The sequence below is a fragment of the Toxotes jaculatrix genome, chromosome 4 (assembly GCF_017976425.1).
Source record: "Toxotes jaculatrix isolate fToxJac2 chromosome 4, fToxJac2.pri, whole genome shotgun sequence".
NCBI lineage: Eukaryota > Metazoa > Chordata > Actinopteri > Toxotidae > Toxotes > Toxotes jaculatrix.
Genome location: NC_054397.1, coordinates 15,348,338 through 15,591,543, shown reverse-complemented (window position 1 = coordinate 15,591,543; position 243,206 = coordinate 15,348,338). Strand labels below are relative to the sequence as shown.

Below are 243,206 nucleotides of genomic sequence, written 5' to 3'. Positions count from 1 at the left end.
AAGTTACCATGATAAAAACATCCTTTAACCTCTCAAAGATACTTCTCATTTCACACCACACATTGATCCAGTGTTTGCAGTCACTATCTAGTGTCATTTAAATATTACGTTGGTACGTGGTACAAAATGTTGCCTTTAAAAAACAAAACCATAAATATTAAGCAGCAGTAGTACGATGGGGTAGTAGCACATCTAGGAAACATTTCATTGGCCAGCCTAAAAAAAAAATGCTTGTGAACATCTAAATATATGTACAGTTTTTAAGGACACTTCATTTTGTTGTGCTTTAAGCAGCACTTGTGCCAACAGAGATATACCAGCTATTGGGTATTACAAAATGTTAACAGAAATAGCATTATGTTGTATAAATGGATCATGGTCCTGCATTATAAAGTCTAATAATACAGACGATACGCATGTAGACCTATAAAATCGTAAAGTCTAAGGGATTATAGGAGGTGTGTTCTCTCATCTCACAAACTGAAATATGCTTACAGTCACAGACAATGTAAAGGTCTAATCGACCGAATTATTGAAAGATCTATATGGCTAATTTGGGGGAGTATGAGATACACTAAAAGAAATTACACTTCTCCATCAAAGACATTTTGTTACGCCACATCACAGCACCTTTACACTCTTCATGGACACAGGTTTCACTCAAAGAAAATTAGAGCAAACATGAAAAAAACGAGAGAGAGAGAGAGAGAGAACAGGAGGTGTTTTAAGGCAGAAGTTATTTTCGATAATGATCCCTTTAGGAAATGATTGAACTATGTTGTTGGGGGTATGGGCACACGCACACATACTGTCAGCTGAAGTCGTCTCTATGTAAGTTGAGTTTACATAGGTACTACAGGTTTCTGATAGGGTTGGTAGATGTACTGTTTGCTGTTATATTAAGCTACTTTGGCTATTCAAAATGTTGAAAATTGGCCAGTTGATGTTTCCTGCTAATATAATGAAGGTTATGTGCTGACACATAACTTTTTTTTTTGTTACATATCTAACCTGAGAAAATATTCAAATGTGTTATGGACATATTTAAGCCAACAGGCTGCAAAACCTGCAATGAGCTGCTGTGTCACAATGTCCCATGACAGTCTAAATGCTTATTTATGGTTAACACGGTTAAGAATAAAAGTTTAAGAGGGAACAATTAATCCTTTTGGCGCCTAAGCCCTTAAAATCAAGTATTAATTCTAAATTTTAAATGAAAATTTAAAGATACCAGATACAGGTGTGTAAAATCTGTCATCATCACTACAAAAATTACCTATACTGGCCTTTAAAAAAAAACAAACTGTTGGACCCTGAAGCCCCACATGCTCCCCTCCTCCACATCCAGTGCATTAGAGTGTGTTTTCCCACACCATGCCATATCCTCCTTACAGTCTCCTCCTTGGGAAACTACGTCTAATGTGCCCAAAGTGTAAAACTCCCCTTTGTCTGTGAGATCAGTGTTTGTTTTACCACATTCAACTCCAGTGTCTGAGTTTGGTCGGTCCACCTCTCACGCGTCAGCCCCAGCTCATCCCTTCACACGTCTTCAGAGCTTCTTGAAAAAGACGTAAGTGAAGAGTACCAGTACGCCAGCTGACAGCAGTCCGATCACACACTGGTGGATGGTAATGACATTCTCCAGGGCGTGGATGCGCTCCTCCATGGCGTTGGTGTGGATGTAGTCATAGATGGAGGCCCCGATGCTCCACACTGCCCATACAGCATCCACCACCGCTTTCATGGTGGGAGAGACCATTGAGAGGGCCGCCTGCAGCCGGGCGCTGGCTGCATCCGCCGCTTACTGGCCCCACTGCACTACAGAGAGTGAGAGAAGAGGGTGACACGGTGCAGTGAAGAGAGAGCAATGTGTGGGCATTGTGACTGCCTCTCAATCAGCAACCACACTTACATCTCTACAGCCTAGAACAGACCATTTATCTGGTCCAGAGGAGCTTCATCTCAGAAGACTGTCAGTAAAAAAAAACTACCTGTGGCAAGAGTGAAACATTCAGGAATAGAAATGGGATAAGGCAACTAGGTTTCCACATAAAACTCATGTGAAATGAAAAATGTTATATCTGCCTTTTAGCGCTTGGTCTGTGAAAAAACAGAAAACTTACATTCCCATGCTCACTTTTAAAATACCCATTACAATTTCCCAGCCCAAGGCGATGCTGTCAAAGTCTTCATTTGTCAGTCAACAGTCAAAGATAATAAATTTCCTAACAAGGAAAAGCAACAGATTCTCACATTTAGTGTGGAACCATCAAATGTCTGACATTTCTGCTTTAAAACTGACTTAAATAATTAACTGATCACCAAAACAGCTGCTGATAAATTTTCTGCCAATTGACAAATTGACTAATGGTGCAGCTCTACTGTGCTGTGCAATTTTGAGGTATTTCTACACGAGTATTTCCTTTTGATACTACTTCATACTATAGTTTAGACGCAAACAGCATATATATTTTTAGTAACATCTGCATTTAGATCTATGAGAAAGACATCGGTACATAGGGAGCTGAAATTGTGGTTGGCAGTGATGCTTGTGCATTAGTGCAATGTGTGAGGAAAAAACAAACAGGAGAGCAGCTCAGGTGACTGAAAAAATGTGGAGAGTGTGGAAAACAGTGATTTGGTCAGATGAGTCATCGTTCACCATATTCTCGACAAGTGGGCGAATGATTGTGTGGCGTACGCCAAGAGAACGGTACAGGCTTTAATGCTTGACCCCTTCGGCGAGGGGATCCGGTGGCTCTGTGATGTTGTGTGTGTGTGTGTGTGTGTGTGTGTGTGTGTGTGGGGGGGGGGGGGGGTGCTAAAATTAATACAGAGTTGTTCACCTTTGATCACCTTTATCCTGTGATGAAACACTGGGGTTTGATGAGTATGAACATGATGTGAATCACATGCTATGGCCTTCACGAGATCTCAACCCAACTGAACACCTATGTGAGATTTTTGGACCAATGTGTTGGACAGCTCTCTCCACCAAATGAGGGGATGTCTTTTGGAGGAAGGGAGTCCATCCCTCAAGCTGAGATCCAGAGACTTATAGACACACTGAAGATTCTGGTGACCCACCAACCTCACTAAGACACTTTATATTGTTTTTTTCTTTAAGTTATAACCTGTATGTATTATCAATACTGACTGAAAGTGAGTGGAAAGGGAAACAAGACACAAAGACCAGACCAGCAGAGCAGATCTCAGAGAGGTGTGCTGTGTTAGCTTCTCATTTTGCTTTTAGAATAAAGCCACTGAAACCACATCTATGACATGCTAAAACAAAAAGCAGTGTTACAGTCACAAGAGTCTCACAATGAGAGTCTTAAAATCAGACAATTTCACATTTGCACCGCAATATCTATCTAAAGTTATCTAACCTTAGCTAACATTAGCCACCATAAGCTAATGGTCATTCCAGACCAAGGCTGCAAAAACAAAACAAAAATGAACAGGGGTGTTTTTCTTTCATTCTACTTTGTATTTGTAAGAGAAAGAATATGTTCCCTCTTCTTTAAAAAAAAACACTTACACTGTGCCCACTTTAAGTGACTGTAGTATAAGTTTAAACCACAGTTTATGATTCAGTATGTGCCCTGATCACCCGGGGTCTTTACATTCCTGCCCCTCTCTCTCTCTCTCTCTCTCTCTCTCTCTCTGATCTATTGGTCGACTGACTCCCTGAACACATACTGACGTCATCAATAAATTTGGTCCAGGACTCAATAGGACTCACGTGATTTGACATTTGATCTGCTCGAGATAAAAAAAAAGAAAAAAGAAAGAAAGAAAAAAGAAAAAGGAAAAGGGGAAGCAACAACTCCCGATCCTGCAGTGCAACAGGAACCAGAGTTTGATGAAATGAGAAACAAGACGGGAATTGTGCTGCACACAGTGATCAAAACGCACAGGCTCAACGAGCGAAGACATTTGCGACCGGTGTCAAAACTCACCGCCGGATGTCTGATGTTAAAGTGAGGATGCAGATGATGATGAACATCCGTACTGCCGTTGATGTTGTAGTGAATTATCTTGTTTAAGAGAAGCCGGGCTGTTCCTGTCAGGGACCAAGTCGGACGTTGCTATTTTCAAGTCAAGTCAGCCCGAATCACACATACGGCTTCCGGTTTGGTCCTTCAAAATGAAATGACCTCCGAAGATGAATTGCACCCATTAAGATGTCCCAAAGCGATTACACATGTGACGAAGTGAAGAAGGGACGTGGCAGCAAAATACAAAACGTGGGAAGTTAGATTTGTTGTTCATATAAATAATGGGATCTTCAGCACCGAGAGTCTTTTCTTTTGATAACAAATTCACCCAATTTCCGGCCTTATTGTGGGCTTCTTGTTTAACTTGAAGCAGCTGGCTGATGCCATATGAGAGCGTCACCGCAGGCTCTAAAAGTGGAGCAAGACCTCAGCAAAAGAATAGAACAGAACAGAAGAGAACAGAATAGAAAATTACAGAGTAGATATAATAGAACAGAGGAGAATGAAAAAAACGGAATAGATAGAACAGAAACGAATGCCAAATATCAACACAATATAATGCAAAATTATCACAGTATATTACAATAGGATGCAAGATATTAGATTAAATTACAATAGAATAGAATAGAAAGAAGAACAGAATACGCTGTTATGTGAAATGAAGAACAGAAAAGAATAGAATAAGAATAAGTATAGGAAAATAATAAGTAGGAAAAAAAGTAAGTCAGAACACATAACAGGTTAACATAACAACATAACGTAAGAAACTCTGCTGACCTAATAGAAAAATGTGAAATGAAGCCAATGATTAGATTCGTCCCACAGAATCCAGCTGTCACGCTGTGTTTGCCCCTGATGTGCAGCTACACGTGATCACACGCAGTGATCTGAATAAAAACAATAAAGCTTGTGTTTGGCACATGCATGTCATGAAGTGTCATGGCGCGTCGCTGCCACCAGGGGTCGCTGCACACTAACATGTTGCTGGTCGAGGACGTAACAGGAGAGGTGTGATGAACCTGGGATGTATACAGCCTCCTGAACAGCATCGATAAAAGAGGGGAACACCTTGAGAGAACCGCAGACGAGCCGCCCCGGAGTCGCCGCGGACGCAGCTGAGCGCGGCTCCGGGGCCTGTGCGGCGCATGTGGACGGACAAGCCAACACACCGCTGGAATGTGTGCAGTTTACAGGCAAACACACATGCTCGGACATTACTCTGTGTAGTGCGCTCGGCCGTTTTTTTTTTTTTTTTAAAGTCCTCTTTCAGAATAATTGGAAATACGGGGCCACACTGCTGCGCCCCTAACGGAAACCTATAATTGGAGACAAGCCAGTGACGCGCTGAAAATAACCAGGTTACCACTTAGCACCGGTCCATTTTGGGGAGGGCCCAACACGAGGGCGCAGCACCATATATCAGCTCCTTCCAGCTGTTTGGGAATATCCTGCTCACAATATCGAGGCTGCAGCATGGCAGTAGCAGCAGCAGCAAGCTCCGTTCTCTCGCTCCCCGTCTCCCTGTCTTCCTGACAGTCTCTTTCCAGAATGGATATTGGGTGACTGGCTGGGTGCTGGGTGCGCACCGGGGATCTTCTCTCGGTGGGAAACGCAGAACCTTTTTTTTTTCTTTTTTTTTTTTTTCCTTCGGGGGGGAGGGAGGTAAGTGGGGGGGCGGGGGGGTGACTGGCACAAGGCGCGACACTGTTGCGTCTACATGTTTTTTCTCCTTGGGCAGAGGGGAAAAGATAGGCCAAGGGGGGACTGTCCGACTTATTCCAAAAAGACAATTCGTTCCCCTCCACCCCCAAAAGGATAATCTTGTTCGATTTGGGATGCGTGCAACACCAAGTGATCAGATACGACTGGGGCGGCGGTGGTGCTGGCGGGTGGGTAGACGGACGGTGAAGTTCAACTTCGCTTGCAGACGCGATCTTCTCCAGGCAGCCAGACAACCAACCAGACAGTCGGCGCTTTTTACGCGAAGTCCCCCCATATGGCTACGGGATGCTGACACCTGCCCGGTACGCAGGTAACAACGACTGGGCAGCATCACCCACTCCTCCAGATACTGACAGACGGCAGATCCGTGGGTATGTATCGGCGTGTTCACAGACTAAACCATTGCCTCATTACCTGGCCTGGAGGTAATAAAACAAAAGAAAAGAAAATAGTGATAAAAAAAAGACATTTCCAGAAACCACAGGTAAACCTTTGGAGTTTCCTCCACAGTGTCCCACAGGCGGTGGGACTAATGATAATAATGAGGATGATGATGTTGACGGTGTGTGTCAGAGGCTGGGTCTTTGCGGGCAAGGTGAGTCCTCCGTTAATTCAACTGGCCTACAAAGTCCCAGTTTCTGGCTCATGTGACCACCAAATTACAGACAGCACACTTTATATTTTAGAAGGAGAGAAGCAGGGAAGAGATGTGAGGTCTTACGGAGCATACAAACGGGCAATCGCGGCAAATTCTGGTGACATTTTAGGAGTGAAAAGCCTCACTATAAAGCTCGATAAGATCAGTAAACACATCATTTAATGCCGCAGATACATAATGAGATCAATATTATTGATTTAAAGGATATTAAAGTGAAACGGTCAAGCCTAAAGTACAGCACGGTAAGGTCATCATAAAGTTACTATTAGATACCACAGGAGCATTACAAACCAAAGGTAATATAATATTTATAACCATCAATACAATAAATTACTTTTATATATATATATATTTTTTAGGTTTTTAGTGTATGAGCTACACTTAAGACAGTAAACTACACAAATAATAAAAGGCAATCGCAGGTGCTCAACCAAAAGAAAAAAAAAACATGAATGTGAAGGTATGTAAAATTAACTATTTAACTGTTCAAAGAGTCAAACCCTGAGTGCCACAGCTTAATCACCGGCTAAAACGCTTTGATTAGTCAAAGCTGAAAGTTTTTACATACATCCTGGTGAAAGAGAAGCATGCTTCCCAAGAACCTCACAGAAAACCAGAGCAGAGGTTGCCCTCTCTTCTGATGCATGATGAACAACTTTCAAAGCTGTTTCTCTAAGAAAAAAAAACAAAACAAAAGTGTCTCTGCATTTGATAGCTGGCCTCATTCTGCTGTACGGTTCTTGATAAATTGTTTTCAAAACAAATCAATTTTTTTCCAAGCTGTTTTTTTTCTTCTTTTCTTTCTCCTTCGTTTTCTCCTTTTTTTTTAGCTGATCAAATATAGGCCACACTTAATAGGAGAATCAGGTAATGTTTTCATTTTCATTCATTTCTCTTTAAAGATCATGCATGATAAAAACCTTAAATTAGTATAGTAACAAGCAATTTACTTGTACCCTCCTTAATTCTAGATGAGCAATTTAATAATAATTTTTTAAAAATCAACCTTTATTGTGGAAGCTTACAGCTCAAGCTTTACATAAACATACCTAACTGAATTTAAAAAAACAAAAAAGGTAAGAGTTGTCAAAAATCACAAATTGCCATACTCTATTATGTGTGTGTCAAGTGGGGAAGAAGTTGTTTTGGAGGCCTGTTTCTATATCTGTCCTGACCCTAGCATGCCGTACATACCTCACTAATGAATTTAGCATCCTGACACTAGATGCTTTATGTAATTAATAGAGCGGAGGGCCCGTGGTGGCATCTCCATGCTGCAAGTGACACATAGGTAAGACATTCGCTGAAGCATGGGATTTTTATTTTAAAAACACAAGACCCCCCCCCCCCCCCCCAAGTCACAGTAGGTGGGAAGCCCTTACATTAATCTTTCTGTCAGTTTTATTTATTAAAAAGTTCGTACTTGATCATAAGTTATTTGTAGGTCGTGTATAACAGATCAGTGGCAGGTCATTTGTCTTTACAAGCCTGCTATTTCTTGTTGCGTCTGTAATAAGTTGCTGTGGACTGAAGTTACAGGCAAGGTGACACTTTGTCAAGGTTTTAATTAAATTCCTTGTGATTGCAGGTGATATCTTTATGGTAATTAACAATCTTACGTATAGGAAATATTCCAAACACTCTCAACGTCCTTGTGATCAGATGGTTATCATAAAATATATTTAAAATCAAATATAGAGACTACATTAAATGTCTGTAGTGCGCCTAGAGATTGGTCGGGATGCACTCAGCGATCATTGCTGAGTCCCTCCAACATAGCCCACTAAAGCGCAATGACACATCACAGAAAGCAGATAAAACCACTCCAGCCAAAAGCTCTCCATATATGCTGTAGGAGAGTACGAGCCAGTGCGAGAGCGAGAGCTGAGGGCCTAGTAAGGGAGGCTTGGTGGAATGAGCCTGGTTTGAATAAGCAGCGTGGCTACGGGGAGCTCTGGGATAGTCACCAAGTGTGCTGATTAAAGTTGTGATATTAAACAGTGCTGGCTGCTGCTGCCTGCCAAGCCTCTCTCAGTGGCATTTCACATTGTTTAAAAGGCCCAATCAGACTCATCTCGCCACTTGCTGCACAGTGTTGCTTACATATTTTTTTTTTTCCCACCACGGCTGTCTCATATTCTCTCCTCACACCATTTGTTAGTAGGGTCGTAGACTTACTTTAAATAGATGTTTTTTTCCTGCATTTCCCAGGTTGTTTTCTGCTTTGGGTCAAAGGGGCTTGTTTAGTTCTCAAACTGACCATAACAATCAGTGCACGTGTATGATATTGCGAGCATCTTATAGATGACTCTTCTAAGGTAAAAGCTTCAGATTGTGTTTACCTTTTCTGTGAAAGCTGAACTTCTAATGAACACACGGAGTGCTCCTTCTTGGAAATTCTGCTCTGAACTCATTCAACCCCCCTTTAAAAACGTCACTGCAAATCCCAATAAAACTCTGCCATTATAAATATACAATTCATAAATACTGGAAAGCATGCTCGCTTTGTGTGAAATATATGACCCAGCCCCCCCCAGAAAAGGTCAAACTTCAGACGCTGTGGTCACTCCAGGTCACTTGTTACATTTCTTTAAGCCACGACTGAACAGATACCAAAGTTGTGCACCAAATCGCACTTGAGGAGCCAGCAAATGTTGTAGTTTGATCTCAAAAGTTTGGAATGAGACATACAAAGATTAGGCTAGGGAGGGAGGGAGGGAAGGAGAAAGAAAAGGCAGCAAGAAAAGTGAGGGACTTTTAGGGGCAGCTGTGTTTTATTAACCCAGTCATAATGCCCCTAAAAATCCTTATTGCTCTTGCAATGGTCAACAAATCTCCTGTTGCAACATGTAGAGGATCTCTGAATGGCATGTAGGGATTCATTATCAACAACCTGTTGCTCTGCAGGGCCAGGCCCCAAGTCCATGGGTTATATAGGTTACATTCAGAGATTTAACCTCTGTTAAACCAGCTGTAGAAGTCACAGAGCTTATTGCAGTGCAGAACACATGAATGGAAGGATACAGCCTAAAAGGAGCTGCTGAAATCGAAGAGAAACCTTCGTCAAAAGTTTCACAACACGTTTGCTAATGCAGATTAGCACGGGGTTGGAAATGTTAACAACTCTATCTGGGAACTGCTCAGGCAGAATGAAAAGCATCTCTTTACTAACAATACCAATGTTTCCCTTTGTCAGACTTATGAATTACGCTGTCATTATTTTTCTGCCCAAGTCTTCGTAGTTTAAAATGCAGACAGGGGCGTCGACGCTACGTGTCCTTCGCTATTTTGACTTTGGCAATTGAGTGCCAGGGGACAGACTGAAAGACAGAGACAGACAGGCAAACAGGCGGGTAGCCTGACAAATAAGACAGGCTGGTAAGCAGCAAAGCCAGAGCAAAACAAATTCAGAGAGTATGAAGATATACGGCACAGGCTGGTAGAAATACAGGCAGCCAGATGGGAGTATGAAGACAGGTAAACAGTGAGATATCTTTACAAGACAGGAGCCACACAGAGAGAGGGACACAGAAAATGGCAACCAGGCAGACAGGCAAAGAAAGGCAAGAAGACATACAGCAATACAGGCAAACAGATACAAAAGAGAGACACTGAGGCAAGCAGGCCATGGAGGACTGGGATCCAGGCCTGGGTGTGGTGTGGTGGGCTGTCGTGGCTGGAGAGCGGGTGGTGTGGAGTGGAGCTCTCGATGTTGGTGAATGAGTCATCGGAGGGAGGCTATTCTGTTGAGTTTCCCTGTGGGACGGCCGCTGCTGAAGGAAGGAAGGAAGAATCCTCTTCACATGAAGGCAAAGAGAGAGAGAGAGAGACAGACAGACAAGGGGAGAGGGAGCGAGGGAAAGTGTGGACGATGACTCAGGGCCACGAACCACATGGTGATGGAGAAGGGAGGGAGAAATTACTCATCAGAGCATGTGGAATCTCATACGGCTATCACAGGACTGACAGTGTGCTTCCCCCATGGCTGCTTCTCAGCCGCCATCGCTCCCTCGGGCACTAGCCGAACGCAAACCAGCCTCTCTATTACCATCCGAGAACAGAGACAAAATGGGGATCAGGGTGAACCGGGGGTCAAATTTACACAAAAAGGGTTTTTCTTTTTTCTTAATCCTTTCATCAAAGCCGGGTGCCCTCTGGTTTGGGCACCTCAGGGCGTCATGAGGGACGAATGGCAATAAATTAGTTTTTAACTCCCTCACCAAAGCCGAATCCATTCCAGTAGAGTTGAGTCACATGACTTTTTCCCCCCCAGATGTCTCCGCTCTCGGTCACCTGGCTTTCTACAGCTCTTGTGCGTCTGATGAATGTATGTTGAAAATACTGCGTCATTATCTGACAAAGTCATTTGAATTTCAGCAGAGGCTATAACAGCTCTCCTGATAAACATGTTTCGGAGAATAGAGCTCGAGTTTGGCTTGACCAAGTGGATTAGCTACAGTAGTTTCTTGAAACACTTGTGTGTGGGAGGCCTGACACGCTCAGGTCCTGGTTTTAATCAAAAATGGGAAGCATTACTGAGTGTAAATACTGAGGTATTTTGAAACAGAAGTTTCACTTCAGTCCGTCTGCTTAGATTTGGGTTTTAAATTACTGCAAGTCAGCGCAGGTCTCTCTGCTCTTGCTCCAAATTAGGCAATACTCTCAAAATATTTAATGAAAGTAACTTTTCAAATGCAGAAGAAGTGAAATTGGCGTTATGAATATGTATCTACAGTAAATGGTGAACAGAGAGTGACATTTTAAGTCCAGTGGCTTCTTTTCTTCTCTGTAGCTCAGCTTACAAAGCAGCTCTTTCATGGCTGCGTAAATTCATCTTTACAGCGATAAATGTGCCACTACAGCGAGCCTGAGGATGACAAAGTTGTACTGAGTAATGACAAGACAAAGAATAGAAACGGGTGAACGGGCTTCCCGGCACGACATGCACCATGGCTTCTCTTTATCTGTTTGACACTCAGCTGAACCTGTAGATGTCCTTGGATATGGATGGCGGTGAATTAGGTGTTAACAGAAAGCTCAGTGACAGAAGGGGGAAGGAGTCAGCAGAAAGTTTGTGTGACTGTTAACAAATACACCCAGGTCTGATTCATATGTATGTATGCATGTGTCCTATACACCTGTCACGAAACACTTCTGGTGTGCACCAAAAATCTTTTAAATGCATTTGCTGTAAAAATGATGGTGATGAGTATACCATGGTGGCATGACTCAACAGGTGAAAGGGGCACACCCATGAGACTAGTTTAAGCCCCCCCTTACCAGCGGCGGCACAGTCCTAGATCTCTCTCTAAGAGAGGCTGCTATTAGGGTGTGGGCTGACAGCACTCCAACACCAGAAGAACCACTCAAATCCAGAGCAAACACTGCAGACAAAAGGGAGAGGGCAAGAAAAACTGGAGCAGACCTTTCCTGTGTGGATCCCTCCAGCACCCCTCTTTAAAAATGAGAATGAACCTTCCTGACCTGCTTTTAGCCAATCAGCCTGTGAGACCTGGCTCTGGTATGACTAGAGTAAATAGAGAGGAGTGTAATCAGCTATCACATATCTGCAATGGTTATTCCCCCTCTTACTAATAACCCAAATTAATGTGATGCAGTTGTTGCTGTCCGCTGCCTTTGAGGATCTTCTGGGCTTGTTCAAACTCAGCCTAGTTATAATGCTCAGTGTTTACTAAGTGGAGATTTACGCATCGTTAAATTAAAAAAGGTTGCATCAGGCAATCTAGTTCTCATGTGCTCTGGAGATTAGTTGTTACTAAATATTTACACCCAGTAATTCCCAGATGTAACTGTTCTGTAGCTAAGTGAATTAACTGCTAACGTTAGAGTTCTAATATGTGACCCGTATAGGCTGAATATGGTCCCAAAACTTGATAAAATGCTGTTTGAAAATTAAGTAAACAAAGTTAAATTTCTCAAAAATAACACAATACGCATCAAATTACAAAATGTCCTGCCAATAACATTAGACTTAGAGTGTCTACACAGCCTGTGCAGCATGAGTATCATGTTAGCAGAGCAGAGCAGCACAGCAGGCACAGGATTGTGTGTAGGTCATCCACATTTTGGCACCCCTCAGAGCCCGACACACAGTCACTGTAGTTATGTGCGTAAAACAGAAGAAAATAGAAAAAAAAACTTAAAGGTGCCATTAAGTGGCCTGTGTAGACAGCTGGATTGATTAAAATAGGAGCACATCTGCTCTATTAGACGTGTGAGACAGACTGCTGAAACGCCTCCTGTGTAATCACACCGTAAATGACCAAATAACCTCAGCTAGGTTAGAATAATCTAATATATCCCTGAATACAACTAACTATGAAACACGTGTATCTCTCCATATTTGCACATACAACAAAGTGATACCTACATTTTCAAAGTACAGAGAGTTAGGTTTAATATATACTTTGGCCCCATGTAATTTTTTGAAAGTTATTCTGCAGCTTGTGATGTTACAGTGACTTTCTGCTTACACAGATGATTGATTCTAATATTCTTAAAGTTTTAATGATATAACCAAATTTAGTTAGTCACTAACTTGCAGCTGCTTATTAAAAGTTAGGAAGAACTTTACTCAGGCCCCTAGTAATACATTTATGAATAGATGGCGCAACGCAGTCCTGGTCCTCTCACAAATTGTTTGATGTGAGAGATCCAATTATGGATCCCAGCACCAGTAAATAAACTCTGGAGTAAACAAATTCCAGTTCCTGCTTTTGAAAAGATCTGGCAGAGGTAGGCTGGAATCAGGCTGGAAACAAGTACAATAACAGGGCTGTGCTAAACGCTGTAGTAAATTTAGGTGCTAAGCAGGCTGAAAGGTCAAAATAAACACCACACATAACTCCCAAGTTTTAGGCTAGAGGTGTAGGAGGCGTGTCTCAGTTTGTCACACACACACTGAAATGAGATATCAGACTCAGGAGTCTGGGGTCAGCACTGCGTACACACACACGTATACTCAGTGACACACACACACACAAATGCACATCAGCCAGACACATTAACCCTCTAACTCTGACCTGGGCTTTACCCACTGTTTGCTTTTCATATGGTATGTCAAGCTGCTTCGCAGGTATTGGACTCCTCTGCATCAGGCTGCGTTCACTTCAATCTGCAGCTGGGGCTCATCTCCCACTGTTTGTCTTTGTGATTATGTTTGCATATACATAAGCAGAGGGCCGCTTCATATTTACAGTGCTGATGTTTGTATAGTGAGGAACTATCTGCTATAGTATGAGGAAAAATGCAACCCTTATAGTTGAGAGGTGCTACACTACCTGAGCTTGAGTTCTGCCTAAATATTTTGAGAAGTCATTCATCAGCCGGGACACATCGGTTTCCAGTTGTTTTCTGTCTATTTGGGGTCACCGATGCACGTTGGCAGACCTCATTGGCACTTTCTCTTTGCATTGCAAAATCTGTTGGAGGCTGAACTCGGCTCAGCATTTGTGTGCCCTGTGTTGAGTAACAATGAGCTCCGCGGGGCGATTGGCAGATGTCTGTTTGATACAGTCATGCCATTGTGTGGAGTCAGCGAATGAAAGTGTGTGCTCACGTGTGTATGTGTATAAGGGGTGAGGAAAAGCGGGTGTTTGTTTTGGCACAAAGATCATTTGCCAAAGAAGCGGCTCCACTGCCAAAACTCACCAAACAAACGTGCGGCTCTGAGTGCTTTATCTCTTCAGCCTCTTCAGCAGTCATAATGGAAAGGTGGCCATTTTACTCCCCGCACACACCTCTTCACAGCTCTTTTGTGAGCTAAGAGGGCTAATGGTGAGCTGTGGTAGGCCTATTTCAGTGTGGTGTTGTTTAAAGTTAAAAAAAAAAAAAAAACACACACTGCAGATGAGGTAAGCTGCTGTTTCCCCAAACCTCCCTGTAACATTTGTAACTAACAAAGGGATGGAGTAAACATTTTCACCTAATCAGAGGCATGACAGAGCCTCATGGCTGCTCTGATCTTTTCTTCTACTTGCTGTGGCTCACTTGAAGTCCCATTGTCTGGCCTGAGCCAAGATCCTCCAGTCCAGAGGGCCTCTGTGCCAAGCTTGGCTCTGAGGATATTACAAAAAGGGAAAAGCCATCTTCCCCAAAACCTTCTTCCATTACAGAAAAGAGGTTTTCCGCTTCTATCGAAACTGTCAATGGAAGTTATTCAAGCCACTTGGAAAACATCAATTTGCTGCATTTTCAGTCTTTATGTTGGCAAAAATCATCAGTCACAAGGGCAGCACGGGCCTTCCAGTTAGTTTTCAGAAGAAATGGAGATTATGTGTGCGCGCGCATATGTTTTTATACCCTTGATACTCTTTGGTGTTGTATGCAAATATCGCTGATCTTCAGAGAACATGTGCAGCTGACAGGTCTGTGAAATATCAGCATCTACATTGGTTTTCTCACTGTAACCTTTGCAACTGATGTGGACATGAATACATTGCCTGTGTGCATGTGGAGTATATATATATTTTTTCTGTGTGTGTTGAAGTGTTGAATGAAGGGTTGTTTTATGTTGGCAGTAGAGTGATAGGAGCCACAATGTGACAGGCAGGCCCGAGGCAACCTTAAGCCCAGCAGTGTGCCTTCTTGGAACTTCCTTCTCATTCTCTGGGCATAAGAACAGTACTGTAGCGCCCGTCTGACTCCAAAACCAACAGTTTTGGAAATATCTGTTACATCTGCATCCCAAATATTCAGATGTGATTTTATGACTCTCTTATTTGGGTTGACAGTGTTTTATTTTTCTTCCTTCGTACCTCTTATGTTTTCTTGTCAACCTTGGCTCATCTCCTCTGCATACAGGATTGGTTTGGGGGCAGTATGGATGTGTGAATGTAAATAATACGTACTTCATACAGCACGACTACATGCACACACAGTGTATACATATATATTTTTTTAGATTGATGGTAACAAATTCTCATTTTCTTATCATCACTTGTAACATCAAGCACTTTCCTGAAAATTGCTCTGAAGGAATGGTTTAACATTTTGGAAAAAGCTTAAGTGCTTAATTTCTTCCTTGCTGAGATTTAGATGAGAAGATCACTACCATTCTTGTATTTGTCAAATAAACATGACGCTGCTGCAAACAGCCTCTTAGCTTAGCATTAAAAGCGGAAACAGGTAAATGTCCAGCCTGGTTCTGTCAGAAGTTAACAAAATCCATCTCTGCAGCATCTTTAAAGCAGCTGACTGATTAACATGCTATATCTTACTTGTTTAATCCGTACAAATAGATACGTGTAAAAAACGCCCATTTGTGGTTTCACGGTGAATTACGTACTGTTTCTTGGCTGGACACAGTAATTTCCTGGTGTCTTGTTCTCACTGTGAGGTTGCCAGGCAACCAGCACCCAGCCAAGAATTAGTTTAGTACATAATCCCTGTAAAATGACATGATGTTTTTACACTTCGGTTTTTGTACCAATTACAGAAACGAGGTATGACGTATTTATAATTTATAATGTATTAACGTGATCTTTGCTGGTGCTAGTAGATGGATTTCGATACCTCTGGACAGAGCCATGCTATCTGTTTCTCTGTTTCCAGTCTTTGCGTAAAGCTAAGCTAACTGGCTGATGGCTCCACCTGTTGTACATATTTACTGTGCAGACACGAGAGTGGCATCAATCTTCTCATCCATTCTTCACAAAAATCTAACAAGCATACTTCCTAAAATGTTGTACCATTCCTAAACGAGTTCACTGTGCTTCAAACAAACTAGTTGATCTGAAGACACGTGAAGCAAAAAAAGTGTTTATGCCTGTTACAAACGGCTGCACTTGAATGCAGAGCGAAAAGCCTGTATTCACAGAGCAAGACACAATGGATCCTACAAATAAGGACACAGTCTCTTCTCAAAGGCATTCACACTGTTGCACTAGGCTGTACACACAAAGAGAGACCTGTAAAAAGCAAGCTTGAGAGATAAGTTCAATCCCTGCCTACTCTCTCACTCCTGCACACCTGGCGAGTTGCTGTATGAAGTAATCATGCTGTTGGATTTTCAGGCTGTCGATTGTCAAATGCAACTCTGCTACCCAGCTCTGGAGCTGGAAAGGTGTGGGGGACAAGAGGTTTCAGACACTGTTCAACTTCGCTCGAAGCATACTGATGCCTTTAAGCGGAACTACAACCCTGTCAGTCTGCTCGGATTCTGAAATATTGATACGGCAATGAATACCTGCATCTGAGCCTGATCTCTCATTCTCTCTGTGTGCTCACGTCTGGTGACATTTCACACAACTCTCTGTGTGCTTAATTGTCAAATAGCCTCTGGCTGTATTAAGCAAAGGGAGTACAAAGACGTCTCGAGGCAGATGAGGAGATAGATGTTAAAATTAATGCAACAAGCACTGACTCCTTATCCTGCCAGCAGAGCCTTAGCAACAGCTACAGTTATTTCATAAATCAACTGGTTATAAAGGCACATGTATATAACAGAATAAACATTCTCCTGTTCCCAAGGCTGTATGGGAGGATGGTGGTGGTGGTGGTGGTGAGGGGGGGGGTGGCTGGAGGGTTAAGGGTGATGGAGTTTTGTGGATAAGCTCAGCTCAACTTTGTCAGTGCATCCAAATTCCCCTCATTAGTCCTCTCCCCACCACCCTCCATCCATCCATATTAACCTGCTGTTATGTTGTGTGCAGATCTAACATAGTCTGTATCTAAAAAGCTATTAAAGAACCTGGGTGACTTCATTTCATTATCTAAAATGTCAAAAGCTTGAATAAGCACCCCTTTTATACAATAAGCACTCCCTCCAGGAATAATTAACACAAATTCAACCATTCCTTACGTTATTTGTGTGCGTTTGCAGTTTTGACTGAAGAATGCTTGCAGATTTTACCAGCGACTGCATTTTCTCACATAAAATGATCCAATTCAGAACCCGGCACTACGAGCGTAGGTCAAGAAAAATCCACCCTCAGATTTAACAAACTTAATTGCAAATACATTATTGCCATAAGGGATTTTAACTCCCATGAAGTTTGCTTCTTAAAAACTTCCAGGCTGTACATTTGTCTCAACAAGCTCAAACAACTGAACTCTAAGCCATAAACCTACACTTAACCATCAACTTCTTAATACCTTGAAGTAACCATTTGAGTTGGAGTTTGTTGGGAGCTGGAGTTGGCGTGTTGTAAAACTAGGCAAGAGAAGGCCACAAAAAATTCTGACACACAAGTCTATTTGTTGTTTATCTATTTGTGAATCGTCCAAATACTGGATCAGATGACTTCCGCTATGGCACAATACAAGGGATAAAAACGAGTAATTGTTGCGCCTGAGGCTCATTTTTGTTCCCTACATCTGCTGGGTTGGGTCATTATTGAGCTGGGAGTGTATCCTGCAGTCAGATCCCAGCATAGATTTTTTTTTTTTTTTTTCATGCTCTCATGTCTAAAAACCTTTTAGACATTTTTAAATATTCTCTCAATTTACGGTAAAATAACTCCAAAAAGATTATAAAATACACTGCTGTTTCTCAAGAGAGTAGCAACATATTAAATCACTTTTGATCTTTGCAAGATCTTGGTGGGACTTGGTGTTACTTTGAATCTGATGAAACGCTCCACGTGTTGTTTTCGGTCGCCTGCTGAGGTGTTGCTGTGAGCCTGGCTGTGCCTGTGAGCAGTTAGCATATAGAATGATTTGTGAAGTAGCTGTAGGCAAATCCTCTGTTAGCAAAATAAGAGCATTTACATGAGGAGTAAAGCACACATTTCCAGTGTTCAAACTGTTTAGGAAAGCCGGAGCAACGATCTAAGATTGTAGATGTCAGAATACATAATTTGACTGTTGGCTCAATAGAACATAATACTAAACACAGTAATACCAACCCAGCAGGGACTGTGATTCTAGCAGTGAACTAGGAGTGCATTTCAGAATTGTTGATATAGTTAATTTAGACAGGTAGCGCCCCATGGCCAAAAAAAAAAAAATCCTTATCCAAAACAGCAACTCATTATGGTTTTGGAAATGTGGGCCGCTTTTATGGCACTTCTTTTTCTCAGGCTCAGGTTGTGGACAGTCATGTAGGCAAACATCAAATTTGTATGTTGGCTACAAATCTAGAAGCCAGGAGTATTTTATTCTGACTGTTATATTACAAGGACTTATTTGGGTAGACTTTGGAAAGGCACTATAACACTGCTGCAGATACTAATATCTTTAGTGTCACTTGGGGAGTCATTTCAACCTCACCCCAGTCCACCCTAGCTTGTCAAAACCGGGGGGGGGGGCCAGAGTATGAAAAAACTCTGGCTGGCCTCAAACAAATTTTACTCTCTTTAGCTGGTAAGCACCAGGACAACTGTCTTCTTCTTTGTGTGATCTGTTTGGCTCAGGCTCAGGGGGATGCGATGTGTTTCAGACATCAAGATAATTAACTGGTCACAGTCTAGTTTTCCTGGAATTTGACAACATTAGCGAGATTCTTCACAATTGTCACCTCTTTTCTTTCATTTTTTTTTCTTTCCTTACTGGCAACTGTCACACAGAAAGCTTTGGAGTGGGACTAAATAAGAAGACGTGCATGCTTAATGAGCAAGAGTAAAGAAATGGCTTAATTCTTGTTTTAGTAGTGTAGCTCAAGGCAGTCAAGGCAGTGGAATAGCTTCATTAAATTGTCGTTTAACACAAAGAGATGAAAAGTGGCATTTGTTGCTGTGTCAGCCAGGCCGTATCTGTTTGATTTCACATTTTTCATGAAAAACTCCAAAACATCTGCAACCAAACACTGAGATTTCACCTTCTGAACTCACTTGTCAAACAGATTAACATCTGACTATGACTTGCCAAAAGGACATAATGAGTCCATATTAAATACTGACAGGCACTTCTTGTCAGAAAGATGTACAGTGCCGGAAAGTAAAAGGGAGAAAAAACCCCCCCAAAAAACACAAGAAGTCAGGAATGCCAGGTCTTCTACTCTCAGATTTACAACCACGGGGTCACCAGTGGAAGTGGAGCTGGAGCAGAGTGGTGCAGAGCTCCCCTCCTCCCTCCTGGCTTTCTACACCTCCCGTGCTCCCACCCAGTTTTTTGCTCCCTGTTACTGTATATGGGTCATACTGCGATTGTGTGTACATGCAGGTGAATATGTTCTCTTTTCCAATGAGCATATGGAAAGAAGTACTCAAACCCCTTAACTTTAAAGTTAAAGTAGCAAAACAGTGCTCCATTTAACGAAAAGGTCATGCTTTTAAACTTACTATACTTGAGTAAACATATGCAAGTGTTACATCTAAATGTACCTGTCTGTCAAAAAAGCACTCATTGGGACTGAAAATTATTTATTCATGATCCCATAAGAAGTTCTTCTAATGTTGTAGCTGCTCTAACTATATACAGTTTTATGAACTTGTTGCATGTTTTGCATGTAAAATGCTTTTTGAGGTACTTAAAATTACTTCAACATTGCATGTACTTGAGAAAACGTACTTTGTTATGCTCCACTTTTGCTTTTGTCACATCTTTTATCGTGTATATGTCAATGCATGAAAAGCTTAAGTCCTTTACAACATATGACATGTAGTCATTTACAACATAGAATCCATACAGTACTTTCCCATGTGGTGCAGTTCCTTCCTTCAGTACAGAAAAAGATTAAAGGAAATAACTACTTTGCCATAACAAACTGAACCAAATATAATATTTATAATCACCAGAGATATTCTTTTACTGATAAAATACAAGACAAATTTTTATTCCTTTTTCAGAGAAGCTGTAACAAAACACTAGAAGTCACTACAATCTCAGTCCAGGCAAGAAGGCAGGATGTTTTTGATGAAGCAGTGGGCTTTATTTAGGTCCAAGCATTCTCAGTATCTGTCACCTAACTCCCAACGATCTCAACACACAGCACTGGAGGCGTTTGTGTGTGCGTGTGTATACTCATGTTTATCCAGGCAGGCGGGTTATAAATTCAAGAAATGTACACCGACACTTTGCCATCCTGAGAAGACTAGAAATGTAAAGACATGCCCACCCTCATTTTGACTAGGTAAATAAAAATAATTGTTATATTTAAAGCTTTACAACACACTATAGACTACTGATAAGGTTTCTTTTTGGTATGATTTTTTAAATAAATTATTAATACTGGCTATTAAAAAAATAATCCCATTAACCCTGCCAAACACCGAAAACCTTGATTTCTTCCTCTAAAGGAATTGGCTTAGTTATAGCTCCTGCTTGGCCATAAAATAACCAAACAGGCACAGGCCTTGCCAGCAAACCAGCAAAGCAAAAGACGAATGCCAACAACCCTTGGCAAAGACTTCAGTTTGCACCCAGTGTTCTCTTCCTGGTACATAGAGAAATTTTCTGCCTACTTCTTTGAATTACACAATTTTTCAGCCTGCATGAAAAAATGCTTTTACTCATCACACTTCAGAATGAGAAAACTCTGTTGTAAAGCAGCTAGATACTGTATAATGTAATTACATGAACCTACATTTTCTGGCCTCGTCTCTAAGCCTTAGGTGTCATCCGTGTTTGATGAGTGCTTGCATATGATGAAAGGAGCAACGTGGTTTTTGAAAACTCCGTACGAGAATCCTGTGACGCTCTGACCTTCGAGCTTGTCGTCATTTTAATGTTGCATTAAATGAACGTGCTCTGACTCGTCGAGTGACTGCACAGAGTGCTGAGAGGAGAGGCGTGCGGTCGTCATGCATCCACAACGAATGGAAAGAAAGGAAGACCACACAGCGGCATGGTCGGATCAGGTTGTCAGAGACCATATTTAAAATCTGGGTCAGAGTCCAGGCCATAACCCCTCTCTCTCACTCATCAGGGCTCTACACTCCCTCCTCTGCACCCCATTTCTCCTTCATCCCATCCCACTTACCCCCTCTTTGTCTTTTCACTCTCTCCTTACAGCTTTATCTCCTTACCCACTTTACATATCCACATGCCCTTATTTCATTCACTCCTTCTCCCTTCTTGTCTTGCTGCCCTTCCATAAGCTGTGCTGGGCGTGTGCCTGGCCACAGGGGCAGCAGCTTTGCTGCCTGCTTGTGTTGAGTTTCACATGCAGCATCTTAGGATTAGGATCTTATTAGTCTAACTGTAAACGAATAGGATGAATAAGAGCATTGCATTGAGAAATGAAGTAACAATCTAAAAATGTCATGTTGAAATTTATGAATTATTGAGAATACAATGGTGGATTTTTAACTATTCCTCTCCTCCCATGAGGAATTAAGAAAATTCGAGGCGGGTGTAAGGAACAGCCATATGATTCATATTCAGGTCCAGTGGCAGCCAGATGACTGAGAGTTATGAATGTTACAATAAGCCTATTCAGTAGTGCTTAATAACATTTAAGAAAAAAACAGGCGCAGCTGTTTCTGCAGTGCATACAGAGGAGGTAAAATTAAGGTACTTTTGTTATATGGTAAACAAGACAAGACAAAAAAAATTCAGAGCAGGGTAGTGGGCCCTAGCTAGGTGTGGGGAGAAAAGCTAGCAAAAGAAAACTTCTAAAAGCACCACAGTTGTCTTTATCTGTAAATCTCATTACCTAGCCAGCCAGGTACGAATACATCCAAGAATCACTTGCATTTGTTCTAATTCTTGTAATTGCGCAAAGCTGGTAACTTTGAGATGCTACATATAGCCACTGGGCACAGCTGTTATTAGTCAGGGAACATCTCCAACGCATAGATTAACTGCTTTTTTTTTTACTACACGTGTAAAATGTACAGTATTTTTGGAATTTTTGGGTGCATCCTTGATGGAGCTATGCTAGCTGTTTCCCGCTGCTTGTGGATATTTTAGTTTTTATCCAATCTCTGGTAAAACAGCAAATACGTTTTTTTTTTTGTTTGTTTTTGTTTTTTTTTTAACTTAAATGTCACAGTATTCCAGTAACCATAAGTTAACCACTTGAGTCCTTTAAACAGTTTGCTTATGTCTAGTTTATTCTTGACGCATCATACCACATCTCATAGCCTTCTTCAAATGATGAAGTTGCTCAGTAGAACTCCATCCATCCCTATTTTTTTGTGTCAAAAAGTCTGCATGTGTTCTTGGAAAATTCGATGTATTGCTGTTTGGAAACTGTTAAAGAGTCAGTGATAGAGTTTGATGCAAGGTTTGAGAGGTGCCACACTGCTGCCTATTTTCTAAAGCAGACCTGGCAGGCCTGCAGCAACTATAACAGTGCTCTTGCCACAATTCATCATGGGAAAATGGCAAACACTGTACAAATCAACTGGCATAAATGTCCGTGCTTCTTTTCAGCTCGATGGCTCAGAACCTATTGTGGAGCTAACATGGCTGCCAACAATAAGACATGATGACATTGTCCTGTTTTCATGCTGGAGGCCTCCCAGTAAGGAGTTCTCTTGAATACCTCTTCAGTGTGACATGGAGACGGGCCCGCAACCACCAGCGGAGCCGAGCTGAGCTGCAGAGCTACTTTAGAGCCCTGCTGAGACCTGCCAGACCCACAGCTTTCCCTGCCAGGGGCCTCGGCTCGCAGTCAGAGTGAGTTACAACCAATGCTCCTGACACACACATGCTAATACAGACACACACACATACAGATAGCTTAAACGTGTACAGTATGTAGGCATAAAGACGCACGCATGGGCGGAACGCATTATGAAGTATATGTGCACAACCACAAACCAAAACACACATGCAGACAAAAAAATACTGTAGGAACGTACACACACACGAAAATTTATGCACACTCATGCATGCACACGCACATACTGATGCATGATGATAGCAGTGAGCAATGCCTCATCAGACCAGTTAATACATGGGGAAGACCACTGCACGCACAGATACTTGTGTCTCTAACCTTTTTATCCAAGTTAGCTCACACATACCCCCACACACATAGACACGGTATGTGTAAACAAAATAAATGTGTGCCATGCTGCACACATGCAGTAAAGTGAGCATGTCCTCCAACAGGAGCTCTATCTGTCAGGGTGAGTTTAAGGTCAAGGTCTGGCAGCTGCTGGATCAGTTGGATTGATCTGTCTGGGTAAACATGTAGGGTGGAAATGAGCATGTTTGTGATTAAGAGCTTAGCAGAAGGTGTGTGTGTGTGTGTGTGTCCGTGTGTGAGTTCGAGAAAGGAAGTATCGGTATGTGACTGCATGTATACCGTGTAGAAGAGAGTAATGTGTATCAGCTACACAGGTGTGTCATTATGTGCTTCACAATTAATCTTTTTTTGGCATGGTTCAGACAGAATCGCTTATGTTCTGAGGTAAATCATGTAATCTGTGTTTGTTGAGGAGAATTGATCCCACAATCTCCTGGTTTCTTTTTTTTTCACTGGGGAAAAAAATGTATGTAACATAATGAATTATTTGCTCAGAAGATGACATCGTTAATAATTCATTGTGTGCGTCTACCCTGTAAACTCAACTGTTAATATTGTACTGTATGTTTCCGTCTTTCCTGTGAGTTAAAAAAATCCATTGCGCCATGCCCTTACACTACTGATCAAAATTTTAGAGAACATCTCCATTTTCCCAGTTGTTTCTGAAATTTACATGATGCCTTGGTGTACTGAGGCATAAAGAATAAAGGCATAAATAATAAAGATAAAAAAAAATCAAATTTAAATCCTAATTTATTTGACTCATTCAGAAGCTGAACACACTCATGGCACTCTTTCTGCAGTTGAAACTAAACATTGCTTGGAAAGTTTGTCCTAACACTTGCTTTGCTTTGCTTTCAACTTCTATCCAGTTAATCCCAAACCAGCTCAGTGGGTTTTAAGTCTGGAGACTGTGCTGGTCTTCCATCATGTGAAGCCACTGTCTCGTTCATCTGTTCTAATGTTTTTGGTCATTATCTTGCTGTAGGGTAAACCCCTGACCAACCAGTCTGTCTTCCTTTGTTACCATTCTGAGAGGAGTATACAGAACAACTTCCTGCAGTAGAGTTATGTCCTAATAATCAACAATAAGAATCGGAGGGTGCAGTAACAGGGTTTGTAAGTAATCAACAAAAGTTGGGAAACTTGAAAGAATTGTTTGCTTTACAAAAATCTGCAAATTTTTATTTTTGATTTTTTACCTTTGGCTGTAAAGCACTTTGCTGTGAAACATTTAAGGTAATTCATTGGATTTGAACTGCTTAAATTTAAAGGGTGTTCTAAAACATTTTATTGGTTCTGCATGTTAATTGTAAAAATTAATTAGTGATGGGGCATTATGGGGTGTTTTTCTAGACTCACATAAAGTATGAGGTAAAAGGCTTCTGTGGCCACATTCATACAGCCAGTGTTGGGTACTGACTACTAAGGAGAACAAATTGTGTTGTGCAAACTGTATTACACACAGGGCATCACCGTTTGTATGAGGAAACTACCACACAGACAAACGTCACTGAGCCATATGTCAAATGTGAAATAAGGCGTATAAAGCTTTCTGTGGCTCCATGAGGAGCCTCAAGTGATGTCACTTGGTTGGGTCTAAAACCTACGAGTGTGAACAAGAAAAAAATCTGGAGGTGTGGAGTTAGTTACCTCTGTACCCTGTTTTTCATCTATGCGTGAGACTTAACAGCTCAAGGCCACATTAGATACATTAGCCACTACAAGCATAACACACCTGCATCTTTGATTGAACTGTCGGTGGTCAAGTTGCATTGTCAGTAATGTAGACGACAGGCTTTAACAAGGAAGAAGAACGCGTGCAATAAAAAAAGACGATATATCTGGTTCTGATGCACTGAGGGTGATATTTTTTTTTATTACACAAATTGTCCATTGTAAGTCCAAAAATGCTATGCTAGGAATACAATGCTAAATTGGTGGAGAACTCTTAAGTTCATTTTATATATTTGTATGAGGAGCCTGTAAACAAATTATGTCACGTTTGGGGGCCTGAGCTCAAAGTGAACTCTGCATGCTTTAGGGTCCATGAAGAGGAACAGCCAGAAATGACACTATCCATGTGTGGATACATGTTCGTGTCTGTTCTGGAGTTTGTCAGGGCCTTTAGACAAGAAGAAACTTGAAAATGTTTGTGTGACACAGTGACACATTACTCTTACTACAACCCTTAACAGACAAACACTACACACATAGCAGACAGGTGTTAAGTGCATACGTCCAGTGTGGTTAGTGTATCTACTGCACAAATTAATGGTAATTTGGTAGTGGCAACCGTTTAATTATTTAATTATTGCCTTCAGTCATTCCCTTTTACAACTGAGCTGTATGTGGACATAACTATATATAGCACTCACGCAAGGGCTGACAAACTGTTTTTGTGCTGGCTGTACAAATGTATGTCACAGAAGTAATATATTGTGTGGGCGCATGAGTATCTATAAGGCTTGAGTCTACATTAATCCCAGGAATGTTAATGTGATGTAATAGAACAAGGCGTGGGTGTGGAGTAAGAGTCCCCCAGAGCCGAGTTAAGGTCTTAAAGTACTAAAAAGCCTTGACCCAGACCCTATACACCCACTCACAGGGACATAGCACCTCTCTTCCAGCCCAGAATATGCTTTCATACTTTGGCTATGCAGCAAAGAAACATGGACTTGGACACACCAACAAACACAGAAACAAGAAAGACAAGAAAAAGGATCTGAACTTAAAAAACAAACATATGTTTCTCTCATGAAGACAAGCACAAAATGTACCCAGCCACAGATGTCAATGTGTTCGCTCTGCCTAGCTCAAACAAACGCATACACAACCGAACACATCCCTGTTGTCTTGTTTTGCTCGTCATGCAACGAGGAGCACATGACTTAAATCGGGTGTGGTGCATGACCTGTTATCAGACAAAAGCGTCCCACAGAGAGAGCTGATGGGGGGAGACTGTGTCTCCCCGCCTGTCCTGTCTGTTGGTAGTCATGAGGTCTCCATCCCGTTCGCCACGCCGTGTCTCGTGGTTCAAAGCCCATAAAATGTTTGAGCTAAAAAATCCCCTGCTTTTAATACATTCAGCCACGGTGGCGTGTTGTCAATAAATCAGCTGCTTAGCCTGGGGAGAGCGGCATTAACTGGGGGGAAGGAAGTGCAGAAAGGCTTCTTTTTAAGGCATGTTTTTTTTTCAAGAATGAAGCCTTTGGACTTTTTTTGTTGCGTCCTATAAAGGTCTCACCTAGAGGGCCTAATGTCTCTCAGTGAGATGAGTTGGTTTGTATATCACACACTGACCCCGAAGCCTCTACATGCTTTTCAGTCATACAAAGCTAAATGCAAATATTCCAAAGACAGAAGCCGTTTCCTCTTTTATCTCATTCACTGATCTCTTTTTAATGTCTTGCTGATTAATTTGCATCATTTAAATGTCATAATGATGATAATATCTGTGTTAGTGCAGTACAGTATTTAATGGGTATCACATCTTACGGATATCATTGCTTGACACAAAACAGTCCCAAAAACAAAACTAGTCATAATTTACCTTATCTCAGTTTCAGTAATAATGTTTTCACTGAAACCTCTTCAACAGTTTTTAGAGGCCAGTGAGGTTAACGCATAGGAAAATACCATATATTTTTATGTTGCATGCTAGGTTTTCATAGGCAGGCAGTTAAAATGCTTCTGCAGATGTTAAAACGGCTAATAAAGCAAATTGTTCCACCACCAGTGAAAAGGTGGAAATCAGTAAGATGAAGGCCGGGGAGAACAAAAGGAGATGAGTTATAAAAGTTTACTACTCAACATCCCCTCTCTGATTTAGTTGATAGCTGAAGAAGTCTGGCAAAGTGTAATCGAAAGGGTGAAATCTAATTGAGCAGAAATGTGCAAGGATGCGTGTGAGTGTGTGTGTGTGTGTGTATGTGTGTCTCAGTGTAAAAGCCAGCCGTCCCATCACAAGGTAGCGTCATTGAGAGGCAATGCCCCCAGGCAGCTGGCCACAGTCTACCCAGGGCACTTTAAATTAGAGTAGTGTTCACTAATACAAGGTTAGTGGGTTCATCCACTGTGGAGATATGAAAAGGGCCAATTGTCTGATGCAGTGCTGATGGCGGCATGAAAATCAAGTAAAGAAGCTTTGAATCGCAGGCCTGTATGTGACCGTGGCTAATTGAGGAATGAATCGAGGAAGTGAAAGATGGATTGAGGGATGTAAAAGCAAATGCAAAGATAGACGGCTGCAAGGACGACTGTCCCTCGGAGTGATGGCTGAAATGAAGAATTCATTTCAGCCATCACAAAAAAAAACAAGTTTATAAAGTGTTTATTCCTGAGTTGTGTGTATTCGTCATGTGTAATTTGTTAAATAAAGATTCTGTTCAAAACATTAAATGTGTTGTCATCTGTCTGTATAAAACTAGTTACTGTATATTCTAACTTTTAATTTAAAAATGGAATGTGCAGGTTTTTAAAGGATGAGGCTGATGTTATTTTACATTTTTCTAATTGTCAACAAATAAAATCAAACGAATCATCGACTAAAAAGACCAAACCACACATTTGGTGCTCTTGTAAGCATTTACGGGTAGCAGGATGATAAACTGAAACTAAACTATAGTGCTTATGTTTCACTTGATTCAAAGAAAGTGTCACCCAGTCCAAAAGTGTGGAGCACCGATGTGTTTTTAATAGTTTTTGGACAATAATGGAGGTCTGTGGCACAGAAAAAAAAAAACTGTTCCAGGCTTTAGCTATACAAACACTTGATAGTGGCATGAATTCTCTGTGAGTTATGTTCTTTTCATTGGATTTGTTAGGATTTGTTGACAGTAAGAAAAGTGTAGAATATCGTCAGACTCATCCTGAAAATATTTCCCGGAAAAACTGAACATGTGACCAGCTCACCTGTGTGAATTACACACACACACACACACACACACACACACACACACACACACACACACACACACACACACACACACACACACACACACACACACACACACACACTCACACATATTCTTTAGCTGCTGTGGATGGTTACCAATCTGATGAAGACCTTTTCCATTTACAACGAATAGTAACAAAATATGGTTAAAAATGCTGATGGAAAAACTTAAGAATCATTTCCAGTAGGTCTCTCACTCACACACACGTATGTGTGTGTACGCGCACGTACACACACAAAAGCATATTTGAGAAAGAACCAGGAAGCTTAGCCAGTTCTTGAAAAGAGAAAGCACATTATCAGGCTTCAACTGCTATGTAAAGCGGAGTAGTTAGGCCTCCATTCACTATGCAAAGTGACAGCTAAAGAGACAGTCCCCTGAAGTCTCTCGGGAGAAGAAATGTGTAAATGATCTAACTAACCTTGTTTAGCTCAGCCTCTCTGATGATGTGACTGTCACACACACACACACACACACACACACACACACACAGGATAATGAGTCAGACATTCCATGCATATAAAATATTCTGCTTCCTCACACAAATGTTTGATAAATTAGGTCACTGTGTTAGAGATTCTATATGTTACATGCTGCCGTCTGCCAGTGAAACACTTTCTGTTTCCTTTGAGAAAGTGGAATGACTGAAATACCGCAACTTTGAGATATTTTAAAATAGACCCTCTTTAATTGCAGCAGTTTTCAGTACCTTATCTGGTGTGTGTTGATATCACTGTTCGTCATGTCTGAAGAATCTGTGGTGAGTGTTTGTGCGAGTTTTGTTCCCAGCACAGTTTGGCAAACCACAAAATTCCTTCAAATTCTTCCACCAAATTATTAGTTGCTCTGAACAAAGCAAATTGTAAACTGCTCGGAAATGTCACATGAAGCCTAGTTTGAATGAAATTAAGAGACGATGGACAGAAGAAGGAACTTATCGTCTTGACAGGGAGAAGTGTCATCCTGGTTTTGCAGCGTTTTTTAATGTATCATGTTTCTTATTTATGATTGTACGGTGTGTAACTGTTATTTTTAGCAGCAGTCCTCACTCATTTGTTATTAAACATTCCCATTAAACCTCATGTCTGGTCTGAGCTGTGGGAAAGCACCTATCTAATGACTTCTCAGAAAAAAAGAAGGGGTAGAAAAAAAACAAAAAACTGTCTTTACCTGCCTACTATCCTACTTATCCTATTTTTAAAAAAAAAAACTTGAGGTTCCGCCAAAGACCGGAAAAGCCTATGTCTATGAGCCTGACCCAGGAGCTGCATCAGGAGGCCCGGTCCTACAGCCCACACCCTGGAGCTGCATCGGAGGAACTGCTTACGTAGTCCGGTGGGACCAGTCTAGGATTTGCAAACATGCAGACACGCCTTATCTGTGCTGCGTTTCTGCCAGATACTGAACAGACACACAGACTCTCGCAGATAAAACAGTAAAGACAAAAAGCCACGTGAACTCACACCTATGAACTTTCAATACAGCTCCTCAGATCCTATATTCAAAAGGCCCGCTGTTAACAAGAACTAAATGCAGTTATACAAGGCTGAAATGTCCGCAGTAACACTGGTAAATACACACAGCTGTCAGCGTCCAGTGTAGCTAGTGAACAATGCTGGCAGCTCCACACCTCCAGCACAAGGGACACATTAAGAGAAATAGTAGGAGGAACTGGCCCACTCACTCTACAGACCAGTCCCTAGTGTATGTGTGTGTGTGTGTGTTTAATGTAAAATGTCCTCATCGTTTGAGTAGGATAAAAATCTTTTTGCAAGTCACAGGGATTGCAACATATCTGCAAAGTTTAAAAGTGCAGAATATAAAATGAACTGACATAGGAGTGGATTAAGATTTTTCAGATACACTAATCAAAAGTTTCATCATCAGTTCTGCTTAAAGCTCACGTTCAGTTTTGGCACTTGGCGTAGGCCACTTCAAAGTAATTCTAAAGCTTAATAAGTAAATGTGCTTTGTGTTTCAACTTGCTATATTAACTTAAAAGCATCAAGCATGATGACTCATGCCTTTGACCATCACACGTTTTCTGACTTGCATTAGTCAAGTCCCACGGAGGGAGATGATGTTTCAGATGCAGGCAGAGAGAGATGCCACACTCACTCTCGCTGGCATGTTCCATTGCTCAACCTGTTGATCAGGCTCTTTCCCAAAGGGCCTGAATACATATTTCACTATGGGCTGTTTCTGTTAAAAGTGCCACGGAGCACAGGTGGTTTGACTGCCAACTGCCCCAAGCTAACTGGATATATTTATTTAAGAATTTCCATAAGCTGGGCATATTGTAGGTCTCAAACATGTACAAACCCCATGAGCAAGTTTGTGCAAATCAGCACGCACACCGATATCAGCAAAAAAAAAAAAAAAAAAAAAAAAAAAAAAAAAAAAAAGTGATCAGGGTCTTAACCTGCACACCCTGTTTTTGCATTTATAAAATCAAGATGTTGACAATGATGTGGGTGAAAGGATAAAGTGACAACACGCAGATGCCAGAGAGTGAACTTTAGCATCTGTCTGGGTTTTGCAAGAGTACAAAATCTCCAATTTCAACAGCAATCCCTATGGCCTACAGTGACACATGACCCCAACAGCGCACTTGGTCACTGGTATGGCCGGCTATGAACACACACACACACACACACACACACACACACACACACACACACACACACACACACACACACACACACACACACACACACACACACACACACACACGGATATGTTTGCAGACACGCATACACAGGAGGACCCCCGCTCCCTTTTCACCAAATCACCCGGCGAGCACTCCCTCTTAGCAATCCCTCCTTTTTCCGATGGCCGTCGCGAGTAGCAGACGGTTTTGCCATCCCTCTCCTAAAATAGCCACCCGTTAGCACAGCTAGGTCAGATGGTTTTGAAACATCCATGGCAAACGGTGCTAGAGTGGAGGGGTGATGGGGGCAACGAGTGCGTGACCACCTCTTGGAGAGCTCCAGAGAGGTGGTCATGGGTGGGCCTCAAGTGGAGGTTTCTTTCACACTTGGGTGACAATAAGTGCTGGGGAACAAAGGAGGGGTGTCTAAGAAAAACCGTTGGTGTGTGTGTGTGTGAGTGTGCACATTTGCAAGAAACAGGTGGTGGGCATTTGATTCATAACCTTTTAACATATTTATACAGAGAGTTGAAGTCATGACATAACTTCCCTAAAGCTCATCGACCCTTCTGACAAAATGAACTGAACAAAAATTGGCATTTACTTTCTATTAGAAACTGAAACTTTTGTGATTTTAACAAAACTAAAAAATAAATACTATGTAAGCATACTAAAAACTACAGGTGGGAGCTGTAGTTTTTTGGATGCTTACATAGTAAAATTTGTCATCATGGCAGCGTATGTGAATATCTACCCGTATTAATAATATCCATAATGTCTTCTACGTTTTAGTTGTGATCTCTGCTGCCGATATTACAGACATGTCTGAGCTAAGAGCAACCACCTACAGCAGAGCCTTGATGTGGTTTAACCTGCGAGAGCCTAGGGCTCATGGGAAGTGGTGTCTTTTAAAGGCTGCTAAAAACTAGAAATAAATTACCATTCTTATCTATGCATATGAAGTGAGCCACACATAAAGGATCCGTTCCATGGCAGGAACTTTAGTTCAAAATGTAATTGGGATTTTGGATGAGTTTTTTTTTTTTTTTTTAATTTCTGGAACAGAACCTGGAAGTTCTGGTCTCACTTTGGATCTCCGCGTGTAGCGCAAGTATGGGCAAGTGGGGACAGGATTTATGGGGTTTGGTTTTCACACAACCCGAAGTCTTGATCAGATGCACCTGTCAATGAAACTTTCTGATGTGCAAGAACTTCGCAGTAACTGTAACAAATGGATAATACTAAAAAAAAAAAAAAAAAAAGTAAGGGAAAAATTGGGGCTAAAATTGCGTACAGAACAGGCAAACAGTGGTTTCTAAGAAACATAAGTAAGAAATCATTCTTGCTGAAATCATTTGTGTTTTCACAGAGTAATTAGAACCATGACAAAAGTGATTATCAGCATCAACTCAATAAAACTTTGCTGACAAATTCATAGGCAGCAGTGAGCGATCACATACACCATCTGGTTTGACTGATGTTGTGCTGAAGTTACTTTTAGCCACACTGCGCACAGGCGCACGCACGCACACACACACACACACACACACACACACGCACACGCACACGCACACGCACACACACACACACACACGCACACGCACACGCACACACACACACACACACACACACACACACACACACACACACAATCTGTGGAGGAGTTGGCTAAAAGTTAAAATGATCCGGAGCCAGGCAAACCAGAAGATGGATCTACACTTACTCTGTGTGTCTCTTGCATAGGCAGGCATTTGGTGTATTGATTCATCAGAGAAGTAGGCCGAAGCTTGACATAGCAACTGAACATGCAGTCTCCTAATGACTTAACCACATCAACTGTTTCTTTTCTGTGCTGTTCACCCTCCCTCCATCTCTCCCTTCAGGCACCAACCGTGGCTAGAACACGGTGAGTCACGTTGGAACAAAAAGCCCCATTCAAAACGCACACATATATACACACATACACACACAAACTCCTGATCAACTCTAGCCAGCGTGCCTCTTAATAAAAACTCCTTCTCTTCTTCAGTAACCCCCCAACACCCCCATCCCGGGCCCCCGCCCTCTCAATCTCCAGGCAAAACCAGATCACCATGGATGCGGTGAAACCAGATCAAGCCAATCCAGTTGCTGAGCGTGGATCAAGTCACCAAGCTGGTGCTGCTCCCAGAAACCAACAGGAGCCAAACCTCCCGAGGTCTTCCCACCACATCACACAGCCTGTGCGCATGTGTGTGTATGTGTGTGTGTGTGTGAGTGAAAGAAGGAGAGAGAAGCAGAGAAAAGAAAGCAGGATTAAAAGATAAAAACCATACGAGCAAACCAAATCTATTTTGAAGTACTATGACTTCCTTCCTCAAACAAGGCCTCAGCTGCCTTTTTTTGTCCCACATGACACACCATCATGATCACTCACTGGCCTTTTCACAGACCAATGCTCTGGTCAAGGGTGATTTATTCATTCTATTGGCTTATTTTCATAATGTTGGGAAATATTCAGTCAAGTAACTGCAACTCACTGGAGTTAGACAAAAAAGAGGCCATCTGAGAAGGTTTTTTTTTTTTTTTTTTTTTTTTTAATAATCTGCTTGTTATTTTGCCTTTGCCAATAATGCCCATGCGATTTTGTGATGTCTGGATTGATGTCTGTGTCATCCTCAACTGACCTTTGTGTTCAACCAACTGCAAATTATGGACGCAGTAGGAGCTTTCAACATGTATTTATGCTAATGTCAGAGGAGGAAGAAGTACTCAGGACATTTTCCTGAGCTGAAGTACTAATACCACAATGTAATACTCCACTAAAAGTCAGAATTTTTACTAAGATTAACATATAAACTATGAAACAGTTTTTCTGGCTGTAATCATTCCTCCTGTTCATACTGGCCATTAAAAGGACCCTTCCCAAAGTTTGTGAAATAAAAGTGAATGGGGACAAATTTCACTAATCTTGTTTTGTGCAAAAATGTACTCTACAGTTTATTTGAGGCCAATGTGAGGCTTCAGTGGTCTGAGTTAGGTAAAATAAGTATCTTCCAGAGTTTTTTTTCTCCATAAAATTCTCTCTTTGTGTTTGAAAGGATAGTAGGTAAATGAAGAGAAGAAGAAGAAAGTAGCATGAAATGGCAATACAAGTGCCTCAATATTATATTGAAGTACAATATATAGACAGAGTAAATCTTAGTTACTTTCTGCCAGTGGTTAATGTACATGGCAGGAGAGTCAGCTAATTATGCTGTTATCTTAAAAGCATAACAAACAAGGTCAAAACCCAACATAAAGCTGGACAGCATATGGTCAATGTGCAAAACTGAGGAAGTAGTTGAAAACTGTTGCGAAAATACAGTAAACAACTACATTCAATAGAAAGTAGCTAAAGGCTGCTCGAAATGTCGCTGATTATCATATTCATGATGTCTTTGCATCGCATTTGATTTTTTGGGTCTGAGAGGTTCGGCAAATCTAGCGACAAAGGCTCTAAGTTGGCAACACTGCCTGTAAATACCCCGCTGATGACGCAATTGGTTCCTGTTTGCACCAAATCATTTTGAAAGAGCAACTTTCAATGGGAAAATTCCAACTCGTGGCCAGCCGATCTAATACTGTAACTTCAACACTCAGTCAGTCAGCAACAGATGTCCACCTTTATAAGGCTCACCCCGCTGTTACAATCTACCAAAAAATATAACCAAAGATACAGTTTAAGTTTAATGCACAAAAGGCCATTAGAGTGCTAGAAAGGTTTGGTGAGTTAATTTGTACTCCACACACTGGATCTCCCATGTTATCTGAACTCGTCTATCATGACAACAGTATAAAACGTGTTTTCTCTAGGTGCTGTGCCAGTATTCACACCAGATGTCTACATAGGAGGAATCTCTCCGCGGGCCACAGAGTTTAAGTCACACAGCAGTGTGTGTGTACCATGTATAGACTGTGATAATAAGCTCATAAAGAGACAGTCCACAGTTTTATGGCTTTCGATGTCATGATCTCTGTCTGTGAAGATTTTGACCAAACCTTCATAAGTTGCCTTCATTTTCGAGCAGGAAGCCTGGCAGATTTGAGATAGTGAAAGTGTTATTCTTCAGTTTTGTTTTTTTTTTTTTTTGTTTTTTTTTTTTAACTAACTTTACTTTTCAATATAATGGTAAATGTATCTTTTGCTGCTCAGTTTTAAAATAAAAATTCCTATGAGTGACAGCACCAAATGAAATGAGGCATGGAGTCAGGGTAAGAGGTCTCTCAAAGAAATACCTTCTGTTTCAGCTAACAGTTGAGCTAATTTGCCTAGAAAAGCTTCCTTCTCTGCATGATTGTTCTCTCCGGGCATGGGGGTCAAGTCCCCAGTCAAAAAGCAAGTAGATTATTCAGCACATTTGCTTTGATATTGCAAAGATGAGGGCTGGGGTGCAGGACTGATCCCCAGGGGAAACTGTCTACCTGTGAGATATTAGGCAATTATTTAAACACATAAAGCTTCCACCGCTGACGCTGATTCCAGCAGGGTAACGGTCTCTGCATGCTCACTACCTGCTGTCTAGAACACATACATACTCCTTTAAAAGAAAACCTTGCCTATATACATGCATTTCAGATATGTCAAGAATCTGCATGGTAAGTGTCAAGCTTCCCTACAGCAGATTTAAATATTCAACACTGAAAACGGTCATAAAAGTTTAAATATGCTCCAGATCAAACTCCCATTACATACATTAGTGATATAGTTGCGACTCAGAGTTATTTCTCTCAGCTCAATGGACTGTGGCAGCATAGCCAAATATATATTTACATTGGCTAAGTCCCAAAGTATGCACAGCCTAAAAATCATGATCTAGGTTACAATCTTATTGACACAAATAGCATGTCTGTACATTTACTACCTTATGAGGTTTCTTGCCTGGGGCGACTAACTTCTTCTCTTTGCAAGGGTTTCTTAGAAATGAAATATTAAATCGCAGGAGATCACAGTCGGGAAAATGCTGGATAATTCTGTTCCTCAAATAGAAATGTATGAGCCAGGAGTGTGTATTCTTATGTAATACAGTCCAGATGGTGCTACAAGTCTACAGCTAGTCTACAGCTATGCTAGCTCCCATGTGAGACTGTACTAATGCACAGGGGGGGCTTTAGGCTAAATGCTAACTTTAGCATGCTAATGTCAGCAAGTTGTAGCAGAGGCCTACAGTGAGTACAGCGGGAGTACATATCTGTACACAGTATAATGGCAGCACAGTACTGTCTTAATAAAGCTGGTAATCAGCTAAGAGACCGATTTTTCAGACTATTGTGTTTGCTTATCTGCAGCATGAGTTGCATCATTCGGAGTACTGTACTCCGAATGATGCAACTCTGTCCTTTAGCATGAAAAATGACGTATCTACAGGCTACATCCAAACATAGATACAGGAAGGCTTTAGATCCCTGTTAAAAAGCAAAGGCAATCGTTTTACATGCCAATTTTCTCAGAATATTTGAGAGGCACATTTTAATCTTCCCTTAACTCTCAATTGGGTCCTGACCCAAATTTAGGAGGAAAAAAAAAAAAAACGCCTGTAGGGGCCTGAGTAGATCTACAGCACACTGTAAAGTGTGCGTAATTCTGACAGGATAGGGTGTGGTGAGAACAGGAGTCATGATGGCGAATACTAATAAGAAAGAGGAGAGCTTCGAAAGCAAGGATGACTCAGTGTCATCACACAGACTGTATCTCACTATAAAGGGTGGGGATGAAGACCTGTCTCCTCACACCCACTCTCCATCCCTCCCATCCAACCATCTCCAGACACTCAGACAGGGTGAGGAAGAGGTGGTGGACTTTACCAAAGCCTAATTCGGAACAAGCCGACACCAACTTAGCGTGAGTCACAAAGGAATTTCCCTGACACATTTTTAACCAAAGACAGTCTTTCTTACTTTCAACTTCCTATTGGAGATGTGTGGCATTAAGTAATCTAGGTCATGTACATCAAGGCCTACAAGTTTCAGCTTCACCAAAGGCACACCTTAACCAGCATTAGCAACGATCTAAATATGTATGTGTTTTCACTTGTTTTTGTATGATTATGGAGTGTTTTAGACAAGCAATTGCTAACATCAGAATATTTTTATGTCTAGAATAATTACTTAATGGTAGTTCTTTGGTCTTATTCCTCTGTTTTAGCTCATCTTACATCTTTTCCCTGACCTGACATAAGCTAACCTCACAGGAGTCCAGATGGAGCCAACATGTGAGTCTTAACAAGCCAACGTGCAGTCTGATTGACAAGGAAAACTGTGTATGTATGTGTGCGTCTGTGTGAGTTCTTGTTTATCTGACAGATGGACAAGGCAGATGAACTGCTTGCAATGGAAGAAGGGGGAGATAGTAAAATACCTGCAGCTGGAGGGTTTGATATTTTTATGCCTGCACGCCGGCGACAGCCGTGGCCTGAGGCGTTATGTTTTCGGATTGTCCGTCTCTCCCTTCCTTGTCAATGTGATATCTCAGGATCGCCAGGAGAGAATTTCATTACATCTGGCACAAATGTCCACTTGGACTAAAGGATGAACTCATTAGAATTTAGTGGTCAAAGGTCAAAGGTCACTGTGACCTTACAACACACGTGTTTTGGCCATAACTCAAGAACTCACATTCTACTTAGATAGAGAAAAATACATGTAATACCTTTTATTAAATTTCTTCAAAGTCTTCACCACATGCAGGCAGTAATTTTAGTTTCTGTATGTCTCTCTATCTTTTTTATACTAGTATGAGGAGTTTAAAACAGAACAGAAATATGCCCTTTGGAGTGTATCACGGAGGAACACAAAGTCTGAGATGTATTGGTGATGTGTGTGTGTGTGTGTGATTACAGGCTGAAGGGCAAAGAGTTGAGGTGGTGTTTGATGCTAGTCTCAGTGGCAGGCTTCAAACAAACTGTCGCTCTACTTCTGTCTAAAGCATGGATACACACACACATAATATCCACCCACCCACACACACAGACATACACACTCTGCAGCTCTCTTGCTCTGCCTCTCTAGCTCACACAGGGAGTTCAACCAGCAGCAAGGCCGACCGTATAAAACACCTCTGTACCCACAGAGCTGTGTGACACACAAACCTAAACACACATGAACACACACACATACACACACATATGCTTGTGCAGCAGTTGTATTCATAAAGCATATCCACCAATGCACACAGATAAAAAAAAGAGGAAAAATCAGTTTCATCATGAACAGAAGTTTGCTAAAAACTAATTTCCTGTAGAACAAACACACACAAGTGCACTGGTAAGTAGTGGCTCACACACACACACAGACACACACATTTAAAGCATGGACCCAAGAGTGCTGAGTAAACAGATAAAGAAGAAAGTATATTCTCCTTCTCACGTACACACATTTAAACAGCACCCAAAGTAGCAGGGGGATCATGCTCTTTCCTTTACAGTAGCCCGTTTCCTTTAACAGGTTTATCGCCAGTGTTGCACAAGCCATTCGATTAGCTCTGTGAATGACTGTGACTGTGTGCCCTTTGTGAGAGAGTGACCAACTGAGCTCCTGTGATGGTGTCTCTGCGGGTGTTCGCCTGTAGTGTATCAGAGGGCCCCTGGGCTCAAGCTATTAAGATCAGTATAGTGGTTAGATATCTGATCTGAAGGATGATACTTCAGAGCGGAGAACAAAGCAGATGCTCTTCCAGCGTAGAAATTGTGCAAGGCCAACATACAAGCCCTGGGGGACCCCTCAACAATGCTCGCTTTGGAGCAGCTATTGTAGTTGGCCAAACACATTACAGCCAACAGTTAAACCTAATACACTATAAAGCACTGCCAAGAATATCTGCTGCGCTATTATCGACACATTTAACCATCTGTGTGCAGTGTGTTTTAATTTTATATTTTTGGGGTTTTGCCCAAATTTCTTATTCACAAAGATGAACATCTGATGCCCTCTTGAGACGGGGGAATGTGAAAAGGAGTTGATTTTTCTGACAGAAACTATCAGGGGTTTTTTGGTTGTGTCGTGTGGAATCTCTGGTGTACAGAGGTGGGTGATGAATAAAGAAAGAAAAGGAATAATAAAGCAGAGGAGAATTAAAAAATAAACAGAAACAACCACTGCTAGGTCATACAAGATCTGTCACAAAGTACTATTCATTTTTAACAGAGGCAAAAATAAAGAGTGTGTGTAATTTTTAGAGGTGCAACAGTTGGGAGAGATGGAGAAAGACATAATATGAAAAGTAAAGAAGAGTAGGAAATAAGAGACTGATGGACGAGTGGAGGTCTGTGGCAGCAGATTAACTGAGGTAACTCAAGACCTTTCATTCACTGCCTAAAGTGACTATAAAAGCACACAATTAAAGGCAAACAAGAACAAAAACTACAGTATGCACTGTCAGATGTGTTACATATACCTTCACACACACTGATGGCACACTGTCCCAGAGCTACTTGGTCGGGGAAAGCCAAGTTTGGAAGGCCGACGGGACAGACATGCCAAAGCTACGATTTTAGTGTTCTGGAGCTGCAGATTAGCCATGCTGACACATAAAACCTGAATGAAACAGTCAAGTGGTCAGACAAGAAACAACACGAATGATAGGTTATCCAGAAAATCGTTTGTGAGTCACTCTGCAAATTCATTTTAAATCTTACTGGAAGATCTCCAGTGTATTATATGTTAAAATATTTGCCAGCATTTCACTGAAATTGCTACACATATATATGCATTATTCAATATTTTCTTTAATTAAGGACAACATATAAGTAAAGGCTGTTTATCATACATGGTCAAAATTTAAAACCTAATTGACCTATGCCTAAACATTTGAATCTAATTTTAAAAACTCTTTGTCATAGTTAATTTTCACTTGTAATATTGTTACTGGTCATAAAAATATCTAATCCATTTGTGAGTGTTATAAACCATTTACTGTGATAAAAACCAAAACAAAAAAGAAAAAGAAAGAATATTTCTCTAACTTAAATGATTTTTAGTAGGTGGATTCCTTCTCACGGAGACAAAACAACACTGACGGGCTCAGTCTCTCTACCAGCTTTGGTTTTACATGTTTATACATGTTGAACTGGTGGTAACGATCAAACCATGTTAACCAGGTCGGTCTGTATTATAGAGGAGAGATAATACATTTTATTAATTATAAAAATAAGTGTTAAAAACAACTGTGTAATGTAGCTTCAAATTGGAGAAATTTAGTTACATGTTGTTTGATAGATTGTTCAGTCCTACTATTCAATAAATAACTAAAACTGTTCATTAGTATTAATCTATGACAAGAAATAACTAATATTATCTATGATATGAAAATCAATAATCAGTATTAAGCTTATTTAAGAGTGAAAAAAGAAATCATTATTAAATGTGCCTGCTGTACCGGTGAAAAGAAAATGAGCTCTTGATATACAGTATAGTACTAAACAGACCTGTTGTCCCCAATTTTGATTTACATATTAAGTAGAATTGTGCTTTGTTTCTGACTGATTTGATTTTAATGATTATATTATATCTAAATAATACTAATGTGTTCAATTGATGTAAGGAAACATTGTTTTACAGGAAAATATCATTAAACAAAATTCTACAAACTGGATTGTTTGATTTTTTAGTTTCCAACTTTTAATGATCCTTCTCAAACTGAAATTATATACTTTTTGGAGATCATTATGTTATTAAGCTTCTGCACAATTTTTTTATTTTTACCATTATAGGGATCCATGTCTTTAAGTATTATATAAAAATTAGTACTATAAGGATGATTATGTTAAATTAACTTCAATGTCAACCCTTTAAGACATAATATTAACATCAAAAATGGGATGCCAACTTTAATAAATTAAGTATAAAGAAAAATAAGAGGCATTTTTATTGAGGGAAATACTTGAGTTAAAAGCTGTTTTAACAAATGACCTGTTTTTACCAATATGAGATTATGAGACTATTTTATAGTCAGTCATAAAATAAATAAACTACCTTTTTTTACCAAAGGTAAAAGAAAACAGATACTTGAAAACACACATCACTGTGTCAGAATTATTTCAAAAACAGACATAATCACTATTACCCTTACTTAAACCTTATCAGTGATTTTTATTTTCAAGAACTCATAGCCTTGCAACAGGGCTACGATGTTTGCAACTCTGCTTGGCAGCAACTTGCTGCCTTCAGCTGGCTCCAGCTCGACAGCGCAGCACAGAAACATGTATGAATAAGTTAAGAAACATGAGGCCATTTGATTTATCTTCAACAAATCTTTTTCTTTTATTGCAATTATTTAACCCAGTACATCTGAAAAAGTTTAAAGCCTTAATCCAGCCAAATTCTTATAAAGGAATCGTCTGTCAATTTCACTCCATTTTCATCAGACCTCGGTTTGAGTTTTGGCAGCGGGAGCCGAGCCAAGCACATTTCTCTGAGTCATCAGAGGGGGGAGGGAGGAGGAGGAGAAAGAGGAGGAGGTGGAGAAGAAGAAGAAGAAGAAGGGGGAGGAGGAGAAGCAGGAGGTGGCAAGTCCGGAGTTTCCCCTCTCGCTCTTGCAGGCGAAGGCCTACACCGAGCAGCAACAGGCTGAGAAAACCGTGCTCTATTGTTTCAGGCCCGCTGGCAATGTGAGCCTTCCTGAAACTCAGCAAACAACTATCACACACAAATGAGGGAGACGTGCCAAAACACTGCTCACTGAGAGGCCTGCCAAAATGGCAGAAAGCTGTTGTGTGAGAAGTTTAGAAGGACTTTCATAGAAGCCGTTGTTTTCTTTCCCTGGCAACTTGACAAAAATACTTTCAATACAATGTTTAAAAAAATAGAAATCGATGTGAAAGAGAGGTCTACAATATTTTGTAAATCACATGTGGCTGAAATATAGTAATAACCTATAATAACCTATAATAATCAATCAAATATCACTGAGTTGCCTCAGTGTGGCAGTGATTCGGGGGAGAGAGTGTGTGTCTGACAATCTAAAATGATCAACCCTGAAAAATACATAGTTGTATGTAAACAAATGACACCTTTAGAGGACTTTGTGGTCGTATATTAAAACACTTCCCTCTTTAAAATGCTTAATAATGTAGCTAACATATGTAATTTAAGTGCAGCCTTTAAATTCTGGCAGCATCCCAGCTTCCCTCCGTAGTGGTAACACAGGTTGTGGCAAGACGTGGAAAAAGGAGGGACCTGACGGCAGTAGGTGCTACTTGGAAGAGGAAACAGACAATGCTCGTGCCTGACTGATGATGTTTTCTAAGAAGCAATTGAACATCACTTTCTTTCTAGGAATCTTCACAGCTTAATTTAGAATAGTTTGAGAGTTTACGTTGATTGTAGCAGCATGTTATTAAGGGGACACCTTTAAAAGCAACTAAACCATCTGGTAACATGGCGCCTCCATACCAGCTGAGAGCGTAAGTTACTATTTATGAAGTTCGAAATGATGCATAAAAGCAGGTTGTGATGTAAGAGGGAGTTTCAGTCATGGTGAAAGACTTAAAGCCATGTCTGTTTGTCAGACAGCAGGAGGAGGAAGAAATGACAAATGAATGACAAGGCAGGAGAGACAGAACCGGGTGAAACGAAGCAGCGCAGCTTTGAAGAACAACCTTTCATTTCTCGTCTTGGGCTCCGTTCAAACAGTCCGCAGGTTCTTATGTCCCTCTGGACCTGTCAGGCAGCTCCACTGTTTGTTTTCCACTCCAACGTGGGGACAGATTTGGACAAGGGCGACAGCGGAGTCTATTTTCTCCACCTGGAAGCTTGGAACGGAGGGGAGGGAAACTCAAGACTGGTTTTACCCACTTCCTGGAAACAGTAAAGCAAGCAGGAGGCCCCACTGTCAGGGAAAGGGGCAGCGAGAGACTGTGCGACAGAGAGTGCGCAGAGAGAGAGGGAGAGACTGAAACCTCTGGTCAACAGATAAGGAATATGTGTGAATGCATGAGTGGGAGTGTTTATGTGCCTGCCTGTGTGTGTTTGTGTGTGTGTGAAAGAGAAAATGATAGAATGGTAAAGAGCACGTGCTTCAGCCAGGGGGATTTGCTGATGCCCACGAAGATCTGTTTACAGTGAGTGCCCCTGATGACCCCCCAGAGGATGCAGGACTCACTGCCAACACGTACACAAACACACACCCACATGGACGCACACACACACACACATCATCCCTGCCACATGTCTCAGCAGACATAGATACAGGGTGTCTAAGGTCACCTGTTAGAAACATCCGGGAGGCCAGAATCCAGACAAAGCTCGCATCCCTATCGTAGCACCATAAACCCCAGCCTGGAGGTAGGTGTCAGCAGATGTGTGATAAAGTAGAAGGAGCACAGAATTTTCTGCAAATCCAGCTGACGACGGAGCCCTGCACACACCAATTTGCAACTTAATTACATTGTGAGGTTGTGTATGAGGAGATAAAGCAAGCAAAACAAACTCGCGCAGAAATGGAGGCCAACACGGGGTGTGAGTGTAGGAGTTTAAAGGCTCGTTCCAAGGCCTGAAGGTAGAGACTGGAGAAAGGATGAGAGGGAGAGATCTGTGAGAGGAGAGACAGACAACAGCAAGAACACCAAGGGGTTGAAGAGCAAGGACTAAGGATAAAGAAATTAAAGGCCAAATGAGATACTGGCCTAAAAAACACAATGCAAAAACAAAATAAGAACTTTCATCAATGGCTGCAGTGTTAAAAGAAAACTTTTACATTTTGGGGAATACACTTCATTGCACAGAGTTAGACTCTCACATCTGTAGGCTAAATATGAAGGTACAGCCAGGAACCAATTAGCTTAGCATAAAGACTGGAAACAAGGGGAAACAGTTTGGCTCTATCCAAAGACTCTATCCACCTCCAAATCTCACTAATCTAGACTTGTTACTGTGAGGTTGCCAGGCAACAAGCAGAGACTACTTTTAAGTTACTGCGTCTGGCCAAAAAAAAAAAAAAGAAAAGAAAAAGAAAAGTAATCTTGTCCATAACCCCCAGTAAAACTACATCTTATTTTCATTTTATTTTGTATGGAATACACAGACAAGACAGAACATGAGCTTTAGAGGTGATGGTGGCAGGCTAACTGTTATCCCCTGCTCCCCCAAAATCTTGATGCTAAGCGAAGCTAACTGGCTGTGATTGATATTTAATATATAGAAATGAGATTGGTGTCAATCTTATCATCTATCTCTCTGCAAGAAAGCGAATAAGTTTATTCCCCAAAAATGTCAAACTGTATCTTTAAATCCTCACCTTCCTTATTCCTCTCTGCCCTCCACAGACCTGCCCTGCTGTGCTTTTCACATTTGCACATGACGGCCAGGTTTTAAGCCTGCCTGTTACATTTCAGTGGTAGACCCCCTTGACACTACGTGGACGTGCGCGCCCGCTGACTCACCAACCTGTTCGTCTGTCACAGTGATTAAGTGTGATCAATGCTGCGCAGCAACCATGGCTGTGCTAATGCACAATAATATGGCCTGTACAAAAGCTAGGGCTGGTTGAGATGAATGAGTTGGATGTGACAAAGAGAAAGTCACAGATTAACTTAACTAAATTATAGGGCGTTGCTTTCTTTCTATATAATAGACATGGTCAAGGTCCAAGGTGTTTATATGTGGCGTGTAGGCACACCAAAGTACACTCAACATGTTCACTATATGTAGGAATGTAGTAAATAAAGGTAGAGAGAATTTAACTGTGCACTGATAAGTGTGTATGGGAGCAGAGAACGTGTCTGTGAGTGTGACCACAGGGATAGAGATGAAGAAAGAAAGAAAGAAAGACAGAGGGGAGAGAGAAAGTGGGACAGACGGCAGTGATACAACCTCTTAGCTCCCTCCTCTTCTCTCCTGCTCCATCCTCCCCTCATTCTCCTCTCTCTTTTGCCACTGAGGGGAAGCGAAGGAGGTCACCCACACCTACAAGCACTCAATCAACCGGCCGGCGACCTTGCTCGTCCTGGATACAGTGCCCGCTCCCTCTGTTTGTGTGCCTGCGACGCTACCATCCTGCTGCCATCTCTCTGCAGCCGGTGCCAGGTTACACCGCCACGAGCACAGAGGTGCCGTTCCACCAGATGCCCGCTTTTCTACCCGTGCTGTGCAAAAATTCAATGGCAGACAGCTCTGCTTTACGTCAATGTATTGTGCTAAGAGGTCTTTGACAGGGATCATGACAAAACATGCCCAGGTTAATTAGTATGCGGGTGGGATCTTTTTCCAGTGACGTAAAGATGCAAAGTGATTTATTCACTATGAAGGGATGGTTTTGGTAAATTGGACGTTTGCCACAGTGAAATACTGTGAATGAGTGAGAGTCAGTTCTTATGAGAGTTGTGAATAGATTAACATGCATGTTAAGCATTATCTGAGGACACCGCCCTGGAAATCCTCTCAATGACTCATCAAGGCGCATTCAGTGATTGATCACCGAGCAGAATCAAACCACAACAACAACATCAATCAGCTATGACTAGGTGGGGATTTACATTACTGAAAAAAAACAGGAATCAAAAGTAGTGCTGCAATTAACAGTTGTTTTCTCTAATGAAAATAACTGTCAGTTACTGTCCTGATTAATTGATTATACATTTGGAACAGAGGCAGGACTGTAGCTAACAATTTTTTTCACTATCGATTAATTTTTGGTTTATAAAATGTTCAAATTGAATAAATAAAGGTCCAAGGGCAGCAAATATTCACATTTGAGAAGACGAAACTAAAGAATTTTATGTATTTTTGCTTACAAAAAATTTTGCCAACTTGAATGAAACAATTAACCAATCATCAAAATACAGTAGTTGCATATTAACTTTCTGTCCATTTTCTAACTTAATCATTAAAAATGTTGGTCTCAGCTCTAATCAAAATCGCCACATTGGTCTGCTTCTCTATATGTTAGCCTGACCGAAGTGACTCCTAAAAAGAGACTCAAACTGTGGTATGAGCGCTGTGCAAGCAGCCACTGATGTTAACCTATGTGAATGACATGACAGCTTTACTTCACCACCAAATCCTGACAGCATCCCAGCACAGGAGATTGCCAAAGACATCCTGCAATATAGGTTTCTCTGTGTCACTGAGAAATGACGAATGCAGCGTCTAATACTCAAAAAATTGTAGGAGCGTCAATTTCCCACACCACCACCTACAACACATGGTCCACTTTGGACCATGAGCCAAGAAGTGTTTTCCATTGTAGATAAAGACTTTCAGCTGACACTGGAAGGCTCACTGTGAGAAATATGGCAATATTGCAAAGTCAGATTTGTATTACACGGCAATTACCTGATACTGTAATAAAGGAGGAAACAGCTGAACTCCACCACCAGCTACTGCTAGGGTGCAAATTAAGACACAAGGGCCGCAGATATCTCTATCAGCTGTGACAGTCAGGTCACATTCCTTTGTTATGTGCTGTCGGATGGGCCTTCCCCTTTGGAAAGTTAGTTGTGACTGTGGATACAGCTGCAAACATGACTCTACTGACCACAGCTACAAAAGGCATGGAAAGACAACACATGCGCCGAGACCATGGAGGGAGAAAGGAGGGAGGGAGAAAATGGGGAGAGGCAGACAGAGACAGGAAAGTGAATGTAATTCATCTTTAAAAGGCCAGATTCCTCAGTGATGTATGGTGTACAGACTGTGTGTATGTGCGTGTGTTTGTGTATTGCAGAACTGGGTGTGGGAGGTGTAAGCTAGTTAGCTACAACTCCTCTTATCGCTCCACAGAGCAATGTGGAGAATGAGGATTCTGGGTTCTGCCCTGCTGATCAAAGATACACAGAGAGGCTGATACTAACCCCCCCTCCCTCTCCTGCTCTCTTCCCTTCCAGCTCTGTCATGCACACACACACACAGGCAAACATAGAATTACAAGCTCAGCAAATAGCATGTAGGCTAATGCTATGAGCAATCACTCTACAGTGAATAAAAGGCAGAGAGAGTTCAACCAAATATGTGAGTTGGAGATTTTAATGAAGAATAACACAATATTTTTATTTAGATAATTTTTCCACTGAGTCCACTGTACGTTTATCCTTTTGCTGCCTCTCACACCCTGGACTGCACAGAATTAGAGGTTAACTTATGATTATTTTCATTATCAATTAATCTGTAGATTATTTTTTAATTAATCAATTACTTGTGAAAATTGCCCATGACAATTCCTTGAACCTAAAGTTATGTCTTCTAATTAAACATATTTTATTTACAACGATATCAAACTGAGGAAAGCGGCAAATTAGAATAGTAGAATAGAATAGAATAGAATGCCTTTATTGTCATTATACGTAAGTACAACGAGATTAAGCAATAATAACTTCAAATAGTAGGCAATTAATTTTCTACTGGTAAATATGTAGACTGTAGTTGTAGACTTTTTCAGCCCTACATAGGATTTGTACCTTCAATGCACAGCTGTAGTTCATGCCCACTCATTACAGAGTATTCACTTTAAATAGGGTCAGAGCACAGCGTTAGGCCACAATATCACACAGAAGGAGAGATACTTCAGGCCCAGGTTGCCTGATGAGATTAACTACAGTCAAAGTCATGCATTATACAAATGAGTTGTAAATTTGTAACCGACTACAGCACTTTATACGAGACAATCTCATCTGTAATTCAGATGCAGGTCTCATCACAATGACTGTGTGCAGAGGCCCAGAAGTCTGACACTAGACGGCTGCCTGTGTGGGTGTGCATGTGTACAAGAAATTGTGAGAGAGACAGAGTGAGCGGATGTTTGTTTTTGTGCATGTTAGGTCCCATCAGAGTCACAGTTATGCTACTCAGAATAACAGTACGACTGTGTGTTAATTCATTAAAGAAACAGCAGCGGAGTGCAAGCCTCTTAATAAGCAGCATGCTTTGTCTCTCTGCCTCCTTTATCTCTCGTCACTACTTCTTGCAATCACTCCACTCTGCTTTCCCACCCTTACATCTGCTCTATCCTCCCTTCATGATCTCCCTCTGTTCCTCTTAAACGCACATCTCTCTTCATTCCTTCCCTTCCTCTCACTCATTCTCCCCACACCTTCTCCTGCTGCTCTCCCTTTTCCTCTCCTCCTCCTTTTTTTTCTCCATTTATCTCTCCTTTCATCTGTCACGGCCTCCTCCCCCTTTCTCTCACCCTCCCTCCCTGTCTCCGTTCTTGTGTGTGAGTGGTGGGTCTGCGGGGTGCTTGTTATCCAGCACCCATCCAGCCATCCCTCAGCTGGGAAGCCAGACAGCCAGACAGGCAACCGGGTAGACAGACAGACAAAAGACGGCCAGAGAGGAGAGAAGAGTGATAGCCTGCCAGCTACTGCTAGAAGACTGACAAGGCAGGGGGCAAAAAAAAAGCAACTGGATGGCAGACATCCGGAGAGGCAGCCAGGCAAATAGTCTGAGAAGAAGATAGAGAGACTGTTGGTAAACGACTACCAAACAGGTATAAGGTAAGCAAACAGATACAGGCAGGCAAGTAGGAGGCAGACAGGTAGGCAGAGCAGCCAGACATGCAGGTCGTCACAGGCCGGTGCGTAGCACCCAGCCAAGCTACGAGCCCAGCATCCCAACAGGCCAGAGGGTCAGTAGTTGCATGGCTGATAAACACTGCCTCTGTCTGGGCCTGGCACAGTACTGCAGGCAATAAATGATGCCTGCACGGCGACAAATAACCCTTTAATTACCGAGTGTTTAGTCCAAGACTGAAAAGAAGTTGTTTCCTCCAAAAACCCAAAGTAAGGCTTTGAGAGAGGATACTGGAAGAATTCAGGATAGCATAGTAAACGTGGTTGACTCAAGTCCATTCAAAATTGTATTTTCTGATTTACATAAGATTAATAAAGCTTTGTGCCCATGTGATTTATAGATTACACAAGAAAATTATTGTCAGATTAAAAATAAATTAGTTGTAGCCTACTCGATAGGCTTGATGTAATTATTAAAACAGAAAGAATCAGGAATAATCTTTCAATTTGAAAATCTGTCCAGTTTTTAAAATTCTTAAAGAAATTCCATTATGTATAAATTGACTGTACTATGAACTCACAACAGTCCCTGTGCCTTCCAAAACTAAGACCTTGAAGAAGAACTGCACTCAATTTAAAATAAAATTCTTACTTCAGTGGTCATATTTAGTTTAGTTTATTTAGTTTTTTTTTTTTTTTTAGTTTTTTTGCTATTAATTCTCAGTGAAAGTGTCTGTGTTAACGTAATATTAAACATTCAAAAATGGCACAATCACTTATATTTCATTTCATGATATTAAAGACAGTTGTAACTTCTTTCTAATACAAGCTAGACTGTCACTGAGCATAGCTTAAATATGTTGCTATAATTTAAATAAGGAGGGATTTCTGTTAAAACATATGTATTTCCTCAACTGTACCCTAATAAATCTGATCATGTTACAACAAGAATGTCCTAAAACAGGATTACAGTGACACACAGGAAGTAGATTTTACCAGACCCAGGCTTGCAGCGCTGGTACAGTGCTCCAGTTACACCATATGGTGAAGATTTCACTCCAGGCAAAGGCCTCCTGATTCCAATCACTCTGACTCAGCGAAATATGTTACCCTTCCTCTGCTCACCAGATGTGGCAGTGGTTTATTTCAGAAAAACCTATCCAAAAACACCAATTTGTAAAATTTTAAGTACAGCGGCCAAAGTTTTAAAATTTAAACACCAATAATAAGGCTCAGTGTTAAGGCAGAGAGTTCATTTAGTATATGACAAGCGAACCTAGATGGGAGCATTGTTGAAGCATTGCAGCACCTTCCTCTTTCGTCACAAAGTTAAGAAACACAGTTCACAGTGTTCTTGGTCATCAGGCTATTGTAACCTTTACAGTCGCCAACTGCCAGCTATTTCCACAGGCAGTGTGCAGTTTTTTTTTTCTCGATGGTCTGTCACCCAGATCTCTACACACTGGCTGTCTTCCTACTGGGTCAAGTCACAATGACAGGAAACCATGAACCTTCTTCTTTGGGAGCCATACAATTTGCTTTACAGAACCTCAGAGCAATCAATGTGCTCACATCCTCACAGCCGAAAACAAGCTATTCAATGCTATTCACCATTTCCAGAAAGTTTAGAGAATTTTAAATGCCAAGGAGTCATTAAATTTAATGCTGCCAAAACTCTGTGAAAAAAAAAAATCCCAAATTAAATAACACTGGCATGGTTCTAGCCCGACTGAGGCAAATTTTCCAAAGGCCTTGTAGTTTCCATCTTTTACCAATTTTCACTAGTGGACTGCAGATAATTGTTCTAATTTACCGGAATCCCGACTCCCCAACAGCTGAACAGCCAATTTATTTATGTTTTTGTACTGGTTAGCTCTGGCTGAGGTTAGCTAACCACAGGCATCTTCCTGTACTTGCCAACATGCCGTTACAAGATCAATCAAGAGAAGGCACAGAAAATGACCGGACACACTGAGAAGAGATGAAAAAGCCATGACTGGAGGTGAGTCACAGAGGAGAAGCAGAGAGCTAGCTGACTGTCGGAACTGGGTGTACAATTTATCATGCACTGCGGGAGGTCATTTACAGGAGGAGGAAGTGGGGCAGGATCATATTGATACAGCCCATATTACATGTTGTTTATATGGAGGGATGTGAGGGAACAGAAGAATATCTCTGGTGGTCATTTCAGCCAGTGGTGACCTACTACTACTGACCTAATGCTGTGCATACAGAGTTCTGTCACATTTTGGTTCAGTGCCTTAGTTTAGGTCGTGTTACTTTGGTTAGGATTAGAGTAAAACTTCTGCATCAAGATAGGATGAGATTTTCATTATGGATTTGTGTAGTCTGATGAAAAAACTCCCCATTTATTGAGTCTATTCTGCAGTTTCTTATATATCAGATTTCTTGTCTGCAAAATAACGATGACTTTCCAGCAGGATTAGTCTTATTTGAGATAATTTACACGTTTAATCTAACTGGATAACTTATCCCAACAACTGGGGTATTAAAAATCTTACTTTTACCAAGTGTTTGAAATAAAATGTTTTGTGAATCTCACAACAGACCAACATTGTGAGAATTAACATTTAATGATAGTCAACAAATCAACAAATAGAAAGCTTAATTTCTAATAGAGGCTCAGTTATTCCCTAGAACTGCTGGACACTGTAGTTTTTGGCAAATGTTACTCAAAGGAGTAAATAGAGCATTTGATGGGGACTATTTTAAGAAGCGCATTAATACACATTTGGGGCTATAGTGGATATTTATAGCAACAGGACGGTATATGTGAGATTGACGTAAACTACATTTACTGTTGTCTAAAAACATAGTTTTTAGACAACAGACAGTACATGTTTTTTTATGGAGTCCTTGTTGCTTTTGGATTTGTTTAGCTTTAGAAAAATATGCAATAGAATACCACTGTTAGCACGTGTACATACAACTAGTCTGGACATTTGGCTGCAGCTTCTGCGTGGTTAACAGGAAGAATTATCGATACAGGACTGCAAAGTTAGAGTAACGGTGATTTTCGTGACAAATGTCTATCCACGACCGCAATTTGTTTGCTTTGGCTAGCTACAGGATGTTGAGCTAACCACAATCCTCCTTCCTGTCTCCCCCTGGGTCTTCTCTTGTGCCAGGCTAACAAACCATTATGTTGCCAGATCAATAAAGACGCTGAATGCTAAATGACTGGTCACACTGGAACAAGATGAAATAACTGGTGGTGAGTCACATTTGAGAAATGCGGCGCTACAGGCCTGGAGCCGATTTCTCAAAGTCATCTCAGCATATGAAACTTTTATTACAATCAAAGTCTATCTGGCCATTAATACAATAATATAACATGGGTGGGTCAGTGTAATACCCATGTAAACATGCAAATGTTATTATTTTCTCTAATTAAAAATTTAACTTGATTCAAACCATAGCTACAGTGTGGGTGTAGGAGGGCAAACGGGGCTGGTCACATCAGACCTTCAGCATATCTGGTTATTGTCCAAACGCAGGATGTGGTGAGAGGATCCATTGGGACATATAGGGCCATTAATCACTCACCAAGATTACAACATGCATGAGACATGCTATTTCTTAACAATGTAACTCTGATACCACCCCCACAAAATGGTAATGCAAGACTATTACAGCTACTGCAGCATCAGGGGGAAATCCCTTGAATGCTAAAGAAAGTATACTTTTTTTTTCTTATCGTTGGCATAGCCAAGATTTGTGAACGTGAAGCAAGCCTCTCAGAAAGCTAAACGTGAGAGTGCACCAGTATGTGAACTGCTCCAATGACAATAAATAACAGATGGGCTTTGTGAACAGATTGTAGATTTTGAAGAGGACTTTGTAAATGAGAAAACAGGCACATTATTGTAAATAACAATTACTTCCAAAAAAAAAATACAAAAGGTTACACTGACATGAAAATAGTGACAGTGCATTATTTCCTGTCAACGAACCAGCTATGAGACGGAATCTCATGATGACATGACAAATATGATTCTCGGTTTTATGGTTTCTGGACTTGGGAGAGAGTTATTCATGCTCACAAATATTTATCAAACTGTCTAAGATCAAACAAATAACATGTGGGAATTCTGCTTTGGAGAAGATTTTCACAACAGGGCAAGCCAAGCTCACAAAGAATGATCATCGGGGGAGTAAATTACCAATGATATTTGGTATGGGTCAGCTTCCTGCACACTAACACTTCAAACAGATAAAGACATATGCAGATTAAAACGAACATTCAGACAATCATCAATCCATCATTTTCAACTTTTTTCTGGTCAGGGCTAGATACCCTGGAGCCTATCCCAGCATGCACTGGGCGAGAGGTGGGGTATACCCATCAAATAGTATGAAGACAAAGAGAAGCACTCACATTTGCACAGTTTTAAGTTCAGCGCTAACCTGCGTGTCTTCTGACTGACTGTGTGTCAATGGGGACTTGCGCACAAAGTGCTCAGTGACCGTTCAATCCCCAACAAACACCAGAGAAGTACAACAATATCATCTTCTTACCCTATTATCACCACTCCTCCAGTCAAATTTGGCCTTAACATCAACAATGAAATTCTCACAGAGGGTTGGGGAACATCAAAAGCAACCACATCTCTTTGATAGCGATGGATCTGAAGTTGCATACTTTTGCTTGCTAGCAATAAAAACCCCATGACTCCACTTAAAATTCAGCTACAAAGTCGCATCAGAGAATTCAGCTGTGGATTTCACCAGACAGTATGACCTCAATCTATTATTGACATGGTGTCTGTCCACATGAATGATTTAGTATCACTAGATGACATTAATCAGCTATGCAACAGTTGCCTGCAACTCCATCTTTAGTTGCATTCTAACTGAAACTCCAGGGACAAATGAAGATTGAGCAGTATGCAAGTAAGTGCTTGTGTCTCCCAAGTCCTTGGGAATGAACCCACTGAACTCCCAAAGGTGTGTGGAATAACTCAGAGAAAACCAAACCATACACCAACTCTCCCATCTAGTGGTCAAAAAGTGTCATTGACTCTGAAGTCTCACTTAAATAACAACTATCGGTGGGATTTAAAGCACGTAATGTGAGCAAATTAATGGGTTCATGCAGTTAAAGAGATCAAAAACAGAGATGAGCCTTTGCGCTGTGCTACAGAGGTGAACCTCATTTTGACTGGAGCAGTGACTAGTGGAGATAAACATGCAAAGGTGTGAGCACGTTGGAAGAAAATTTGATTTATTGTGGTTAAGTGAATGAAGATCTAAACAGGCAGGTAACGATTTGTCGTTACGTAATCAAACCATAGTTTATTGGTAAGGCGGGCTGTCCCAAATTGATATAGTTTTGTCATGTACTTGTTGTGAACACATGCAATGTATAAACAATACAACTGATCGTATAATCACTCAAAAGAGCAACGACAACAATTTTCCTATTTCAGGTGTTTTTAAACACACACACAAAAAAAATTTTAGATAAAAACTATTAGTTTAGTCTTTGAAAGACTAGCAAACTTATGAAGATATGGAACCCAGCAGCAAATGCATGACCATTTTCAGTCACTTCAGTATGGTATTTAACTAAAATAATTCCTTAAGATCACAAAAGCCCAACAAATTAATATAAAACAAATATAAAACCTGAATCTAAAATATAAAATAAAACCTATTATAAAAAAGGTTTCAACCTAAAGTCCACCTCTACAATCTTTGACCTATGCTGCCTTTATCCTATTTCATTTTGACGCTTTGCATGAATGCTGATTTCTTCCACTAATGTTTTAAATGAGCCTAAAAAAAAAACCAGAAGATGCTGACAAAACAAATATTCTATCTATGGGCACTATCCAGGATCCTCAAATGGGTCACATGACCAGAAAAAGTACTATGTGCCTTTAAAGGCTAACTAAAGGGCTATTAGTTGATTTGGTAAGTGAACACTGCTTTCAACCATTTCCCTAAAACACAGCATATGTCTGGCTTACTCATCAGCATCGGCGAACTGGCCCGGCTCAGTGGAAATGTTGTAGCAGACCCATCGAACAGGACGTGGATGGTATGCCGCTGGGCTGAACTTGGCTGTCACCGGCAGGTCAACTGCGTCCCTTTGCTGAACTGTTAAATCCCTCAAAGCAAAATGGATCACATCTTCAGGACCTGGAGGCGGCACAAAACAACAGCAAAACATCTTTATTTGACTTGAATCCTAAAAATAGTACCTAAAACATAAAAAAATAAATAAAACTGATATTGTACTGTTTTTTTTTTTTTTTACCATATGGTCTGATCCCAAAACACATCTTTTCCCAGTTAGTGAGTGTGACCTCTTGGATCTCATTCTCCCAGTCTTCCTCCTCTTGTGGCAGCAGGGGCGTAGAGTTCCCCCCACAGACGACTTCAGTGTTTCTATAAAAGTTGACAGACATTCCAAACATTTCAAAATGAGGAAAATTTGTTCTTTGCAGAGGGGCTGTCTTACTTTCAGGGTAGCAAGCCAAATCTTTACATACATCATTTATGATAGCTGACACTGTAGCAGTTTGTTGGCAATACAAGCTCATCAAATATTTAGTCAGGGGGCAGTGGGAGCTATTACAGCGGTAGTCTGGCATTTGAAATGGGAAATACATTTATTTGCTTTCTTGCCATAAGCCTCTGTCTAAGGAAGCTACTAGCATCTCTAAAGCTCACTAATTAACATATCACATCTCATTTGTTTAATCTGTACAATAATGAAATGTATGACCAATGTAGATACAATAAGCAATTTGTGGTTTAACTGGGGTTCACGTGCAGGACTATTTCTTCGCCTAGATGTTTCCCCTGCTACCCAGCTGCTGGATATATGCATGTGACACCAATCTGATTCTCAAAAGGTCAATAAGAGTATTTCCCAGAATGTCAAACCTTTCCTTTAACATGGCACGAATCTGAACTGCACAACAGTTGATAGCCCCAGATGCAAATTCAGTCATCTAAAATTCTCCCCTCTCAATCAAAACTGAAGTTTGTGGGTCCAACAAAAACACAATGAGGAAATATTTCTTATTCTCTGTCATACACTGTCTACAGTTGCATTTTTCAGGCATCTGTTTGACATAACAGATTAATTTACATTTTAACCAATGCAGCTGTCTGTGTTGGTCTTGTACCAGTTCACATTTCACTTATATAGGTGAGTTTGGACTGAAAGGGATGAATTCAAAAAGAATGACTGTGCATTTTGGACTGAATGATTTATTCAAAGCAGTTATTATGTAGGTGTCTCACCTCTTCTTACGTCTGAATCTCTTCCATCTTTTTGTTTTTTTTGCTGCTGCTGACAGGCTGGGCTCTGGTTCCTTTTTGTCAGAATTACTAGGCAGAGAAACAGTGTCTAGACTGCTGGCCCCACGGAGTGAGCTGCCACCTGAAATGTCTCTACTGCTGACCCTGCCAGCTGCTGAGGCATCAGTCACAGCTGAAGTCGTATTTCCTTGTTTCCTGAGTGTCCTTGGGGGCGCAGCTTTTGTACTCTTGCCTTTGTAACCATGGTTAATAAAACCATTAACCATGCATTGCGGTTTGGTACCATTCAGTATGCCAGCTGGCGTGATCTCACTGATTCTAGTGGCAGTGGCTGGGCAGCCACTGTGAGCAGCGGGTCCATTAACTACACTTGTGCTTGGGACCTGACCGTTGACCAGACTATTTGCTTTACAGCTGTTGTGATGTGCTCCTCTTCTTCTTCCCTTGAAGTTCATACTATTCTGAGGCATCACGTCGCCTTTAATGTAGTGTTGGAAGGTTTCATATAAGCAGACTGAAAAAAAATAAAATAAATAAAGGTGTTTTTGCTGTAGAACAATACAATATTGATATATTATTAATAACTGTAGATGACAAAATATTATATTTGGTAAGTATTGAGTGTATTGTCATTAAATTAACAGTCTCATTCATGGTCTTCAAAGGATTTCTAATGGCTCTGGGGATCCCCTGTCCTAGGCCCTTTTGTACTTTTATACATCCGGGTGGGATTGTTAAAAACTAATATAATAATACAATAAAAAATGATAATAAATCCAGTAGATCTAAGACATTTGGTCGTTTAAAAATCTGTTGAAAATGTTTTATAAGTAAAACAAAATTTGTATTTCTTTGTATGTACAATAGACAACTATAATCATACACTTTAATTCTGAATTTATGTTAGATGACTTGCAGTTACAGAACTTACAAGGCTTTGATGGGTTCGTGAGCCACAAACAATAGCAAAAACAAAAGTTTTAAAGTTTGTAGCTTACATGAAGAGTTACGGGGTTTTAGGTAGAAGGGTACACTATGCTAGGGTACACTGGAAAATATATATAATGAAATTAAGTGGAATCAGCACCTAAAGTCACAGCCGTATACTGAAGTCCAGCAGCTTTGGTTCATCTGTGCCATGTCACTGCTAATTTAGCGACCTGCTAACGTCTCCTCTTAGCTAGCGCTGTGATTGACAGCCCTCGTCGTGTCGGCAGTTGACAGTTAACGTGCTTACCCATGGGAAACATATAAAACCAGTAAACTAAATAAATCCCATAACTTGACGCTACATCCAAAATTCCTTTAGTTTAAAAGTGAGACAGCTTACCTGTACGGTGGCCTGACGCACAAGTCTCCCGTGCCGCACAGTGACCCACAGGGACTGAGGGGTGCCAAACTGGGAGGCAAAAAAAATGCCCCGATAGGTGGCGCCACATTTGTACAGCCGGTGTGTCCTGACTATCAAACTCCAACCCCTGTAGGCTCGGGAAGCTCATCGTGTTTTGTTTGCTTAGATTCAGGTTAGTTAATCCTCCTCTCATGTGCTGGACCTACAACTTTTCCCGATCATTTAAACTATGTCTGTAGAGATGTGAGTCCAGGTAAACCTGCTCATCATGTTACCCTGCTGTCTCTAAAAGTCTCTGTAACTGGTAAAAACAGTGAGACACTACCTGCTATTTTTTATTTTTTAGTCACATTGTTGTATTAAAAGAGATTATATTGGATAGACCTTGCTTTAATCATAAAATTGTGGATTCTGAATCAATTATGCAATCAAATGAAAATTTTGTTTTATTGTTCATGGTGTTCAAATGTTTTTATTTACAGTACAGTGCGGTCATCACCATGGCAACTAAGACAACAGCAGCATACGCTGAAAGAACAGAACAAGTGGTTTGATGTTTTAGAAATTATAGTTTATTATATAAATGGGAGATGAGGACAAAAATGTTTAAAATGATGAAATTTCATGAGACAGTGTCAACTGCGAAAGCCATTTTTATTGCCATTTATAGTGACTACATTGCATTGGATAGCCCTAATAATTTCAAAATTTAAGACCTACAAGAAATGAGTTTGTGACAGATTTTACAGCTCAGTGTAATGTAATTTAAAATCTAAGATGGCAAGAGCAGCTATAGAGCGAAAAGATTCGTGAGGCAAAACAGGACACAAATCAGCAGGTACTGTACTGGTAAATAAGTTAATATTGCTCATAATGCTCACCATTTAGTTTAAGTTAGGAAGACGGTTTACAACCATATAAAAAGCCAGTTTAAAGCGAATTGAAAAGCAATGGACTTACCATGACTGACAAAAAAACAAACAAACTGAGAAATACAACAAAATATTCCCCACTGAATTAAAAAATTAATACATTGACAAAATATTCCCAAATTGCTAACCTGGCTTGCGTACCATACAAAGCATTGTGCTATACTGCTTTTCTAATAGGACACCGAAGCAATCACAAGTTCTTTCGTGATAAAACTGTATAAAATAGATTTCATAGTATCAATCTGAAAAAGAGTGGTGAGTGGCACATGAATACAAATTATCACTATATAATTACAACATTTACAAGTCCAAAAAATAAGTCAGACAGAGACGTAGAATGTACCTCCAAAAACGGTGTAAATCTATAGCAACATCATCTTGAAAAATGTCCTCAAAAGGCACACACAGAAGAAAAGGTAAACCATGCAAAAGGAAACAAAAAGGGTTTTTTTTTTGTGCAAGGAAGCAAAACTCAAGTTTAGAGTAATTACATAACACAGCAGATTGTAATTGTTTCCCCTCTAAAACAATGACCTCCTCATTACAGTACAGAATACTGTACACGTGTTACAACGTGTCTTAACCAATTACAGATTTAAATTCAAAAAGCCTTTTTGGCCACACAGAAAGTGAAATATCAAGTTGTACATTCATGATATTTACAGTATTAGAGTGTTTCAGAGAGCCATCGGGGCATTAACTACAATCTGCCACCCTTCAGTGAGATTGCTAAGCCAGCCTTTTGTACCAAAAAGAGATGGATGCTCACATCCAGTATCTGAGTTGATTTCACTGAGCATAGAACGAGATGATTCAGCAAACCATGTCACAATGGCTACCAGTCACTCCAATGTAAATTCACCATACATCCTGTACATTCATATCATTACATTTCCGTGCAACATCATTGCGCCTATTGCTAGCAGCAGAGAATCTTTTCAAGCTTGTGCTCTGCTAGCAAATAGCAGCCATGGAAGTTACAGCTTAAAGACACTCCTTGGTTGCAGCTTCTGCGCCGTAAAGTGACACTCTGCTACTCATCTGAACCAACCTAAGGGCCACTTCTCGGTGAAAAGGATTCACTATAGGACTGATTGACACTGCAAGTGCTGTTTCAAGGCTCCTGGAAGACATGCTCTCAAGAGTAAACAAAAACATAAATCTTCACCTTCAATAAACCCTCACAGACTTTCCTAAAACCCTCCTTTGCTAGCATCCATGGCTCGTCATCTGACTCCCCACCTCTTTAGAAAAAACACTGTTTCTTAGGTCATTGTTTTCAACTTATGATCAAGGCATTCTTCTTTTCTTTCTCTACCCACGCCCGCCTCCTTTCTCAGTCTTCTTTTAACACCTGCTTGTCCAAGTATGTCACATGCATTCAGAGAAATCCTGCATGATAAGAGAGAAAAGACTGGCAGTATACAGATCTGGCAACAGAGGACTGACCTGCCTTTATGTCTGTCTGTCTGTCTCAGGTTTACAGTCTGCTTGTCAGCTTGTCTCACCAGATTTTCTTAAATGTATGTCTCTACATTGTACCAAACTGCCTGTAAATAGGACAGCTAATATTACACCAGGATACAGCACAACCCGTGTCAGGTTTGTTACATTGTTCCAGTTTTTTTTTTTTGCCCAAGTACATTATGTCCAGTGCACTATATCGAGCGACTTTGTCGATCCTCAAAGCACGTTGAGCGCAGGATATTCCTGGGAAGAAATCACCAGTTGTGTCTTGTGACAGTAACTACAGTTCACAGCATAGACAGAGAATAAAAACAAAACAGTAGAGGTCGAGTTAAAGAGTCACAGTAGCATGACCTAGAGTCAGTGAGCAATCACTGGCTCTTTAGGTCTGTGTAAAATCTCGCTCAACCGTTGCTGCAAAAGAAGTTCATTTTCCTGCCACAAACAGCAGGGGGCGATGCATGACTATTTATATGTCCCAGTTTCTGAGACTGGCTCTGCCTTCTCTCTCTTCTTTTCCTGTACAAACTCCCGACCCGGGTTGCAGGTTCTGATCAGACAACTGGAATGATCCTCAATTCCCCCGAGCTCGAGAACGATTCTCATTCCAGTTGAGTCACTGCTAGTTTTTTATCTCCAGGATGGAGGGGTTGTGGTCCAGGATGGACAGGATGATTTTGTCCATGTACTGTCGCAGACGTAAGTTGATTTCCTCTTGCTCCTTCAGGGCTTCCATCAACTGGGGAGACAGAAGGATGTCAAACATATTTTCATTTCAGTTTTTAATAATGCACAGTATAAATCTTATTTAAGAATTCCTGAGTATTGTCCCTCAAGGAATACTGTTGATTCATAGCAACATACATATTCTCTTTGTATGGGGACTGTATAGATTTTACACTTTTAAGTTATTCATTATTATGCATGAATCATTTATTTCCATGGCACTGGTCATGTGTGTGATACAGTCATGGCTCTGACCTCCATATTATGTATAACAGATTCAAATCTACAATAGTGTAATATCTAGAACACTATCCTGCTGTGATACGTCCTAGAAATACAGCTATGGTTTAAATACTGTGTGTGAGGATCCTATAAACTTGTTCGGATGAAATCCTTTAGGATACTAATTAGCTGCAGAACAGCTGACAGTCACAGAGTCATTTCAGAATAAAACATTTTCATTGCCAAGGAATAATTAATTTAACTGCACTAGATTCTCACTATGTATAGTCTGTATATGATTTCGATTTTACCTGGTCTCTGGAGGCATTATCTATTTCTGCAGCAAGAGACTGGGCCTTGGTCTGTGTGGCAAACAGGTTCTTAGCTTCATATAGACTGAGGCTGAGGATCTGGCCGTTCAGCTCATCATTCTGCTCCCTCAGCTTCTGGTTCTCCTAAAAATACAGAATCAGGATGGGAGGGCGAGGAGAGAGAGATAGGAAGAGAGTGAGATCAGTATCTGGACCACACAAGCATATCAGGGGTGATAATGTTGTAATGATAATGTGTGTGTGTTTTTTTAATGGCCACTACTCAAGCCTCACTCAATCCATATCAAAACATGACACTGCACTTGGTACCTCATCCAGCAGCAGACACAGAAATGGACATCTATTTTGGCAATACCTACAGGACATAACATGGGTTATGTGTGTTACAGAACAAACTGCTCCCCTGCTTTGTCGGGTGTGTTATGAAAGCTCCATGATTAGGTTGCCTTTGAGTGCTGACAAGAGGTCAGTTTGCTTTACCCTTGCTCTATTCTTAACCATTAGTAGGCGGATTGCAACGGTGACCCCAATTCAGCTTGGGCAAGTTCACTCTACTCCATCGTGATTAGTGGTTAATTGGGAGGTCAAAGGTCACAGAAGCAATTTTACCATCAGACCAGGACGGAGCCAAGCCCCAGATAACACCAGGTGCTGGAATTCAGGGGGAAGAAAGTCCTGGGACACAAATCGCTGGACACACACATACAGACATTTACAGAGGCGCACAGGCAAGCATAAGATAGTGAGTTTATCCTTCCTGCGAATGTTACAGGGCAGTGTCTGTCAAATTAAAGCTGTCACCTACACAAAGCTTCATAATCTGTCCAGCCACAGACAATCATGCTGAATTGTTGTACTTCTAAAACTACCAGAAGAAGCTGATATAAAGACATAAAAAAGAAGTATCTGCAGACTGAAGCTGTTATTATCAATCTTATCACCCTTTTCGCTTGCCTGCACTCAGTGTGACAAGTTTGGCTTGTGGCTACAGGGGGACATGGACCTTATCATCTGAAGTCCCACATAAAATGCACACACTGTAAAAATCTGCAGTTCTCACTGACTGGCTTTATATCATTTAAAAGTTACCTCAAGGCCTGGTGGTTCTGGTAACTTCTCCCTTTTATGTTGCCTTTTCATTTGGCTTAGGAACATAGAAGCGTAACTTCCAATTCATACCATCACATGTCATCAAAATGAATCAGATGCAACTTCAAAGAATGTTAATATCTACTTTTTCCAGTCTTATCATAGAGGACATCTGAAAAACACTCTCATCTACTCCCTTATCTCTCATGTTTACGTTGCATCGTGTCTGGAAACTGTCACATGACATTTGAGTTTACAACTGTGGCAGACAGGCAGATACATACAGGCAAATGTCACTGTATATAGGAATGCTGAAATTAAAGAACAGAGAAAATATACAGAACATACTTGATGTACTCTGCAGCTGGTGTTCTCATAAATTCTGATGAAGTTGGGTTAAGCTCCACTGGACTCTCTAAGACATTACAATCAGTGCATCATGTTGAGGACAGTGCTGCTGGGGATTTTTAATGGGAATGAGCCGAGCCATTGTGATTGGCTGTGATCTTCACCAGCCCCTAATGGGACTGATAATGTCATACTTTCTGCCTGAACCCAACCTTTCACAGTGTGAAGTGCACTGAGTTCTGCAGGGATAAATATAGATTGAGTATGAATCTATGAACTGTATCATCTGAAACTATCTGAATCATGGTGCAGGTATGTCCTCCAGGAGCTTCACAATGGGTTGTAATCTAAGTGTAATGTACTGTTTCTATACTGCAATTGTGCTGTTTTATGAAAAAATTTTGTCTGAAACATTTCATTTATTTATTTTTAATGATGATTAAAAATTTGCAGATTCCTAGAGGGACTGACAGAGACATTCAACAGAGTATGCTGTGTAGGATCATGCTCAAATTAAGACACACTTGGAAAATCAAGGATGGGATAGCCAGTAAAACAATTTCCTCCATGTTTGAAATAAATTAAAACAAGTGGTTGCCCAAAAAAATACTTAAATTAAATATACCATAAGTATCCTGTGAGAAATATTCATACTTTTCTGCTGTGGTAAATCTGTGACAGCAAATTATGTAGCTCACTTCGAGACACTCTGTGCAGCTGAACCTTTCAGTGTAACATACACTTGAACTGGCACTATTTCCCAATAACAGGACAGCAAACCTGGATTCAGGATTGTGAATCCATATGAAAGCATTTTATGACAACCTCAGCATCTTAAGGCACACTCAGTGCACAGACATCCCTTAAAAACTCTAGCTACAATACTTAGTGAGCTGACCATGCACAGTTAATTATTGGAAGAGAGCCTTTCATAAGTACCTGCTTGAGCCTCTTGACCTCATGTTCTAGCTCCACCTCCCTGGTCCTGCTGTTGAAGTCCGACAGGCTAGAGGAGGAGGTGCGGCTGCGGCCAGGCCTTTCTGATTCCAGTTTGAACAGCTGCAAATGCTCCAGCTCTCGACGCAGGTCCTCTATCAGCTAGGCAAAAGATGAAGGACAAACGAACAGTGTTATATAATGTCATTGCAGTGTTTTGTAGGTGTAGGTGTATGAGGTAACATAACTGCAGTGAGAGAGAGAAGATTCAAAAAGAGGAAACAGAGTGCGCAGTAGAACAAACTGTATGAGATTGCATAAAACAATCGCTCCCACCTCCTGCATGGCTTCCTTCTCTTTCTGGAACTGGAGTCTATTCTGCTTCAGTTTGTCCATCATTTTTCTGTAGAGGTCCATCTCATCCTTCAAGCGCAGACTGGTGTCCTCCAACTTGTCTGTCATCCTTTGCTTCTCCTGAGGATGCACAGGCATACACAAGCAGTTGTAGTCTGAAGTTTGTTTTGTTTTATTTATGTGTTTAAGCTATTTCAAATTAGACAAAGGCAAATATGCTTATTCAGGAAAGAGGCATGTCTGTTTACAGTATGAAGTCAACATTGATAGACTCTTGTGGATATATACTATTAAACAACACTGGTTTTTGGTACTAAACGTTTTTCTGTGAAGCCTTTACTTGTACATTCAACAACACGTAGAATTGACAACTATCGGGCTTGGTGTCATTTGCATAGGTACCATCTAAAAATAGAGGTGTGGTTCAAACAGCCAAATGGCTGTCTCTAACGCCTTATCCTGCAAGCAAAATTAGAGTTCCTCATAACCTGTGTGTGTGTGTGTGTGTGTGTGTGTGTGTGTGTGTGTGTGTGTGTGTGTGTGTGTGTGCGTGCGCGCATGGTGAACAATATCTGACTATTAAGAAAACTGACATTTTTCAAAAGAACAGTAGGCTTGTGTTGACAAGTGTGAAAATGGAAATTACCAGGACTTTGCATGTTAGAGCGAGAAACAGACAGTTAATGGGAAAGTTGCCCCTGATGAAAGCATTGGATGGACGTGCTAAATTAAAAAGTGAAGGCAGAATAATGAAAAGACGAACATGATTAAAGAAAGCAAGTATACAAAGAAAGGTAAATATGGCTTACCTCGTCCAGTTTCTCCGTCTGTGACTTGAGCCGGCACAAGTTAAGAGCCATCTCACTGTTCTCGTCCTCCAGCTGCTTAACTCTAAAAATAAAAAAATCCTGTACGTTAGTGTACTTTAACATATAAAATGAGAGTGTCTCATAGTAAGTTGAGGACCTGTTTTAGGCAAATGACCACACGATACTGCTGTAGCTACACCAGAGGCACCTGACCAACCCCAGGAGGAATCTCTTAAGCTCTGCTTAGCATAAGGTTTGACATTCTGCATTTTCTCTAAACAAGCAGATAGATCAGTGTCCACATCCAGGGATTTAAGAGCAACACTGTGCTATTTAATTTTTCCATGTTAAGAAGAAAAAACCCTTTACGTCAACTGTATCTCAGCATCAGTTAAAAACTCTGATGCATTTGGATACAAACAAAAAACATAAGAAAAAAATTGTTGATATGTATATTAGTGTGTTATGTTTAGTTTAGTTTAGTTTAGTTTAGTGTGTATGTTGCTAACCGGTTGTTAAGCAGCTCCGTCTGTGTGTTCTTGTCTCTCTCCATCTTGCTGTAGGCCTCACGATGTCGTCTTAGCCCCTCCTGCAGACTTTGTTCTGCTCGTGTCTCCTGGTCTTTCAGCTGCTCCTCCAGCTCATGAACCCTGAGATGATGAATACATCACATAAAATTCATTCCATACATCATTGTAACTGAGCTGAGTGCTCCTTTTTCAAACAGTGAATACTAAACTACTGCTACACTCTGTTAGATTATGTATGCAACATTAGTCATTTTGGGAAAACTCTTCATCTTTTCAACAATGAGAAGTTACAGAGAATGGTCTGTGTAATGTGGGTCTGGGCCACTAACTTATTGGTTCTAAAATAAATCATTTGCATTTCTGAAACCCAGCTTTCTGACAGTACCTGTGCACTAGTTGTGTGTTCTCCTGCTTCAGTCTGGATTTGAGATCACCGTTCATCAGAATCTCGCTCTCCAGTTCTGCCACCTTCTTCTCCAGAGAACTCACCTGATAGAAACACAGACATGTTACTAAAAGCTGAATTTACACTTAAAACATAATTAAATTAGGCAATTATATTTAAGAGGTTTAAAATGGTGACTGCTCTGGGCGCAGTATGACAGTTAGGATATATCCCTCAAAGAAACAACAAATATCAAATTTGATGAAACTACAGTGAGTCTATAGCTAAAGGCAAATTCATAATGCCTATGTATCAGAACTAGGCAACAACACTTTCCATAGTTTAACTAACTGTAACTTCCAAGGTCCTGAAGGTTTGAAAATTGTAAGTAACATTCATATATTCCTTTATTTTGCATACGTAAGAGAAATCCTGACAGGGACCATCGTAAAATTAGAGTTCCCAACTTAAGCTGTGCATCCACTGGGAACATGTCTTCACACTGTGTGATTTTAGTGCTAACAGTGCAAAAAAAAAGCTAAAGGTGAGACATATTTATTCTTTTGCAGGTTTTCAGTAGTCACACAAAAATAGTGAGAGAAAAATAAAAATAGCTATTACTTCCCACAAGCTTCTGTTAAGTACTTAAAAGAGACTGGTTAAATAGAGGTCTGTTGACACAGGTCAACATATGGACAAACAAGCAGCACACACACAAAGGACACAGACACATTCATACCTTATCATTGATGTCGATGTCACAGGAGTCAATGCTGTCTCGGAAAAGGTCCTCTGTACTGCCATTACTGCTGCTCAAGTTGCTGTTGTGGAGCAGCTGCCTGCTCAAACACACAGGAATATACACAGGCTTAAGAGGAAGAACCAGCTGAGAATAGATCCAGGTGAGGACCAGCTGGTTCTAAGTGTGTGTGTGTGAGTGAAAAGAAGTGTATTCTGCCCTGCAGTGGTGCTGCTGCAAGATAGTTGATATGGGACTATAAGTACAGTGTCAAGAAGAGGAAGTGGTGCAAACAGAATTAAAATCAGTACACAATGGCACACACACTTATTAAGAAGCCTTAGAAAGACATAAACACAGGTGTGTGTATATCTGACAGTGTCACATAGTTGAGTGTGACATTCATGCAGAGATGAGACTACAGATGCCTCCTCTCACTGATGGAATATTATGACAACAGAAAGCTTATGTTCCATTACTGAGATTAGTAATATGGAGAGGAGAGGAGAGGAGAGGAGAGGAGGAGAGGGGAGAGGAGGAGAGGGGAGGGGCAGAGAAAAGAGAGAAAACAGAAAGGAAAAAGAGCAGAAGAACAGATAAAGAGAGCAATAAGGTGACAGACATAATCAAACCAGAGAGGACAAGTAGAGGGAACAGGGAGAGAGAGCCAAACCTTATATTGAATACATAGATCAGGGATAGGTCTGACAGGCCATTTTCTCTCTGTCACTATAACTCTTACAGTGGGTGGAAATAGGACAAAAGCCTGGATACAAAACGTTTCAGCCAGTACGGACCAACAGGCCATGAAGTGGCCACCACTGAAAAGTCCACTTTTCTCAGGCCCGGAACAAAAACAAAAGATTTTCCAGCATGCTTGGTTGCAGATCAGATTAATTTCATCCAGACATCCTGTATTTTCTCTGAATAACTAGTTAGTAATTAACTGGCTGTTAGAGCACAATGGTCGGGCAGCTGAGTGATAAGGAAGCAGTAACTGCTAATCTTGCTGCATGTGTATGTGTGTGTCTGTGTCAACAAACAGAGCAAACACGTGCGGCGCAGGCTGTGTGATACATAAACACACAGAGTACAAGTGAGTGACCTTCTCTTCAGAGACACACAAGTGTGCATGCACTCACACACACCAACATGCAGATAAGTGGCCTACCTTCCGAAAGCAGTGCTGGAGATTTTCCTGTTGGGGCTACAAAAGGAAAAACAAAATGACAGACATTATTTTTTTACAGTAAATTGCCATGGATATGTCTATACTCACAGCTCAACAATACAGTGGAAAATAACTGCTGATGGCAATTAAGATTTTGGCTATTGAGTGTGACACTGGAAAGAGCAAGAGAAAGAAACACTGAAGGACATGTCAATGACAATACAATTTCACTCCTGGTTCAGTGAGCAAGGGTTTATATCTGCTCAACAACTGTCTCAAGGGGACAAAAACCCAAAGACTCTTTCAGTCTGATGTTCAGGCTGTCTGTGCTGAGTTTCACATTGGATTAACGAATATGAGCAAACATACTGTACGGTCATGCAAATGACAGTTAACATCATCATCAAGTCTTGGCACAAAAGAGGGGGGTTTGATGTGTGAGACAGCAGGAGAACTGTAAAGTAAAATTGGCAACTTTGATCAAAACAATCTATTATAATGGTCAGTGGTATATCCATGTGAAATAACTTTGTGTGTTTGTTAGTTCCTAATGATTACGGCCTTGGAAGTTGATCATGCCATGTATTTATCACATAAAAAATTTCGAGATCATACAAGATTTTCTCAAATTCACACATTTAGGTGCCCTTTGCTAAGTCAAGCAAACTGTGAAAAAGATCCAAAGAGATGTATCATATTTAGCGCAGGCAGCGACTGAGAAAAAAAAAAAATAAATGAAAAGTGAGTGAAAATGAGTCAGGAGAGTACAATATCAAGAGGCTTCACAATGAAATGACTGACAAGGAGAAGGCTAATCTCTCAGGAGTGCCCTCTCAGCATTTAGATAAGCAAAGTTTTACTGTACAGAGTGTACAATCCTAATTGACAAAATGATGAGAAGAAGTCTAAGAGGTCAAATTGTAGAGCAGGATTACTGCCAGCGGAATTTCTTTTTCATCTCTGAACTTTAGGCTCGTCTTTTATCTGCACAAAACCCCCACATTTCCCCACTACCGAACAACATTTTTGTGTGAAAGTGCGTGTTGTTTCAGTCGTTTGTGACCAATGCTCTTCTGTACAAAATAAACTATGTAAAAAATAAACTTATTATTGCTTATTTTACATAGTTAGAATTATGAGCTGTGCATCTTCTAAGGTATGCTACAAAACTTTTAACGTCTCTGGCGCCATTTCTACCACTGAAAAGTTACATGTAAACACACAGGAGTTCCCAAAAGTTAATGGGTGAGATATACAACAGACTGAATTCATTTTGTCTGAAATCCTTCACTCTTTGGACTGATGTTGGAGGTGTCACGCTTTGCTTGTCGTACATTTTCATATCTGTTCACATGGTCTGCAATGTATTTCTTTATATTTATTCTCCCTCTTCATTAAAGTCCCCTCCCAGCACCATTCATTTCAGCCTGTATCCACTTCCTGTGAGCTCACTGTGATCGATATATTTTCTATTACATCTCACTGACTTGCTTGTTCATGCTCTTTCCACTCTAACTCCTTCTTTCTGTTTATCTCTTCTTCATTATTCATAAAGGGAAAGCATAGGCCTAATTTGAAGAGCCATGTTGGATTATGGATCCATTTCTCTCCAGGAAGAAATCCTGCGCAGTCAGCAGAGAGGCAACAAAGAGCAAAGATGGCGCCATCTTAAGCACTATATTCAAAAACATTATTCTACAAAATGTATTCTTCTCAACAGACTCTGTGTTTGCATGTGTGTGTGTGCGTGTGCACTTGTGTTTGCAGGTAGGCTGCATGGCTATTAATGGTCACCAAGGATTATGTTTCCAATAATAGGTTCCCTATTACAGTGGTTGATGAGGTAAGCACCGGAGTGACAGCCTTATATAACAATCAATTAGTCTTTGTGTGCGTGAAACAGGAGGAGGGACACTTTAAACACCTCTGTAACAGTACTGCATCATTCTTATTAAATTACTGTAAACAAATAGCCCTCAAAGCAAACAGTAACCACTGAGTCAGGTCCTCGTCCCGGGTGGAGTAGACCAATGCACCTCAAATTCCTCTGTGTGTATCTTTGCACAATACACATAATAGTAAACAGTGTTTGTTCCTGTCTCACTGGAAAAACCCCTTGGTGTATAGTTCCTGTCATGTACAATTAAGTCATTGTCTTCTGACAGGCTGTGGTAGTGTCTACAAATTACCTGCCAGGATAATTAACGTTCACTTTTCACAGAAATTTATCACCCAACCTGTTTTCAATTAGAAGTTTTTGTCTGTGGAGTTAGGTTTTGTGGCTGTTGTATTATTTTTCACCATGTGTAATCACAATCAAGTTTAATTTAAATAAAACTGGCAAGAAGAATTGCAGTCAGTAAATACATGCTGGCGATTTGATTTGATTTGTTTTGAGTGTATACCAGTCGAAAGTATGGAGGTCAGCGGGAAAGGTTTGAGACCAGGAAAGTGCTGAAGACTACATCAAATTTTACAATCTGGCTCACAAAGCTAGTCTTTATTGAAGCTGTAGTAACCATTGGGATTTGATGGGTGTAGGTCTTGTGTAAGACTGTGTTGTGTGTGTCTGTGTATGTGTGTGTCCTACCTGTTAGCCTTGAGGTTTTTGAGGCGAGCCTCCAGGTCATTTAGTAGGTTGACCTTTTTGCTGCACTGTGAGCAGTATACATCCATCAGTTCACCAGTGTAATGTTGACGCACCTTTCGAGGAGTCTGGCCTGCACTGTAAACACACACACACAGACACACACACAATTTTTATCTGCCAATGAAAGGACCATGAAGAAATCCATTCAGATTTAACTGGCTCTGAATACACATGTATTTGAGAGTACTGAGACACTTTAAACCGATGATTTGGGAGGACGTTTTTTGTTCGAGGGAAACTACACCAAAAATTAGCAAGTGCACCTTTAACCCACTTTATCCGGTAACTTAACTTCTTTCCCATGCTGAGTTGTCTAATACTTCTTGTAAATCTGGGCCTCATTTTGAATTTAAATCTCCATGCCAACTCCATTTGGAGAGTTTTGTCTGCTTGGTATGCGTGGAAGGAGCATGGAGCTGTATTGCCAGTCTATCAGCCGGGAGACTTAATCCCATTAAACACAGGCTTTTGATGAATATTAATGTGGCCTTAAGGGCAAGATCTCCTAAGCTACACTTCTACAGTCAAGACTCAGAATAATATGAGTCAGGTAATGATTCTGGAGTTTGCAGTGTGGAAGCTCAAGCAAAACATATTTAAGAGTCGAAGCTCCAGAAACTAAACTGTATTTTACATTTTGCTTCATCATGACTTTGAGAAAGAGAATAGAAATCTTACACACAACTGAATGTATGTAATTATCTGTACTTTGTAGCACAGTGGTTCCCAACCACTGGTGCATAGTCTGATGATGACACACAAAATATTTGCTACAGGGCCAGGAGGATGTAAGATTCGGTGAGAAAACCGCACAATAATTATATAAATACATAGGCTAATGAAGGATATTTGTGTAGTAACACCCTTGACCATGCCATCTGGCGGTACTGCGTTTTTCCAAATCAAACCACGTCACACCCAAAACAATTGGATACTGATTTTGAACAAAGGTAGTCAGTACATGACACTATCGACGCGATCATTATTTGCAATTCCTGTCAGGAATTTAGAAAAAAAAAAAAAACATGAAGAGTTTGAGAGAGTCTCAAAGAACTTCAAAGTGTCTGGAAGAGGCAGGGGATGTTTTAATATCCAAATGACTGACTGGCCATAACACCGGATAAAGCAGACACCACCACCATGTTGATCAGTCCACAAAAATATTGTAGATATAAAAATAGTCAAATTGACATTATAAAAGCAAAGATAGTGGACCATTGTAGTCACAGACCTACAACATTTAGTATTAAAATAAATTAAGTAAAAGTATATAAAAGTGTTGTTCCAGAACAAACCATTTTCCCCAGTTAATTATTAGTACCTGTTGTAAGCTACACAAGATCCAGTAGCATCTTAGCAGATAACAGTCTAAACAAAAGCCACATTGTGTTAATAGCACCTCTTCTCTTGTTTCCAGAAAGTGAATGTTTTATTTTTAAGTGTATTATTTTTTACTTTACACTTCTGCTACAATGGACATCTGTGGAAAATGCAGATGAAATTAATGATGAGATTATTTTGATGCCAACACAATGTAGAGGTTCACTACTGATACCAAAATTGTACTTTTTATTCCAGTACCTTAATAATATCCTGCTCAGCATTCAAACATGAAAAGCAAATTTTCTTTCTCTTTTTGTCTCTTACCTGGAGGGAACAGATGAGCCAAGGTCAGAGTATCCGTTAGTGCGAGTCTCGTCGTCTGGCTGAGTGTAGTCTGGCTCCTCCCCCTCCCCGTAGTCCTCAAACTGCTCCTCGTTCAGAGAAGCTGAGGAACGTGTCGATAGGTCAGAGGTCACTGAGATGCTAGTCTGACCAGACCTGAGGAAAAAGAGGGAAGGGTTGGCCTCACTGTATATGTATGCATTCACTCTGCATTCATTATCTTCATTTTTGGGAGTCAAATTAAAACAAAGCCAGTCCACTGAGCAAAGACTGTGAAACAGACAAGAGATTTGTTCCCATGAATAAAGGTCTACACTGGAACAAAACATCGGAAAGTGGAAAGATTTCGAGACAGTGAGACGGACAGGAAAGCAGAAGTAAAAAAAAAAAAAATGGAACAGTGCTTACTTCTCCCCAGAGAAAAAGAGATCCCCCAGTGCGTCTTCCTTGTCTCCGGGTCTGATCAGCCCGTCAGAGGTGTCTGACCCTTGGGTGCTTTCCACGGCACTGTCTCTGTCTGATTCCCTCTCCCTGCCCTCGTCTGCCACCTCCTCCTCAGGCTCCTCCACCTCTCCCGGGAACAGCTGGCACTCAGGGACGGGGTCAGGACAGGCCCTCGTGCACATGATGACCGGACAAACCCGCTCCTCCTCACCACCCTGGAGAATGATTGCAAGAACCGTAAAGATGGAGAGGAACAGCGGGGAGAAACAGTTTACGATGAGTATGTTTACAAAGACATTTATAGACGCTGACCTGTAAAAACAGATACATTTAAGAGCTTGAACATGGCTGTTTTTGTTAATACAGTGTCGCCAGGACCTTGTAACCACAATGTTCTTTCTGGTTTTAAAGTTATTTCCATCACTATTACTTTATAATGCAGACAAAAAAATAATAAATCAGAGCCAGTGGCTAATGCAGCGTGATCTTTTACAGTCCAGATTTACCAAAAGAAAAACAGGCTAAAAAACTATTTCACAGTTAAAGACTAACTAAATAGCTAACGCATTGTCTGTAAAACACCTGTAAACAAATGGCAAATAATCTTCAACTTTTTTTTTTTTTTCATAACAACTGTATCAGATGATGTACTGTACCACTGACAGGAGGAATGACACCAGCTTAACTTGTCCAGAAAATAACAATGCATTGCATGCTAAGACATGTTGTGACTGGGTAAATAAATAGAGAGAAAACCAAGCGTTCAAACGGTTAAACATTATACCAGTGATTTATGTGTGGAGAACCTGACTAGTTTGGTTTGGGAGAGCAGTTCACAAATCAACAATGTTCCAGGTAACATGACTAACACTTGTGGACTCTGTTTTAGGGCGGATTTTCCCATTCAGTAAATTCCTTCACTGTGGGAATTAAGTTCACATTGGGGGTCTGGAGGGCTACAGGGGTGAAAGGACGACTGGGCGAAGGTCAGGGGTCCTGATCCATCCAGTTTGACTCTTTAGTGGCTCAAACCAAGTCTAATGCAACAGAGAACAAGGACTTATCTCAGCATGACTGAACAACTGAAACCAACAAAGAGCACAAGGAAGGAGGGGGGCAGGTGAAGACAAAGTCAGAGACATGAGAGAAAGGAGAGTTGGGTAATAGTGAGTGATAGAAAGGTGGAGAGGGAGTGAAATAGGCATGGATGAAGCCGTGGATGTAGGTAGAGGAGAAAGAATAAGCGTAGAAAAGAAGACTACAGTTAACAACTGAGGAGAAGAATGAGGGCTTAGGGAACAAAGCTAAGAAAGAATGAAAATGAATTAGCTTTACAATGTGAGGGTGAATGCAAAAATGCAATGGGCTACATTATTTTTCTTTAAGTTGTTTAAATAATGGGAGGAGCCCCAGGAGAATGCAAAGTTGGCAAAGTGTCAATGTAAAAAAAATAAGAAAGCTACTGACAAAAATCCAAAAAGCTTTCTTGGCCATTTTGCAAGCATCTAAGTTAGAGATGATAACTTACAATTGTTACTGCTTTGAATGTTCAGAGAACATCATCTCTTTGTATACAACTAATGTATTTGTATTGTTTACATACCTACCCCATAACCAACCAACAACACACAACACACACACACACACACACACACACACACACACACAGAAGTTCATGCTTATGTACAGCTAAATTAAAAAGTGGCCATTCAACACATTAACTGAGGCTTTGCACTTTTACAAACAGCCAACATGGGGTCTGAGGCTGAGTCACAGAGAAAAGAATGATTGGGTAAAGGTCTCTTTAGCATTCCTTGGACCAGTCTCCTTATTTCCCCGTAGCAGAAAAAGAAACACAGTGTGTGGCAAGGAAACAGGCAGCCCCCCCCCCCCCCCCCCCCCCGGGTACTCCACCGCGACAATTCAAAAACCTGAAGTAGCCAACAAAATGGGCAACTTGACACCTGTTGCGCTTATTCAGAGAAAGAGAGGAGGTTTTTCATATGCCTAGTCCTAGCTCACACAGTATAACTATAAACAAATAATGTTAGAACTAGTCAAAATACAGTATAAGACCCTCAATCTGGACTGAAAATGTGAAAAATCTTGCTCATACAAGGAATTCCCTAATAATGTGACTAGGTTAGACTGTTACATTAACTGGAATGTTTTACTCAGATCATGGATGAAGTGATAAAACTGAGTAATAACAGAAGTTATTAATATATTAATTCTCAATAACTACTATTATAGTTGTGCTACACTAATACAATATACCCAATAAAGTATCTAATTGCAACCTGACAGCTCTTTAAAAAGTATTTAAAGCGTCTCTGTCAGGTGAATGCATGTCAGCGTCCTTGGATTCACTCCAGTATTCTTGCAAAAAATAGAAACAATACATGTCGAGCATTTAAGTACCAGTTTCAGGAGAACAGATGCACATCTGCCACCCTTTAAGCTGCCAATTAAAGCTTTTCTAACAGCAGTCGTTTAGGGCAAAGACACTGATGGACAGTAACATCTTACAGTGTGTGTGTGTTTACAGTATGCCTCTCTGCACCCGCCTGCTCCAGAACAGCCTGGGGCTGTAACTGCCAAAACATGAGCCTACAGAGTGTTTTGAGTTGCTTGATTCCCCAGAGCACAAACACATCCAGCCTGCCAAACAGCGTCCAACCTGCCAGTGGCTTTGAACTGAGGACGCAGAGATCTGCTGTGCTTTTAACTGCAGTGGTGCTGCCTGAAGCCTGACATGCCTTCACATCCGCTTTGGCCAATGGAGGATTTTTATCTCCATTAAATGTTTGCTTGCTACAAATCAGCTCTGTTTATCAACAGGTCGCATCAGGTTAATTCATCTATGAACATCTGAAGTCTTTAGGTTTTTGGTAATCCACCTAATTTAGTTTACAAAGTCTCTTTTATAGTACAGATTACTTGCTTCATGTGCATATTTTGACATATCAGTCAAATTTTTTTGAAAATACAATTAAACCATGCTCAGTTCGGTTCAAAAATGGCTACAAACTAATACCCAACTAGGAAATACATTTTCAACGTTTTTAAGATTATTTAATGCTTATGATGCCTTATACCAAATATCAATGAAATTAAAAAAAAAAAATCAAAACTTTTCTCAGAACTCAACTTAGACTGACATTCATGTCCATGGGTTGGGTTTCTCAGACGTAAAATATGTAAATACCACGCTGCTTTATATCATTACTCTGCACAGCATGAGTTGCTGTACATATATTTTCATACTTTAGTTTAAATAAAATAGGCTAGAAAAAAGATCTTCAGACCTCTCTGTGAGTCTGTTGCTGCAGGCTCTGACCTAGTTAAAATGCAGACATCCTATCATTCATTTTCTGCCGTTCCTCCTGCTCTCCTAGCTGAGCCCAATGTCAGAGAAGGAAAAGATGAAGAGATGGTGGAGTGGAGGAATTCAGGTTGAGTGAACAGACCTTTGCTGTGTGTTAGTGGTCAATTTGAGTCTGGTTACGTGTTATTTTAGTATGACACTGTGAATGTATATGTGTGAATGCTTTCTCTGTCCTGGTACTGTACAGTGCTTAAAAATGAGCCTCTACACATCCTCAATCATTGCTGAATTAGCCACGTCACAGATTTATTTCATGTCATTTTTTACATGTCATGTAAAAAAATGACATGTTACATGTCGTGTAAAAAATGGCTAAGCATGTTTACTCTGTAAACTTTGGAAAAATACAGATCAGACACCTGTAGTGTAGACACACAGATTGTCAACCCAGATTTTCCTAGTAAAGGAACAGTTATGCAGCTCGAGTACTTATGTATGAGACAGAGCACGACAGAAAGACTAACACAGCCAGGCTCTCGGGGGGACAATGTATTATTTAATCCACTGCAGCTGCAACAGAAATGTAAGAAGTGAGAAGAAAAGAGATAAAGGGACAGAAAATAAAGGGCAGAGGGCACTTGTCACTTCTCTCTGGACAGCTGAAGAGAGAAGAGACCACTACATGTCAAATGGAGAGAAATGGATAAAAAGAAAAAGAGAAAGACAGAGACAGATGGCAGAGCAGAGAAAAGACAAGAGGCAACTGAAACTGCTGGTAAAAAACAAAAAAAAACAAAACATGTGCTGCTGTGTATCTGTGCAACAGACCCACTTCAACTCTGGAAATCTTTTTGAAGTAGCTGAATAATTTTCCAGTAATTAACTTTCTGCTAAGTTTGGCAAAGACGAGTTTTTCAGCAGTGAATAGGTGGAAGTTTATGTAATATGAATGATGACGACAATCACACCCTGTTGACACAGACCTGAAACTCAAAATATTGACTAATGTATCTGACATGCGACAGTCGTTGAGCAACACTGTGGGCTGGACTGGAGATTACAGTATAGGAAACAGTGAGATGCTAATGATGTTACTGCACTGCAATTACTGCTATGATATTGGTTTCTAGAGAGGCAAACATTCAGCATTTCATCCTTACAAAATAAAATGTGTCTTTGTGTGAGAGAGACTTGAAACAAAACAAGTAAGAAAGAGGCAAACATGCATTCAGAGATACACTGAAAAGCCCCTCTACCCATGTTCACTTGAAGTTTTACTTCCTGTGATGCGACCTCTAGTCAAATCAATAATGCATCCAAATCCATGATGCAAATTCCTTGTTATTTATAGGAAACCAAAGGTAGCTAGACTAAAAACTACCTTTGGTTTCCTATGAATAAGAAGAACGACAGCGTCAGTTGTTTCAGCAGCTGCCCCAAACAAGGTATGTTTACATTCAGGTGACATTATTAGAAAGCGAGAACGTCCTCACACGGAGGAGGCAAGGGTGAGTGGATGGGTCAGCAAGACCTGGTTATAAGTATATTGTATATTGCTGTAGGGTCAATGTGCAAAATTTTGAATGAAAAGTGGTTAAAGTTGTTATTTGTTGCTAGGTAACGCGATGTGCTAATTACCCTATTCATGACATCATTGTGCTGTATTTGCCTTCAGCCTAGTGTCAGCTGGTTTCAGCCCTTTATCTGTTTGCTTCTCTACTATTCTCTGATTTAGTAATTTAATACATGGGATGTCTGCCAAAAACAACCATAGACACGAGTTACGACAATGGCTGCGCTGTGATTTCAGCCACATTTACTAGTAAAATGATCACTCGGAAAGAAAGTTAGAGGCTCGTTAATGTCCATGTCAACCAGAGAGAGGTGCGCCTGTGAAGGGAGAGCCTGACCTCATGCTCACGATGCAATACTGGCGACTCCCTTCTACGGAAAGTAGCTAGCCAGTAAAACACTGGACCACTGTTGGTTTCCTGTTTCCGACTGACCATATACTCTTGTGCACAATAAAAACTTATATGTACACGCACACACAAAACACATAGAGTCACAGGCAAAATTACATGACCTAATTACTTGCTGAAAGGCCCCATTAATTTGAGGTTAGTGCTAAATCTCTCAGTCATCAACAGCCCAAACTCTTTATCAGGTTGAATGACAACATTATAGCAGCTGTCATTAAAAAGGCTCTCTGTCCACATCTCCTCACAACCTTTCACTCTATGCTGAGTGCTGAGGGTCAATAGAATTTTAGTGCTGAACAAATCATTAATCTGCCCTCCTAGTAAAGTGGAGAATTATGTGGGATGACCATGCATTTCAGGGCCTTAATGGTCCAAATGTAAAAAGAGGGAGAAGATGGCTTTGAACTTGCCAGACCATGGCTGTGCAGGAGAGGCATAACATGAATATCTTTTAATCTGGAAATCAACCAGCACAGTGTCCCATGTGTGTCTAACAAAGAACACAGCAGATTATGTTGTAAATATTAGTAAAACACAAAAGAGTTAGATGATCCTTGATGGCAGTGGATCTTATGTTAGATATGTTTGGAATTCAGAATTTAAAATGGTAAGCTTCACCCTTTAAAAGAGATGTATGCGTCTTATGAGGCTTTGAGCTGTGATCTCCTTTTAGGAGTGTCCTTCGAGAATAAAATCTCTAAGCAAACATGTTTGTGGTATGTCATTTCAGCAAAATGAGATTAAAGGATATTATACAGCTAATAAGGTTTTAAAAGGTGTTGCTCTGGTTTCATATTTGTTATATAACTAGTTAGACAGAAACCATCTTGTTGCTAAACACTAAAGCAAAACAAGTGTTGTGCAAAGGACAGAGGAAACAAAACAGAGATGGAGTGCTACACCAGCGTGGGGTGGGATTGGAAGAGACATGAACTGACATCGACTGCATCGATCCACACTGATGAAGCTTTGATATAACGTGAGTCAGCAGTAAAGGGGCTGGAGCATGTGCAGAGGAGTGAAAGACAAATTGAAAAGAGGGAAGACAGAGGAGAAAGAGGGATTGCGGCAGGAGAGGAAGAGAGAGGAGGCCAGCTGAAAAAGAACAGACACAGATGGAGCAGCAGAGTCTCCCTGCTCTGTCTGTGTTTATCAGACTGAGCTCCAGAGATAAGAGGCGTTTCACTGCAGAGGCCTTTTCTGCATCTCTCTCTGTTTCTTTGTTCATTTTCATCGTCTCTTGCTCTCTCTTTCCCTCTGTTCCTCTAAGCTCTGAGCTCCTCAAGTGCTGCCACCACAGAAATATTCACCTAGAAAGTGAATCGCTTAACGTGTCTGCTTTGATATTCAGCCTTTTGACTTCCATTGCTTCCATCACCCTGAGCCTCAGATCTCACCAGTGGGTAACAAGAAGCTCGGAAACAGGAGGGCATAAGAGGCTTTAAAGAACCTTGTAAGGATATTTGAATTCACAAAAAAACAAAACAAAAGCTGAAACGACAGTCAATCATCTCAGTCAATTTTCTAATAACGCCAAACATTTGCTTGTTCTTCTTAAATGTGGATATTTTCTTATTTTCTCTATTTTATGAACTGTTGTTGTCACCTTGGGCTCTGCAATATTGTGAATGACATTTGTAATTATTCCCTGACATTTCATAAACAAAATGAAACAAAACAAGGGAAAAAATTGACTGATTAATTTATAATGAAAATAATATAAGTGGCAGCCCTAAAGTACACATATTTCTTTTTAATTTGTTGAGTAATGATTATATTCACACCTAAATGAATTGTATCACTTTACAGTTTTGCAAAATACGATGACAGGGGAGCATAGACGTGCATGTGCATGTATCTGCCTGTTTGTCTGTATTATTCACCTGCTATGGTAAGAAATACACTTCCTACGCATGTATACACTCACACATTACACAAAGGGAAGTAATGACTCATATTTCATTACCATTTAGTTAAGTCAACACTGAAAAACTTGGGTTTCAGCAAATGAGGCACACACACATGCTCGCCCAACTGAAATACTGTACAAAAACACCTGAGACTCCCCAGTGTGTGAATTTTTAAATATAGCCTCTCTCTGCCTCCCTACTCATTCATCTTTAAGTCAAAACTGGGGCTCTTTTACAGCAGCCTGACACACACAACTACACATGTATAAAAACACTACCTCTCCGTCTACACAAGGTTTCATCACAGACGAATACACACACACACCACACACACGTACGTTTGTTTCCACCTGAGTCTCAAGGGAAACAGGTAGCTGCTTGGATTACCAGGAATGTTGCACTGGACAAAGGACAAAGTAGGGAGGGACTGGAGCAGCACCCAGGAGACTGTGTGGAGCTATTTTCAGTGAAACCCAGCTTACATACACACAGGAAACCCCAAGGCGTGAAACAGTGTGTGTTTACTTCTTTATTTCTGAAACCGAAGAATGACGAACAAACATCCTCACAAGTGTCCTACCGAGGGAGTTTTTTGAAGCTAGTCCTGACTTCATCAAGACGGTGATACTTTGGATTTTAGAGCGAAGGTTTACCGGAGTTACAAATATTTCAATCCAAACGATTGCATGTGTGCGTGTGGGTGTGTGCTATGTCCTCATTAAACTAGGAGAACTTGAAATACATCCCTTAATTGTGAGTGATGGAACTTTTAAGTTTCCTTTTTGATTTGTTTGTTTGTGTTTCTTATGTGTATGAATTAATGACTGAGCTGCATCCTTAATAACAAAGACACAGCCCCTGACAACATGGCAGGACAAGTTAGCTCTATTAATTGCAGATTACAAAGCTGCATGCACAGCAGTCCTTGTACCCTGCTGACTGCTGCTGGTGCACAACATTCAGTCAGTGCTCTACATGTGCAAGTTTGTGTGCCAGTATGTAAATGTGTGAAATCTAAAAAAGGCATAATCCAGTGCAGTGCTGTACTTTCTTATCTCTGGGTGCCTGTGTTGCCGATCCTGAAGAGAGAGAGACTATAAACTAAAAAGGAAGCTAAATGTTTGTGTGGGCATGTGTCACAAAAATGTAGGCCAGAGAATATCAGTGTCAATATTGAAGAGTATTTACAAGTAGCTGTCACACCAAGTCGGCAGGTGTGTAGGTTTTGTGGCCAAATTGCCCTCGAGGTGTCAACCACCTGTTCTGAACTCTTGAGTGCATGACAACTGCTCACGGTGTGTTTGAACTAAACACACCACTGCTTTAACATCAAAACGAGGAAGTTGGCACCAACACAGAAGTCAAACCAAAGTCATGCGTGTGCTTTGTTTTCAGCTCTACAACAGACTGTGTGACACAGTCCACTGGGGGAGGGGAGCAACTGATTATTACATATATAATTATATAATTAATCTATGTTTTTTTCTATTAACCAGTGAATTGTTTGTATAACCTGAGAATTTTTGTTGTAGCCCTGCGGTCCACTGATTCAGCATTTTGGATGAAGTCATGCTTCCCCTGAATTATCATCACCATATTGAGAATTGCATAAAGAGAAGCTACAATCATTTTCAAGGAAAAGCTCAACACCCTGACTCATATGTAGCAGCACAAAAACTTAACAAATCTCTGTCTATCACGTCTGTCACCTCACAGCCAAAGTGTGTTATGTCAAACGTAGTGAATTTCCTTTCTGTGCGTCAACAAACTTGTGTCCAGTGAAAAGAAGAAAGAACCTCATGCATTGTCTTTCTCTTAAGCGACTGTCTGTCAGCCTTCTTGCTGCTGTCTATTGAATGGAGGCACTCCAGTGTGCCATTGGCGGCAGACTCTCAGCAGGTGGTCTCGCCGCTGCCTCTTGTCAGCTGTTGCAAGTGAAATTTGTTATCTCAAATGTTTGTATTCTGTCTTTGCAAAAACTCATTTAAAACTTTTTCTAAAAGGAAAATGAAAACCAAAAGGGCCTTCTGTAGCTGTGCAGCACAAATTCAAGGGTTAATAATTGCCCTTCAAAACTACAATACATGAACTCAGTGACTGAAGTGAAATGTGTTTAAGACATTTTTTGTTTTGTTTAGAAATGATTCTTTCTCTTCTCTGTGTGTCAGTGTGAAGAGGGACTGTTTTAACTGCTGCAGATTAGCCTCCATTCATCTAGTACAGCTCAGTACTGGATGTTAATCTAGTTATTCTAGTCCTGGTGTACACACTGTGCACAGTTAAAGACACTTGGCTGAATGTCAAAGGAATTGAAACCAAATTACTGCATAAGCGATAAAGCAGTAACCTTACACAATAACCAATAAGCAAAACTGTTTTAGTGGAAAACAAAAGTCTTCTAGGAATGTTTTGGGGCCCCGGGACAATCAGTAGATAATTTTATGCTTAGTAGAAGAAGAGTAAATCTCATTATGTAATGTCCAGTCACGGACCAGGAGTATTCAAAACGACTACAGAGTCTGACGTCACATGTTGCTATTGAGATCCCAACAACACAAACAAAACTCACCTTGTCTTCCTATCTTTAGAGTAATGAGTGAATATTAGAAGGTACCAAAAGTACAACGAGCACCATTTGTATTGTCAGCAGACTACTACCGTGGACAATACATAACCTGTCACAGTCACAACAGTCAAAAGGTTAAATACTTGTGCACTGCCAACAGCACGAGTATTACCATTTTTCAGATCATTTAGACTTCTCTGTCATCTAAAATGTTATTAAGCCTATTTTAAAAAGGATAATGTTGACAAAGACATTTCAACGGTCACAGGTGTTTGTGTCTTTACTGTAACATGATTTGCAACAATTAAAAATGTCATGTAAAGAACTCAAAATTAATATCAAGTTCTACTTTGAGTACGATTTGTTCTGTGTATATGAGTTATGTGACATTTCTTTCTTTTTCAATCTATCTGCAACTGCATGGTCAATCTATGTCTACCCTGTTCCCTGCACACTTCTTTTGATCTCTCTCTCTCTCTCTCTCTCTCTCTCTCTCTCTCTCTCTCTCTCTCTCTCTCTATCTCTCTCTGTCATTCTCTCTCCTTTTAGCTAGCCTGGTTTCCAATTAATCCCATTACCTTCAGAGAGAAACGCTGAACAGAGCCAACAGAAAGTGAACGAGAGCAACGGGGGAGAAAATGACAGAAAGGGACACCGTACAGCAAACAACGCTGAAAAGAGAGAGAACAGAAGGGACAGGACAGTGTAGTGGGATGACATGGACACGAACAGCTGAGCGAGACAGGCAGGCGAGCTCTGAGGCTGGGTCAACTATATGCAACACCCACACATTCAAACACATACAGGGGGACAATGGACTCTGCACTGCAGCTGACCCCCCCCCACCCCCGCCCCCCACTTAACTAGCCAGTCTTCCCCCAACATATAACCCATCTCTGCTTTTCTCTTTTTATTCACTAAGCCCTCACATCTCCCTAGATACTCTATCTGTTTTGTTCTCATTCTGTCAAACCATCTTTCATCACCCCCTCATTTCAGCAGGCTGGGTGCAGTCTGGTTGCTTACCCCGTTTACTAGTGTGGGGAGTCCATGGTCAGCAATCCCCCTCTTTCCACCAGCCAAACCCTCATCCACCGAAGTCATCCAATTGCCCTGTTCACCAGGGCTAAGTCTGTTGTCTCAATTCACACACACACACACACATACACACTCACACACACACCAACACACACACACAGGTGTTCCCTTCAAAGGCAAGAGGAGGAGGAAGCGTCGGGATAGTCCAAAGGGTGAGTCCCTGTTAGTGGTATAGTCCAAAGAGAGGCAGAGGAGCGTATCGTTCACTTTAAAAGACTGCACCGGCTGCTTGGCTTTCCCCACACTGCCTCTGTCTCCCTCTCTGTCACACACTCACACACACAAACACAAGCACAGACTCTGCGCCTCACACCCTCACACTCACACACTGTCCCTCTCTGGCTGGCTGGCTTGCCGGCTGACTCGCATTCACACAGTGAGAGCTCAGATCAGGCAACAGTTGTTGAATTCACGGCACCGCCTCCCCTCTCCCTCCCCTTTGTGGGTGGTTGCTTAGCAACTGGCTTCTGTGGGTGGGGCTTGTTTGAGTCCTCACATTGCTGCACACTCTGCTCTCAGCTGCCGCCCACTCAGGCTATATTTGCATATGAAGCCCTGCCTGCCTCTGTCTGTCCCTGCTATAGAGGAGGCCAGAGGCTGTGTGGGCTGCAAAGAGGGGGAGGAAGGTGACTGTTGTCACTAAAACTGAAACAGTTTGTCTTCAGTGATGCAGCAGATTTCACAAGATGGGTCAAAAAGAACAGACGTAGTGGTTAGTCACAATTAACCAGCAGAGGAGGAAGCACTAGAGACTGATGGCAAATCAGCCTGCTGTTCATTTCACTGTGCTATCAAGAGTTCAAAAACAAAAAAGTTCTGTGTCCTTTAAGAAGAGGAAAAGACATCACTTAAGCTGTATTATTATAAACTGTGATGGCCATTAATTTTTTTTTCCTTTACTATTTTCTGACAAGCTTTAGCTGCAGCCACAAACCAATCTCATACCATTGTGTAAACTGTATCCCCCAGCTCTAACATAAATTCATTATAATCCACTTCCTTCTCACTCCCCAAACAGTGGATATATTGGCGCTGTTGCGTAAAACTTTGGTTAATCCACTGTAGGTGACTTATATGTTCTCATTTCATTTGTAGGATCATATGATTCAAAGTTGAGGAAATCCTAAAATCTCTTCTGAAATCCTTTCAAAAATGCATGGAGGACAATATGCACATAAAGCTGTTTTCTTCTGGGTCCTAGAAAGACACAGATAAAGATTCTACTGATGTGGTAACTGTGATGTGATGATTATGAGAAATTATGCAGCCACGTTCCAAGTCTTCGTGTCTCAGTTTGTTGTTGGTTTAAATTCGTCAGTAAAACGAAGATAAATACCACTTCAGTATTTTTCTGATTTGATATGCAGAGGGGATGAAGGAAAACTCCAAAGTCCCTTTGCACCAGGAAAACTATTTTTGCTATACTTCTTCCTAATTTTATAAAAACAACTTGTTTATTTGCCATGCCATATCTTTTACATTTCTAAATAACTTCTCACTCTAGGTCTTAATGATGTACCCATAAGCAAATAATTTATTCCTCAAGGAATCTACAGAAGTTGTACCTCACTTGTATCTTTTAAATTGTTCCTATTTTAGCTCAATGCTGACCAGACTCTCTTATCAGAGTCAGGGATACAGAAAACAACTTGGAGTCAGCACTGAGAAGCCTGGCTTCTTCTGATTAGAGCTCCAAAAATGGTATTATCATGTTTGTTAATCTTGGCTGGTAGCGTCAGTCTCTACAGTCCTTAGAGGACCAACGTCAAATTCAAACTCATCTTGTATCTATTCAGCTTGTAGAACTGTACTATCTTGTTAGCCTATAGTCAACCTTCACATCAGCATTCACCTTTTCACTTTGTTCTCCTTGAGCTTACTCTATAGGCTTTGACATTATATGACCATAACTTAAAACTAAGGGACTCATCGACAATGATGTGACTGCAGACAGGATTCTTTGCACCTTTATCTTAGCATGTTAAAAGAATCAGTACATCTGCACCTGTGTGAAACTATACATTTTCCATAATGAAAATGAGATGACCTGGTTTCAGTTGTGCTGCGCAAAGCACCACAGGGTAGAGGATAAAATCTCATTTCTACAGACAGATCACCAACCGCAATACTAAATCTTATGTGCTCCTTATATTTGGTCAGGAACTGCCTGATGCATTCAGATTTCTATGCATCACAGCAATTATTTTCAGAGATATATCTTTCATATTTCTGCATCATTTCCCCAATTGAACAAGCCACCATTCCGTTCAGCTCTCGGTCAGTATTGTCATCTGAGAACTTCCCTTAATGCTGTTGTCCTACTTACATTTGAAGGACCTGTTCCCCATGCTGTGGCAACATAAATCACATTACACTCTACTTCCATCACAACAAATCCCCTCTGGTTCCTGTGCTGCTTGAAATAAAAAGAGAAGGATGATAGCTTATATATGTTTTTTTTTTCTTTTTTGCCTGGGAAGCAGCTTCAGCAACAGACTCCTGCTACCACACTGCTCTAAGGAACGGTATATGTATGTATGTGCAATTGTCTGCTGCTATGTGTGTATGTGTATATAAGACCCCTTCTTGTATATATTGTATTTCTTATATTCTTATAAAGTTTATTTTTCCTTTGTAGAGTGTATTTATTGCTCCTTGTGACTGCTGCTACAAACGAATTTCCCCACTGGGATTAATAAAGTATCTCTTAATCTTAATCTTGTGCTGCTTTTGGGTCGTAATTTTTTTTTAATTCTTTCAACTTTCCTCAGCACGCTTCACTCAAACATTAGATTAATCCAATACTGTCAATTTAATTCACTTAAAATATTAACTTAACACGATCTTATACTTTCTGGGTATATGGTGTTAGCTCAGGTTTCACCACTTTACGCTGTGTTCCAGTAACTGGAGTCAGCTGTGTCTGGCAAGAACTGATGGCAACTGAGCCAAAACTTAATCCTGCTAAAATTACAAGGAAATGTCAGTGAACTTATTACCTTCTTGCCATCTCTCTCTCTCTCTCTTCTGCCCATTAACATATTTTCAGTGTTCTAGTCTTAATTTCATGACTCATACTCTGCCTCTGTCAGAGAGCCACAGCTGATTGAGTCCCAGCGCATGTTGGAAGTGGTCTTATGCCGGTGAAGTGATGAGAAAAAGAGAGAGGTGGTGAGAAGGATGAAGAGGAGGAAAGAGATATGATCCAAGCTTAGAGAGCCAAATAAAACCTAATTATGTGGAAAGGAATGCACCCTTCCTACAATCTCCTTTCTCTCTCTCTCTCCCTCTCTCTCTCCCTCTCTCTCCCTCTCTCTCCCTCTCTCTCTCCCTCTCTCTCCCTCTCTCTCCCTCTCTCTCTCACTTTTTTCTCCACTTTTCAAAGACGCTGGCAGTGGCTCAGCCAATGGCCTGTGGCTATTTGTTTATGTGCAATTTGTTAGAGGGCTGGCCCCTTTCCCCCTTTTCACACAAGCCATTCACAATTCCATTCATGTCTACCTGCCTCATTCAGATGGCAACACACAGTTATGGACCAAGGGCCTGGGTTTCATGACATGTTTTCACAAAGTGTTAACACAGTTATGTTAATGCTATTCAAAAAGAGGAGATGACATTATTACATTACTTTCCGTAATGGTGTATAATGGAGTAAAGGGAGGTGCAGTATTAAAGTGATGAGGGTGGGTAGCCAAGAGGATTGGAGATGGGGCTAAAGCAAATACAAACATACCTTCACATACACATATACCATTAAGTTCATCCATAATAAAAAAAAAAAACCTAACGAATGTGTATGTTGCAAAGTTCAGCAGAAGCAGCTCTGTGGGGATTCTCAACAAGCTGCTGGGGTTCGCAATGCAGCAAGACGAATGATAGAGAGGAAGAGGGTGGGGGTGGAGATGGGCAGAGCGAGAGAGGGAGAGGCCCCACAGAATAAGAGAGGGAAAGGAGAGCAGAAGAGGCTCACAAGAAATAAATGAGGCAGGGATACTCTTCAGGGGGCAGTGGGTTGGTAGGCTGCTTGTCTGGGCTGAGCACTGTGAATGCCAACAACTCTGCTGCTGCTGCTTCTTCTGGATACAGAGGTGTGGATATATGAGGAAAAACACACACAAGCATGCGCTGACTCACATATGCCGAAAAATGCTTCTCTATGCTGCCACATGTGTGCTTTTCTTGTTCTACCACGACAATGTTGTTATTCACCAGTAAATTTCTCTTACTCTTAGGGCGGCAGTTCTCCCATGTGTCCTTTAACTGCTCAGTTCAACCAGCTCTGGGTATTTATCACTCCATATTGCAATTGATTCTCCAACCTACCAAATTCCTTTAGAGCTCCTGCCCCTGATAATTTCCAAAACTCCAGTCTGAATCATGGCATGGACCGATGAGGCTATTGGGCTGTGCCGCATTCACAGATGTATAATTTCTGGTATAATTGATAAGTACACATGATTTGAAATGTTGCGTTTTAGATACCATAATTATCCTTATCCTTATTATTATACAGGGCTAGGGATCTGAGGATTACTGTGCATTTGAAGTTGACATCTGTTACAGAGCCTGAGATCTGACAACATGCAAGCATGAACCGTGCAACTTTGTGAGATTCACTGTAATGACAATGTAGGCAGTGGAGGTGGTGAGAAGATGGGTTCAGATAAAGTGTGAGTGAGCATGTCAGGGAGAAAGTGAGTAAGACTGAAAAGCTGAAATCTGCAAAATCATTTCTGCTGCTATCTTGAGTTTTACTTTTAAAAAAAAATAGAGAGAGAACATGAATAACTGAGGCTCAGATTGAAAAATGTGGAAGAAGAATTTGACATGAGAAAAGGACACATGAAGCAAAGGGGGAAATGCAAAACTTAAATGATGGGAACCACACAGCACAAAATTCCCTCTAAACAACATGACATTTCAATTTTGGTTCCCTACTCACTACTCTTCAACAGGAGGCAATGCATATATACAATATAAGAACACAAAAAAGTGCATTTCAGCTGAATCAATCAGTCAGTTAATCAGTTACAATTTTGATGACTGAATAAATAAGGGGAAAAAAAATCAGCAACCTGAGTATTACATGTCAAAAAGAACATGAGGGCATACTGCCAAACTGGGTTTGTGCAATGCAATATAAACCACCAAACAAACAATATAAACCACTGTGTGCAGACACGTCAACACACACAAGAACAGTAAGCAAGAGTAGATTGGCACTGCATACCCCTATGCAGTATTATCTCCTGTACTTTAGATCTAGTTAGAACAATGGACATTGTCTGAGGAGTGGACAGTCATCTTCAATGTTTGATCAGCTTTCACAGACATGTAGTTACATTGAAATAAAAGAAGTAATATATGCTCAAACATGTACAGGATGAACCACTTACTACAGCATGACGAATCTATCTGTCAGTGAATATGGCTGCAATATGAGTGGAAACAGGCCACTGGGTTAGGAGTGCCTGCAGGGAAAACTCACACAGAGCTGTGCAGGTATTGATTACTATTCACATGGTTAGATTGCATCTGTTTATGGAAGGACACAATGTGCTCTGATATGGTTCTGAATGAAAGGCAAATGTAAAGTGTGTGATAAGATTCAGAGGATGCACTTCAGCACAGGCGATAACTGGCTAACTGTAGCTAAATTAAATTTCCACCCATAAAGATTAAGCAGAAGTCTAGAAAGTGGTGAGAAGTTGGTGCTTGACTGCAGTGGAAGCACATCATTTTTTAATATTTTCCCAGTCATTTCAAGTGCAAAACTGCACTTCCCTGTACACAGACAAGAGCTTCTCTTTTTCCTGATCAACAGATCAGTGGTTCCTGCTAGAACTATGCAATTTTAAACCAATTTCTAAAGCAGTTTAAGGTGCTTTTAGTAATATATAGCTCTTAAATACAATCTAGGAGCACAACTGCCTGATGCTAATGTTGCATCTACGTTGAAGCTTCCACTTTTTTAGAAAGAATATTGGTTAAAAAAAAAAAGAGAAAGAGACATAACAAACAGAGAATCTTGTCTGTCAGTATGCTGAGCAGGCCTGGCTTACATCTGATTGACAACAGATCAAAGCCGGATGATCAATACACGAACAGACCATCCATCTATCAAATCACTACCAGACCACTGGGACAGCAGGCGACAGAGGAATCAATGAGGAAGTGAGAAAGAGGAAAATAAAGACAAGTCTGACTCTGATTGATAGCTCTGACAGAAAGGTGAGAGAGCGAGAAGCGACAGAAAAATACGATAGAAAGGCTGAGAGACGGGGATGAAAAGAATTCAAGAAGAAGAAGTAGTTACAACAGTACTCAAAGTTTGCTACAAAACATTACATTGAAAACCTCTGGTGTATTTGCAGGTCAGTGCTTTCAGCAGGATGTTTAGGATTTAATGGTGGTTTTCACTTCCTTAAAATGCTACAGTGGGTTTGGGGGGCACTTGGTGTGAGGTGAACTGAAACAAAGCAACTCCACAATAGCTGCTAATTAGCCTGAGAGAACAGACTGAACCATGAAAGGAGTTACTGAACAAGGTCATGGAATATAAATACAATTTGGAAAGGGATAAACAAACACAAGAAATGGACTCACATTATCCTAAACCTGTAATCTGTATTTTCAAGCCTTAAGCATTTTCTTTAAGGGCAAGCAATTTGAGTTCTGCAAAAATACGGGACCCTTTCCTTTCTGACTTTGGAGCTAGTCAGATTCTAAAAGGAGGACTGTGGTCTCGCGTTATTGTATTTGCTACTCTGCTGGACATGTTTACACTTCAGTATTATTCCACTTGCTCAAAGAGAAATCAGTGTTGTGGTTTAAAGACACCTGGGTGCTGACACAGGAAGTTGGCCTTCGTTAAACACTTAGACCTTCTTTCCTCACAGTTCTCATTTACAAAAAAAGTTTACGAGCCAGCTGTGTTTATTGTGCGTCTTTGTATGTCACAGTGTTGTGAAACTGTGGGGGATACATTTTTGCTCAAACACCTGTTGAAATGGTTTGTGCAAGCACAGTCTTCCTCTATAGCCGTACTTTAACTTACCCTCCAAAGCTCTTTCTCTATGCTACTGTCGCCACACACTGACATCTGAACCAGAACGATGTTAAACCATTTCTATCCTCAGTAATGGTGTAACAAAATATCGCCATGCAAAGTTTCTGCAATACAAAAGCGTAAAAACACACTTCCTGGAGCTAAAACAATGGATCACAATATCAACTGACTGCAATATTTAACAAAAGACTGTGATGTAAGTGACTTACTTTCCACCTATATAACCTCACTTCTTAAGTTTGAAGACTGTTGTTGTTGCAGTACTTATTATTAATTAATAATTAACAACTTCAGAAGCAAAGAACTGTGCTCATTTAAATAAAGTTGTTAAATATCATGTCTGTAAATATCCCATGGAATTCAAAACAATGCAATCCCTTTACAGTTTGTGGCCATTATGGTAATTTCCAGTCAGTTTGGTGAATCAACCCCAAAGTGTAATAAAATGCCATAGCTCCCACTGTGGGTGGGAGTGTGTGTGTGAGTGTAACTGTGTTGTTTATGAAAGAGGGAGAAAGAGACACAGAAAGGGAGAGAAGGAGGAGGCAGTGATCCAGAACTGAGCTCCTGTGACAGCTTCTCTATGCAGTCCACACATCACAGGACAATCAGCGACCTAATTAAACAAACAGAAAGAAAACGGGGGACAAAAACAGAAAGAAAGAGAGGAAGAAAAGAGAAAGAAAAAGGAAGTGATGCTGGAGAAAACAAGAAGGGTGGACTGATCGAAAGCGAGTGAGAAACAAAGGCAAAAATGGGGATCAAAGAAACAAGAAAACAGCAATGAGAGAGAGAGAGGGAGAGCGGTAACGAGAGGATCTAAAGAGCCGGTGGAGAAAATCAATAATTAAATCAGGCAAAGCCCAAATAAAGCATGAGCTGCAGACTAGAAAGAAAGTAAGAAGATGGAAAGAGGGATTGTAACAAGGGTGGCGAAAAGGGGTGCTGTGTTTTACACACTGGCCTTGAGCAGCAAAAGAAATGCTGGCTCAGATTTGGAGGGGCAGAGAGAGGGAGGTCGGGGGCAGCAGTGCTGTTGCAAGCAATTCAGTTTATCCGCTTTGAAAGGAAGAAGATGGGGTCTGGACACTAATTATGGATAATAAGACAGACAGATGGACAGCGGAGCTAAGCCCAGACCCCCAGCACTAGTCAAGTGAGATAACAGTGGAGAAGGACTGAAGGAGAGAGACAGCAAATTAAGGTGGGAGGGAGGAGAGAGGGTCAGAAATTAAGAGAGATAAAGTTAACTATTTTATTTAAAAAAATTCAGTGTACACAGATAGCACGGGGCTATCTGTGTACACTGATAGCGCCCACCACCGCATTGACCCTGTAGCTATTCAATTTCCTGTCTGAGGCCATTACAAGAGTGGCTTTAGAAACTGGGAAAAAAACAGTGGAAAAAGTTACACAAGTGAACAAGAAAAAAAAAACAAACTCTGCAGGTTACCAATGCCAGACGTATCCTGTTGGTCACACTGATTCAGCTGACACTTTCATCGAAGACATCATTCAGGCTCAGTCTGGCACAGTGCAGTCCGTGCTCATAACACAGTCAGTGCAACTGTTGTGACTGAGAGGGTTATTAAGGGTCATTTTAAAATGCAATTGATTCTCAATATATACTGGTGTTAACTGGACAAACAAGCAATTTGTTATTTAATAAGACATGTATATTAAGACATATGTCTGCAGATGAATGTTAACATTTGCAATAATGTACATGATCTAAACGCACAAGCACTTTTGGGTGTTAATGCTGAACAATGTGACTCTCACTCTCCCTCCATTCACTGGAGGAGAGACAGTTAACAGCTGTGCAAGTTCACATGTTGTCTGTTCTTCATTTTGTTTTGCAGGGAATGATGATAGAAGAACCCCGACAGAAAGAGAAGTTAAGAGTTGAAAGGGGTGTCATGATAAAAAGAAGGGATAGGAGAGATCACCCACACACATTCTATTATGGACAGTGAGGACTGAATGGCTGCATAAGCACATACTGTTTTATATAGACTCTATCTCTTTCAAGTACACAGACAAGAACAAACACACAGCAGGTTCCCAGATGAGCTCCTTTTAATCCTGTATTAAGATTCAAAGTAGTTTCTGGGAGTTTAATGAAAAGTTAAACAATGCAGCCTCAACTTAGGATAAAGTTCAGTACTTAAGTCTGTGATGTGAGGCCATGCTCACATTGAGGCACCTGAGTTGCCAAAGGGGAAAAAAAAAAAACACTCATCCATCACTGCAAAGACCATGATTCAATCCTCTGTAGCGGTGCTTTCAGCTTGGCCCTATCAAACAGTTGGCAGTGTTCAAGGGTGGAAGGCAAATGAAGGATTGACTCGAATATTGTTCCAGTTGGTTTATTTAGACAATTTGTTGTATTGTCCAAAATCACAAATTCTTCAGAGGACTTTACAACCTCCCCATCCACCAATTCTAAGGTTTGAAAAATACAAGGAAAAGAGGGTCACACAGTGACATTCTTGCTACTGTTTAGTGTAAATGATTTATTAAAACATACATTTTGTTTATTTGGATAACATAATTGTACTTTTAAAGGTACAAATCACAGCGGTGAAAAAGTTGACTTGCCAAAAAAGGCTACCTTACTGTACTCAATGTCGGGTACTGCCCCAGCAACAACCTTTAAAACAGAACGTACAGTTCTGCTCTGCTCTTACTTTGAGAGAATTCAACAGAAACCAAAAACTGTAAGAAAGCTGTGGAAAGCAAGAACAAATCAAGAGCAAGTCTGCTCAAAGACAAACTAAAGGTGAAAAATAATTGCCTTCTGATTGCCCGTGCAAGTCAATCTGTCGCTATGTCAATATCTGTCAATATGTGAACATATTTGAATTACAGAATTTATTAGCTTCCATGACTGTAAGCACACAGAAATAAATGCAAGTATGTGCTCATCTTCCAAGTGTGTACGTGTGTGTCTAAAAGCTCATGCTTCATGCACTCTACCCAGATGCTCCTGGCAGGAGGTGACCTCTGTGCACTAACAGACTGTCTGGACCTGTGGCAACTTACACACAGACACTCACACACACACACAGGGATAAAAAGAGAAACTCAAAGGCTGCTCAAAGTCAGAAAAAGGTCATGTAAACTTCCAGAATAACTAGTTAAAGAGGAACTGCAATAATAAATACCATGAGCTCTTCAACATCCCCTCTGACTCCTGCCTTGCTCGTCACATTTGCTGCAGCTCTCTTCCAAATGCTAATTCTTCTCACAACACCGCCTCACCGCTAACATAATGTAATATTCTCAAATCAGCAATATGAATGTTGCCATAAAAAGATTTTAAGCACCTTTAGTGGACAGTAGAACTTGTTAGATTTTGCAACTCTGTTCGGCATAATATAGAACACACAGCTTTGGGGACACACACACAAACCCCACATCAACATGGTGGGATTGGCTGAGGTAATCAAACACCAATGAAAAGCATCATTTATCAGAAAGTAGAGAGACAATTACTCGCATATGTTTGTTTGTTTGTGTGTGTGTGTGTACTGATGCTCTGCAAACTGGAATCAGAGATGATGAGGGTGAAGGCAGAAACAGAGATAAGTGGAAAGATGGGAGGTGAACAATACAGAAAGTATAAGAGTATTAAACAAATATCACGGTTTAGATGAATTAATATGTTAATGTATGTGCACAGTTCACATATGCATAAGCATCAAACTGGGGAATGGGACAGCACAACTGAAGTGAGTGAGAGCCAGCTGAACATACGATTTATAGCCATTGTTAGTCAGTGAGATCATGGGAGAAAGGCAATTGTGTACGTGCATGTGTGTGCATGAGGGAGAAAGGGAGAGAGAAAAAGAGGGAGAGAAACTGAGAGAGGGAGGGTCTCATAGTGAACGAGTGATGTTTCTGTTCATTAGCAGTCCTCCCTTATAGCTGGATAGTTACAGGATAATCATGTCGGCTTGGTGGCGGTGTGTCCTTGAATGTCATTGGTGGGACTCTGCTGGGTCTTGTCTCTATTCCAGACTGTGTGTGTGTGTGTGTGTATTTTTTTGTGTATGACAGTCTTTCAAAACTTTAATTAACCAACTACAGCATACACATTTGTGCCAAAAACTGTGACGCAGTGATGCTTGTGCTCTTCCAAATCAACAAAATATAATTCCTTTCCCTTTTCCTGTCCAATCCTGTCCTATTGTGCAAGCATTTCCAATCCTCTGAAAATCTGACGTATATCCCGGGACAATAGTTACAGCAACAAAGTGCCATATTCTGCATTCACTTTTTCTTAATGATGGCATTTTAATATTTTTTGGTGAGTGACAGAGTGAAGCACCCAGAAAAAGAGAGGAAACAGCATAACAGTGGTCCTTGACACGATTCTGCATTGCACATTGCAACAACATGCACCTTGACCCATTTTTACCAGAATCCTCATCTGCATTTCTTAATTGATAGTATCCACTGATCGATCTTTGCTCGAACAGAGTCAGAGTGATTCTGCAGCTCCACAATATTGGGTTGACTGGCTGCTTTCCCCAAGGGTATTTTCCAAACTTCTGCAGCGCTGTGATCGATGGGTGAAAAACTAAGCTTTTTTTTCCGCACAGTGGCATTACAGTAACTGCTTTTGCATGTGATTGCTTGAGTTTTTCCAAAGTCTAGAAATGCAGATGAACTCTCTGTTGCAGCAGTCAATTCAGCTGGGAGAGAGACACAGATATAACCTACATAAGATTTTAAATAATGAAAAACAAGAAGGCAAAGATTGAAAATTATCACTGAGGTGAGAGGCTTGCTCAGTTCAGTTCAGTTCTTCAGTTCACAGGGTGGCTCCAAGTTTAATAAAACATAAGTTAAAACTTCCCACTCCTTAATGTCAGTTTGAATGCAGTAACAGTCACATTTGCAACCAAAATTAAATTAATTTAGTAAGTAAATGTAATCCAGAAAAATGGAATGTTAGACTGCATTAAAGACTTTATTAGGGTTTTAGTTAATAGGATTTACTACTTTTTCATCACCTTAACACACCATCTGTATCCTTTTGTGCAAGGCAGCCACAGCGCAGGCTGGTATTCCTGGCTCGGCCTGACCATATCACTCGTTCCTGTTTCCCTCTGGTAAGAGAAAGGCCAGCGACTGATTTGGAAGTGAGGCCTGATGAGTGTCACCTGTGCTAATGGGACCTGTCAGTCACAACCACAGGCAAAATGGCTCACCTATAAATTAGATAAAAGGTGCCGCTTAGTTTATCTGACTCTGTTGTTCATCTGCTCTTTCGGCCTGTTGACCTCTTTTCTTTTCTCTGTAATCTCTCAGTTTTTTTCCCTGTTCTGTTTCCCTTTTCGTCTCTCTTCAGACTTTCTCTCTTTGCATTCCATCTGCTGCTCTTATCTCCTTCCAAACTGTCATTCTCTCGCATCCATCAATTCACACTCAACCCACCACATCCCATCTATCTTTCCCTTTATGTCCATATTTGCCTTTCTCTAACTGCCTTTCTCCCCCCTTGTTTTCTTCCCTTGTGCCATCCTTTGTCTTTCTGCTGTCACCACCAGCCCAACATTTTCTCCTCCCTCACTTAAAGAGAGGCAGACAAAGCTCACATAGTCAGTATTCACATGCACACTCCCTTTCCACTCCCTTATACCATCAACATAAACAAACAAATGTAAAGAATACCAATTAATTTCTGCTTTAGGCTCCATGTGCTACAGACAGTTAACCCACATGCTATGTTTCTCCTACAGAACAAAATAGATATGATTCAGTCCTGTAATCATTTTACTGTACAGTAGCCTATTTATTTTTGTACACTACACTTGTAGCATTATCCTCGTCGTATTTTAATCATCGCTTTGCTATAAATGTGTTTTGCACCTGAATGCAACCATTATAATATGAAAATCAGCTTGTCTGAACTGCCATCTTAGATCTGTTCCATCTCTGTGATGCTCAAACCCAAATTTGTAATTCCTTAAGTACAAACATTTCCCTAAAACAGCTGAGAGAGGTCTGGGGTGTTAGCAGACGTCAAAGAAAAGACACACACTGCCAACACTGTCCGCCGATCACAAGAAAAATGGGAAATCTAAACGACAGCTTGTCATAATGTGCCATCACATCACATCATAGGAGATGGTTCAGAATGTGGCATCGCGTGTCGTAAGGTTTCCATGGCTGTCAGCGGGGCTATCACTCAAATGTGTGGCTTTTAATGTGGCCAGGAAGATCCACAACGTTGGTTTCAGATTGTCCAAATTTCTTGTGCCTGAGGACACACTCTTGGGATGCAGTGTGACGCAAACATAAAACATACACATAACTGAAACACGTCAGTCTCTATGAATAATGTGTAGGATGTATGGGGATCTACTGAAAGGAATATGATATTCATAATTATGTTTTCATTAGTGTATAATCTCCTGAAACTAAGAATCAATGCGTTTTAGTTAGCTTAATGTGTTTTGTTAGCTGGAGTGGTGAGGGGAGGGGTATTCAGCTGGTTGCAATCTGCAACCTCAGTGTTAGAAGCCAGACTGCTAGATGACTGTGGTTATGGGTAAAATAAAACAACAGAGTGTTGGTAGGAAACAGGATGTGAAAAACTATCTCTCATGTCAAACTCATTCGCTCACACCCTGTATGCCCAACCACCAACCATGACCTCCATCCTAAGTAGTTCTGAGGTTCTATAACAAAATATTACTTTGTTATGGCTTTGCCTTTTCTGCTGGGAGATAACAGTTGTAATCTGCATGGCCTCAAATGCTCCTCGTCAGGGAAACACAAACATTGGTCATGCCAGTAGTGTTTTTGTTCTAGACAGTCTTGATTAGAAAAGAGTTCTGATGTAGCATTAAGTTCTCCGGCAGGCAATGCAGTGAAGGATGCAGTTGGGACTCGTAGTTATTCAGTGTGTCTTATGCTATAGGTTGTTTCTGCATGAAGTGACACTGCAATGGGCTCATGAACCATGCCATCACTACTTCATGCATACTGCATGAACAAAACTTGAATGCAATGTACACAAACTGATGTTGACCTTAAACAAACTTCTGCTGTAAAAACAGTCACTTCACTAACAAACACCCAACACACAGCTCTGAGGGAGGCTTGTTGATACTTATCATGGGGAAGTACTCATGTTGCAGACTGAGACAGGGATGTTGCCACTGCTGCAAAGTCTGCAGTGCAGCTCGGCTAGAATATTTTCGCATTGTGCAGTGGTAAACAACAAACATACTCTTTGTACTCTCTCTCTCTGTTTTGTTCTGGTTCGCTTTTTCACCCCCTTTTTTTGTTTTTATTTGTTTCAACTTTTTCTTTTCAATGTTTGCCTCAGTTCTCGCCTCTCTGCCTCAATTTCCTCATGTCTCAGTTCTTTAATCAGACCATGAAATGACTGCAGAGACTGGCAGAGCAATCTCCTCCTCACTGCTCATCTGAAGTGCTAATGTGGAAGGAGGGAGGGGAGGAAAAAGAGGATGATGGGAAGAGATGATGATGGGAAAAGAGAGAAAAGATGGAGAAATCAAAGAAAGGGAGAGCAAGACGTAGACAAGCTAGGGGAGAAAGGGAGAGGAAATGAGTGGATGGAGGCATACATGCAAAACAGAAAGGAGTGCAGCGGTGCACTGAGTGATGGATAATAAATAAAGGCAGGAAGCGTGTTTTAAACAAGAGCATATATGAAACATTGGGGATTGGGGATAAAAATAGAGGGGAAGTCAAAAAAAAATACATAGAGGTGGATTTTAAAATAGAGTGGATTTTGGCTGAAATACGTGGGTCCTCAGGTTGAAGGTTCACAAAAAGTTCTTGTGCCTATGTCTGACCTGCAAACCTTCACTCCTTCAGCCGTAAAGCACACACACAAACAAATTTCTGTCTGATGATAACCCAGGGTGGGTGTGTGTTCACTGAGAGCAAAGAGATCAAGTGAAACAGGCAGGAGATGTACAAAACACGCAGCGAAAGAGCAGACAGGCTTTCACAGGAAAGCCGATTAGAGGCTGAGAGCTTAGATGATTCCTCTGACCTGCTGAAAACCATGAGGAGAAAAACTTAACATCTCTCTATGTGAGGACAAATGAAGTGTAAATTATTGATTATTTTTCCTGCAGTGGCTAGGCATATCTGGGCCAGCACAGAGTTTCAACATATTTTCAAGATCAGGTTCTATGAGGTTCCCTGCTGGTTAAGACGACGGGTGTATGTGGCAACACGGGTTTGTACTTGGGCTTACAATTACTACACAGTGAATGTGAGGGGAAGCTAGACTAAAAAGTGAAAGCTTAAGAAATGTTGTACCACACTGTTGTGCACTGAACAGCACTTCAAAATAGAAAAAAAGGCAACAGAATAAAAGCAACAGAAAAGGTGCTTTCTGTGCTTCTAAAGAAATTAATTAAGTGTAATTGGCCTGAATATGTTATATAAATAAATATTATCAGGTTAAGTGCAGGATAATAATCTACTAGCATTATCACTACAGATCTAATGTGTAATTCCTTTTTAATAGTAGCAACTCTCTGGCAAGTGGTTGTTTCCAGATCATTAAGCATAACAACACAACATTTAACAGACTGGGTTAACTTAAAGCTGCATTCATCAGTATTTCCAAATTAACAAGTGGGCCAAATGACTATGTGCAGAGTGACAAATTCACAGATAATCACCACCCGACAGTGCCGTTCCCCTCCGCTCTTCAGACTGTTTTTACATCTGTTTTAGAGCCCACATCTTAACCGTTTAGTTCACTCTCATTGCTTTCAACAACCCTGTTCCCTGGAACAGCAGGCAGCTGTTTTCAGCCAAAACAAAGTCTGATAAACTCACTGTAAACTACCTGCCCACCAAACATCACACAGACAGAGTTAGAGTCTACCTGTTGAACACAGTGGAGAATTTAGACGCGAATGAGATACAGGAATTGGTGGAGATGAAGGCAGAGCTAAAAAGAGAGAAACTATTGGACTCACATTCATCTGGCAACCAGAGTCATTACTTTAAATGTATACTGATGTTGCTCCATTTCTGCTGGATGTGTAAATGGGCAACTGCTAACATGTTCACCACTACAACTTTACAAGATGCTAATGTGTCAGTGATGTGTTTACAGCTTTTTACACCATCCCTAAGTAGCCAAAAAAAATCAATGCTGCTTTACATTAAAGCATAAGTTATTCACTCTCATTTGTCATTTGTTTGTGCAGGTTGCTGGGAGGAAGAGTATATCCACATACAGCTGCTGTAACTATCACCAAGGATGTTTGACTAATTTCAGTTACAGTATAGTATCAAACTGAAGATAGCAGGATAATTTTCTATCTTTCTCCAGACCATGAAAATGTATCATTCACAGCCCTCTCCCTTCCTTTCTTTCTATCTACTGATGCTGCTATCTCTGTCTTTTTTAATCTGGAGCTGAGTATCTAGGCCAAGACATCCGCACATATAAACACACACACATTTATACACAGTACGTACGTATCCTCCCAGGTGCTTAGTGCACCAGTTTAATCTGTCTTTGCTCTGTGCCAAAACTCATTTCAGAACCTGCCTTGGCCATGCTGACTCTTTACCCTGCATTCACTGGTGTGTGTGTGTTTCAGAGAGGGAGTGGTGGTGGTGGTGCGGGGGGGTTTGGGGTGGGGGTCTCATTATTTTCAAAGGACCTTGTAGCTGAGGTTTTATTAGCTCTCTCCTGCTGCTTGGGTTCACACACTTGAAACTGCAGGCCCACATGCACGCACGAACGCACACACGCATGCACGCACGCATGCATGCACACACACGCTAACTTCCTTATATGTTTGTGAGGACACACATAATGCATTCCCTAGCCCCTTACCCTGACCCTCTGGACCCTTCTGAACTGAATGCCTAATCCTAACCAAAACCGAATTCTAACCTGAACCCTAAAATCAAGTCTTAACCCTCAAACAGCCATTTGAAGTCGTGAGGACTGACCAAAATGTCCCCACTTTCCAAAAAAAGTCCTCACTCCATGAAGTCTATGCTGAAATTGGTCCTCACAAAGATAGATGTACATGTACACACACACGCACACACCTCTGCAGAGCTACCCTGGGGAACTCTGAGATTCCTCCTTCTCCTTGCTATGGCAACACAACTTTACTCCTTTCCCACAACTGGACACCCCGGCCCTCAAATAACTGAGCTTCTATGGATCATAAATACAATTATAAAAAAATATGCAACACATCTTCATCCAACAAAAAGAGAGGGAAGTGTCTCTAGTGCAAAAATGAGATAAGAGGAGATGACAAAAGACCTCCAGACTCAAGAGATGGTAATAAAGTGATTACTATTACTGAGAAAACAAGATAAGCTCTGCATAGACCAAGCCGATAGAGGGAACAGAGGAAGTACCTGCAGATTACACTCTGTACTTCTGTACTTGAAATCAACATCCTACCATCGACCGGCTGCAGCTTCCAATGAGTCCAAATGCAGTGACTGCTTTCTCATGCCACAGTTTAGGGCCTAAGAGTAATTTTCCCCATGGGAAACATTCAATAACACATAAAAGCAGGGTGAAAAGAAGAGATCCTTTATGTAGAACTCAATTTTTCCAGTGGTAGCAGCAGAGCTCTTGCTCAGCAGGATCAACTCGACCTTACAACAGATCAATTATGTAGGAGACCAGCCAAGTTGTTCTCACATCAGCAGCTGTAAGCAGAGCTACCATCACTTCAAACAACAACAAAACAAGGGTTCTTTTGGCTATCCCATCAAATTTAATACCCAATTAATCACTTCTCTACATTAATAAAAAAATCATATAATAATCCATTATTGCCAGAAATGGTCCTGTTAGCTGATTTCTGACATTGCCTATAGAGGCTTGTTACACACAGAGATATTCTAGGAATAGTTTCCGTGGTATAAATGGTAATTTACAAAATCTCTGAGGGACAAATGTATTAAGTCTTATCCTGGTGTGGCCCCATACCCGTCAGCTCTGTTTGCGTTTGCAGTAAAGAGAATGAAAAGTCTAATAAAAGACTAAGCTTTGACTAAAATTTTTCAATGTATTTTCATTAGTCTCTAATTTGCATTATCACCATCCACAGAAGAAAACCACTGCAGCTAAAACACATTGCATCATTTATCCTTAGTCAGTTTCCACGCTGCAGAAGTACAGAAACATGCATATTGCCATCCTGGAATATGGCTGATCTGTTGTTTTCAATCCCAGTCACTGCAGACATGTGTCCAAGGTCCAAACACAACACATTTTTATTCAAACACACAACTAAACCCACACCTGAAAATGCAAATCACACCTACCCGTCACCGTTTGGAGAAAATGGGATGCAGTTAAACGTAATCTTGGATAAAAGCACACACCTCTGCCTGGAATATAAGACGGTATGACTGCTACCATACAATCATTTATAAGACGTGTTTTGTGGGGAAGTACACAAATGAAACAGCATTTTCAAAAAAGAGAAGTGTTCTGTGTTGCTTCTGACAGACTCAGTAGGCAGCACCCGTATTGAATTTCACATAGTGTGAATATTTTAAGAGCACTTCTCCACTGGTACAATGAAATGTTATACTGTACCGATGGCAGCAAAAAGACTCTTAACTTCCCTAAACCTGTCGTGTCAAAGTTAACAAACAAACAAACTAAAGCTAGTCTTAAAATAAAACAACAAACACAAGCAACAAATGTTAAAGAGAAAAGGAAACCTTATCTCCTTAACATTTGGGAAGCAAAAAATAAATAAATAAATAAAATATTGATGCAAACTGTTGCAGAGAATTCTGGGCAAGTGTTATTTCTAAATTCTGAAGTTATGACGTAAGCTGAGGTTTATTTGACTTTGTTGCTATTCAAGCTCTCCATCTTATTAATGGTACAGGGAGTGACATTGTACAAAATATCAAATTTCCCAAGATATAGCACCAGGAATCTGAATTTGAAAAAAAAAAAAAAAAAAAGTCAAACAAAAGACACAGGACAAAACTGTGAGGCAACAAAACCAAATTACCACGTGTATTTTTAAAAACATTATATCTGAAAAACTTAAAAATAAATTGTAAAATCAATGTAATTCTGGAAAAATGTTGACAACAGAGAATACAATTTGGATTTTTTTTGTGTTTAACTAATTTATCATTTAGCCAAGGGTTCTCAAAAGCTACAATCAGACATCTAGAGGCAGATATCAACAGTTTTTAGAAATGTACTTGATCCTAAGACTCACTGGGGATGTTTCTAGTGATTCTGGTATATTGTTCGTCTTATGTATCTGCTGCTGAATTACTTGAATATCTACAGCTAAATACTTCCACCAAGTGGACAGAATAGTGTAGTACATGTCAAATTAGCCAAACTGCCCATAAGACACACTGCAACTTGTTGTGTATTAAGGGATACTGAGGCTGAACATTTAACACATTTTATTCTATTTATTTGTACGTAAATTCTGAAAACTATTGTGTATTTTTTTTTCATTATGGTAGGCATTATTTACTGAAGAGCTGATATTTATCTAGATTTATCCAGCATTAGCTTAAATGTGATAAATCCCAATTGTAATCTTTCTTAATTTAGGGAGGGGGGGGGGGGGGGGGGGGGGGGGGTGTAAGACACCTAATAATGGAAACACACACACACACTACACTTTAAAAACGTACCTGATAGCAGCTCTTAGCTGTTTCATATGGCCTTGTGATGAACTGTGCTTCGCTTTTCTTTTTAAGAACATAACCTGAAAAGAAAAAAAAACATTTGTGATTTATTTCAGTCTGTTTGAGATTCTGCAATAATTTCCTATTTAAGATGCAAAATACACAAAAAAATATGTTAATAAATACACTTGTATATTGTGAACTGGTTAGTAGTAATGCACTGGCTTTCATCTTTTTGTATTGTTTTAGTGTAGCGGGTCAATTTATGTATTTTTATTTGTATTTTATGCCATTCAAATTTACAGTTAAAAGGAAAAAAGTGAAAAATGCCACATCCACCACTATAGCCATTATTTAACAAAGTTGTCAAATGCTTACAAATACATTTTTTAAGTTTTGAATTAAGTATACTCATTAAACTTGTTATATATTATATACATACATGTGCCACATGTTAAAAGAATGCAAAACTGACAGAGGATGGTGGTGACGTTTAATTAAGTTAAGTTTATGTTTGCTTTTCAACATGATTCTATTCTGCAAACCTTTACAAATGCCCCAGAATCTCCTGTGTGGTTTTGAGAAGTAGAGCATTAGCTTCTCTGTCCAAACTACTTCAAAAACACTGGGTGAATATCAGGACAAAAAACACAAACATAGTCTGTGATAAAGCTTAAAGTAGGGAGCGGATAACTTGAGTAATTTATAAAACCAATCTATTATTAAAGAGAACCCTAATCTGTTGAGGGAAACACTGGAAAACTGTTGTAAAATTGTACTAAAGAGACTGATTACAGAGTTGCTATGAAGTAAAAGATGCAGAACTTTCTCTCTCCGCAAAATAAACATTAAACTGACATGTGGAATAAAAACTTTCCCTTAGACCAGCTACAACTGATTTCTTTGGCCACCCGAGGGCAGAGGGAAGAAGATGTAAACACAACATAGAACCCTTTTTTGAGCTGTTGTGGTGAACTTGTTTGCATATTATAATTATTAACACATCCAGCAATTACAGAGCAAGGTTATCATACATGTGGAGTTGTTTCCTTTCACCTGGTGAACCTGAAAACAGCTACCTGCTGCTGCTACACCACAAGAGAAGAGAGAGTGAATGAAATGATGATGACAAGTGATGGACTAATAAAGGACCGACTACATGGGGTGCCACGATGATCAACAGTACTTTGGCGTAATGGAAGTTTAATGGATGTCACATGCTGTGTAGCCCACAACATGTTAAATGAAGATCATATTATTAATGCCTGGTAAGTCAATACTCAATCAGAACTAGAAACCCAGTTTGCTCCACTCGACCTTAGAGCTACTGCTCGGTCCCTTCCTTTGTCCTGTTTAGCCTTAGTCCACCGTAGAGGATAAGCTGACCAGGTTTTACAGAGACTCTCAGTCTGATCATGATACAAAGAAAACAGGACTGTGTGAAAGAGTGTGGAAGTTTGGTTCAGATTACAAACCATCCCAACACACGTACAGTCATCAATCACTTGTGCATTGAAGTAATCTGGCCGCGTAGCAAATCAAATGCAGAAGTGACTGCACATTAAACCAATTTGGATAAAAGAACCCGCTGAGGAGCTTGTATTCAGACAATGAAGAATGATGCTGGTGCTGAAAATCTTCGGCTTAGTAGTGTAGCAAAGGTAAATTTTGATTGTTGCAGTACTTTCAGTTAGGTATAAACAGAAATGAAGGCATTGCTTAAACTATTAATTCTCTACTGTGTGAGTAGATTGCTTTTTCATGATTTGCTTCTAATATAAAAGCATGATAATTAGGCATGTACACATATTTCAAGTCCAAACCAAAGACATAAAGAGAAAATACAGTCCATCAGGTGTCATAGTTGAGCTCATTCTAACCTTTCATGGTGAGCACACCATGGCAGAAGTCTTTGAAGTTGATCCTCCCATGAGAGTCAGGGTCCAGACATTTGGCCAACCTCTTCACCTGTGGAAAAGTATGGAGAAAACATGAAGGCTACCACATTCGGGACAACTGACAGAAAAAACATTGTTTTCTGTGCTAGCTGGAGAAGGGGTTTGTGGAGAAACACACTCTCCATTAGCAGGTATGATTGCTAACACAGAATAAAGTCATTGCTACACCTGTGCTTTTCTTGCTATGACAACTCTGACTTTTGTGCTGTGAAAAAAGGCTATAATCAGTACCACAACCCAGGTATCTTACTGGTCTTAGTAGATAACTGAAAAATTATGAGAGGTGATTGATACACTCATCGCCTGAGGCAGAAGGAGTTAATTTTAGAAAACCTATTACATTTATTTTTCAACATAGTCCTCTTCTATAGTTACACACTCTGTCCAGTGGTCATGTACTATACAGATCCCTGTATGGTTCATGATTTTATAGAAGAGGTCTAAGGGCACCAAATAAAGTCAAATCAGGCCAATGACCTCCTTGGGCAAGTCAAACAGTGCTGACCTGCAATTTTCAATTCCTCAAAACAGAAATATGACAAAAGTTATTAACTTCAAACTTTCTGCATAATCACTCAGAGTTGACTTGCACGTGAATATAAGAGCTGTGAAAGTCATCTCCTCATCACTGCTTGTAACTTCAGCCACTTCACCATGTATTATGGTGTGATTAGGTGTGTGTTTTCATGCAGGTCCATGCCTCCCACTGCCACATGTTGCTCCATTTGGTTTCCCAGACAGAGAGGTGGCTGATAAGTACAAACCAGTTATCAGTACATGACTCATCCACACTTTGCACCAAGGCCCCATCAAATATTCCATCATGCTGCATCCATAGTCCCTTTTTATTATCAAACACTAAAACATTTTCCAAAATGCACTGCTAAATTTAGAATCCAGTGATTACATAGGAAATTATTTATGTTGTAATGATGATGTATCACGCAGAAAACAGCCACATAAGATGCTGAAATGTTAAAACTTTGTAGGTTTATAATCTCAATAACGGTCTAGTGACAACAGTTTACTGCCTTTAGCATTTCTGAAAATAGGACAAGGTTTGTAGCCCCACTGGAGTCTGCAAATCTATATTATATGTCACAATGCTAAAGTGTTTGACCAAACAACATACCAGTAATGATGTGATTTTGATATTCTTAGAGCATCAGGGGTCTTGAGGGAAACTTGTCCAGAAAATGACTGTAGATGAAAGACAATGGAGTCAACATTGGTTGATTTTAATGACTTCATGAGTTTGTGCCCAGCAAATTCATGGCAATTTTATATTAAGCAATATGAAATGTGCAATGTTTACTGTTTGGCCTGATGGCAATTGCACAGATGTCCAAAACAGACAGGAATCCCCTTCTGCTGGCCTCTCAGTAGGTCAATTTGTACATCAATAACCTGACCTACTGACAGACCCACACATGGACAAAAAAATCGCCATCCAGCCCTTCACTAAGCCACAAGTGCCTGCAAAGAACAAATTCTGTAAATAACTTTCAACTGAAACCAAAATGGGATATCACACATTTGTATAATGAAAGTGGTCAGATACATTCACATCCTCATGAACCTTTCACATCCAAGTCACTGAAAAGGGCTGCAGACGTGGAGCTCTCTGCATAGTGGCTGAATAATGCATTATTCTCTTTGCAAGCTACCCAGAGCCATTTCAATTTTAACAACACTAATTTTAGCAAAGGTTTGTGACTGAAATGGAAATAACCTCGGGGTTTTCCCAGGTTAAAAAAAAAAACTTAGGTTGGACCAAAATCTGAGAAGTAGGCATGGTGCCTAAGGCACAGTCACAATAAGACATAGAAATAGTGTGTTGTAGAAAAACTTTTATCAGGAATTATTTTTATGGTACACACTCTCTTTGGTCAACTCATAACCATTGCCCTGGCTACTGGGCTACATGTATTGTACTACTCATTAAAGCCTTTTGAGGCGTTTTAAAATGAGGTCACTGGACGACTTAGATCAAGGTAATCTACTTGGTTCAAACCCAGATTTAATAGGTTTGTATAATTCAGCTGGTCCTGTTCAAGACTGTTGACAGCCCAGATAATTGCTTCTGACTTGTCCTCAAATTTTTAAGGACAGAGTGAAGGGGAAAGAAAAGAGGTCAGATGAGAAAACTGAAGGATTATGGGAGTACTTGCATGTGACTGTACAGCTGGGAGTGTCACCCAGTGTGTACATTAGTAGGTCAGGTTGTCACTAAGCAGCCAGTGCGATTTGCTCATACAGGACAATGACATGAGAGGGCAACACGTGCAATGGAAACTGTTTTACATCAATAAGAAAATAGAATGTGGACAGAACTGATACAATGTGCATGTGTTTATTTTTCTTAATACAATCTTATTTGGGTCATGTGATCATCTTAAAATCTTTTTTTATTTTGGTGTAAATTCTGATTTAATTCCAGCACAAGAGACTCACCTTTATACTTGGAGCACAAGGACAAAATTAAATTCTTTAAATACTGATTAAAACTAAATAAGAGGCCATACATGGTGATGGACTGAACTGTAAAGTGTGAAATTTGTTGCATTCAATTGCGCAGGATCTTCTAACATGTAAGTCCTTCAGTTATAAATTACATCCACTACATCCAATGAACCCATTTCCCAGGTCAGTGAAAAGCTTCCCCTGGGAGCTAATCAGTGCTCCACAATGTTCCTGCTGATGAACAACATAATACTTTGGAGCCAAGCAACGACAATGTTCAACTACCCTGACACGCAGAGAGATACAGCAGGGGATGTTCAATATGTACAATGGTGGGGAAAAGAAAAAAAAAAACATCCAACCAATAATTTAAGAGTTGAATAATGTCCAAAATATATATTTTGTGGGCAGGTCTTGAATGATGAAACTGTATTTCAAAAGGAAAATATCAATCAATCTTCATAAAGGCCAGAAAAACAGCAGTGAAACATAATTTAAAGATATAAGTTACACAATACTAACATGCAGCCTCTTTTTGTGTTCCTAAGTATCACTCTCATTTGGTTGCTAATAATGACAGCAACTCAGTACAACCAAAGCTGTACCAGAGACTCAGAAGCTTGTTTAAGGGCTCTTTAACAGCCATTGCTAAAAGAGGCGAATTTGTCCTTCCCTGACAACAATTCCCCAAGCAGGGATTCGAAAGACATAAAGTTTATGTGAGCACTTTGGCTACAAACCCCTCTTATGGATTTCCTTATATTATTCCAAAATACACTTAATCCACCTTAAACCTTTTCTGGTTTGTCCTGCTTATGAATGCAGTGTGACAGCTGTGTCAGCAGCACAGACTAGTGGGAGAGACATGTTACACCCACCTTGGCCCAGTCACCAGTCTAGGTTTAAATGCCACACGCAAGCAAAATATTAGGAATGTATATCATATCTTCAGCATTTCTTCTTATTTATCCATCAACTTACATGTATGTACCAATACTGATATTTCAGCAATAAGCTCATATGAGCCAAGATATTTTCCAGTCTGATTTATCAATCTGTTTCTAATTCTCCTTATGTTGAGTTACAGCCCTCATCTGCTGGGCCAATTTGCACTATTCACATCTCATTTGCTCAATACTCATCATTTTTCTGCTGGTCTGGTTTATAGGTCAGCTTCATCTCCTTCCATTATTGGATTCAGTCGATTGAATCGAATGGATAATTGTTTGTAACTGACTCACCACTCCAGTCTCTAATGTTCTGAACTTGCAGTTAAGATGACAGGGAAAAAAATGTGTAAAGTGAATATTTCCACTTGACTGAGTGGCAGGTGAACATTGCTTTCCTCGATTGCTCCTGTAATGCTTAACAGTTACCTTATTCCACACCTCACTTCCAGGTCAGAGAGGTAAGGGAGCATCAGGCTGTTTTGCTGGACTGTCATACCAATTCCTAGTGTTCCCACTGCTGGCTGCACTGCGAAGGAACAAAGACTTCTCTCTGCTTCAGCTCCAACCTGGAAAACTTTAATTACGAACCTCCACTGCAACAGCATTCGCCCCAGGTCCAGAAGAGCTCTACCCAATTAGCCTCTCGTGTCAAAAAAAAAAAAAAAGTGGAACTTCGCGTAAGGTTTTTCATCACATAGCAAAGTGAAAGCCCGTAATTATATCTTTTCATGAGGCAAGATACAGTAGCCTATTAAGTTTCAGAAAATAATGAGGGCGCGTGGCAAAGTCTAGTTTTCTTTTGCCTATAGGGTCTTAATTCACTGAAATGCAGAGGGTATAGTTTTAGAAAAACTCAAAACAGCCAAGAAGTGCAAAAACATACATTTTCTTCAAAGGTCCAAGTTGACATGTCCTCACCTGTTCTCCTTGCCCAAACTGAGAACCCAGCTGCACCAAGCGCTCAGGGCGAATAAAACCGTCTGAGTCCTCGTCACAAACGTCAAACACCTCTTTGAGTTTCCTCACAAATGTCAGCAGATGCTCCGGCTCAGGAATTAAGTCTTCATCCATCCCTTTATTGCTTTAGTATATATTCTTTTTCGAGTTGTTTTACTCCGACGTGGCCCACGACTGCACCATGTTGTCTAAATTGCTGAAAACAGCTCCGGCTGTGCGCGTGACACAGAAGCTCGTGGATGCTGTTCCTGCTGCTGTTGCCTGCTGCGCGCGAGAGGAGGAGTGATGCTTGTTGACAGAGGACAAATCCCAGGCCGGAAGTAAAGGGAAGCACATCCAGCAGTGCTCTCCATTACTAGTAATGTAGAGAGGTCCATTATTCGCCTTCACCTCCTACTCAGTTTGTTATCACTTTTTCAGCCTCTGTGAAGTGTTGCAGAACTGCTATAGCAACCGGTGTTGCTAAGAATTTGCCACAGTGAATTTGGGATGAACAAAAATCAGGAACTACAGCTACACATAGGCCTATACCACGTGACAGACATCATACATAATAGGATATAGCTTTATATAGGATGTGATAAGTTTTCGCAGCCTTTAAGATCTGAAGAAGGCAGACTATTGCGCAGTCGAGCACACCTCCCGTTAGTTTTGAAAGCATTAACCACACAGTGGATTGCTATTTGTTCAGCTGAGTTAAGAATAAGAGGGCACTAGTTTTTTCCCCTATTTTGCATTTTAAATTATTTGCTATTTTGTTCAATTCGAATTAAACTGGAAATAAACTACGTTTTTGCTTTTGTTTTGTTTTGTTTTTGTTTTTTTTTCCACTCCTGCTTCGTCCCTTACACACCTTTAGGCCCTTAACGGTTTATATTACACTTTACTGGTTACATACAGGATAATCAAACCACCAACAAATTGCCACCTGGTGAAGTTATCTAAAAGGTGTGACAGTTCCTCCTATCTGACACTGATTTTTATTTTTGACTGAAGTCTACAGTGTTGGTGTTGTCCTGGCATCAATGTGCTTCTTACTTAACAGGATCTTTCACACTTTGTGCTAAGGACGCTCACTCTTTGCATCATGAAAATGGCTTGAGATATCAAATCAAATGAAAATGTCCTAACAAACATCCTGTGCTGCATCTTCAGTTGTTTCAAGGTTGAGCTCTGGATAGAGTTCATTAAAATATCTTCACAGGCCAAAAATACAGTTGTGATGTCAAGAAATCCAAATAACAGCTGCATGTGATGGATGGGATGTACATGGCAGTATTTCTCAATACCAATGACACTTAAATTATGGCATCTTACCAGAGATAGTTGTACATCCAGGATGGAAGGAATGCTGTTAGTTAGCTGGTGGAATAGAAACCAGCAGTTTCTGGATCACATGAAAGGACCAGATGTAAAAATTGTTAATTTACAAGAAGATGAAAAAAACCCAAATCCTGCATTTTTTTTTTGTATTGTACTTGTGGTGTTAGCAAGATAAATGATCAACTGTAGTAGTATCTCTTTTGATGAATTTGCAGAGTTGTGATGCTTGCATTGACTGGTGATCAGATCCCAGTGGTTCATTTGAAACCAGTATGTCTCTACCATGTATTGCAGTACATAAAGGAGAGAAACTCATCGCTTATAGCCTCCTGCAAACATTCATGGTTAAAATGGGGGAATTTTGCATTTTCTTGAGAAAATGATTCAGATTACATTTTCAGAGAATAAAAACTCATCTCCTTCCTCCAAAGTATACCACCAGCTTCCCAGCAGCCATCAGTTATCGTCTTCCCTGTGCATATTTGTTTGTATATTGGGTGGGAGTGAAACATGTGACGCTCTTATGAAATATTAATACAAGAGATGCTAGAAAGAAAAAGCTGCAAATGTTTTGTTTTTTTTTAAAGTCATTCCACTTTCCTTTACGAGCATGAACTCAGAAATGCAGGTGATGTGCTTTTGAAGGTTTTAAAATGTTGTTGCAGTGTTTCATCTGATCTCTCTTTGTAAAAGGTGTCTCATAAAGAAAAAGGGACAGGGTTCTATCAAGGACCTGCACTTGAGAATATTTTTATGATCAGGCTTACTACCACCCTTTAACTGGCTTCGATATCGCTGAATATGAAATACTAGTAGTCCTTGTAGTGGTTTGTTTTATGAACTGACAGTGAAATATGAGTCTGTCCAGAATAAAGTGATTTAAATCTGTACCCCTGTCATCTTTAGGAAGATTTATCACTTTGAGATTCATCAGATTTTATAATGTGCACTGTAATTGTCCTTTGGGCTCAAGTTCCAGTCCCTCTGTTGTGAAAACTAAACGTCCTCTGCTTCACAGAGATTCAAGTTTGGAGTTGTTGAGACAGTTTATAAACATCTTGCTGCGTCAAACAATGACCTAATTCTTGGTCACTTTTATCAGATCTCTCTCTCTCTCTCTCTCTCTCTTTTTTTTTTGGAAACATCTGCAGATGTTTCTGCTACAAAAATTTCCCACACTTTTAAGCCAGCTTGTTCTTGCACTATGAATATTGAGCTTTTGTGTAGAATCTCACAGATTTTTTTCAGGCCATTTTTCTTTGAAATGCATAAAAAGCAGAAAATAAATCAGTGCATTGTGAATTGTAAATTCAAAATCAGATCAGGATTTGCATGATATGCCCAGCAGGACTCTATTCACAATTGTTAGTTGAACTTTTTGCATTCTGCCATAAATCTGACAGTATTTAGTCTTTATAAGTAACACAACAGTAAAACTACAAACTTTGCTGCTGGACAGTAGTTCTTTAATAATCTTATAGAAGCTATTTTTAACATCTATGTCACAAGGACCTGCTTGACTCACCACACGCCCCCCGCCGCCCCAACCCATTATATCACAGACAATGGAACCATGGAATTTCAAAACATAACATATCAATATCAAGACATTAATATATTAATTTGACAGGTTAACATCTTTCTGAACAGCTAAAACTGAACAGATAAAACCCTGATGTCCCCAGATGACTGATGATGGGGCATGTTGACTTCTCCATTAATGTGCTGACACTACTGTAACATTTTTATGTGGGTTAGTGAGACGCAGGCCTGCTATTTATTTTCATCTTACCGCACATCCGTCCAGTGGGCTCCAAAAAAGGAAGTGTGTTTACAGGTTTGACTTCCCCCATCGTTCCGTTTTTAAGAGGATGTCATACGTATTAAGAAAACAGAAAGAGAGGAAGAGAAGAGAGAGAGAGAGCGGTCCACGCTTGTAGGTACTCTCGTACTACAGCCAGTTTTCTTCTTCTTGCGTCAAAGATGCAGGTTTTCAGTGGTGGTCGAGCACTTTGGATATACACTTTGATATTTACTTCGCTACAACTTTGGGGTAAGTATCGCACTATAGCTGTTTCTCAGTCAGAAACAGTCATCATTATTTCATTTGTTTTGTCTAAAAATGAAGAAAACATGGGATTTCTATAGAACTTACTATACTTACTGTTGAATTTATTTCAGGAGAGCCATGTATTTACTATTTTTTTGAGACGTAGAAGAGGCAAACTAGTGAAATGGGCATAAAACATATGATCATCAACACAAACAGCTCCGTCTGTTGAAAATTGTATTAATTAACTTAATTAAACTTTAATCAAACTCTATTTTGAATTTTATGTTCTGTTTTAATTTTGTCCCTTTGCTGCAATCACCAGTTTGGTACAAAGTGAGAATCACCACATGTAGCAATCACAGCAGTGTTTTTATACGCCTGCTGCACCGTTGCTCATTGCAAAAGAAATTTGTGAAACTCAGCTGTTTCCTGCTGTATGTCATACCTTTCTCTCTCCCATCTAGGAAGACTTTCTGCTTCCACTTCCTCTCCTGCTCTTCCGGCACCCACCTTGGACATCAGGACCACTGAGACATCAGACTCAGTGGTCCTGATCTGTAAGGTCCCAGAGGGCCATCAAGGGGTTCTGTTCATGTTGTACAGGTCCTGGGAGAAGGTAAATTTATTATTATTGTTATTATTTATTTTATTATTATTTTTAGAATGTGCATATGTTTTTCTGAAGTGTGTTGGGCGACCAATGGACTTATCATTCATTTATAGGTGGACCATCAGGAGCTGCAGTCCGGTGCTCAGGAGTTTCAGTTCAACTTCAAGGTAAAGGAAGGGGATTTAGGCGAACTGTTCTGCTGTATCTACAAGGACCAGGGAGGACCCTACAGCCCATTCAGTCCTTATTTGCGTCTGGAGCACCCAAAGGGTATGTGTTGTGTTTCAGAAATGTGTATCACGATAGAAATTTAGTTTGTGACTGATTCCGATTTCACTTTCAGTTTCTTGACAAAACAGACAAAATAGTATCTCTCTGTCACTTGGATTTGCACACAAAGATCATCATCTGGTCTAGCACAGAGGACAAAGCAAAAAGAAGATTCCATTTTTGAAACAGGGAATAAAGAGATTTCAGTTTGAGGTGATCTGTTCAGTCTGCACCCAGTAGTGATTCTACATGTGGTATAGAATAATAAACACTCCCATCCGCTGCTCGTTAACCCCAAAAGCACACTGTTGCATGCAAGTACTCCCTGTGGTCTCTCTTTGTCTTCTGCTCTGTGGGTGTGAGTAGCGGTCGTTACATCCTGCGCTTCACAGAGAAACCACACACTCAAAGAAATACCTTGTTGACGGTTACAGAGGGAAGTTTAGCCGCCAACAGCAGCAAATCAAGGTTGACAGCATTTTACATGAATTATGTGTCAAGGGATGATCTGTAACTTTAATGACGCCACAAGAATATGTACATAACTGTCTCCTTGTCCTCTCCCTATTTGTATTTCTCCAGAAGCAGCACCCCCTCGCTCTGTACCCTCTTTCCCTGCTCCGGTCTTGTCTGTGGAGCCTTCTGGTGGTGTGGTAAAACGTGGTGACACTCTATCCTTCAGCTGCTCGGTCCCTGCTTTTCCACGTCAGTCTCGTTCCCATACCAACACACCGGTGACCTTCCTTTTGCTGAGGACTGCCCGGCAAACAGGGGCGACATCTGTTGTCCTCCGGCCTCCGACTAGTCAGGTATCAAGCCGTGAACCTCAGCCAGGAATCTTTACTGTGGGACCACTGAGGGGAGAAGAAGAGGGAGAATACACCTGCATCTATCAGTTCACCAAAAAAAGGCAATTGCTTAATTCAACTGTTAGCAACGTGGTTCAAGTCACCATCACAGGTGAGGATGTCCCAGAAAACTTTGATTTAACCTGCAAATTCTTGAAATAGCATCCCATTGGTTAATTTTGTACATCAAACAAAATCTTTACATCATCCAAATTAGTGCTGTTATTTAATTTGACTGAGGCACAATTTCTTTTTTAAAAATTACATTGTTTTGCAATGTGAGTCAATGTTTTTGTGGGTATTATTATGACTCAGGCTAGAGTGTGGCGATTATTAGTACAGTGACTGCAAAAATTAGGAAAATGTATTAGGGCCACAACTAAAGATTATTAATATTGTCCATGAATCTGCTCATTATTCTCTCAATTAATCAACAAATGACTTGGTCCATAAAAATATCAGAAAATACTGAAAACAACCAGCACTCCTAAGACGCCAAAATATTTAGCTTCCTTTTTTAAAAGACAAACGAAAACAACAAATATTTACATTTAAGAAGCTTTAACTGGTGAATATTAGATTAAGCAGATTAATCTTCTGTCCATCAGCTAATCGATTCATTCATCATTTGCTTCAGCTCTAGTTGTAACAACTAATTTAACATATTTTGTCTAAAATAATGTTTCATTCATGGCAGCACTTTTCACACCAGCTATTGTTTCCTCTTGTTTTATCTGTTGCCAGATCTGCTTCCACTGCCCACTCTTGTTCTCCAGCAGCAGACAGACATTTGGCATTTGCTCTGCACAGGGTCTCCTGCATACCCTGGTGCTGTGTTCTACCTTTATGTAGCAGATAATGAGTTGCCCATTGACACTCAGCATACCAATGCGATCCACCATCAGGCCACTTTCCCCGTGCCTGTCCAGGACTCTTCAGTGGTTTTGTACCAATGCCAGTACAGCGTCCTCCTGGGAAAGAAATGGAACAATTCTGAGCGCAGCCACTCTGTGGCTGTAATCAAAGGTACAGATCTGGGCTTGTATAGTATCTGTTTGGTGTGGTCCGAGTGTAACGTTGTGCAAAAATGTGACTGATTGTTTCTTTTCTTATCTATCAGGAACGTCCCCTCCCTCATCATCAGGTAAGCTTTCCAAGAGAATAATATATGTGTGCATTTGTCTTCTGTGAACTTTGAGTGGCAGGAAATAGAAGTTTAAGCAGCTACAGCTACCCTTAACCTACTTCTACTACAGCGGTCCTGACAGTCCTTTTTGTATCTTCCAATAATGCCTATGTGATGTCTACAGATTTGTTAGGTGTGGACTGGCCTCTTGTCCTGGGCTCAGCCTCTGCTGTGGTATTATTCCTCTGTTCACTGGCATTTGTGACTGTGATGGCACACAGGAAAGGTATTTTAACTTGAAAATCGGCTTTAACATTAATATCTTTACACTACCACAAATGCCTTCCTTTATGAAACTTATTATTTCCTCTCTCTCTTCTCTTTGCACTTCTCTTAAAATAGTAAAAGCAGCTGCTGAGGAAAAGAAGAAAAGGTATTGCCTCTTTTGACCTTGTTTGTTTTAACAACAACAACAACAATAACAACAAAGTTTAGACCATTAGGTGATCTCTATATTTTTCTAAATAGAATAATTATTTCTCATTGGGTAAATGAGTCTGATTTATTATGCAGCACTGGGACAGCAGTGAAACCTTCCCTGAGCATTTGCTGAAATATGATATATAGTTTTAAAATGTATGATGACTTACATTATAAGGTTGCCTTTTCATTTCTCCAAATTGTCAAGTTGATTTTCATATAACTTGCTACATGAAATGTGTTACTGCACTGCAGCATTGGTATATTATTTTTTTCTGTGTTAAACTGTTTCAGACAGGAAGCACAGTTCTGGACTCAAGTCCATGCTAAGGACCATGTTGTTGGTGAGTTTTTCTCTTTAGAAACACACTTCCTCCTCTGGATCAGAGTTAGTTACTTAATTCCTTTTTTCAGGTTCCTCTTATTTCTTCTAGGACATTTTAATAGTTCTCTGAAATATATCAGAGGTATTCCAAGAGATACACTGATGCAAATGACGGATTGCTACTGTGTTGTTGTTTTTACAGACCTTACACTCAGGCGTTCAAGCTTCACCTCGCAGGTAAATATCAATAAATCTCCAATTGCTCCAATAAACATTCTTGGATAATGTATGAGATAGAATGAAGCTTGCAAGGGCTTCCTTTCCTTCTTTTGCACCTCGTATTTAACTTTGTACGTGTAGCTCTCTGACATTAGTCCACCTCTTTCTTTTGGTATTCCTGGTATTTCTTCAGCCTCTATGTTTCTCCAGTAGATGTGACAAACAGCAGTAAACTTCCCTGATCCCTTTGCTATAAACAAACACGCTCACACATACATACATGCACACACACACACACACATCGCCAATCACCATACACGCTGTCAACTCAAACCCACACAGATTCCTCATTAGTGCTGTTGTGAAAGGTTTGGGTCCGCCTCTCATTAGCTGTAATCATCTTTCATTAATTAGCTCAATGAAGGGCTCTCATTAGACTAAAGCGTCTCCGCAGACTCTCTCTTTCTCTCCGTGCACTGTAACCGAACAGCCGTGTTAGAGGACAGGATGCTGTCATCACCAGCTGACGCCAAGACTAACCAACTGTCATGAAACAGACAGTAAAACATTTAGTATCAGATGTGTCTCATTCTTAGCAGTGATGCGAGACTCTTTGCCTGATACCAAGCAACAGAGAGGGTCTTTGGCGATTAGATTCCATCGATGTGAAACATCCTCATTCTAAGTGTAAGCCCAAAGGATGCTGGGAGATTTGACAGGAAATTGTGCTGTGGTACATGTGGGTCTGAAAGACAGAATAACAGAATTGCAAAGATGTTTAAAGAACAACATCCAAGGAATGATCAGTTAGTAGAACATGAACAGAGAGATAAGATACGGTGCCGTTAGAAATTGTGCACATAGAGACTCTGACAGTGTGGGAAAGCAGAAGAGAAAGATTAAATTAGAGCGAGGGGGGACTGCTAAAAAAAACCTCCCCATAAAGGAATAAAGGGACAATATAAGAGAAAACTCTTCCTTGCTGAACCTCTCCTAAATCTTTATTTAAATAATAGTTAACAGATTCTTTATTGCTCCAAATACTAAAAACATTTCATCTACGAAACAATCATACCCAAGACTGTGTGGAAAGAAGAATGCAGAGAATAAGAGTGTTGTTCTGTATTTAGATAACTTGCAACAAGAAAACTGATTCAACAGTGAAGGTGGTAGTGGTAGAATATGAAGTATATCACAGGACAAGCCGAGGCATTTAATAGGTTAACTGTGTGTGTTTGTACTTGTCTTTATTCTTGTGTAGGAATGGGCCAGTGGGGACACTGAGACAGTCTCTGCAGCTCCATTATGGAGCCCTCTCTCCACATTCTCATCCCCGATCTATTAGAAATGTTTGTTTTCTCTCTCTCTCTCTCTCTCTCTCTCTCTCTCTCTCTCTCTCTCTCTCTCTCTCTCTCTCTCTCTCTCTCTCTCTGTGTGCGTGCTTGCGCGCGCGCATGTGTGTGTGTGTGTGTGTGTGTGTTATTTTTAGTTTATACTTTATCCTGGCTGATCATGTTAGCATCAGTTGGGGTCACACAGCAGGACAGGAAGAGCCATATCCTAAGTTTCTTTTTCATATGTAGCAGCAAAATTGTACGATTTGATAGGATGTGATGTTTCTTTGATCTTACATGTAACTGAGCAAGTGGATTTAAATACAGATTTGTTATTATTATTACTTTTACCAGTTTTGAATGTGGAAGGTGTATTTTGTGAGTAACCTACATTAAGCTTTGATTATTTAATAGTGCTATTTGTTTGCCAAACATTTCAGCATCAACATTATGTAAAGTCTGTACATTTTTAACTACATGTGGAGTTATGAACATTGTTTTTAGAGTAACAATAATAAAAACGTTTATTTGCATAGCACTTCACTAAGAAAGAGATAAAGAGAGATTACAAAGTGCTTTACAAAGAAAAAAAGATTTTGATTAAGTTCATACAAACATACATGTTACATGTGCTGCATATTTACAGTACATATACCAACTACCATACAAATGAATTCACACACCCTAAAAAATTACCCTGCATTGTCAAAACTTCAACTTATATTCTTTGGCAAAAACAACAACTACAAGTTGTTAAGACCTTAGAAACTTAAATCATCAGCCTTTACAGTAAAAACAACTGAGTCCTGATAACTTTGAATCTTAATCTGTGATTCATTACAGTGAGACCATTATGTTGACCTGTTTTCTTTAGTTGGGGAATGTAAAGGAAAACCATTTGTTGTTTACATTATCCTTTGCACAGTAAAGTGCAGTACAGAATAATTTCTTTTTTTAATAATTAACTGAGTATAATTAGGTAAGTTTGTCAGTTTCAGGTTTAAGTTGTTTAATCATCACATTCAGAACTTAAAATCCCAAGTTCAGTTGACTCAACGTCCAATAGCTCATTCACTTAACTCATCGGTTTCAGTTATTTAGAAACTTTGTTAGCTTATTCGCACATACTTTCCAGCATGCACTGTATTAATGTTCCTTCCTACACCCTCATGATGAAATAATGAAAAGCACCTAAGTCACATGGCCATATTAAGAAACAGTGCTATCAGTATGCAAGGCTTTCAGTAGGGTTAGGGCTTGAAAAAAAAAAATCTTGATCATAAACTGAAATTGCAAAGCGGAGACATACAGATCTGTGATCAGTGAAAGTGAAAGAATTGTGAGACTGAAAAACAACATGTTACTGTAACACAGACTAAGTTAAAAGAAATAAAATTCTTAATTGGGTGAACTCAAATCCTGAACATAAGAGATTAAAGTTAAACCACCAAAAACTCAAAATCTTGTTGCCTTAAAGCTTTGAGTTTTCTGAATTTTTTCTTTTTTCCCCCCAGTGTAATTAAAGAAGGTTGTAAAAAAGCCTTTTCCATAAAAAAAATCACTTTTCAGATGTGATTTAATAAGGCATCACGATTTTGCAAATCACACAGATTGCAACATCTCTGCCCTCTTTAGTTTAGATGATATCAGCAAACCAGTTACTGTCTGTAGACCTCCAGCTGCACGCAGCCTGTTAAGGGCAGAGGAACTCAGAGAAATAATCTGAGGCCAGGCCAGGACATAATGATGTGTCTCACAAATCCTAGTACGTACACACACAGTACACACATACGACACAGTGTGTAGTGATTGTGACAGAAAAGGCAACAAGCAAAGCTTGCTGAAAATATACTCCTGTAGTTTTGCTAAATGTACTACAGAGGGCACCCTTTATATATGATCTGGATGTCAAAAACACACCTTGTAGTACAGAAGAACACAAAGATAGTCATGTGCCAAGCCAATCTCCTTTATGAACACAGAACAGGTCCTGCGTTCAGTGGAACAATGTGACTCTGACGTGCATGAAGACAAGCAACCCTGGTGTATCCACAGAAACACAACAAAAAAAGTACAGCAATTGACTATTTTCCATGTGATGATGGGACAAGCATCAGCCCTGAAACATAATGTTCAAACCCTCATGTCTGTATTAGATTTTTTAAAAACTGTATTTAAATTTACTTCAGTGCTGTGTGAGAGTAAGTGGACTCCTGAGAGACATACACCTCTTGCCTGTTTATGTGTTTTTTATGGTGGACAATATCCCGGCAGAGAAGGGTTGGCATTGTACGGTCAGGAAGCAGGAGAAAGCCAGCTCTGTATCAGTAAAGTGTTTTATTGCGTTTTACTGGCCTCCATAACAGCACAGAGCTTTCCATCAGTGGCAGACATGCACGCAGAGAATGTATTTATTTCTTTCTTGCTCATGCAGACAGAAAAAAAACTAAAAACAGATGAGATGCGAAGATAAGTTCAGATGCATTTAAGGGATATGACGTCTGCTTGATTTGTCTAGCACATATTCATGTCTGAGTCACCGTTTACTCTTCCTGTGTGGTCACACGCAAGCACACACACACACACAGTGAAGATATTCGGCCCCAGATAATAGCATTAGGCAGATCTGTTTGAATAAGAGGCAGAATAACGATGGGAGGCCTCAGTGATTTGAGTTCAACATGCTGATGAACTTAAGTGGCACCTTGATCTCCACCCACACCACACTGGCTTGTCACAGACTCACCTCTGTGTGTTTCTGCGTGCGTGTATGTGACATGCTGGATTATGAGTCAGGTTGATATTAAATGACATTTGCAATCTTGAAACTCCTGATAATTGCCCTTTTAATTCGACTCCATGCTGTGTTTTCGATGTATTAGCTGAAGGAGCGTATGCAGAGACTGAACATGAAGGTGTATGCTGAAATCTAAGACTGTGGGAGGTGTTTGCATTTCATGTACACCAAGAAAGTTTTGGCAGCCGGTTTGTGTTCATAATTTAATTTAATCTGATGCAAGGCACCTTATTAATTTAGTAAGTCAGGACTAAAGCAAGGATTTAGGTGCATGGGTAGCAATACATTTTATTTGATTATCTGCATTAGACTTTATCAAAGAAAAATGCTGTCCACATTTCTGACCATTTTAGACACATTAGCCTTTTGACAGCCAGTGGTTCACCCCTTGCTGCCAGTGGCTTCATGCGAACACTCAGTAATATGAATCAGACAGCCTTGTAAAATAATTCATACGTCGAGTGCAAGAGCAGCTGTGAATAATTGAGTGTGATATTTTTCAGACAAGTATACAAAGCAGTGAGCACAACATTTAACAGTACTGTCAACCTTTTCGCATGCTTCACTAACTGACTGCAGAACATACTGTTTAAGGCAAAACACACATGCAAACCACAACTCAAAACAAAGCCTTTATACATCACAGTTGTCAGGAAATACAAAAACAGCATTGTTTCTGAGGACTGCTTCCAAAGGCTTTTTTTTTTTAAATAGCCAAATAATCTGAGGGCAAGCAAAGACTATGTATTATCAGTTTAATTTAAAACATGAAACTCACTGAAACTGGTGCTCTGACAATGTCAGTACGCAACCTGGTTAAACAATGACAGCAGCTTCGGTTGTTATACTGACAGTGTGGGACATGTGCTGTACAGCCCTGGCTCCTCCTCACTACTTAATATAGCAACAATCTCCATTTTAAGAACTTGTTTTTTTTTTTTTGTTTTTTTTTTTACTTGTCTAATGAAAAAAAGAATCTCATCCTTTCTTAGAACAACTCAAAAAATACCAAGTAGCAAGATTTTTTGTCAATTAGCCTGGATTTGCAGAAAAAGGTCTCCAAACAAAAGGATTCGGAACAGTCTTCACACCCAAGATTATGTCACTTGTTTGAGGAAACAAAAAATACTTAGACCTAGTACTGGACAAAATAGCTTATTAATAGAGAGAATTTTATGTTGAGATGGAGATATGTGTTTGCAGCGAGCAAAAAGACCATGCTGGTCTTCTCTTCCCCACTATACAATAAAACGCTAACAGAAATTTTCTGTCACGGGTCTGTGTTGATTCTCTGTGACTCAGCTTTGCCATTTTATTCCTCCTTCTCATAAACATCAAAGCAACAGAATACACACCCACATCAGGCATTATGATAGGCAAAAGCCACATATGTCAGGAAACCAAAAGAATAATCTCTGAATCTCTTTTATTTTCTGTTGACAGTACACACACAGAGTGTATGACACATAATGACTGGAGACTCGGGGTCTGTGTGTATAACTTCAAACACAGTGAGTGCATAGACAGATGAAATTGGCCTATTGGCTCATGCATAAGGGAATGTTTTCCGTGACTGCAGTAATATGGTAGTACAGTGGTGGAAGGAGTATTAAATACTGATGTTGAAGTTGGAACACCAAAAATAAAAATACTCATTTACTGTATAAGTAAAGGTCCTGCCTTGGCCTTGGTGGGGCTACTTTATATACTGCTGGGATCTTTAATTTATAGCACTCTGTCATATTTTATAAGATAATACATGAAATCTTTATAAGATGGTATAAGATAACATGTTTTGTATGAAAAATGTAATGTGTAAAGTGCCTAGTAACTATAGCTGTTAAATATATGGAGTGGAGTAAAACAGTGCAGTATCAAACTTCTAGTTTTATAAGAAGTTTATGTTTACCAGATAATTAGCATCAAAGCACATAGTTCTTTCCAGGAAACCTTCTTGGAAATTTTGAGGAAATGAAGGGCCTCTGTAATAAAGTACTTATTATCAAACTTAATTAAAGTGCTTGAGTGAAAGCTCTTAGTTGCAATCCACCACGTGAGGGAGAGTTTAATTCTACACAAATGCTCAAACACATACGACGAACACACACTCATTTGAGCACAAACAGAACATTTCTTGCACTCGCATGTAAAAACTACACAAAGGCACGCACACATACTTATCCCCTTCACTTCAGCTCATACTTTTGTCCTCTTGACAAAGAGGCATCAAAAGTGCAGCTGCTAATCCTCTAAATGCCGACTGTCTCGCACAATGCTGCCTCGATGACTTCGTGCCAGCAGGACTTTGGAGGACAGTGATAATGAAATATCATGGAAATGAGTCTGGAGCTGAGCAGGTGATAGACAGGTGTGCGGTCTTATTATTGGGTCACCACATCTGAAAAGCAGCCAGATTAGATATGAACGTGACAGATAACCTGGAAAGTGCAGTTTGCTTGCCTGGCTAGGTTGCCATGTTTGATAGCGTGAGCATAAAAAATTAATCTTTGAACTCTATCCCAGGTAACAAAACAGAAACTAGTATGTTTTACAATCCATATTCTCAGTGCCAAGTTTTGATCCTGTGTGTATCATTTCATTTTCATATCTGTTATCAGACTAAACATCAATTCAAAACAGAGGCCTTTGGGGATGTGCCACAAGGCCTGGCAACATGGCAACACGAGGGAAGTTGCCTAGTGAGCAAAGAAGTTTATTAATAATTTTGAACTCTTAAGTTGCTGCAGCTCCACCAATAATAATGTCCTGGCAATGTCACTGGGCTGCGTCCAGTCAGAATGAGGTGATGAATTATTCACAGGAGATTGGGAGGTCACCAAAGCGTGATCTCTCTCTCTCTCTCTCTCTCACACACACACACACACACACGAACAAAAAGGTCTACTGGGGTATTTATGCTGCTTAATTCTAGCAAAGAGCATCTGTGACATGCATGTTGCGATGAAAACATACATAGTGTCGGTTCTATCAGCTCAGGGAGATGAATATGCACTATAACACTCATGTTGTCTTTGGGGTCCTGGAGACACTGGACCCACTTTAAAAGCTCAAACAACATATTTAATCTTTTATCAGCTTCATATTTCATGACCTAATTTTATGAGCATTGCCTATGAACACAAATTTGAACTGACGGCATGTTTCAGAAGTTTGCCACTGATAATGGAATGTTCCCTTTATTTTGGGTCTCAGAGACCCCAGCTGTAGAACATGATGAAATACAATGGGTGTTGATAGGACTTTTTACGTACCTTTTCTTTGGAGTTTTATATTAGTTTATTCAGAAGAGGTCTTACAGGGAATTATACCTCTCTGACCCTAAACATAGGTACCATCACTGAAACATATGCATGCATATTTCTTTGCATGTCAACAATTTTTTGGAAATCAAGAGGAATCCATTTGCTCCTTTTGTTCCTAAATACCCCATTTAACATACAAAACATGAAGTATATGTGCTTACAATGCTTCATGGTAATTTTTGTCATCTTCATCAAATGTGCAAGCTCAGCTTGTGGGGTGTGGGGGACCCCAAACACTAACGAAGGAGAGCCAATGTCAAAAAACGGATATGAGTCAAGTGAAACTGAGTAGAACACACTTATAGAAATGACATGGCTTCAGTGTGGGCTTCATGCCACCCCAGTCTTGAATTGTTGTGGCACATCAGTTGGTAGAATAACACCGAATGTATTAATGTTATATCCGACTTAGTCTGAAACAAATATAAAGGGAAAAAGGGGGCACACCTTTATATGAGTATCACGTTTCATTCCAAAGTACATCATTTATTGCACAATGTTACAAATCTTACAACAAAAAAAACGATACTTAAGCAGGCTTGTATTAGGTCGCATTATTCAGCTCTGAAATCCAGATCAGTGGTGCACTTTTTAAAAGAAGGTGTCTTAATCCAGCTTTCAGTAGTGACGCATGAAAATAACAAAAGGAGAAGCTATTCACGGATTAAGACTTGTACAATAATTTATATCACTATATATATTTTTTCTGAAATTATTCTGAAAACACCAACAATGAGGTCAAATAAAATAACCCTCCAGTAAAGTCTTTGTGTCTTTGTGAAGTTACATTTTCAGGAGTGTAATTGGTGTTAAAGTCACACTGGTCTACCTTATTGAGAGTTGTTACATTCTGCTTCTTCATGAATGTATGGTAATTATACAGGAAAAAAAAAATTCTGCTTAATGCAGTCAAATACATCCCCACCACTAACACGGCCTGACCACAAAGTTGAATCAACAGCTCTGTGACACTGTCAATAAAAGAATGAACAGACTGAGCTACACAAAGTAGGATTTATTGCATGACTATTGTACTGGATTGCAATAGATTGTACAGGTGTAATAAACTGGTAACTCAGTGCAAAACATCATTAAAAGCATAAAACTGGTGACGCCACTTTTTTTCTTTCAAGATTTTTTCTGTATCAAATACTGTACTACTCTATTTTCATCAACAAATAATAGATCATTGTTATTCCAAAAATATAATGGTAAAGAAATTCATTAAGGTTTTAAAGTCCCATTTTTTACTAAATTAACATTTTTTTTCTCCAGTACAATATTATTATTATTTGTTTGCCATTTTACATTTGTAAATCTCAGAGTCTCAAGCACCAGAAGCAGGCCAAGTGCTTATTCACTAATGGGTGACCCTCCTCCTCCTTTTTCTCTCCTCCATGCTGAAGGACTCTTTAGGGTTTTCAGTCCACCACCAATCCTTTTCCTTGCTCCCAATCCTCCTGACCCCCTTTCTAGCAGAAATCCCTGACCTGTTTCTCACTTCCCGTTCTCTCTCTCTCTTTCCTCCTTTTCATCACTGCTCCCTCCTGTACTCTGTTCCCACGTTGTGTACACAGGTCTCCTCTTTTATCTCACAGTCTTTCTGTCTTCCACATCAAAAACTACAGATCTCTGTAAACCTTACTCCCTCTCTCAGTTTGCTCTGTCAGCATCTCCTCAGTCGTCGTCGTCATTGTGTCCATTGACAAGGCCTGACTCCCAGCGCTGTACTAGAGGGTTCTTCTGTCTGGGGGTCCGGGGACTCCAGAGGACCTGGTTGTAAAGGGAATAAAGGACTGTAGGAGTAAGTGGTGATTCCAAGGTAAAAGAGGAGGTAGACAGAAAGTTGTATGTGATTGCGGAATAAGAAAAAGAAAGAGAATTAAATAGCAGAAACATCAGATGTGTGGAAGCAGGAGACAAGACCAATAAGCCAACACAGGAAAAAGGAGCAAAAAAGATAAAAAGAGAGGGATGAATTTACTTCCTCTGGAGGACATCTTTTTGGATGAACATCATTAGCCCTGTAAGTCAGAGGGAAGTTAATGCGACTGTGATCCAAGGCCATGTTCACTATGACTAAGTCAACAACTGAGGCCAATTTCTCTTTCAATCCTCCTCTTATTCCTGAAGTCTGCACAGAGAGCCGATAACCAACCAGCTGAGAGAGAGAGAAGGAGAGAGAGAGGGAGAAACACATGCAACAGCGAGAGGAAAGAGAGCAAAATGATGCTAATGCTAATGTCAGACTGAGCCGTGCAGCTGAAACCCGGCATATCAAAGCCAAACTGAATTAAACAGCTAAAACCACGGAGCAGCACTCAACTCTAATCAGAGATACCACAGTTTCAAAGAGATGCGAGACCCACAAGGCAGGTAACAAACATCAGTGGGACTGTCAGTTGACTTTCCTCTTTCTCCACTATTGACTGTTAAAACACACACACACACACACACACGCACACGCACACACACACACACACACACACACACACACACACACAAGCCCACTCTACACTCACTTTCCCTCTGTGAAAGCAATTTTCCACTACACATCCCCCCTCTCTCTCTCTCTCTCTCTCTCTCTCTCTCTCAGTCTCAGGGCTGTTTGCCTTCTTTCCTTATCTATAAAGATAAGCTCCTTACTGTGTGTTCCGTTTGTTATCAGATGTTTGTGGCCCATATTTGGTATGAAAAAGATGCTGACATCCTCCACAGAGTCTTTATTCATTGGACCATTGGCTGCTGAGAGACCGATTGAACCCCCAAAGCTACATTACAGTTCATATACTGTGTGAACTCTTAGTTAAAGACGCTTCCTGATTGTGGAACACGATATCTTCTTAGCTGAATTCCAGGGAGACTCAGGAAGGTGATTTGCCTACATTTTCATGTCCTATACCAAGTATGCCAGATAGGTGGGGTTGATGTGTTAATTTATAGAACAAAAAATAAATAATAGATGTCACTGTGAAGCCTGGTGTTTTTCCACGTGGTCAAATTTTCAGAGACTCATAGCAAATAGTAGCATAAAGGAAATTGTAATACCTATCCTTTATTTCTATGGGTAAACTGACTTTACTGACTCACCTCTCGCTGGGTAGTCCTCTCCTCTTCAGCCTGAGCAGGAGGCCACATGCCCAACTTGCCAACTGACTGGTGCGCTACAAGAGAGAAAGAGAAAAAAGTGGGTGAAGGCAAGGCAAGGAAGAGCAAGAGCAGGGTTGCACTAAGGAAAGGGTGTTCCCGTGATTTTTTTGGGGCTCCACAAGGCGAGCAATAAAGCCTACTTGAATCAAATTATAAGTGAACACGGTGAAGCTGCAGAGAAAAACGAGAGGTGACAGAGAGAAGGGCTGAGGGAATTCAGTTAGAGAATTTTGTTTTATTGAACATGAACATGAACATGGTGAAATGGAAAGAGAAAATGGGCACCAGAAATGAAGGAATATAAAAAAGGTTATACAGCTCATTGTAAAACAATACACGATTGTTCATTTCCCAACAGTGAGTCATGGTCATTAAGGTCCTGTGGTGGCACACCCTGGTTAGTTTGTCAAACAGTTGTTAAACTATGACGACTGGTGACAGGTGAGACTTTCATTATTAAAGAATAAAAAAAAACCCCCACAATGGCAACCTTTCCTGCCAACAAAACACACTTAATAATGCAGTCAAACATACTCTATCAGTGGTTATTATCAACCCATTTTGTTTGCTGTACCTATTATTCTCTAATTGATGGATGTATTTTAACTCTAATGATTGTATAAAACTGTATATTTTTAAAGTAAGTCTATTGTTTAGGTTGGTTTGCATTACACTTGGCCACTTATTTATTCTTTGTGCATAGCTATTTCATCTTTTGCCAATCAAAATCAAATCATAATTTATATATGTTTTGTTTCAGCTTCACAAACTTTCCTCACACCCCCTGGCAACTGGAGAAGTGTCCCCTGGGGTACAAGTTCCCCTGGCTGGGAACCACTGCTGTTCAACACATGCACACAGTGGCAGCAAAGTTAAAATCACACAGATATCTGTTAATAACCTGTCCTCCCAGTAGGCTGCATAGGCATTGCTGCATATTACATTTACTCTTGTTGTCAGAAGTCTCTACGCCAACTATATATCATTATACCAGCTTAAAAAAAAAAACAGTTGTGTGCACTTTTTGAATGCTGGCTTTAGACTTCAACTCAAAATTGGACTCTTCCAATGCATTCCTTTACTTGCTGACACAATAGATTGGAAATATGACTCAGGACTTTTCCTCACTTCAGCTTCTGCAATTAATATGACAGACTAGGTGCTACATTTATTGTGGAGTTACAGAATTTTTATTTTCTTTGTCAGCCAGCTTAAGGTCTCCAGTGCAAAATTATTGCTAGTAACACTGGTTTGGAAAGCTGCTCTGAGGTTTTCCACTGACCATAAGAAAAATGAAATAATGTGCTCACTGGGCTGTTTCAGGAAGTTTTCATCATCTCACCGCAGATGTAAGAAATTACACACATATCCACACTTACAAGCTTCAACACACACACAAACATTGTCTATGTGAGCTTGTGGGGACAAGCAGAATCAATTTTAACCCTTACACACACACACACACACACACACACACACACACACACACACACACACACACACACACACACACACACACTTTTACCCTTGAACCTTAAACTAACACTCTGTGCTACACTAACCTGCCGAAGATCCAGTTCCAAACCTGGGTGAAGAGCCAGGTGAGTCAGGAGCGGACAGTCCATTCAGTGAGGAGGAAGAAAATGTGGGACTCTTTCTTTCAATGCTGACAGGCCTTCCTCCGCCTCCTCCTCCTCCACCTCCTCTTCTTTCTCCTCCTTTTGCACCCCCTGTCCCCCCATACAGGCTGATCCTCTGCTTGCGAAGCTCCTTCTCCCTCTCTTGAGCCTCCCGGATATCCTGCTCCACTTTAATTAAATTAGTTGAGGATCGCAGCTTGAAAAAGGGGTTCTCCTTGGGTACAACCTCCTCCTCCTCTTCCTCCTCCTTTTCCTCCTTTCTAATCCCACCATGTCCTTCTGTCCCGTACGGTGAGATCTTTGGACTTCCAGAGTCAACTGTGGTGACAGGCTCGGCTTCTCGTTTGGCATGGTAGAACCTCTGCGCTGGGACACTCAGGTTATTCTCTAGGATGATGACTTGGCGACCCGCTCCCTCAGAGAAGCCTGGTCCTCGGGGAGTTGAAATGGTTGAACCCCCTCCTGTTGTTAAGCTAGGGGACTCTATGGGACTTAGAAGGTCTACACTCTGTCTCCTCTCCACATATGAGCTTCCTATGGTGGATGTCTGTGATGAGATGTCCTCCTGGTTCTCCAGGGTTGAAACATCACTGGCTGAGGACCAGGATGTGGTTTTAGACTTGGTTGAGACAGTCAAACCTGAGTCACTAGGTTTCTGAAAGGCCTCAAAAACCTGTTTCCTCTCTTTGAGTTGGCGAACTGTGCCTTTGTCATAGAAACCTGGAACTTTTCCGAGCTTGACCAGATCCTGTTCCCTCCGGGCCTCTTCATGGATCTCTTGCTGCATTTTTTTGCCTGCAAACTGCCTGTCTTTGCCTTGATTCCTCTCAGATTTAGTAGTGAGTGACTGGCAGAGAACAGTTTTTCTCAAAGGAATATCTACATACTCTGGGGACGTGGGTAGATTCGGAAGCCCTCTGGACCTTCTCAAGCTGTGCTCACGTTCTATAGCCCGTCGGATCTCCCTCTCGATGGGAGTCTCTTTGGGTACAGTTGCTGGAGTGCCTGTAGAGATGTTGGTGTTTCCCTCCAAAGTGCTGCATGGGGAGAAGTCTGCTGATACACCGCTGTCACTCTGGCTATCGTCACACGAGTCGCTCTCCATTCTGTTGTGTTTGCTGTTTTTAAAAGAAACAGCACAGCTATATTTTTCTGTCTTAAGCTCTTCTCTTTGGACCGATTTTGAATATCTTAACAGTCCTCTGTCATGTTGCTGCCCTACTGCCTTGCTCCTTTCAAGCTGCTCCTCTTTCTGCCCTTCCTCTCCACTTGTTTGCTTGCTTTCTCCCTCTGTCCTTCCCCCTGCCCTAATGTGCCTTTCTCTCACAGCTACAACACAACCAAAGCCTTGAGAAGCTGCCCCGCCCTGATTGGACAGCTCCATGGCAACAGTCGACAAAGGTGGAGAGTCCTGGCCCCGCACCTGTTGTGCAGCTTCCTGGTTTGCTCCCTTGGGGGCAAGTGCACATTGGCTTTGGGGCAACAGCTCACCCTGCTGCTTGGCTGAGGGAACTGCAGGACGGGCTGACGCCGGGTCTTGTTCAACGCAAACTGAGACATTGGCAGAATGTGAGGGATGGAAAGGCTTGCTTCTGATATCTAATGTACCCCATTGCTGCTGGCAAGATGTGGTATCCATGTATCCATCCTCCCTTTCTTCCTCACTTTCGTCAGCAAAAGGAGGGGAGTGCACTGCATGTACATCATCTGAATTGTTACTGTCAGAGGGGGAATACTGAGCAGCCTCTGACATATTATTTTCAAGTTCATAGTTGTCAAAACCATCTGGCAAGAAGTGCAGCTGTGAGTCATTCTCCTCTGCTGCCATATCATCCTCTGTCACCTCATCAGAGGTTGAATCTATCTCTTGATCAACTAGTTCAGTGAGTTGAGTTACCTGTGCCCATTCTTTATCAAGCGAGATAAGGTCTTCTGCAGGGTCTGAGATGATCTCAGCATCACTGGTCCACTCGGCCGCCTCGCCCTCCGGGCTGGAAAAACCCTCTTTCTCAAAGCAGTCTTCTGTTGATAAAACACTGAGGGGAGGAGGTGGTGGTGGGAAACTAGGCTTTTCAGAATCCTCCAGAACCTGTAATGCTTCTGGTAGTTTTTTGGGAACTTCTAATTCTGTCACATCTACTTGTGTCTCCCTAGGGGTTGCTGATTCTTGATTTTCCAATTTGGTTGCATCAGCTAGTTCTGGTCTTGAACGTGTTTGGTCCTCCTGTGGAGCTCTGTCTTGCGCTCCAGGCTCCAGGACATCTATGTCCTCTTCAGGTTCCGCCCTGGGAGCCTTTTTGTCTTGCAGAGGGGAGTTGCGGCTCATGGTTGCACCCACTTCACCCTGTGCCCAGGACTCATTGACCCATCCATCTAGTGAACTGACAGGACCCTGCTCCTGCCAGGCCACAGGCTTTGTTGCCATGCTGACAACAAAGCTGATGTAAAACCGTTTGGAGCAGTCAGGATGATCGGCCTCCAGCCAGTCAGTCTGAGTGAAAGCAGAGGAACACAGAGGGAAGGAGGGGACAACAGAATGATTGGAGTTCAACATCAAACATGGCCACCCATTTTAAATCCCATTATTTCAGCTCAGATGAAATGAGTGACTAGAATATTACCAAAGGAATGAATCATCATCTATATTCACTGTGACATTTACTGTGGAATAGATTTGAAATGCTAAGTGTTATGCTGACTTTTCACACCTCATTCAACATGGGTTGCAATATTACAGCTAGTGGAAAGGAATACACAATTTTAAAGAAATAAGGTAAACACAAATTTTTTTTTCTGGACAAATGGCTTTTACTTTCACATTGGCTGCTTTACTGGTTATGATGTCAACTTTTGTCATCAGAGTTTGCAAAAAGTGTGTGCTACACAAATCATCCAAATACAAATGGGCAACAAATTGATGGAAAATCAAATTAAATAAGTGGAGAAATAAAACAAATGCAGATATACAGGACACACAAGGTCAGTGAGTAAGAAAGTGAGAATGAATCAGATGGTATTGCCTTCACAGTCTTCACATCTCGACACAATTAACCACAACTGTGCGATTGTGGAGTGATGTGTCAGACAGGGCTAGCCACCATCTTCATCAAAACAAATCAACAACAAATGAAGTAAAATAGCATGGTGTTAATACCACCAGCAGAGTTCAGAGACTTGGAGAATCTTAAGAGCACTGAAGCTATTCTGGAGGATTACCATGACACCTTATGCTGGTTTGTCTTTTGTGCAAAAAACATTGTGTGGTGCAGTATTAGATCAGGAAGGATCCAGTTAGTTTGTAGTGTATTCATGACCTATCTTTTTAATGGCATCCTGAGTGCTCTAGTTATTGTATGACAGGCAGTCTGTTGGCTGTATGGTAGTAGCTACTCTACTCCACTGTGCAACGTATAAAGTTTTCTGCTGAACACACCTTCCTTTAATCAGCTTACAGGCTGGGGAATGGCTCAGTACCACACACACACACACACACACACACACACACACACACACACACACGCAGAGACACACACACAAACACACACACACACACACACACATAATCTGAAATAACAATAGGATTGGCTGCTGCAAGGTGTACGGGCTATGGGGGAGTCCAGGTCCTCCAATATCTATATATTTTTCTTTTACACACACACTTTCAAACTTACCCATTATCAAACTTACCCTCACTACACCCCTCTCTTGAACACAAACACACACATACACACACACACACACACACACACACACACACACACACACACACACACACACACACACACACACACACACACCAACAACTCCTACGTTGTCTCTATTCAGCCTTCATTCTGACAAACTCCTGTTCCCATCCACTGTGATCCTTGCCAAGCCACTCTGATCAGGCTGGACTCCAACACTGTGACTGATCATTAAGGGGAATGCAGATCACAGCACTGGGGATGACTAGTCTCTGATGAACAGGGACGGATAGACAGATGGGACAGAAAGATAAATAGAGAGTTACAGCACATCTCCCTCTTCATGTAATGATAATAAGGACTGACAGCATGACATGGCAGGAAGAATGGGGAGCACTGTGGTAATTATAATGGCAGAGCATGTAGATACCAGAGCAGAACAATGTGGCCTAATGTGGGTAAATTAGACTTTAAGAACAGTCAGGGAACAGTGAGTCATGAGCGCTATGACAAACAGTGTTTACAATCAACAATTGTTGGTTTGGGGAACCGCTCACCAGTTGCATATAGTCATTATATTTGATGAAATTGTGCACTCCATCTGCTCCACTGTGGCAGACCCAGTGAACTGCCAACATTTTAAAGTTTTTTTCTATTCTCAAAATATGAATATGTTTCAGATGAAACAGCTTGTGTCCGGTCCTATGTATACATGATGGACACGTCTGTGTTGTGTCGTATAACGGCTTATTAGACTGGACTCAGAATGTGCCGCTGACTCCATTCAGTGCCCTTTATTGAAACGTACCCTGGATGATGTGAGACTGGCTGTTTTCTCATGGGGCATGAGTGGGAGAGTGGGTAGGCGGGGTCGGGTAGTTGGCATTCCCATAAAGTTATTACTGTGTCTAAATGAGACAGAACCTCAGCTCATTAATTGGGCTTCATAGAACCCAAACACAGAAAACAAGTGGAGAACTCTATGTGTTTTCAGGTAAAGTTCAGGTTTGTTGTACAATAGATTAGACATGACCACATGTTGACAGTTGAGTTATTCTTATACACTCATTGACAGAGAGTTCACAACATAAAGTTTCATGGTGAAACAAAGCATGAAAATGAGCCACAGAGAGGAGGCAGCTGTTGTAACAGTTCAAACTCTGCTAAGTAATCTAATGCGAATCTCTGCTTAAACAGTTTCATTCACCCACACCTGCTGATTCGGTTGAAAATGCTGCAAACAACAAACAAACAAACAAGCTTAAATCAATTAATACAATGATCCTGCAATGCTGCAGTAGTGAAACAAAACCCTCATTTATTTTGAAGCATGGAAATGTAATCTGACTACTTTGAGTGTAAACTCTGCCATGCCATAATGAGATATTTCCCTTGTGCACATTTGCTTCAGCAAACTAATGGTATTATGTGTCTAATATGACATCCTGCTTTGTTTTATTTGCACAGAGCAAGCTTGCAGAATTTAACCAAAGATTCTCCAACTCTCTCTTTTGGTTAAGTAAGGTTGCAAGAGATTGCAGATTAAAACTCCATTACATAACAGGCTTTTGTTTTGCTCATTATCTACAAAGGGGCTCACTTTATCAAAAGAACAGCAAAATCATGATCATCATTAAAAATACATCTACGACAGGCCTTACAAATAAACTTGCCCTCCTTTCTGGGGTCAGCAGTGTCCTGGGGTAGTTTAAGATCTAAGGGCATTTGACAAAAATGCAAATGAATTTAAATAAATGCAGCCAACTTCATCCCTAATTAGAATTAGTTCTGCTACTATCTAATGGTTGCTGACATAGTTCCTTGCACATTTTACAGTCACTTACTTTGATGTGCCTTAGTCATTGTGGCAAGAAGTAACAAAAGTAAAAGCTGGTCCCCACAGATTTAGCTGAAACATTTCAGCAACATGGTTGATTTCCACTGTGGTAATTATTTACCTGATTGTTTTCATGTATGTGTACAAGAGTTTCAAGTTCAACAAAAGTAGAGTAATTCACAGAATATTTGAATATACAGTTGCACATACCTGTTCATAAAATGCTTTTCTCCGAATGACAGACATACATTTCTGAAAACGCACGCGCTTCTTGTTTCAGCCCACCAATGATTAATCAGCACACAAGGAATCTCTTTTTCTCACAGCTCCAGTGTGTCGCAGCCTGTATCTCCTCCTTGGTTTCACACTAACACCCGCAGTACATTGTTTGTGCACGCCCACATTTGTGTGCCATTCTCACACTAGCAAACATCCACTAATGCATAAACAAGAGTGAGCATGGGTGCATGCACAAACACGTGTGCTTGAGGCTTACCCTACTGTTGTGGATCTGAAAATGTATAGTACTAATCCAATTAGTGAGCAACACGTTGATTATTGCACGGTGCAAGTGAATGAAAGAATGTACCAGAGGGAGAAGGGGGGTGGGGTGGGGGAAGTAGTGGTGTGTGTGATGTGATTATATCACGGCACACTTGAATTTTGTCCTCTTAAATCTGAGATTTCATGCCATAACATTTTCTGCTACTTTTGAAGTTTGTATGATTGCAGATATCTGTGTGTTCAAAGAATATTTTCATTTACAATGTAAGGTGTAATCTATACTGTAGTAGAATAAACCAATTGAATTTTTTAAGTGGTCAAATCAATCATTTATTTTTTCTCATGTAGACCAAAATTATAACTCATGAATTTGCCCTTAAAGCGAACCTATCTGACTTTTGCCAAACAGTGGCTGAAAGAGGCACCTCTGGGATTACATCAAATGCTAAAACATAGTATAACAGCAAGTAGTGTCATAAAGTCAGCAGACTGACTCGTAATGTCAGTATCACAACAATATTGCTCTTAGATTTGCAAAACATTTGCTCACATTAGTCATCATGAGCTACAGGTCATACAAGACCTAGTGGGGCCGTAGCAACAAAACTCCAGGGGGAATTGAATTCAGCAAGGGTTTCATTTTATTTAACTGTCGCCTGCATTACATTACTAAACAAACTAAATGGCAACACAGAAACAGAACATAAATAGGCATTCTACCGAAACAAATCCCATCATGCCATGTCAGGGTATTTAGATGGCGTAAATATACAACCTGTACAAAGCACACAATGACATTGTTGGGTTTTTTTTTTCCATAAAATGTGTGACTTAATATTGTGTACAAATGTGCCAAAGTCCCTCATGCCTTTTGTTCCACTGTTGTCTGCTCAATCTGAGCTGCTGCTGCTGCTGGTGTTGGTTGGCTCATGGGATGTTCTGGACAAAGCTCCTTGGTGGGTTCCATCACAACGGGTGTAGGCAGCTGATAACACCTCAGCTGAGCCCTGAACTCTTCCATCTCCTTCTGATCCACCTCCCTCCTCCTGCTCAGCAGGTACAAGTCCACAGATACTCTCCTCTGTGACTTTACAACCCACTGCATCACCATGCAGTCTGGACAGGATGTGTGGAGGAAAGAACCCGAGAGCTCGAAGCGATTCCCCCCATCAAAGGTGAAACTGCTGCGTTCCACTGAGATGTTGTAGTGCAGGTACTGGCACTGCTCACCAAAGCGGTTGATTTGGGTGTAAGAGACAGTGGAAGCTTCACTGGTGTTGGAGAAGTACATAGTGATGCTGTCTCTTAGTTTCAGAGCCTCCATGGATGGCAGGTCTTTGAGGCTGCCTGCAACTAAAGCCCATCTACCCTCGAGTTGATGAGGCTCTAGCTGAGCCAAAGGATGGACCAATTTCTCACAGACCATCGGAGCCGAATGGCTCACAGACATCAAGCCCAGGAGAGTGACGGCACACACAACAAACATGTCTCTGTATGTTGAGATTCTGCTGATTCCGTTATGATACCAAGTCTTTGCCTTTCAGTCTGGTTTCTCAGTCAGAATTTGTCTCTGGAGTGGTAGACCTGTCCAGTTTTATAGTACAAACTGTCCACTATTGTGACACCAGACATGCACATTACCCAAAACTGTGGATTCTGTTATGCAATGTGCAATGACAGAAAACTTAGTGGTTCTCTTCCACCTGAGGTGTTGTTGTGGGATATTTATTTAGATAGTTTATGGAAATAAATAGTGGTTAGAAAAATATCACAGATTTTCAGAATGGTAATCTTCAACCTTGCCTTGTCTGAATGTAATTATAGACAAACATCAACAGTGCACACAGTAGTTATGTATGATCAAGATCATTGTCTGGATGAGAGCAATTTTCAAATTTGATGAATATAAAAAAAATGAGTACATACAGTCCAGGCCACAAGTATGTGGACAGTTACTCTTTTTTCATTCACTTTGAAACAAAAATAATTGATTCATTGATACTGCATTTACGTGCCAGGCCTCAGCTTTAATTTGAGTAGGTTTAAGTCAACATTGAAATAACTGTGTGTCAAATATAGCCCTTTAACACATGGTGCCCAAATTGCAAGGGTTCAAAGTAACTGGACACTTGGCTACTGAATGTTTCTTGGGCAGCTAAATGTTGTTTAAAGTTAGTTGTTATGTGTTGGGAATGTGTGGTTGCTAATGGAACTGCCTTACCATCATTTGTTAATGATTTCACAGCTGATGAACAGGATGAATGTAGAGTTATCCAGGAACATTCTGTGCTCAGATTCAGCCAAAGGTATCAAAACTCACTCGCCGACATTTCATCACTCAGGAGTACACTGAGTTGTACTTTTGGATTGAATTTTATTTGAAATGCATTCATGAATTAATTTCATTAATGAACACATTACAATTTAGAAAAATCTAAATTGTAATGTGGATGTGTGTAATGGATCAACTTGTAAATGAATACAGCTGAAATTCAACCACATAATAATGTGAAAATTTAAAAATGCTGTCACTGTGAGAGGAGAAGGATAACGACCATTTAAGGTCACACTTGCATTGGAGAATGTCCGTTTGAACAACTCCATATGTGGGGGATCCCTCAAGCTGCCTCTAAGGCCCATGTGCCCTCCAAAGGATGAGAATCCAAAGGTTGCACCAAGTTTTCACAGGTCAGAGGAGCTGAATGACAGAGATGGCACACACAGCAAACATGTGTCTGTATGTTGAAATCATGACATGTACATCTAGACTCAGTTTGAATCACAGTGTGTGACTGAAAATGATTCTGCTAAAGAAGCTTGTCTGGGTTTATAGTTAACCTCCACTTTCACAATACTGAAAACACCAGAGAGCAGAGTCCCTGTTTCCACCTGTGGATTTTGTGATTGTGAAATATGTACTGTGACTCTTTATTTGTTTGGAGCTTCACTTTGTTTTCTGTCATTTTGTTACTAATGTCCAGAAATGTCACACTGCATGAAGAAAATCCACCAAATGGTTTTGGTGTTTTTCCTTTGTTATAGTTTATAAGTAAGTAAAACCTCAACCAAAATGAGTTTTTGTACTAATATAAACAGCTGACCTGATACATTTTGTTAAATTCTTCATAATACACATCATATCAAAAGAAGAATGTAAAGATAGTTGTTTAAAGACGATAAATATACAAAACTGTCATCGCCTTGTCAAAGCTGTGTCATCAGGACAATATAGACCTCTCCAGTTGTCGTCTCAGTATCTCTTCAGCCTCAGCAACCTGCTGCTCAAATTGTTCATAAAACATGTGGTAACCGTGGTAATAAGCTTTGAAAATGACCAAGTCTGCCAACTGTATTTCAGAAATTGTGAATAGCAACGTTCTGATTTACTTATTGAAATAATCAGGAAATTATGTTTACCTCTAAAATCTGTTTGCTAAAAGTTGCATCTTGAAGGAATAAGGCTGAGAGGAAATAATGATCAAAAAAAATAATAATGTAGAAACAACTAAAATTAAAGACCTGACTAAAATGTTTGCAAATCCAACTCAAATGCATTAATTTGTTAGTCATTTAAAAATATATAAGTTAAGGGACTGGTGGCATTTCATTCATGGTTTCAGGTGCAGAACTGGCACAAATCTTTAATCATGTAATTTTAATCATGTTTCCATTCAGTGTTCACATTTTCTCTAGAGAGAGACGCTACATCAAAAACATAAAAGTCCAGTGACTGAGACAATATCTTTGATTAATTATTAAAAATTTGACTTGCTTCAAATTAGCTGAACAACGTGACAGTAATTTGTCAGACTAATAATAAAAGTATTTTTGGGAATCGATGAGCTAAAAGGTAACAAATACAAACATGCTGTTTTGCTTACTCCTGTATAAGAATTCTACATATCTGCTTGAGTGGCAATATACTGTAAAGCTCTGAAGAAATCCAGTCAAGCCATGTTATGTTGGCAATGTCTGAGGGTTGATTCAAGGACAGCACACTTTATTAACATGTTATTCTCAACATTTCTCTTGTCAGCTGAAGGCTCTGTTTTTCCAACAGCACAATTTAGCACTGACACAAAGCATCCACTGACAGTTGTGTTGTGTTAAGCCTTTTGTCCCTCTGTTTTCTCTTCAGTACTGGAGACCTGCTCTGGACAAAGCTCTTTGGTGGGATCCATCGCAACAGGTGGAATCATGTTCAGACACTTTGTCTGAGCAGTGAACTCCTCAGTCTCCTGCTGTCCCACCTCCCTCCTCCTGCTGAACAGGTACAAACGCGCCACTTTCTTTGACTCGTTCTTGAAGCGTGTCATCAAACAGTCTGGGCAGGAAGTATAGAGGAAGGTCACGGTGAAGTTGTAATCACTCATAATGAAGTGGTTGCCTTCCAGCGAGATGTTGGAGTGCAGATACTGACAGCTGTTGTTAAAACCGAAGGCGCGCTTGAAGGAAAGTTTGGAGGGTTCAGTGGTATTGGCAAAGTAAATGGCGGCACTTTCTCTGCTCTTGAAGTGCTCCAGGTGTGATGGATCACCCAGACCAGCTAAAACTAAAGTCCATCTTCCCTCCAAATGATGAGGGTCAAGTTGATCCAAGGGCCGAACCAAGTCTTCGCAGGCCAGAGGAGCTGAATGGCTCAGAGGCACCAAGCAGAGGACGGCTATGACACACACAGAAAACATGTCTCTGTATCTAAAATACTGTATGCTGTCTATGGTATAATCTAGAAGGAATATTTACGTCAACTCTCCGTCAAAATGTAGTGTCTGACTGAAATTAGGCTCGTAAAGAGGCCTGGGTGGTTTTATAGTTGTTTTAGGAACCTGTAGTTTCACAATACTGCGAGTGTCAAAGAGCAGAGTCCCTTTTTCCAAATGCAGATTTTGTGATTGTGAAATGAACTTGAATTTTTTAGTACCGTGAATGTTTAATATTAACACCGTTTGGCTCTCTTTTACTGTGTCTACTTTTTCCAGATTACACGTTCTGGTACATTTGAGTTTGTTTGTACTGGAATCATTTTATAAACTGCAAATTTATAGACAACACATGCTGTCACCTGATATGCACTCAGTTATTTAATATTTACTCAGGGTTGATGATTGACAGTAAAAGAAAGTTGCTTTTGGTTAGTGGTCTTGAAACAAAAGTTCTATATATTAATTTTTTCATGGTGTTTTAGGTCATTTATGTGATGAAAACATCCGAGCCAGAGAAAGACAAAAGTAAAGAGGACAATCTCCTTTTTGTAGACTTTATACTGCGCCTTCCTGCTAATTTGTACAACAGTGTGAAAGTATGGAGCAAGACTGTGTCAACATACTAAGGGACATGTAAAAATAAAACCTTATAGAAAATTCTGTTTGCACAGATTTATTTAGTTATTAAAGTGAGTAAAGCTGCTTCAGATTTAATTGTGTCAGAAGTTAATTTACAGATTTAACAGGCCTGACTTTAAACTCTTCATGGCAAGTTTCTCTTACTGTGGCCATGATGGATTTTACTTCCCTGAATATCATCAGAAACCAAACCAATGCACATTAGCCATACTGACCCCCACTAAGACAACAAAGAACAGACTTTTATCAACTCAGCAAGCTACAGGTAGCCCTACACATGAAGAAAAGCTAGAAATGTGTGAACTTTGTCAGGAAATTTTGTGTTCATGTAGGAGCCTGTTGCTTTTTTTTTTTTTTTTTTTTTAAAGACATAGCTCGCTTACAAACAGACAACACTGAGTTGTACTGTTGGATTGAATTTTATTTGAAATGCATTCATGAACTAATTTCATTAATGAACACATTACAATTTAGATTTTAATGGATCAACTTGTAAATGAATACAGCTGAAATTCACATAATAATCTACAAATTTAAAAATGCTGTCACTGTGAGAGGAGAAGGATAAAGACCATTTGAGGTCACACTCATTTTGGAGAAGATCTGTTTGAACAACTCCATATGTGGGGGATCCCTCAAGCTGCCTCTAACTAAGGCCAATGTGCCCTCCAAAGGACACATGGGTCCAAAGGTTGCACCAAGTTTTCACAGGTCAGAGGAGCTGAATGACAGAGATGGCACACACAGCAAACATGTGTCTGTATGTTGAAATCATGAAATGTAGACTCAGTTTGAATCACAGTGTGTGACTGAAAATGATTCTGCTAAAGAAGCTTGTCTGGGTTTATAGTTAACCTCCACTTTCATAATACTGAAAACACCAGAGAGCAGAGTCCCTGTTTCCACCTGTGGATTTTGTGATTGTGAAATATGTACTGTGACTCTTTATTTGTTTGGAGCTTTACTTTGTTTTCTGTCATTTTGTTACTAATGTCCAGAAATGTCACACTGCATGAAGAAAATCCACCAAATGGTTTCGGTGTTTTTCCTTTGTTATAGTTTATAAGTAAGTAAAACCTCAACCAAAATGAGTTTTTGTACAAATATAAACAGCTGAGCTGATACATTTGGTTAAATTCTTCTTAATACACATCGTATCAAAACAAGATTGTAAAGATAGTTGTTTAAAGAAGATAAATATACAAAACTGTCATCGCCTTGTCAAAGCTGTGTCATCAGGACAATATAGACTTCTTCAGTTGACATCTCAGTATGTTTTCCTCTAAAATGTGTTTGCTAAAAGTTGCATCTTGAAGGAATAAGGCTGAGAGGAAATAATGCCCAAAAACAAGCAAAAAACAAAAACAAACAAAAAACAAAAACAGATTATGTAGAAACAACTAAAATAAGAGACCTGATTAAAATGTTATGCAAATCCAACTCAAACACATTCCTTGGTTTCAGGTGCAGAACTGGCACAAATCTTTAATCATGTAATTTTAATCATGTTTCCATTCAGTTTTCACATTTTCTCTAGAGAGAGACTAAAGAAAGAAACTCTGACACTACATCTAAAACATATATAAGTCCGTTGACTGATACAATATCTTTGATGGCAATATACTGTAAAAAGAAATCCAGTCAAGCCATGTTATGTTGGCAATGTCTGAGGGTTGATTCAAGGACAGCACACTTTATTAATATGTTATTCTCAACATTTCTCTTGTCAGCTGAAGGCTCTGTCTTTGCAACAGCACAATTTAGCACTGACACAAAGCATCCACTGACAGTTGTGTTGTGTTAAGCCTTTTGTCCCTCTGTTTTCTCTTCAGTACTGGAGACCTACTCTGGACAAAGCTCTTTGGTGGGATCCATCGCAAGAGGTGGAAGCATGTTCAGACACTTTGTCTGAGCAGTGAACTCCTCAGTCTCCTGCTGTCCCACCTCCCTCCTCCTGCTGAACAGGGACAAACGCACCACTTTCTTTGACTCGTTGCTGAAGCGCGCCACCAAACAGTCCGGACAGGAAGTGTAGAGGGTGGTCACGGTGAAGTTGAAATCACTGATGATGAAGTGGTTGCCTTCCAGGGAGACGTTGGAGTGCAGATACTGACAGCTCTTGTTAAAACTGTAGGCACGCTTCAAGGAAAGTTTGGAGGGTTCAGTGGTATTGGCAAAGTAAATGGCGGCACTTTCTCTGCTCTTGAAGCGCTCCAGGTGTGATGGATCACCCAGACCAGCTAAAACTAAAGTCCGTCTTCCCTCCAAATGACGAGGGTCAAGTTGATCCAAGGGCCGAACCAAGTCTTCGCAGGCCAGAGGAGCTGAATGGCTCAGAGGCACCAAGCAGAGGACGGCTATGACACACACAGAAAACATATCTCTGTATCTAAAATACTGTATGCTGTCTATGGTATAATCTAGAAGGAATATTTACGTCAACTCTCCGTCAAAATGTAGTGTCTGACTGAAATTAGGCTCGTAAAGAGGCCTGGGTGGTTTTATAGTTGTTTTAGGAAACTGTAGTTTCACAATACTGCGAGTGTCAAAGACACTGCAAATTTACCTTATATGCAAACAGTTCTTTAATATTTATTCAGGGTTGATGATTAAGCCTGGTGTTTAACATGAAAATCTGATTTCAGGGCCTTCAAATTTATCCCAGACCAAATGTATTTGAAAAATTAAGCTTACAAAGTCAACTAAGTTAATGAATTTTGAACTAATTGATCATGCATACCATGTTCTAAGGTATGATTTTGAGGGACTTTACCATAGTGTCAAAAAATTTGTTTTTTCAAATAAGTGGAAAAACACACCCTTCTCACAAACTTTCACTTTAAAAACAGATTTAATTTTAGTTATACATTAGTTAAAATGTTGTGTGTGGTTATGTGTTTCTAATGTGTTTCTAATACATAACCACGTGACAAATTATCCTCTCATTGTCTTTCAGTCTTTCTTTCCCTCTGTTTTTTCTTCAGTTTGAGTTGCTGGATCACTGGTTGTCTGTTCTGGACAAAGCTCCTTTGTAGGATCCATCACAACAGGTGGAGGCATGTTCAGACACTCCACCTGAGCCTTGAACTCCTCCAGCTCCTTCTGCTCCAGCTGTCTCCTCCTGCTGAACAGATAAAAATGCTGTCGCTTCCCTGACTCTACATCAAAGCTCAAGAGTATGCAGTCATGGCAGGATGTGTGGGTGAAGGTTGTGGTGACGCTGCCATTGTCAAAGGTGAAGCTGCTGCCTTCCAGGGAGATGTTGTAGGCTGCGTAGTGACACTTGTTGTCTAATCGCATGCTGCGACTGAAGGAAATGTTGGTTGTACTGGTGTTGCTGGAGAAGCTAGTGGTGGCACTGTCTCTGCGTCTTAATCGCTCAATGAGCGGTGGGTGGCTCAGACTTCCTGCAACTAAAACCCATCTTCCCTCCAAATGATGAGGATCGAGTCGATCCAAAGGCCGGACCAAGTCTTCACAGGCCAGAGGAGCTGAATGGCTCAGAGACATCAAGCAGAGGAGAACGATGACAGACAACATGATTCTGTATGTTGAAATCATAATCTGCTGTCTGTTGTATTGTTGCAGGCTGTTGTCAGAATAATTATAACAAGCCTTAGTTGTACAGCAGAAGCTAACTAATAAAAGACGGTTTTCTGGTTTTATATTTCCAGAAACCTTTAGTTTCACAACTCTGAAAATACCAGAGAGCAGAGTCCCCCTTTCACCTGTGGCCTTCTGTGGTTGTGAAATGAATGAATGTTGTTTAGAGTACAGTGACTTTTGATTATTTACACTGGAGGTTTACTCGTTGGCTCTTACACCTGTGGTAACGTTGTAGGTTTTTGCTGGTATTACTTTTCTTAGATTGAAATTTCTGTTAACATTCAGTGTTTCTTGTGTAATACCCGTGGTTTCATAGACTTGATAGTTAAACGATAACCACTGTTAACTGATTTTGAAAGATCTGGGTTCTCCAGAACTCCTTTTTGAATCTGTGACTTTGAGATTGAGCTACCATACCTGGGAATACATATCCCCTCTGGCCTGAGAAAGGTGCGGGATCACCCAGGGAAGAGCTGGAGGAAATGTAGGGAGAAAGATGTATGGGCTACATTGCTCTTAGCTCACTGTCACCATGACCCACACAGAGAGATAAGTGGCTGAAAATGAATGGATAGATGGTAATAAGTGATCTGTGAATAAAAATTGAGCACATTTGTTTTCTCAAGGTATTTCATTAGTCTACTTACATAAAAAACATCTGAGTCGGGTGAAGACCAAAATAAAAAGGCCATCAAAATCTCATTTCCATTCAGGATACTGAATGTCAACCTATCAGCTGCTCACTGAATTTACTTTTTTCTGTACCACTGATCCGTAGTAAACAATGGAAAACTTTATTTTTTACTTTAATTTCATACCCAGGGAGCTCGGTAGCCCTCAGCCAAGAGAAAATCAATTTAGAAGACTAAATGTCACATGTTGCTCTTTACCCCCATTATTAATTCAAAACCAAGAAAGAAATTATATTTTCAAGTTATTCATAAAGTGAGGCTACATGAAGACTGTGGTGGCAGCCTTGGAGAGTGTGGTGTCTCTTCCTGTTCACACTCAGATAACAAAAGTCCCCTATTTTGCCCCGGGCCAGAATTTAGAGAGGGGAAATCGGAAGGTCAAAACTTAATTTTAAATTAATTCTTAAAGTCAAGTTAAATATTAGCTTATCAATTTCAAACGAGTGTAATGCCAAAATGAAACCTATAAATTATGTATTTACTTTAGTTTTTAAAAAAGTCGTCAGAATGAGTGTGCCAAGTTCACATAGACACACACAGTAGATGTTCAGTAGATGTTCACACTTTTTGTTCCTCTAATAAAGGATATAATCTTTATATAATCATAATGAATCAATATATTCAATAAGTATCCCATTGTGCTTCTCAGTCATGTTCATAGCATCTGATGTCATCATTAGTTGAAGTGTGGTGATAAGCAAACTATTTTCAAAAAGTTCTGTCTTAAACAAATTTATTTCTTGTTACAAATTAAAAAGTTAAATACAGGTGTGTTGAATCCTGTATTACATTTCAGGACATGTCTCTTTAATGAAATAACAGAGAAAATGAATTTAGTCGAGTCTTTCAGGATGTTTTGACAGTGGAACATTGGTAGTGTGTGAAGATTTTGTAAAATACAAATGAAAAAGTGACTTTAACGTCTCCGCAAAACATTCACCGATTATGAAAAAACAGTTTATCAGCACTATGTATGTAACTGTCTTTTCACTCTCTCAGTTTTTTTGTCCTTCTGTTTTCTCTTCAGTTTGAGCTACTGGATCACTGGCAGTCTCTCCCAGACAAAGCTTCTTGGTAGGATCCATCACAACAGGTGGAGGCATGTTCAGACACTCCACCTGGGCTCTGAACTCCTCCATCTCCCTCTGGTCCACCTCCCTCCTCCTGCTGAACAGGTAGAAGTGCTGTCGCTTCGCTGACTCTACATCACAGCTCAGCAGTATGCAGTCATGGCAGGATGTGTGGATGAAGGTCGTGTTAACGTCGTCATGGGTGAAGCTGCTGCCTTCCAGGGAGATGTTGTAGGATGAATAGTAGCACTTGTTGTCTAAATGTGTGCTGCGACTGAAGGAGATGGTGCCGTCACTGGTGTTGTTGGAGAAGTTAACAGTGGAACTGTCTCTACGTCTTAATCGCTCAATGAGCGGTGGGTGGCTCAGACTTCCTGCAACTAAAATCCATCTGCCCTCCAAATGTTGACGATCGAGTCGATCCAAAGGCCGGACCAAGTCTTCACAGGCCAGAGGAGCTGAATGGCTCAGAGACATCAAGCAGAGGAGAACGATGACAGCAAACATGACTCTGTATGTTGAAATCATAATCTGCTGTCTGTTGTATTATTGCAGGCTGTTGTCAGAATAATTATAACAAGCCTTAGTTGTACTGCAGAAGCGAACTAATAAAGGACGGTTTTCTGGTTTTATATTTCCAGAAACCTTTAGTTTCACAACTCTGGAAATACCAGGGAGCAGAGTCCCCCTTTCACCTGTGGTTTCTGCAATTGTGAAATGAATGAATGTTGTTTAGAGTACAGCGACTTTTGATTATTTACACTGGAGGTTTACTCGTTGGCTCTTATACCTGTGGTAAACTTGTTTTTTTCTTTCTTGGACTCTTATACTGGTGGTTTAATAAATTACAGCAATTGTCAACTGACTTTAAGATTCTGAGTTTTAGATATACACATAATAATGCCTTAAGATTCATTAATCATCTATATAAAAACAAGCATGTGTAATCTGTGAATAAATATTGCATATTTTATTCTTCACATTTAGTTCAATGTAGAGTCAAACAAAGATCAAAAATAAAAAGATGATAAAATCCCTTCTACTCTCGCCACACTACCGTAACTGCTTGCAAACGTGCACAAACAACGGTTTATTGCACAAAGAAATTATATTTTGAAGTTAGCAAAAATGTGGAGAAAAAAGTGCATTCATATCCTGAAGACCTGAGCAGGACAGCTGCCACTCTGGCTTAGCAACTGTAGGGAGGGCCCTTGCAAATAGATTAGCAGTAAATTATCTGCAGCACTATCCTTTCATGTCAATCAGTTTTATTATGAACAGCATGTCTGAGGGATGAATAAGTTCAATGGTTAAAATAATGCATCAGTGAAAATCCAAATTAACAAAGTACCTACAAATTAACTGAAAACCAAAACTCTTTCAAAGGTTTCAGAAGCTTGCATCTTAAAAATGACTTTATTTCTAGTTACAGATCAGTTATGTGAATCTTTCCAATACGCAACTTCTCCTGCAGCACAGTCAGGGATAGATCTGCTTCATGATAGAACAGAGAAAATCAATAAAATCTTGTCCTTCAGTATTTTTGCATAGTAGCATGTTGATGTACAGAAACATTTAGAGAAGCAGAAAAGAAAAAGGCGATTTAGCATTTTCACAAAAGATCCAGTTGTCGATTTATCAGCTGATTTATGTAGCTGTAGCTAGTTGTCTTTTCAGTGTCTTTCAGTTTATTTGTCCCTCTGTTTGAGCGGCCACCACCCTTTCTGAGCACAGCTTCTTGGTAGGATCCATCACAACAGGTGGAGGCAAGTTCAGACACTCCACTTGAGCTCTGAAGTCCTCCATCTCCTGCTGCTTCACCTCCCTCCTTCTGCTCAGCAGGTAGAAGTCCAGTGACTTATAATTTGGTGATTCCACTTCCATGGTCAACAGGATACAGTCTGGACAGGACGTGTGGAAGAAGGTCCCAGTAAAGTTAAAGGTCCCCACCTTTAAGTTAAAGATATGGCCCTCCATTGAGATGTTGTGGGGATAATACTCGCATAGTGCACCAAAACGGTTGGCTTGGGTGTATGTAAAGTTGTGGAAATCAATAGTTACACTGTCTCTTCCTTTTAGGAAGTCAGCTGAAGCAGAATCTTTCAGACTGCCTGCGACTAAGACCCATCTTCCTTCCAAATTATTAGGATCCAGTTGATCCAAAGGCCGGACCAAGTTTTCACAGTCCAGAGGAGCTGAGAGGCTCAGAGACATCAAACAGAGAAGAGTGGCAAATACAGCAAACATGTCTCTGTATATCTGTTGTCTTGTTGTTGGGAAATTTAGATCACGTCTCAGTTGCACGGTGGTGTCTAACTGACAGTGTGTCAGGTAAAGAGGTTTTCTGGTTTTATAGTTGTTTCAGAAACCTTGAGTTTCGCAATATTGGAAATACGAGGGCAGACAGTCCCCAATTTTGTGATTGTGAAATGAAAGAACATTTTACTTACTGGGCTACACATTTTTTAAGCTTAACAATAAATGATCTAAATTCATTTTTAATCTCTTTTACCCTTAAAATCTTTCATACGGTGACGTCTGAGGTGACTGGTGTTTGTTTCAATTATATTTTCATAATTGCGTTGCCCTTAACCTAATTTTCCTCACGGAAAATGTGGAGTTGAGGGACACTGTGGAACTAAAATTTTGCCATAAAAAACATGCATGAACATGAAGGATCTGGTGAGTCTCACTGTTATTTTCTGTTGTTGATAACAAACAAAGCAGAATCAAAGTGCAAAGCAGAAATTCTGTTCCCTTTCCAAACCAGCCCCTTTTCCATGTTTTAGAGGGTCTTTTTCATCTGACTTTCTGTACTGTTGCACATGAAATCTGAGTGCCTCATGGTCACTCCAGATTATTCAAATACAGTTCAAATTGATCATTACTGATGACAGGACAGTTTTTGCTTATTTAATCTTTATTTTATTGGGTTATCTCAATTTCCTGGAACAGCAGGAAGGATAAGACTTAAGACATGCCATGTTTTCTGTTCCATTTTACACACTATGAGCAGATATCATGAACCACAGCCTAATCCTTTGTTTCAGTCAGAGCTGCTGCACTGATCCGGTCTGGACAAAGCTCCTTGGTAGGATCCATCACAAAATGTTTAGGCATTTTCAGACACTCCACTTGAGCAATGAACTCCTGCATCTCCGTCTGGGTCACCTCCCTCCTTTTGCTGAAGAGGTACAGCTCCACTGATTTATAATCTGGTGAATCCACGGACATTTTAAACAAAACACAGTCTGGACAGGACGTATGGAAGAAGGTCCCATTGAAGTTAAATATCCCTGGAAGCTCCACCCTGAACCTGTGGCCTTGTATTGAGGCGTTCAGGGAATAAGTGTAGCACTTGCCATCAACACGACTGGCTTGCGTGTATGTTGAGTTGTAGAAATCAATACGTATGCTGTCACTGTCTTTGGGAAACCTTGGAGCTTCAATGATTTTCAGGCTGCCTGCAACCATAACCCATCTTCCCTCCAAATCACGAGGATCCAGTTGATCCAAGGTCTGGACCAAGTCGTCACAGGCCAGAGGAGCTGAATGGCACACTGGCACCAAGCAGAGGACAGCAACGGCCCACACAGCAAACATGTTTCTGTACGCTGAAATCATATGACTGCACATGTAGACTCAGGTGCACCGCAGTGTCTGTCTGAAAGTTTTGCCAATATAGTGGCTCTTCTGGTTTTATAGTTTCATGAGAGAAGTCCAATTTCACAACACTAAAGAGAGCAGAGTTCAACTCTGCCCTTAGTTAAACTCTGCTCTCAATGATAATAAAACACAAATTATTTGAATACTGTGATTTCTGATTATTTAAGTGGAACTTTTCTTACTTGTACTGCATGGGGGGTGGGTTCACTGTAACTCAGATATCGTAAACCGCAGGCAAAAAAAAAAAAAGAAAAAACTCTTAAGAGAGTTGATATATTCACATATATATTTACAGTGTATATGCTGAAATCACTATAAACCCTGATGCACTCGCTTGAATTCATTGAAGATATCTGCAAAGTCATTTTGAACTAAAATGATTTGGTTTCATGGTGAAATTGCGTATCAGAAAGTTCCAGTTTCACAATAACCCAACACTGTTTTTGCAGTGTTGAAACAGCAAAGGACAATTTCTGGGAATAGTCAGTTTTCAGTGGAATAATTCAGTGAATCGGGGATTTAAATGTCACTCTCCAGCTCTTGCCAGCAGCCAAAACACCAGTATCATTGCTGCAACAGTGCACACAATCTGCTCCTTTAGATTCATGGCTTTATGCTCGCAATTAGACACCCATATCTATACATAAGCAGATAAACTGATAGTATAAATATCATTAGTATTTCTCTGCTTGGTTGATCAAAGAGATTAAGAGTGAATGCCTCTCTGCAGGGTTGTGACCTTTGTGATTGTTTTTGGTAGTTTCTTTGCGCTTTGCAATGCTGTGTTCAGTTGATAAGCACATAACCTTTTTAAAGAGTCTTCAGTTACTCCTAATTGAAACATTAAATAGAAAAAAACTTTGTCCCAATCTGTCATCTGCAAATACTTTCCAGGTCTTGTGTTCTCATAGTACAAACTAGTTCCTACTCATCATCAGGAAAAAGCTACTGAACCTGGATATCAATCGCAAGTTTTCCAGTGCGTCAAGACTATCTGAACACTCGGTGATATGTTTAACCAAGTGGAGACACATGTGATAGTGGACAGTTCATTTAAGACAAACTGTGAGGCAGTATACATCAAACCCTCACTGATCATTTTCTTTTTACGAGAGCAGCTTAATGATTATCTGCCTCTTGTCTTTTAGAGATGTACTGGCTTCACATGCACTGATTCTCTGAAATCCCATTGTTGTTGGACAAGACCCCCCGGGGAGTTCTCAGCTCAGTAGGACTTTTTTTTTCACAGTTACAGGACATACTGCTACATCCCCTTCCCCCCAAGGACTCAGGCTCTGGTCTGGCCCTTGAGAGGGCCCTGCTGTCAAACATGGAACTACCAAAAGAGCTGGCAGTGACACTGCTGGGACCTCAGGCAGCTTGGACAAGCATCATATACATGCATAAGTGGAGGAGTCTTTTTGAGACACGTTGCAGGGAACACCAGGAACATCCCACTGTGAGCTCAGTCTCTGTGATCCTGCTCCGTTTGCAGAATCTCTGTCGGATCCTTGCTAGTCACCCTCTTTATGTTAGGGTAAAATGTAGCACAATTAAAGCCGATTGTGCATCAACCTGCACAATCCTGCTGTAATGTAAACAAATGATTCATTTTTCAAAAGCTTTTACACAGCTTGAGTTAAGGAGTTTGTGAAGAGTACACATGCTTGTCACCGACGGTGAGATCATTTCGTCCACTGAATCTTTAGCTTACATTGTCGGAGAACACTGACTCTTTGTGGTGTCTTACAGAGTCCATGTGGACATGTAACCCTAACCCTCAGATTGAATCTCCTTTGAGAGTGGAGGTGCTTTATATTAGGTACTGAGTAACACTGACTTGAAATTTCAAGACAGATCTTCAGTTTGGATCTCACACCGCTGAAACAAATGGTTAAACATCATCCAGTGTTTTTCTTTTGCATGAAGCAATGTTGTGGTTTGGGGAAACTCCACTGTTTGAGGAGCAGGAATGCTGGAAGAACATCCAGTATGTGAAGCTTTGTAAGACAAACATCAGTTTAATCATTAAACCATTCATCAACCAATTCAAAACTGACATCTGTAACACTCTTATTTCCTTATGCCTTCTGTATACACTATATACATCCATGCACAGAGCTGTGTCAGGAGCTCTGCACTAACTATTCAAAAGCTTTAGGTAAAAAAAAAAAAAATCATACTTTCAGGCATTTTAAAATAATTTCTCTTTTAAAACTGACAGTGGCCCACTCATAAATTTGACCATTTCATACTATTAGTTTGTATATTGTCACAACCAGTGTTACAAAGTGAATAAAAATGTTCAGGTCCTATAATTGGATTAAAATATCTCTAATAAAAGACCAAAATCAGTAAAATAATTCAGCTTTAAAGTCCTTAAATTAGAACAATATCCTCTGTGAACCTCTCAAGGTCTTTGGACTTTTCCAGTTAAATCTCATATTTAGATTATGAAAAATACCTGACGAATTATACATGTAGATACAACAATTTAATCCTTTTTTTTTTTTGTTTGTTTGTTTTTTTTGCTTAACTGCATCTAAATCGTGGGTTTTATGAACCTATGTTGCTTGGCTGGCTTGTCTGCTAACCAAAAAAATTAAATCAAACTCAAACGTTGTGTGAAGAGAATTTAACAGTGTAGTCCTGGGTGGCGAACTCCTCAAGGCACTTAAAACACCGCAGACAAGTCCAGGCTTTACCTCCCCCTGTTTTCATGTTGGAGAGAGCTTACTTCCTCTAGGAGTATCAAGGCTCAAGAGTGGGATGAGGAAGTTTCAAGATAAATACAAGGAATGTTGGCAGTGTGCAGGGGAGGGAAGGGAAGTAGCCCGTGGACATCAGGATTCCAAAAGGGATGGGTGCGTAAAACAAAGAGAGGAGGGGGGTGGAGTGTGTTATGAACTGAACAGCAGAGAGACAGACTGAAGGATACTGGCAAACTGAGAGGGGGAGAGGAAATTAACGTACAGGGACAGGGTGTTTACATGACAGAGCAGCACTGGCAGGTTTTGCGTTTGGGTGCCTCAGTCTCCTCACCCTGGCTTGCCCTGGTTGGGCTGTGTGTCTCTGTGTTGGTTGGGCTGTTAGCTGCTGCTGGCTCTACTTGAGTGTTGGGGACCTTGGCCTGTGACAGAAGGGGCTCCTGCTCCCCCGGTGCTGCCTCTGTCCTCTGGTTCTCTTGGGGATCAGACAGGGACACCTCCTGAAACTGGTCAGGCGTGGTGGCGGGATCTTCGGCTTTTGATGCTGCCTCAGCTCCCTCTGGTGACGTTGCAGCTTCATCCTCAGCCTTTAGGGTGAGAGAGGAGGGTTCTGCCCCAGAGTAGACTGGCACTGAAGCCACTGTAATGCCTTCTACAGCAGCAGCTGGGGACTGCAGTTGCACAGAGGCTGGATCTTGTTTATCCTGTCCTTCAGCTTTTGTTTCTCCATCTCTGTTTTCATTTGTCTGTCTGTCGTCTTTCACATCTTCATTTCCAGTTGCTGTTTGTGCCTCTGCAGTGGCTTCAGTTGCATCACTCTTCGCTGGTTGTGCAAAAGTTGCTTCTGTTGTTTCTGGAGCTGCTTCTGCCTCTATTACCCCCTCCGCTGCCTCCCCTTCCTCTTTGCCTGCGTCTTGATTTGGCAGGGTTTCCTTTGACTGGATGGTCTCCTGCTGATCTTCCTGGGGTGTAAGATTCTCGGGTACATCATCCCCTTCATCTGTGATGATCACACATTCCGCTCTTATCACCAGAGTTCCTTCTTCTTCTTCCCCCTCATTAATGTTGACATCTGTAACATGACCAGGCTCTGCCTCAGAAACACCAAGCTCACTCAAACCAGGTTTCAAGTTCATGCTAACAACACCCTCAGTAGCGCCGATGGGTCCGTTGGTGTTGGACTGAACACTCTGATCTGAAGCCTCGTGACCGGTGACTGCTTCTAAGTCTCCTCCACCATTGGTTAAGACAACTGCAGTTTCATCCAGTAGCGGGCTTTTGTTTGTCTTCACTTCATCCTCACTTGTTTCTGAAGTAAAAAAAAAAAAAAAAAAAAAAAAAAAAAAAAACATCAAATAAATCTTACTCAGTAAAAGAGGAAATATTTGTGCAATTACATTAATTAGAAAAGTTAGAGATGTTCATACATTTAAATGATGCTGAGTGAATTTGCAATCAATATGCTGCAGTCTCATTAACACTGATTATTAGCTTTTGTTGTGGTTGGTGTAGACACACCTTTACTTGATTGCAATTAGATGTTGCTTTGCCACCAATAAATCAGTGCAATACAGCTAATTTATGTTCTGTAATGCTGTTAACAAAAGGTTCTGCCATCTATGAATCTTAATGAATAGCACGGAAAACTCCTTCATGTCTGCTCTAATCGAAAATGCAGACGCTAATAAAGGATAACACTGTTTTAGCCAGAGGCTATAAACAACGTGGTAATGGATGGAGGCTTTTATTTATTACAGAGGAGAATATGACCACCAGTATTTATTGTACCATCATGAGAAAAGACAAGCTACAAAACACAAAAGCAAGGAAGAGAGATGTTAAATATTAAAACCATTTTAGGGCTAAGACAGGAGAAAGAAGTGGTTGATGGTTGATGAAATAGCTAGAGACACAAAAGGAAAGTGAGCTTGAGCTAAATTAGAAACAGAATTATGCAACAAGTTTAGACTGAGCAGTCTGGATAAGGAAGTTATATATACACTGGATGATTTAAATACAAATGGGGGGGTCAATTTCATTTTCAGAACTCTCTTGTCTCCTTCAACAGCTTGAAGCATCCTCACTGACATGTCCATGTACCTGCTGCCCTCTAAAAACGCAAGTTATGCACTTGAGCGTCTATTAGCATAAATATATATGCAAAACCTTATTCAACATGCGTAAATATTCATCACAGCATGTATGAACTTTTTGTGAAGTTTAGGCATGCCCTTGCCACTCTTTCCTTTATCATGCAAATTTCCTTACGATCAGTATATACAAAGCATACATACAAATAAATCTATAGGGAACTCCACTGTTTTTGAGGGGTTGGCGTAAGATGGTAATTAGACAAGAATTAACAAGAGGAGGAGTGCAGAGAAGAATAAGATGCTTTAGGGGTTCAAGGTTGACATCACAAACATGTGAATGGTGTGCACGTGTGTGTGTTTCATGACATAATTCTAGTCTAAACCCACCTGATGCTGTGGCATTATTTTCTCCGTTCTGCACAACAACATCTTGGACCATTTCTGAGGAAGAAATAATTAGCCTTTACAGCAACATTTGCAGAAAACTGATTTTCAGTAACAGCAGGCACGCAATGTTTTAAGAAGAAATCATATATTGCTACACGATGGACTAAGATGCATCTGTAACTGTATTATGAGGGACACGCCGAAGACATTAAATTAAAATGTGGCTTTCTCGACACACCTGTGTGTCTTTGAATAGTATCCTTCAACAAAATCCTACATAAGAAGTGCTTTTTTCTACAGTGTCCATTACAGTGTGTTACAAGCTCTGTTCACAGCAAGCAAAGAGAGCAAGATGGGAAGGAGTCCAAACATTAAACAAAATTAAATCTAATCAATATGTACTGATGTAATTAAGCAGGAGTAGCATCAGAAGTGCAGCTGTTGACTAACAGGTGGTGGCAGCCAGAAAAGCAGTGTGTCTGCCCGCTGTTGTTTTAACATGATGAAGTGTTGTGAAGGTTGAAATGTCTTGGACGGAATACAGAGTGAGTGGTGAAGAGAGGCAGCAATGCTTTGCTCTGCACTCTGTCACATGCTGTGGATGTTTGAGCTTGTCAAATTCCCTGAAAATACTCACAGCTAACCTCTACAGTGTGAAATTTGCATCAGTTTATCACTTCCTCCGGTAAAAAGCTTAAGGAAATCAACTTTTCTAAAATGCCCAACTGCGATTATCTGTACCAAAAGGTTTATCTGATCCCACTTACCTGCTCCAAACTCTGCCACTTTCACTGCCTCCTGCTGGGTATAAGGGAAAGGAGAGGAATTAAATTACCTGTGATTCAAATGGTGAAACTGTTTGTGTTGTGTTGCTTGAACCTCTGGTGTATTTTGAAGGGAATATAAAAACAGAAGACAACAAACAAAATGCAAATACTGGAACATCACACAAGCTTTGAAGGAACAGACAAAATCCAGAACGCTGTATTTGTATGGAATATTTTTCCTCCTGTTGTCTAAACAAGTTTCTATCCTATGCTTTTAACAGCTCAGAAAAGCACAGACTGTACGACACTAGTTAATGTGTCCCCTGGGGAATCTCACATGGATGATAATGATGATTTTAGCTGAGAAAGGGTCAAGACTTTCTGCCTGGTCACAAGGGGGCGTGATTGAGCTGAAAAGCCCTACATGACCTATGAAAAGTTGACCCCTTTTAACACCTACTGTGACAGTCTGATGTTAAATGTGCTTAACTGCATCAGATCTACATTGATAAACATGATGGACAGTTATCATGTGTACAGTATGTCTGTGTTTGTGCAGCTATTAAATCGAATGCCCACATTCATCTCACTTCTTGGCTCATCAGAGAACATTATGCAAGCAGAAAGTGATTAAAAAAAAACTTCTTCCTGTGCCTGTTTGATTTGCCAGATATTAGCTCTCACTCACCCTCAGTCTGCCAACTAAACCAAAGATTTGCGGTCAGATTTGTGGTCTGTTTAAAGTGATGTATTTTCATACATAGGATAAGGTCATACGTTCAAAGTCTCCTCCATCGCAGCCAGTATGACTAATCGTCTGTATTAGCTATTAAATATGGAATCCTCCGTTTATGTCTTCAGTTGATTTTAGCTGAACTCCGAAAGCTAAGGTTAAGACGAATATGAGATAACTTTGAAAAACCTTACTAAAAAGACCCTGGAGCACACAGCAGATCAGGAGGGACAGCTCTTTTGTTTCACTATAAAAAACGCTCAGTGCGGTGGGGTAAACATACTTGCGCCTGACTTGAGGTGAAACAATAATTCCAGAGCGGATCAAGTGCTGAATTGTTTATATAACAGGGCAGCTTACATTCATACAGTTCCTGTTTTTGAACAAGAGGTACTACATCAAAGGTACATTAAGAGAGGAAATGCATTATTCATGGCAAAAAGCCACAGACAGAAGTTGTGGGAAATTGTCTGTCTAATGGAAGATGATGGAGCAAGCTTGTTTAACACATACTCCAGCCCCCTGTGTGTCGACAGAGTGAGTGGGCAGTTGGGGGGCGAGTGTGTGTGTGCGTGTGCGCGTGTGTGCAAGTTCTTCACCGCTTGGCCATCCTCCATCTGTTCCTTCTCCTCTGCCAACCGCTGACTCTCCGACTGCAACCTGAGACAGACACATTTGCGCAGACACAAACACACATGCACACAAACACACATGCACACAAAACCATCAAATCTATACTAATACTCTATACTACTAACAATGTAAACTTAGTTTATGATGATTTTAAATCTCCAAATTTGATGCTTAAATTTTATTAATTTATGATCCCACTCTGATGATCCCAAGTAACATGACTGCAGGCAATTTTTTTTTTTTTTTCTGAAACAGTATGTTCAAACTTCCCCAGAGGCCATGGACAGTGAGCATGAAGAGTCTTGTTGGAAAGCAAGGCAGAGCTGTGGACCTTTGCAATAATAAAACTGGAATCTTGGAGCGCGGTCTTCAGGGACTTGACAACATTGTCCACTGCAATAAAGAAAAGTCTAATCCTGTCTGGCAAGTGTGTGGGCTGGATCACCCCCTCACTCTCTGCCTCTGAGTTTCGTAGCGGCAGAATTAAAACTCAACTTAACCACTGCATACATAATGCACGGCAACAGCAAAAATGACAAGAAAACAAAAATAGAAAAGGGAATGCTGCAACGATCAATTATACATGAAATTTCAACTATACAAATGTAACAAAACTGTGACAGTTCTCTCATGCTCTGTCTGCTTTGCTAACTGTCTCAGGCAGTCACAAACCGTCTTTTAGGTCTAATTTGCACTCGCATGCACACACACGACCTCACACACTGTGGCTGTACTTGTCAATGTGCTTTTCGATCTCCTGGGCCTGGGAGCCCCACAGAGGGGAGCGAGGGCTCTGGGCATCCAGGGGGGCTGGCGACAAGGGAGCTCCTTCCATCAGCCACTGGTCCCTCAACGACTTCCTCTGGAGTGAGAAAGAGGAGGTGAGGTAGAGGAAGTGGGAAAGAGAACAGACTGAGTCAATTTTCATTAGTATTGTACTGTGGTAATATGATTAACCTGGGTTATCCAAGCAAACTGTAATTGAAATATGATGATATACACTGCTAGATGATAGAAACGGTCACAGATTTGGATATACAATTTCATTCATACCACAATAGCTACCCCTCTAATATATCTCGTTGTATTAGGCCATTGTGAGCAGCACAGCAATTCAATGAACAGAAGTGCCTATTGGCAATATTGAATTTTAATGTTTTTTTGCACCATTATGATGGATGTTTTTAAACTGTGCAGGACTTAATTTGCTGGATTCGCCCAAAACACTTAATTCTATTTTAATAAATCTATTTTAACTAAATGTTTTGATCCTTATGACCCACCCCTGCAATGGAATACAGCTCTTTACAATGAACATCAATTTGTTTATTTAACATGTATTTGCAATATTTTGATATGTATAGATATCAGATATTATTACTAATATCTTGCAAAGATATCACCTAGCCCTGGTGTAGTTTTTAATGGAAGTGGTTGTGATGAATGTGAAAACAGCAATTTGACAAATCCAGAAAATTCAATGAGAATTATCTGATTTTTGAAGAAAATAATTTTGTTATATGAGGGCTAAAAAAGAAATACGGTAACAATACCCTGGGTGATTTTTGTTTTTAACATCAACAAAGGTCAGGCTCCAGTTACAAATCAGAAAAAATACAATACAGTAAGCAAGAATTAGACCAAAGGTATTATAACACGGAATTAGCCACTAAATGTGTCAATTGTGTCAATATCTTTTAATATTAAATGTGCCAAAAAACAAAGCATTAATTTTAACATGCTATTTCTCGGACATCACCTACATTGTTCAGCTGACAGAGGACAGGTAACGGCTAGCAGCTATGGCTAGCTTGGTTAGCACTTAGCACTTAGCTTATTAGACAAAACTCACTTAACATCTGAAACTGCACACACTTGAAGCCACTGTCACAAATTAGCTGTATTTAATGGAGGACCTACCGATAGTGGCCCAGGAAGGGTATTTTCTTTGAGAGCAGATAAAAGATGCCTGTCGTTATTTATTTGCTCACAGATGGTAGATGAAGCTAACAATCTCAGGTTAACTCCAACTGTTATGGAACTGTTGCTAGTACTGGTTGCCAATAGCAACAGACAGTTCAACTAAACCTAACTACTGGGATCATATGAAGGGACAGAGGACACTGAGACAGCCTGAATCCATAGAGGAACAATTTCTCCAAGATGCTTGAAATAGCCTACCTGCTAGTACCTTGATAAAATGTGCAGGGGTGTTATCTTGGGAATTGGTGCTGTTTCCAAGGCAAAGGGTGGTTACACCAAATACTGATTTGATTAAGGTTTTTTTTTTTGTTTGCTTTTGTATGTAGTTAATTGATTAACAAAAAGCATCCTCACTTTAATTTTAGTGCCTAAAATTTTGTACAATACCATACATTTTAGGAAAACCATATAGCAACAGCACACTCAAGGGTTTTTTTTTAGTATGTATACTGACTGCCATGCTTAATTTTGTGACTGTTCCAGTGTGAACTTATGACACACAAAACCTGGTTTGCATTAGTATGCAATATGGAATTGGGACACAGCTTACTAATGTTTTGCATCAATGCAATGTGGTGCATTGATGCAAAAATTACACTAAGTTACAACGTAAAATGATGATGACTCAAAAGTGTTTGAAATTTCACTACTCACAAAGAGTGAACTAGAAATTGACATGGACAGAGTGAGAAACTGAGATGGGGGAGGTAAAGTGAAATGTGGTTATTTGAGGGAGGTGAGGATGAGGAAAAAAAAGGTGAGAGACAGAAAGAGAGAAACACCTGTGGGTTCATGTCACCAGTCTTCATCTAAGCTATCCAACAGAGAGAATGCGAGCAGGAATTTTTATAACATGTGTGGGCACTTTTTTATATTCTTGTCTTATTCCTACACTAGTCATTCTCTAGGAAACAGACATGACCCAGTGAATGAAAGCTGCCTGCAGCTACTTAACATTCCCTCCTGACAGACACCAAACCAAGTTCTTTCAAGTTTTACAGAAACAAGAACTCAATTCTCAGTAGTTTGTAGAGCTGACTACTCTCTGAACATCATCTTCTAAACTGTTACAAGATATACAACAACAGCAAAAGATTCCTTTAGGTCTAACACTGTTTTAAGTATTCACTACATGAGTTTCCACTGCGAACCTGAGAATCTCAAACAGCACAAGATACTATAGATTTCATTTGTTTTAATGTATATTGTTTCACCTGAACTTATTTGTGCAATCACAAGAGATGTGACTAATAAAGTTAGGAAAATAACCTTTTCAAGAATGTAGTTACTTGTTATTTACTTTTAGTTTAACTCTGGTCTTCACAAAGAACCACAGTGTGTGCAGGATAATGAAATGAAATCTTCACTATTTAAAAGCATTCACATCTCTGTTTCTTGAACAGTGTAAATTTTACAGGCAAACTTTGTAAGTGAGTAAAGCAGTATTTTAACATTAACAAATCAATCAATCAATCAATCAATCACATCCAAGGAAAAAGCTGACATGTTATTACATTCAATGTCAAATGAAGTCACCAAACAAACTTGGTAATATACTACTGCACAATCAGACAAAGAGCCCGGGCGATAAAAGTAACATGGAAATTATGTTATGATGATAGTAGTTAAAGTGAAATCAGTCAGGCTTTTCAAACCAAGTCTGCACTTTATTCACTCCACAGATGTATTTCCATTGCTATTTGTTGCAAAATTACTTCACAGACAAATAAATTATAAAAGCTTAAAATCCTTTTCTAGTTGTTATGAAACTGTAGTGTTTTCAGATATTCAATGCTGACACAGGCTGTCCAAAATAAATAGAATCTCTTCAAATGGTTGCACAATGTAGATGTTAAACACTCCTCTGAGATAGCTGTAAGCAGGAAACTACTTAGAGTTTCAGGCTAACAAGAAAGAGAAACATTTTTCATGCAAACATGTAATGAACCAGTTGTGTTCCCCTGCACGTCAGTACTAATAACAGTGGCTGCAGGGTTACTTAGTAAGGATGACAGCTGTGTTGCAACCATTTGACCTTTGTTCAAATGCTTGTTTCAGCAAGCATGTGTGCTGCTACGTGCCCTTGAGCCAGACAGTGAACTCTTGCCAGCTCTAAAAACGCTGGTCTGCAGCTGACCATGACAAGCAGAATTAAGTTTTGGTGAATCTAATATAGTAAAACAGACAGGGTTATCATTTTTTTGTCATTAAATGTGGATATATGCACCAAAATCTAGTACAAAGCACTCACAGCAGCTATACCTTCTCCTGCTGTGTAAAGCCAAGAGATGTTTGCAAGCTTCTCACTTACTGCTGAGGTTAAAGCATCTGAAAACCCATATTCCCCTCCAGCCTATGGCCCCCATGTTTCCAAAGTCTGGCAACTGTTAGCCAGTAGCTACCTACTCAACTATAAATGTCACAAAACCATCTCTGTGTTTTCTCATGCAGCACAGAACAAGCCCTGTTCTGTTGCCCTCCCCGTGCTTTGGCTAGCAAGACACATCCCTCTCTAAACTTTCCTGCAGGTCAAGAGCTGCGAATAAACTTCTGCTCTCTCCTATCACTTCCTTACATCTACTCAGGGGTTAAAGTCAATGTCAGAGCTAATGAATGCACTAAAAGCTATGATGATATCACCTCCTGTGAGAGAGCAAGTGTCAGATTAATCATTTAAAATTAATCTTTGAAGCCTGTTGCAACTTGAATTTTGATCTGATGGATATAATAAAGTGTTATGCACAAACTCACATGCACAAACGATACAAATATGGTGAGTATATGCAAAACATTCTCTTGAATGACCACACTGTTGCACACGTGCACACCTGCGTGCACACAAACACATGCTGCGCAAATTTCACACAATTTGAGGAATGTGCCCCGGGGCAGCGTAACACAGTGGAGTAGGAAGTGGGAACGCCAGTCTGGAAATGATGTGAAAACAATAGAACAGCTCTGTGACTTGCAGAGTGTGTAAACACTCACATAAAAGCTGATTTCAGCAAAGGAAGGCTTGCCTCTAACCTTGCGAGAGACTGACAGAACCAGGAAGCGTGCAAGGATGTACAGTTCATTTGTGTGTGTGTGTGTGTGTGTGTGTGTGTGTGTGTGTGTGTGTGTGCGCGCGAAAGAGAGAGAGCATGTGCGTGTGTGTTTGTGTGTGAAAAGGTAATAAATTTGGAGGCAATCTGCTTGCTAACAGGCTGGAAAGAGTCTGCAGAGGATTTTGACTGGGTGAAATTAAGGCTGTGTGTGTGTGTGTTTGTGTGTGTGTGAATGAATGAGACAGGTTAGATCATCCTGAATGTGTGTGTCACACCTTGAGCTGCTGTAGTCTGAGCTTCTCATCCTCCAGCTCTCTCCTGACTCTGTCCTCCTCATCCTGCTGCCGACGCTTCTCCTGAAAGAAGGGAAGTGGGAGGGAAGGAGAGAAATAGCAAAGAATGAAAATGAATCTAGAAAAACTGAGAGGTTGGTAGAGAGGAACTGAAGGCAAGAGGAGTACAATTTTATTCAAATTACAGAGAAAGATGGAATGAGAAACTCAGGTCAGCAGCCAGACACATAAACATGAATGAACAGAAGCAAAGAAAGGGCAGAGATGGCAGGGAATAAAACATCACTGGGAGAGAGTAAAACGGGGACACCTGGTCAACCATCTGTCACAAGGACACTGTCACCATAGACTTCAGGTATACTCTATATCCCATAATGCTCAGAGCAGCTGTCCCTGTGGCGAGCTGGTGTTGTTTTTGTGGGACGAGGGACACCCTGGCTCACCACACTGCACATTCAGTAAATTATTTAGGAGTTACGGACAGCTGAGAGAGCACAGCTTAGTCCCTTTACCGTCTCATTCTCTATGTAGACAAGTCTTAGGCTGAAGTAGACAAGTCACGAATACTATGGTGGAACCTCATCTGTAAACCTGCCTAATAACACTGTAATGTACGTAAGGAATTTTACTTTTTAAGCATTTTGCCAAGAAATCTGCCCAGAAGATCCTGGAAAGCATCTGGTGGATCTGGAGCTGGTTTTATGTTGATAATATAATCATGAAAGGCCACTGAACTAAAAGTTATAATATGCAAAAATGAAACTTTTCAATGAAATTTGGTCACGTTTTAACAGACACCAAGATGTCTTTTCTGCGGTATATAATCAGCGGTTCCAACTGCGAAAAAAAAGGGCACATAAAAGCCACAAGCCTCTGCTGCATGAAATGAGTTTTACTTTTATAAATTTCCAATAAATGCACATGTTTTCGGCTGTATTTTGAGAGGCTCGCCAACAAAGGCTCGCCCAGAACCTCTGAACACCGAGGAATCTGCCTACACGGGGCAAATGGTGAACCTTCACTCCGCTAACTCAGTACTATGTTCCCTGGCTGAAATTCAACTTTAACAGTGTCAGATGTTTCTGTTTTTTTGTTTTATGTCAGAACAAACCGATGTTTCTATTTTTTCAAATAAGGCATTTCTTCTGATCTTCTGATTACAATGCAAAGAATCCTAGAATTTGATGATTTAATTCATGAGCCAGCAAGTAATTCTTGCTGAGGTTAATTACCTACTAAACGCAGCACTGTTAAATCCAGACTGTGGAGGTCTGACACGAAAAGTACAGTAATGTTATTTCTTTTCCCAGAATTTGTATCATAACCAATTTCCGAGTAGTGCTTTGAGCCTAAATAACTTCCACATACACACAGATTACCGTCATCTGTCAGAGGGGGCGGCTGCTGACCGTGAACAACCCAAACCTCTCTGCTTTTACTGTCAGTGTGGGTGTGATCAGTTCAACTATGCCATCGCAGTGATGGTGGCAGCGCCTCAGAGTGCAGCACACACATCAGTTGCAGGATTCAACTATAAACAGATAAATGTATGTATGTGTGTGTGTGTGGGTGCAAAGACTCACAGCAATGGCCTCCAGCCGCTGTTTGTACTTCTCCGCCTCATCCATCCTGGCACCTGTGAAATAACAAGACAGGGTTGAAGGTTAGAGATCAGAGGTTAAATAACTGCGAGACAAGTCAAGTGGTTCCATTTATTCCCAGAATTTCCTGTGTTCACTGGTTTGAGAGAATGAACCCAGGTCATGATTTCAGATGAATCCTCTGAAATTCTCTTAAAACCCTACTTAGCATCTTCATCTTTTGCTTTTGAGTCAGAGGATATAGAGGAGGCAGATGGGTGGCAGAAACAAAATCGAGAGGCAGGATTTCAGCCTTTGCTATCTATGAAGCATGTAATTGGCACTTTGGTAAAGTATATGGTAGTACACATCTTTATCTGCAGGGCCATTGTGACCCATAATACTCCTTACCATTCCCACTGTCACCAAAAACGTGGCCCCCACACCCCCATTAGGGCTTGTGTTTCTGCCAAAATGCAGCCTCAGGCATCTCGAAGAAAGTGAGTGGAGGCAATATTTGTTTTCCCCTGCAGCTGACACTAAATGGGCCGATATCTGAGCTCCCCAAAACTCAGAGGTACATGAGAGAGCATAGACTATAGACGTACATAACAACCAGCTAACAGTTAGTCATTACTGAGTTCCTGCCATCACAAGTCATAACTCTGGTTTTAGTGGAAAACCTTCCTTCTTAAAAGAAGAAGAAAACCTACCTCTCAGGGGAGAAACAACACTTATTTTTGGCCCATACGTAATTCTGCACTGGGTGGGTTCCATATAAAAGAAACAAAAAAACCAAAAAACAAAAACACTTTATATGTTAAAAATAATTATACTGAAAACACTGTTATTGGAAATTGAAGGTTTTTACGCAAGATAGCAACAATCTTTCAGTGACTGACAATCCAGTGTCGTGTGTAAAGAGTTCTGTCCTACATTAAAAACAACAACAACAACAACAACAAAAGAAAAACACATTTAGCTATCACAGGAACTGAAATCTCTCATTGGGGGAGTTGTGAGTAATACAGGGCCCTATTTTTGTAAGAAATGCCACTCTGTCACAACTGGTGTCGCTAATCGCCATCACAAAGCTTTGAAGCGCAAAATATGTGCTTAGCAATGCATGCACACACACACGCAGAACACTTTCCAGATGCATAACCTGCAAAACCTCATCAACAAGCTCATTTCTCACACACAACAGGAAGCTCAATCTCATACAGTGACCATACTTTTTACATCAGAATACAATTGCACATTATGTCCAGTTAAAGCAAATAAAAAAAAATAAAAATCTTATTCACCTCATGTGCACACTACCAAAATAAGCTTTGACAGAACAACCCTCAGTCACATTTCTTGTTTCTCCTGAAACCCTCCCCATCCAACGCTCACAAAATCTACAAGTGCGGTTTCTCATTTCTCCCCAGAAGGCAACTCACTGCTCCTCCAATAAAGTAGATCTTTCAGCTTTAGGGGGTGTTAGTTATCAGACTGAGAAACTTCTCCCTACCAACACCTAAAGGATTCCTTTAGTGCCCTCCAGGTGTGGGGTGGGGTCACGGGGGAAAAGGGCCCACATAAAAGAGTCTGAAAATGTAGGTGTACTATGTATGAAGGAGGATGAAACAAGACGAGGGCAGGGGAACATTTTTGACGGGGAAACAACCTCTGGCATGCCTTTCAGTACTTTCAGAGTTCTCTCAAGAACTGAGGTGGCAAGACAAAGAGAAAGACATATAAACAATATATATAGAGAATGAGACAAGAGATACTGAACCCTTCAAGAGCAGCAGAGGTAGAATGAGACAAAATCTCATTTTGGCAGTGTTTTTGAATGACTGGAGGTGCAGTGACAGCTTACAGTATAAGCCTCCGTAGGGAGTGGAAGCTTGTGTCTCATCAGGGCTCCAGGAGAGCGCCTAGAATAGCAGCCTGAGATAAACAAGAAAACACAAACAGAAGCTTTGATGAGGAGGTATTGAGGAGCTCCCCGTAGACACACACTGACTTCGATAATTAGACATGATACGGGAGGGTAGAGAAGGAGAAGGCTGACAAAGTCAAAAAGTTAAGAGAGACAAAGTCAAGATGGTGAGAGGGGAATGAGGTGACAGGAAATGTAGGAATTGGTTAGGGATTCAGATCCACAATATAGGACGGCCTATGACACAGAAGTAAGGAAAAAGTCTTGCTCAAGACAGACAGAAACAAAAGACAGTTAAGACAAAATTATAGATTAAATCTGTTCTGTTCCTTATAAGACCCTGATCATTATCAAGAAAACTCAGGTCAGTCTGTTCCCAGCTAAACTTAAGAGTGATTTTGCATTCCTGGATTGGTTCATTTAAAGGGCTGTCAGTGGCCCACAGAGGTGAAAGCATCCAGAGCAATACTTTTTAAAAATTAAAGAAAAAGTCAGAAGAATAAATGTCATTCTATGAAATACAATTTTTTTTTTCTTATTCCTTTAATCATCTTGTGACCTTGGGGGCTGGGGGTCCTGACCCCCTGGTTGAGAATCACCGGTGTATAGCATTTTAAAATTCATTTGCCATGTCATGCCAGTTATATTTATATAGGCCAAAATCACAAATCACAACTTTGCCTTATAGAGATTTACAATCTGTACAGCATATGACAGCCCCTGTCCTTAGAGGAATCCCTCTTCCAGGACAGATGAACATCCAATAGATGTCCTGTGTACAGAAGAGCCATAACAGAAAAAAATCACTACAGAAAATCAGGATGGTTATATTATAGACCATACAAATCATGAAAGCTTTGCTATTAATCATGTCTGTTTTTTATTGGGCAATGTCCACATTATAAAACCAATTTGGAGTTTTATTAATGCAAAATCTTTACTTTAACCATCAATCTTTGCACCTTAACTGTGAATTTTCACACAACTCCCACAATCCTCTTGTGGTATCCAGAAAGCATGACAACCCACAAATGTGCTGTGGGACTGAACAAAAACTGCACTTGTTCACTGCACCCTTGCCTCTGTTAATTCACACTATATTCAAAAGCTCTCAGAACTAATCAGCAGTAGTAAAAACACCAATACTGCACATGGCCATCAACACAGTTTGGCTGCGACACTATTTAATTACAGCCTCCGGTTCACCTGTAACACCTGTTTCATGCCAGTGCGAATGACTTAAATGACTGAAGCCTCAGTTCCATTAAAAAGAGGCAGGTTTTTTTTTGGGGGGGGGGGGGGGTTCAAGGCATTCATTTGCATCCTGCACAAATGCTTTCCAATTGAGCAAGTCGTAGGCTGTCTGACCTCAGCAGTATGACCTCCCACACAACAAGTCTCTCCCAGTTTACATCTCCCAGTCTCTCTCCCTCCCCATACTCCACTCACACTTAGTCACACAATGGACTGTAGCAGCTATGGCCAAACACAAAAGAGCAGAGCAGAATGAGGAGGAAAAGAGAGAAGAGAAAAGTAGCTTGTATATTAGCACTGCAGTGATTAGTTAATTGATTTCTTAGTGGTCAATAGACCTATTTCAAGGCTGACACCTTGACTTGTCATAGTTGGAAAATTAGATTAGATTAGGTGTTACTAATAACATTAACAATAGTTCAGATCTAATCAAGTGCCCCATTATCATGCCAGCGTGACAGTGAGCCAGCATGCACAACACCAGGACACTGAAAGTAATACAGCTAAATGGAACTCAGCCATCATTAACTATGTTTTTCCTAAAAGGCCACTCCTCAAAAAACTAAGGGTTGACAATGCTGATAATCATAGTTTTAGTCCACTAATCAAGCATACATGCCTGTTTCAGCCTCTAAATGTCACATTTTGCAACTTTATTCTGTTTTATATCACCTTCAGCTGAGTAACTTTGGGTCTGGGAATGCTGGTCAGATAAAAGAAGTAACAAGACGTGACTTTGGGCCCCAGGAAATTGTGTTGGCTGGGGCTGCCAAGGACCTCCTAGTATTTTCAGATGTGTTACAGATTACACAAGTAATTGATTTAGGAGCTTCAACTATTATTTCCATTAATCTGCAGATTACTTTCTTGATTGTTCTAATGGCTTGTTTAGTCTGTAAAATATCAGAAAACAGCAACAACAAAAAAAAAAAAAAAATATCCATCACAATTTCTGGAGGCCAAGATCATTTGCTTGCTTCAGGTTCAGGACCAACATGCCAAACAAAGAGAAAGAAGAACAGCAAATCCTCACAATGAAAAGGCAAGAACTCACTTGCATTTATGCAAGTACTTAAATGACGAATTGATTATCAGAATAATTGCAGATTAATGTCCTGTCAATCGACTAATTGTTTCAGCTCTAAATTGGTTTAAGAAACATTATAGATTGATCAACTGAAAACAATTGTATCTTGCAGCCCTGTTGTAAATGATGAGAGATTAATTGTGTGTGTGTACGAAGGCCCAGAAACGAGTGCAGCTGCTTCTCAGTCATTCAGTCTTACTCCAGACTGTCAGCATGGTTTCTTAGTAAACATTCCTCCAAGAATGTATATTTGCCTTCAGAGTACATGCGCATGTTTATATAACAATGTATATTTGCTTAGTGGGGTGCCATGAAGTCTATATGCTGTGTGCTGGTGTAGTGACATGAGCTCTGTGGGAACAGATGGAAGAACATTAGGGTGTCTGGAATGAAAAACTTTAAGAATCATTATGTATCTCAGCTCACTGCTCGTGACTTTCTCTGATACACAGTCAAAGGCAGTGAACAACTGAGAGTACATCAGATTGAAAACGGGAATTTTAAGCAGTGTTACTATACCTAAAAGGCAAGAGGTTGCAATCAAAAATCGAAATAAAAAAAAACAAACAAGAAAACAAACAGCAGACTTTCCTCACAAACTATTTTGGTGTTTGACTAAATCCAAATCACAGAAAATGGTGCCCCATTTAGACAGCCGGGGAACCACTGACAGGATCATGGGCACTCAAGGCTCACTGATGCACGTGGGGTGTGAAGGCTGGTTGGTGTATAATGTCAATGGTGTTGTACAGTAGCTCCACCTGATGAAAGCAGATAAACCATCTATGCAAAACACAGGTTTCAGGAATTTGTTGCATGTTTTCACTGTACAGTATCCACTCCAGCACACTTTACCAGAGAGGTAAGAGTATATGGAAACTGACTTTGACCTCACAGATAGACACCAGCATGAAAATTGTGAACTTTCAGTTCTGAGTCTCTAACAATAGTGCTGAGCAACTTTCAGCCCCGGTGTCTCTAGACTGGGATAAATGATTGACAAAGTCTCTCTGGTTGAGAATCAACTTTAACAGATTAGTGTTTCTACTGTAAATATAATAGTAAAAGGACAATAGACAAACTGTTACCATGCAGCATCAATTTTGGCTAAAAATGAAGACGTTGAAGACACATGTGCACTGAACTGCTAAAATAGCAGGGAGTCATTATAATGCTACCCAGTGACATTTTGTCTTTTGTGTACCGATGCAATTACACTACTGTTAGACCAATGCCCCCCACCTGCTTCTTTGCACTTTGAAGTTTCTGCTCCATTTCTTGGAGAAACAGGGGCATGGAGGTGGGGGATGATTATAGTAAAAACAGAAAAGACAGAGAGTGGGAAGCAGAGGCAGGAGTGAGGTATCAGATGTGTGTGCCCTCAATTACATATTGTAAGCACATTTGAGTGCTAAAATGAACAGTTTTATTAAATTCTAGAGAATAGAATAGAATAGAATAGAATGCCTTTATTGTCATTATACGTAAGTACAACGAGATTAAGCCACCACCAGTATCAGTGCAAAAGCAGTGTAAAATAAGATAATAAAAGATCTGAAGTATAAAATAAAATATAAACTAAAATATTTACAAATAAACAGATGTGCACATGTATTGTTTATGTATTTAAGTATGGTGTGATACGTGTGTATACTATATATATATATATATATATTGCACATTAGTGTCGCGTTCGGTATTGCACATTTTGGTATTACATTCAGTGTCAATTGCACATGTTGCGATAGTTAACAGAAAGTATTGCACATGAGTCCTTAGTGGCCGGAGTATTTCAGAAACTTCCCACTGGAGTTTAGGGCAGTTATAGCTTTTGGGAAGAAGCTATTTTTGAGTCTATTGGTTTTTGTCTTGATACACCTGTAGCGCCTCCCAGAGGGTAGCAGGTCAAACAGGTCAGAGCCAGGGTGGGAGCTGTCCTTGATAATGTTTGTGGCTCTGCTGAGGCAGCGGGTGTTGTAGATGTCCAACAGGGAGGGGAGAGGGCAGCCAATGATCTTCTGTGCTGTTTTCACGACCCTCTGTAGCCTCTCCCTGTCTGCTGCAGTGCAGCTGCCGTACCATACGGTGATGCAGTATGTCAGCAGGCTCTCAATGGATGAGTGGTAGAAGGTCAGCAGCAGATTGGAGTTTAGCTTGTGCTTCCTGAGGACTCTCAGAAAGTGTAGCCGCTGCTGAGCCTTCTTGGTGATTGACGTGATGTTCTCTGACCAGGAGATGTCGGCCGAGATGATGACGCCAAGAAACCTGATGGTGTGGACCCTCTCCACACACTCGCCGTTGATGTAGAGGGGGGCTGGGTCTGTGCGGTGCCTCCTGAAGTCAATAATGATCTCCCTGGTTTTCTTGGTGTTGAGAGCGAGGTTGTTCTCAGTACACCAAGCAGCCAGCTTCAGGATCTCCTCCCTGTAGGCAGCCTCATCACCCCTGGAGATGAGTCCGACCACTGTAGTATCGTCAGCGAACTTGACGATAAGATTGTCATTGTGGGCCGGCCTGCAGTCATGGGTGTAGAGGCAGTAGAGGAGAGGGCTCAGCACACAGCCCTGTGGGGAGCCGATGCTCATCGTGCGGGTGGAGGAGAGGTGGGGACCTAGTCTCACAGTCTGGGGTCGGTCTGTTAGAAAGTCCTTTATCCAGGCACATGTGAGAGGGGGGAGGCCAACAGTGTCCAGTTTTGTGCATAATCTGTCCGGGATTATTGTGTTAAATGCAGAACTATAATCCACAAAGAGCATCCGGACGTAGCTCTGCTGCTGCTCTAGGTGCAGAGTGAAGAGCTACAGCTATGGCGTCCTCAGTGGATCTGTTTGCACGGTAAGCAAACTGGTTAGAATCAAAGTCTGGGGGGAGATAGTCCTTGATGTGTTGGAGGACAAGCCTCTCAAAGCACTTCATGATTACCGGAGTGAGGGCCACCGGTCGGTAATCGTTCAGGCTGGTGATGGGAGACCTCTTCGGCACCGGGACTATTATGGATGATTTGAGGCAGTGTGGGATGACTGCTTGATCCAGAGAGAGGTTGAAGATCCTGGTAAAGGTGGGGGCGAGCTGGTGAGCGCACGCTCTGAGCACCTTGCCAGGTACTCCGTCTGGGCCAGTAGCTTTCCTGGTGTTCACTGCCAGGAGCACCCGTCTGACATCATGCTCCTGGATGGTGAGTGGGGTTGCGTTGGAGCCAGAGCCAGATGGGGGTGTGGGTGTGGGTGAGGTTGGGGGTGGGGGCATGGTTGGGGCATGCTGCTGCGATTCAAACCGGGTAAAGAAGCAGTTTAGCTCCTCTGCCAGTGTTTCACTCTGTTCAGCCGTCGACGCATCACAACCTCTGAAGTTGGTGATGTCTTGTATGCCCCGCCACACCTCCCGAGTATTGTTACTGGACAGGTGGGACTCTATACGCATCCTGTGATCCGCCTTAGCTCTTTTTATGCCTCTTTTCAGGTCAGCTCGAGCAGCACTGTACAGTGCACTGTCTCCTGACCTGAAAGCAGCATCACGGGCTCTGAGGAGTGCGTGGACCTGGCTGGTCATCCAGGGTTTCTGGTTGGGAAAAACCCTGATGGTTTTGTCCACAGTCACATTCCCGATGCAAAACTGAATATAGTCCAGCACCGTGCCTGTGAGTGTCTCCAGCTCCTGTTGTTCGAACACGTCCCAGTCTGTCTGTTGGAAGCAATCTTGGAGTTTGAGGAGTGCATCTTCAGGCCAAGTTGTTACAGTTTTTGTGGTGGGCCTGTTCCTGCATCTGAGGGGGGTGTAGGCTGGGGGCAGCAGGACGGAAAGATGGTCTGACTGTCCGAGGTGGGGGAGGGGTACGGCCCTGTATGCATTCTTGATGTTGGTGTAGACATGATCCAGGGTGTTCTCCCCCCTTGTAGTACATTTAACATGCTGGGAGAACTTCGGAAGTACAGTCTTTAAGTTGGCCTTATTAAAATCTCCTGCAATAATGTGAACACCATTTGGGTGGGCCCGCAGTTGTTCATTTATGGTGCTCAGCAGCAGAGAGAGTGCCGTGTTTACACTGGCGTCGGGTGGGATATACACAGCCGTGATGACAACAACAGTTAGCTCTCTCGGCAGAAAAAAAGGCCGACATCTTACGGACATGTACTCTATGTCTGGGCAGCAGTGTTGGTTTATGATTGTCCCATTGTTGCACCAGTTGTCGTGCACATAGATACAGAGACCCCCTCCTCTGCTCTTACCGGAGTCCTTTGTCCTGTCCCAACGTAGCAGAGTGCGGCCTGCTAGCTGCAAGCTAGCATCGGGGATGTCCGGGTGAAGCCAGGTTTCAGTAATAATCAGCACACAACAATCCCGTATATAGCGGTTTCCAGCTAGTAGTAATTCCAGGTCGTCCATTTTATGTACCAGGGATCTTGCGTTGGAGAGATACAGACTCGGAAGAGGTGGCTTGTGAGGTTGTTTTCTTAGCCGTAGCATAACGCCGGACCTGCAGCCCCGCTTCTGCTTCCTCTCCCTCCTCCGCCTGCGTCGCCTTCTAGACCCGATAACAATCCATGGCGAATCCGGTGGTCTCGCTATGTCGACTGGAATGTTGTGCGTGCGGTGAAAGTCACTCGAAACAGATATCTGGTGTTTGTTTCCGATGTCCAAGAGCATCTGGCGGGTGTACTGAAAGTTCGCCTCACCAGTCGTGCACAAATGAAAGAAAAACGATAGGAAAAGAAAGAGAAACGAGCACTGAGATGGGGAGCCGTAAGCCGCTGCATCCACGCGCGCCGCCATCTCCCGCAGTGATACCTGTATTAGTGACTCCACGCTGGAATCATCTTTGCTTTGAAGTGTAGTTCATCTGCTTGAGGCTCATTTACAGTGCTGCTTCTACATGTCCCATTAACCTCCTCCTATTCACCATTGCTGGATTTTCAACTCTGTTAACTCTGAGGGAATGGTGTACAGCACTAGATCGTAGTATGTAAACTCCAGAACTGAATAGAGCAGAATAGAGTAGAACTGGACCAGATAAGAGTAGAGAAGCAGAAAGTTTTGAAATATGCAATGCTATTTACATGGACTCGGGCAAAAGGTTTTAAAGTTTCAAATTGGACAGAATCACATTTTCAGGCCTGTGAAACGGAGAGTGAGGGAGAGAGACGATGAGAGAGTATTCCAAGGCCACTGCTGAAAATATCCTTTTGTGTGTTTGGGAACAGGAAGAGGACAAACATCTCTGTCCTCTAGGCGATTAGAGACAGAACATGTAATCGCAGCGACCCTGATCTCTGAACTTGACGCATCCTTTGCTGTCGTCACTGGACATCGCTCGGAAAGAGCCAACTAACTGCAAAGGAATTCCTAGATAGAACTTCAATTGGAGACGGGACAATCAAAGAGGCAATCGCTCTCTAGCTTGAGGGATGGACAGAGTGAATTGTTGTAAAGTGCTTTTTCATCAGCTATTGATTTTCAGTTGCTTTACAGACTGTGCAGCAGAAATTACATTATTGAAGATGGATATCCTGCTTATCTAGATAGAAATAAATCTGACACACAGTGGGCGGGTGAGTGTGTGTGTGTGTGTTATGTGAGCATGTGCATTGTATGTGTGTGCATTTATGTGGGTGGGTGGTATGGGTGGAATTTGTGTAGCTTGGATGGTGCTGCTACAACAGCACACAGCCAAGCTGCTTTGATTGACAGTCCATGTTGGGGGAATGAAAACACTGCATTCCTGTGCTGTTTGTGTGCGCGTGTGTGCGTGCATCAGTAAAGGATGGAAGGTTAAAGTGCAATGTGTGTGTGCGCGTCCTACCTCACAGAGCTAACAGTGTAGCAGACTTTGGAGCGTGTTGGGAATTATCAGAGTCAACAACATACATCATAGATTTACTCCAAGTCATTCATCACCCCTGCACTTCACTGGCACGACAGCCCTACTGCTGCCTAACCTCTCAAGTAACACAGAGGCTCAAATAATGTGTGCACCTCGAAGCATCAAAGAAGTCATCAACCTACCAATCCCATATTTATCAGTGAATTAACTTTGCAGATATGTATGGTAAGCTTGCACAAATGATCACAACAGAGCACATGCTCTTGAGAGCATCAAAGGCAAGGGAATATCAAAAGAAATCTTCTAACAGGTCCTGGTTTTCTGTGGTTAGACTAAAACAAGTTTAATGCACTGACAACCTGACTAAATCATGTTGAGAGACGAGGCTGTGATGAAACAACAGCAAATTCCTTTGCTCTTAATTTGTCTCTACGTTATACAGCCATTAAAAAAACAAAACAAAACAAAACAAAACAAAAAAAAAAAAAACGAAAAGGATCGAGGGGAATCAATGGTGTTCTGTCAGGTACCTCACACACACAATAGGGTCTCTGTTCAGCAGGATGTAGGCCGGGCTTAGCCTTTCCCTGGTTCTGCCCACTGGATCCTCATACGGTAAAGGAAAACATATATGCACAAGACACACCTGCACCATCTGATCTGCATTTAGGCTAATCCGGAAAGTAATGTGATGGGGAGACTTGTTGGTTTTACCATCATGGCTGCAGGGGCTCTTGGGTGAATCTGATGCCTTATGTTGGGTTCATTTAATCTGGACGAGGGGAAAAAAATGATTGATTGTTACCTTTTAGGGACGGTGCGCTTTGTGTTTACCCTAACTTTAACAAACCAGGAAGTGTTACTGCTCCACACCAGCAGGAAGTGTGGACTGACAGGTAACTGAGTTTTTCCGACTGTCATCCTGCATCATTGTCAGTGCTACATGGAAATGAAGTTGTAATGACTGACAGCAAGTCATGCATCACATTACTGCACCCTGTGTTTCTACTCATCTTCTCTTGAGTCACAAAAAGCATGGTGACAACTGATTATGACCACTTGCACTCAACACTGCAACTGGACCTCATAACTTGGTAGTCAGAAACTTAAAAATATTCAAATTTTTACATTTCAGAAGTTTATAGAAGAGATAGTTTGGATTTTTTACTTAAAAAATAACTTGACATAACAACTATCGACTGATTACCAGAATATTTTTTTGCCAATCACCTAAATGATTAATCGCAGCTTTACACTCAACACATAATTGTTTTAACTCCTTTTCACTGACTGACTGAGCAGGGGAAATCCCTGCACTCATATGATAGCCTGCATATGTGATAATCAATGTGACTTCAAGTGACGGCTTTCACACCAGGTGAAAAGAACTGAACGGGCAAAACGCACCAGAGTTTGTCTGAACCAAACCAAACAGGTTAGGTGTGAAAGTATTACTACCTTTATCTATCAGGTTTGTCTTACTGTGCCTACTGACATAGCCTATGCTATGTCTATGCACAGTTTGTGCTGTCTTTATCTCTTTAGCCAAACAAACACATGGTTGACATAAAGCTAAATTCTGAATATTGCTGCATACTGCTTGATACTGCCCTGTGAGTGGCTCCCAATATGGGCGAGCTTCTGATCATAAGCCATGTCAAAATCACCATCTGCTGTGCACATTTAAAATATTAAGTCTGGAAGGATTCTTGGTGAGAAAATCAGCTCCACAGCCATTAAACTGAGCAGCAGATCAAAACTGACAGCATGGTGAAGCCTTTGTAAAAACCTTGTCATCCACCCATCAAATCAGCAGAGGGGCCGCAGAGATTAACACGGTCATCTGGAACATACATATGCATGGTGAAGCTGAAGAATAATGCGCTGTGCAGCTTGGATGAGTCATCCTGGCACACTGAGTGTGATTAACATGCAGGATTATCTATATAATCCGACTGTGAAGAATTCACATTGTTGCATTGCTGTAACTGTACGCAATTTCTAGAATGGCTCAGTGTCAGCCAGTTAAAACACAACAGCTTTGTGATCAGCGAAGTTGCTCCACACCTATTACATGTGGTAAACTCAATACAGGATTATTAGAAGGGATGTATGTAGACTCACGATGCTAACACGGATTATGATTGTGTTCCTAAATATGTTCAAACAACACATTAACTAGGTTAAAGTAAGTAGTAGTAGTAAGTAGTTTTCAAACCAGTTTAAACACCAGAGCTATCGACTTCTTGTGCATGTGAAGGTTCATTCAAAAAAGCAATTGTCATTTGTAGTTGTCAGTTCTGTAAGTGGTCAAGTGATATTTATTGGTATTTATCATTTAGGCTGCATAATCACATAAACGTCTCAGCGCACCTGACGTTAAAAGAGAAATATGTAAACAAAAACGTTTGCATTTGGGTTTGACTTTATCGACTATAAGTTCACTTTCAAGTAGATTTAAATTCAGTGTGTACATCTCATCCAAACTGAGGGTCTCAGGATAGAGGGTACTGTACGTCACTGTGTATAAAAACCTCTAAGAAAAAATTTTGATTTCAGGCTGTATCAATTAAAAACAACGGCTGTGCAATATAATATGAAATTTTCAACATTATAGTCTTACACATTAAATCTTAAATGTGATCTGCTTAAGGTTAAACTTTGTTTTACATTACTAAAGGGAAAGTAGAGAATTTATTTGATGGGACTTTTTAATTTTTTTTTCTTACTGTTCTACAAATTTGCCTTGCACATATTATTAAAGAATAAGTCAGATTTTCTTTATATCAAACCCTGTTGATACCACTTCCTCCATTCTCGTGTGTATTCAAATTGCCTTCACACATACAAGGCATTCACAGGAAATTAAAAGGAAACCAACTCCCATTATTGCCGTGCCGTTTGTGTGGAAAACTATTTGCACTGTCTACAGCATGAAGATCGTAGCTGCAAATATCACTGACTGACTTCTTAATCAAAACAAGCTGAGTTTGTTTGGCTGCACCGTAAACAGATACAGCACTTGCTTTTCTGTTGTATTTCGAATAAGATTGCTGCTCAAGGAGTGTTTGATGCCCCCCATATCTCCTGAATCTATGAAACGACACTTGCCAATCACCATGGTTACCACAAGACCATAATTTTTTTACCATAGTTTAGCCTGTAATGGATAACAGTGTAACAGTTCACTGCTTGAACATCACTTTGAATATTTTCTGTGGTAATTAATATTTGTAATAACACTTTATATATGGCTTGCTGGTGGAGGGGAAACCCCTTGAAAGCACTTGTAAGATGTTTGTGCAGTACCAAACATACCAACATGATAGCACAGTAAAGCGACCACAGATTGTTGGTTTACAGCTCAGCTTTTTGTGCAGATATACTAGACCCAGTCATGACCTTGTCTGACCTCAGAGCAGTAGACAGTGGGTTATCAACTGTCGCCCATATGCTGTAACACAGGCCGACTTAATCACTGTTGTTTCAATGTTTTGGCATTCCTGAACTCTTCTATCTGCAGCTTTATCTCCTGAAACGTTGTGCACGTATTAGTATTATTCATGGTAAGAGGGAAAACAACGGGTTTTAACCTTGAGGTGGAATGCAGAGAGTATGCATGACGTTATGATTTGCAGATGACTGAAGATTACAGGCTTGCTAAGGCTTCATGGGAAAGAGAGGTGGTGTACCTGAGGGCAAAGCTGCCCCGAGCTGCTAACTGTCAGTACATGTACCTGTGATTTAAACAAAGTGTGAAATTAGTCACTGTGTGATGGCATCAAATGACAATAAAAGAAAATGAAACAAAAAGGTCTCTGTGGAGTTTTTCATTGAGTCTCTGTTAAAAAAAAAAAAAAAAAAGAAAAAAGCCATTGACTGACACAAGATTAAGTCCTTATGACCTGCCTCACCTCACAGCTGAGAAGTCAGAAAGAGCAGGGAGGAAACTGTAGAATGGGAAAATGTAAGGACAGAAATGAAAAAGAGACAGGTAAGACACAGAGACATCAAAATGCTCGCAAGGAACCAGAGAGATTAAAACAAATGAGCAAACGTGAACTTGAGGAAGTGATGTGAAGAGGGGGATCAGAGTTTGAGACACCTGTTCTGACAAGTCCTGACAAAGACACTTGAGGCTGTGACACAACATTCTGTCTGCTTCTCCACCGAAACCGAGCTCAACAACGCACACCAAGTTCACACCTTACAATATGTGCTCCATTTTGTCAGTATCTCACATGCAGACACATGCACAGAGGTTTCACATGAATCCAAGTGTGACAGTATTACGTTAACCAAAATGGTGCACTTAAAGTTATAACCCTGTCAGTCCCATTTGGCAATCATTAATTATCTAATTTCTACTGAGACCTTGTCTCTATCCAATATAGTGAATATTGTACTGAATAATAACTGCACAGTGTACCCTAGATTCAAATACAGGAACCTGTATATAATCAGCATAACCATTTGAGTGGATCTATGAATCAATTATTTAACCAGCAGAAAATTAATTGTTGCATTTTTGCAAATAATTTAAGTAACAATTAAAAACGAATAATTTAAGTGATTTTTCAAGCAAGACTGTGGGTACTGAGACAATGTGCATTTTTCACTGACATTTTATATATTAAACAACTCAGTGATTCATCTTAAATCAATCTTAAATTAACTCAAAAATTGATTGAAAATAATCCAAATGAAAATGTCTGAAAGCTTTGACAAGATTTGGTTTAATTTACCATGCTTTGTGGGTGTGACTTTTTTTTGCCGTGTCTTCACCATTCACATCTATACAACTGGTGTGTTCAGGAATAAATTATTACAACAGCTAGCCTCTTAATTTTGCTCTCAAAGTGTGAGGGGGCATGCCCCCGGACCCCTCTAAAGGGTCTGAGGTCCATTCACAACAGTCTCACAAAATCCCATGGAAACAAAACTGAAAGGCATTTTTTCAAGGGCCGGTAGCGCTGTGGAGGTGTAGTGCACCTGCAAAATGCCAGTGAAATAGGGGCAATGTGACCCTTTTTTGAACCAAACTAGCTCTGCCTCCCCTGCTCACTGACGCACACTGTCAGTGTGGATCTTCATTGAAACTGCTGGCTGCAGGTCATTTGTATATGCTTCTTTGTGATTTAATCACTCACTGCGCTGTGCATTAAGAAGAGGTTCAACTCTGTAAATGGAAATCAGGTTTTGACAGGTGGCTTTCCCACAGTGCAATGGATTACAATAAACAAAGGGTGTGAACTGATTCTGGTTTAAATACCAGTCAATTTGAAAATGCCTTGTTTGGTGATACCGTTAATGCAGACTGGCTCAGGACTTTTTTTTATTCATATATTAATAGTTAGCCAAACAATAGTGCTGGAGCAGCACTGATAAAGCATGGGGACATTTACTCATAGTGATACTTTTCAATGATTTGGCCTTCTTTGACAGAACTATTTTAGGACTTTCTACTAATGAGTTTTCTTACTTATTAACATGTACATGTACACACAGGTAGACAGTATTCTTGCTGGTAAGTATTCTCTTTGCACTCTGAACAAGCGTTTGTGAGACATGTACTGGCTTGCTTCAGTCATTTGTCTGTCTGTGTGTGCAGGATTAGTGTGTATGTGTGTCTATGTGTCTCAAACAGGTTTGGAGAGGAATGCAGGACTGGTGTAATCCAGTCTCGGTTCATTTTCGCTATTGTCACAGAGTCAAAAGCCTGAAGTCCTGTGTGCCTCTGGGCCTCATAGCTCAGTTGAGATTACATTCATCATCTCATATAACACACTGCAGCCAAATCAGAATTGACAATACAGTACAACATTACAAAGATGACTGCAAATCCATCTGATGGTACATTAAAACCAACTCTCAACAGATATGATTTCCTAAAATTTCTCACTTTGAAATAACTTTGAGGTATAACAATTCTTCCACTGCCAGCTGATAGGACTTTGCATTGTGGAGTGACAGAGTTTACGTAAATCTATTCTGCAAGGGTGTTGAGTCACCTTGTAAATGTCTAGTCAGGCAACATAATGTTTAACTTCTCTCCTTTTTCATTATCACTGGACAAACAAACTGAATTCCAGATAACCATTAAAGAAATTAGAGACGACATGCTGATCCTTCAAGACACTGCCTCCCACGATCACATCAAAATGACTTTATATAATTTATGAAACAGAAATGTAAGACATGTTAATTGCAGAACTGATGGAACTGAATAATGATTTAGGAACCACGATCAAAATCCCATTCATAGGGTTCGGAAAACAGAATAATAAACAGTATCAGACCCAGTCTCAGTTATGCAATGATTTGACTTCACCTCTGCAATTAGCTCAGTGTCAGTGGGGAAGTACTCTCTCTCCCTTAGGTAGCAAACCCAGACTTTTGTTGTTTTGTATATATCTGAAAATGCGTGTAATTGAACTAGCTAAAATGAACTAGGTGAAGAATTTACTCTTGATCTAACATTGATGTCTGGTTCCAAAGTCATATGTACCAGGGTTAAAAGGTCTTATATAGTTCCCAGGACCCAACACAGAGGGGATTCAATAGTAACTCAGTCAACAGCACTTCACACCACCACCGTGGATGAAACAGGGTCAACAGGCTGGTACCTAGGAATACTTCCTCTCTCCATGGCAACATAACGTGTTCCACCAAGGTTATAAACACATTTAGGAGAACTGAGATACTCTCTCTCTTGACCTGGGCAGACAAATACTATGAGTTGTCCACCGCTGCCCAGAGCCTCATGAGAGCTAGGGGACATTTTGATAATCACAGAGGACAGAATAAAATGGTGTGTGGATAGCTGCCTCATGTGCATCTAGAGCATATACACTGGATTTAGACAGAATACTGCGTACACCGATAAATGAAATCAAACAAAGTAAGAGTGAGACCGCAAACAGTATTTGGAGCACACTTCAAGATAACAGCAGACATGGCAAACAAGTTTCATAAACCACCCCTAAAAAAAAAGGCACATTCACAGTTAAAAATGCAATATGTCAAAGACTCTCTCTTACCCATGTAAGAGAAATGGGTTACAGCAACTCAAAACACTACGCTGTTCCTCAAGTAGTGCAAAACAGTCCAACGAGGCCACATTGTAATGTGAGAAGTCTTCCAAATTGACACTACTGCTCTGCCCTGGGTATTGCCTTTAATGGGTGACTGACAAATTCATGAATTAGATTGTTGGGCTTGAGAGAAAGATTAAGCCATAGAATGTTAAGCAGTTGGAATATTTTGTTTAACATAATGTGAGACAAAAACCATGCCTGTAAGCAGCAAAGCAAGCTTCCTCTGATGATTAAAAAGGATGTTTATATTGTACGTGTGGCACGCATTTCCACCAGAGCAAACCCACAGCCACCAAAACCACACAAACAAGACCGGTTGGGTAAATGAGCTCATTTCAGTGTAGGATGTAGATCTGTTGTTGGCATTTTGTGCAATTCAGCAACAGGTGAATTTCTTCCAAATTAGTTGTGAATTGGCAATGACAAGACATTTTTTTTGACCATTTAACTGACTAGACAACAACATCACACATTAGCTGCAGCTTTGGAAGGATGTATAATATCTGGCAGCTTGATGGCATTGTTAAATTGTGACAACACCTCGGTCTCTCCAACCAAAAAGACATGCACGCACCAAACAATATGGGCCTGCTTCTGCCATATATTAATGGTTTGCTGTGTTCAATCAATTTCATGCATGCAACTTAAAACACGTACCATTTAACCATAATGTGCTCTCATGCTCTGCAAGGATTTAAAAGATCATACCAACACTTCAGTAAACAAACGTGCTGCTAACCAGACCTACTAAGCTAGTAACCACAGTCACAGCCATATATTTGTTCTTGTGTGATGTCTTGTGGTTGCATTATTTATGTTTCGTGTTTCTTCTTTGTTTCATTTGCTCATCAATAGGAACACCAAACTGTACTGGATGTCCATCAAAAAAATCCAGACTAACTAAAGGTGGGTTTCTAACATTTGCTTTGTATAGTACATTGGATGTACATATGTGCATATGCACTAGAGACACTGTCCCAGTGTCTCTAGTGCATATGCATGCTTTGTGTGTGTGTTTTGTTCACTTGGTGTTGGTAAAATGCAGAGAGTAATAATAAAGGAATAAACTTAAACTGAGATACCAAAGCTAAGTGGTTGCATCACCATTCAAATGCACTTCAGTATGGGCATCTGCAACTGAGTGCATCACTGTTCAAACACAGTTTAATATATACAACAGAAGGTGAATGCATCGCTGTTCAAACCACTGTGATGTGTTCAGTTCAGGACAAAAGCAGTTTACACAAGCACTGCACATAATGTCAACTGCTCAGCAGCCTGTAATTTATTGCATTATGATAGTTTCAGAGGCTTTTGCAGTCTTTTAATGTGCTTTTAACAGGGAGGTTGGCAATGGCGCTCTCAGTCACCAGTGAGGGAAGCACCACTGCTAAAAGCTGCTGATTTAATCAGTGACAATGGTGATTCACTGTAGTCAGTTCAGATTAAAGACTAGTTGATTAAGGTTTCTTTGTACATGTATTAAACACCTCTATTTGGCAGACCTAGCTAAAACTAATGCACAGCAGCTCTGCAATAAATCCCTGAAGGTTATGATAATGACAATGTTCAGTTTTTGTGGAAACCATTTTGGTGTGGATTCAACTGTGTAATCATTTAGGGGGCCGCAATTTGCGGCACTGTTGGACTGTATTGCTGACCATTATACTGACAGGTGTTTCTATTATTTTGTCCAACCCATTTATATCAGTGAGGATAAGCTAAATAACACAAACATCTCTCTGTATAATGAAGCACAGTGCAACAGCACCACAAAATACAATTTCAACAAAAAAGTGAACATTACAGTCCTGCAGAACTGTTGCATTTGTTTTTACTTGATAAACCTAATAAACTGGCCACTTAGTGTATCTAAGTGTAACTTTTTGTCCTGCTCTGCAGAGGTTTAGAAACGTATTCATATTCACAAGCTGCTGACATTTCCTTTATGGAGCCTGCAATCTGAGACCAGACTTTAAAAATAAATTCATGATAAAGACACTGGTAAATGATGGGAAGCTAAGAAGCTAAAATATTATCCTGTCAGAAATGGCTCAAGTTTTTCTGAAAGCTATCTCCTCAGACCATTACCTTCACAACCATAACACATTACTTAACTGTCTAATCCTTGTCTGCTTGATTAATACACTGTTGTTGGTGTCAAAAGAAGGGCATGTGCACTGTGTACAACACAGACAGAGTAAACTGAAGATGGTAAATGTTTTTTTTCCTATCCTCCTCCTTCTCTCACCAACTGTCAGCCAGGATTTCTGAGGCTTTAAGTCAACAAATTATTGCAAATGAAAGGAATACCACACAGAGACACACAAAACAGAATGATTTAAAGAGCACCGTGCTGCCGTTCGTGCCTAAACAAAACACAAAGAAAAGAGGGCGAACAAAGGATGAAATTCAGACTACAGCTCACACTTTAAAGTTAAGGCATGGCCAGCCCCCTCAGGTATGTTAGAAATGACATGGTGACATAACGCAGAAACATTCTGTAGGCCAGGTGATCTCACTAGGGGGTAATTTCGCACACAGGATGTCTTAAATTCAATATTTCTCACTTCCCTGCTCTATATGCAAATTAACACGCACATCAATTCCGTTTAAAAAGACCACGTGTTGTTGTTTTTAACTGGTGAAAGGCAGCAATTCATATCCTGTGCCTAGACTCCTGCAAATTTAAAGAAGAAGAAGAAATCGAAACAACATAGACTATGGGTCTATTCCCTGGCGTGTTCCAGGCAAACCAAAGGTATTTAATATATCTCTATGGGCTTTTCAAAATTTTCACATTAACATGTGTTTTGTGTCTGCTCCATCCATGAGAATCCATTTTGCCTAAAGATGTTGTTGTTGCCTGTCATTACACTTTAATATGATGCCCTCGAGGTGGTACATACTCAAACAGAGGACACCAGTTGAGTAGACCGTCCTTCAGTGTGGCACAAGACACATTTGCCTAGACAGTGCTAAAAGAATTTGGCCATATGTGGCCTAGACCACCTCTAAATGTGGTCTGAGGGATCAAATCGCAATGCGTCCTCAATGCCTCTTGGGTGCATTCACACCTGTACTGTACATAGTAATGTCAGGTCTGAAAAGCGTTATCCCAGCTTGGGCAAAATACTAAATAGGTGTACCCATTTAAGACAGAAACGTGTAATATTTTACATATGTATACACATCAAACTATGACCATATGGGGTTTTCTCAGCATTTTGTTCCCTTGGGAACAAACTACTGTTTACTATATTACTTCCATTGTTTCTTCATTTGAATGAGAAAAAAAAGAGCTCCCTGCATGGCCAGCGTATTAGTGATCTGTTGTTTCCAGGTGTGCCATCTTTGTGCCTGCTCTGCTGTCTGAGTCTAATCTGCTGTTTAGCCAGAATAATAATAGCCTGAAGCAAGCTGTGTCTGTGCAATGTGTACACAGACACCCAGAGCAGTGGCAACATGACTTAAAGATTCGAAGCGTGAGGTACAGCTCTGACACTCTGACATTGTAACGTAATGCAAATGACATTTTATTAATCAGGAAATGCTCCACAGCGTGTAGTGTAGTGTAGTGTAGTAAAAAATATGAAAATGTACTAACAATCATGGAGGGGTTTCAGATGACAATGTTGCAGTATATAAGGGGAAGACATATTTGAAAATCCAATATTACTTAAACCAAGGATGGACAGACAGAAAGGTATGCTGGGGGCGAAGTGGCAGTAAGGAATTTCCCTCCTGCTGAAAAGTCATCCATCACCCAGTTTGCCAAGCAAAGAGGTGGTGGATTTCATCATTCCCAGCCATTCTTTGCTCTCCTCCCCTTTATCTTCCTTTAAAAAAAAAAAATCTCTCTGCCTTGTCAGAGTCACACTCTCCCCTGTTCTCTTCAACACTATTTGAAAAGATAAAACTCCTGCTGATTGGTGGTGCTGACGACCACACAGTTTCTCCTGCCCTTTTATCTGCCTTTAACAGCTATCTCGCCCACTCTGTCACTTCCTCTTTGTACATTTGGGTAGGTTTTTGCAGATTCATATCAAAACTAAACTGCTTTGCAAGTGACTAAAACATCAGCCTGGGCTTTATGCTATATTTCATACGCATCAAAGCTAAAACTTTCCAGCTGACTACAGACAGAGGAATTACGTTTTTCTTACCTAGAACCTGGCTTATGCACAAAACACTTCAGTTACACATGAAATCGCTTATTTGATTGTTGCCCAAGAGAGATGCAACCTCAACAAGCTCTGGGTTACGTTACATTCAAGATAGCATTTTATGACAGCAAGAATTTCGCAAATAATTCAATGCTACTGCCAAAGGACAGGGGGCTTGTCTTAGGGCGACACCAGCTAGGCTAATTTCCCAATTTCCCAGTAAAGTGACTGTCAAAATCAGGATTACTATGTATTGTGTCATAAAAAAGCAGTGCTGATCTGTTATCAACTGGCTTCTTTGGCTGTGTGACATTTATATTTCCCTGCATCCTGTGGAGTGATGGTTTATGCGCAACTTCTTTTTGAAACCTCAGGCATAGGCATACTTGTTAACAAACATTCAAGGCAGTTACTCTTTGCTGAGAGGTGAATTAAGCCAGAGGTGAGTAACACCCCCCTGGATATGGCCTCAAGGCCCTCAGTTCTTCAGCCTGACAGAAGAAGAGCCCTGTCAGGAGCTCCTGCTGGGCTCTCTGCTTGTAAATCAGCATGCTCAGCTGCATGCTAAGCAGCGTTTGTTTGATGTGTTGCAAGTTAGAAACTGGCTCTTTTAAAATCAAGCTGTGGTTAAAAGTGATGAGACAGCTGCGTGTTTTGCCATAAAGTAGGTGAGTCATATATGAGAGCCAGAAAACAAATGTGTGGTTAATCTGACACAAAGAACTTGAGATCTTGACTGCATGGTGTGTGTTTTGTAGGTATGTGTATGTGTGTGTGTGTGTGTGTGTGTGTGTGTGTGTGTGTGTGTGTGTGTGTGGAAGGGGTGTGTTGGTGGTGAGATGCAGCTGCAATAGTAGCTAGGCAAGTGTCAGAAAATGGCCCCACTATCTAAACCACTGCATCATAAAACTGACGTTTATGCCTCGCAGACTTGAGGCTTTGGGGCTTAATGTGTGAGGATAATGTAATCACTCACAGCTGTGCACAATTTAAGTCTTGTCTCTAGCAAAGTGCAAAATGTCTGGCGTGGTTCGGTCAGGATTTGAGAGGAAGAGTGCCCAATATCAAAAGTGACTTTTGAATAGCCAAATAGCAGGGCAAAAGGTTTTGTTAAATCTATAACTCTGTGGTTTGCAATGCTTAACAGAGGTCAGACAAGTCAACAGCTGACGGGGCTGTGCAGCTCTGACTTGGCTCACTTCCACCACTTGGCCCAGTTTCAAAAGGTGTTAACCCGACCACGTACACCAAACTTTGTTAAAATTCAGGCAGAAAAAAAAATGGTGGTCGAAATAAGACAAAATTCACTTACCTGAGCAAACTTGGCCACTCGAGATTTTTAAGTCCGACAAACTGAAAGGAAAGCGAAACCAAGTAGAAACGTGGGGATACTGGACCAAAAAAAAAAAAAAAAGTTTCCTACCAGCTCGGTGAATTATGTGGTAGGAAGAATAAAATAAGGCACAAACTTCTTCCTGGTGGAGCTGTACACCTGAGTAGCCTCTCGCGCTGAGCGGGCTACGAAATACGAAACTCGTCACATGAACACCGGTCGTCACGTTGGTTAAATTTACCAAACTTTTACAGGCCTATAAAGTTTCAGAGTCTGAGAAACAGAGTCGCGTCTTCGGTGGGAAATTTGAAAAAAAACAAAAAAAAAAACAAATCCGGGATTCCGTCCGCTCCCAGTGCCTGCCCTCGTGTCTAAACCCGTCAGTGGGGAGGAATAGAGTCGCTCTGTCCGGTGGTTACCTGACTCCTCTCATTACCGTGGGGCCAACCCTCCAGACAGCAGCAGCAGTCCCAGCCTCAGCCTCATGTTTCCTGTTGTCGTTCTGAATGACTGCAGAGGAGATAAACAGCCTCCTAGAACAGCAACAGGTAGAAGTGTTTTCTGCTCTCGTTTGAAGACCAGTATGACCTGTCATGTGGTGAATGAAACCCATGTCGAAAGAATTGAAAATCACTGTAATGTGTAGTTTTGCAAGCTGTTGAGCACAGATCAAACTCAGTACGTTTGTACTCTAATGTGCCCAAGTTCCACATAACATTACTTGATAGTCATTAAAGGATGAAATTGAATTTTAATAATGTAATATCATCATTTTTGCAACTACTTAATAACCTTAAAATGACTCTAAAACATCACTCCTGATCGTGTGGTCTGTTTCTTGCAGGTGTTCAAGGATGTTAGCAGAAGTGATTTTAATGAAACAAGGCATTTGTGCAAAAAGGCACTATCTCATGAATAAAAGTATAAACCAGGTTATGGGTAAAATTACCACATAAAATGTAAAACATTTCTCTGTAAGAAAGGCGTGCCTCAAAAGAGTAAAAATTCCTTTCAGCTCAAGTAAGAGATTAATAACCCTGCCTTTGAACATGATGCCTTACATTTCTAATAATATAGTCCTTTTGGGGATTGCTCTCTTCTGTATTTGGACGTGGGTTCTGCCTGTTTTGAAACTGCCTTCCACAAATCTCACAGTTCATCTTATTTCTAAAATGCAGCGGCAATAACGTTACCATCTCTTTATTTTCACGGAAAAGAAGGAATTTAAATAGTATGAAATCTCAAAAATAATGACTAACACTTTACGGGACAATAAAACTATTTATTGGATACCAGGCTGTTAGTGAAACAGAAATATTAGTTTTTGATTGTGACTTCTTAAAGCTGGATCAAACAGTTTTTGACCACTGTGTGAGTGTCACATGTAGCTAGCAAACTAAAATCTGTATAGCTGTATTTGTAAGTTACTGGAAAATAACAAGGACATGAAAGGGCAGAGGAGAAGTGACTTCTACTTCTGGGGTGTTGTACATTTCCTTTCCTTTTCTTTGGATGTCTTTTGATGCCTTGTTTTTCACTGCAAAACAGGGTCACTGTGAATCCAAGTTGGCTGGTGCTGCGAGGGAGCAAACTACTAGGAAACTTTTCAGTGCCATCTTTCAAGCTAGTGGGTGAGTGTGGCGTATTCTTAACATGGGTTTTGTAGAGTCTTACTTTAATTTGAAAGCTTAAGCAGACTGCACAGCGCACAACACATTCATTTGGGTATGCTAGGATGTAGGATTTTGGTTCCAGCTGTGCTTCTTTTTTCTCAGTATTCTAATTTGTATCAAAGGTTTTCCTTACTGGTGTTTTATTTCCACACTGTTATACCATTCGCTGTTCTGTGAGTCAAAAATTCTAGTTAGACATTTGTGAATTTTTATGCTCCGGTGATTTTATTCTGCGTTCCATACAAACCAATGGATTTCATTAGGAACATCTGCACCTGTACGTAACTGTGCCCAAAATCTGCCTTGATACTATTAGAAAAAGCTGCATCTTCTTGAAATTTCCTATATTATCTCATGTCACATGATGCCTACGTTGACCTTGGAGTGGGAGGGATTAAAAGGTTTTATTCACGAGTATCAGCAAAGACAGACCAAAAACACCATTCAACCACTCCGTAGGTCCATGAAATAAAACTAGGCCAAGTTATTTTTATGTTTATTTCATTATAGCTTACCAGGGTGCGATGTGTGAAAAAATCAGCGGGGTGCAAACAGAGGTGCAAACAACAATAAACCCATTTCTGATGGTGTTGTTTGCACCATAGACTGTTCTCACGTTGCATCACTTTACTTAGAGATGGTCAGTATTTCAGACCCATAAATTACAACTTAGCTGACCTGTGCTGTATCTTCTTTATAATCCCATTTTGCTAAAAATCTGATTAATTCTTTATAGCTGAAATTCCCTAGCATGGCAATTTGAAGCAAGAAAGTCCTTGGCTGTGATCCACAGTGATAGTGTATGAAATGAGCACATCCACTGACTCGGCCTACTTCTTATTCCCCAAGACAAGAGAGAGCCTTCACATGAACAGCCAGATAGCAGGAGCACACAGGCTCATATCATACAGCTTTCCCTTAACAATATGGAAAAATAGTCTGGCTGTCTTTTGTGTGTCTGTGTGTATTTTTGAGGGGAGGTGTTTGTTAGTATGGCAACATTTCTTTCACAGTGCTGAGTGTACGTGCTTTTGTGCCTGTGTGTTCATGCATACGAGCACCAGCACCTTCTAAACACTGCTCTTTGTTTGAATGTGTGCGTGCTTGTATGTGCTTGTGCAGCACGCTGTAGAAAGAGCACCATTTGTTTCTGTGCGTTTGCCCTCCTGTGCATACAATACACATGTAAAAAGGGGATGAGATCAATGGTCTCTAGTGTGACTGCCATGAGGTCATGTGGGCCAGCTGAAGGACAGACTGTCTAACCACTCAGCAACTGTGGTGCCATATAAATGAGTGTGAAAATACTTATGTGAATACTTACTTGTACTAATGTGTTTTACAATGTTTTCGTTTTTCTTTTCTTTTGCAAAAGCTGTACATTGGAGCTATGATCTGCTATTTTTCTGGGGAACATTGTGATTACGGCAACTTAAATATGGTTAGGTTATGATCACTAAAATGCTTGCTTAAACATGCATTAACTGACATTTTTAGCCTGTTGGGGGCAGCAGAAACAAGCAGTGAACACATCACTTACGTACTAGAATCTCGTAAGTTGATATGACAAACCTAGAAAACAGTTGTTTATTTTTTCACACAGCTTCTGTTCATTAGCTCGTTACTAACTTTGTCTTTCTGCCATTTTGTGCCAAGCAGGTAATGTACGGTAGATTTTTAGAGGTTTTGGCTGAAAACAGTTGCCTGCTCGGGCAGAAAAGGATGGAATGAGAGTGATGAGAGTGAATCAAAGCAATAAACTTATGAGCTGAAAGATGCTTAGAGCTGAGGGGATAATTCTTATAGTTTATCACATTTGTATGGATGATTCAGTATGGTGTCCCGCATGAAAGTGTGGCATAGGGCAATCCAAAAGTCCAACCTCCACACCCTTAGATTCCGCCTTACTCCATATTGGGAGCACAACTTGCTCCATCTCCATTGGAGGTGGATTGTGAGATTCAAAATTGTCCAACATATATGTAATTTCTATGGATGCTGGGCTGGAAGTAGTGTGCAAAAAAGAAAGTCAAGTGAGGACAGGTGTACTACCTGTGTGTGTGTGTGTGTGTGTGCACGGTCATGGCATGGTGTGTGTGTTCATTTGTAGGCTACACACGCCCACCCCTGTGTACTTGCTCTATTTACAGAGTCCTGCAGTGTCTTACCTTCCTTTGTTTGTCCTTGACATTGACAAATCCTCTCTGTACATTTTTTTCTAATCTATAATGCTACCTGAGTTATTTTATCGCAATACGTCACTGTATAAAACCGGACAAGTAAATCTAAAGGCATCAGCTGTCATGGAAGAAAATGCTGCAGAAGGGTGCACACCAGCAGAGTATGAGTTAAAGTGATGGGGTGGATAATATAGATGCCCTTTGGGATGCTGCAAAAGACAGATATTAATACAGTCTCTGAAACATGCTGCAATTGTTTCCATGTTCTTGTAGCAACCGGGTGCACTTTACTGAAACAACCAAACAATACAGAATGGCTTTTATGGACTTGGAATGGAAAAGTCCATTCAAGTGGTAGCAGTAATGATGAGACCAATGAAAAGGAAAAAGCAGAAGAGGAAGAAAAATGCAGCGGCTAACTTGCTTGATATGATACTGCTTTCTTACCCATTTTTTTTTAGCTTTTGATTAGAATGTCATCAAGTCATTTAATGACATGACACGAGTTTTGCTGTTTCAGCTGGTTTTATGTCCTCTTCATCCTTAATACTGAACTTGTTGTTTTCTCAGACAGCACTGAGTCAGACTAGGTATATTAGGTGTGTTTTTTTTTGTGACAGCTTTTGATAGGGGTGTCATTCAGGTATGGGAATTCAATGGTTTGCGAGCGAGGCTGTTTTTAAGTGGCACTTGTTTCATCTACATTGTGTGTGCGCTCTTAAACGTGTTAGTGTGTGTGTGAATATTTCTGCGTATGCGCATTTCCTTGCCCGTCATTTTACTTGTGAATGTAGAGAGAGTTGCCATGGGAACTATGACATCTGTGACGCCACGTGATTTTATCCATCATTCTCAAAAAAAAAAAAACCCACTTTATTGTCAGTGGTCCATAGTCTCTCTCCAGCTGTGAGTGATTTGTTTGAGTGCTGCCCAAGAAGATGGGCCACTTTTATAATTCTGTTTCATATACATTTAGCTTAAAAGTCTTCCGTTTGCAACAGAGATGTATTTGGAAATTTGTGTTGGCAAGAGGGACGCTGTACCCCTTTCCTTGTCTTTTTTTCCCTGAGATTCAGTTTCTCTCAATGGCACACGACATATTTTAAATGTTGTCAACAAATGTTGGACTTTATTCTGAAATATTGCTGGCCGTCCAGTCAAGAAGTAGAGTGTGAATTAAAGAGATGTACACTAATGTGGGAATTAGTGAGCTTTAGAGGTGCTGGTAGGCAGATTTTGTTACCTTTGGGCAGGGTTGGGTTCACTGTTTCCCCATTTCCAGGTTTTGTGTTAAGCTAAGCTACTGACGTGTAAGTGGTATTGATCTTCTCATCCAACTTTTGACCAAAAAAAACAAATAAACATATTCCCCTTTAACAGACCTGTGCAGCAGTGTCTTTGGAGAATTTCCTTGTGTCCAACAATCCACTGGTGCCAGTGCAGCTTGTCTAAACATGTACCAACTCACATCAACATGTTCATTTGTGCATGTGCAGAGCAACACACACGGTCCCTGCTGTAGCCCTGAGGGAGGCAGAGAATTTGTTAAAGGAAAACCCATTCCATAATGCAAGTGTTCACCCATGCACACTCACAAAAGAGCCAAAAAACCACTGGTGAGCTTGCACCTGAGAGCCTCTGACCCACATAGGGCCACGTGCATGATGTGCCCCACTTTTCCACTTGGTGGTGCATCATTAACTCACTGTCTACTGTCCCCAAGTTGCGGTCCCTTGCTCACCTGAGCTCACATTATCATTCAAGGTGAGTGCAGAAGCGCACCGCTCATAGACACACACACAAACACAAAACACTGACACGATACCATCAGATTACTCAGAGCTTTTTCTCTCCTGCTCTGACTTCAGATTTTGTCATAATCACACTCACAGAGCCCTTGGTGTTTGCCAGTATCAAAGTGGTTTCCTGGGGTACTAAAGTGCACACTGTCTACCATTTTAGCCACTGTGTTGCCTCAGCTACTGACACACGTACAGTGCCTCCTTCTCTCTCTCTCTCTTTTACTCTCTCTACATCTCTCTCTCTCTTTCTCTCTCTCTCTCTCATACACATGCTGGCTCTTTTCTGCTTTCAGTCTCCGCTCCCACTGTCTCATTCTCTCATTCCCTCTTCCCACTCTGTTCTTTCCTCCTCCTCTTTGCCTTTCCTTCTTTTTCTCTCACACACAGACATACAGACACACATACACACGCACGCACGCACACACGCATGCACATACTCTCTCTCTCGTTCTATCTCTCTTCTGTCTTTCCCTCTCCTCGTATCCACCGGCAACAGCGCTGAGCAACCTCCCTCACCGAGCCAGTGGATCCCTTCACTTGAGTAATTAGCCTTGAAGTGCTGTTGAAGATCATCATATTTAGCTTAGCGACCTAGCAGCAGTGTGCAGACAGATATAGACTAGGCTGGCTGGAGGCTGGGCGCCTGGCAGTGGGCAAGCTCTCTATCTCTCTCTATTCACACTCAGTGCCGAGGGCTTCTCAGTGGCGGAGCGGCGGAAGTGAGAGGTGGTTTTGCTTTGAAAGAGACTAGAAGGGGAAAAGAGAGAGAAGCGGAGCTGAGACCACAACGAAACCACAGAATGGGAGTCCGCTGCAGGAGCAAATCCTCCTAGAGAAGGAGATTCGGAGGAAGCAGTGGTCACTGTGCAGCAGCACCGCTTGCAACATACAAAGATTTAAGGTGAGAGTTTTTCAAACCAGTTACTGTACTGCTTTTTCTAGTGGTTCCTTTAGGAAAGAGATTGTTCCTGAATATATGTGTGTGAGTGTGTGTTCATGAGAGAGAGAGAGAGTGAGAGAGTGTGAGTGTGATTGTGCATCTCTATGACCCACATTGTTGAACCTGAGGTGCAGCACAGCAGGAATTTTGTGCAGGATGTTATTCCCCCTGTCTCACACACACACACACACACACACACAGACATCAGCTGTGTGGCACCACTTGTTGGACCGACATCCAAGTCGACATGTAATGAATTTTGGAAAAATGGTCACTTGGGTGTGCGCTCACATGTGTGTGAATGAGCCTGTGCATACAAGTGTATAAATATCAGTCTCTGTAAATGTGTGTGTGTGCACCTGTGTGTGTGTGTGTGTGTGCCAGTGAAATAGTGAGTTGGTCTTTTGTTTGCTGCGGTGCCAGTGCGAGCCTTAAGGATGCACATCATAGTGAGCGACATGGACAGCAGCATAAGAGACAATCAGTCACACCAGCATCATGCCTGATTGCTTCTCACTGCTTTGGAAGATGGGTGCATAAAAGAAGACCCAAATACAGCAGACATCCTTCTGTGTGTGTGTGTGTGTGTGTGTGTGTGCACAATACAATCCTTTTATCTTCTGCTGCAACTTGTTCAATCCGTTCTCTCTTTACTTAGTATCAATGAACGCTGTTAAACCAATGGAAGCATTTAAAAGCTGTTGCTGCGGCTTGACCATAGTAGAAGCTTATATTTACACTGGTGTAGTGGGATTATAGTGGGATAGTGTTTCCCATGAGGCAGATTGGCGGTGGTGGAGAAAGAGGGGTGAAAACAAGTATATGAACCACAGTATGAATAATTAACACACTTAAACATAGTAAATGTAGCCTGTACTGCTCTGTGTGTGTGTGTTTGTGTGTGTGTGTGTGTGTGTGTGTGTGTGTGTGTGTGTATTTGTACATGTCCCTTCGGCTTAACATAGCACAGTGCATAGACAGAAATACAAACAGACATTGTGGTGAGATTTCTGAAGGAAAGTCTTTGACATTTTGACCATTTGTGGCCACAAACACGTCTCATGCAAAGCTATAAATAGAGCACCATGATGATAAATCTGTGACGTGGAACAGGAACCGCCAGATAATTGAAGTTCAAGTTTGTGGACACTGTGACAGCACCTGGGGTGATTTTGTGGAAATGATGATATATGATCTGCATTGAAGAGACCATTATTCTGGAGCTGTGCAGTACAGACAGGTGCATCGCTGGTGTGCAGGTTGATTCACAAATTGTATACACAGTTTAAAAGTTTGAATACAATTTTTTTTGGCTGTCGGCTTGTTGCTGGTTCAGAAGGCCGGAAATCTTCGATAACGTGTTAACAAGCTAAAATTTCCTCTTCGATTAAGCTGTTCCAGAGGTCTAAGCAAATTCAGGTTTCTGGGAGTATTACATCTTTAATGCTTTAGTTAATGCATATACTGTCATGCTCTTTAAAGCATGTTCCAACAGTATTTAATAGGAATCTTTTCCTGCTCTTCTTCCATGAAAATATATAGACTTTCTATCTTCATCATGAATGACAGATGATGTATTTTTTTGTGTTTGTGTTAACAGGAATGAATCATTCAACTTTTCCTTACTCTTTTATTTATTATTCAGGAAATGTGCTTTGTAGGATTAGGCTCATTTCATCATGAAAACTTCTGTCATTGTTTCTTCTTTTGGATTTAGCATTTTATGACATTGTTAATAGGTATTCAGGTGCTCTATGAAGACATGGACCCATTCCAACCTTGTGAAGTGGCTTCCTCCCCTCTCACACATAACGACCATTGATTGGGGAAAGGGCTGACAAGGCAGCAGAGATTTGCCCTCAGCCATAAAGTCAGCGAGATAATTGTTGTCAAGGAGATGAGGGAATAAGCTCGATATCTGAGAGGAAAACCAATTGCTGTTTGAATGAATAAAATGATATTGAAGATTGCTGAGGGCTTTTTCTCTATGATTAACAACATCATGATTTCAAAATTTGCATTTGCTGTTTGATTCAAAGAGGATCTTTATTTGAATGCCTTTTGAAGCGCCCCTCAACTTAAAAAGGCAGAGGCTCATTTTATTTAGCATGAGTGCACTCATTTCCATGTCGGCGATCCCTGAGCATCTCATAAGCTGGCCTTCCAGCTCTAACGTTCATCGGCATCTCTTCCCTTGTTTCCTCCTGTTCTCACTTTTGGGGCTGAAGTTGTTTTTCCTTCAACTTCTACCTGTTATTCCCCCCCAATCACTGTTATTTCCCATTGCTGAGTCTGCTGGCTTTCACCCCACCCTCTTTACTTCTGAAGAGTCTCCGAACGTCTGCATCATGACTTTGCCTCTCTCTTATCTCTTTCTGTCAGGCTTTTGTTTTTGATCATCGCTCCTCTGTTTCCACTCTACTTCTCCTCCTTTCAACCTCATTTCCCCCCCAAATTCTTTAGATTGCCTCCCTGTACTTGTGTGTGTGTGTGTGGGCGTGTATGTGTGCCTGTGTTTGAGCATTTTTGATGTATCCTGCTGAAGGTATCTTTGTGGGCATCTCAGCATATGGGTGAGTGAGTTTGTGTGTGGGGGGATAAATTTAGGTGTGCGTTTGCATAAAAAAGGTATTATAAAAGGATTCCGTCTTCATGCTCAGACATGATTAATGGTAAAATTGACAACATGAAGCTTGGGGGCTGTCAGCACCATTGAAGGTCCCTGGTTTGCACATTATGAACTCCAGGTGTAAGGTGTATTCACTCTAATTGAGTGATTGAAGATCTTAACCATAATGGGACACATGTTGTTTCTGTTGTTCACTGTGAAGGTTTGATTTCACACCAGTGGTGCCACATTTGTGAGTCTCTGAAAAGCACATCCTTGAGCTGATCTATTGATAATGAGTGAAACTCTCAGACAGAGAAACTCAGCTCAGTCACAAGATCAATGCCAACATTTTTTTTCTTCAAAATTTGTATTCCTGTGCAACACTTATACATGGCAACTACACTATTGTTAAAGTTAAGGTTATGCAACAAGTAACTGCAAGTAATCACATGCAGTCGACTCATCCAATATGAATTTAATTGCTACACACAGCTGTGTTGCCTCGCATCACCTGGGAGCTGGGAGCAGCATCAGTGTAATGCACATGGAGTTTAAACTGGTTCTGCCAAGTGACATCGTTCTGTGTGCACAGGGCCTCATAGAAGTTTTACTCAAGTTTATTTCAGCCAATAACCATTGAGGCAAATATTCCAAATTACCAAAACACACAGATACTCGACAAGATATCTATATATATCTATATATATCTATATATATCTATATCTATCTATATCTATATATCTATATATATCTATATATATCTATATATATATGTATATCTATATCTATATATATATATGACTCTTAAGACTATGAAACTCTCTCACTAAGATTTACTCTGAGCCAGGCACTGAATATAAATAGACCACTATTTACACTCTTGTATCACACTGAACTCAGAAGACTGTATAGTGACTCATTGTAGTCACAAATTTGAAACTAATGAAGTGACTAAATTGAGGTGGCAGCCAGGTCTCTTTCTTTGCACATAAGTCACACCAATTGTTGTCTACAGCCAGAAGTAGCTGAATGTTAGTTCAGAATCACCCCAGACTTCTCTCACGGTGTCAGCAATGCTGGCACCAAACATAACAGATCAAATGTGGTAGACTGAAGCTTTACAATGACCTTTGACCCCACAGATGATCGACAGTCAGCTATCGGCACAAAGGAGGGCGATGAGGAACCTACCTGGAGACCGAGGCCAGCAGAAGACCAGCACCTATATCGTGCCCTGCTTCCTCTTTGTGGAGGTGAGTGTTTGGACATATGTTATTCAAACTCTCCTCTGACAATCTGAGCCTGATCTGACCTGAACATTGAAAATGTATTCAAAATGGTTCATTCCTTTCTTTTGGTAGTGATGGCCTTACAGTTGAAGGCAATATTTGTCATATTTTGGTCTTTACACAGATCTAGAGTCAGAAATCTCAAGCTTTCATGTTTTGATATTGTGGACAAAGCTGTGTGCCACAAGCTGTGCAAAATCCTGCATGGTTTTTATGTGAAAGTGAGTGGAAGTGTACTCTCCAGGTGTCGGAGATTTTAGAAACCTCTGGGATGTTGGAGTCACGCAGGGCAAACTGATGGACAAATGAAAGCACATTTTACAGTCTACTGCCTGTGAATATTCTCCCTCCTCTTTCCTTCCTTTTCTCCCACATCTCTTTCTTCCATCATTTCACATGTTTCTCACTGCAGATTATCAACAATGAGTGTCAGTTGGGAAACTGTATGAATTAGCAAACTCTGTTTTCAATTCACTGACTCCCAAAAGAAGTGATTGATTTGATTAAATTGTCACAATGGGGTAATTACCCTCAGTCCATGAATCACTTAGTGATAACATTCAGCGGGAGAGAGAAGGGATTTATCGCTAAGGTATTCTTGCAACAAAGGCGCTCTCGAGTGACCTTTTTGTTCGTAACCTCCTCGATTCCTTTCCTCTCTCTGCTCTTCTGCTCTTCCCACGACTCTTCTCTTCCCTGTAATCCTTAAATGACCTGGTGGAGCGCTCATGGCCCCAGCTACATTTCCTAATTAATTGGCCTAATTAAGAACGGAAACCCAATTAGCCTGTGCTACCGCTAACACGTTCCAAGCCTGCAGGTCATCAGAGCTACGACGATACTGCAGCGATACCTGAATGAGCTGAATTTGCTGATTTTTGTAGCACTAGCTACAAGTCTTTGCTTTTGAAATCGGCCTAAAAATGTGTTGTTACGTTCTTTTGTGGGTTAAAATATTAAAGTTTAAGGTTGGTGGAAACTGTTGAGTCAAATGGTGGCACAGAAAGTTGACCGGGTAACTGAGAAGTTCAGATTTTGCAATAACAGATATAGCCTACAGGCAAATAAGAGAGCTGAGGATAGATATGAAGGTTTTTCTGTCCTACCAGACGGAGACAGACTTAAGTAAATACAAATCTTGTGAAAAGTTATCATTCAAAAAGTTTCAAGTGCAAACTATCTTTAGCAAACTACATCTCTCTTTAGTTCACCTGCAGTAGCGGCCAGCTACTGCAGCTAGATTCAGCTGAATCTCCTGAAGGATTTCCTTCAACCTTGCTTTTCTTCTCCTTCTTTGTACTCATTCACTCATTCACAACATCCTCATGAGATCACACTATAGCTTTTTCATCTGCTCTTTGTGCCACATCCAGCACACGAATCCTACACTATTTCCTCATAACAATACTCTTCAACGCACCTCTGTTACCGGTGCATCTCTTTATAGCACAAATATCCCACAATCCCCGCAGGTTTACGCACGGTCTTAAGCTTGCTTTTATTTTCCCTCATTGTGCTTTGGTATTGGCTCATTCTTAGCATCCTCTTGAGGACTTGTTATAATGATTTTGCAGCTTTCTAATTTTTTCACAGTGCGTCTATAATATCTCTAGGCTTGTATCTGTCAGTGGTGCTCCTCCCCTCTTCCAGTATTCTCTTTGACGGTCTCTTGAGTACTGGCCAGTCACTCTTTTCATGCCGATCCTCCTCATCACTCCTCTCCAGCACTTATTCCCTTGAGTAATTACATCTTTTGCACCATGGATCTCTCCATTATTCCCCTTAACATATAAAGCTTCATCTCCTCCTCCCACTCAGAAGTCTGTCTGCCATTGCAAAGACCTCCATTCTCCTAATTTCTCCTCAACACCTCTCAACTCCATCTTCATCTTTCCTCATGGGCTCTCCAGCATTTCTTCTTATTTCTTTTCATTCCTCCTCCTGTTTCCATTCACCTCCTCCACCTTTTCATTCCTTCTCAGGCCAAGCAGACCTTGTCCTTAGCAGACCTTGTCCTCATGTTCACCTCATATTGCAGACCAGAGGGCAACATCATCAGCATCACCGCACCTGGGGAGGGTGTTTCTTCCTGTGACCTTAATCACCCCTTCCTCCAGGGGCGTGTCTATTGTTTTAATTTGCTCAAACACCACCAGAGATGTGATGAGGAGAATCCTGTTTGACTTTAATCACTATAGATGCACCTGAATGAATCTCTGTGCTTTGCAGTAGTTTAATAAAGGGCATTTTTAAATTCCACCCCCCCCCCCCCTCTGCTGTGCTCATACTGAAGCAGCTTGCTGTAGCATAGCTCCCCCCGGAGGGCACTCAATCCTTTGTTGTTACATTAGCATCTCATTACCCATTTCTTTTCAATTCAAACGCCCAGTCTCATTCCTCTTCCTCTCTTGTGATCTTGTTGCCGATTCCCTCTCTCTTTCCCTCTCTTTCCTCACAATCTAGATCTCTATCTCTCCCTGTCTGTTGCTCTCTGTTTCCTCTTCCTTCATCTGTGTGACGATGGCCTTTTTCCTCAGTTCCACTGTCAGTTCACTGCTCCTTTTTAAGTTAAGACTTGTCTACCGTCTTTAACTTTGATTACTGTATCTCTCTTTCCCTCTGTTCACACTTTCCATGTTTCTCCCCCCACCCCTACGCCCGTCTCTGTCTAGTCATCGTTTTCTTCTCACACTCGATTAAAATGTGAGAATGATTTTTTTACAATTTCACTTATAGCAACGCGGGATGAAAACAGTGTAATGGGAAGTAGATCAGTCTTTCTTTCTCTCCCCTCTCCCTCTGTATCTTTCACTCCTCTCTCTTGTTTTCACTCCATGATACCGCTGTCGCTGCCGTCATGCTGTGAAGCCTCACAAGAGACTTGTCTGGGGCCTAACAGAGGCACTGCTTCAAAGGACCCTCTTTAAAAAGTCATTTTGATACAACTGATTCCTGACTCTCTTTAGACGCTAGTGGGTGGGAGGAGGGTTGTGAGTTGGTGTGATCAGGGCAAGGCAGGCCTGCTGCGAAAATCTGCACTGAAGCTGAGTTACAGAGTACTCAACTACAAGTTGGACTCTGAGCGGATCTCACTGAGCGTACAACTTGTAGCCACAAATAGTAGTGTGGGATCAGCTGTAACAATAGTAAGATGAGATAATAATTACTGTTAACTGTTAGTGGATGTACTGTACCTACTAATTCATGGCACCCAGCCATTGCAGTGTGTATCCAGGCTTCCCAGCTTTGCTGTTCAGCCTCGACTGCCAGTTTAGAGTAGCTTCTTCCTCTCCGCTCCTTCCTCATGCCTTGTTGGCTGCATCCTCCTGTGGCACAGTGAGTTCTGTAAAGTAAACAGACTGCTGAGCATTAGACCACATAATATTTCAGTTCTGCGGCCTGTGCTGTCTCTGATGATACTTTAAGGTGTTAGTTCATCTCTGCCTACAGCTCTCACTTCCTAGCTTCCCTGTGGATGCCCTAATTTGTGCCTGCTCAGTAATTTCTGCCTTGTCAGCTGTATTTCCCTCTAGACTTTTTTCTTTGTTTCATGTTAAAAAAAAAAAAAAAGTCTGATACATAGGTTTCTGGCTAATTAACACATTTGTTTTATGTCCATTCTTGGAATACAGCATCTGCTTGAGCAAGATAAAACAGTTTTTTGGTTATGTTTAGGCACTTGGTTAACAGGGAACTCCACCAATTTTACAATAAATTTTAAAGTGTTTTCACGTGAGTCAGCGTCGATTGTAGCCAAAGATGACAAGTAAACAAGCAAACCTTGGCGTGTGGAGTTACAAAGAAGTGAGTTTACCAGACTTCTGTAGCTTTCTCCTTATCTCAGCTTGAGGCTACATTAGCCGCTACAAGCATAACACACCCAAATGTGACTGACAGGAAGGATTAGACACAACATGTTTACTTTAATAACATGTAAGTCTAAAAATGTTCCTCTAACTTTAACCAAAGTGCTCTTGTTGTGCAAACTTAACCACACGTTGGACTCAGTCTCCAGTGTAAAAATCCCAATCCACCCTGACCAGCTACATACGTCTTGTGCATGACACACCTTAGTTTTTTTTTCCTTTCAGAAAAACATTGCCACTGAGCATATTCCAACACAAAGTAATTGCATTTCTTACATGCCATATTTGGCAAAATTAGCATACAAATTTAATCTCTAGGTGGCACAGTTACTCCTAATGGTTACAAACCAAACTTCTGTTTTGTTTCATCTGTCTTGTTGCTGATCATAGGGCTTTACCATGCTTGATTTTGCTGCCAAGTTCACTGATTCCAGAAAACAGTTACCTTGCTTGTTGACAGGAAATGTGCTGCTGTGTGTGCACACGGATGGCCTCTGGCATCTTCTATCGCGTTTGGTTTTGGTTTGAAGGCAGCATCATATAGGTTACTCCTATAATGAATAGCATTCTAAATGCATCAAGCCAACAGTTCCCTACAACAAAGAGTCTTCCTCTCTGCATGTGCTTACTTCATCCATATTCCCCACTGGGTTTGACACTGCCAGAGTACATCTTCTACCTCCAGGCAACACATTTGTTGTATGTGTTTACTCTTTTCTAAAGACGGTTTGTTCCAGACAGTTTTACTTGCGCCAAGACCAAGACCCCCCAACCAAACTGTGCTCACAATTTCTCCATTAGTTCTCCATTTCATAATAACTCCAGATTTACTTTACAAAGTTATACTGTGATGTAGGAGCAGCTCTTCTCATACAGCAGCCCTTCAAGCTATTTCCTAATGTGCAGCTAATGATTTTTTTAACTTCTCTTTAACCTCTTTATGGGCAATTTATACACCATCACCATCTCTTATTACCACATACAGAAACAGCAAAGGTACATGAGAATATAATTTAGTTTTCATCACGTCCCCTGAACAAATTACCGTATGCTGGAATATCTCATAGATGAATTCTCTGTTAGTTTTCACACACACACACACACACACACACACACACACACACACACACACACACACACACACACACACACACACACACACACACACACACACACATTGCCATAAAGACACAGTAACATCTCACTCTCATATTATTCTCTCCCTAGTTTTCCCCTCATTATCTCCATGAATAGCACCTGCCTCCCTGTCTGCTGCACTGGGATTTCTCTGCACTCTGGGTGGATGTTTGAAACACTTGTTAGCTGGTTGCTTCCCACCTGTTATCACTTTAGGCAGGGAGCGATGGATGAGAGACCCTGTATATCACAATATACTGTAGGTTCATATCATCTGTGAATATATTGAATACAGTAGTCTATCTAGGCTGCAGTGCTGGGGCCACATTATCTTATCAAAAAATAGAAATATAAGATCCATGCTGGAGTAAGTCCCTAAAATAAAATTGCTGATGTAAGATGTAATCTTTGCTTTTGCTCCTCTCTGAGCTGCGTGCAATTATAGGATTAAGAAATGCAGACTGATCCTCTCTGCTGCCCGTGATGCATGTTGCTGTGAATGAGGTCAGATAAACGCCGAAATTGTAACAGAAGAGTCTAATATCAGAATCAAGATAATAATCAACAGTTTATGAAATTGGCTGAAGGAATAATTTCACTAACAAGTCAAACTTGTTAGGGAAATTATTCCTTTTTCCAGCCAAAACTGCAAAAGCATTAAAAAGATGCAGCTCTCTTTATTTATGAAAAAAATAGAATAAAAATAATGATAATAATACATGCTAAGACTTTATACATGTAAGTAGAGAGCTTTGGAATGAAGACCTTTAATTGCACTGTAGGGTTTTATTCAGGAAACATGTTTGCGTGTGTTTGCCTGCATCTCCTTTTATTCTCCCCTGTTTGTAAGATGCGGGGGCATGTGTGCTTGAGGACTGGGGATTTTGTAGAATTGTGTGATTGTTCTTTGGTGTGCAGCAGCGTACATTTAAATGTGCTATTCAGGGATATGTAGTCCACTGGAGGAAGCTCTGCGTGTATCTATCTGCTGTAAAGAGAGGGAGAAGTGAAAGGAGGGAAAAATGAGTGAACGCAGTCAGGGATGTGGAACAGATGCTCTAGATACAGAGTGTGTATGTGAGAGAGTAGATACATAGGCTTTTGACAGTGACGATGATTGAGAGACGTGGAAGGAAATGCAGCAAGAAAGGGGGAGACACAGCGAGCGTGGGCTTTAAAATGATTGAGAAACGATGTTTTTTGACAGATAACAGAGGAGGAAAAAAAAGGAAACTGATGAATTTAAGATAAACAAGACTCTGTGATAAAATACACCCAGTAATCAGACAAACAAAAGAGCTGGAAGATGAGAGAGGGAGAAGGAGGGGAGGGCATGTGGGTGCCCTAAAAGATGAATGCCTGCTTTGATCCGCTTCCTTTCCCTTGTTCCCTCTTTGTATTTTACCTTTCTCTCCACTTCACCCTCCTTCAGTATCTCATATATCCTCATTTACTCTCTTTCACCTTCTCTCCCCTGTTGTTTTCTCCTCTCCGCCGCCTCTCTAAGATTTATTTCCCAGTGGCACGCTTGGCTTTGCCCTGCCACATTCTGTGTTATACTAATGTCTCGTTAACAGTTTTATCTGTCTGTTTATCTTTTCCCACTTTCCCTCTGCTGCCTCTCCCAGTCCTCTCTTTAAGGCTCTGCCCCTCTGGCTTGTCCACTGTTTTCACTCAGCTCATCTATCTTGCACTTGTCTTGCTAAGTGTGTTGTAATACAATCTGGTGACACCAGGAGGCAGTCAAGCCCATTCATTTGCTTTTTATCTATGCTCATTCTATGATATGCCTCAGTGAGTATTTTGACTTTTTTTTTTTCCCTCAAACATTTGCATGTGATAAGTGGACGAGGAGAGTGATGTGTGTATGATTCTGTGCCACCATGTCTGTGTGTGTGTGCACGTTTTTGTTTTTTTTTTGTATAAAATCAGACCCTGGCTTTTTTCAGCCATATGCTGAAAATCAGAGAGATGAGATTTTAGCTGCTGTGAAATATTCATTGGCTCTGATCACATGACCTAGTGATTATGTGAGCTCATCAGGAAACCAACTCACACAAAACAAAAAAAAAAAAAAAAAAAAAAAAAGGAGGAGAGGTGAACCAGCCACGTCTCATGCTAATTTAGGGCTGAACACTCGGGGGCTGAACACTGCAAGGATAGTAACGCTGTGAAGCCACCTGAAATTAATGTGGCGTTAATGTGAAAAGCACTGCTCTGCTTTGGTTAGAGGAGTTTACTCACACCACTCTGTTGTGCGGATATGTTTTAAATTTTTCAATGAATCTGAGGTGGTTGATGGCACACGTTATAAACAGATGTACCATTAAGGAAAATATGTTATGGAGAATTATGTTACACACTCTATGGTCTCTTCATTAGATACACCTGTTCAGTCTAATTCAATCCAAGTCAGCAGCAATGCCATCATATCCATCTTTACCATCAAGTCCTTAGTGTTCAGTTCAGTATCTTGTTGACATTGTTGGAAAGGTGTAAATTAAATGACATGTTTAATATTGAGCTCATAGTTAAAGGTGGTGTTGTACTGGAATACTGTTACAGCTCAGCTCATAGGAGGAAAGGGAAGCAACATAAAATGGGATGTTTTTGGTACACAAAGTTATTAATTTTTAAGGAGCTTACAAGATTTGTACAAATAAAAAACAAATGAGGAAAACTAAAAAGGGGAAACAGATCCTGTTTGAAACAGGCAAACAAATGGACTCTCAAATGGACTCTCAAATGGACTCTCAAAAACAAAAGCTACAACTGTCTTTATAAAAGAATATGAAAACAAACTTCTCTAACTACTCTACTGTAACAAAAACAGAATAAACAGCCAAAACAGCATTCCTGTTCATAGTGTTTCTAAACAAAGTTTGTCTGAATGTGAATGTGGTCAGTTTTTAAATCTGGCCCAGTCCCCAGGTCCCCAATTTAACCCGCTAAAATTCATTTTAACATGCAATTTCTTGGACATTTCTGTGTTTTATCGTACCTACATAACTACTGCATTTAAGGTGGTGCACATGCAGCACAGCACAGAACTAAACCATCTTCTAAAAAACATCGAAGTAATAATGTCGACGATTATTGTTTTTATTTTTCCTCTATGCACCCTGCGGTTTCAACACGCATAGCAAAGTTGCAATCGGATCGTTCCAGTTCCAAAATATATCCCACTATTTCTCCTTCGTTTCTTCATTTTGTCGCCTTTGTTTTGTGTTGAAAGTTGACAGGCGATTTTGGCAAATTTGGCAGGAATGTTAAAGGGTTAACTACTACCTGAGTACGACAAATTCCAACTAACATCTTCAAACAACAACGAGAAGCATGCTGGCGAGCCGAGGATACCAGACATGCCAAATGATATGTTTGCCAAGCTTTTATCATCTCGGTCCCAAATTGCATCTGCTTGATTGGAGAGCCAGATCAGGTGCCGCTCCAATGAGGATCCATGGCTCAGACAGGAAGTGGGAACGAGGGTGGGCCACGCCTCTAGCAGCTGGAGCCAGTCTTGTATAGGAGACCACACATCCTGCTTAGCATACACACAAAAGCTCTACAAGAGGGTTAGACACAAGGGCGGGTGTGGGCTGTGGGTCACGGCTGCAACAACTACATTATATTGAGAGGTGTTTCTAATTTTTCTAATATTTTAACCTTCCCATTTACATATATGAGGATGAAAATATTAGAAACACCTCTCAATACAAGCACAGTGCAAAACCACCACCACTAACTATGACCTCAGTGCTAAAGCACGCCATTTAACTTGACACCACTATGACAGTATGCTGAACAGTATAGGCATTAAAAAGTAGACTTTATGGTAGAACAGTTGCATTGGATTGGACTGAGAGCATAGACTTTACCTAGAAAGCAAAGGTATTTATGTGCCCTAGTTGAGATCTGATGTTTTACCACTCAGTGTTTAAACTGGGCAGTTTTTGTGCCTCAAAGGAAGGAAGCACTGCTGGTGTTCAGTCTTACATCTCAGTGAAACCGGCAGTGAGCTACATTTTGTTTTCCATTAAAAAACTGAAATTTATTTTATAAATATGCATGATGCACAGAGACCAAGTTGGCTGTTTACGGATGAAACTCAAAATGAAAATTAGTCACTTATTTGGTGCAAGCCTGGGACTGGAGGGAAAAAAAAGAACCATTTGTCAGGATAAACTTTAGGCTTGTAGTAGTTCTATCCTTTCCTCTGCTGTCCTATTCAGTGTACAACTTCACATAGATATGTTATTTGAAAGTGTACAGAAGTGCATAAATGGTTAATTTATCTAATTCTGTATATGTGTTATGTTTTTGCTGCATTGTATGTAGCAATGTTGCTTTTTGTAATGTGTCTCTGTATGTAGTGGCATAAGTGTAGAAAACAAACCATCCTCTCTAAATGTGCACGTGTAGAACTGCTCAGCCTGCTGCGTGCTTAGTGGGACCCATTCATACTATACATGGTACTCATTCAAAAAACATATCAGACATTTTGAGAGTAAAACGAAGCAGCATGTCTCCGGTTCTTCCTGAGCCGTGTGACATTCGCTCTCTCGCAGCAGGGTGCTGTCATCTCAGCACCAGCCTCCGTCCACACACTCTCATCCTCTGTAAACATGTTTGACTTTATCAGTTGACTTTTGTGCCATCTGGCCACTCCACACAGGCCAAGGGTAGACATGCAGCACTTATGTGCGAGCCCCACAGTTTGGCCCCCAAGAGACATCAGCAATGCCCACATCTATTTTCACCTCCCCTTTTCCTGCCCATAACATATAATTATTGTCACATTTTATTTTGCTCATTTATGGTTAAAAGGTTTTTTCCTCTGTTTCTGTCACATCAGTTCCATAATGGTCCCTTTGATTTTCTTTGCTGTTACTCCCTTTGAAGTGATCATCCTGTGGCTAAATTTTATGATGACAGATTTTAGTAGCTAAATCATAATCTCTAATTTGTCATTCCTGTCAATAGAATCAGCCCAGATATAGAAACGCTGAACTGGCAGTACCAAGTCTCTGTGATTCATAAAAACAACAACTATGTTGTGATGTTTACTGCTTTAAATACAGGCTTCAAACCTCAAATGCTGGAGAAATTGTGTACATTTGATTAGTGTAGTCAGTGTAACCCACCTTTGCTTCTTTCAGCCAAAGAAAAATATGAGACTGTAATATTAGGTTTGAGTGGGGGTTCGTGATCCTTGAGCCTCTGAAACTTCATTGTATATTGTGCCTTCAGAAATGCACTGAAGCTTCATTTTCTTCATTGTTGGTCTATATTTTGCTGAAGATACAATATTTCAAACAAATGCACATCATCCCAAACTCAACACACACAAGCAATTTTCTTAATATTTGCATTCTAGTGTAACAAAAGGTTTCTGAAGAAAAAGAGGAGTTTCTAATTTGCTAAAAGATGAAGAGATAAATAGTGACTCCCTCTGTGAATTTAATCTAGAACTGCCAAAGCTCTTTAGATAAAACGGTGGGAGGGATCTAAAGGGCAAAATCTTATATGATATCAAAAAATTGCCTTTTTCTGTAATTTCACAAGAGCTGATGAATCAGATCTATTGCTTACACCACTGAATTTCCACATTCAGAGTAAGAGGCGACAACAAACTTGGTGTCTTTCCCACTCGTTTAAACTGTAAACTACTTACATGTGCAGCAGACTCAGGGCAGCATGAGCATGAGTCTCTCTGGCATTAGTAATCAGAGGCAGTGAACATCTAGATCCTGTCTTTGAGGATCTGTAGTCTCAGCACACTGTATATACTCTATATACAACCACATGAATAAATGAAGCGCAGCAAGAGCAATGGAGATTTACCACAATCACATAATAATCAGTCAGCTCCAGCTTGGGCCAGTGTGGGCTTGATTGCCGGGAGCAGCTGTCTATGGTTTGATAATGAGGACACTGAGCTTCTTATCTGTATATATATATATATATACTTGAGTATGAAAACAATATGCAGACATTGGTGAGAAGTTGCGCACAGCCTTAGAGCGGACTGTTGATTACCAGTGGGATTAGCAGTATCAGCAGCCAATCACATTAGTCGTTTTGATTCAGTGTTAAAAATCAAAAGATGTTGCCTAATAAAGCCGGAACATTCAACTTTAGATTAGCCTTTCCAACTATTATTTTCTTCACACTGGAAGCTATCCTGAGAAAGACAGCATTACTAGTTTCAGGAAATGCCCCAAAATGACAAAACCCTCTCACAGCCCTAGTAATTTTGATGGGAACAAAGGAGGAAATCAGGTGTTGCTACTAAAGAACAACAAAGTTGGCACAGGGAGCACATAAGAATTTTTAACACAGTTTCTCCACTGCTTCTCTCCTGCTTTTTTTTTTTAAAGCATGACCATGATCGTTCCATAACCCTAATAACGTTCTTATAACCTTAACTACGACGAGGAAGGTCCCCTAGCCTTAGTTATAAAGTCATTTTAAGCCAAACCACCATCTTTCTCTAAGCCTAACCAAACCTTAACCGTAACGTAGTCACATCGTAAAACAGGTGAAGGTCATTTTTTTTAATACGATAGTATATAATAAATATAACTGTAATGGTTTTTGAAGACACAGACGAAAGATTTCGAGATGTCACATCAGATCATTCTAGAGGACAAGGCAAACAACATATTCTGTTATTTAATTTGTTTCTTGTGTTGGTCTTACCAGCTGATTATTTGAACTATTTTCAAGCCAGATTTCCCAAATGACCACTAAAGATTTGGGTTGAGCTGAAAGACAGCTTAGAGTAAATCTGGAATAGACAAGCAATATAAGGACACAAAGGGTTTAGGAGAACTTTGGCATTGGAACACGAAATAAAAGCAATGATGTGTCTCTCCTGCAAGTCCATCCTCAAAAAGAACAATGCGATTGTTTTCATTTGCTAATTCAGTGTGAAAGCCCCTTTCAAGCTGCCCTGCCAGTTAAATGTGGTCTAAACAATAATAAAGAAAGAAACTGAAAGGGTCAGGCAGGGACTTGTGGATGAGAAAGCCGAACAGTCCATTAAGTGGAGGCAACAGACTGAACTTATCAGACACAAAAATGGAAATCCAGTTCTGTATCATCACCTGAAAAAAAATCATGTATGGCCAAATTTAACATGTAATTTATTCGAATCAAAAGGTGCTAGAGCAGGGGCTTTTACAGGGACAAAATGCAGAAACTGATTTGTACCAGTGATGAGAAATAGTTTCTGTGTGAAATTCAAAATGTGAGTACTTTGTGAGTTAGAAACACCTTAAGGAAGCTGCCATGCAATGACCCTGAGTTAAAACACTGCATGACCCTCCTGCAGCTTAAGTATGTCGGTACTTTCATACTGTACAGGCACAGGATGCTTTGGAAATGATTTTTATGCAGATTAATATTCCAAGGTGACTTGTGCAGGATGTGTCTCTGTGTTAATTAGAAACCATCAATTTGAAGTTACTTTGTCCTTTGTGAATATTTAGGCAAACGGGCTGTGGCTGCAGTGTACAGGAGGTTGGTTATTTGTTCATGTGGGAGGGAAGGCAGATGAAATGTCATATGTGTGAGCTATGAACCTTTATTCAGTCAGGAGGCTTTTTTTCCTGTTTGTATTAATGAGAAGTTGAATGACTATTTACTGGAACTTTTGTATTTTTTTGTCACACTGAAAAAAAAAAAAAGATCATGTGATAATCGTGTCCCATAATGAACAGAAAAGTGTTCTCAACTATAACTCGTGTCTTCTCATGTATCATTCTGCAGACATGGTTGTTGGATCTCTCAGCCTGACAGTACCGTCAATAAGCACAGCGAGTCTTAATGCTCATCTAGAGTAAACGTAGATGCAAGATGACATGCATAATCTCCCAAGGAGGTTTTATGCAGTTGTCTTCAAATGTTTGTTTAAACTTTGATGGGTATTCGTGGACCTCCCTCGCTCTCTTCCTCCCACCTCTCTACACCTCCCACCCTCGCTTCCTCCCTCAAGCCTTCTGTAGCTCAGCGAGAAGAGAGAAATGCATGATGGAAAGAAATGTTCACCACGGTGTGCCTGTGTCAGAGTTCTTCCTCAGACATGGGGATGCACCCACATGCCTACAGACATACTCAAACACACTCTGCACTCGGAAACACACTCACACACCAACGCACTCACACACACACACACAAAAAAGCTCAAGTAGATGGAAACAAACATGGAAAAACATGGAGGAACAAGCTGCTTGATGTTCTTGGACTATATATAAACTACAGGCTGGAGGTGTTTGCATGATTTGCCAGCATGTGCGGATACGAGTGTGCATATATTCTGTGTGTGTGTGTTGTGTGTGTGTTTGTGTCCCTTATGATTTTGCTTTTAAGGACCTCAGGGCAAGTGTGTTGTCACTGAATATATCGTCCCTGCTGTGCGATGCTCTCCTCATTTGGGACCCTCAGTGCAAAGACTACAACGTCTCACACAAACAGATTGAAATAGATAATGTTTGCGCATTGCCGTGGGAACGCGCAGATCAATTATTTGATTTTGCAATTTGGATAATGAATAATCCACAGAATTTCAACAACTGTAAAGGAAACTGGAAAAGGAAACTTGCAGATCGGACAGGGGAGTGGAGCATGTAATGTAAGGAGTTTGAATTAGGTCACACCGTCACACCCATGTTCATTGTCACTCTGCAGTGTGTAATAAAGCTGAATAGTGTTACGTGTAACAAGTCTCCCCCTGTCCTTTCTATAGCATTAGGCCAAGTGGGATACTCTGTCACTTTGCTGAAAAGGATAAACATGTTGGAGGAGGTTCTCAGCGGCTTGTCACTTGTTCAGCCATCTGCTGCTGTGAAACTTTTCCTGTTTAGTGCTGTAAATCACAAAGAGGGTCTTAACATCAAATGTAATTTTATATTAATTAAAATAAAATCAGCAGACAGTCACAGATTACATGTTAACTTAAATTATATCCTAATAATTACTTGAAAGAACCTTGTGGTTTGGCACTAATTACAGGGAATAAGATGAAGACAGAGTCCTGTGACTGTAATTTGAGTTTGTTCAATTTGTTGTGTTGAGTTTATTATTGACTTCCAGATGAACTGAATGCCTGAATCCTGCATTTAAAGACCAACATAAACACCCCTACATCATCCCAAACTCATCGTTCTGGTTCCTATCCACTGTGCTGACACTATTCTCGTTGTAGTTGCATTATATTTTGTCACTGCTCCCTAAAACTCATTTGTTTGGTGATGATGGTTATTGATTGATGAAATGATTGGTGAGTTTGGAATTACCCACTGTTGGAAATACAATGCACCACTGGAAAAACTAGTAACAAAAGGAAACAAGTTGAATTTGAATGAAATAACATCATTTAGAGCTGCATTATTCTGCTGAGTTTTTATTGTGTGAATGAACAAAAAAAGTAAAACCTCTGGTTTTCAGATACCGATTTAGAGAAGGCGTTAATGTGCTGTTTATTGGAGTATAAGTGAATAATTAGTAGTTGTGCGTCTGTCTCATCTGTGCAGAATAGCACTTTTTTTTATGTTTTCTATGTTTATCACGCCCTTTCCCTCTTTTACTCTCTGCCTCTCTCACACACAATCTGTTATGAATTTCTAATTTATCTTTATTATTTAACTTTTACAATGTTATGAAGGTCATATTTCATGCTTCATGGCTTGCACTTTGCATACAGCTGTTAATTTAAATGGCAGAATAGTACTAACTTAACTTATGCAGAGATTCACACTCACACATATATAATTCTTCTCGTCCTACCCTCTGCTCATCGAAAGTGATGCTTTTTTTTCTCTCCCTCTTGCCTCCTCTTGTGTTCTCCACCACTCTGCTCCCTTTCACCCCATATGTGTCTCACCCCCCCACTCTCTCTCCCATCCTTGTTCAGTTCTTCTCCTTTTCCTCCACATAGCGTTATTTTCTTTGATCGGTTTGTTTCTTTACCCTCCCACTCTGCATACTGACACTGCTGAAGGGATCTTTCTCTCACTCTGTATCTCTGTCATTGCTCTCTCTTCCCCCTCTCTCTATCTGTCTTTCTCCTTATTTGTCTCCCTCCGTCTCTATCTCTACCTCCCTCCCTCCTTTTCCCCCCTCCCTCTCCCTCTCATCCTCTTCCCTCACTATCTCTCCACGCACACTTGATTCATTTTACACATTACGGAAGCATCCATCATTGTGCTCTGTTAAGGAAAAATCTCTCCTTTTTTTTTTTTCTAACCGTGACAGTATTTTCCACTTCTCTCTTTCCGGCTGTCTTTTCTTTTCCAACCACCACACTCTCCTGTGGATCCACTTCTAAAGCTGGAACCAATATGTTTTATTTCCAGCTGGTCATCATGGCAGGGACCGTTCTGTTGGCGTACTACTTTGAGTACACGGACACGTTCCCCGTGCACATCCAGGGCTTCTTCTGTTTCGACAAAGCCTACTCCAAGCCGTACCCAGGACCAGAGGACAACAGCAAGGCACCGCCCGTCCTTGTCTACTCCCTCGTCACCGCCATCCCCACTGTGACGGTGAGTCTATGTTCAACTTGTTAAAAAAAACAAAACAAAAAAAAAAAAAAACGTACTTCTACAGGTGGTCATGACACACATTTCACAGAAACTGGCATGATAGTCACCTACATGCATGCACACACGATAAACCCAAAACATGTTACACACACACACACACGCACACACACACACATACACGGATAGTTCCTCCTCATCTACACGTGGCATTTGTGGATTGAAAGAGGGGAGAGGTGTGTAGGTGTGTATCCTCGTGGTCTCACTGCTCTGTTTGTGTGGATGCGTTCTCTGTCATAACCATGGCAACGAGCACTATATTTGTCCTCCATAGAGCAGTCAGAGATAGCTACTGTGTACAGAGTCTGTCCTTATTTCAAGACTGCACAGCATCAGAGTAAAATATCAGCTCTGAATGGCTTCCCTTATTGGTGCACAAGACGAGGCACAATTATTGTTGTTTTCACCAGACCGTCCTCATCCAAGACTTAAAAATGCATAATGAAGCATCTTTAATAATTAAACATCTATACTGAATTACAATTTGTAGGTCATGAATTCTTGGCAGAAGGCACATTGATGCAGTGAATCAAACACACACTATTCATCTACTTTATTTTTGCCATTCATCGTAGTAACTCATGCATTTACACTCACACTAAATCAGTTTTAAATGCATATTGTAAGGGACAGTAATTGTTGTTATCAGTCTAGGATATACTGAATTCCATTACGGCGGCCATACTTTTTTGTCAGTACAGCGGGACATTATTAATAATGAAACAGCTTCACATCCTCATCAAAGCTCTGTCTCTATGACTGTTTGCCTTGTCCCCCAGGGCTTGTCTCTTTGATGTCCTACAGTTAAGTGGCATTACGACATGGCAGCCTCTGAGCCACATATTAGGGCACTCACGCACATACACACACACACACACACACACATATCCTTGTTTCAGTATATTTGTGGGGACTCGTTATTGATATGATGTATTCCATTGCCTAATGTCCTAACCTTAACCATCACAACTATATGGCTAAACCCAACCCTAACCCTAACCTAAACCCAGTTCTAACCTGAACCCTAAAACCAAGTCCCTCAAACAACCATTTAAACTTGGGGGATCCAACATTTTGGTCCCCACGAAGCTGCCGGACCTCATAAGTACAGTGGGCTCCTGGTTCTCAGACACCATGACCATAATAAAACAAGCCCCACACACACACACTTAGGTACAGGCAGTCCTGGGTCATTTGCTGCTGTATAGTTTCTATTCCTCTCATCTGTCACCCAATTTTCTCTTTTTACTCCTGTGTTGACAAGCTTGTCTGATAACAGCAACTAGGTCATTGACACCCTAGATCATTGGCATTTTTAGGGTGTCATTCTGAGACTTTGTTGTTTGTCAATGGGAGTGATTTTTGATTACATTTTGGGCAACAGACTGTTCGTAAAAGATTCACATAGCAATGACTTTTTCCTAAAGCACGTACGGCAGATGCACAGGTGCACTCTGTGTGTGTTTATTCGTGTGTGTGTGTTTGCTTGTTTGGAGCCTAACATGCAGTAGAATGGAGGGAGGCTGCAGGCACCGGGGTATGTGAGCTGTGCAGACTGGGAGCTGAGTGGCGTGATTTTGCCTGGAGTGTGAAGCGGCTTTTTTGAAAGTCAGAGCATCTGTGTTCTCTCTCGCTCCAAGATACCGCTCCATCCCACGAGCCTCTGTTCAGATACAATAAAGACACAGATATTCATCTCGTTTTTTTTTTCTCTGAAATTTCCATCAGACTTTTAGTCATAAAAAGAAAATGGACGAGGTCTTCAAACTGACAGTACAGACGTTTGCTGTAACAATATCTATCGACTTTGTGTGTATCAGTTGCGTCTGTGTGTGCGAGAGCTCAAACTGATTTTTCGGGAAACTCCGCAGATTTCTCTTATTTTTCCCCCAGACCCTCTCCCTTTTTGCTGCTGTCTCTTTGCATAATGATGGGTAGGCATACAACTGTATAACTGTAGTTTCTTGCTCAAATAAAAAGACTTTTAGTCCCTAGTCTGGGTCAACCCCCAAAAATGCTGATTTAAGCCTAAACAGAGATAATCCAGATGCCATCACCAGGGTTATTTTCTTGAATTTGACAAAACTCCTTCCTAAATTGCAGAGAACATTGTTCAGGAGTTTTCACACTGTGACATGTAAAATTGTTGGAGTGCCCCTAGGAAGGTCTTTGCCTGAATTTGCACCAACTTTGTAGAGAGTTATTTGACTGTAAAGTTCACTCAAGTAAGTGTCCCCACCCGCCACTCATGGCAACTGCTGATGTTGCTGCTACTTCTTTGTACTCTGTACTGTAAGTTTACCACCTAAAGAGCACAGTTCCACAGGTGTAGAGCTTTTATTGTGAGCCCCTAAAAGCTGTAGACCTCAAAGTAACTTATGTGTAAGTTAAACTAAAAGTGCTGATGCTCTGAATTTCAGAAGAACAAAATCAGCTAAACAATCAGTCATTGAAATATGTACCTACTCAGCCAAGAACATCTTTATCCATCTACCTCTATAGCTGTTTACAGATAGAGTGAAGTGAGACACTCTGGATGCTGTTGCAATCTTTGTTGAAATGTCAAACATCATTTGAAGGACCTCTTACTGACAACATGCTGAACATTATGGAATTCAACTGAAAGTTGAGAGGTTTTTTTATGAGCTGCTGGCCCTTTTTGTTTGTTTCATTCATGTGGGTGACATGATGCACATTCCTGATGATAGTTTCACACCATTCCATTGATTTATAAGTGATGGTAATGTGCCAAGAAAAGCAGCAATGCTCTGACAAAGGCACGGAAGGAGAAGGCTGCTAGCAAGAAAGCATGAATATAAACTGTACATGATTAAAAATACTTAAAAGAAATCGGATTTGCAAATGTTTGTGGGTAAGGAAATATATTCACCAGATTTGTTAGACCTCAAGGTTACACTCAGTGTATTTTGATGAGTAGCACTGAATGTAAAGATAACTTTTGTCAGCATGGATATTCATTCTTGAGTAAGGTTTTCTAAATTATATTAGGTTTAGACAACCACCTGTTATCACATGACTGAAGTCTGGTACTTATGTCATTTGATGACACTGAAATTAATTCTCAGATGAAGGTAGTGGAATACAGTCAAAAGCTCCAGCAGTAGCCACAAAATATTGTTTATAATATTTACAGCTGAAGTTTTCTTGATATCTTGTGTTTTGGCACATCAGGTCCTCCTCTTTTGGGTGGAACAACTCTGATTGATAGTTGACAGTATGGAAATGCTCTAAGGTGAAAGGCGAGGAGTTCTGTAACGGTTTATGACACTCATTGAACATGGAAAATCTGGGCTTGAATGCAATTTGGTTTGGGCTGATTAACAGAGTGTACCATGTTTCTTTAGCCTGATCAAAAGTCTGTCTTGAAACTGACAATGTTGAAAAGTAGCAGCAATCGCTCTCATGTCAAACTGAACCTGAACAACGCATGCCACAGCAGACCACAGCTGAGTATTGATGTAGTAACTAGGTGAGAATTAGAGCAGAATACTGTGTGTGTGTGTGTGTGTGTGTGTGTGTGTGTGTGTGTGTGTGTGTGTGTGTGTGTGTGTGTGTGTGTGTGTGTGTGTGTGTGTGTGTGTGTGTGTGTGTGTGTGTGTGTGAAGAGGCGAAGAGAGCGGAAGTGAGAGGGTGAGTGAAATAGAGGCACTTGTGTGGTGCTTGGCAAAAATGCTGTAAGTTACAGTGCATCAGTGAAGGTAAGTGTGTGGGTGGATGACGGCTCACATCTTTTCCTCCAACGCCGGTGAAAACAGGTTCTGTGTGTGCAAGTGGGAGTCAATGTGTGTGTGTGTGTGTGTGTGTGTGTGTATGTATGTGTGTGTTTGTTTGTGTGTGTGTGACTACTGCTAGTCAGAGTGGCTACAGGCAATCTCTGTCCACAACTTTAGCTAATTCCATTTGCATAGAGCACACGCGTATAATGCATAGTCTATGTACAGTACACACCCCAGACACAGCACAAGTGACATTTCAGCACCCACACCGATTATTGTGCCAAGCTAGCTGAAAGACTGGGGCAAAGTGCTATTCGAACCATTTGCTAATTATTTGTGCGTGCGTGTGTATGTGAGGATGTGTATGGTGTAACGGAGACCGTATGTGTGCGTTGATTACACACTACAACTCCCCATCAGCAGATACAGTTAAACTGTGACCAATCACAGGATCAAATGGTAATTGTAGGCTTAAAATGCATGTGTCACAGTGTGAGCCTCCGCAGCACGTGGAGACTCACACTGTGTTACACTAACACTTATAAGTACAAGAGAGAGGATATGAGGTCGTGAATGAATTGAAGTTTTGAATGTATTCTCCACCTTTTTTTTTATGTGGGTCAGAAGCATAATGCCAAATGCTTTTGCCCTGGAGAGCTTTGTTCTAATGCAGCTAAATATAAGCCTCTCAAACAGTACGGGAAGGCAAAGTGAAGGCGCTCTTTGAGAGGAGAGACAGTGAGAGTTCACCATGCAACAAACGCAACGCAGTGAGACAAAGAGGGAAACACAAGAGACAGAGGTACCAGAGAGACAAAAAAAAACCAAAAAGAAGACATAGAGCAGCTAAAGGATGAAGGAGAGGAAAGGGGAAGAAAGAGGGAACAAGAGAGCCTGTCCAATGCCATTCAGTTGCTGCTCGCAGTTCCAAGTTTGTTTGCTGCTGTCTGTTAAACCTTGGGAAGAGCATTCATGCATAATGCAGCTCCATATGACAGAAAGATGGGGATTGGGGCGAACCATGGAGACAGACCATATCATCCAGTCATGCCAGAGTTTATTAAGTGAGAACTCTTGATGCACGATATACTGCACTGTGCTGTTGTTGCTGTCATATCTTGAGAAACAGATGGTGGATGTGGTCACAGTCACTTTGTGTTTGGACATTTTGATAGTTTATTTTTATAGTACAGTCCAGCCTCAGTGTGAAGAGATGAACGGGGACAATAGTCAGGTTTGAAGAGGAAGAATGGCAGAGTTACAACAGATGCAGATGTGAGTAGATGCGGGATGCTAAAGGCACTGATTCTCGTTGGCTTCTAGAGGTCAAAGGTCAGGATGATCTACAGAGCAGGACGTAGCACGACTCTGTTTTTGGATATTTTGATGTTGTGTTTTTAGTGGTTTATCTTTTTCCCCACATAGAAATGGCCAAATATGGATGACATTTGGAGTGGTGTTTGGCAGCAGAAAAAAAAATGGTATCTAAGACATAAACATAAGACATAAGAAGAGGCAGAAAAATTAGGTTCTCCACCAACAACTGCTTCAGGCAAAATGGCCATGTGATATGTTTTAAGGAACTGAATCTCAACTTTCTGCTCTGTCGGTGCCATCACTGTTGTTTTTCCTCGTACAGTTTTACCTGTACAACTCATATTCACTCACCTGTAACTTGTTCCGGAGCTTGGTGAAAGATTTACTGAGCAAAATTTATCTGTGTCCTAATGATATGGACAAGGCTAGAAGATTGGTGACATAATGACTACTTCCAAGTCTTACGGTGGCTGCGATCAGTTTCATTTATGGTAAACTGGATACGAAGAGTGAAGCTCAATTGCTTCCCATTCAGCAGAGATATATAAAACTGAATGGTGTGACACAACTAACATCATGGCTCCCCGTTCAACTACCTGATCAACACTGTTGCTTTAGTCCAAAGGTATGAATTAACATGTCAGATTCACCAGAGTTGAAGTCCCTCTCCTTCCTTCCCCCCATTCCCGAGTGTGACAGTTTTATTTGAAATTAATTTATTTAAATCCAACTTTAGCTATTATAAATGAGTTGTCACTTTGGATTTTGCTTTGAGGACGCACCTCATCTCTAACCACGCAGCCACCCTTCCTGCTGTGGTAACATGCAGCGGTATCACAAAATCCAATCTTCTTGATTAGATCTCCTCAGAAGTAGGAGGGAAATGTCAAATCTGTAGCCAGCAACACTTTTTTTCTGTCTCTGTCATAAACACTTGGATGTGGAAATTGATTTCCTCCTCTACTCCTTGGCTAGGTGTTTGAGGTAGACGCACATTTCAAATCATGGAAGGCTGTAGGTGAGCCCTGCTACAGCATAGTGCCCCTGTATTAAGACAGCTCCCATCATGCTCCCTGACTGCTCCATTGTTATGCTAATGTTTAGCAAATTATGTTGTTCAGAATATCCAGGCTTTTCCCTGTTCTTATTTTTTGCCTTTCTCTTTTCTATATTTACCTTCTATTGTTATTGTAATCAGAGTTGTCATCTTTGACAAGCAACTCAGAAGAAATCTGCTCACACACACACTAAAACACACACACTCACACATACACAGTGTAAAGTAAGGCTGAAGTAAGCATCTTTATAGATAGTGAAACGGGAGAACTTCTGCAGTTCATTTGTGCAATCATCCTTTTTCTTCTGACATTTTGGAGTTGATTGCAATTGTCATAGGACTTGTATTTTATTACACATGCAGCGAGACACACACATCAGTACAGACCCTCTCACATACACACACACACACACACACCAGTCCAATGCCCATATGCAAATTGGCCAGAAGTTTGCATACTGTTAAGCCTCAGGACAATCCTTCATGAATAATGGAGTCACATATGACAGACAAAAGAGGATTGGGAAGAACCATCGAGCAGGAGAAAAGATTTGGGTGTCACACTGAAACTTTCCCATTGTTCTCTCCTCACCCCCAACAATTCATAATGTGGAGATCAGTTCCCTTGATGACTTCGTCTTCAGGAAGGATGTAGGAGAGAGGAAAAAGTTCTGTAATGATTTTGTCCTGCAATGATGATGGTGCTGTAAAAAGTCAGTCAATATACAGTACACACCATTGCTGACACTGCATTTCTATACATCACTTGTAATGTGGCAGAGTTTCAGCCCACTCTTACAGCAGTTTGTGAAAGAGTTCCGAAATTGAATCTATTGATTCGTGTACATGAACAAGAATTTTCCATGTTTTTCATGTCACTGCAGGGACCAGGGTTCATTTGGATGTCATACCAGGCACACATGCAATAACAGTGTTTTCTAATGAAAACAGGGAATTAGGGTTAAGTTAGAAAAGTTCAGTTAAACAGGCCCAAGACATGACCCTGATGTAGACAGGTTGAATTAAATCCAAACTTACTGTGTCCAAAGTACAGTGGAGGGGTTTGCTATAGCCAAACAAAACAAATGGACTAGGCAGGAAAACAGCCATAACAGACAGGCACAGTACAGGACAGCTTGCCACTAAGGACAAAGCAGGACTGACAGTCTGGCAGGGAACAGAGGAAAAGTGCCTGGTATGCTTTGGGGGCGGTTTAGGGGAATGAGGGGCAGGTGTGTACTGTGAGCGGGTGGAGATCAGGTGATTGGGGAACAGCTGGAAAAACTAAGGACAGCTGCTGGAGAGTGAGGGAGTGGCGGGGTCTGGTACTGCAGTAGAGAGTTGTGACAGGAAATAAGCAAAAATAATGAAACTAAATAAACATATCAGGTTTTAAGTTCCTCTTGTTCTTCGGTCGGTGTGAGAGAACTTTAAATTCTCAAGTGAGAATTTTGAAAATGTGCCATTATTATTATAAGTTTATAATTATTGTTATTAGTATTACAAACTAATTTAGTATCCATCTTCACAAAAATACCAGATTTGGTTGTATAATCTGTTTAGCCTGTTATCATCACCATCTGTCTGTCCCTGTCTGTCCATCTGTCCATGTATATCTCTTCCACTGTGTGTTTGTATGTTCAAAAGGGAAAGAGGGAAAGTCAGAGGCAGAGAGAAAGGCAGGCAGACAGACAGATGAGTGCGTAAGCAGTCGTGCTTATGAGACGGAGCAGTGGAAAAAAGGGCAGGGATAATAAGGGATAATCATGGCTTTATCCTGTTACTGCCAATCACACTGGGATGAAGACAGTAGGCCATGTAGCCCCATGTCGATACGCCTGACCAGCTATCCATTCCCACTATGATAGCCTGTAATACATGCTCTATCCCATAGATGAGAACCCTAATCCAGCCATACACTCACACCCTAACTCTGGCAGATTAGCTGCAAGGTCTCTTCCCACACTGATCCATGGATCCCTCTGTTTCTTCTTTAGTGGAAGCAGATCGAAAGAGCACAACTTGCAAGAGGAGGACAAGGAGAATATGAGGAGGTGGTGATAGAGACGGGAAGTAAGCAGGATAAGGACAGAGAGGCAGAGATTTGAGGGAAAAGAGGAAAATGCAAAGAGACAAGAAAATAAAGAGGGGAAAGCTGGAAAAAGAGAAGAAGAACGGGGTCATACCTCAAACCGCAGTTAAAACCTTTCTGGGTGTAAACAGGATTTGAACAGTGACGTCGGACGGAAAAAGAGGCAAGAAGGGACAATTTATATTTGTATCAGAGGAGAAAAATATAGAAATAAACACAGGAAATCAGGGAGATGTTTCTGGTAGCTTTTCTCCTCCACAAAGACCTGGGAAAGCTGCCCGGCCATAAACGAAATAAATGCAGAATAAAAGCAGGGTGAGACAGAGGGAAGGAGATGGATGGAGAGAGTGTGGGTGATGATGAAGCTGAAGCAGCTAAATTGTCATGGTTACCATTGCTGGTGTGTGAGAAGGCTGCCTGTGTGTGTGTGTGTGTGTGTGTGTGTGTGTGTGTGTGTGTGTGTGTGTGTGTGTGTGTGTGTGTGTGTGTGTGTGTGTGTGTGTGTTTTTAAAGTGGAGCACTGGACTTGCAATGTCAACATGTCATGTGATATTTGCACAAGCCTCATGTAGACTCAGTCTAATCCCCATAGAGGTTTTTTTGTGTTTCTTTTCACAATAACTACTGAAGAGCTGCGTTCAGTCATTCAGCGTTATCTCATGTTTAGAAGGTGGACAAGTAAAGAGGAAATCCGCTGAAACACACCTTATAGACACGTAAACACACAGATTAGGTTTTTAACACGGAACCAGATATGACTCACTGTACATCAGTTCATGGTGAAAATGTGTATCTAGATTTAGTGTTATCACACAGTATCCCCAAGGTGTTAATGATGAACAGCAAATTACAAGCACATCTGTAAAAAAAAAAAATGCTACCGCTACATCAGCGTTAATTTCGACACTCCCCCCCTTGAGCTTAAGTTGCTTTTTATATGTGTTTACGTCAAACCGGCATTTAATGCTGCATCACTCGTTGCTGTTTTGATTGCTGTGAGTATTACTCATAGTACCCCGGTGTGTACATTATGCTGTTCAAAAGACAGAGTGAAAGTGTGGATGTCTGTGTTTTCCACGCATATCCGCTTTCCACGTATACACCCCTGTGTATGTGGTGAACTTCAATATGTTTCTGCGTATGTGATTTGACGTCCTGTTTTGAAGCCACTTTTAGTGAGGAGCTGTAAAATTGAAAGTGATGGTTGACTGAACATCTAGGATACACATGCTGTTAAAAAAATCCACCAGTTTACGCTGTACCTCTCTGTGCAGTCAGGGCTCATGATTAGATGCCCGCTGACTGCTCTATTTTCTCTCTACACATTCTTGGAAAATTAGGTTTTCACAACTGACTGTATTTCTCTGATGTGCTCTTACGGGTTATGATCACCTTTTCATCCTTTAATGTCCTCATGTTTTTTCTCCTTTCATTGTCTCTCGTTGTCAGCTGTTGTCAGATAACTCTTCATGCTTGCTCTCTCACACACACAGTTTGGAGTCACGCTCACAAAAGCAAAAGAACACCCTACAATCGACTGTCACCATGTCACAATGGGTAGAAACTCGAAGAAAGCCAATTAAGACCCACTCCAGCCTCCAGAGTTTCTCCCATCAGTCTCTCACAAACACATTCATGTGCTCTTCCCCGTGCTCCTCTATTCCCACACACGTCCTGTCAACTTATCTATATAGTTGTCAGAGCTGAGAGGTTGTTAGTAATGTCTTACAAACATTTTCTACAGTACAGACACTCACACACACGTTTGTGCAGAAGCACGTGCACCTACTTTATCAACAAAGGAGGCCATGTGATCTCTGTCTTCTCATTCCCTGGTCTTATCGCTTTGTCTCTATTCAGGCGTTTAACATACAAATTTCTGCCTGTGTGTTAATCATACCATCTCCTCTGACTAACTGAGATCTCTCTCTCCATCCCTCTGACTGTCTTGGGATAAAAGAAAAACAGCCTAAAAAATATAGCAACTGAAGATCACAGTCAACATCTGCTCAAAACTAATTGGCTGCCAAGTCTGATTTTCACCTTGTTCCAGTTAATTTCCTTCAGAGCATGAACCTTTGGCTCCCACTAAGAATTTAGGAATCAGTTTTGAAAGTTAACATTAAACCTTTTGGCAGGGCTCCCATACCTCTGCACTTAGAAGTTAGGAAAACATATTCCTCTTCTTACTGTCTCAGCACCATGTCTTGCATATTAATATTTTATTATCAGAAATGAAACATCTTTAAACTGGATTGCATTTTTATTTCCCCTAACCAAAAAGCAACATCTGCTTTAGATGAATTTGAAGATTTTACTTTACTACTAGAATAGAGAAGTGTTCTCATGTCAAACAAGATCTGTCAACATTGACTTTCCATTGTTTTACTTCAGTCTGGTGACTCATGTGTTTTGTGTTTTTTCTTTATCAGGGAATTCAAACGGAACAGGGATCATGACCCAGTTTTGAGTTTGTACCTATTTTCTAAAAAACTTGACGTCTGCTGGCACTATTCATTGCTGCTTGTTGATTTAATCCCAGTTTCCACTGATATAAACAGACAGAATATTTCAACTAAATGAGTTTTAGTGAGGGTGGAGAAACAATGGAAGGATAAAACTCACCTCCAACCCTGGCTGTTTATGAATTCATGCCGACAGCAAAGAAATAAATAGAGAAAATATGGGACAAAAAAATGTGACTGTGCACTGATTTTAAGACTAACTTTCACAGACATCTAGGGTTTCAAACATACCCTTTTAGATTGACCCTCAATCCACTGAACCTCAAAAATACTGCCCAATCACTCCATTAGAGGCAGCCTATTAATTAGGAAGCAGTGGGAATCTGTTGTTTTGTATTTCAGGGAACCCTCAGTCAGTCTGATCTGATAAAATGTAGAGAGTAATTCCCTCAGCTTGAGGGATCATTAAAGTAATAAACTTAAACCTCCTCACAATTGTGTTTTGTTTTCAAAGTGATCTCCCTACTTTTAGTCCGATCCTCTTATCTCTTCATAATTCTTCTTCCTTTTCTCACAACTCATATGTACGCAATTTGTTTCTTTTCTCTTTACCTTTTTACCTATTTTTATTAACTTTCTTTGAGCACATATGATCCCTTGTCTGTAGGCCTGTCAGACCTTTTTTTTTTCTGTGCTTCTCCACCAGGTGTCATACTGTTAGCTGGTATTAAATTTGTGTTATTTCACTTCCTTTTGTTTGTTCGCACCTGTATGTGTGTCCCTGTGTGTGTGTATTTGTTACTGTTTACAAACCAGTGACAAAAAGATAATGACAGGGATCGCAGTACTATATCGCAGTACTATATTGTAAATGTCAAATGGCATTTGCTGTTGTTGCTCGGTGTGAAAGCTGTCAGACGGAGAGCCACGGTGTTGTGTGAGGCATAATGTCATGTTTGGTTTTAAACCAACTTTCCATCATGATCACTCAGTGTTTCAGTGTCATGAATTGTCATAAATCTCATTAAACTGTGTTTTAGGCATTTGCAACACACTAGCTACTTTCATGATTTTTTTTTTTTTTGTCACAATACATATATTACAGCACATCTGTTTGATTGTCATCAGCAGACCTAATATTATATCTGAAAATAGATATAATCAAAACCAGTGTATGTGCAAAAAAGTTCACAAAAGGCCACAACTACAGATTTAAAACTGTATGAATGGATATTTTTGGACACTTGGGGGCAGCACAACATTGGCCTATTATCACTGTAGCTGTTCTGGAGGACATGTTAGCGAGTAGTTGTCTATTTATTGTACACATTCAGCATATACCGGACACAGAGCAACTTTAGCCTTCATTTGAAGTCATGTAACTGGCTTCCTGGCGAATGTAAATCCAGTATTCACTCTCTCCAGCTAATCATTAACTTTTTTTTGTTGTTGTTTAGCAAGTAGCACGCAGTGGGTTATCAGAGCCTTTTTGCTGAAAACAGCTGCCTGCTGCTGAAATGAAAGATGCTAAAACATTGTAGAGCTGAGGAGAACCAGTGAGTCAGATGACAGTTCTCTGAGGGTTCACACCTTTCACATTACACAAGGTCATTTGATTCGTTGTTAATATAAGAAGCGTGATTACTACAACTTTAATCACAGCAGTGTGTGATAAACATATGCGTATGCTCTTATCATGCCTCTACACAGATGTGTGTGTGTGTGTGTGTCCATCTGTCTGCACTCGTTTAGTGTGTATCCTCCAGTCCAGGACATGCTTTGTAAAATAAGAAAGAAATTCCCGGTGACACATTGGTGAGATTTCCATTTAAAGGTGAAAGAATAGGTTTCACATCTCATGTTATTCTTAGTCTGTTAAATGTAACTAAGATGTTAAAGTGCACATTTAATGGAAATCTCTCCGTGCCAGGTGCAGGACATGAAAGCTTCCAGTCCAGCCTTCAGTCTTTCTGTCAGTTATTTTTAATATCAAATTAACCACTGAGCTACCAAAAAAAAGTCATTCTGTATTCTTTGCATTAATATTGATTACTATACAGAGACTTTTGTAATACAATCTGCTGGAGAAAACCAGGGTTACTTTAAAGCTTTGTGCTATCAATACATTTTATATTTCTTTCTATTACAGACCTTTTATTGTGATTAAAGTGGATGTTCAGTAAAGCAGCAGGAAGCAACCTTTCAGTGAGATCAGTTTGAAAAGGAATTAGTATTGACACTGGATACTGAATACATGGCTGTGGGAGAAATGTAGCATATAACAACTCAGTGGGAGCCCATCACCATCGAATGTCAATATGAACCAATTAGCTTGAGAGTAGGTGAAAAAAGTAATTGAGTGGATGATAAAGGAGCGGACATGGCTACCGCTTCCCTAATGGGGCTGTAGACTTCTCTCTCCATCACATGAAGCAGAGAGAGAACATGGCAGCGGAAAAGTAACAAGACCATCCAGTGTCCGATGTTATTATCTGTAGCTGCTTTGTTATATATGCGCAGCAACACAAAGCTGTAAAGTGCTGCTGTCGCACCGGAAATGAATAATTCATTCAAAGGTAAACCCTCAAATGCATGTTTCGATAAGTCATCTTTGACACCAGGAGCTTCTGTATTATTAACAACTGTGCAGATGTGCACATCACAAATGTCTCTTCCTCTCTGTTCCCACATGCCCTTCAGTCTCTCTGAATTTGATTCCTTTGGTCCGATGTTGCCTTCAAGGAATCAGTTGGCTCATTCTTGGAAAAAAAAAAAATCAGTATGTAAAGTATGGAGATAAGGTAATGTAAGTAACAGAATGTAAAAGACCTTTCTAAAGAGCTGATGTTGCACTGTGTAATATTGTTTCTACCTCTGTATGTCGCCTGAAGAAATAATGTGCTGACTTAACATCCACTGGTAAATGGTAATAATCAACAATAGATGTCACAATTATCAGAAAAAAATAAAATAATAATACACTTTAAATTGTTGTTCACTTGACACATAATTAATTAAACCTTTACATCTAATTCATTGTAAGAGATAAGTAGCAGCTTTCCTGTCTGGGTGCTTTCCAGATGATAAACTTTAAAAACTGGCTCAGGTCCTCAGTGCCCTAAAGACAAATTGATCTCACAGCAGTTTCAGATATTAGTATTCATTCCTCTTCTCGTTTTCTGTTTTCAAAATCACTACATTTATCATTTGGCCATTGTGTATGTATGCGCCTGTGTTGCAGCCATATGCCACATGTGAGTGTTTTTTTTTTTTTAATGTCTGTGGCTACAGTAGCTGTGTTTGTTAAAGGAAGACACATCTGCAAGGCAGCTGCAGATGTGTCTTCCTTTTTAAGGTTATGCTAGTAGCAACTCATGCATTGTGTGCACCTTTTCTTTTATTGTTATGCACACCACTTAAATTGGAAAGCTTCCTTGGGTTGAGCTTTAAAGAAAGAAAAATAGCCACACTGCAGAGACAATTGCTGAAATCAGATTAGCAATTTTAGAATAAGCCTTTGATAGTTTTTAATTATGTTGAAATTAACCTCTTTTCCTTAATCTGTAATCTCAGTGTCGCATTGATTAATTGCCAGCAACACCATGTAAAAGTCTCTTATGCTTTCTGGCCTTTTGGCTAAGCTGACTATCATCGGTGGCTGATGTCTCCTCCAGTCTTCTTCTCCTTCGCTCTCATTTCACAGGAGAAACAGAGAAATACATTAGCAACAGCTTCTCTGAAAATCTGAGGACTGTGGTGACTGTGTGTTTTAAGGTAAAAAAAAACAAACCAAAACAGTCCTTTATAGTCTTGCTTTCTCAATGGAGTGTGCAGTGATCCTAGTTCTGTCAGCGAAGACAGGGGCTCAACAGGTTTGAGGAGCCCACTGAAATTTACATATGCTTAGCGGGCCAATTAGGACCAGTTTTCACAGCATCAGCTTTCTATCTAAGACCATCATGTGCTAAGTTAGCATCTCGGTCTCTATAGCATGATGGGAAGCTTGCCTGTCACTTCATTCTCTTGAATACTTTATGGTTGAGTTCAATGAGTCACTGCCTAAGAGAAGTCCGTGAAAATAAAACACTGACCCAAGCAAAAACTTAAAAACTTAGAAAAAGTGATTTTGAATGAGTCGGTTTGTTTTTATGTATGACCAGATACAGTAATACCATTCAGGTTCCAAAGCTGGGTTTCCTCTTTGTACTATTGTATTGGATGCATTTGCATCTGCAGATTGACTGTCAGCTGCTCCAGTCTTATCCTTACGTTATTATATGAGAAATGCAGGGCATTCAGAATAATTTAATATTTCCAACACACAGTTCAGCATTACAAACACTGCTGCTGGTATCTAGCTTAACATTAACTTACATCCGAATCCGATACCCATTCATATAGTGATACGTAAGGCTTTCTGTTGTACCTTTGGTGGGAGTATGGAGTCATTTTAATCATGGACAGCGGGTGATGTGATTCTGAATCAGCCTAGAGGCAAAAATGTGCTGCATATAATCCAGCTGTCTAATCTCTGGCGCCCACCAGCTCTGCCAAGGTGCCTGCAGCAAGGTACTAAACCTTCACCAGCTCTAGGGATAATGATTTATGACTGACCCTCCACACAAGCATCCCAGCAGAAATAAATAAATCATGGTCAAATTTGTGTGTGCTCGGTGGGGAGAATATTAAAGCAAGATAAGAGAAGCGAGAGACTTGTCTTACGTGACATTTTCTGAAGAACTTGAGGCCAACATATGATAATGTTTTGTTTTTTTTTAACAAGTTTTTCTTTCTCCGTAGTTTAGATTTCTTTGAAATGTTTGCTGAGCTTCTTTCATTTTTTATTCTGTAACACACATTGTCAACCTCAGAGCTGTCCTTGTTGAGTTAATTTTACTGGAGACTTGCTCAAGGTTAAAAAGTCAGTTATCATCTCTCTTTCTTCACTTATAAAGCCCACTACCATGCTGTCTACTCCTAATATAATCATAATCATAATCATAATCTAATTGGATATGTTCACACAGCAAAAAAAAAATTGTTGAAAAGTTGAAAACTTTCTCCTATCTCCTCTCATTGCAATTTGCTGCTTCTCTAACTGGCACAGATGTCAAGTATAGTAGTATTACTTGGTGGAGTACAATTTTTGTTTCAGTTTGGCCCAGCTCAGTTTGGTTTGGAGTTCACTGAAAGTCTCTGGCTTCTGTCATTTAGTCACCAGGTGAGGCTCAAAACACCAGGGCTGGTGCAACAGTGAACAAAAAGAACAGAAGGCTTTTCACTGTGAATGTATATGAAAGAAAATATTGAATATTGCACGCTGTTGATCACTTGTAGTCCCTTATTTCAGTCACCAATGAATTTTGGGGAATTTTGCATGATGAAAGTCGGGAGAACAAAATGAGTAGAAATGAAGATTTTTCTGGTTCTTTCACAGTTAGAGTTTAAATTTAATTGTGAAGGAGTTAGTTTAAATACATTTCTGGAGAGCAAGAAATTTATAGTAAGTGTTGCAGCGAATTTTTGCAAAACCCTGAAAGTGGGCATAACATTGACCATATCTGGTAATGACTGAACCATTTTCCCTAACACACATGACCTGAGTGCTGCACGTAGCTTTGCAGCACTCAGGTCATGTCATCTTCCTAAAATGGAATTTATGCAGACACATAATCCCCACAACTCCCACTGAAACTTCCATCTGTGTTTCTGAGCCCGTAACATCAGTGCCAGTGTAAACCTCAGCCTTCATCTGTCACACTGAGCGCAGTGAGCTTTGCTGCATTAGCATCGTCCCACGCTCCTGGCTCAGGGCCATGTATATTGTATGAGTATGTAACCTACATCCATCCATGCTTCTGTCAGCAGGGGTCCCCTGATCAGACAGGTATAGTATGCAGAGTGTAACAGTGTCCAGGAATGTGTTATGTGGTGTTTAGTCAATTTATTCCTCCTGTCAAAGGAGATCAATGTCCTGCTAATGTGACTTGGCTTTTGCTTTGACTTTTAAACTTTTAAAACTGCTTCTAAAATGGCTGCCAGAGGCTTAGAGATGTGTGCTCTTTAAGCAGGTGTTCAGATTGCGTTAAAGGCGTAAGAGTAAGACCAACTATTAAGGTCCTTAATAGTTGGTTCTATTAACAACTTTAATATATTATAGCACATGATTCTGTTGAGGTCTGATCAGGGTGGGGTAAAACATTACAGATACATTTAAAGTATTTCAAGGAAGATGTGTTTAATTTATGATATCTGGTAAATCCGATGTTCCCTTTTGCGGTTGTTAACCTGCATGACATTATTAATCAAAGTGTAACCACGGTTTTATGGAGCTTCAGTAAAAGTTGTACATAAAAAAAAAGAGAAACAGAGTGTAAGGAGATCTATGACTCTGAGGATGAGAAACTCCCACTGATAAGAGTGGATGGGAGGTGTTAACGTTGGGGTTAAAACAAGCTGGCCGAGGAAAAATGTAAGGCTGAGAGAGGAACACTCATGAATAATTTTGTTGCGCACCGTATTTAACTGACAGAATATTCAGTGAAGATGATCAATCCTTAACCACACAGTTTTAGTTTTCTGTTTGACGAAAAAATGTTTGTTTTTTTTTTCTTATCCCTCTCTTTCTGTGTCCCAGATTCTGATTGGGGAAGTGACCAGTTTCTTTGTGAAGACGGAGGCAGCTCAGGAGAAGACCATAGTGACCGCTGACTGCTGTTATTTCAACCCTCTCCTCCGAAGGATCGTACGTTTTCTGGGTCAGTCATAGTCCTAAAGATCAGAGGTTCCTTAGCTTTGACTAATAGAGCCTCTGTATTCTGGAACCAAAGCTCATTAAGACTCACACCAGTACCGTTCTGTCATACACTATGTTGACTGGGCAAAAAAAAAAAATCCCTTTCCTTAGTTTGGGGACTTTGGACTAATTTCCTTTGCCTTTCTCTTCATGTCCTGTTCTGTTGATGTCCTGTGATCTTTTTCATCATCTCTGTGGCTTGTATTTATCCAAGTTATGAATCTTTTAAAAGCAATGGACTGAAGTTAAGAAGCACAAAAGCAAAGGCTATGTCTGTCTGGCCTTTCACTCCCACACAGACAGCAGTCAGCAAACCCATTTAATTCCCATCTAAGTGCCTGTTTCTGATTCTCACCACTCTCATTCATTCACTTTTTTTTTTTAGTTTACATATGCAAACATTCCTTCTCTCTCACTTTGTCTCTCCTTTTCACACAGGTGTCTACTCCTTCGGCCTCTTCACCACCACCATCTTTGCCAATGCTGGTCAGGTGGTGACAGGAAACCAGACGCCTCATTTCCTGTCTGCCTGCAAGCCAAACTACACAGCTCTGGGCTGCCAGTCTCCACTGCAGTATATCACAGAGCGCCGAGCCTGCACAGGAAATCCATACCTGGTGGCGTCCGCCCGCAAATCCTTCCCTTCCAAAGATGCAGCTCTCAGCTTTTATTCAGCCGTCTACACAGTGGTAGGAAACTATTTGGGGGCAATTGGTGACACACCAGGGTAATTGGGGTGTTAGATGTATGTTAGACGTATGTTAATGCCTGAATGTTGTGTTCATCGAGCTAAAACTGGGATATGTACCACTAGACATAGTTTTACTTTGCTAAAATTTTACTAAAATGTTAAAATGTTAAAGCCATTAGTTAGAACGTATGAAAACGAATATGAAGGAGGTTTGATGAAAAAGTAAAACCAACTGACTAAAGATAAAGATACAGTGTTCTGACTGACAACTACTTGCTTCACAGCTGGCTGATTTCTGATTGGTCCATTTATGTCAATACTAAATTTAAACTTTTATAAACACAAGTTATTGATAAGGTCAGGATAAAGACATTAAAAATGTACTTTATTTATTCTGTAATTATTTAGTCAGTGTGCACAAAATGTTGCATGAAATATAAGCTGTCATCTTTAATTAAAAAAAACATTTTCAAGGTTTCTCATGTAAGCATTTCCTGTAGTTATGATTGAAGTATTACTGATAATAACTTTGGTTAAAGCTCTGCTCTTAATTGAATTGCAGGGCCATGTTTCTGTCATGTCTTTAGAAGCAGTAAACCAATCATGGCAGTGTTTTATGGTGCTGTCTTTTATGCCTCATCAGACCACTCAGCTGCTTTAAAATCACTGCAGAGTGCGACCTCTCGTGGCGTATTCAAGCTGTTCAGCCTATTAGAGTATTCAAGCTGTAACACAGTTTGAATGATCTCAGCCGGCTGACTGAAGACCTGTGGATTCAACACCTGGTTCAGCTCACCCTCATGAACAAATAACACAACGTTTCTTATTTCATGTGTAAATCTGTCTTCCAGATGTATGTGACCCTGGTGTTCCGGACCAAAGGGACCCGTCTGACAAAGCCCACCCTGTGTCTGGTGCTCCTGTCTCTGGCGGTGCTGGTGGGGGTGGTGAGGGTGACCGAACACAGAAGCCACTGGAACGATGTCCTGGCCGGGTTTGTCACCGGCGGGTCAATCGCTGCCTTTCTGGTGAGAAGGACGGGAGGGAGGGTGGACGCAGAGAAGGATAAAATTTCAGAGATCAAAAAAGCATGGATGAAGATGAGATGGTGTCAGATGGGTGGAAAAGGGTAGGACTAGTATGATGAAGGGAGAAAAATGCACAAAGAAAGTGATGTTAGAGCAGGAGAGATGGTGGGAGGATGAACTGATTAAGGGGAGCTGGAGGTGAAAGAGCCTTACTGCCTGTGTGATAGAGGACACACACACACACACACACACTGTTACACCTCTGAATGTGAATGGATTGAACTGAAGCTGCATTCGAATGGTCTCATTTAGTCTTGGACCTTTTGGCCTAAGTCAATTTTCCCAGAAAAACTTCTAGGAACAGTGTTAACTTTAAAGATCAAAGTGCTGCCTGTGGTTCATCCTGAAGACTGCAGCTTCCTTTCAGAGCCTCCTCCCATAATTCATTCTTTCTCTCTCTTTCTTTTATCTCGGTCTCTCCCTCTCATACTGTAAGTGCCCTCTTCAGTAACCGTTTCCATGCTCACTCGGAGCATTTCACACACCAGAAGATCATCCATCTCCCTCTCTAGTGCAGTGGAGCAAATCTCTCCTCATTTTCATTTTGCCTCTGCTCTATGCTTGACATCAGGTGTCATGTGTGATCAACAATTTCAAGCCAACCCAGTTAGCAGTGCCAACTCCTCCACAGCATCCACAGCGTCCAGAGCCCTCCATTGGGCTCCCTCTCCTCAGCCTGCCCCGTGTGGAGAGTCCACTCGAAAAGTTAAGTGGCCTCCAGGTAAGGGGTGGGGGACAGAACACTGATAAAATAATCAAAATGATTAATAAAATGCAATGAATGCACATATATTTGTTTTAATTTAGTGGGTTTGGCAATATTTAGATGTGTTTGGAGCTATCTTTTACTATCTTTTTGTCCTCACTGATAACTTTAGTCGTGTCATGTTTCCTACAAGCTTGTTTGTGTCTGGCACCTCTGTTGTGTGCACCCTGTCTCTTGTCTAGACACTGTCATTCTGCATTCTTGTCTCTTATTGTTTCAGTCAAGTCGAGTTTATCTTCTCTGTTCCTTCAGATTTTAACTTCCCAAATGTTTTCAGATGTTTCCCACTCTTTCCTGTCCTCCCTCCCTCCATCCCTCCCTCTCTGTGTCCTAAACTTCTCATCTTTCCTTTTCACTTCTCTTAGGCTCCAGGGCTACCGTATTCTGAGATCACATGACCATCAGCCAATCCGGTCCCCCGCCCCTCCCGATGTGCTCCTCCCCTCGCGGCGTTGCCTCACCAGCGCAGTCTAGACCTGCCCTCTGAATGCCCCCCGCCCTGCCCTGCCCACCCTAAAGGACGACATCCTCTCCGACGAGTCAAATCAACCCAGGTGTGAAGGTCCACCAATCACAGGAAACAGGACACCAACATGTGCACATGGTGAGCCTGGCTGAAACCTGTCATCCGCTAAGGACCAATAGGAGATGGAGATCTGTCCCTCTGTCCTGTTTGCCCTCCAAGATGGCCTCCCTTTTCTTTGGGTGTGAAAGACCCAATGAAAGACTTGCCAAAGCCAGAGCTAGTGAAGCAATACTGTGTCCTATTCCCATGTCCCTTTTTTTTTTCCACAAAGACTCAACAGTGACTTTAAAGACTGTTGGCTGGTGATGACTTGAGAAAACACTTGATCAAAACAAAACAAAAAAAAACTCAGCAGAGCTGAGGGCTTGGGGATAGAAGAAAATCCCAATCACAAGTGGATCGTCCCCAAAAGACCATTTTCTAACACTCAGGACAATAAAATGGAAACAAAAAACACAGGACACGATTAAAAACAAAGACCTTTATGTAATCAAAATGCAGGTACCATCGAGTATTATGGAACAGAATTTTTTTCTGTCCTAAAAAACTAACAAGAGATGCTGTCAAGGAGGAAAGCACTTTTGTAAATTATAGCACAGATGAACCTATTTAGTGTTCAGTAAACTGTGTTGTATCTTGTTTTGGGGGAATATTGGTTTGATCCCTTGCTGTATATTGTGTGAAGTGATAGAAGAGAGATTTACAGACACTAGAGCTGTGCTTGTGAATCCATATTTGTTTTGGAGCATCCGTTAATCCATCCTTGTAGTGAACTGAACTGGATTTCCATCAACCTTCTAATCATCTTTTAGCTACTTACTATTCAGGTGTGTGTTTTATAAATGTCTGTGGGTTCAACGTCCATACTGTGAAATATTTGGGGAAAAAAAAAAATTATTATTTGACTTACTGCCTAATCTCACGTGGAGATCCTTGTCAGTGTTTCCATAAAATTCACCTTTTCCTGTTTCTCTCACACCTTTTCATGCCTCCTCCTTTTTTTCTTTCAGATTACCTTTATCTAAATACAGGACGCCAATATGACGTGTCTTACATTTGTATCATGCGCAAGTGGTGTTTCCAAAACGAATGTGTTATAAGAGTGGTAATGATATCAGTTTGCTACTGTTTGTGCATCTGTCCTGTCCCATTTTCAGTCCACCATCATTTCCTCGCATTGACTCTATGAATCCAATGGCACAGACCAGTGTATAACACAGAGGTAAGATCTCTGAGTTTTGTATAGTTTTGTACAGTCAATAGGTTTCTTTACACAGTATATACAACATTATCATTATGTTACAATAGTGTGAACAATGTGAAGCTACCTGAAGCTGTCTTGTAGGAACATGAGTAGTAGCCTGATCTAAAGCAGGAATGTAGCGCAGTGGAGAAGTGTGTGAAATCTGAACAGCATGACGCTGGTGTGTTTGGCTCACAACTTGCTTTGGTTCTGCTCAGTTCAAAAGGACACCGCAGACAGGTCACACTGGTAAGAGAGTAGGCAGCGGGTTATATGAAGAAGACATTGCTATGGTTTTATTAAGTGTGTTTGTGTGTGCGTGTGTGTGTGTGTGTGTGTGTGTGCTTATTGGGATTTGTGTGTATGTTTATAATGAGCACATTGTATGGCAGCGTAACTGTTAATTTGGCAATCTGTTTTCTTAAGTGAAACTGTCAAAAGTAGCTGCTATAATTACACACTTGTGCTTGTGTGTAACTGCAGGCCTTCAAAGGACCCCTGCCAAGGCGTCCTACCAATGCCTGTTATAGCAGAAGGTGCTCATTATAGCTTTGAGATTACTTACAGTAAAACTTTTCAGTATTAATTTTTTTGTAAACGACTGAAGAGATAGAGAACACCATAACTGTCCAAATAATGTTATTTTCATGTTAAAATGTCTCTGTTTTGTATTTATTTATCAAAATAAATTGCAATTACCACACATTGCTGCCTGAATTACCTTTTTTTCCATTTGCTTTGTTTAAAGTTCTCCTGCACTTCAGTAAAGATCGGACTGTGATTGGCCGGTTGTGTGGAGGTAAGGAAGGAACCTCTCTATCAAGTTCTCACTTGTGATGTTTACAAACTAGTGCAACACTATGAATTTCTTCCAAGAGCGACTGTTTAAATATTTAAACTATAGTCTCGCCCCTCTCTATGAAGGTCAGCTTTTCACTCCACTCCTTTCGGTGTCACCAGTTCGAACAGCTTTAAACCCTTTTATTTTCTGATGTGGTCTGATAACACATTGCATGAAAAAGTTCTGATTGAGCATAATCATATACCTGTTCTATTTGTTTTAATTGTTTTTTTTTCATTATTAAGAGAAATTTTGTGGGATATCCATGTGCTTTAAATGAATCTTGATTGTCAGTCAACTAAGAGCAATAACTGTTTCTCACAGCAGACATTTTGACTTGTCGTTCTGTGATTACAGGTGTTACTGGTAGCATTAACAATGGCTCTGTTCTATTCAAGTGTCCCAGTAAACCACAACAGTGTGACAGTGAACCAGCATGCACAACAGCTGGACCCTGAAACTGAATGGAACAACAAATGGAATTCAGCCATCATTGATTTTGCCAGGTAGCTCACTGAGCTTTTCCTACTGTCACATGTCCAAATTGTTATCCTTGAAAAGGCCTATCTATGTGTTTTACGCTAATAGGCTGAAATTCTGTGCTGGAACTTTGAAGAAATAAAATACTGGAGCTGTTTTACAATTTCAGAATACTGTACATTACATACTAGTAGCTGTATTCACAGGAAGTGACAGAAGAACTGCAATCTTGGATTACCACTGCCTTAAACTTCACAAAAAGAGAAAAAAAAAATGGTATTTCACCACCACCAGTTTTCTTTCTGCACATCATCAAGGTACAAAATTTTTGTCACTTTATCAATGTAAACACACTAGAATGGTATGCTGTAAAGATCTGGGACACACCTAATGGGAAAGTACTGCCCCTCAGTGTCCAGCTGGGTAATGGCAATGGAAGTGCAAATGTAAAACACAGAATGTATAATTAGTATGTATAAATTGCTCTGACTCTGTCAGGGGACCACATTAATTACAAATTAAGTGATGGAAAGCTCTGTAAAAATAATTACTACTGCAGCTTTCAACTTGACAGAATTATGGATTTATTCCTTGGAAAACCTGCAGGAAAAGTGTCACCAAATCAATTCCGACAGTTGTAGTAGGCAGCTATGATCACAGGGTGGCAGTGTTTACCATGCTTAACTGAGGATGTGGACAGCCAAGAGAGAAGCTTTCAGGATTCACCAGGTTTAATGTTTGTGAAATCAAATGGCACATTAGAAATGTAAAAATATGCTAAAACAGAAAAGAGCATTTTAAAATGTTTTTCACTCGAGACCTCCGTTGGCATTAGTCATCAAGCTAATAAATGTAATGTAATGGCACAATTACTTTGAAATGTAGACACAGGCAATTTCTCTCTTTCTTTTTCTCTAAATTGCCCCAGTGTTTCCCCACCCCCTCTTTGTGTTCCTTTGAGTTTGTGTTTGTCAGTCTTGTTAACGACAAGACACACACACACACAGAGAGAGAGAGAGAGAGAGAACTCTGCACTCTCGACAACATTATCTTTTCCGGAAATTGCTTCTCAAGCACAGCCGGAGCCCCATTAGAAAAGAAGAGCTCTATGCTGTAACCTTTTTAAAAAGCCATTAGTGATGCACCTGCTTCTCTCCCTCTCTCTCCCTCTCTCTCTCTCTCTCTGTTCCTATTTGTGCATCCTATTTGTCTCTCTTGTTAACACTGACACACACACACACACACACACACACACAGTTTCTCCGTCCTGATTGCCAGCTTCCCCGTTCTCAATCCTACAAACTGACTACTGAGCAGCATAAGCATCCTTCCACTCCAATTAGAGTATGAATCACTGACATTTTAAAGTTCTGCCTCAGAGTGCAAAACCACTCAATTTAATAATTTATGTGTGTTATTCCAATGGCTTGTGACTGTTAAATCAGTGTTTTGGACATGAGTAATTCTCTTCCAAAGCTACACGCCGTGAAAACAAGATATTTTATAATATGTCATGTCACTATAGTGAACAGGCCGGGGTTTACTCGATAAAAGGCAAATGAGGAACTCATTTTGATGATTCATACAATGTTTGCCTAAATTTGAGCATACTGTACAAATGAGCTTTTAATTATAAATGCTGCTCCCTCTTACGGTGATGTAATGTTTTGTCATAGTTATTTGATACCTTGAATATTCAAAGCCATCACCCTGAGAGAGAAGTGATTTGTATTTGCTGTAGTCGTCTCCACATTAACCGCAGTTACTTTAAGTGCTGCCAGACCCAAATGACTGGAAGTGACATGACATAATGCTCGTGGCATAAACATGTATAGAAGCACATGGTACATACTTATCTTTTCAGCAAGAAAACATGTATATGTTGGAGAACATATTAAAGGGGGGACTCTAATGATCTTAACATCAAAGTCTGTTTACAGGTCTTGGGCAGTACTACTTCATGTGCAAAAAAGGTTGTGTTAAGACTTTTGTAGCTCCAGAGGAAACTGTGTGAAATCTGATAAATGACCTACATTAGCTTCTACTAGAGTAACAACACACAAACAAGTGTGAAAATGTTATGAGAACAATGCTAAATGGATGGAGTACTCTTATAAGCATTTTCTAAGAAGAAAAAGTAACAATGGCTAAAAAAAAAACAAAACAAAAAAAACTCCAGGATCTCAAACCAAAATCAAACTGTTCTGAGAATTTTCTTTCTGTGTTAGATGGAGAAAAATGAACAACTGTGTGTGTGTGTGTGTGTGTGTGTGTGTGTGTGTGTGTGTGTGTGTGTGTGTGTGTGTGTGTGTGTGTGTGTGTGTGTGTGTGTGTGTGTGTGGGTCTCTGTCTGTGTCTGTGTGTACCCATGACTTCCTGTGATGAGCTGAACTTTGCTCCCTGACTCAGTGTCTGTCTGTTTGGCGTAATGCTCCTGACCCTGAGGCCACACACTGTCTGGAGCTGAACCACTGTGTGTGTGTGTGTGTGTGTGTGTGTGTGTGTGTGTGTGTGAGAGAGAGAGAGAGAGAGAGAGAGAGAGAGAGAGGGGTGGGGGGCAGAGAAAGAAAGAAAGAAAGAAAGAAAGAGAGTAAGAAAGAAAGGGAGTAAGAAAGAAAGAAAGAAAAAAGGAGAGAGTGTAAGTTAGTGTGTGAACTGTGAGAGATAAAAAGTACGAGGATGAGAGTGGTTTATCGCATCCCAAAACAAACCAGCAGCCCCTGGGTAATAAAAATGTACTATCTGTCATAGTAAATTACAAATATTGGTCTTCGCCTTGCTGCAGTCTCCTGATTATGCTCAATGGTCTGCCTCCGACAATTATGAAGCCATTAACACTGTGTATGTGTGTGTGTGTGAGAGAGAGAAAGAGAAAGAGGGGGAGACGGAGACAGAGAGAGGGTGAGAAACACTCTATGGCTGCTTATTTGAGGAAATATGCTATTGGTTTTTATGGCCTTGAAGGCTCTAGTGCCTCACAGCATCAGCCATGTAGGCTCTCAAACATCAAATTTACATGTTTGCTGTGTGTCTGCGCTTCTTTTTCTGATGTCTTGAACCAAAATAAAGACAACAAAGAAAGAGAGAAGGAGCATAAATGAAGATAAGTAGCTGTATAGCAAAGAATGTTGACAAAAGCCAGTTTAACTCTTGTGTGGACCATTACTGAGAATGTAGCCCTCACAATAACACATACACAGACATACACACACACACATTTGGGGTTTAGAGGGGCAGCTCCTTTACAGGCCACCAGATGAGGAGAGGATTATAAAAGGCCTTACCACCAATCCCATCCAGCATGTCTGCTAAGGAAGACCATCAACCGGATACAGAGGTCCCAGGAGACTGGATTAGGAGTAGGAACACACACACACACACACACACATACGCTCACCACAGGCCTTGCAGAAACCTCTGCTGAAACCCTTCAGGGAACATCATTCAAAACACACCAGCCCCATTTCAGTCTATTATGATTTCAGCACTAATGACTGACAGAGCAGTGGCTTTATCTAACATGATGTTCCTCTATTTCTGCATTTGATACACATCAGTATTGCAATACTCTGTCTTACAAAGTAAAGAATTAAACATCCCATATATTTTATATCTACATTAACATATATTTATTAAAAAAATATATATAAACATGCGTCAATGAAAAAGGCAATGCAATGCAATCTAATGGAACAGCAATAAATCCTTAAAGTTGTGTTGTTAATTTCAGTCATGCATGTTGTCATTTTTAACTGTTACAAGTTGTGCTGTGAGTTTGTTTTATTGTACTATTGTTGTGTGCACCTATTGGACAAATTATTAGAAATATTGCTGCTACTGTATACTGTTGTGTCTTATTGTATTGCCTTACATAGTAAGCAAGTTTGCTGTTTTGTCCAGAGACATCAAACTCACCCTTATGGTGTAAACAGCAAATCAGCAACACCACAAACTGAGAATTCTAAAATTACCATGGAGTTGGAGAAATATTTTATAACACTGTAAGCCTCAAAAAGGTAGCAGGCTTAGGTTATTTATTGCATGGCTCTTACACAAGACTGCATTGTATTCTGCAAGTCTGTCCACCCCCATTATTGAGAATACTAAAGAGAGGCTGAAGGAGTCACAGAACACCTCAGAGGCACTCTAAAATGCAGCATACATCACAATGTTTAAACATTTTCTATAGTAATGAAACATTGGGAAATGAAGGATCCAATTAAGTCTCTAATGGAAACATATACAGGCTATAATTCACAAAACATCCCCATTTAGACACTTTAAACCACAAGATTTTGTCTGAAGGCCCCCATCTGACAAGATTTTCCCTCTGAGCTTCGGTAGTTAACAGTAAGCAGTAAAAGTGCACTATCGGCACTGTGGGTGCAGTGACATCAGTGAGGCAATTTAACAGTCACCCACACTTACACGTGCATTTACTGTGCTTACACCAAACCCTATTTATTTATTTATTTATTTTATTTTTTCCATTTTATCAGGGCCTACCGGAGCTCCATCGTGGACCCCCTTGAGGTCCCCGGACCCCAGGTTGGGAACCGCTGCACTGTAGGGCATGCTCCTCGGCGGCAGGCCTGGACGGAGGCATGGACAAGAGAGGAAAAAGAGAGGAGGAGGAGGAGGAGAAGAGGAGCAGAGGAGGAGAGAAGAGGAGAGGTGAGAGGTTGCAGCTGAGTTGCATGGGTTGCTGATGCTGCTGCATAGGCTCCATCGCTCCATCCCTCCCTCGGAGAGAATGGAAAAAACAAGGAGTGGTTATGTGATTCCCCACAAGCAGGAGGAGAAGCGCACAGGAGAGAAAGGAATAGCAGGGAGGGGAGGGGGGGCGTTTCCCCGCACAGTATAGCCCTATTCTCACACTTTAGCATGGATACAATGTATGGCATATGGAGCGGCTTGTTCAGGGGAGCTGACAAAAAAAAAAAAAGATGGACATTGCGGTAAGTTAAATATTTTTTTTCCCTCCCTCCGCTGTTATTTACCATGAAAAACGATTTGGACACAGTTCACAGCGCGGCGTTGCTCCGGGTCCCATCACTTTAGACTGTCCTGATATTTACACATATTTGTTGATAATCCCCGAAGTGAAGAGAACAAGACTTGTAGATTTAAGCTGCAGGAGTCGGTTTGCAGCCGTGCATGGCATGGGATTAACGCCCGATCAATTTTCTCGTTGGCAGGCTTTATGATTTGATAACTAAACAGGTTGGTCCCATCAGCATCACTCCCAAGTGCCTATCAAATTACTTGATGAGAATTTGCACCTGCACGCAGCTTAATATTTCACCATCAGCATGTCAGCGTGCCTTCTTTCTTTGTAGCCTGTTAGAAAGAAAAAAAAAAAGACAAAGATGGTTAAAATCTCTTTCACACTCCCTGCAAAGGGTTAAAAAATTCAATCCACGCTTGCCACTCTGAACTGGGTTCTCCTTGTTAGTGGAAGCGGATGTATTTACAAACAAAGAAAGCTTAATATCCAAGCCTGTCACGTAGAGGACAGGTGCGGGGCTATCTGCAATTTTACAGTGTTATGTGGTTGTCTGGTTATCTGGGCTAGTAGGCCAACTGGAGCCAATGCATTTAGGCCCAGCAAGATTAAGAAAACCAAAGTGGCTCTGTTAAGTTTGTCACTAAAAGTTTTGGCCAAAGGCTGAGGATGGTTTCTTATTCTGTACTGTAGGCTGAATTTGTTGCAATGGCCATCACTGGGTCATTTATTTTTTTGTCTGGGTAGTGACTATTAGACTCCACAGTGTAGCCAAAATGACTGGAAAGATTTGCTGTTGCAGGCATAAGCATAAACATCCTCATAACAGCGCCTTTAGTTCCAAGCAATTAAGCAGTAATGTGCAAGCAGCAGCCCAGCGTCCGCTCAGTCTCCGTCTCCATCTCAGGCCTGTCTTGTCTTTGCCTCTGGCACAGCCACTTGTGATTCTGTATCCTATCTGACATACCAGGTACATTCAAGGATTGATAAGTCTGTTGCGTCAGACATATTAAATATGAAACACAGACCGATTTTCTTTCATTAGCCCGTCCAGCTGGAGCCAGTTCACTTTCAATCGAGTCAATTCAGGAAATGGATTTTCTTATAAATGCAAACCAGATGTTTCTTGCCATGAAATAAAGTTCTTTTCCTATGTCACAATTATTGGGAATGAAGGTTTGATCATGAATGTGTAGATGCAGGTCAATTTCCATAAACGAAAAGTAAGACTGAGGTGACAATAAAAAAGAAAAAAAAAAGAAAAATCAAAAAGCCTGCTGGTTTGTGCATTTAAATGTGCAGCTGCAGGCACACCCATATGTAAGTATCATGCTATCATATCTTAGCTCGCACATACACAGCTAAAACTACATTGAAGCATCGTCCTCAAATTAGACGGAGACATTCCAGTGACACTGAGCAGACACAGACCGGTCCTGTGTAGTGAAGAGGGCAGCAGCAGGGTGTATTTTTACACCAGATCTCTGACACCTACGTACATCTCTTCACAGCTCTTGGTGAGAACAGAAGACACGTCCACTTGAGTTGTCATCATCAGCGGGCCCAGACATGGACAGTTGGGAAGGAGGAAGAGACAAGAGGCGAGGAGAGAGAGAGATGAGGAGAGAGGACTAGAGGAGTATAGGTAATGAGGGAGACGAGTGTCAAGATCTTCTTGACGTGATGGCCTCAGCTAGTTTTGGCACTTCCCTTACACTGACTACCACAGGTCTGAGTGAGGCGAGAGCGATGTCAGTGGCAAATGGGAACTTTCCGGGAGTGTCAGGTTTCATGGTGCGCAGCTTTGATAGGTGAAGGGATACAGAAAATGATGTACGGTTTATATGTGTGTGTCTGAATGGATAAACAGGCTGCTCTGAGGGTGAGAAAGTAAGAAAGAGCGGGGGTAGGAGGCTAAACGCAGGGCGGGAGAGGGAAAGACAACAGCGGGATCAAAACGACTACAGAGGAAAGGTTACAGGGAAAAAGTGAGAGGAAGAGAAAAAAAGAGAAACAGAGAGACAGTCAAGTCATGTTTGTGGACTAGCCCAAGTTTTCCAGAGGGAGCCGTCTGTGGTGCTGATGCAAACCCCTCCCCACCAACACCAACAAACTCCCCCTTTTCCCAGTGACTCTCCCTCTCTCTCTTGTTCTCTCCTCCTCAGCAGCTGATTGACAACTACTGTGTCTCTAATTGGCAAGTGTGGATAGGGAAGAGTCTGGCTTATTCTCCATGGGACAGACCAAGGAGGAGAAGAGAGTGTGTTGGGGGGGGGCATACCAGGGAGTCTTCCAACAGTGAGAAAGAGGAGAGGAGAGGAGAGGAGAGGAGACAGGGATAGGAAGGAGATATGGATGGGGGGAGGGAGTGGAAAATGGAGTGAAAGAAGGCAGGAGGTGAGGAGGAGGGGATGGAGGTGAGGGCTGAACATCTGTTTGGTAATCAGTCTCTCCCCTCAGTGCAGTGTAACACACACTGACACCTATTTGATAATTGGTGAGCCTGCCCTCTCCCTCAGCGCTTGGCTAAATGGTTGCTTGATACCAGGGAGAGCAAAGGGACTAGCTGTTGGCAGTGTAATCTGTTTACTTGGTGCAGCTCAGGTAAAGATGCATAGCAGGCTGCCTGTGTGTCTGTGTGTGTGTGGCTATTGCGTAAAGCTTACAATCGGGTTAATAGCCTAACAATGTGCTCAAGATGTGACTTGAAGCGTGCCTGAAATGTGTATTATAACCTCTGAGCAATGCTGCTGCATTGTTATTCAAGGATAAATATGGTCTCTTTTGTCTCTCTTATCCTAGGTGCTGTCCTTAAAGATTTGCTTCCACACAGACCTCCTCCTTCCACGCTGCAATCTTATTCAGAGAGCAGGGGGCTGAAGGGATGCACACAGAAAAGGAGAATGAGCTCCAGAGCTGAGAGGCGAGAGAAGGGAATGGAGGGGAGGAGGTGGGCCTCTTTGCTCCGGTCTCGACCACGGGTATTCTTGGGTTGATAATACAGATGTGGATGTTATTGCTTGAGAATACGCGTAGTCGAGTGGAAGCTTTATCATCTACAGTGGACCAAAAGCAGAGCGCTATTCAGTAGACCACAATGGCAGAGACCAGGCAGACACATATACTTGTATAGCCAAGCTGAGGAGGTGACACAGACATGGGGTGGATTTTAATTAAGCACCCAGAGGTGACTTTTTATGGGAAAAGACTTATTTTGTTCAATCAGAAAGGTTTTTAAATAGAAAGCAATCAGGGCTAGCCAGGTGCCCAAATCAAATCCAGCCACTGAAAAGGTTTTATCATCATAGGTTTATCAACCATGTCACTCTTTACACCTGTGGAGGAAATGAGTTTGTGTCGCTGGCCAGATTCAGCCTCTCCTGCAGAGGCGCTGGTGGGGAAGACTTGCACCATGCCACTAAGCTAAACCCCCAGGCATTAGTTCAGGGAGCTTAACACAAAAGTCTCCCGAC

The 243,206-nt window shown here is 40.8% G+C and overlaps 8 protein-coding genes across 15 annotated transcripts; 2 read left to right on the top strand and 6 right to left on the bottom strand.

Moving 5' to 3' along the window:
• Positions 1 to 53,636: 53,636 nt before the first annotated feature.
• LOC121180978 lies at positions 53,637 to 57,002 on the bottom strand. The gene is made up of 4 exons (XM_041036700.1): positions 56,951 to 57,002; positions 55,603 to 56,134; positions 54,608 to 54,738; positions 53,637 to 54,489 (listed from the first exon to the last, which is right to left on the bottom strand). The coding sequence occupies exons 2-4, from the start codon at positions 56,088 to 56,090 to the stop codon at positions 54,314 to 54,316; spliced, it is 795 nt and encodes a 264-aa protein (XP_040892634.1). The 5' UTR covers positions 56,091 to 56,134; positions 56,951 to 57,002; the 3' UTR covers positions 53,637 to 54,313.
• Positions 57,003 to 59,499: 2,497 nt separating this feature from the next.
• Positions 59,500 to 101,172, bottom strand: rab11fip4b (RAB11 family interacting protein 4 (class II) b). 3 transcript variants are annotated; one of them, XM_041036639.1, is made up of 14 exons: positions 82,583 to 83,016; positions 71,735 to 71,985; positions 71,309 to 71,482; positions 69,602 to 69,736; positions 67,012 to 67,047; positions 65,841 to 65,940; positions 65,102 to 65,205; positions 64,696 to 64,836; positions 64,187 to 64,268; positions 63,360 to 63,497; positions 63,027 to 63,185; positions 60,630 to 60,773; positions 59,993 to 60,109; positions 59,500 to 59,935 (listed from the first exon to the last, which is right to left on the bottom strand). In XM_041036639.1, the coding sequence occupies exons 1-13, from the start codon at positions 82,658 to 82,660 to the stop codon at positions 59,993 to 59,995; spliced, it is 1,659 nt and encodes a 552-aa protein (XP_040892573.1). In that variant the 5' UTR covers positions 82,661 to 83,016; the 3' UTR covers positions 59,500 to 59,935. The 3 variants fall into 3 exon arrangements, with proteins under 3 accessions (XP_040892573.1, XP_040892574.1, XP_040892572.1); XM_041036640.1 differs by lacking the exon at positions 82,583 to 83,016 and adding an exon at positions 101,043 to 101,172 and having other exon boundaries at positions 59,500 to 60,109; XM_041036638.1 differs by having other exon boundaries at positions 59,500 to 60,109.
• A 10,779-nt stretch (positions 101,173 to 111,951) lies between these two features.
• LOC121180150 lies at positions 111,952 to 118,737 on the top strand. Its single transcript, XM_041035315.1, has 11 exons — positions 111,952 to 112,096; positions 112,561 to 112,712; positions 112,820 to 112,976; positions 113,559 to 113,936; positions 114,569 to 114,850; positions 114,945 to 114,968; positions 115,135 to 115,236; positions 115,353 to 115,383; positions 115,725 to 115,774; positions 115,958 to 115,992; positions 117,236 to 118,737. The coding sequence occupies exons 1-11, from the start codon at positions 112,027 to 112,029 to the stop codon at positions 117,317 to 117,319; spliced, it is 1,365 nt and encodes a 454-aa protein (XP_040891249.1). The 5' UTR covers positions 111,952 to 112,026; the 3' UTR covers positions 117,320 to 118,737.
• Positions 118,738 to 123,955: 5,218 nt separating this feature from the next.
• On the bottom strand, positions 123,956 to 129,628 carry si:ch211-207j7.2 (mitotic interactor and substrate of PLK1). The gene is made up of 3 exons (XM_041035309.1): positions 128,141 to 129,628; positions 126,519 to 126,592; positions 123,956 to 125,201 (listed from the first exon to the last, which is right to left on the bottom strand). Exons 1-3 carry the CDS (start codon positions 129,600 to 129,602, stop codon positions 125,106 to 125,108), a joined length of 1,632 nt encoding a protein of 543 aa, XP_040891243.1. The 5' UTR covers positions 129,603 to 129,628; the 3' UTR covers positions 123,956 to 125,105.
• Positions 129,629 to 129,759: 131 nt separating this feature from the next.
• On the bottom strand, positions 129,760 to 134,103 carry LOC121180109. Its single transcript, XM_041035252.1, has 3 exons — positions 133,949 to 134,103; positions 129,970 to 130,709; positions 129,760 to 129,769 (listed from the first exon to the last, which is right to left on the bottom strand). Exons 1-3 carry the CDS (start codon positions 133,982 to 133,984, stop codon positions 129,760 to 129,762), a joined length of 786 nt encoding a protein of 261 aa, XP_040891186.1. The 5' UTR covers positions 133,985 to 134,103.
• Positions 134,104 to 144,598: 10,495 nt separating this feature from the next.
• On the bottom strand, positions 144,599 to 145,519 carry LOC121180812. Its single transcript, XM_041036461.1, has one exon. The coding sequence runs from the start codon at positions 145,478 to 145,480 to the stop codon at positions 144,878 to 144,880; it is 603 nt and encodes a 200-aa protein (XP_040892395.1). The 5' UTR covers positions 145,481 to 145,519; the 3' UTR covers positions 144,599 to 144,877.
• A 2,335-nt stretch (positions 145,520 to 147,854) lies between these two features.
• Positions 147,855 to 185,899, bottom strand: palm3 (paralemmin 3). 6 transcript variants are annotated; one of them, XM_041037332.1, is made up of 9 exons: positions 185,507 to 185,899; positions 176,846 to 176,896; positions 162,846 to 162,898; positions 161,245 to 161,325; positions 156,674 to 156,801; positions 155,906 to 155,966; positions 154,574 to 154,607; positions 153,807 to 153,860; positions 147,855 to 152,635 (listed from the first exon to the last, which is right to left on the bottom strand). In XM_041037332.1, exons 3-9 carry the CDS (start codon positions 162,888 to 162,890, stop codon positions 151,605 to 151,607), a joined length of 1,434 nt encoding a protein of 477 aa, XP_040893266.1. In that variant the 5' UTR covers positions 162,891 to 162,898; positions 176,846 to 176,896; positions 185,507 to 185,899; the 3' UTR covers positions 147,855 to 151,604. The 6 variants fall into 6 exon arrangements, with proteins under 6 accessions (XP_040893266.1, XP_040893267.1, XP_040893269.1 ...); XM_041037333.1 differs by lacking the exon at positions 176,846 to 176,896 and adding an exon at positions 164,710 to 164,780; XM_041037335.1 differs by lacking the exon at positions 176,846 to 176,896 and having other exon boundaries at positions 147,855 to 151,993; positions 152,048 to 152,635.
• A 69-nt stretch (positions 185,900 to 185,968) lies between these two features.
• Positions 185,969 to 233,962, top strand: LOC121181390 (phospholipid phosphatase-related protein type 5-like). Its single transcript, XM_041037338.1, has 9 exons — positions 185,969 to 186,075; positions 187,076 to 187,158; positions 195,876 to 195,986; positions 211,384 to 211,572; positions 228,935 to 229,055; positions 229,532 to 229,782; positions 230,636 to 230,812; positions 231,444 to 231,577; positions 232,004 to 233,962. The coding sequence occupies exons 3-9, from the start codon at positions 195,876 to 195,878 to the stop codon at positions 232,110 to 232,112; spliced, it is 1,092 nt and encodes a 363-aa protein (XP_040893272.1). The 5' UTR covers positions 185,969 to 186,075; positions 187,076 to 187,158; the 3' UTR covers positions 232,113 to 233,962.
• The last annotated feature ends 9,244 nt before the right edge of the window (positions 233,963 to 243,206 follow it).

What these genes read in the sequence shown, in the direction of transcription:
- LOC121180978 (XM_041036700.1), bottom strand. Translation starts at nt 56,090, where the DNA reads ATGCCTCAGAATAGTATGAACTTCAAGGGAAGAAGAAGAGGAGCACAT. An exon ending in AGATTCAGACGTAAGAAGAG is followed by an intron (nt 54,739 to 55,602) that starts GTGAGACACCTA and finishes CAACTTTTATAG; the next exon opens with AAACACTGAAGTCGTCTGTG. An exon ending in TTTTGGGATCAGACCATATG is followed by an intron (nt 54,490 to 54,607) that starts GTAAAAAAAAAA and finishes TGCCGCCTCCAG; the next exon opens with GTCCTGAAGATGTGATCCAT.
- rab11fip4b (XM_041036638.1), bottom strand. Translation starts at nt 82,660, where the DNA reads ATGACTTCGGTGGATGAGGGTTTGGCTGGTGGAAAGAGGGGGATTGCT. An exon ending in TCCAGCACTGCTTTCGGAAG is followed by an intron (nt 65,941 to 67,011) that starts GTAGGCCACTTA and finishes GTGTTTGAGCAG; the next exon opens with GCAGCTGCTCCACAACAGCA. An exon ending in AGAAGGAAGCCATGCAGGAG is followed by an intron (nt 63,186 to 63,359) that starts GTGGGAGCGATT and finishes TCTTTTGCCTAG; the next exon opens with CTGATAGAGGACCTGCGTCG.
- LOC121180150 (XM_041035315.1), top strand. Translation starts at nt 112,027, where the DNA reads ATGCAGGTTTTCAGTGGTGGTCGAGCACTTTGGATATACACTTTGATA. An exon ending in GGTTCAAGTCACCATCACAG is followed by an intron (nt 113,937 to 114,568) that starts GTGAGGATGTCC and finishes ATCTGTTGCCAG; the next exon opens with ATCTGCTTCCACTGCCCACT. An exon ending in GTTCAAGCTTCACCTCGCAG is followed by an intron (nt 115,993 to 117,235) that starts GTAAATATCAAT and finishes ATTCTTGTGTAG; the next exon opens with GAATGGGCCAGTGGGGACAC.
- si:ch211-207j7.2 (XM_041035309.1), bottom strand. Translation starts at nt 129,602, where the DNA reads ATGGAGCTGTCCAATCAGGGCGGGGCAGCTTCTCAAGGCTTTGGTTGT. An exon ending in TGGAACTGGATCTTCGGCAG is followed by an intron (nt 126,593 to 128,140) that starts GTTAGTGTAGCA and finishes TCTCTCTTGTAG; the next exon opens with CGCACCAGTCAGTTGGCAAG. An exon ending in AGAGGACTACCCAGCGAGAG is followed by an intron (nt 125,202 to 126,518) that starts GTGAGTCAGTAA and finishes CTTTACAACCAG; the next exon opens with GTCCTCTGGAGTCCCCGGAC.
- LOC121180109 (XM_041035252.1), bottom strand. Translation starts at nt 133,984, where the DNA reads ATGTCTGTCATTCGGAGAAAAGCATTTTATGAACAG. An exon ending in GAAAAGCATTTTATGAACAG is followed by an intron (nt 130,710 to 133,948) that starts GTATGTGCAACT and finishes GCTTTCACTCAG; the next exon opens with ACTGACTGGCTGGAGGCCGA.
- LOC121180812 (XM_041036461.1), bottom strand. Translation starts at nt 145,480, where the DNA reads ATGATTTCAACATACAGAGTCATGTTTGCTGTCATCGTTCTCCTCTGC.
- palm3 (XM_041037332.1), bottom strand. Translation starts at nt 162,890, where the DNA reads ATGGATGAGGCGGAGAAGTACAAACAGCGGCTGGAGGCCATTGCT. An exon ending in ATCGAAAAGCACATTGACAA is followed by an intron (nt 155,967 to 156,673) that starts GTACAGCCACAG and finishes TGTCTGTCTCAG; the next exon opens with GTTGCAGTCGGAGAGTCAGC. An exon ending in AGATGGAGGATGGCCAAGCG is followed by an intron (nt 154,608 to 155,905) that starts GTGAAGAACTTG and finishes CCTTATACCCAG; the next exon opens with CAGGAGGCAGTGAAAGTGGC.
- LOC121181390 (XM_041037338.1), top strand. Translation starts at nt 195,876, where the DNA reads ATGATCGACAGTCAGCTATCGGCACAAAGGAGGGCGATGAGGAACCTA. An exon ending in CCTGCTTCCTCTTTGTGGAG is followed by an intron (nt 195,987 to 211,383) that starts GTGAGTGTTTGG and finishes TTTTATTTCCAG; the next exon opens with CTGGTCATCATGGCAGGGAC. An exon ending in ATTCAGCCGTCTACACAGTG is followed by an intron (nt 229,783 to 230,635) that starts GTAGGAAACTAT and finishes TCTGTCTTCCAG; the next exon opens with ATGTATGTGACCCTGGTGTT.